The 245,350-nt window shown below is 40.2% G+C and overlaps 1 protein-coding gene across 1 annotated transcript; it reads left to right on the forward strand.

Annotated features, from left to right (window-relative positions):
• Positions 1-56,459: 56,459 nt before the first annotated feature.
• tenm4 (teneurin transmembrane protein 4) lies at positions 56,460-231,368 on the forward strand. The gene is given in 33 exon segments (XM_034207004.1): positions 56,460-56,932; positions 101,674-101,960; positions 103,000-103,272; positions 141,304-141,519; positions 149,615-149,858; positions 154,976-155,050; positions 155,263-155,361; positions 156,295-156,382; positions 156,384-156,531; positions 162,805-162,969; positions 164,865-165,079; positions 166,152-166,362; positions 170,515-170,616; positions 171,264-171,458; positions 172,808-173,008; positions 176,781-176,966; positions 181,283-181,429; positions 182,296-182,512; positions 186,634-186,753; positions 190,234-190,495; positions 191,913-192,180; positions 192,284-192,427; positions 195,354-195,603; positions 195,992-196,012; positions 199,905-200,137; positions 200,977-201,131; positions 208,095-208,972; positions 213,092-213,264; positions 216,282-216,517; positions 219,699-219,995; positions 221,596-223,210; positions 224,988-225,130; positions 228,468-231,368. Coding segments are annotated over 32 exon segments (8,559 nt in total). The 5' UTR covers positions 56,460-56,932; positions 101,674-101,737; the 3' UTR covers positions 229,227-231,368.
• The last annotated feature ends 13,982 nt before the right edge of the window (positions 231,369-245,350 follow it).

Consider the following 245,350-nt stretch of genomic DNA (forward strand, 5'->3'; position numbering starts at 1 on the left):
TAAAAAATTGGCTTAAAAGGTCTAAAGATTTATTAAAACGAAATAGCGATGAAAGAACTGCAGCCGATGGTGCTGCTGGCGACCCTGCACCTGCCGTTGCAGCAGCACGCCGAATGTCACAAGCTTGACCTCGGCAAACCCCGGGGCTGAGTTAGCGATGATCTTGGGGTTAATAAACCCAAGCAGGTGAAGCTGGATCGTTATCCAGGGAGATTGTTTTCAGGAAAGAAGCACACTTTTGCCGCTGCATGGTACACAACAGACCATGGCTTGAAGATTTGTTCAAAGTTTTAAACTCCGCACACTGAGCTCTGATCGGTCAGCAGGCGGTGCTTTCACTGAGTTGTTGATCTCTTTTCTATAGACGCCGGGGCGGGCAGCGTCAGGTAAAAAAAAGAGTTATTTAGCCTTCCCAAACCTGAGCCTCACGCGCCGCCTATGCAAGGCGGGCTAAACAATTCAACGTCTCCGTCTCTACTATTTCTCTCCGAGTGCAGCGATGAGGAAGCTGCCATCCGTAACCAGTGTACCTTGCTCGTGATTTACCAGTGTCTGTGCTGCCACGCACACAATGTTTCAAAGTGGTTGCTATGTTGCCCTTTATTTGTGTATGTATTTGCGATAGTGTGCGTCTTTATACGCAATGCCATTGGTCTTGCTGTTTGATATAGCCTATATTGTGCCGCAGGCCCGCAGCACGTGACGGTTTTGTGTGCCCTCCCATGAAAATCATATGCCCTCCCTTTAGATTTGTTCTGGCGCCGGGTCTGTTTAGACACTACAGAGTTTCCGAAGACACTACACTACCCAGAATCCCCAGCTATCGTTTGGGACTACAACATCCGCCTTGCTTTACAAACCCCGTGATTAGCCCTCAAGCTCTGTGATTGGATGTTGGAGTGGCAGTGCGACAAGGTTACGCCGAATGTCAAACAGCTCTTTGAAATGGAATGGAACCACGCCAGACTATCCAAAACTGGACTTGGACGGGTCCAGCCCAGCCCTCCCCCCCAGAATTACACATGCTGGCTATTGTGTGTTTCGCAATATGTTCTATGGCACGTCTCTACTGGGAATTGTAGTTTTATAAGACGTTTTCGTATTTCCCACAATTAGAAGTTGCCAGTATTAAACTGTATACATCCCTGGAGGTTTAGGGGATACGAAACACATTGGTGTTATCAAATGTAAAACATATAATTAATACATGGGTGAAAATTGCTTGTGCCCATAATGGGCAGCATTAATATACCCACATGACAGCTAAGGTCAGAAGAGCTTTATTTAACAGCTGGTCTTATGTCTGTGACCCCTCCTGTTGTTAATTGATAAGCCTGAAACATGCACTTGTCAAGGTTCAGATGCACATTTAGCAAATATGGCAGTAGCCATCGATCATCTTAAGATAAGATACTTTATTGATCCCAAGTTGGGAAATGTTTTTGTTACAGCAGCATGTACTACTTTGTTCTACTCCAATACAATTCAGAGGTCAACCTGGTATTTTTACTCTACTACATTTATTTTTGTTACTTTGCAGATTCTGATTAATGATGTGAAATATAAACAACCCTTAAATCAGACTTTCGTTACACCTGAGTAAAATTCAGCCTTATCAGTTTGTCTGTTTTGCACATCCACCTGTTAATATCTTTGGACGTCCTGCACTAAACTGTTTTATTGTAGAGATCACTACAGTATCTTCTTGATATTTTCAATTCTATATTTCTATCATTGACCCCTATTTTGTATGTAGGCTACTCTTAATATTTAAATGTTTTCATAAAAATTAAACTTATTCAACAACTAAATTCAATAACGTGCTTTAACCACTAGGAGGTACGGTTTAGACCAGTGGTCTAGTTAATAAAACAATAATAATAATACCAAACATAATATGACTATTCACTTTATTGTGAAATTAAAACAGAACGGTAAAGGAAAATACAGTTTCAGTCTCTCAATGTGAAGCTTATGCATTGTACCATAAACTTTTATAGACCTGTAACAGTCAACTGCATGAGGAGTTGGAAAGGTAGTTCAGAAAATCTGTAATATCTTTAAAAACTAAAAAAAAATCCCTTTCTATCAGCTGTGCACCGTTATGGTGTAAATACAGACTATCTACTTATTGGATCAAATATAAAAGTCAGCCGAATTAGTGTTGATACTGCAAGGAGACGTATTGTGTGAAAAGAAATGGAAGATGTTGTTTAATTGTTGATATTTTATGGTTCACGTCACGTATTCAGTTTTGGCGGCATCTCTTCCAGTTTGTCAAAAGGTCTTCTGATCAGGGCTCTATAAATACATATCTACGGCAGATATGTAATATTTAATGCAGCCGAACCGTGTATTACAATGCCGTTATGTGATGACTTTCAAAGAGAAAAGCAAGAACACTCGGAATAAAGTATTATTATTATTTTTTTAAATGTTTTCCGATTTCATATCACATAAACACCATATCCCGACGTGCATTGCAGCCTATCAAAACCTCTGAAAAAAGAAATGTGTCTCTCAGAATCGAAAGAGAAAACCCTATGGGAAAAACACAAAAGCATTGTACACAATTTAAACCAATTAATGTCGTATAATTAACTAGGATAAACTGATGTTTTTTAGTGGATGAGTACTGCAGATATCACTGTTAAATCATTTGATCATTGGTTTTATTATGAAAACGTCGAGACCGGAAATACTGTTTTCAACCCGTAACTTTACATGGACGCTTGCCTCATATACACGTTCTCCTGACGAAACCTCAAATCATCTTCGTAATATCTATCAAACTATAGATCCTACATAACGACTGGACGTGGATTCTAAGAGTACAATATATACTTCTCGCTAGAAATCTAATCATAAAGCGTTTTAATGGCCAAACTATCCTACAATTTAGGATTTTACAGAGAGGGTTATTTGTGAATAAACGACCATCTGTAACGTTTGCATTCAACGGGAGCACTAGAGGCCGACAACTTTAAAACGTAATTATAGGTCGTATTAAGCGCTTGAACAAACGACATATTTGGTCGTAATAAGGGCTTAAACAATCGACCCATTTGGTCGTATGAGTTGGAGGACTTGTTGAGTGTTTTCACCAGTTTCAACCAGCAAACACAATAAATCATTTTTACTTTGTGGTTATCATATGTTGTGGTTATTTGCATAAAAAACTAAGACCACCATGTGAAAATGGCAAATTTGACAGTGCAAGTAAATAATGTTAAAAAAAATACATTTTGAGGAGCTTCTTAAATGCATTTTTAATAATTTATATTCCTTTTACATATCAACTAAAGATCTAACTGTACGCATTGTTGTTATAATGTTGTCACAGTTCAACTTCTATAATTATAGGAATTATCACATAGTGGTTAGCTTCCTTCCTCTCTCAGACTACACTTGGGTATTATTAGCAGAGTGTCATGGCAAAGTGTTGTGTGCACAATCTGTCATCTTTCACATCCTCTGCTACCCTGTGGGACTCCAGTCCTCCTCCACAATGCCACTTTGCAGCCCCAAGAAATGTGTCCATGCTTTCCAAAGCTCATAATTTATTTCATGTGTCACTATACAGTATACCTTACTACAATTACTACATATTGCCCACAGTTGCAGTCATTGTGCTTGTCATGGTGCCTGAATGCACATTGTGATTGAATGTTGAATGTATACTGTAATTGTGAAATTTACCTCACTAGCATATCCGAGAGGCCTTTCAGTCTTGGACGTATTCAATAGTTAAAAGCAGTTTTTAGTTTCTATGCTAATGGCAGTGATACACATTTTAAACATGAACTGCTTTCATTTAAAAAAGTGTCTGAATGTAATACAACTCCACTTTGGCTAGTTTGCTTTACTCGGTTTACTAATGTTTTTTTATACTCCAGTCCAAAATAATATTTAATCATTTGTTAGAAATGACAGAATGCAGTTTTAAATTCTACAGTATATGACTAACACTCTTACATTAATGTTAACTGTTAAAAGTTTTGAAACACTTTCAAGTCTATGACAATCACAAATTGGAGTAATTACTCTGCCAACATTAAAATATATCACTTTTTTTGTCTCCGTTTCAGGTTCACATGGTTACTCTCTCCTGGCACCTGCATGGATAACCTTTGAAGTTGGCAGCTCATGAATAAATATTAGTTCAATTTCCCAGTTCAGTGAACATTTTAAGGAACTTTTAGGTTATGAAGTCATTGATGAACTAGATTGTCCAACTGGGAAGTCATTATTCCATAATTGCAAGTATGAATATATCTGTATTGGTGCTTGGGAATATTCCAAATCCAGGTACTGTTCAGACCTCAGGTACATTCTTATATATTTTTGGAAACAAATCCGTTTGTAGTGTTGGAACCTTGAATGTCCTTCAACTTGCTGGATCCTTTGCTGCTGATTGTCTAGTGGGAAGGCTGACTGATGGGAAGAGTACATTGATGAGTTTGGCCTCTTTAACTGTAACGGGTCAGGATAAGCCTCCATGTAACATTTGTACCAACAAGGTCATAGCCACAAGTATAGAGGGGACCATCCTCCCCATCCATCATATATACACAGTGCTGCTGAACCATTTCCAGCCAGGCTGTCACACCTGCTCCTTACATCTGTTTCAAGGGGGCGCAGCAGGAAGAGAATAAACAGGACGATCTTACTCATGTCTTCCTCAAAAGTGTACATTTTTTATCTTATCACATTATTTTTTATCATCAGCCTACTTCTACTTTTTTTTATTGGGAATTATACTTCAAGGATAAATGAAATGATTCTGCATCGAACTCAACTATTACACTAAGTCCAATAACTAAATCAGATTAAAGTATTGAATAATCTGTATTAGTAGAAAGTTAGATCCCACTCTTCTTGCAGGTTTCCAGTCAAGACGATGAAACCACATTTCTAAGTTGAAGTGACATTTAATATTTTAATCTGAATTGATCAGTGGCAATATTATAGGAAGGGTTGAATATCATTGACATTGCAAAAACATTGCAAACACGTTTGATACCAGCAGCAACGGGTTCCAGAGCAGCAAGTTCATGTTTGGTTGCTCATCATCCCTCTAGTGTACTAGTAATTAAATAGTACATTAATTAGTGTACTTATTCAGCTGTAACATTTAAAAAAAATAAAAATGAACTGTTAAACATCACAGAAGAAAGGCAAATAAATTACTTGCACGCAAGATAAAGGCTCAGAAAGAGACAAGAGAAAAAAAGAATACGGCAAAATCCAAATGGTTCAGAATCAAATGTTTTAAACTGAATTGAATCGTAAAGAAAAACGGCAAAAATGAACCTAAAGATTGCTCAAGGAGGAAATTATATTATAAGTGATTGTAGTGTGTGTGAATATGGTGAGCAAAATTAAACATACCAGCATAGATGTTTGTTTTTTTTCTTGGTGAAAACAATGCAGTTTACCCAGCTGGGCCCAGGAAAGTTCAGATACACATCAACTGAATTCCTCTTCTTCATATGGATTTGTGTTTGGATAACAAACAACGGCAAACTCTCCTGTGATATTTAATCCTACCCATGACATTATTGGCTATGATCACAGAGGAGTTTTGCTAACTTGTAAACCAGTGAAATAGGATATTTGGCCTGTGGCAGATTCCAATTCCTGTAACGTTAGACAAGGAAGATGGATTTGTCTGCACGCTTTACTGTAATTGGCATTCCCGCTGTAAACACTAGTCGAAAAGGTTTATTAAAACAAGTAATATCTCTTTTCCTAATTCCCATAAAACGTTAACGTTGTCCTTTGTTTGGTCAGACGACAGACAGACCGGTTTACTTGAAGGACTTGTTGGTATCTAGGTCTTCGAAGTTAAAATGACATTTCAATGATGCTCAAATAAACAAAAGGAAATTATTTAGAGGTTAAATAAACAGCTTGAATCATGCCACGTGTGAACACAGCAAGTGAGAGAACTAATATTTAGTATTTCATCTGAGGTAAATGTCAGGCAGTCTGGTCCATCTTCTGTTATACAGTACATCTGTATTTGAATGTGCCAACAGTAACAAATCCTTTTGAACAGACCTGCACCAGTTATACCAAAACGTTGATATCAGTATTCTGTGAAATAATATACCTCACATGATTTTGTGTTATTGGGAATGTTCATGGAAGTAATTACATGGGTAATCGTCACTCACAGGCAGACCATAGGCAGAGACATGAAAACAATTCCTTTGGTTTTGTGCTACACTCTGCCTGGTAAAACCCTCTGGTAGGTCATATGAATGGACAGCTTATAGCCATATACACAGTTGCAGAGTAATTCATCTTGAAGTTATCAGCGATCTCGGATAGATGTTAAAAGGAATATGAGAATCTATGAATAAACATTTCCAGACCGGCTTATTGGCTGGGATGGATTAACAGTTCAAAACAATATTCCCTGTTTATGAAAGAAAGGACATTGTTACATGGCTAATATAATACAAGTTGTGGCTACGTATAATGACTGAGAATAAACATGCTGCAGTGGCTGTTTTTCATGTAAAGCTACACAAAATAACCAGTCAGCTACAATAAAGACTGCAATTGTTTGTATTCTGCAGCACTGGGTGTGCAGCATCCCAATACTAGAGCACAGCCGAAAACCACATTTCTATGGGGGCACGTCCATGACACTTATGTTGACAATATCGAATGCAGGATTGTAGCTTCAGAAGGCCTTGTCATATCAAGGGTAAACACTGTATTTTCTCTTTCAATAATTCATGAGGCAAACTGTAAACACATTGCTCAGGGCAAAGTGGTGATGCATGTTTAAATTCCCACATGAAGTATATTTTTTTTACTTTGCATTGTACATAGAGGACAGTAGTTATACACATACCACTTCAATCTCATTAGTATGCATAGAAAGTGACAGGTCACACCTCTCCCTACTTATTAAGCCCCGCCCACTTCCGGCTAAGCCCCGCCCACTTCCGGCTAAACCCCACCCACTTATACCGGAAGTCCCGCCCCTCCATAAGCCCCGCCCCTTCCGCCGGAAGTCCCGCCCCCACTTCCGGTTTTCAAAATAAAATTTAAAAATATTTTAGAAATGATAAAAATAAAAATGCTGCCCCTACCGGTCACCCCCACTTCCGGTTTTTCAAAATAAAATTAAAAAATATTTTAAAAATGGCAGTATTGACTGCAACTTACAAATACTTGCAAATAACATGAAATATACAACCATATATTTTAAAAGTAATGTCTCAGCTCTAAAGAGCAAGGTCCCGCCACCTAACCACGTCCTGTGCCCCTGTATACAGCAGTATTGACTGTAACTTACAAATACTTGCAAATAACAAGAAATATACAACCATATATTTGTAAAAGTACTGTCAATCTCACTAACTCTCTCTCTCTCGCTCTCTGCTATTCTCTGCCGTGAAAAGTTTGGTGAACAGTCAAGACAGGTGTGGGGACCATAAAACCCCCAGACATCCTCTGCGGGACAAATGGTGGGGCGATGGGGAGGGGGGGCACACACACACACACACACACACACACACACACCCCACCACTCACCCCTCATCCGTTAGGGTTAGATAAATAAGAGCCATTCGTCTTTCTCACTCTTCAATATTTTCTCAAGTCGAGAGAAATGGCCAAGAGACGTCTTGATATGGGTGTAATCTGCGAGACACCGCCACCTAGTCACTTCCTGTGCGCCTGTATACAGCAGTATTGACTGCAACTTACAAATACTTGCAAATAACATGAAATATACAACCATATATTTTAAAAGTATTGTCTCAGCTCTAAAGAGCAAGGTCCCGCCACCTAACCACTTCCTGTGCCCCTGTATACAGCAGTATTGACTGTAACTTACAAATACTTGCAAATAACAAGGAGAAAATAAAATGCTGCCCCTACGGTTTTACAAAATAATAATTTTATAATGAATCACATATGCATAGGATCAATGTCCCTGCCACCTAGTCACTTCCTGTGCGCCTGTATACAGCAGTATTGACTGCAACTTACAAATACTTGCAAATAACATGAAATATACAACCATATATTTTAAAAGTAATGTCTCAGCTCTAAAGAGCAAGGTCCCGCCACCTAACCACTTCCTGTGCCCCTGTATACCGCAGTATTGACTGTAACTTACAAATACTTGCAAATAACAAGAAATATACAACCATATTTTTTAAAAGTACTGTCAATCTCACTAACTCTCTCTCTCTGCTATTCTCTGCCGTGAAAAGTTTGGTGAAACAGTCTGAAGACAAGCTAGGACACGTCATAAACCCCCCGACATCCTCTGCAGGCAAATGGTAGGGCGATGGGGAGGGGGGAACACACACACACACACACACACACACACACACACACACACACACACACACACACACATTTAAATTCAGAGGATGAAAAAGCAGAAAACATAACTTGTTTTGTAAAACGGTCAGCACGTCAGTTTCAAGAAAGACGTTTGCATACATAAAAAAGTGTATCTTACAGTTCCTTTTGTGAGAGAATTACACACAAATCTGCAGAGTGTCACTAAAAAGTTGTAACACAGGGACTGACATTCTGTATGGGGTTTCACACGGACACAAAGTCTACTTCATTATCTACTTTGTCAGCTTTTATACACAAAAGTGTATCTTTCAGTAACTTTCTCAGAGAATTTAAGCATAAATCTGTCAAAGATTCTTAACGAAATCTACTTCATTATCTACTTTTCAGCTTTTATACACAAAAGTGTATCCTTCAGTAACTTTCTCAGAGAATTTAAGCACGTCAGTTTCAAGAAAGACGACAATAATTAGTAGTTAGACATTTTGGAGAAATGTTCTCTGTCGTTCTTAATGCAAAAACAAATCATCTCTACTCCCTTTGGGTGAAGTCCAGGAATGTTCTCGGGGGGGGGGGGGGGGGGGAGTGGACACTTGCTGTTACATGGCATAAAGCTTCTGCAGTGTGCCAATAAATGTATAGTTTCCCTAAAGCTCCATACATTTACACATATTGACTAATGACTCAGCACATGAGGGGTAAATACAAAACAAATCTAAATATCACCAATTATTCCAGAATGTGACTAGAATAGAGTCTAGAGAATGGACCCAGGCTTTGTCTTCAGCCATCAACTAAATAGGGGCGTGCTTTTTTTTTTGAATCACCAGTATGTTACTCACCATTGAAGACAGTGTTGAGGGGGCAAGCAAAGTGTACTCAGCGGCAGATTGCATGGAAGCAGAAAGGCCTGGCTCAGACACCATGTCTCCAAAGGTTGACGGGGAACTTCCAACCAGTTCCATCACCTGTTTAGCTTGAGGGAATTTAAACACCATTAAAAATATGGATTACAGAAAAACAATATATGTAGTAAATCGGGTAATCATTAATAAGGGGAAAATGTGCAAGTCTAACCTGAGTCTGGCATGAGCACTTGATCAATAAGGTGGATGACAATGTCCTTCTTGAGCACCATCTTGATGCCATTGACTGTTAAACTCTCGCCATCACAGCCTTGAAATCAAAGTAACGCGTCTAAAAACATATATTTTAGAAAAGTAATGTTAGTCATGTCAAGTTATCAAGACTGCTGTGTTTCATCGAAACAGTGTACAGAGCAGAAAGGGGAACATTTGTCGCCACATTAACATACCGACTCCTCTATCAGTTTTTGCATACATAAAAAGTGTATCTTACAGTTCCTTTTGTGAGAGAATTACACACAAATCTGCAGAGTGTCACTAAAAAGTTTTACACAGGGACTGACATTCTGTATGAGGGTTTCACACCTGAGCTGCTGGGGGGGAGGGCGTTGAAAAGGGGGTGAGTATGTTTGGCTCTCTGGTGTGTTAAGAGGCACAGTCTTAAAGAAAAATCTGGTCAGAAAAAGTACTTAACTTTCTACCAGTTGTAAATTGTCTTACATATAAAAAAAGTAAGAGACTCACTGTTTCCTTTGTGAGAGAATTACACATAAATCTGCAGAGTGTCTGTAAAAAGTCTCAAAATCACAAACTGCAGACGCCTCAAGGAGAGACTTGAAAAGATCCAGGCCGAGTGGGGGGAGAAGAAGAAGACTAATAACCAGCAGTTGACTGAAGCCAGGGACTTTTTTCTTTAAAGTAAAATAAAAATGGGAAACTACTATGCAAAACGCTCTGTATATATTGATCAGAATGTAGTCAATACCCTTTTAATAAGTGTGGTGATGAGGACGATTGAAAACAGAATGAGTAGTGACCCCTGTGTAAACAGAATGGCTGAAGTTTGTAAACTAGAAGACATTTTGGCTATCGTGCGTTCTGGCAGTACTATCCCCGGTCATTGGGAAACGATTGTAAACGAAACATTTAAAGTGGTCCTGGAATCTTCATTTTCCGAAACATTCTGTAACATTATCTCAGAAATGAAACAAACATCAAAAGTGTATCATGTGCTCTCAGTGTATGCTCTGTTTGTAGATGTAATGCATCTATGTGCAGAAAGCAGCATACACATGAATATTCTGACTGAAGTGAAAAAACTCCATCACGATATCTCCAGTCATATGGGGAACTCTAAGCTGGAGACGGTCCTGCGGATGTTGCAATCAGTATAACTATTTGATTTTTGGGTGTGAAAAATAAAAAAGTGTTTTTACATTTAAAAACTGTTGTCTTCATTATAGCAAGGGGGGAGCGTGTCTCATACATGTGTATTACAGTCCTTCTTTTTGTGTTTTTCAGTGTTTTTCTGTGTGTCTGTACACACAAAGCACAAATCATTTCAAACAAACCCTGAATCAAATTTAGAGAGGACCATTAAGAGTCAGATTCTTAATGAAATCTACGGACACAAAGTACTTCATTATCTACTTTTCAGCTTTTATACACAAAAGTGTATCTTTCAGTATATTTTTGAGAGAATTTAAGCATAAATCTGCCAAATGTTTCAAAAACAGCCTTGTTTCACTGAAATAGCCTCAAAATCACAAACTGCCATTAAGAGTCAGATGCTTTTACGGAATCTAATAAAACAGAGTATTTTCTACAGATGACTCCTCCCACTCAACGCAATAAGTACCATCCCATTCAGCAAATCATATAAAACTAAGGACCCCCACTAAGACGACCGTTGAAAGTAGCCATGAATCTGAGAAAAACCAAGTCTGATATAGCCTCCCCTTATTATCACCAGGATAACGGATATGGGCTTAATGACTGGATGTTACAAAGTAGGGGAGAGGATGTTCCCGAAGAAGAGCCCTCCTCTATATCATATCCATGTAAGGTCTTTAGGACAAAAGAGGACCACGATAACATGACATATGAAGAATATCTTTCTTTAAAAGAGGGTATTATAGATAACCTTGATAGAAACAGTATATCTCATACCACTCGCCAAGATCGCAAACGACAATTAGCAGAAAAGAAAAGAAAAAGTAAAGAAAAACGAAGAAAAATGAAAAGGAGAAGAAAAATTAAAAGCAAACGCAGAATGCGAATGAAAAGAAAAGGACGGAAAACCAAAAAGACAAAACGAAGGAAGGTGAAAAGAAAAAGGAACAAAGTGAAGAAATGTAATGGTGTTGTTGAGTCATTACCGGATCATAATAATCTTATAGATCATCTACCGCTAACCGACTGCTGCGAATGTGTTGAACAAATACCAAAAGCAATGGCAGAGCTTTGCTTCAATATAATGAGAGAAAAAGCACGATACTGTGGAATTGCCCAAATTGGTGACAGTGCCAGAACATGCATTAAAAGAATGTTGGAGGATTTCTATTCTAGTATCGGTTGTCATTACATCGAGGGATATGCCAAAACGTGTGACGACATAGACAAAGCTTTTGAAGACAATTATATGGTACCTGTCCTTACAGCTAAACAAATCCTACGCCAGGTATTCAACAGACCACAAGAAGTACAAGAAGCTCCAGAAAGGATTACATTCAGAGCTAATAACGGTGAAACCGAAGAAGAAGCAAAGCAGATTATAATCGTTGCGGGTGAAAGGATAGAGAATTTGCATGTGATGTTAATGCATTTATCTGATATAAAAAATGCATTTGTTTACTTCCAAGAGACCCCTAAACATCTACTTGGGCAATGTGAATTGAACGATAAACCGATCACTGTCAATGAAACGCGGAGAGAAGCAGCAGTGCAAATCGTTAAGTCTATTACCTTGTATGCACTACGGCATTAACTTGGTCAAATGTAATGTGTTTTTATGAAAGTGTGTTGAATGTTGTGTTTTCAATTAAACAACCATTACAAAATGAAAATGTGTTTTATTTTTTTGCTCTCATATATAGTAATAGTATTGTAAACGAAACATTTATAATAAATCTTCGACAGGCTGCCACACAGCCTGCAGTCCGTCACCCCGACCCTCAGTATGTGCACTAAAGAATGGGCAAAGATTACGGCTTTTTTCGGTTTTCTAACCACCATTAGGCGTCTAAAAAAGAGTTGGTTTTACTGAGGCACCATTTTTTGCACGTAATGGATGTCCTGTGGTGCTGGTCAGTCAGAGTTGAATAGGCCTGCGTCAGGGGTTCACACCAAAAGCCATAAAGGAGTCTTTTGTCATTGATGAGCGAGGTCATCTCTCTCCTCCACTGGCCAATAAACTTTCACATTCTCCACTTTTTTATGATTTTGTTTAGCTCACGGACCCCAAACAAAAGTGAAAAGAATTGAATTAATCACAGGGAAATGAATAAAGGATTAATTTGCATTGATTTTTGCTCCACCACAAATGGAGTCATTTTCTTGACCATAAGGACCTGAGATGTGCACCAACCTGGTGACCAAATACAAGAAGCATCTGACCTATGTGCTGTCCAACAAGGGTTTCTCCACCAAGTACTAAGACATGTTTTGCAAGGGGATCAAATACTTATTTCCTCCACTATATTTGACTCTTCACTTGCTGTAACAAATATGCATTTCCTCTCTGTGGGACGAATAAGGGTATTCTGATAATTCCTCATACATACTCCTTTAAACCATTTTTTAAAAGTTAAGACATTCAATGGTAACCTTGTTAACAGAAGTGGCAATAACAGAGTGATATTGACTTTTAGTGATTTATTTATTATGCACTTTTTCCTGCAGGTGTGGCTTGAGCCTCATCTCGCATAGCATTTTGGGCAGATGGATTTAGAGGCATTCAGGTTGTCCATCATCTCCAATGCCCTGACGCTCCGTGGCAGGGGGAGACGTGATGGCAGCTTATAGCAGCACTGGTTGATTATACTGTTGGACAACATATACACAAGTTTCAATTCAACATACCAAGTTGTATTGACATACTGTATGCACAACAGCGTTGTTTAGGCAATGAAAATCCTAGCCCTAAACCTGGGTCCTAAGCTTCTCCAATAATGCAACATACAATATACTCAAGACATAAAAAGATAAGTGAAAACACTTCACAGAGCTCAGGAGTTTTACAGCCTTATTGCCTGTGCATCCTTCGTGCACTCAGTTTGCCCCGGGGCAAACGAGAGGGTTGCTGAAGCCCAACCCTGCCTTTATACCTAAGGTGGTTGAATCATGTACCCCAATTGACATTGTGGCATTTCCTCCGCCGCTGTGTTCCTCTGAGGAACAGCGGCCTAATTTGCTGTGTCCAGTTTGTGCTTTACGCATCTATATGGACAGGTCAAAAGAGTTTCGTTGTAATCACACGTTGGACAAATTATCAGCTGCCATGGCTGGATTGTCCATGAATGCACAGCAGCCTCAACCTATAGGTGAAGCCTGCAGCAAGGATGATAGAAAACCCACAGGAGTCACTCTGTCCATGCTTCCTGGGGCATCTGATGCCCATGTAATGCAGGAGAAAATAAAACAGGACAAGGATTTGTCTGATAAGTTTGTTGAGTAAGTGTTTCATTAATCCCCCTCTGTGCCAATTATAGATTAGGTTTTCTAAAACTCAAGAAATGTAATCGAAATGTTTGGTTTTAGAGCAGAGCGGCCTATTGAACAAGAAGAGCCTGAGCTCAGCAGGAGAGGAAAGACTGTGAGCAAGAGGGTGGTGAAGGCTAGTAAGCCAAAGCCCAGACGAGGTGCAGTGTTGGTGTCCAGGTATGTTCTATGACAGCAACACTTTATTAATGATGTCTTTATTGAGTGCAGCTTAAGTTTATCGCACAGGCAATAAGGCTGTAAAACTCCTGAGCTCTGTGAAGTGTTTTCACTTATCTTTTTATGTCTTGAGTATATTGTATGTTGCATTATTGGAGAAGCTTAGGACCCAGGTTTAGGGCTAGGATTTTCATTGCCTAAACAACGCTGTTGTGCATACAGTATGTCAATACAACTTGGTATGTTGAATTGAAACTTGTGTATATGTTGTCCAACAGTATAATCAACCAGTGCTGCTATAAGCTGCCATCACGTCTCCCCCTGCCACGGAGCGTCAGGGCATTGGAGATGATGGACAACCTGAATGCCTCTAAATCCATCTGCCCAAAATGCTATGCGAGATGAGGCTCAAGCCACACCTGCAGGAAAAAAGTGCATAATAAATAAATCACTAAAAGTCAATATCACTCTGTTATTGCCACTTCTGTTAACAAGGTTACCATTGAATGTCTTAACTTTTAAAAAATGGTTTAAAGGAGTATGTATGAGGAATTATCAGAATACCCTTATTCGTCCCACAGAGAGGAAATGCATATTTGTTACAGCAAGTGAAGAGTCAAATATAGTGGAGGAAATAAGTATTTGATCCCCTTGCAAAACATGTCTTAGTACTTGGTGGAGAAACCCTTGTTGGACAGCACATAGGTCAGATGCTTCTTGTATTTGGTCACCAGGTTGGTGCACATCTCAGGTCCTTATGGTCAAGAAAATGACTCCATTTGTGGTGGAGCAAAAATCAATGCAAATTAATCCTTTATTCATTTCCCTGTGATTAATTCAATTCTTTGCACTTTTGTTTGGGGTCCGTGAGCTAAACAAAATCATAAAAAAGTGGAGAATGTGAAAGTTTATTGGCCAGTGGAGGAGAGAGATGACCTCGCTCATCAATGACAAAAGACTCCTTTATGGCTTTTGGTGTGAACCCCTGACGCAGGCCTATTCAACTCTGACTGACCAGCACCACAGGACATCCATTACGTGCAAAAAATGGTGCCTCAGTAAAACCAACTCTTTTTTAGACGCCTAATGGTGGTTAGAAAACCGAAAAAAGCCGTAATCTTTGCCCATTCTTTAGTGCACATACTGAGGGTCGGGGTGACGGACTGCAGGCTGTGTGGCAGCCTGTCGAAGATTTATTATAAATGTTTCGTTTACAATACTATTACTATATATGAGAGCAAAAAAATAAAACACATTTTCATTTTGTAATGGTTGTTTAATTGAAAACACAACATTCAACACACTTTCATAAAAACACATTACATTTGACCAAGTTAATGCCGTAGTGCATACAAGGTAATAGACTTAACGATTTGCACTGCTGCTTCTCTCCGCGTTTCATTGACAGTGATCGGTTTATCGTTCAATTCACATTGCCCAAGTAGATGTTTAGGGGTCTCTTGGAAGTAAACAAATGCATTTTTTATATCAGATAAATGCATTAACATCACATGCAAATTCTCTATCCTTTCACCCGCAACGATTATAATCTGCTTTGCTTCTTCTTCGGTTTCACCGTTATTAGCTCTGAATGTAATCCTTTCTGGAGCTTCTTGTGCTTCTTGTGGTCTGTTGAATACCTGGCGTAGGATTTGTTTAGCTGTAAGGACAGGTACCATATAATTGTCTTCAAAAGCTTTGTCTATGTCGTCACACGTTTTGGCATATCCCTCGATGTAATGACAACCGATACTAGAATAGAAATCCTCCAACATTCTTTTAATGCATGTTCTGGCACTGTCACCAATTTGGGCAATTCCACAGTATCGTGCTTTTTCTCTCATTATATTGAAGCAAAGCTCTGCCATTGCTTTTGGTATTTGTTCAACACATTCGCAGCAGTCGGTTAGCGGTAGATGATCTATAAGATTATTATGATCCGGTAATGACTCAACACCACCATTACATTTCTTCACTTTGTTCCTTTTTCTTTTCACCTTCCTTCGTTTTGTCTTTTTGGTTTTCCGTCCTTTTCTTTTCATTCGCATTCTGCGTTTGCTTTTAATTTTTCTTCTCCTTTTCATTTTTCTTCGTTTTTCTTTACTTTTTCTTTTCTTTTCTGCTAATTGTCGTTTGCGATCTTGGCGAGTGGTATGAGATATACTGTTTCTATCAAGGTTATCTATAATACCCTCTTTTAAAGAAAGATATTCTTCATATGTCATGTTATCGTGGTCCTCTTTTGTCCTAAAGACCTTACATGGATATGATATAGAGGAGGGCTCTTCTTCGGGAACATCCTCTCCCCTACTTTGTAACATCCAGTCATTAAGCCCATATCCGTTATCCTGGTGATAATAAGGGGAGGCTATATCAGACTTGGTTTTTCTCAGATTCATGGCTACTTTCAACGGTCGTCTTAGTGGGGGGTCCTTAGTTTTATATGATTTGCTGAATGGGATGGTACTTATTGCGTTGAGTGGGAGGAGTCATCTGTAGAAAATACTCTGTTTTATTAGATTCCGTAAAAGCATCTGACTCTTAATGGCAGTTTGTGATTTTGAGGCTATTTCAGTGAAACAAGGCTGTTTTTGAAACATTTGGCAGATTTATGCTTAAATTCTCTCAAAAATATACTGAAAGATACACTTTTGTGTATAAAAGCTGAAAAGTAGATAATGAAGTACTTTGTGTCCGTAGATTTCATTAAGAATCTGACTCTTAATGGTCCTCTCTAAATTTGATTCAGGGTTTGTTTGAAATGATTTGTGCTTTGTGTGTACAGACACACAGAAAAACACTGAAAAACACAAAAAGAAGGACTGTAATACACATGTATGAGACACGCTCCCCCCTTGCTATAATGAAGACAACAGTTTTTAAATGTAAAAACACTTTTTTATTTTTCACACCCAAAAATCAAATAGTTATACTGATTGCAACATCCGCAGGACCGTCTCCAGCTTAGAATTCCCCATATGACTGGAGATATCGTGATGGAGTTTTTTCACTTCAGTCAGAATATTCATGTGTATGCTGCTTTCTGCACATAGATGCATTACATCTACAAACAGAGCATACACTGAGAGCACATGATACACTTTTGATGTTTGTTTCATTTCTGAGATAATGTTACAGAATGTTTCGGAAAATGAAGATTCCAGGACCACTTTAAATGTTTCGTTTACAATCGTTTCCCAATGACCGGGGATAGTACTGCCAGAACGCACGATAGCCAAAATGTCTTCTAGTTTACAAACTTCAGCCATTCTGTTTACACAGGGGTCACTACTCATTCTGTTTTCAATCGTCCTCATCACCACACTTATTAAAAGGGTATTGACTACATTCTGATCAATATATACAGAGCGTTTTGCATAGTAGTTTCCCATTTTTATTTTACTTTAAAGAAAAAAGTCCCTGGCTTCAGTCAACTGCTGGTTATTAGTCTTCTTCTTCTCCCCCCACTCGGCCTGGATCTTTTCAAGTCTCTCCTTGAGGCGTCTGCAGTTTGTGATTTTGAGACTTTTTACAGACACTCTGCAGATTTATGTGTAATTCTCTCACAAAGGAAACAGTGAGTCTCTTACTTTTTTTATATGTAAGACAATTTACAACTGGTAGAAAGTTAAGTACTTTTTCTGACCAGATTTTTCTTTAAGACTGTGCCTCTTAACACACCAGAGAGCCAAACATACTCACCCCCTTTTCAACGCCCTCCCCCCCAGCAGCTCAGGTGTGAAACCCTCATACAGAATGTCAGTCCCTGTGTAAAACTTTTTAGTGACACTCTGCAGATTTGTGTGTAATTCTCTCACAAAAGGAACTGTAAGATACACTTTTTATGTATGCAAAAACTGATAGAGGAGTCGGTATGTTAATGTGGCGACAAATGTTCCCCTTTCTGCTCTGTACACTGTTTCGATGAAACACAGCAGTCTTGATAACTTGACATGACTAACATTACTTTTCTAAAATATATGTTTTTAGACGCGTTACTTTGATTTCAAGGCTGTGATGGCGAGAGTTTAACAGTCAATGGCATCAAGATGGTGCTCAAGAAGGACATTGTCATCCACCTTATTGATCAAGTGCTCATGCCAGACTCAGGTTAGACTTGCACATTTTCCCCTTATTAATGATTACCCGATTTACTACATATATTGTTTTTCTGTAATCCATATTTTTAATGGTGTTTAAATTCCCTCAAGCTAAACAGGTGATGGAACTGGTTGGAAGTTCCCCGTCAACCTTTGGAGACATGGTGTCTGAGCCAGGCCTTTCTGCTTCCATGCAATCTGCCGCTGAGTACACTTTGCTTGCCCCCTCAACACTGTCTTCAATGGTGAGTAACATACTGGTGATTCAAAAAAAAAAGCACGCCCCTATTTAGTTGATGGCTGAAGACAAAGCCTGGGTCCATTCTCTAGACTCTATTCTAGTCACATTCTGGAATAATTGGTGATATTTAGATTTGTTTTGTATTTACCCCTCATGTGCTGAGTCATTAGTCAATATGTGTAAATGTATGGAGCTTTAGGGAAACTATACATTTATTGGCACACTGCAGAAGCTTTATGCCATGTAACAGCAAGTGTCCACTCCCCCCCCCCCCCCGAGAACATTCCTGGACTTCACCCAAAGGGAGTAGAGATGATTTGTTTTTGCATTAAGAACGACAGAGAACATTTCTCCAAAATGTCTAACTACTAATTATTGTCGTCTTTCTTGAAACTGACGTGCTTAAATTCTCTGAGAAAGTTACTGAAGGATACACTTTTGTGTATAAAAGCTGAAAAGTAGATAATGAAGTAGATTTCGTTAAGAATCTTTGACAGATTTATGCTTAAATTCTCTGAGAAAGTTACTGAAAGATACACTTTTGTGTATAAAAGCTGACAAAGTAGATAATGAAGTAGACTTTGTGTCCGTGTGAAACCCCATACAGAATGTCAGTCCCTGTGTTACAACTTTTTAGTGACACTCTGCAGATTTGTGTGTAATTCTCTCACAAAAGGACCTGTAAGATACACTTTTTTATGTATGCAAACGTCTTTCTTGAAACTGACGTGCTGACCGTTTTACAAAACAAGTTATGTTTTCTGCTTTTTCATCCTCTGAATTTAAATGTGTGTGTGTGTGTGTGTGTGTGTGTGTGTGTGTGTGTGTGTGTGTGTTCCCCCCTCCCCATCGCCCTACCATTTGCCTGCAGAGGATGTCGGGGGGGTTTTATGACGTGTCCTAGCTTGTCTTCAGACTGTTTCACCAAACTTTTCACGGCAGAGAATAGCAGAGAGAGAGAGTTAGTGAGATTGACAGTACTTTTAAAAAATATGGTTGTATATTTCTTGTTATTTGCAAGTATTTGTAAGTTACAGTCAATACTGCGGTATACAGGGGCACAGGAAGTGGTTAGGTGGCGGGACCTTGCTCTTTAGAGCTGAGACATTACTTTTAAAATATATGGTTGTATATTTCATGTTATTTGCAAGTATTTGTAAGTTGCAGTCAATACTGCTGTATACAGGCGCACAGGAAGTGACTAGGTGGCAGGGACATTGATCCTATGCATATGTGATTCATTATAAAATTATTATTTTGTAAAACCGTAGGGGCAGCATTTTATTTTCTCCTTGTTATTTGCAAGTATTTGTAAGTTACAGTCAATACTGCTGTATACAGGGGCACAGGAAGTGGTTAGGTGGCGGGACCTTGCTCTTTAGAGCTGAGACAATACTTTTAAAATATATGGTTGTATATTTCATGTTATTTGCAAGTATTTGTAAGTTGCAGTCAATACTGCTGTATACAGGCGCACAGGAAGTGACTAGGTGGCGGTGTCTCGCAGATTACACCCATATCAAGACGTCTCTTGGCCATTTCTCTCGACTTGAGAAAATATTGAAGAGTGAGAAAGACGAATGGCTCTTATTTATCTAACCCTAACGGATGAGGGGTGAGTGGTGGGGTGTGTGTGTGTGTGTGTGTGTGTGTGTGTGTGTGCCCCCCCTCCCCATCGCCCCACCATTTGTCCCGCAGAGGATGTCTGGGGGTTTTATGGTCCCCACACCTGTCTTGACTGTTCACCAAACTTTTCACGGCAGAGAATAGCAGAGAGCGAGAGAGAGAGAGTTAGTGAGATTGACAGTACTTTTACAAATATATGGTTGTATATTTCTTGTTATTTGCAAGTATTTGTAAGTTACAGTCAATACTGCTGTATACAGGGGCACAGGACGTGGTTAGGTGGCGGGACCTTGCTCTTTAGAGCTGAGACATTACTTTTAAAATATATGGTTGTATATTTCATGTTATTTGCAAGTATTTGTAAGTTGCAGTCAATACTGCCATTTTTAAAATATTTTTTAATTTTATTTTGAAAAACCGGAAGTGGGGGTGACCGGTAGGGGCAGCATTTTTATTTTTATCATTTCTAAAATATTTTTAAATTTTATTTTGAAAACCGGAAGTGGGGGCGGGACTTCCGGCGGAAGGGGCGGGGCTTATGGAGGGGCGGGACTTCCGGTATAAGTGGGTGGGGTTTAGCCGGAAGTGGGCGGGGCTTAGCCGGAAGTGGGCGGGGCTTAATAAGTAGGGAGAGGTGTGACCTGTCACTTTCTATGCATACTAATGAGATTGAAGTGGTATGTGTATAACTACTGAGGACAGAGCCCGACTAGCTAATACAAGTTTTTGTATTACTAGGGAGATGGAATATTTATTGACCCATCTGTAAATCCAATTGTCTTTGAGGTGCAATGAAGTCGCAGATATATTGTTTTGCATCTCGAGTCCCTGTCTGACCGTGCGTAAACAGTGGAACTGCTGCAAAATTAAATGCCTTGCCAGCCAAGACCAATTGGGTCTGTTCTCATTTTGCTAAAAGAAGCGGCTCATAATAAGATAAGATACCTCAGCGTTGGAAGACATCTTGAGTTTCATTTTTATTTATCAATCATGCATGAGGCCGCAGAGATAAGACCAAGGTCAGTAAGGCTCCCTGGCAGAGGGACTCCCATTAATACTGCTGCGCCGCTCTGTCTTTCACACTGAGTGGCTGCACAGTGTGAGGAGGAGACCGTCTACAGAGTAACCATGCCATTTCATTAGTGCAGCCGCATCCATTAATATTATGTAACAATTGTAATGTTTCAAAGAACATTTCGTAGTAGATACATGTCAATTTTAATGATTTAACCAACAGAAATGTGTACAAAACAAAGAGAGAAAAAAAAATATTGTAGATTGCTTGTTTAAACAAAGCCTCTTCCTACTCGTATGTGGTTACCAGTGTAATGAAGGCTTCTTTGAAAGCATAGCTTTCACTGGGAGAAGTTGATCTACAGCAAAGCTACAGGGAGAAATCTATTTAGGTTAACTTAAGCTTCTTACCAGTAGTTCAAATAAAAAATACACTAAATTGAGTTTTATTTAAAACAAAATTGTTTACAGGTCATACAAGCCACACAAATGTAATAACCCCCTAAAATATTTTAGTCTTTTTAAAAATCATAATTATGTCAACAAAACAAACGGAACAAGGACAGCTTATTGGCCAGGTTCCTGTACAGAATGGGGGACAGTTGGCCTGGCCCACATCTTGACAGGTTTTAACCTTCTGTGGCAGGACGATCCCCACTGCATGTGCCTGTTCCAACAGACGGTATTCTGTGCATACATTTAAGAAATGCAATTACTTGCAGATATATGTATCTCAGGAGAGTGGCAGCAAAGATACACATGTAATACAAACTATGATTTTAAGTTAAGCGTCAACACAATGTAAAATATGCCTTATGCCCAGACACTAAATAACTGACTTTTCATGCAACACAAGGTATGCTGAAGGCAAACATGTCTGAATTAGAATGGAGTAGGACAGTCTGGACTTCATTGTATATTGAGCATATATGGCATTCATTTAATTAATTTGTTTATCTAGTGGTTTTGAGCATAGAGCACATTTCAAGAAACGGTTCTTTAAATGACTGTAAAACATTTATGTTGAGGTTTTCTACTGCCCCGAGAGTCTCCCTCAATGACAGCAGCTCCATCTGACTGAATGAACTTTCATACGTGAAGGCCCTCAATTGGGTAAACTCTTCTGTTTCCTGAAGTCCCTAAGTTTTAAGCTTCCATTTATCTCGTAGCCTCTAACGCTGTCAATATCTCCCTAATTCCTCTCCTCCTTCTCATTTTTCTCCATCTCTGTCTTTCTCCACTCTTCTACCTTTATCTCTTGTATAGGATTTGGAAATCACAGATTTTTCTACAAAGAAGAAAAGACAGTGCTGGGGACTCTCCTTCTGCTGTGGAAATACAAATACTCCTTAACTTAGACTTTTGTTTCACATATGAATACATCTATAGATGGGTCCGAGCCTGAGAAAAATCTTACCCAGTATTCAGTAGTTACACCTCAGCAAAATGACCCTCAGATACACATAATTATTCGCACATAATTAAATTATGCTAATGCTTCTGTTGTGCTGTAGAAATAAAGACAGCAGAATGAGCAGGAAGAAAGGATGGAGCATAATACAGAGAGGGGAAGGTGGACACAAACACAATTTATAACGTAGCTTTACTGAAGTAGAAATACAGATTTGACACACCTGAACCTGTAAACACCATCTTTGTGTTTATTCTTAACTGTTTCACTTTACTTTACAAATCGTTCTTATCCTCAAAAATGTTGATAGACTTCCCTCACAACCATATTTGATCTTATTTTGACATTCATTTATAATTGATGTCTCTTATGCTCCCGGCCCTCAAACACACTGTTTAAATATCCTTAAACATGGGAGGAGATCATCTAGACCAGGGGTTGGCGACCAGGGGTTGGCGACCAGGGGTTGGCAACCCGCGGCCCACGGGCCGCATGCGGCCCTTTAAGCCCTCTGCTCTGGCTCCCTTGAGCTTTGACAAAAATAAGAAGGAAATGAAATAAAAGTATTTGTAGGACTATTTATATTTTGTTGCATGGTTGAAAATGTTTCGTATCTTGTATTTTGAGGTGATACTGTGACACATAAATAAAAAACAAAACGGTTTTAATTAGGTCAACTAAAATATGCGTCACATCCTGCTACGGTCCAGCGCGAGCGCCTTTTCTTGGAGGCAAATAACCTGACCCCCGGCTCGATGAGCGAACTATGGATACATCAAAGAAAAGTACCGGAGGAACACAGGATTTAATTCTGTGTGGACAGAGTTATCTGCTTTCACAGCAAACGATGCTGGTTTACCGGTATGTCTGATATGTAGAGAGAAGTTGTCAACGGTGGTGCAGCCTTTACGTATCGAGGAACAACACGGGAGAGGAAGACAGCTGACGATCTTCAGTCATAATTCAATGGGGTATGTAATTTATTTCAGAAAACACTTTTTGTTATATTCCATGGAATGCTCTTAACGTCCCGATAGCAATGGATATATTAAATGCTTTGACAATAAATACATACAAAAAGTAATCTCTGGAACCCGTAGCACTGTAAAAAGCACGACCAATCATCTGAGCCGGCCCGGATAAAATAACTGATGGCCTACCTGCCTGTCTCTGTGCACAAACTTATCTCGTGCCCTCATTGGTCATGTGCGCGTTCGTGTGTGTTGGAGGAGGGGCTGTGTAAGGAAGTGGCAGATTTTTTCAAATTCTAGCGCACTCGAGCTGGTTTCTCCATTCTTACCTACCCTACCTTTAACTCTTTTTAGGGTGCAGCTATATTTTTTTATTTATTTCAAAGTGGGCCCATTTCAATAATATTTGTTTTCCTTCAAATGTGCAGAGGACTCCCCAAGTGCTGTGTTTAATTTATTTTAAAGTAGGCCTGTGTATTATTTTTAATTCTCCTTATAAGAGTTCTTTGTTTCTTATTAGAGGTTAACAGTTTTATATCATGTAATAAATAACCTAATAAATGCAAAAAAACTGTAGTTTTTGTCTGATATAACAATAAAAAACTATGAAATATGTTTTGCGGCTCCAGACAAAAAAATGTTTTGGAAAAAGGAGCAAAATGACTCTTTTGGTCAAAAAGGTTGCAGACCCCTGATCTAGACAAAGGTTGGAAAATCCATTTTCTGTCCCATAATTAGATTTTGCCACTGCTCTCATACATTTAATCTCTCCTTCTTTGCTCTGTGCATGTCTGTTTGGTCAGTTTAATAAACACTGGACTCTCCCTGACCTACAAGAACACGGAGCCCTGGAAATATTCCCAATGATCTATTATTCATAACAAATAATTAAAAACTAGGGTTCTCTTTTTCACATTTAATTTCCCTTTTAACTCTGGAGAGCTCTGTAATGCACTTACCAAGAAGAGCACTTCATTTCATGATTTTCACAAGTTCATAGTTCATAGAGTACATACTGTAGTGTTTTGTGATTTCCGTTGATCCGAGGAGCGTTAAAAGGTTTGTAGCACTTGCTGTGAACATCTCGATGAAGATGAACTCGATGTGCGAGTAATCTTCTGAATCAGGGGACTCAGTGGCAGTTTTCATTTGGTCTCCCTCTGGCCCATCACTCTGCTTTCAGTGTCCATTTTCCAGCTGGCTAATGTAGTCATTCAATTTGTGTAAGCAGAAATAGTCCTCTCACAACTGCTCAGATTGGAGAGCTTGCTGTATTTTAAGGAATACAGTAAGTGGATGACAAAGAATAAGGCAAAAGGACAATTGTGCATGATGCTGCACCAGGAACAAATTGGGTTCATACAGTAGGCAAGTTACTATAGCCCTTAATGTCATTTGGAGACTTATAATTAATGCTTAGTCTCTACAAATTAAGCACATTTTTATATCTTATGCATAAACCTTAAAATGTCATCATATTCGGTTAAATTCTTTCTTTGCTTTTATCAAACCTCAAACATTTTGACATCCCAGTGTAATTCTCATTTCAATTTTGGAATATATTGGTTGCTGATGTGATGCATTTCCGATGGACAGCATATTCTAATACTTAAGAACATAGACAATATTAAAATGCCCTTCTCAGTAAAGATCATGCACTGATTAAGGCCTGACATTTTTAATTAAATGTTGAGTTTGCGCTTACTCTTCCCAGTTTCTATCACAACATTAAAGTAACATACACCTTGAAAATAAAATACCTCGGACACACCGCTCTGCTTTGTGACAGCTGCTTGCTTTTGTTGTCTTGAATAGACATCGGGATGAATAAAGATCAGGGTAGTTTGCATGAAATGTGATAGCATCCAGAGCTGAAAAGAAAACCGAAACAGCGCCACCCCCAAAGCTCCAACAACAGCTGAGATAATTTATTACTAAAGAAACTGCCTAACTGCCAAAGCAGATTTTTATACATTTCCACTTTAGGTTATATTGTGTGTTTTCTTTAAATATCTTACATAAAAAAATATATAATACATAGCAGAGACTTTCTTTGTGGATATTTTCCCTGTAGTCTAAGATTATTTGTGTTCCTCTGAGTTACATTTAAACCATCTTAAATCAGAGGATTTATTGTTCCAGCTGTTGGGAAATGGCAGGTTGGGACTGCCTGACTCCACTGCAATGTTTTCTCAGCTGCTCTCTCGGCATTACACACACCTCCCCAGGCAGTGGACAAGAAGCAGGACCTACCCCCCTCTGTCAAGACGAGCCCCCGGCTTCCACCCGCGGGAACCCCTTGGATCACGGAGGCTTATTAAACTGGTTTAAAGGATGTTGTATTTTCTGCCTAGTCTAAAATAGTTCCCAACTCTCCCTGTGAGTGCAGTAACCTCACAACTGGCAGAGTCACCCTCCTCGTGAGAGATTGACCTTATAATGCCTTTTTTTTTTCACCTCTTCTTCCTTTTTTTGTTTAGGGGAGAAATGTATTTGTTTCACACAGGGATTTTCCTTAGAGCTTGTGTATTGGATATAGTTGTGTTGTGCTCCATTTTTGGCCTCTAAGCTGTTAAGATAGTGGTATTACCTTGTTATCAATAGCAGTGCCCCGCATGCGTTCTTATTCTCGTAGTGCCAGCGTTAAACTGTCATTAGCTGTTCAGAGGAAACACTGTTATAGGAAATATCCTCCAAGAGTATCTTTAGTTTTGCAGTCATTTAGTGACAGTCACAATTATTTACTTGAGACATCACCTTAAAAAAAAACGGTAAAAAGCTCCTATCATCTGAAGACTATTTCAGCAATCTAATTGCTTACAGCTTTCACACATTTCTGAAAGTAATATTTGTATCTCCGGAAAAGTAATTTACACCTTTAAGAAATACATGACATTCTTTCCAAATGGTTCTCTAATGCTTACATCAATATCACAGAGCATTTATGTTTGAAAACAATTTCCTGGAGACCAATGAAGGCTGTTGACAAAAAGACACCTTGGGAACGGCTGTGATCACTCCACTACTCCCAGATAGACTCTGTTTGTGAGAGGATGCCATAACCATCCACAACCTTACAGACTGCTGTCAGAGGAGAATGTAGTAGTGTTTAACATATTCACACATTGAATATGAAACGAGATTCTACACAGTCTTTGAAAAAACACGTAAACACAGAGTATGCATTGATAGTGTTTTTGCACACAATATACATGTTTTAGGGACTTGCCATTACACATGACACAACATCAGGGTGGTATAGACCCACAATGCTCAGCTTGGTAATATATCACTGAAATAAACAAAAAAAGATCCCCAAGCTACAAAAATACCTGAATATCTTCTTAGTGCTGACTGTTCAGAGGTCAACAGCAATATGCAATTATAGTTTCACAAACTTACCGATAGACTACTACTAGTTTGCACCCTCAGGCATCATCTTGCAAGAATACACAATAAGAACTGTAACATAATATCTGTTGCTATGAGGTTTCTTTGGCATCATTGTTTAAGTAAAAGTCAGTGCAGTGTTAGTGTAATGAAGCAGACATAAATATACGATACAAAGCATACATTATGTTAATGTTTGTGATTGCTCTTTAGGGGAGCCGGAATATGCCATGCAAAAATAAATGAAAGATACATGAGTAATGATTATGCTCACACAGCAGGAGCTCCCACTTTTAATGCCAAGCAAGATATGTGATACTCCAACCACATAATATTTTCAGTGTCAAAGTACAATATTTTCTTTTGTTTAAACACTGGTTTACGTGCTCTTTCTTACTGCTACTGTAATGAAACAAAAGACAATCCGGTGGATTCACCAGCAATATGACCCTACCCCAAAACATTCATACCTGCAGTCTCAATCGCTACCTGTAACAAGGTAGATTAAATGCTGAATCTGACCAACTTCACAGAGAAAATAAAAAGCATCTGCCTGAAGTCATACACTCACTTGAACAAGATCGATTGCTTTGCTGACTTTACAGCATTACCCTTGTCACTCCACTTTCTCTATAATACTTTAATAGCAGCCTTTTCCATAGACTGAAGCCAGCCTCATCTGGAACTATAAGATCAATTCAGACATCAATGTATGAACATACCAGGCATTATAAAATACAACAAATACCCTATGTAATAAAAATGGATATTCGCCTACAGGAATGAACCTGTTTTCAGTTAAATCATAAGGTTATTTGTAGATTACTGCATTTAATACATTACATTTATGTTTTTAAACGTTTATTTTACAGCAAAGTTAAGTTCCTAGATCCCCATCATTATTAGCAATCTATCATAATGAGAGTAGAGGTCAAAGACATTATCTTTTTATTATAGCAAGAAAGGTGGAGAGTAGAATGTAATTTGAGCACAGTTCATAGAGCAGCCGAAGCTATAATTCAGTACTCAGTTTATTACTACGGGCCGGGGGTCACAGGACCATGCTTCTGGCAACACTGATCATTGTTATTTTTTCACCCCAGAGTCACAAAAAAAAGAAGTAACTATTGGGAGGCACTTCATTATGATTTTATTTGTCCTTTGCATGAGTGTCTATGGTCCACAGTCCAGACTGCTAACAAAAGCTAATCAGTTGTTTTCCTTTGTGATCCCTGTGGCTTTGGAAGATAACTCAATGGGAAAATTAAGGTCTGAAAGTACACAGAAAAATAGCAAATTTTGTAACCACTTTGATTCAGAATTTGTAATTCAAGTCTATTATTTTCATTCTTATAATCAGGGCTGCACATAACTGGTGCGCAGGTGCCAAAAAAAGAGCACCGGGTCATTTGAAAAAAGGCGCATTTGCGTACCAACATTGAGAGAGAGAGAGAGAAGAGAGAGAAGAGGAGAGAAAAGAGAGAAGAGAGAAGAGAGGAGAGAGAGAAAGATATTTGCGAGTTTCATATGAACTCAGGGCCGGCCCGTAGCTATGGCGTTATAGGGCCCTTCTCACTTCTCTTATTTTTCATTTCCTCGCTCCTCGGTCTCTGTCTCACCGGAAGTTGATTTGTAGCGCCATCTTGAGTAGCGTCCCAGTGGCCTTATTTTTGCCGGAGGATCGAGGAGCGAGGAGCGAGGAGCGATAATGGAGGAGCTATAATCGAGGTACCACCAGACCATCCTTCGATGAAATCCTCAGACACTCGTCCCGCCCCCTTACTGTGTATCGCTCACTGATTGGACGATGCAGTGCATGCACTGATCTGATGCTTCTTGACATGAGAGCAGTTTCCCAGCAGAGTGAAGAAAATACATGAACCTCACGGGAGTCACTCCTCAGTTTATACCGTGTTTTGTTTCAATTCATGTTTCATTTAGTTACAAATATGTGATATATCTGAACAACAAAGTGGTCAAAAATCATTTTATTCATTTTTTGGAAACATTTTCATGATCGCTTTTTTCGTTTTACATTTTCATTTATTGTCATTTCCATTCAGTCAGTCATTAAGTGCTATTTAAAATGTTAATTTGCTACATATCCAAACAAACAAAGTGTGCAATCCAATGAATGTTAATCTAACTGGGTTTTGATAGATAACATATCTCTTTTTCTTCTCTCAATTATTTTATTTCTATTGTGCACTCTATTCAATATTAATCCAACTAATGTTCGTTTATACATTTTAAGAATGGCGTTTATCTTTTTTGAGAATGAGTTCTTATTTTATTTTTATTTATTTGGGTCTACAACAGATGATAACAAATGTTTGTGTCAGTAAATGTGTACTAACAGAGGCGGGAGTGTGTGTGGAAATAACGGGGACAGAGCTGCTGTCAGACGATCAGCTGTGCAGCGTCATCACAAACGGACGTCGCTTCACGTGAGGCTTCGGAGGAAAGGACATCCCATTGCTCTTAAAACTAATTTCCCTGCTTCTCGTGGTTTCCTTGCGTCCCTCCATGCTTCCCTGGTGGGAGGGACTAGTCGCAGGGAATCGACGCAAGTGAGGGACTCAAGGATTCCATTTAACCGAAGTGAGAAGTAGTTCGATGTTCGCCTAGGCCGGCAGTGCTTCTCAAAGTGTGGTCCGCGGACCACTGGTGGTCCGTGAGCGCCCCCTAGTGGTCCGTGCGTATATTGGTAAAATTTCACATTTGAAATACATTTATTTATTTAAGTTTTCCGCACTCTCGCGGGAATATCTCCGCAATGGAGCGAGCTTAAGTTTAACTTTCGATTGCATGATATAGCCCAGATAAACACCTTCATCACACATGTGGCTACTTGTTTGTACCATTTTCAGGCGATTTGTAAAAAACGATGTGTTTTTAGATATTTGTGGAGTTAGGTGGTCCGCGAGTGTCTTTTTATTGGTTAAGTGGTCCTTGGTATGAAAAAGTTTGAGAAACACTGGCTAGGGCGCCAGATCTGGGGAGGCGCTGCGCTGGCAGCTCTGGGAGGGAAAAAAACATTTTTGACCATTGGGGCTCATCCTAATTTTCGGCCTTGATGTAACACTATTCATAATTAAGTAAATGTAACACCCTTTTCACCCCGGTTACACGTTTCATTTGCCCTGTACGATGGGCGCTGTAAGTGATGAAAATGGGGGATGTTGGCTTATCTGGCACCCGCAGCTCACAGCCAAAGTGCGAGTGAGCGAAGGAGAGAGAGGGAGGGTGCACCGGTACTGGCGCTGTTGTTATTATAATCTGGTGCTAGCTGCTCTAACGGATATAAGAAGAAGATGTTTCTACAATGATGTGGAGGGAGAGTCCTCTCCAGTCAGACTGAGTGGCTGATAACTACAGCTCAGTGAGGTAAAGGACTCTGAGTGTTTAGATAGTTCACTTTAGTCTAAGTTATCTCAGTGGGTCTCAAACGTTTTGATCACAATTTATGTAAACACATTTACAAGGCACTCCTTTATAATTATTGGGATAAACAGGTTTGAAATCATTCCAATGTATACTATAGGACAGTAAACCAAAAATATCCTTTAAAACTGGAAAGATAAAAAAAAATGCATAAATAAATAAATGTTAAGGTAAAATAAGATATGAACAACAAAAATAAAATAAGTTACATTAATTTGTTATTTGTTATTTGTTAATTTGTTATTTGTTATTGTTATAGGTTATTGGTTATGTTCACATACTTATTTGATTACATCCACTTGTCTAAGATGACAACAGAGACTTTCGACCCAAAACCAGCTGTTGACTTGTGGATGCAAGCAGCTAATCGCAGACTCAACCAGAGAGAAAGAAGTAGGCCTACATCATCAGCTACCATGTCTGACAGAGAGGAAGACAGTGAGGAGGGTAGTGATGACAGCTTGTAGGATTACTGGTCGTGCTAATGTTGTCTTGTGTTCACCTCTGCATGTGTGTTCTGTGTTCACCTCTGCATTTGTGTTCAGCACGTGTGTCTTGCAAATAAAGTCAAGACCCCCTCAAAAGTTACGGTTTATTTCATTTTAAGGATGAGCACCAAGCAACATCTCCAGGTGCTCCTTTGAGAACCAGGGCAAAAAAAGTGATGTGCACCCCTGCTTATAATGCTATTGTATTCAACTCTGTTCTTGTAGTTGCACCAATGTTATTTAAAGAAAATTGTATGTTGTGCATAATTTCAACCCATCTCACAAAAAAACGTGTAATAGCTACGTTGGTCCACAACTTGGGATGTAGTATTTCTACAAAAACGCCTCTGAAATTGTAAGATCCCTACGTTTTTTTTCACCATTAATTTCCAATGGCTGGCGTCTATGTCAGGTGATCTTCAAATTTCTCCCTGCAGAAAAAAAACCATGGCCGACATTCGTTTTATTCTCGGTGGAAAATGCCTATTTTAAAGTTAGTTTGGCCATTAAAATGCGTTTTGATGTCATTTGATGCGAGAAATATGAGTTGTTATTTCAGATTATGTGTGCAGTGGATGTACATGATCTTTAGTTTGCTAGTTATTACGAAGATTACTTCAGGAAATTGTGTCCATTCAACGTTTTCATTGTTTCCAAGGTGGTTGCTAGGGACGCTGCTATCGATATTATTTCTGTTGTGTAACTGTTTAATGGTGTTATCTTTATTGCTACCCCCTTCCCCGTCAATTTATAGTGTTGGTCCACAGCGCAAACGTATTAGTTAAAGCCCCTGTTACACTGTCCCGAAATTGACACCCGATGGACACACAAATATGGAATTGTGAATTTCGCACGAAGATGGCCCCGAACCACACACGAAGGCAACATTTACATTACATTTAAGACATACAACTGCAATGAAAGTACCAAAAACAATTATGTTACAGTACTATGATACTGTACTGATATCTTCAGACTTTGTTCTTTACTTTATCCGTCTTTATATGTAGAAAATATTACGTTTTCTCCGTAATGTTGTTTCCATAGCAACAACAACTTCCTGTCAACTCTCTTTCAAAATAATATATTATATCCTTTTTAGTTTCACAGAATACAAATTGGGTTATTTACATAATATGGTTACATAATTTTGTTGTGCAATAAAACAACCCGATGGACACACGATAAAGGAAATGTTCAAATTCAGCTGTGATCGTAACAACATCGGGCCATTCGTGAGGGCATCTTAAGCCATCGTATGACCGCCGGTGGAGTTTCTCAGGCTCCGGCAGCAACTTCGTGAGCGGTGGCAAAATCTTTGGCATGGCAAAAAATTGCCGAAGGACCTTGCGAAGGTTCATTTTCGTGTTGAATTCGTGTGTCAATTTTGCCCTTCGTAAGGCCATCGTGAGGGCATCTTGTTATCATCGGTGCCATCGGGCATTCGCCCCGATCAGAGTGAGGGTGAATGCACCGATGATAACACGAAGATGACACGATTTGACAAGATGCCCTCACGAGTGCCTTACGAAGTTACCGCTCACGAAGTTGCTGCCGGAGCCTGAGAAACTCCACCGGCGGTCATACGATGGCTTAGATGCCCTCACGAATGGCCCGATGTTGCTACGATCACAGCCGAATTTGAACATTTCCTTTATCGTGTGTCCATCGGGTGTCAATTTCGGGACAGTGTGACAGGGGCTTTAACAAAATCTGCATCTAAAATTGTGGCATAGATACGTTATTTTCCCCTGTGCAATTCTCCAACCCAGTCTCACATCTCACATCATCGTCATAAACAAATACCGGAAACAGACCGACATTTAAAAAAAAAAAAAAAAAATAGTTTATTCCGAGTGTGCTTGCTTTTCTCTTTGAAAGTCATCACATAACGGCATTGTAATACACGGTTCGGCTGCATTACATATCTGCCGTAGTTCTCTATTTATAGAGCCCTGATGAGAAGACTTCTAGACAAACATGAGGAACTGCCGCCAAAACTATAGGTTACTTACGTAACCCCAGTTCTCAGAGTAACATGAAGTGAGATGTCTCACTATGGGATGCGCCTCAACGCGTATGCAAACAGAAGCATCAATCTCATTACGCCAATCCTGATTGGCTGGTGATCTTGACGTCTACGTCAGGGAATCCACCCACCCTTTAAGTAGCTTGCGCTACGTCGCAGCGTCATTCAAAATAAGCACCTCTTCTCGCTTCGCCTTCGCAAGAAAGGCCGTCTGGTGAGACATCTCACTTCATGTTACTCTGAGAACTGGGGTTACGTAAGTAACCTATAGTTTTCATTCATAACACTCCGTTCGATGTCTCACTATGGGATATTGAAACTCCCATATTGCTAGACATGCTTATCTCGAAAATCACCAAAACAACCAAAACTTAACAGGTAGAACCCTGTCTCAACACGGGGCCCAGCACTGCGCGGGCCACACTTGGAGCAGAGACATCTAGCCTGTAAAAGCGGACAAAAGTGAGCGGTGAGGACCAGCTCGCTGCTGCACAAATGTCTTGGATGGAAACACCCTTGAACAAAGCCCAGGATGTAGCCAGTCCACGAGTAGAATGAGCACGCAGGCCCGTTGGTGCCTGCAAACCCTGACTCGTATAAGCCAGAGCAATCGCTTCCACAATCCAGTGGGAGAGCCGTTGCCTGGTAACGGGCTTGCCCTTATGAGGGTTAGCCCAGAATACAAAGAGTTGGTCATTGCATCGAAACTCTTTTGACCTGTCCATATAGGTGCGTAAAGCACGGACTGGGCACAGCAAATTCGGCCGCTGTTCCTCAGAGGAACACAGTGGCGGAGCAAATGCCTCAATGTTAATGGGGGTACATGAGCCAACCACCTTAGGTGCAAAGGCAGGGTTGGGCTTCAGCAACACTCTCGTTTGCCCCGGGGCAAACTGAGTGCATGAAGGATGTACAGAGAGCGCATGAATATCACTGACTCGCTTGGCAGATGCCAGAGCCAGTAACAACACTGTCTTCAGTGACAGATGTTTCATGTCAGCTTCTTCCAGGGGTTCAAATGGAGGGCTAGTGAGCCCATCTAAAACCACTGCTAAGTCCCATAAGGGCACCAGTGACCTGGAAACAGGGAGGAGCCTGCGAGCCCCTTTCATAAAACGGCAGACCAAGGGATGTTGGCCGTGGAGGACCGTGGAGGACCCATCAGTGTATCCTCGGTTATAGCTCCTCCAGAGAGCCTCTTCGACGCTCGATCCTCGGTCCTCGAAGTGCATTTAGAGAAATGAGATGTCCTTCAACATGGCGTGCTGAAATTCATTTCCGGGTCACTACCGGAGGACCGAGGAGTCGAGGAGGGGGATTTGATGAAATGAGAAAGGGCCTATGTGTGGGAAACCCAATCATATACACAACTACGGTATAGTTATGCATTGAATGAAAAACTTGGGTCGCAGGTTCCTCAACAGTGCATTACAAGACATCTATCAATATGTGTGTATAACTCCAGCAATGTTAACTATGTTGAAGCACTTATTTTAACTGATATTATACATATGTATTATACTCTTATAAGAAGTATGTAGATAGTATAAGAAATGTGCAGAATATGACAGTTTAATGGTGGAGGTACACACATATTGATAGATGTCTTGTAATGCACTGTTGAGGAACCTGCGACCCAAGTTTTTCATCTCAGACCTTGTCAGGTATTGAACAATCAATACATAAAGAACACAGAATTATTAAATATAAAACACAGAATTTGTGTGATTATACTAAATGATTTACAAATAAACACCACTGCATATGTACAACTGTTACACATGCTGATGTAACGCAAATGTTTCCAACTTGGGATCAATAAAGTATATCTTATCTTAAGATTCTTAAGATGATCGATGGCTACTGCCATATTTGCACAATTTGCCTCTGAACCTTGACAAGTGCATGTTTCAGGCTTATCAATGAATAACAGGAGGGGTCACAGCAGGCCCGGTTCCAGAACAAAATGACTAAGGGTGCAACTGAGATTAGAGAGGGTGCAGTGCTATTTTTATAAGTGGGGAGTGGACCTAACACCCTCTAGGGCAGGGGAGATTCCCAGTCGATCGCGAGATGTGTCTAAAAATAGAACAACAATATTCAGTTTTATCGTTAATGTCCTATAACATAATCTTCCTGTGCCAGAATAATGCACTTGACGTATCAAAGCTTTGTGATTGGCCGGCGTGAGCCCATGTTTCGGGGCGTGGCTTGTGTATGGAGCTAATTTCCTGCCATAACTCCACAAACAAACTAAACAGGTTTTACAAATGCCTCATGATTCACTAACAAACACAATCTGGTTTGCAAATACAAAACACCATCTACAAACTAATGCATTTAGTTTTGCAAAGAAAAAACGTATCTATCAAACAAACACATAACATTTTTCTAATAAATCATGCTTCAGAGACAAATTCAGCCTAGGTTTTACAAGTACACAACTTTTTTTTACAACTACAACACTTTTTTTTACAAGTACAAAACTTTTGTTTACAACTACAAAACGTTTTCTTCTCACGGCGGAATATTACTGCCAAAAGTCACGTGACTTTTGGCAGTAATATTCCGCCGTGGCTGGCACATGCTCCACAGCAGCAGGGGGCGCTACTGAGTCCATTGGGGAAGGCGGGAGCCTCCCGCCGGGAGGTTGAGCAGAGCATGGAACAGCCCTTGCCAGCCTGATGACAGCGGTGTTTCTAGCGATCCAGCGATCTGGGTCAATGTTTGAACAAGGTGAATTTAGCTATCACAACGAAAACAGCCAAGACACATATTGAGCCCAGAAAATGAATGTTATTAAGGCTGTACATATAATAAGCCTTTGTCTAAAATGGACAACATTGTAACTAAGGAGATTTAAACCACACAGCGATTCTGTACCATACGTTCTGAATAAAACTGATACTGTTGGACTCGGTACTAGTTTACTGCTACCAGAAATAAAAGGAAGTACTTTACTGTGTACTTGGTGAGTAATCCTCTGTCAGAGTCCCCTCCGTAGGCTATAATGCATGTTTTCTGCTATCTTTGATGAATGATAAAAAGACAATTTTTTGCGAAGACCCTCATTTTTTTTTTTCTGCAGGGAGAAATTTGAAGATCACGTGACATAGACGCCAGCCATTGGAAATTAATGGTGAAAAAAAACGTAGGGATCTTACAATTTCAGAGGCGTTTTTGTAGAAATACTACGTCCCAAGTTGTGGACCAATGTAGTTATTACACGTTTTTTCGTGAGACTGGGTTGATCATTTTCAAACAAAGCAATTAAAGCTATTTTAGCCATTTATAGGATTGGTAGTAATAGTTGAAGTGTTAGCAATAGTATGAGTAAACAAATATATAAATGTTTTTTATTCTTCTTTTAGACAATGCTATAAGCAACACTAATATTACTTTAGCAATATCGTAAGCATTAGTTCAGTCAGACAACTCACTTGTTCTTAATATGTTTATTATAGCAGCATATAGTTTGAGTTTGGCGTCTAGGCTCGGGCCTCATCACTCCACAGATTTACAAAGAACATGAGTGATGATTAGATAACTATCCCCCGAGCCTACAGGTGGAAGCTGGGGTGGAGCTGGGGTGGTGGTGGGTCAGGCAAGCAGCAGCAACATGAACGCAGCAATAGCAAGTGAACGCAGCAGTGGCAGCAGCAGCATAGCGAGGCAGAGGCAGGAAGACCTGGCAGCTTAAATAGAGCGACATGTTTAGGAGAATGTGTTTGGTTGGTTGTAAGAGGGACAAGGTGCGTCACGTGTTAATGCATCATTGGTGCTCGAGTTGACTGCCTGAACTCTCGCAGGCTTCGCCCCATTAGTGACGAACAGTCAGGGCAATAATCATACTAACATAATAATCCTCGTAAATAGTACACCTTTTTACAGGGTCAGAGTGAAACCCAGTTCAGCAAAATGTTATGGAGTTATTAACATTCTTAGCATGACTTATTTGGTAGAAAAACACATTATTACTGTCTGTTAGAATGAAGGACATTTGTATAACTCTCCTGAAATCCTCTATAGTTTAGAAACAACACATTCCTTACGCCTCCCAAGACATTTCTATCGGGAACAATCAAGGTCTCACGTTAAGATGAATGCTGTGTTACTTTTAAAAAAGTACCCTGCACTTTTAACATACGTTGATCATGCTGCGTTACCAGCAGTGGCGACCCCTTGCGTGATTGATCAGATGTGTGGTTTCAGTGCGGGGACAGCCTCAACAAGGTGGTGTGTACTGTGTGTCATGTAAGCTTCCAGCCATTATCTCCCTGCCAGTTCAGAGGACCTCGCTGTAACCCAAGCAGCTCTTTTGACCCCAGGCTCTCGGCTTGCCATTGCCCAGCTCCCACTTGGAAATTAGTCACTGTCTGACAGGTGGGGATGGATGCTTGTGATCCTGGCCAGATTCATACGCTTTTTCACCCCCATCTATCATCACCCACGGCTCCTTTTGTCTCAAACTCCCTCCTTCACCATTTCATTTCATACAGTAAGCACACTTCTGGTATGTGTGGGGGGATAGATTTTTGTGCATAAAACTGTGATTGCGAGTGGGTGTAAAATGAAAGTGCAATGCGAGTATTTTGCTTTAATTAATTGGATGTGTTTTTAAGTAGCTTAAATGGATCTGTCATTTTCTGGCACTCTGCACAGTGTTCAGGGTGCATTTTCTCTCCCACCTATAGCAATATTGCTCTTTTGAGACTTGCAGCGTGTGGGCTGCTTTTAAAGAATTGAGTGTTTCACACCCTCTGAAAGGACTTTTTTGTAATACATTTGTGTCAAGTAATAATGCGTAATAATAATACTAAAAATAATATATAACAAAATATAACAGAGGTGTATTTAACGAATCCATTAGTTTTAGATATTTCAGTTGGATTATGTTCTTAAGTTTGCTAAACTGAAAAATAACATTAAAGTGGTTTTCTATATATCATCTACTAAATACAAAAAATGTGTTATTGGCTCGGTACTTCACAGATAATGGCAGCAAAGAAGCACTAACATCATTCCAACAAAGAAGCAACAATCCCCTAAACATTTTTTGCAGGTCACCCTTGAAAAAGAGATCTTTTGATCTCAAGGGGCTTTCACCTGGTTAAATAAAGGCTACAAACAAACAAACATCATTAACATCCACACCATCATCCATATCATGAATATTTCCTTTTTTGTTTAGTTTTTTGAAATAATGTCTTAATAAACTCTTTCTCTCAATCCTTAGGCGAACGCTGTCAAACGTGTGGAGGCACATGCGTTGGTTTGGGCATGGTGATGGAGCCCTCTTCCATTGGAACACAGTTGGTAAGTGTTTGATTCTCCAAAGGTTCATTTCAGAGGGTGTACAGTATCACTTTAAGGCATACATTTAACAAACCTAAGGAAGTCATGTATTGGGATATGATTGCAAAAGCTCAGTTTGAATTAGCTTAAATGCTAATGGGGTGTGGCACCATTAAACAGAGAGCAGAGTGCTTCCTTTCTCTGAAGGGCATATAGAAAAAGCTTTTTTTGTTTAATTTGCTTGCAGGAAAATTAATCAAAATAATGCTTTGTTGCACAAAGAAAATTACTGGAGCTAGATAGGCAGATACGGAGGACCCTAACCCTTTGACTTGAAGAGGCTACAGATAAACCTGCCTCCTCTCCCTCGCTTGTGGTTCTTGGTTTCCTGCATATTCGATTAATATTAACTTGATCAAAAGATAGTGGCTGGCCTCGGAGTAAACTAATATGCTCATTAGCATTGACGAGGGTGCCTGGGAGCAATTCATGTGCATTAATGAAGTAAAGAACTGAGCCAAACAATCGTACCCAGCTGGCTTTGGGATGCAAAGCTCCCTAATGACCTGAGGATCTGAACTTGGGCTCAATTCAATAGGCCGTTGTCAAATGGCTTTGTTCAACAGCTATGTACTGTTATCATGTATAGCTTATGGTGATTTGGTGAATCCTGTGATTAATGTTCAACCGCCCCAAGTCGGATTTATTTTTGAATGCAAACAAATGAAAATAGAACAGCCTCCCTTAACTAAATGTTGTTCCACTTGCTACGCAAGAAAACACTGAAGGAACAGACAAAAAACAATTTTCCCTGCATATTTAGATAGCTAACCCCCGGGATGTGTTTAATTTCCATGGATGAATTGCCCCTCACATTTTCCCTTCCTAAAACTAACTCACTGAAGCAAATTAGTTTTCATGGGGACAAGGGGTCATTTCATTACATTTCCTATCAACACCATGGATATTCTGTGCTTTATATTCTGCAGTCAAGATTATTTAAATTGATTGATCACTGACATTTTGCAGTTGTTGCATGGGATGCAAATTTTAACTGAGGTGATGGCAAAGGGCATTATTTCCAAAGTGTTCACACATGCTGGGGTGCAGAATACGGGTCTAGGCGGCCATAACTTGCCACATGACAATTTGAAAGATGACATTTTATCAAGGCCATCTTCAGTTGAGAGTATGGGTGAGTGCATATAGCGTTCAGGTCAATTGTCCCCCGTTTCCATATGTGCTGCAAGGTGTCTGGACTGCCATACAAATTGCACTCTCCCTCTCTTTTCACCCCTCCATTTCCTGTATCCCTCTGTCTTTCTGCGGCCAGCTCTCTCATGCTCACAAACACTGTAGGCTGTACAGAGATAGACACATATTTAAAAAAAGGAAAATTACAGGTAGGAAGTCATATGCAGAAATCAACAAGGCAAAGGTATAAAGCTGACAAAACACCCTTGTGCATATCATTTAAATAAACAAATCTCCCCTATTAAAAAAAGCCTAATTTGTGCTAAAGTGCTATCTTCTCCTTAAAAAAAAAAATGTTTTATGTTATCTAAAAAGCAATCATAAATAATGCTTAAGACCTGCCTGTGAAGTGGTGATAAAACATGATGGGTGCATACAAAAATGAATACACATTATGACCAACAATTCACAAAGCTCTGCATGCTTCCACAAGCTATACTAACACCCTGTGGGGCCTTGTTACTCAGTAGCTACACCTAAGTGCAAGCAGCAAGTAACCTAATTTGGCAGAAACACAGTTCACCAAATTAGATGCCTTTCCTTACTTTTTTAACCAATGTTGTGTATACCAATAAATTGTATTTGTTTCCGAGCTCAAAGAAAGGGAAGTATAATCACATGATGGATTTTGGTTCCACCTGGCTGACCTTTGGCAGAGGTTATCAGGCATTTGCAAAAGGTGGTGTTGGTCCAAATTGAAATGAGGGAGCAGAGTGGAGCATCCCCAAGCATCATGACCTTTGCTAGCCACTCCATCAGCTGCTCGTCACCGTAGACTCATTTATCAGGCTCGGCGCTCTCTGAGGAAACTCACAGGTGCTGCTCTGGAAGGGATCCCATGACATGTCGGGTCATCTCACACGATCTTTACTGGAGTCAATAAGCTAGTGGGCGGAAACACAGTCTTCACTGGTAAATAATGAAAGGGATAAAGCACTTCTGCATCTGTGCTAATTTGGTGCAAAACCCATATATCCGCAGATGCTGTTCTTTGAGGGTAAAAATGGTTATTTCTGCCAATCTTTGACTAGTTGTCAAAACACGGACATCTTAATTGTACAAGGATTTGAACATGATGCAAACATTTTTTAAATCTTAGAGTGAAACCTGACAGTATTTATTAGGACATTTTTTCACAGCAACCCTTGCTTTGAGAGTCAACTGTTAAAGATAAAACAAAAACATTAAAAAGCATTTGTGGTAACTGCAGGCTATAGTGAAATGCATATAATCATTGATACAAATTATTTCCATGTAACAAAAATGACATATCTAAAACCTGTCTGCTGACTAAGCATTTTATTTGTTCCACTGAATTGTATTACAGAACTGTATTATGCTGGGTTGTAATAGTGAGAATAGCTGAGCAATGGATATCTGTGCATGCTCCATAATACAGATCACGTACTATATGCTGGAATAAGCTTCTGCATGGAAAGTCCTTACCCTGGATAATTAAAGGTTAAACTATAGTATTCATGAATATCTCTGTCGATGACTTATTGACTGCTTTCCTTGAGTTACAAATGAAATGTTTACAGGAAGGCAGAAAAGTATTCAGAGCTACTGACCAGTGTTGCAATACACAAAACGCGTACCCTTGACTAAATATATAATAGCTGGTGGTTCAAAAGTATTATTAGTAAAGATTTGATACATGCATAAAAGTCCCTTTTTCTTCTTCTTCAATTTGTCTAACTAAGGCATCATTAGCATTAGAACCCTTACATCATCTTCATATGTCAAACTGCTTGTTAGGATCAGACAATTTCACTCTGAAATCAACAAGAACTCCATTATGGGTATTTTAAAGCTGTAATTTGAGTAATTACTGACAGGAATGATAATTGGCAGTGATCCCAGACAGTTCAAAAGTATCAAGACATTAAGAATGAGATGGCTGCTATTCAGGTTAAGAAAATATTATTTAAATCTATTTATATCTGCTGGTGGCAGTATTATACATGCACCTTAGGCTTAAGTCTTAGGTTGGCTTGGTTATTAAGGGATTCACCGTCAAACAATTTGGGAGACACTACGTCTTTAGTGCTACAGAGTCTTAAAGCACCCAGATATTGTTCTAAACTGTATTAAAGTAAACAGGTATTATCTTGAACTGTATTGAAGTGAACATGTATTATTTGGGACTGTTTAAAGTAATCTTATATATCTAAACCTTCTTACTTACACTCCATGACCCAGAGACCCTGACACACACACATACACCTCCTGTCTCCATGCAGCACACACACATAAACTCCTTAACCCAGATATCAGCATGCACACACACACACATAGACTTTCCCTCACTAACACACAGACACACATGTTCTTTTTTCAAGGTTCTTTCTGGGAATAATCCCAAGCACCAATATATCTGTGTACAATGTTTGATTGTTTTAAAAGAATAGTTTGTGTGAAACCTTCCCTGGGAAATTAAAGGTGTTGGGTCCGGTGGAAGATAAGAAGTGGATCAAAATATATCCATATATACTGTTGTGTAGTCATGCAAAATGCCCCCTGTTTCTGACTGGCTGGTCCCGATATCTGTATCGCACAGCAGTAGAGCGGGGAGCCCGGAGTGTTCTGTTTCAGGGCACTCTGTATTTCGTATTGTGTTTTTTACTGTATTAAAATCAGATTAGTGTTATAACTTTTATGCCGGTGTTTTGAACTCCTTTTATTAAATCTGACCAGGCTCATCTAAAGGACGGCGCGGAGCAGAGGTAGGCTAAAAGCCACCACTATTGTGTTTGCTCCTACAGTCTCCTAGTAGAACCATTTATAAAATAGCCCAATTACCCCAATGAATGCTGACAATGAGCGCATGGGGGCAAGCTCAATTCCCCTTCCTCATACTGCCTAATGCTCATACTGTGATATCAATATTGATGGAAAAATCTGGGCCACTGCTAAATTAATTACCCAAAATATGGAAAAGCTATCTCATTAAAATGTGGCAAGGACAATAGACATCTCTTGGTTTCAGGGTATCCTCAAAGGCACTATGTTAAAATTACATTGGTCGGACTGAATCAGTTTCTACTCCTAAAGAGATTAATCAGAAGTGCTTATGCTTCCTGCAACATACCTGCACTTAAAAGGGCTGCCATGGAAAATGTATGACAAAAGCATATTTGAAGTAAGTTTCTCATGTATTTAAACAGTCTAATAATTCTTGTCATCACCACAAAATACCCAGTTTGCTATTGGACTGGCTTAAGCTACCAAACTCAGGTGATTATCAGGGGTTATTTTCTTGGGGGTTGTAAAACTTGATGTGCATAGTTGATGCTGCAATATTTAAGCTGGGTGTTTAAGCTGCTTTAAGCAAAAAAATAAATGTAAACATATCTTTGTTTTCTCAGCCCAATCCACAAAATACTATAGGATTGTGTGAAGCTAAGCATCCCATCTCTGAGTCAGATCTGAGCAGATGTGGAGTGGGCGCCTAAATGAAGGATTGCCAGCAGGATTTGACTAAAGGAAGTGAAATTAAATCAGAATATATCTTTTAATAACAAAACTGCCTAATAATGAAAGATGATGAGCAAGTGATTGCCTCACCCAGAGAAAGCTGGGATCACTAATGTGAGATGGTGTGACTTTATTGTCCTTTAGTGCAAATCGGCTGATTTTGTGGGTTTTGACGTAAGGTGAGGTACCTTGTGCGGTAAATACATGGTTATTGAAATAATGTATTTTAGAGTTTAATGAAAAAGAGACGGTCATTAAATTCAGATGAAAGTCCTTAGAGGACCTCAGTTACATTTGAAACGTATTGCTACAAGATTTTATACTAGCACCTTAACTTCAAGTCTGATGACCACCAACTGGAGTTTGCAATTTGTTACTCTAGAGCAGGGGTCCCCAAACTTTTTCCTGTGAGGGCCACATAACTTTTCCCTTCCCTGATGGGGGCCGGGGTCAGTATGTAACAGAAAAAGTGTGACGATCGCAGGGGTGCCTAAACGTAAACATTTATTGTTTTCTAGAAAGCCACACATAACCAAATATTAGTAACCCTTTCCGGGATCTTCACAGAAAAAAAAGTCAGAAAATATATAATAACACTATTAATGAAATAAATAACACTATTTATGAAATAAATAATAACCAAATAACCCTCTCTGGGATCTTCACAGAAAAAGTCAGGAAATAAATAACACTTTTCAGGTGTTTCATGTGTGAAAAGGTTTGCTCGCAGATATACGTGCTGCCAAAAAGTGTAAACATCTTCATTGCGTGTTTTTTTATGTTAGGGTACGTGTCGTTTGGGAGGGCGGCATAGAAATCAATGAGACTGTTGGGCTTGAATGCGTCTTTCAGAACATCACAGTTCTGTAACTCGGCCAACTCAAACTGATAAGAAGGCTGGGCTTCATCGATGTCGGCAAGAAAGGGGTTCTGGAAAAGACGGATTTATTTTGAATTAACATGTAGTATCCGGAATCGCACACCGAACTCCGCCTTCAGCATTTCCAGTGCTTTCACACACTTTTCAGCTGGGAACGGGACCGCTGGGTTCTCTGCAGAGAGGTTTTGGGTAGCAGGGAGATGGATGAAGTTGTGCTTTTTCACTTGTTCCAAAAGCAGCGCAAGTTTCACCTCAAATGCTTTTATGTGAGAATACATGTTGCAAATGAGTTTCCCCTGGCCTTGTAGCTGCAAGTTAAGGCTGTTCAGCATTTCTGTCACGTCTGTTAAAAATGCGAGGTGCCATTTCCATTCTGGGTCGATCAGCTCTGGGACAGTTTTGTCTTTTGAATGAAGAAATACGTTAATTTCGGGTAGCAGCTCGTAAAAACGCCTCAAAACTCTGCCCCGGCTCAACCATCGGACCTCTGTGTAGTATAGCACATCGCCGTGCGCAGACTCCAGTTCAGACAGGAATTGTTGGAACTGTCTGTGTTTAAGTCCCTTTGCTCTGATGAAGTGTATGCATGACACCACAACCTTCATGACAGAATCCCACTTCAACACTTTGCAGCACAGTGCTTGCTGGTGAATTAGGCAGTGGACTTGTAGCGGGGCGGTGAGACCCCGTTCTTCCATCTCCCGGTTCATGCGTCATATTAGACCCGAGACGCGCCCACCATACTAGGAGGCCCCGTCAGTCGTGATGCTGGCAAGCTTTGACCATTCTAGGTCCAACTCTTCCATGGTTTGGCATACTTTGCCGAAAATATCCTCCCCCGTTGTAGTCCCTTTGAGACTTTGGAGGGCTGCCAGCTCCTCGCACATCTCAAAGTTTGCGCTAACTCCACGAATAAAAATGAGCAGCTGCGCTGTGTCTTGCACGTCCGTGCTCTCATCCAGTGCTAATGAAAAAAAGTCAAATTCTTTCGTCTTCTGCTGCAGCTGGGCATATACATTACCCCCGATTTCTTCAATGCATCTGGTGATTGTACTCGCCGACAGACTCACGGTATTAAAGACATATTTCTTCTCGGGACACACCTCTTCCGCGACAGCATTCAAACATTTCTTGACAAACTCTCCATTAGTGAAAGGTTTACCGCTGCTTGCTATCAGTTGAGCAACCCGAAAGCTGGCCCGAACGGATGACTGGTTCAGCTGAGCTTGGCATACAAATGTATTCTGCTGATCTAACAGTCCACTTTTTAGCTTTGAGAGTTTGTCTGCTCGCATTTGGCCTTGCAAGTTATCATACTTGTCTTTGTGACGGGATTCATAGTGTCGGCGCAGATTGTATTCTTTGAATACCGCCACCGCCTCTTGACAGATGAGACAAACAGCCTTTTCTTTGCATTGAACAAAAAAAATAATCGTTTGACCACTGCAGGTTAAATACCCTGCATTCTGAATCAATATTTCTCTTACCTAACCTTTTCGCCATTATTCCGTTCTATTTGACAGGGGCTAGTCTAGGATTCGCGTGGCCGGACTGAAAAACAAATCATAATGCGTCTCTGGTATTGTTCAGGGGGCCGGGCCAAATGTGGAGGCGGGCCGTGTCCGGCCCGCGGGCCTTAGTTTGGGGACCACTGCTCTAGAGACTAAAGTCTAGATAATGGTCAAAGGTGGATGAATTGCTGTTGTGTATATGTTACTTAAATGTAAAGAGACTTTAAAAAGGAAGATAGTGATTCAACAATGAATACTGAGTACTGACTAGCATTGCATAGGTATTTTAAGTGAGATTGATAATTTATTTGACATGGATAGTTTTTGATAAATCTATGATATAGCCTATAGTCCAAGATGAAATATGTCACAACATAAACAATATAACATTCAACATCATTAGAATCAAATGTAGTGCAAGTCATGTCCCTATTGCACAGACTTTCTTCAGTACTGTATTCTTTAGAATATCTGTCCTTATAAAACATACTGTGTCCACGGACAGAGGCATCGCAAGCCATATGTCAGGCTGTGACTCAAATCAACCCCTGTAAAACTAATGATGGGCTGTTTGTGACAAGCATAAAGACTCTGTTACATACCACACTCATTGAAAAGCAAGCGACTCAGCTCTCCTGTATGCCAGTCATAACCCAGCCTTTTTGTGAAGGACTGTGCAGTGGATGAGGTCAGACCACAGACATTGCTCGTTGCCTGATAATAGCTGATAGCTTTGAGTGGTCTTCAGAGTGGGATCCAAGCAAAAAAATCCTGATTACATTCATATTCACATCATACACCATGAACTCATGAAGGGCTTTTTCTCTACCTCTGAATGAGGCAGCACTCTGCTTGGAGATCTTCTGGTTTAATTGTCTTGATCAATTGCAGATGACTCAACAAGGATATAGTCTTTTTTTCTACAGTAGAAGGGAATTGGATAAGAACCAAATAAAGTATTGTTGCACTTCTTAATGATGACGTATGTAAAGTGATGATCAGTAACTTACTCATTACTCATTTATTACACATGCTGAGTTGAATACTCAATTCTGATTGGACAATTTGGACATTCAGTCTGCTCTTTTTCGATAGCAGACCGCTTATAGGGATAGCAGACCGTTGCTAAGGGCTCTCTGATCACAGAACTGATGTCCAGTCCCTAAAACACGCTAAGTAATACGGTTACTTTAAAAACAGCTGTGATGAAATAAAAATATTGGGTTGCAGTGCTTCACGGCAACAGAAAAACACCCTGTACTACTTTTAAAATAATATTTGTTGTATTTGTGAAGGGATTCAGATTTAATAATGCACACTCAAATCAACAAATAATGTATCGTGTCTTGTAACAGGTTGATCCCTTGGTAAAGTGTTCAAGCTCTCCAGCAGTAAAGTACAAACAAAAGTAATCTTCTCCTTTACCAGCTGCAACATTAAAGTGATTATAAGTCCATAGCCTTCTCCTTTCTATATATGGCATTCAAAGCATTAGTATAGAAGAAAAACTTATTTTCTATGTGAAGGTGACCTGAGCAGATAATAAAGTCACACTCACTCACTGTGTGTTGTTGTAATTGGAGCTTCTCTGTGCTTGTTTTGTTAGCCGAGTTGGTAGCCTCGTTGTGGAGAGTTTAAATCAACACTCTGCAATGCAGTCATACTAACGGTTACCATTGACAATGCCGTTGTCGGGGAAACACATCAACCAATCCCCGGTTCCCCCTCTTAGCACTGTTAGCTCTGTTAGCTGCTAGCTGCTGGCTCAGGCGTCGCTAGATATGTGTGGAATCAATCATAGGAATAACTATAAGTAAACATAACTATTTCCACCTCAGCGTATTTATGAGTGTCAAATCCTGTATATGTGTGTGCGTAACTTATTGCAAAATAAGCCACTTTACTATTCATCTCATATGTAATTCAATTCAATTCAAGTTTATTTATATAGCCCAAAATCACAAATCATATTTGTCTCAGAGGGCTTCACAAATCAACAAACACAATTGGCAATGTAAAACAATGTAAAAACAACAAACTTATCTTACAAGATCAATGTGAAAATACCAATTTAAAAAGGAACATTACATAACACAATGACACAAATACAGTTAGAGTACAATAATTACAATTCCATAAAACGAAGGGTCCATGAGGATGTATAAAAGGGGGTTTAAAACCAGTCTTAACTGTACGCTGTACTAAAGAGGAAAGTCTTTAACCTACTCTTAAATGTGTGGACACTGTCTGCCTCCCTAATCGTCACTGGAAGTTGATTCCAGAGGAACGGGGCTTGGTAGCCGAAAGCTCTAGCACCTGGGGCCTCATTTATAACGTCGTGCGTAGGATTCACGTGGGAAGGTTGCTTACGTAGTAGAAATCCAAAAAATAGGTACATACATTTTCCGACATTTTCCGATTCACCAAACATTGCGTACCGGCGAGGAAAGTGCGTACAGCACTTCCTACGCCGGTTTCCCTTTATAAATCACAATCGACTCGAAATGCGGTGCAGCTTTTGCGGGCTTCACGTAACGCCCATATTTGCCTATAAATAGTCAAAGAAACGCCCATTCATTCATTCATTCTGACTGACTTTATGAAGAAGATTGCAGGAAATGACGACAGAACAGCTAAAAAAGACATCTCACACCGTGTCAGATTTTAGTTATTTTGGGGAGGTCGAGATAAATCATATTGTTTGGTGGATGCCGTTTGAACCAGAGGAGGTCGGATCGTCACCAAAATAAATAAATAAGTGGTCCGAAAAAGGTTCATGACAAAAAAAATACACATAGCCTTCCTCAGGCAGTGTGTTTGTACCGGGACAGGAGACACCCCCTTGATGAGAAACTGTAAGAAATGATCGGGGAATCCCTCCGGAGTGGAGTCATGACGACTGGATCTGAATTATGTTTTCGTAGCCTATTTGGTGGTTTGTGTCCCAGCTGTCGATCAGCTGTGCGCAGCATCTCCACTGCAGCAACTCTATATCCACCAGTTAAAGGAAATACAACTAATGTGTTGTGTTATATTAGCTGTACAATTTACCACATATGGTGTTCTTAGTTTCCATACCTCCTGTGTTTTATGAGCGACTTATCAAGTCTTAGCAAACGGCATAAAACATGATTAAACATGGTAGTATATAAAACCATGCTCGTAAAACCTATAGAAATGCAAAACCGCATCATTTATGAGAAAACATTTCATAACATTAACACAACATATTCGAGGTGGTTTTAAATAACATATCCGTATTTATTTATTTATCCAAGTTATGTTTTTGTGTGCACTGAGGAGTCTCAAACGCGTTTGTTTAATCATTTTAAGATTGGCTTTAATCAATGTTTGAAAATGAATTCTTCATATGATAAATGAGAGGTAACTTTTCTTTTTTTTTCTTTTAATGTTTATTTTATTAGCTTTTCTTTTTAATGACTGATTTTAAATGCCATTTTCTTAATCTCTTTCATTTTTTGTAAAGCACTTTGAATTGCCTTGTGTTGAAAAGTGCTATATAAATAAACTTGCCTTGCCTTGCCTTGCCTTGCCTTGCCTTGCCTTATGGTATTATTTCCACATATTTCTCTCCATTCTTCCTTCTGCCAACGCGGTGTCGCAGTTTCTCGTCTCTCCCGTTTTTGTGCTTAGTGCGTACGCATGGGTTAGAGTTTGCGTGGAGGACCGCACGTTTTCCCGTCAAGTTAGTATTTTATAAATCGCAAACATTGCGTAGAAACTGGCGTACGCCATTTTTTGAGCGTATATCCCTTTATAAATGAGGCCCCTGATCTTTTTTTGTGGACTCTGGGAACCACCAACAGACATGCACTCTGGGATCTTAATGCCCTAGAGGGGCAATAGGAGATTAAAAGATCCTGTAGGATGGTCCCTGACCATTGGGTGCTTTGTATGTGAGTAAAAGTATTTTAAAATCAATCCTGGACTTAACTGGTAGCCAGTGCAATGCTGCTAAAACAGGAGTGATGTGGTCCATCTTCTTTGTTCCTGTTAAAACCTGTGCTGCAGCATTTTGTATTAATTGAATGGTCTTTAATGATGAGTTTGGACAGCCTGATAAAAGGGAATTGCAATAATCCAGCCTAGAGGTGATAAAAGCATGGATTAGTGTTTCTGCATTGTTGTGATTTAGGATGTGCCTGATCTTTGCAATATTCCGTAGATGGAAGTAGGCAGTTCTTCAAATTTGCTTTATATGGGATTTAAAAGACAAATCCTCGTCAAAGATTTTTTACAGTGGTGCAGGAGGTCAAGGTAATACCATCCGAAGAAATTATGTTGTTGGACAGTTTGTTCCGAAGGTAATGGGGGCCAAGTATAATGACTTCAGTTTTGTCAGAGTTTAATAATAGAAAGTTGCTGGTCATCCATGTCTTTATGTCTGTGAGGCATTCTTGCAGTTTAACTAATGGAAATTGTTCATCTGGTTTAATTGATAGATACAATTGTGTATCATCTGCATAACAATGAACATTTATGGAGTTATTCCTTATGATATTGCCCAATGGTAGCATATATATGATGAACAGGATGGGTCCAAGTACAGACCATTGCGGTACTCCATGACTGACTGTAGTTTGTAATGAGGATTCATCGTTGACAGATACAAACTGAGATCGTTTTGATAGACATGACCTGAACCAGCTTAGTGCAGTTCCCCTTATACCTATCAAAAGCTTTAATCTTTGGAGTAGTATGTTATGGTCAATAGTGTCAAAGGCAGCACTCAGATCTAACAGAACCAGGATAGAGGCAAGTCCATTATCAGATGCACAAAGCAGGTCATTTGTGACTTTAACCAGTGCTGTCTCTGTGCTATGATGTTTTCTAAAACCTGACTGGAATTTCTCAAATAAACAATTTGTATTACAAAATGCACACTATTGTGAGGCCACTACTTTCTCAAGGATTTTTGAGGGGAAGGGCATGTTTGATATTGGCCTGTAGTTGGCCATAACCTCAGGATCAAGCTTTGTTTTTTTAATAATAGGTTTAATTACAGCTACTTATGTAATGACATGCTATGGGTATTTTCTGCTTAGGACGACATGTTAATACACAACCCAGTAACACAGCATTTCGTGTTATAGTCACAACATTTAATCTATTGATTTGTGTTCACCAACACGATTTCCCCCTTTTTTTTCGTGTCACACAGAACTATTTTAAAAGCAATGTATTTCTATTGGTAGTATTTTTTTCTTGCCTGCACCACGTCTTTTTGTCCGGTCGGGTCTTGGAAGACCGGAAGCTGTGTGGTTCATAAAAACATTTTCTTACTCAATATCAAGCCACGATTATTGTTTTTATTTTAAATCGTATAATGTCGGACTTTTTTTGCCGTCCGTGAGGAAAAAAAATGAGGCTCAGAGCCTCGGAATACTGAAATATGTATTTTTTTAAATCTAATTTGTTATTCTTTTCTAAATAACACACTGTTATTTACTCAACAATAACACACAATTATCTTTGTTTATATTTATTTGTTTAATTCTATAATATCGGGCTTTTTTGCCGTCCGTCAGGAACTGAATTTCAAAATAAAGTCACCGGAAACAGACGTAGGCGATACACACCCACTGAACTGATTACCCAAGATCCTCAACTATGGTTGAAGCTCGGTGATTGGATGTTTTAGCCGCAATGCACGTTGGGATATGGTGTTAATGCGATATGAAATAACTAACAGAATTGCGTTGCCAGGCAACAGCTTGGTGTGAAAACAGTATTTCCGGTCTCGAAGTTTGCATAGTAATCTGCAGTACTCATCAACTAAAAACATCAATTTATCCTTGTTAATTACACAACATTGATTGGTTTAAATTGTGAACAATGCTTTTGTGTTTTCCCCCTTCGATTCGGAGAAACAAATAGTTTTTTGGGAGTTTAGGATGGCGGAAGACACTACACTACCCATAATCCTCAGCTATCGTTTGGGACTACAGTCCCTTTGCTTGGCAAACCCTGTGATCAATCTTCAAGCTCTGTGATTGGATGTTGGAGTGGCAGTGTGCCTACACGTTCAACTTACTATAGATACCCTATTGGAGAACAGAGATTTGCTGTCACTGTTTTGCCTTTCTGTATAATCATATATTTTGTCTGTTTATTTGTTTCAAACATGCTTTTTTCATCATGTATTTGTATATTTGTGGGGTGTAGGACAGGTACAGTGAAATAGTTCATCCATGATGTGCGCATGTTCATAATTGTCATGCGACGCACTATAGGTGTTGCATTTTAATAAAGAAACCAAAACAATCTGCCTGTCCACTGTACATTGGCTTGTGAATAAAATAGGACAATGACACTTTAGATGGGTGATCCAGAAGAACAAATTGCCTAGCATTACTCTTTCATTAAATGTATTTTAACAATGCAATACTTAATTATTTGACTAAACCTAGCTTTACCGTATGATATAATAGGCTACATTATTACACTTTTAAAACAAATATTACCAAGACCAAAACATGCATGTGGACATTTAATATGAAGTAATTTACACTATAGGAAGTCGACCCATGTAACATGGTTCAACCACATACTTTGATTTCCAACAAGTCTTTTTTCTTTTTCTTGTTTTTCACTCTTTTCAAAGTCTTATTTTCTTACCTTACACATACGAGCATTAAGACCACAAGTTTCTCTTGAAGAAAAGAATGGTCTGATTACAAATTATTGCTTTCTTGTCCCTGTTGGCATGTCTCTCAGACTTTCTCACAACCATTTCAAATAATCGTCATCAGGGCCGTTTCTAGCTTTTTGGGGGCGCTATGCAAGATGCTGTTTGGGGGCCCTAGTTTTTACAGTTTTTTTTAACTACAATGGGTGGATTCCGAAGCCTTTTTTTTTACAAGAAATTGGACCTCAGCAGGGAGCTAAATGTGCCTTCAATCTCAACAATCCTTTTAATCTTTCATCAATCATGTGGAAGCAGCTCCGAGCCCTGATCCTATTACGGTTCGAGGGGAATAGCTTGAACTGACAAGCCGAAGAACTGTAGGGAAAGTTTGCCATGCAAGAAACTTGTAATGGAAGCTGGAGAAGGCTTGGCAATTTGATGAGAAAAATCCTCTTACTGGTATGCTAATATAGAAAGAAAACAAACAAGCAGTTGGAATTCAAATGTATATTTCAGTTGCTGTCAACACAATGATCTTGAGAGAATAGAAAAACAAAACAGAGATGGGTTCTTAAAACGGTTTTCTTGAGCGGCACTGCAATTGGCCATCACCAAGGCGGTAGATCTAAATGAAATGTAAGCCCTAAACAAGGGCTGAATTTACAAAGTCTGCTCAGGCCAAATGGCTCTTAAGTGGCCAATTTAAGAATAGGGCTAAAGAATAATGGGCAGTTTATCATAGCTGAGAGTTTCTCTAATAGTAGTCTACCAAACCTTTTAAGTCCAAATGCTCTCCCACATTAAGACTAATGAGCTGGAAAGGTGATTTAGAGTAAACCAGGGTGTTATAAATAAGATGCTGAACTGCAATGAATGATACATCACTTACTTGTTGCCTCAGGTAGTATTCACCTTACGCTTCGCCGGCTCTAGCAAACTTCCGCATTGCCGAATTATGCGTTGGTACTTCCGGTCACAGAGTAATTGTTAACAATTTGTATAGCATCGCCAAGCCATCTTCATCAACATTTACTTTCCAAATAAACAGTTTTTAAGATTTTGAATAAACTGTTATTAAGTTGTAAGCGACAGCTACCTAGATAGCTAACATTTGCTAGGTAGCTTGTTGGATGGATGGTTATGGTAAGCTAGCTAACTAGGCAAATAGATAGCGAACACCAGCTAGCTCCATAGATTTTGGGCTTTTGTCATAAGTCATCTTGCCATTCACTCAAAGAGGATGGTTGTGGTACTGTAAAACCATCTGATCACCACAGTGTAGTTGTACATTAACCTTAAATAAAGTTCTTTTTTTATAATGCTGCTAATGCTGAACTGGAAAAACAAAGACATATGAGTTTGAAGTTGGTAAATGGTGAGGCTACATAAGGATAATAGCAGAATGTAATTGATTGTTGTTGACATTGCTAAATGCCATAACATTTCACAAGTATAATTATTATTATTCATAGATCCTAGGTGGTCACACACAGAGGATTGTTCTTCTCCTTTCATCTAACGTTTTGTTTTCACTCAGTCTTAAAGGAACTGTTTTTTGTTTTTATCAAAAACTAAATATAAAAAATAAAAATAAAAATCTGAACGATTTTGGTTTCAAAGCTAAAAGCTTAACATTGTTGAGGGCTGCCTGCTTTTTGTATTTATATCAATTCTTCCTAATATAATACTTATTACATGGAACGTCTTTAAAATTAGATTTTCTGTGCAGTAGTATGCCTCCTTTTCATTTCAGTGTCATCATAACTTGTGCTCTTATTTTCTTTTCATACAACCATTAAGGTCAGTTCTGCTCAAACTGACATATTGTGGCAGTTGTTAACCGTATACTGTTATTTGCATTCTTGCTCACAGACAGAAAATCAACCTCCACTGTTTTGACACTGATGCACTGAATCTGACTCACCATAGAGGTGCTGTCATTTATGAATCATAGATGTTTATTCTTGGCTGGATGGAAATATTTAAGAACTTTTCAGTCATCTGTTAGCTATGTTATTTACATGTATATATATAAATATAAATAAGTTCTGCTGTAGTAGATACGATTCTAAATATTCCCATGCTTTACAAACATCAAAATATAGTAGAGTGAAAAGAAAAAAGAAGACAGGGAGTTGGGGTATAGCATAGCCAAGCATTCCCTAATTAAGAGTTTTATGGGGCATATAATTTGAGTCCCAGCACTAAGCCTTGATTCAAAAGCAAACAAATTTCCTTCTCTGACTATTGCCAGAACACAGTGCTGCAGACTGACATTTCACCAGCTCATAGCCACTATTAGTAAGTTTATTCCAAACAGATTGAAATCTTCAATATGCTATTTATAAACAACTTTGTGATTGATAGGTAGCCTTAGTTTATCATTTATATTAACACATCAACTCAAATTATACAGAATGGTTTGAATATCATTGATTTGATAAGTCCACTATCTTATATGGACCTTCAGTAAGAGTTTAAATATGTTTGTTCATGATGGCTCCGTCCATATATAATGTACAGCAGGTTGTTATTATGACAGTGATTATGAAAGCAGACAACCATGCAAAATCAGATTACACAGTGGTCGTTTTCCTGAACAGGTACTGTATCTCCATCTGGAGTTTTGATGAGAACATCTGTACAGCTCTGTACACAGAGATATGACTACATTTGTACATGCAAAGCTCCGTGTTTTGTCTTTTGGATCAATTTGAAACTTATTTCAGAGAGCTCTGATTCCATATCCCTAGTATGTAACACATATTTTAGTCATCTTAGTCGTTCTACCGCCTCTGTTTTTTTAACGTCTGTTTGTACTGTAGTTCTGCCAGCCAGCAGGGCATCTTCAGGTCTAGGTTTAGGACTTAAAATAGACAGAACAGTATATTTTGTCGCCATAACTACTGAAATATTGAAACTAATGGAGATACAGACTTAATTCAAGAGCCTAAGGGGATAGTTGAGGAATGAATCAAAAATTAAGTGACAGGAGTAATGTTGAGTGTTGGCAGAGGTCGGTACTCTCCAAGTGCTGCTAGTTTCTGCTGTTGAAAGAACAAACTTCTTAGATGCAGTATTGCCAATGTTTTAACTGTTATCGCTGTACATTTTAAAGGATTGATTTATTTTTTATAAATATTCTATTTTTGTGCTTTTTCTTATTACTCTTTGCTCCTGCAGCAGCCTGGTTCCACCATATAGAGCATTCATTTTGCATTTTGATTTACTTAAAAACCTTAACTGTTTTTTTTGGCCATCTGAGGCAGCGAGAACAATCAGTTAACACAGCTTTGTAATATCATCACCTTTTAAGTTAATATGGCAAAACAATCAGTTAACAGTTGCTTATTTAATTATCTAGCAAGAACAAGCATCCTTATCAATCATTTGGAGTCATGTGTGGGGCACATTGATGTCCAATATTTGATCCCTTTTAGCTCTTTTTTTGGGTCTCTGTCAAATGCTGATCTTCCAAACATAACCTGCATCAATTTATTTTTTGCACATTTGGCCACATGAAAAGTTGTAAACTCTGAATAAAAGCCACTTGCAAGCGTGAGCCTGAATGCAGCTTCTCAAACTGCAACTGGGCCCCTTCCTCATGTTGCCTGGGTCAACGGCAAATCTCACATTCCAACAAAGACACGACCACAATACCAGACCAGTCTTCAGTTTTACATTTGAAAGCATATTTAACTTTTCACTAGTCCATTCACAGCCTGTGAGCGTTAAGACTCTGAGTCTGGCCAAGATTAGCTTTTGGTAGACAATGCAGTGAATTAAAGGCCACACATAGCCCCTCTCTTGTTCTCTGGGTGACCAAACACACTTCCAAGGCCAGGATCTCTTGACCAGTCTTTATAACCCTCAAGAAGAAACTAGGAATTGGAGATAAGTATATGGCAAGGGATTTAGTATAGACTTGGCCAGACAAAAGTGTTGTCAGATGGAACAAGACAGATGGTTTTTTCCTTGATAACCTAACAAACTCTAGTGTCAGATGTTACTGCAGAGGTTACGGAAAACCCTTTGGCATATTGTCAAATGCTAAACTGTTTAGTTGTATACTTGCACATTTTAATTTTCTTTTCAGTCAACTAAAACAACAGAAAGTATATTCAATCTTAAGGCTAAAACCTATTCTTGTAGAATATTTGACTAAAAAAGTTACAGATGAGTAGAAAATTGCTTAAACATCACAGTTAAAATCAGGCAGATGTGGCTGTGTCTATACATGTTTGTTTATATAATTAATAAACAAGTTGTACACTTGAAGCAAATAACAAATACGTCTCTTACATTTAAATATGAATGCACTTTGAGATTCTAAAAAATATTCTTGTCAGAATGTAAGTAATTCCTTTAGTTTTATTTGATAAATGTAGCTATAATACAGTTGTTTTGACCTAGCCATCCACACATTGACTTTGTTTGACACGGTTTCTTTAAATCATGAATTGAAATTTTTTAATTTCTTTTTTTATTATGATTTTGAAACCTATTTGTTTCAGATGATAAAAAAAAAGGAGAGGAAAAACCGAAACGGTCAGATATCTGAAGAGACTATGGCTCAGTACCGAAGGGGGCGACCACGCACAGTCGCACACTCATCGCTTCTCTGAACTCGTAATTGTAAATCGTGAGGGACCACGGCGCCTGTCATTCCCCAGCACAGCGGCTGGCGAGTCACCTTATCTCCCACTGTGTGTCCGGAGACTATTTCACATATTTCTCCCGAAGGATTTTCACGCCGTTCAATTAGGTGTGCGTGCTAATGGGCATCTTGGACGGCTTCCTCCCTCACCCATGTGTGGTTCTCTGAGAGCGCTGTGAGCAGCAGCAGCACCTTGGAACAGCAGAAGGAGGAGGAGGAGGATTTTTCCTCTGCCGTATCGTGTCGTGCACAGTGGAAATACACTCGCCTGCTCCGGGTACTTTCAAAACGAAAGGGAGGAAAGAAGACCGAGAAGGAGACGAAGTAGAAGCATAAGGGCTTTTTGGGGGCACCTCAGAGTATATTTGTGAATTGTCAACGGGACCGGCCTGCTACATTGGATGCGTCTTCAGCATGGTAAGGCTCATTTTATTGTGATTTTTGTCAGTGTTGCAGAAAAAAACCAGCTGCACACACACATCATGCAGTAGCGGAGCGCATACGGGGAACTGATGTAGGAAGCCGCGGTCAGTTTACTACGTTTGTTTTTTTTAAATTTTGCACCGTTTTTTGAAGCTGTCTTTTATTTTACAAAACTGCCCATTTACCCGCATGTTATAGCTCGGACAGTGAGAGATTAACGGGGCTTCGTGAACGGCGCAGCCCCGTAGGCTACCTGCTCGGCGGTTTTATAGCAGCCTAAAGGGTTTCGTAGACCGCCTTAACATGATCGAACTGTGTGATGTGAGGTAAGTTGCCTTTCAAAGCAGGCTGAGGAATAGGCACGGCTGCAGCGCGTCCTAAATGATGTGAGAGGGGTAGCCTACATAACGGATGAGGACGGGTAAGGACTTGCTTTCTGAATTTAGAGGTGGGTTAAAGTGCCCTGCTGTATGAAGATTGAATATGTGCACAACCCTTATCTTCTATAACTGTGTCCGAATAGACTGAGTTACATTACTGTAAACACGTTTGTTTGTATTCAAAGGCGTAGAAAGGAAATGTAAATATGTTATGGTTGAAATTGGGATTGTAGCCCCCCTCCCTTTTTTTAAAAACAGGTGAGAACATATTTAACTTCAAAGTGGCATCGATGTAGAAGCCTAGTGTGTAGCAGAACTAGCCCAGTGGATTGTGTGTGTGTGTGTGTGTGTGTGTGTGTGTGTGTGTGTGTGTGTGTGTGTGTGTGTGTGTGTGTGTGTGTGTGTGTGTGTGTGTGTGTGTGCTGTTTTAAATGCAGAAATGCTTTGTAAGGCTTAGGAAAACTGCATAGCTGATAGTTTTGCTACAGCATAATACAATTCACGAACAGGTCCAATAAGTACTGTGGTTTTAACAACATCCAAACAAATAATAAATCACAAACTAACTATAGTCTCATATTAAAGTCATAAAATAAACATGTAGATCAACCATAATTAGATTTGCCTATTTTTTATGATTTTGTCCTGTTAAATTAATGAGGCATAGCCTTAAAAACGGCATGATCTCATGGGGTCACAATCAAACCGATTAGGTTAAGAGGAATACATAATGAAACCTCCCTATTTGAATGTTTTGCAGTTCACAAACATTTCAGACTGAAGGAGTAAAAGCATGAGTAGGACCCCTGGGAGTCATTGTTGGGGCCCTATACACAGCTTAGACCAGCTCCGCAATCTGATTGGAAGAGTTGTAGGACTGACACACACACCTCTGAGTGTAGTGATGGGGAAAAACTCGTACTTATAGATTTTGTTCTTACGCTACTTTACAATTTATTCATAGATAATTTCTCCTGTAATAAACCAAAGCATGCTTAAGAGTTGTGTAAAATGTTAAACGAAAGTGAACTCCTTAAAAATAATATTTGTATACCTTTGTGCCCAAACAATAATATCTATTATTTGGCAACACTGGGATCCAAATGAATACTTTTGTGACTTGATTTAAATTGAAAAAGTAATTTTTTGTCTGTATTCCAAATGTTCTCAAGGCATGCTGCAGACTTCAGAACCATTAGAAAAACATCTCTCTGTGTGGGAGCTTATGGCAAATAACAAAGCTTACAAGTGCCGTCATTGGGCATAGCAGGTTGCGTGACCTCATATATTAGAGGTTAAATCCAAGGGAATCCTGAGGCCCTCCATCCTGCATGGCAAGTGTTTGGGAGAGTCATCAAATGAAAAGTCTGAAGTTTTAAGGTCCCGCCGAGGTTAACCTTTGTAGAACAAGGCTGCATTCTCCCTGTTGTCTTTGTCGTGCTGATGAGCTCTGAGAAGCAGCCTCAGCACTAGTTCTCTGCATGAGAAGGGGGGGAAATAACCCTGCCTTTGTGATCACAAATGAAAAATCTGTTGCTTGTCTTTTTCCCTTTGTGTTTCATTTTGAACTCAACGCACAGCTATTCTCTAAAGGACAGATTGCTGTAAGAAGGAAGATGACATATAAGTTGCAGTTGGACCTTGTTATATTCCATAAACGATTGTTGTGTTTGAACTAACGTTGGCAGCATACGGGGCAGAACAACGACTAAGAGGCTACAATGAAGTGTCCCTCTGGAGTTTTCTAGGGGGATATTGTGTGTTTCAAGTAATAATTGTTGAGAGAACTGTACCGTCATCTAGGGAGGGAATGGCTGCTTTTGAGTGAAATGGGTACTTTAAATGCTTTAGTCTCAATGATATTGTTTGGTTCAGCATGACAAAATTAAGGCAATATAAATAAGATCATGTTAATGGGAAATAAAATATAATAAGCAAAGCAGCATTGGTTTGCTTTAAAGCATTTGGCTTGCATTAAAGCTTATCATTAATTGAATCTCTTTGCCTTTAAAGTTAACCTACCATATCTGATTTTCACATGGAAATTGTACATCTTTTCTCCTGTTCCTCTGCCAATGTAGCACCATCGAGTGCAACACAAGGAGTGGTGCCTTTTTAGCCTGGAGCATTATGTTTAGTTAAAGCCGCAGTCTGTCATCTTGTGATTTATCACATATAGAACTAATGGGTACATGTCACAATTACACCACTTTACTGGACATGAAAGCTGGGCACTGCCCCCCCCCCCCCCCATCTCTCACACACACTACCACACACAACCCCATTATACAAATGTTGCCAGCACAGCTCCAGAATCTGTTCGATATGTTGAGGACACCGCAGAAATCAAAAGCATGTGGTGTTTCCAAGTGACCAACTGATTGTTGTGGGCAATTTATTTTGTGGGTAGCCTAGATACATCTTTATAAAGAAACCTCTGATTGTAAAACTGAAATCTTTTTATGCTGCATCTTTATGAAGATACATCTAGTTTCACTCATTGTTGAATTGACCTTGGTATTAAAATACAATTTAATTGTTGTGTTTTGTGTGCTGGAACTCTTCTCAAGTAATTCCTTGTCAGATGTTGAATCAAATGTTTTAAAGTGACAGACAAAAGCTGAGTAGTTTTTAATTAACTTAAGAGATAATTGTTTTGCATATCAGCCCTATATTACATTTTACCTTGGCGTTGTTAGCCAAACAAAATAATAAACCTATAAAATAGGTTAATATATACCTAAACAAACCCATTACATTTTTTACGATTTTGATGACAGTTAAGCCCTCTTTATAACTGCTCGATTAAATGTTGTAAAGATTTGTCTTCCCAGTGTCTGTAATCCTGGAGAATTGCAGTGTTCGCTTTTTTCCCCTCTAAAACTATCATATCCATTTTTCAAAGAACTGCAATCTTACACCTGTTTGGTGCTCTGAAAGTCAGAATCACTCAAACAAAGTACTTGAGCAGTGAGGTTGGGGTTGAAATTATGCACTTGAGCCCCCATACACAGTGTAGTATTTCTCTTCCCTGGCACACACTAACAGACTTCCCTTTGTGTCCAACAGTTCGTAGTATGCCTGTAGCAATTTTTAAGATGACTCTTGTTGGTGTAGGCGCTAATGACAATCTGCAGGTGTGGTATTCGTTATCCATACATGGGCTTCTTTGTTTATTCTCGTCTGCGCAATGCTGCCACAGTAGAGCATTATCCTGTTCATGTATTTTTTATTAAAATCTGCCAGATTATTTTAGAATATTTCTTAGAGCAGATACATCTTCCTCCGTAGACTGGGGGATAGCGAAGACAACTTTCGACTTTTTTTCATCAGTCGCTAGATCTGTTTTTTATTTTGTCTGAGGTACAAAAAGGTATTTTCTTCTCCAAAACCTTGATTTAGTTTGTGAAGGACAGAAGAAAAAAGAACATAAAACAGAGGTTGTTAAAGAAATACAGCTTCTATTGGTAGCAGCTGTCGATCTCTTGCCACTGGCTACTTGTAACCTGTTTTTGTAGCTAACGCATAAAGATCACCAAGTCATGATACAACACTTACTCTGGGAATGCTCAGAATTATGCGAATGTAATAATAATAATGTCTGAAGGGCATTTCCCTCAGTTATTTGAAATCTTAGACAAACAAGACCATAGAATATTTGTTTTATTCAACGGGTAAACACCAGATAAAAGACAGGGAGCGGGGAAATACTGTACATGGTCCTGAATTCCAGATGCGAGGGGTTACAGAGACAGTTGTGAAACTGAAAATGTAACTTTGTTTAAATAAGCTGTACACACACTTAAGGTTAGCTTACCCAAGAATTAAATGACAGGGCCTTCTCCAGTCTTTACAAAATGTTTAGTTTTTTAAAACAAGTACTGTACAACAGGGCTGCAAAAGTACAAACAAAGTACATTGCTTCGTGTGCAGCATGTATTACCCCAGGTCTTATATTCCTATGAGTTGTTTTTGAATCTTTTTCATACATCACAGGATGTTTGGAGGTAAAAAGCTTAACGATGCCTTCACACTGACAGTATCTTGTAACCACTTTTAAATATGGTTTTGGACCAGTAATGGGATGGGCAGCCTCTTCGGAGGGTCGTTATTCCTGATGGTTGCTTTGCACGTTTCCTAACTGCCAAATATCATGAGGCTATTTTACGAGACCATGTGCACTAAGTGCCGACACTCTCCTTTCAGTATATCCCCATATTTTCAGAAGTTCACATGCACTACAGAGACATAAATCAAACTTTGATGAGGTTAGCTCAAACATAAAAGCAGTAGTACGACTGATGAAACATTTTTGGAATTTGTCAGATTATTGATCAAATATACAAGTAAAATGGTTGACAAATGTGAAACTAACATGGAGACCTGTGGGGGCCAGTTAACAGAACAATTCCACAAAACTAAATGTCACGGTAAGCATTATTACATAATTTGCTCTAATAGTCCCTATTTGGGATTGCTGGCCTTGTAAACTTTTATGTTTGATTGCCCATCATGCACTAAAAAGCTCTCCACTGATGGAGAGAAATGGAGGCTGACCATTTCAAACTGCAACCAACTCCTGCTCACAGACTGACTCTGGCCAACTGTCGGGTCAATGTGCTTTACACCACTAGAGTTAAATGCACTGCAGCAAATTGCCCCACTCGGCTTGCTGTGTACATGCTGTGGCCTGCCGCAGCTATGGACAGCAGATAGAGAAGCTAGTAATTTGATGACTGAACTTAAACTCATGTTCAACTTGAAAAAAGTGACAGGAATAATAAGATGTCCTTACACTTCTTGAATGTCACATTAAGAGGTCGATTTAGCTGGCAGTCATCATGTTCCTTGCAGCTATCAGACTAACAAAGTGGCATCTTATATTTTCTGCATCTTCAAATCCTCCCATCAGAACAGCTTCCCTTGTGGCATTTCATCATGACCTGGATAATCTTATGCAAGATAGTGAAACGGCAGTTAATTTGCAGGTAATTGAACCCTAGTGATTTACAGTGGGAAAGCAGCATATACAGTAAGGTTGCAGTACGCATGGCTGTGTAATGTTTTGAATAATAATATTGTATGGCACTATCAAGCTTTCCTTTTTTACAATGAATGTACCACAATGCCAGCTTACCTGTTTTCAAAAACAATAAATGTGATTTTAGGGGATGTATATCTACTGATCTTCTACTCCTACTTAGTTGTGAATGCAGCATTTCTCCCTATCACAGCAGTGATTGGGGCAGGGTTTAATAAACAGCCATGATGTCACTGTTTTCCGCAGTATCGTGCAGCCTGGCAGCTCATCATTTAAAAAGGGGTTTGATCTGTTGCTTTTCTAAATAAAAGAGTAAACACAAAAACAATGTAGTTGTTGCAATACTTATTTGAACTGTAGCTTTTTGCCCTAGTATAGGGCTGTCTTTAGTTAACACAAGAAACTCATGATCGTTTTGATAACCATCACATTACGCATCTTGGTTTATTTTAATGTTTTTTGATATGCTGTACATTGACTGCCCTTATTTCATCTGGAGGTCATTGAATGGGACTGTAACAGTGGTTACAATAGGTGGACAAACAACATGCCGTTTTCATTAGGGCTGCACGATTTTGGGAAAAAATCTAATTGCGATTTTTCTGACAAATATTGCGATTGCGATTCGAATTGCGATATTTATTTGTAAGCGACCCAATGAAGTTTATTGTAAAATGCGGCCATAACTCCGGCTAGGAAGGTCGTATCAACGTACTCCCGTCTCTAGCAGCCCGAGCTACGAGTGAAAGAACTAAACTTACATGACACTTCCATTGGGTTGCTTTAAAGTCAAGCTTCAGTTTAAGATTCACCCTGTAATAGATGTAAAACATGTGATGGAGCATCACTAACCTGACTCAGATGGTTTGTTTCACCAAACCATCTAGGAAAGCTCCATTGGAAGCCATTTGGAAAGGGCAGGCACTTTCAAAAGCACTTGGCAGGTGATTGGATCAATCTGTCTATCACCTTCTATCATGGGCCACTTCTGATTGATTAACAATGGCTGGTACATGTGGAGCACAGCACTTCTGATTGGTGTGGTTGACTGACATACAAGAAGAAAGAAAAAAAAAATTGTAAAACAAAAAAAAAAATTGTAAAAGAAAGTAAAAAAAGATCTCAGGCTTTGCGATTTGATAATCGCATCATTACAAATCGCGATTTCGATTTAAAATCGATTAATCGTTCAGCCCTAGTTTTCATACTCTAAATACACATGAGATAATGACACCATAGTTTTGTATATGATATGACAATAAACCTTTGAATAGTGAATCTTGAATTACAGACCATGGATGTTTTTGGTTCAAGCGTTTTAAGGTAGGCATGATTCATTTGTTGCTGTGTTGTACATTTTAGGCATTAGTCGCGAAGGCCAGCTAAAATGTTACTCTTCGGTATTACAGACCATTTGTAAGGTTTAACTTCACAGTGCTGGATTTCTTGTAAGATGTCATGCTAATTTGTTTCTGTGAGTGTAAGCTGTAATTGCTATGACAGAGGCTCTTTAGAGGATAACTAATAAGGCTACATTAAAGAGAAGGTGCATGATATTTAGAGGCTCATCCTACTCCTCTCTGATTAAGCCCCCTCTTAAAACATTAAAATGTTCAGATCAGAGTGATATTTTTGATAAGGTTGGCATCTTTCAGCATCTGCCTTGTCTTGGTGGAGTTATACACTTCTTAAACTGTATTGCCAGGCAGTAAGGGCAGTAACACTATTTAACCGGATATCCTATATGCTGTTAGCTATAATTAAAGAGATAATTTTTTGGGAGGTTAATTTATATTTTCTCCATTTTTCTCCAGATGGACAATTACAGAACTATATTTGTTCACGTGTTAAATGGATATTCAGCTTGGAGATATATTTATTGTTATAGTGGATCTCTAAAAAATAAATAAATCAGCTACTCTTAAAAGCAAGGAAATACACTGCCTGCTGCTACTAGGGCCTTTAGACAATTAAGGAATTGAAGTAAGAATGGCGTCTACATGTTTATAAATTCAGTTAGAGATTAAAATACTACAAATCTCATCAAATGTTCTTTTAAAGCCTGAACGGATAATAGGTATAATTCTCATGCTGCAGTTAGCATGACACCTTACGATGATATAGTCTGCCTTTAGCCATAAGGATGGCTGGTAATGTTTATTGAACAAATAAATGAAATAACTTTGCCGTCTCTATCCTTTTTTTCCTAATCCTAGCAATCAGATAACGTCCGAGGAAGGAAACCATCTCCCTTTGATTATGTCCATGTGCATGTCACTTTACATCAAGGGTCAGCTGTACACGTGTTTATGTTTGACAAGAGACAAATGACATGAGAGGATTCTTCTGTACTCTCAAGGTACTAGGCAAAATGTTAGACTGAAAACTGGCTCAAACTGGCTGGCTGTGTCTGAGACATGAGAGTGCTGCTAACACGGCCTCTTTTTTCATCGGTCCGTACACCATGTTGACATCCATGACATGCTGTCATGATTGGCCTCGTTTTTATATTCCGTAACAAGAATTTGTTAACCCCAGCTCTTTAAAAATTGACTTCAGCCTCACCAATTGAGCAGGTTATTGAATCAAAAGGGAATAAAAGCCTTTTCTTTGTCTTTGTGTAAAACTGTTACAGTTTTTTAAACCTGCTGCACACCTGCAAAGTGAGGATTTCAGGGGTAGGGGAGTGCTGAAAAGGAGTTGTCAATATATTTTGCAAGTGTAAAGGCAGCAAAGTGGATTGATAGCTCTCAAGGGGCCTGGCCTTAAGCTGTTATTCTATAAATATTAATAAAGCCCACTAGCCTGCCTGGAAGGAAGCTATCAGTTTGCTCATGTCACAGACTGGGTTTCAATGTGACACGTTGTGAAAAGAGTGATGGGATGACAAAGGGGTGAGAAGATGACATTTAGAGACAGGCCTCATTTTTCAAATAGGAAATGACATCACTAAAAACGGAAGCTGAGTCTCCTGACCTCTTGCTTATAAAATGTTGACCCAGCAAACAATACCTCTGTCGGGTTTTACACTCTCAATATGTCGTTTATATTTTTTGGTCTACCCCATAACACAATACTTCCATAAAAAGTATTGGAAGAAGTTGCCAAAACATTGATTGATGCATTAGGAGACAGCTGTAAAGACATGTCAGAGCTGGTTATTTTTGAGTGAATGTTTTGAGCAACCAGACACTTTCCTGTAGTCCTCGCAGCAGGATCGGCAATATTTAGATTTCATTTTCAAAAGTACAGTATTAACCAACTATTCTTAGTTTATGCTTTTATTTCAGTCATGTTTTAGTAACCTCATGTCTGACCTATTTAGAAGAAAAAAAACATCTGCAATCTGGGCATTGTTGCTTTTACTCTGCTTGCAATCAGAGTACTTGAATCTCTCACTGGCCTGTTTATTCAGGATGCAGTAGCTGGAAGACTAATGAAAGCAACAATGTAGACCAACATAGAAAGTTTTGGCTGCTGCAGCTGACAGTGCTCTGCCACATGCACTGTGTTGCATTCAGAGACTGAGCAGCAACACAGTGTTTTTGCATACTAACAGGTGTTGAGCATTTCCTTTGTTTGTATTTCTTCCATAATCTACAGTACATGCAGGTATTGTTTCTATGTGACAGTTGAGAACAACCCATTTAAAACAATCAATGAAAGCTACTGTATATTGATAATAATTGTAATGAAATTAGTTTATATTTATATAACTGTCATAATGTGTTTTGTAAGTCTGCTTGGGCTCCAGTTAGACCCTCATGCTGGCATTACATCCAGCCTGTTAGTGGGCTTAACACATTGGAGCCAGATTCAGAGACACAGTTAGCCAAGAATAGAAAAAAGGGCAGAAACTAGGAAACCATTGCACAGTGTCTTATAGGTGGGAAATACAACTTTTGGGACCTGAAGTATATGTGTTGTTCCACATTACACACTTTGTCAAGCTTCTACTGCAGGTCATCTCTGTTTGCTGTCCATTTTGATTGTTTTAAACACATTTTGTACATACCTTTACCAAATCAGGAAGCCCTGTTAGTTATAAGTAATTAGAAGAAGTAGTCTGCCAGAAAGATTCTGGTTTGGTAGCAATGTCCCTAAATTGTGTGGCAAGATACTTTAAGTGTCATATAATACATTATTAAATTCATTAATTGAATAAGTATTCAAATAGTTGTTTTATCAACAAAACAAAGTCAACATAAATGATGTTCTAAAGTGTAGGTACAATTGTGTAAACAATCTGTGGGATTAAGCTTTATAGAAATATTAAGTGTGCTTTGTTTATATTACTGTGTACAGTATGTCAACAGTAACACTGCCATTGGCTTTGTTTCTAGGATTTACATCATATGATCACCTAAATGCAATATAATTCTTCCTAAAACAAACTTCTCAAATAGTAACATGCTACATCTACAATGATATTTTTTTTGTTTGACTCTTTACTGTTTTTCTGTACTGGTCCATGCTTAATTCATGTCATACCAGTAGTGCAGCTTTGCAGTATATCTTTTTGTCCTGCTCAAAGATGCCAGGTTTCTTCCCCTCCCAATCTTTGACAAATCCAAATGCACAACTTTACTGGTGTGTAGTCAAAATCAAGGCTGAGTGTAAATATGTCTGTGGCCTGCGCAAGTGTAGTAGGAAGTAAGGAAATGGGCACAGACACCCCACTTTAAATCCATGGCCCGATTTGATGATGCGTCTGGGGGGTCCCATCACAATATTTTCTCTAGTCTATACCTCTGAAATATATTTCACATTCTCATCACATATTCATAGCACAGGACCAAATGAAAGTCAGTAAGGGCCTATAACAGCCTGGTAAATTATTCCCACAGTGTTACCACTATAAATTCACATGCGTACATTATTTAGTCTCTTATCTAAAGATTAAACAGTTGCATTCACATACATGGCTTCGGTATGGCAACCATTATGCTAAAGTCTTGCTCTCCCTGCTTATGGGATCTGAAGCATTTGTATTTAATGGCATTTCACACCAGTGAGGAGATCATTCCTGTGTGGTAAGGTGTACAATTGAGCAGCTTTAATGTTAAGCAGTGTACTTGAGATTCAAGATGAGTGTTAATTAGTTGACAAAAATCTTTCTGGTACTTTTTTAAAATTATACCTCAGGTCTGTTATCAGATTTCTTCAGTTCAAAGAGAACAGATAGGAACACAGGAAAAAGTTAACACATAGGGGTCAACCGATAATCGGCTTGCCCGATTATCGGGGCCGATATACCGCATTTGACCGAAGTGGAAGTGATTGCTCTGGTTTATACGAGTCAGGGTTTGCAGGTACCAACGGGCCTGCATGCTCATTCTACTCGTGGACTGGCTACATCCTGGGCTTTGTTGAAGGGTGTTTCCATCCAAGACATTTGTGCAGCAGCGACCTGGTCCTCGCCGCTCACTTTTGTCCGCTTTTACAGGCTAGATGTCTCTGCTCCAAGTGTGGCCCGCGCAGTGCTGGGCCCCGTGTTGAGACAGGGTTCTACCTGTTAAGTTCTGGTTGTTTTTGGTGATTTTCGAGATAAGCATGTCTAGCAATACGGGAGTTTCAATATCCCATAGTGAGACATTGAACAGAGTGTTATGAATGAGAACTATAGGTTACTTACGTAACCCCAGTTCTCAGAGTAACATGAAGTGAGATGTCTCACCAGACGGCCCTTCTTGCTAAGGCGAAGCGAGAAGAGGTGCTTATTTTGAATGACACTGCGTCGTAGCGCAAGCTACTTAAAGGGTGGGTGGATTCCCTGACGCTGACGTCAAGATCACCAGCCAATCAGGATTGGCGTAATGAGATTGATGCTTCTGTTTGCATACGCGTTGAGGCACATGCAAACTTCGTGCAGTCACCACTCTGTGTACATGAGCAATGTCCCGCCCTCAGCGCTATCTGATAGGCTATTACTGAAGATTTTCCGGGCGGGAGCCAGCCAGAGAGGCGGGACCTTCTCAGATTACAGGCAGGTGCGAAAGAACGCAGACACAGACTGAAGCAAGCAGCAGCGCTGAGCGGCAGAGCCATACATGTGTTAAACCGAAGTTCAATAAACATCCCTATCCCCTATGCTGAAGTTGCAAAAACACCACGATCTTATGATCCAATTCTATCAGTTTCCCAGTTACACAGGGACGCGGGAAGTCAGTCAGAGTTGGGGGGTGCGTGCAGCGTCTCGCAGCGGAGTAACTGTGGTGCGGAGGGGGGGGGGGGGGGGGGGGGGTTGGGTGGTTGGGGGGGGGGAGGGGCTGCGAGTGGAGCCTCGCAGTTTTTCAGGTTGATATGTGAAGCTCATTAGCTAGCCAACATGTATCTAGCAAATGTTTAGCAAAATATTAGAAGTGAGGCTACTAGACTAACGTTAGGTCTACTGTAATAGCCTCACTTTTTTATAGTTTGCAAAACATTAGCTAGCACTAGTGTTTTGCAGTTGCTAGCAGCTTATATTGGGATTTTATGCTAGATAGACAGATCTAATAAATTAAGCATTATTGTTAGTTTAGCATGTCAGCCTGCAGCCCCACTTCTTGTCTCTCTCTAACTCATTGCAGATGGCTGCACTAAAGAAAAGGGCACAGAGAGGAAACCAGTTGAAAGATGTTTACAAGTTAATTAAACATAATATATGCTTAAATGCATTTCAAAGAAGTTGTGTTGAGTTGTGTTGGAGTTTGTGTTATTCTACATTTTGACACCAAGATTTTCTGATTTTACTGCAAATGTATATCGGTTCCGAATATCGGTTATCGGTCTCCTTGATTACTAATAATCGATATTGGGATCGGCCTTGAAAAAGCCATATCGGTCGATCCCTATATGGCCATGCACCTGTTTTTATTAATATAACAATTGCAACAACATTCATTCTTGACACAGTTCTCCCTTAATTTAACTCCACTTATGTTCAGAAATCAATTTGCTAATGTTACGTAGAATGTGTGTGTGTATGGTATGAGTCATCTCTGAAATAAGTCGATTTTCATGAAGGCATCCACTGTCAAAATTGTGAAAGATACTGTAGTACAATTCATATAAGCGACCATCAACGTAGCCCCTTAAGTGGTATGCTTACATTTGATCGGACCAACTTTTGTGGATGATTTAAAGAAAAAATACCCTAGTAAATCATGACAGCTCAATACACAGCAGTTCCTGAGCTATAGATATATATGAATTGACAAGTTGTCTAGGCAACCAATCCCAAATGTGCTTCACCATAGAACAGTACGTACAGTACCTATCAGATATAAATAGAAGGTTGAAAAAAATTAACTAACCTTTCTAACGGTTAACTAAGCCAGCCCTGGATTTTATATTGAAAAGAAAACATTGTGTGTACATTATAGCAATATAATTTGTTCCATGCTAAGATATATTCTATGTTCTGAATGAGTCAAGAAGGAGATATTTTCACAGTAATATAAGAGGTTGTGCCTTGCAAAATACCAAAAATAATGATTGGGTTGGACAAACTGTAGCAAAGCACCCAATAAAGGATTATATGCCCACATTAAGTCCATTTTCTAGTGGACCCTCTAATGGCAGTTATTTATCAGGCTGTGCTCTTCTACTGTGTCAGGTAATGAGCAACTGTGATCACGATGCATACACAGCACCCCAATTGTTTCCCCAATAAAGGCAGCAGACTGCTTACTTTGGCAATATGATGAAGATTAGGTTCAAACTACCATAAGTATTCTATTTCTTCCTCTAACCGCGGCAGTTGTAGCTGTATTGTTTCTTTCACTCCTCCCCACAGTTTATATATTTATCCATCAACAAAAAAAGATCCCTAGGGAAGATTTTGTGAGAAAGCCAATCAACTATTGTTTTTAATCAGGAAGCTGGGGTGCTTTGGTGTTAGCCAACGCATACTTGAAAATGGCATGCAGAAGCCTGGTTGAAAGCATTTTATCATTTTAGATAACGGCATAGTAAAGCAACTGGAGTGCAAAAAGCACTTTCTCAGATTGTAAGTATTGCAGGGAAGGTGATTGGCAGGTCACAGAAACAATACAACTTTAAAAAGTGCTCTACACAGAAGGGCTAAAGATATAACTGCAAATCCAGCTACCCAACATTTATCCAGTAGTAGGATTATTTTTTAAGCAAACTTGCATTTTATATGTTTTTGAGACCATATTTAACAAAAGCAGTGTGCACTCCAGAAGATTGAATAAGCAGAGTATACCTGACAGATCCAAATACCATCAGTATGTGGTCCCAACAAAGAAGCAGCAGCACTTCTTCACCATTGTGTGCATATATAATAAGTATTTTAGTCCCCATGCTATACAGGCCTTGAACACAGAATGACTGCAGCAAGGAAACTAGGGCTGCTCCAAATTAATCGACTTAACGTTAGACGGCGAAAAATCTTTGTCGACTCATTTTTCCATAGTCTGGTAGTTGAAGAAAACAAATCTGTGTGCTGCGTGTGCTATAACACATCAGCTGAAAAACCCCTCACACTCATTCAGAGCTGTGCCTGCTCATTAAATTATATCGGGCAGCGAATCAAAAGTGAGAGACCTTTCTGAGCGTGTATAGGACGAGCCCTACAAGGTGACATGCAAACTTCGCAGGCAAAAAGTCACCTCCATATCCACGCCATCAGAGCGCAGCTTTCCGAATGCCGACATTATCTGGCAGCAGCCTAGTCTTGTATCAACATAAACCTACACTATATAATAATATAATACATTCAAGCTTGGCGTAATGTGCTGAGGTATTTTTGCCGACCCGCATATTTGTCAGTGTTTCTGACAAATGTTAAATCAGCCAATTTGCACTTTTGTATATAGTATTCTTAAAATACACCATTAAAACATACAACATTATATGTTATGTATTTTTTCCTTTGAAAGCTATAGGTGCGCTCCAGTAAGGGGGCTTTCATTTTTAAACCTTGACATTTGCAGTAAACTTCATATTAGTACAAACTGTAAGAGGTGAATCAGAAAATAGAGATGCTCATATCTGTAAGATCAGAGTAAGAACTCGAATTGTAGGAGTAGAAAAAGTTCAAAAGAACAACGACTCCCACGTTTAATTTGAGCAAAAATATAACAACCAAAATACATTTGTCCACACATGTTACATATCGACATGATGTGCCAATCTCCATGACGTCCACAGAGTTTAGGTGATGGCAGGAAACCATCATGGCTCTCCTCCAAAGCAGTGCGGTAGTGTCCTGCGTCAGCATGGTCACCCCCAGCTGCGAGGATGAGGAAGGTAAATAGAAGTTAGTGTGAGACTTAAGTGTGCGTTATCACACCATTGGAATAACACCATTACAGTTGCATATCATTCGCCAGCCACTTTTCTTCTTAAGCTGCCAAGTTCGGATGTGGGTTGTAGTATGTTAGTATTAAGAGTGAGCAAAAGCGGCTGACAATAGCAGAGCCTACCAAAATTGCTCAGCATTAAGTGACCCAGACACAATTTAGTCATTTAAAAACCAAATATATCTCTTGTACTGTATTAGTATACAAAATAAAAATAATACCCATGTCTATCCTGTTCTATTGAAATAGCAGTTACATTATTTTATTTTTTAAATACATCCAGCTACCATGTTTCGACATCACAGGGCTTTTGTGTGTGTGTAGGCCTTTGTGTGTGTTTGTGCAACTGAGTACAAATAAGTGATGAAAACAGAGAGCGAGAGAAAGGGCAGTTTATAAACTGTTTGTGTCTAATTTGTACCTCAGCGTCTTGACGAAGACATGACAGAGCTGGAGCAAGAGGCAATTCAAACAGGCCTGAGGGTCTTTACCAGTACTTTCTTATTTGGTGAAATGGAATGAAAACAATGTTACTGACACTCAGTCTTCCCTCTAGTTTTTTTCAGAGACTGCATTTTAATGGCTTGGTTTAAGAAAGTTGGCATATTATTTACTTCAATTTGAGCTCTTCAAGAACAGGCATTTCTTTTGGCAGTGAAAAATACACAACAACCTATAATGTAGGTATATGTTAGGTTAAACCTTTTATACATTGCATTTTTCACACAGTTCTCCAGGGAGTTGAATGCTTAAGTACAAAATACAATACTTTTCACATATTTTGAATAAGGGGAACTTTCACAATCCCAATAATCCTTGCACTATTATCGAGGATTTGCTGCATGCTCTGACCAAGGCCTGTGCAATACAGCATCTCATTGCATTATAATGCCATGGCACAGCTGGATGTGTTTAAAGATAGAACAGTCCAACCTTGATTTCAACCCTTGATTGTTAGGGCTTCTCTTTTCATTGTACGTGTATAATGACAATAACGTTTTATATTCTATTCTGGTTTTCTAGTAAATGCTCTTTAAATATGAAGATAATTCGTCTTAAAGTTATTGTTAATAATGTCCAGAGAATGGAGGAACTGCTTCCTGATTTAGCAGCATATTGTTGTAAGATGTTAAAGAGTGTTTAAACATTGTTTTACTGATGGAAGAATTTAGGATAAGTGGACATAAGCTCCTGATTATATTGCATCTAATCTAACATCATTTATTTTTAGTGACAGTTTTAAATATATAAAATAAAATACATATGCATGGGAGTGTTTTGAATTATTTGATTAATTGAATGACCTTTGGTTAGAAAACACTAATAAGCTGAGCATTGCTGCTGAAAGAAGTTACTGAGCCTGGAAACCATGTGATGGTCCTCTGCATAGGTGTGTGACCTTTTACACAATGATGCAATGTAGTCTTGGATCAGAGAACATATTCTTGATTTCACAGCAAGCTTGCATTTTCAGATATCTCACATGCACGTTCAAGTATTTTTCTGCAGTTTGATATGTAGTACATGTGCACTGTTGAATAAATACGCATTAACTGTGTAGATCCACTGCCCAATGCACTTTAAACACACTAACTCTCCCATGTGCCTTTAGAGATGTTTCCAGTCCGAAGCAGCGTGTAAAGCTACACAAAGGATTTTCTTTTATCTTAAACGGACGTGCAACCTTTCAACCTAAATCATAAAGTTGCACAGCAGAATCGATGTCCCCACAATCCCCTCTGACTCTGGTTAAAAGAGATGGCTTACCAGGAGGCCGGTAAACACAAGTGAGCTGTATGCAGTTTATTGATGTCTCTTTATGGATATGCACGTACATCTCGCTCCCTTTGGTCCTTCCAATCTACAATATCATTCAGCAGGGATGCAATCGTATCCGATACTTCAGTACCAAGTCAGGAACACAATTCTTAAAGGTGACAGTACACGTTTCTTCTACAGCTAACAGGTGATGTTATCGAAGGTTCCATTGACTCCCATTATGATGTGTTCAAACAAATAACTAGGTTTGGGCAAAGATGACTTATAAGGTTATCACAATGTGTTCCAACGTTATCTTGTTAAATTAGATTTTTGGCTAAAATCTTGAATAAATACAGTTGTTAGAAGGATTGAAGCACGATAAAGTATATATTAGAATAATGAAAAACAAAAATCGGTAATAAAGAATTATATGCTAAAGAATATTGGATTTATTGTCTTGCCTTTTTTTTACCATGGTAATCAAATGGGGTATCAAGAATTGAGGGAATTTAACTGGTATTGGTTTTATGTTTTCACTGCTAATGCCAGTTATCCTCAATGCTCTAGAATACTTTATGATAAAGACTCTTAATCTCAGTTTACTCCCATTTTGCACCATTCTATATTGAGTCTATTGTGAAATAGATTTGGCTGCCACTGGTTGAGGGCTTATTCATCAGAACAACAGGCTTCAGAGGCCATCTGCTCCCAAAGAGTTGAATAGAAGCTCATTTGAGAATGCCACATTGCAGGTCGATTAGCTAGTAGTCTATGCTGCTCTCTTGTTTTGGATCACCCTGAGGTTAAAAGTAAAACAAACCGTTTCCTCAATGTGTACCTTAATTTCGGATTAACAAGAAAAATAGCTGTTTTAATCAGGAGGAGAAGAGCTCTGACACGTCTCTCCCTCTTGCCCACTGTGCCACCCACACACTGCTTCATTTCTCTACTGCTGAGCTTTCCATTGTTCAATGCAGTATTTAATAAAATGAACAACTTGGAAAGGTTACTTGCTTTTTGGACTAATTTTAAAACATGGATTTTTTGTAATTATTTTCTGACTTATTTATTTGTCTCTGTTTGTATTGTTGCTCTGATTAGCAAAGATGGACGGTATTACAACTGGGCATGTAGCAGGACAATTTGCTATCCTCGCAAAAAAAGTACTGAATAGTGATGGTAATCAATAGTGATGGCTCTGATATATGCAAATGATTATCAAGGCAAAAGGTGTCGCAGTAATCATTTTGTGGTGACATGTCACATGTGTAATGAATTATTCCGTTATTTTGGCACCTGTCAGTGCATTTTTTCACTTTTAATCTAAAACAGGTGTTCCTTATCAAATGTTTATATAGGTCAACAAATAATGCATTTACAGCATCACTCCACATCCTAGTGTTTTTGAAATATCTTACTATGACCTGATTCTGGAAAAGTTAGACTTTTTTCTCAAACAGGGTTTGAATGTTAATATAGTGAGATATTGTATTTTAAAATATAAGTTTACTTTGAATCTATTTATTATTAGTTGAGGGTTTGGTTTTTATCATTCTTTTCCATCTTTTTTTCTTTCAATAACCTAAGGTCTGTGTATTCCAAAAGACTTGCAAATATGGCATAGGTCCAGAAACAATAAAGACCAGATGGTGCTAAGACATGTAGCCTACATGTCTAATAAAGGCATGCTGTTCAGGACACTATATAAGTACCATGCTTATGATTGTGGTGCTAAAACTCATTAACAAGTGCAAAGTGAAAAGAGTGTGAGAAAGGAGAAGGTATGAAAAGCCTCAGGCTACAGCCACACGTGGACGATAACGGTCATATCTGCTACAGTTCTCTATCAGATAGACGGTTCGGCCACACAAGGCCGACATGGAAACGAAGAAAACGATAACGATGACGGGTCCCAAGATCTGTGGATGAAATGCTCTGGGGGGCCAAACGGCTCTGTGATTACGCCCTATAACGATCATTTCCTGCTAACGATGACGCAATAGCCCCAGTGTTTCGAGCCACGTCCTGGTATCTCGCAGGACAGCGCACCCAGCAGGAGCTTCCAGCTAGATTTGATCGATATGGACATAAACGCGAGTGAAGTCTAATCGGACACGAGAGGAGACACGCAGCTCTGCATGATAACCTGCAGCTCCGCCCGCTGTGATGGAGCGATGAGCGGAACAAAACACACACTTTTTAAGTTAGATCATCACCCTTAGCTATTTTAATTACCTCTCAAACTACCTAAACTAGTTATAAATATGTTTATTTTTACTGTCGGGTCACTCGTTACTGGATCAGCCAGCTGATAAATAAATAGCTGCATTTATTATTTATTTATGTACATATTCCCTATCATGTCTATTTTAAGTCCCATTTATTGTTTTTATTGTTTTTATAGTGTCTTGTTGTTTTTATATTGTCTTGTTGTTTTTATATTGTCTTGTTGTTGCGTGTTGGCACCTTGAGTTTATTGTAATTTCGTTGTACCTGTACAATGACAAAATTAAAGATCTATCTATCTATGAGACCACGGATACTGACGGGCTGTCAGGAGAGGGGGAGGAAAAGAGAGGCTCCGTCCTCTGTGTATTATTTCTTATATTATTATATAGAGTCGTTATTCATTTGTTATAAAGCTCATTAAAAAACAAAGAAGACCTTTGACCGGCACTTTTCTAATTTTCTCCTGAAGATTTAAACTTTAACGGACATGTTAACCAGCGAAACCCCACCTCTGCTGCTAAATCCAGCGAGACCGAGAAGTCTTCTTCGCTGCTTTTAGTGTATTTTGTGGCAGAAGTACAGCGCCACTTACAGGCCCGGTATGTACTACAGCGTTTCCAGCAGTTCGAGCTGTCTCGTGTGGACGGACACGTTTCTTGTGCCTATTGCGTGTGGACAGAATACTTTTTTGATAACGATTTCGGTGCGTTTCCGTTATCGTCCTTGTGTGGCTGCAGCCTCAGATAACACAGGGTAAAGGTTCTGTGTAGACTTGTACGACTCAAATACATTAGTTACCTGTATTTCCTCTCAAAGCTCTCAATATTCCAGAGCTCTGTATGTGCCTGATTTATAATTTTCTTTTTTTGTGTGCCTCAACACAAACAGAAACACTAGAGGAGCTTATGTGATTTAGATCATGACTGGAAAGGCTGCTGTTGTGCTGAGGTAGAAGAATATCAGTGTAAAGGAAACTGCTGTGCTATAGTACACCACTTGACCTATAGCAGGGATTATTTATTGCTGTCAGATGAAAAGCTCATAACTCCTGTTTTTATTTATTTGTTAACGTCAGTTCAAGGACTCTATGTTTCTCTTTGTGTTGAGTACAATCTATGTCTATGAAAGTTTTTTATAACTATCATTAATCCCAAAAACAAAGTGCGTGGAAAAAACATTTAGATTTGCTCTGAATATATATATATATATATATATTTTTTTTAATGTTAACATATAAGTCCCCAAAGCTGGGTTTGTGCAATCCATCCATCATTTACCTGTAACCGCTGATCCTCCTTAGAGGGTCGTGGGGTCTTGGAGCCGATCCCAGCTGACTTTGGGTGAGAGGCAGGGCAGGGTACACCCTGAACAGCTAGTCAATCACACGCCTGACACATAGAGACTGACAACCACTCGCCCTAACATTCACACCTACCAGCAATTTAGAGCTGCCGGTTTACCTAACCTGCATGTCTTTGGAATGTGGCAGGAAGCAGGAAGACTCTGACAGGGGAAGAGCATGTGTGTGGGCCTTGCTACAGAGAGTATGGTCTAATCGGTGTTTTGGTTAACTATCTCAATCATGTGAACTAATATATTCATATTTGTAAGATATCTTAAGGCACGGACACACCAGGCCGATTATCGGCGTCGGTTGGCGTCAGGCCGACGATGAGCGTCGACACGCCCTACTCAGATTGGTGTGTCCCGCACCGTCGGGTCTTTTCAGCCGTGCCGACGCCTTTTCGGCCGAAAACCGAATCGGCGCGCAGTCAGCCAAAGGCAGTCGGCAAAATAAATCACTCTGATTGGCTGTTCAGCTAGTGAATCAGTGCATGAGAAGCTAAACGGAAGTGAGGGACCCAAATAAACTATTAAGAATGCAAATCTGAGATTGTATTTAACTCCAGCTCTCGACACAGGTTCGGGAAAGCCCCATGAGCTTCTCGTTGTAGAGTGAAAATGGAACGCTATTTGTTGTTTGTTTATATCACGCGGTCTGTTCTTCTTCTCTCGGTTATCACGCAGTCTGTTTTGCCTCTTTTGAATGATGAATACACACTACCGCTGCCTGCTGGTAAGGAGAGTTATTGCCACTCACGTATGCGCAGTTCGTACGTGCTTCTTGGCCGTCAGCTAAAGTCTTTGCGGTGTGTTCCAGTTCGACACATGGCCAAAACGCAGAGACACGAGGCGACGCAACAGTTGGGGTCCGTCTGTGTCAGTTCATTGTTGTCAGATTGGTGTGTCCGGGCCTTTAGAGCACACTAAGCCTATTTGGAGTTCACCAACCAGCACAAAAAGAAGCATGATGTTAAACGGTGCAGAATACACTACAGCAAAGGAAACAGAAGAAATTAAAGAAAACCTTATTAAAAAGGAAACAAAATAACAAAAATGAGCAAGTGAAGTGTTAGATAGTGATCTGGCCTGTTTCTGCCAACATCACGTCTGGTCTGCTGAGGATCTGTTCTCATGGGAACTGCTCGTAAAATAAGTAGTTTTAATAAGCAAGACCCTATATAATCTGCTGCTTCAAATCAAGTCCATTATTCCACAGAGGTTGCTCAACTACAACATGTTGGCTATACATTATATATAGAAAAATATAAGTCTGTACTTGCTAGAATAGGCTTGATATAAATACAATAAACGTGTTGTTTAAATATGTGTGGGGTTGCAGAACCACACAGCAAACACATGTATTGTTTATATAGTATACTCTAAAATGAGAGGAATACATTATTATTTAGATTTCCCTCAAAATGTGATTCTGATACTTATCGCGCCTTCGCCTATCACACTTTTTTACATGATAATTATTTACCAATGCTGCACTTGCAAGTATTAATCCTGTTTCTTTCGTTTTTGTTGTTTTAAGTTTTTGTTGGCTTACTTTCCTTGAATACATGCATGAATGATGATCTGATCGATTCAAGTTCATCTCATAATTTTGGACATTGGATAAGGACAGATGAATCTGGATTCATAAAATCCTGATTGGAATACATACTTATTTTGTGTGTCGAAGGAAAAAGAGCAAATTAACGTTCAAAATAAGATTGTTGACATTATTTCACTTGATTACGGTGGCAGAGAGGGAGTCAAATTATTGGTAAATGTTTCCTGTTGGTCACCATCATCTAGCAAAGGTTAAACTCTGCTGTCTCATTAAAAATATGAATAAAGTTCAAAAGCCACTTTATATATAAATATCCAGCCTTTGCATATGATCATGCTCTTTATGATCATTGTTGTAGTGGAAACTTCTGTGTAGCAATGCTGTGGGAGTCACCGACTCAGGAAGGAGACACGGTAGGAGCAGTAGCTTTGATTTCAAACACTGATGGTTTATTTGGAGTTACGGTAGGAGGATTCACATCACAAGTCCACAAGCCAGAGGTTCTGACTTCACGGTAGAGTTGCCACGTCAATTCTGGCGAGCCTCTCTCGTTGCTAGCCCATTTAACTGGTTCCACAGAGAGTCATCAACATGTTTTGATAAGATAGCTTTAGATAGTTTGGGCACACTAAGTTACCAGCTTCCGCCACTTATGGCCTTGGATATGTCATGCCCTGGAGTCCTCAGACAACAGAGAAGGAAGTGTCCCAGTGTACCCACAATACAGACCATCTGTGACCCAGTATTGACCGGTCAGAGAATGGGAACAATAACATTATTGGCTGAAGCAGCCTGTGTCCTTAAAGGAGGTAAACAGACGTCAAGGTTTGTCCTGTATGTCACATCTTGGCGTCTATGATAATTATTTCCCTAACAGTCCACTCTTTTAAAAAAAATCATTTATGATAACTTAAAAACATTAGTCTAATAATCATTTGGTCAATAATTAACTCAATAGGCGTCTCCAGATTCGAGTGTGGTCTCACCTTACATTAATTACATCACAAAGTAGAATAAGATTGAAACATTCAATCACAATGATTGATACAGCCAATCATAATAGGAAAAATCATCTCTCATCAGTGGTTTGATCATCTTTTGTCAAAAGCATAATAATGAACACACATAAAACACAGGTGTACAATGGCTAAATATTTGTTTTAAACTAATATCTTTTATCATTTACCATTAGTTAATTTCATTCATCAAACTATAAAATCAAACCCAGCTTGCCGCTTTAAAGATTTACTTCAAGGCAATCACTAGTCAAAAGCATTTTAAAACTCAGGATCGTAAGAGATCCAGCTAAAAATTAACAGTTAGAGTATAGAATTCACACTGGTGATTTGATCAATCTGTAATCTGCAAAAGTGCAGTGTCCTCAATTGTAGGATTACTTTTACGTTTACTTAAATACGCTTTAGTCAAGAGTAAGGCACTTAGTGAAATCAATACATTCATTTTAGTCAAGTACATTGTTCAAAATCTGAAAAGGAAAAGTTAGGCAAATATTCAAAGACTTTTGTAAAAACCTGGAAAGGAAGGATTAAACATTCTTAAAACTTGAATTATTACATTTGTAAATGCTACCACTGATCTGTACCAAATTAAGTCTATCAATTATTCCTATTAGCCATACTTACCTGAGCATCTACTTATGGTACTTGGAAAGGATTCTTCTGTGTTTATCTAATGTTGAATATAGAATATCAATTTCTTTAAATTATACTTCTCTAATTTGAGGATCAAATATGCTACATAATTGTTATATGAAATATTATAAATATTTGTTTTGGGCCAAAACTGAAATTAATCCAGTACTTGAAACATCATTGTAGGTATTTCCGTGCATGGATAATACATTAAAGAGTAGTGTTGTTAAGCCTGATTGCTGGACGATTAAGGATATTAACATTATCTGTGATAATAGTAGAAATATCTTATTATTCAATCTGAAAATATGAATTAATTAATTTTGTTTAGTGCGAAAGTGTCATCTGATCCGGCAAAAATATATTAATCACCACTATTCAACACATGTCTGGTCATTGTAAATATAAAGACAGTCATTAATTGTACATCTGTAAACATCCAAGATATAAAATCAATTCAAAGTTCATCTTTGTACGAGAGCTGGAAAAACGTGTCCTTCAGTCTTTCTGACTCGTTCTCCTCCTCTCTTTATGACAAAGAGTGTCTGGTGTGTAAAGGCATCCTGATACTGTAGATTAGCACTGAGGTGCTGATTGGCTCAAACTCTTCTTCATCAGAGCGCCATATTTAAACCCCCCAATTGCTCTGCTTTTGTGTGGCTCATTAGTGAGCACTGTAGTTGATCCCCCCAGTGAAACGGAGGCTCATCCGCCTGCATTCCTTCTGCTATCTGCTTGAGAGCAGTGCCAGACAAAACTGCGTATTCCAAGTGGCGCATCCAGGTCTCCCCCCGTGATGGGAGAGGTTAGGAAGACATCTGCTCCTCCAAGAAACAAGGAACCTTGTATGAAGCCTCTGAAGTCCTCGCTCATCCCGCAGGGTTGTCTGCCTGAGCCCACCGAGCAGAATGGTGAAGAAGCATCCCATCACCTCAGAGAGTTGAAGATTAGAATCCTCTCATCTCGAACGACCTCGTGCCTCCTTTCCCGTGGCTGGGGGTGCCCTCTGCAGCCGGAGAGTGTGACCCTCTCTCTCTGACCCTTGGCCTTCAGAGCTGTCCTAGTTATTGGGTTAACACTTGATAGGGATGTTTTCCTGAGTGCAGACAACTCAAAGTAATGGATTAGCACATTATCATTTAATTACAAAAATAGGATAGGCCCCTCAGAATTATTTGGGAGCCTTCCTGACACATGCACATGCATAAATGTAAGGTTTGTGTTAGTCATTTAACATGCAAGAATCATAAACTCATCAGTCCAAAGTAGAGAAATGTTATTGTAATTTAAAGGTGAGCTAGTCCCTGTGGATATCACCCCTTCTCAATGATTCTAAATGTTATATTAATTCACCATTTACCGTTTGATAAAAGATTAGTTTATCAGAAATATTTTCCTCTTCCATAAAACAGGTTTGAGAAATAAATGTTCCAATATAAAATCAATTACTCAATATAATTAACTCTTCCCTCCCCTTTCTTACATATGTCTCATATGAAATAATAACTTAGGAGTCTATTTAAGCATGGTGTAGTTTATAATCTATTAATCGAGAAGACTCAGTATCACCTGTGCGCAGCTAACAAAAAACAATTGTGAGAAACATATATTATGCAGTGAGAATGTTATGAGAACCAATCTGTTGTTTATACTAAACCCGAAGGAAGCTAAACTGGAACATTTTAAATAAATCAAAACACTTGTACATTAATTAAATACATTTGACATTTAGCTCGAGCTGGGTTCAATACTTTTCTTTATGGTATTTAAAATTGGGCTCGAGTAGAACCCCTGGATTTGGCTTGCAACTCAAAATGATACTGAGTCTCTGTAGGACTTGGGAGTGTTATGATTCAAAGTGTGGGCCTGTGAAAGAGAGGCCCTTGGAAAACAACATCTATTTTTTAACTGTAATTACTTATTTTAAAGAAATTGCAACATTATACTTTTAAAGAATTGCTCAATTAATTTAACATTTATTATGCGCACAATAAAAACTTCAACAAATATATTGATCCTGGCTTAACCAGCGACCTTTACTCTGTTGTTCATAAGCTCGGTTTCAGAAAACTTGTCAGTAGTTTAACAACTATTTTAATGTTAGTATTGTCTATGGAGACCAATTGGTTGATACTAGAAATAATTTGAAGCAGTTTAATAAAGAATGTTAAACTATTTTTAAAACTGTAATTGAACTTCAACTTATATTAATTCTCTGATTCCAGTGGCCAGTTGGAATAGACAATCAACACAGTTTCCATTTTGCAACAATAGCGCAAAAGTTTTCAACAACAATTAGTAGTCTGAGTCTAGTTCTGCTTATCTGCTTTGTTTCGGAATGTGTTCAATACATTACGTTTTTATTCATTATTACCATACAATATATAGATTTAAGAATAATTTAAACAAATACTACAACATTGACCTAAAAAAACAGATTTTGCAACTCTGATCTCCTCAGGCAGGTCTCTGAGGGTCTCGGGGCGCAGGACGGGGCATAGTGTTTATACAAGGTCACTAACATATCTTAACATACCAGCAATACCATTTAAGAATGGATTCTTAAAGCAATATAATCTTCTTTTCTTCCTACACCTAGCGCTCACCTTGAACAGTGGGCTTCTTGTTTCCATTTTCCCTGCACACTCAGATGCAGGACATAAAAACACTCTTTTGCTATTTATTTTCATTTTGCAGCACATTTATACGACCAGAATTTAGGTTTGCATCTTTATATTATTTATTTTTCTCAAGTCATTTACTTTTGGTGAGATAACTAAAGTTTAGTTCATTTTACCCTGTCTATGGACTGATTCATTATTAGTTGTTACAAAACATACACAAGACGGCGGAACAAACCAATATAGACCCCCCATACAAACAATCAGACAAACAAAACATGAACTCGTAATAAACACCAGCGCGACAGCAAAGCTCTTCAGCTCAATTTAGTCCGGATTTAAGAAAGATCTTAGAGGGGGTGGGGAATTATCTCCAGTGGGGCGTCTTCTCACGCCTCACCCTTGTATACAAGTGATTTATCGGTGCCTGAAAGCCGTCCAAGAGCGATAACTAGCTTATCCTCTTGTGACAACCACTAGGCTATTTGTTTCTAGTGGCGCTGTGCCCCCCCGATCGGAGCCCACAGACTTTTTCCCTGCCCTTTCTATCCAAACAACAGCTCAGTTGACTGTAGTCCGTACGACCAGCCTATATATACTTGCTATCGAGTTCACCTCAAGGTGAAACACAGCTTGCCTATGCTTGCTTGCCACTACACACCTCTGATCAATTAGCCTATAATTGTATGTATGCACCTCTGACCGCCACCTGCTCCTCAATGTCTAGGGAACTGTGGCGCATCTGGCGATGCACGCACCTCGTGCTGGCCCGTCTAACCATGAGAAAGCGGTCCTAAACAACGGGTGCTTTTAGACCGTCCCGTTGCAAGAGAGACGGCGGTGTTGTAAGTTAAAACCTATAGGCAATAAGCTGTGACTTTCTCCCTCTCAGCCTGCACTGCTCCAGCCCTACACACACGGGGAGGTTTTACACACACACACCCGCGGCTGCAGCTGGAGCCGTGTTTTTACAGAGAGGTGATAGCAGTAAATATCTCTGGCTGCTTATTTTCAACTGCTATGTTTGGCCGCTAAAATCCTCAGAATCCAGCGATTTGTCCAATACAAATCTTTTACATTGCTTTCAATTCACACAGAAGCTCCACTTCACTGATGCCTTTCTTTAAGGTAACTCTAAACATGAGCTGTGTATGCTTGTATGGCACTTCCGTCCCGAGCAGCACACACAGAGGAAATCAGCCAGGACTGAGTCCCCAGACACTGATTCCCTGGGTTTATTATCCCCAAATGTTCATTAACCAAAACGAAACACAGCTGCTCAGTTTCACAGGTAATTTTAGGATACCGTTAATCACAGATTCTGGTAAGGCAATGTCCAAATGTAGATTTGAAAATCACACTTACCAGAATCTGAAGATTTATTGGCATCCTGCCGACAACGCCAATTTGTAGAGGAAACTTCTGTGTAGCAGCAATGCAGTGGAGTCACCGACTCAGGAAGGAGACACGGTAGGAGCAGTAGCTTTGATGTCAAACACTGATGGTTTATTTGGAGTTACGGCCGGAGGATTCACATCACAAGTCCAAGAGCCAGAGGTTCTGACTTCACGGTAGAGTTGCCACGTCAATTCTCGCGAGCCTCTCTCGTTGCTAGCCCATTTAACTGGTTCCACAGAGAGTCATCAACATGTTTTGATAAGATAGCTTTAGATAGTTTGGGCACACTAAGTTACCAGCTTCCGCCACTTATGGCCTTGGATATGTCATGCCCTGGAGTCCTCAGACAACAGAGAAGGAAGTGTCCCAGTGTACCCACAATACAGACCATCTGTGACCCAGTATTGACCGGTCACAGAATGGGAACAATAACATTATTGGCTGAAGCAGCCTGTGTCCTTAAAGGAGTTAAACAGACGTCAAGGTTTGTCCTGTATGTCACATCTTGGCGTCTATGATAATTATTTCCCTAACAATTGTGATACTGATACATGTTCAATTTGGTTCTTAAACATTTAATTTATTATTCAGTAGGGTTGAAACATTTTGGCCTATTCGTATGCACAGCTTTTAAAGTTTATTCATAATTCATTTAGGCTACCAGGTAGAGTGCACTCAGTGTGCTTCAGCTGATATGTTCAGTCGAAAGCTAATGTTCAGTGTTCCCCCATCGACCACATCAATTGGTTGGATAGTAGGTACAATTTTAGTCAACCAAGATGTTCTTTGTTAGACTTCAACCTTTTATTCAGAGTTAATGCATTCATAAGATATATGTTTGGTAGGATTGTAGGCTTCTAGTTCTGTGCATATTGGCTCTAGACTAACCTCATTCAAATACATAATGTTGGTAAGCTAAGTTTGGCAAAAAGTATTTTTCACAGTACCTTTTTTATCCTTCTAGTTTTTAATAAATGAAGGTGGTGAAAGGACTAAGTTATGTACAACTGTACACGTGTCTTTAAAACCAAATAATGCAGTGTTTGTTTTGAAATATGATGTTGTATTTACTTATTCAGCCAAATGTATGACTCCATGGGGCTGAGGCCTATGTCTGCATGCTTTCATATTAAGGAAGGGTGAAAGGTTTACATTCTAAATGCAAATTAGATTGTAATTCTAAACGGTTGGCTTATTTTTGAGAAAACATCAGAGGTAGTAGAAAGGAAAAGCCTATACTTGGACAAGACCCAGAACTAATGTTACTGCAACAGTCAGCACTAGCCTTACCACTCAAATGTACTTTACACATCACTGAAAACACTGCATGAAAGGCATGGCTTTAAAGATGTTTTCAAAGATGCGCCATCGATCCGTGTGTTTCTTCTTAATTTTCCAATGAATTAGCAATGAAAGATATTGACTTGTTCCACATTTTAGAACATTTAAATAACAGAATGAGTGCATTTCAATCAGTTTAGCATCATAGTTGTACTATTACTTTTGTCGGTAACGGAGTAGTGTAACGCGCTACTTTTATAATTCAGTAATCACACTACACTTACTAACATTGCCCCGATACGCGTTACTTCGTTACTTACTAAAATCAGTCATAATCATCACACTGACAGACAAGAGGGGTTTCCGCTGCAGGTTTATATGTACGTAATCTGCGCGCGCGTCCACATCTCCACGTGCAGTGCTGCATAAACATGGCTGAGTCAGCGATAACTTTCGAGGGGTGGAGGTATGCCCATTATTTTGAGTTCGTCCGAAGAATAGACAGGAATGTGACGGTGAGGTGCAAACTGTGTCCAGGCCAGAAGCTGTTATTCACTGCTGTAAACACCACGTCAAACCTCAACACACACCTGCAAAGAACACATGCTAAGGTGAAGCTAATGCACACGCTATTTGTTGTTTGTTTATATCACGTAGTCTATTTTTCTTCTCTGTCTTCCGGTTGTTGCCTGTTTTGAATGACGAATACACACTACCGCCGCCTGCTGGTAAGGAGAGTTATTGCCACTCACGCATCGTACGCATCACGTTCGTACGTGCTCGGCTGAAGTCTTTGCGGTGTGTTCCAGTGCGACACATGGCAAGACGCAGGAGAACACGCCGATGCAACAGCGTGAGCAGAGATATACTGCGCAAAATACAGATAGCAGGAGACAGAGGACAGCCATGGTCAGATAGGAAAACATTGGAAACTGAACTAAAGAGAACATTTGAAACTTTACCAGTCTGCGTGATCTGCAGGGAGGGGCGGGCCGGCCCTGCGAGTAAAGTAACGAGTAAAGTAACAAATTACTTTATGTAAAGACTAACGAAGTAGTGTAATATATAACTTTTTTTAAAAGTAATATGTAATATGTAATATATAACACATTTTTAGTAACGACCCCATCTCTGAGCATGAGGCAGCGCAGGGAAGAAAGACGGGATTCTCTCCTGCTGTCAAGGAGAGGTGAAACTCCCTCCAATGAGGATATGAAGGAAACCCCTGCTTGTTTCCAAACTTGTTAAACACAGAGATGGTGTTAACATGCTTTGTTCCATCACTGTTGCACAACCCCCACCTCCACAGGCACACACACACACACACACACAACACACACACACACACACACACACACACACACACACACACACACACACACACACACACACACACACACACACACACACACACACACACACACACACACACACACACACACACACACACACACACACACACACACACACACACACACACACACCCCTCCTCCACTACCATATCCAAACACTCCCCCTTTAGAAGTTCAGTAAACCTGCAGAGTAACAGCAGAGGAAGCTTGGCCCTGATTTTCAGTGCATTGGAGGAGCCGGGGGGCCCAGGGGACACTCAGGTTACCAGCATCGAATCCTGCAGTATTAGCAGGGCACAGTGAAATAACAGCTTGCCATCTGGAACCTATGTTAAAGCTATCCGAGCCTCGCAGCGTTCAATCACACTGACCTCAATTAAGTGTTATTTGTTCAGTATTTTTATTCACCCCTTCCTTTGCCTCGAGATCTCTCTGTCTCTTGTCGAAATGTATGCTCTAACCCACTGTGTCAGATCCAGAGCGATGGCTAGATTGTTCTTCTTTTTTTTTTACCAGTTCCTCTGCTCCATATGAGACTCCCCATTAAACTTTAGCAAGTCCACCTCATGAGAGGTTTCGGGAGAGCACCTTTGAGTGCAAGGGAATAAAGGCTCGTCTTTGTGCTGGAGAGATGTTCTGTGGTATGCCGGGTTAAGAGTAGGTCGTTTTTTGTGAGGCTTCATGTTTATGACTCAATGGGGTCTTTTTTGACCCCACTTACATGGGACACAATGAGCACACGTGAGCACTGAGCAGGTCTTTCCTCTTTTGAACCTTGATGCTCATCACATTCTCCAGTTTAGAGAGACAATGCAACTTGTGAGCATGCCATTTATATTGAAAAGCAAATTAAAGGAAGAAAATGTCTTTTGAACCACTGGTAAAATAAAAAGGCAATGATGGAGTAGACTTTAATATTAAAGAGATCACTTTTCCTTTCCGTTATTGGCTTTTTGCGAAGCACTTGTATTCACATTTTCAAGACTTCAATTAAAAGTGATCAAATACGATTTTAAATCTCCATCAAAAATATATTAAAAAATGAACTTTTTAATAACTATCTTTTGAGAACCGTTCATGAATTGTATTTTATGGAAATATCATTCGCTGGATTTTATTGATTTTATTTTTTGGATTAATTTCTACTGCTCTGATATGAATTTAAAACGTTGCCCTGAGTACTCATGAATTGGTCTCAGTGGCTGCATTAGGCCTGTATTATTGCACTTTCTAATTTTAATGGCAGTTATTTCCCACTTAACTCCTCACAAATTGCGTGTGGTTGTGAGTGGCAGTCCTCTTTCAGCAATGGTTGGATTCCTAAAACGCGTGGCAGGTTTGAGATTTCTTCCTGTGGATGAATTTGAAATATTTTCAAATCGGGGTCTGATATTGTGATTTTTCTGCTTGTGGGGGTTTATTTAAAAATATATTTTAAAGGTGTGCAGCTCTGTTAGAAATGTGTTCATTGTTGCTTTTGTGATCAACCTTAGCTGACTATACGGTTTGATCTCTTCCATTCTGTGCATCAAGCAATTATGCATTATACATTTACATTTTTACATTGATTCAACCACCACTATTATGGCTAACTAATCATTCAGATTAATTTATGTTTTTTAGGCTTCAAAGATTTCATTGTGGTAGGGATAACTATTATTGTAGTGTTAGAAGTCTAAGGCCAAGAGAAAAATAAATGGAATAGACGGATCGTCCCCCATACCATTTTGTTAAAAAAAATTCGGAATCATTTTAACAGTGTCCGTCACTTGAGCCGCCGTCAAAGCATCTCAGCGTAGTCCAAGGAAATACGAGACTATAAGCCTCTCTCTTATCTGTATTTACCTTTTGTGATGAGTGAGCACTGGTCCAAATGTGCCTTGTGCTATTTGCCACGCTGTCAGCATGTCACCGTGCTGGTTGGGTGCCAGAGATGCCAAGGAGATACAGGCTGCACAACTGGCATTTTAAATCCTCTACTTAATATCCCCTGCTATCAGTGACGGGCATCAGCAGGAGAGTGTGCTTTTAATGGCCGTAGGGACACATCTTTGAGGAATTCCTAAACGGGTGGATTCTGCACATGCTGTGTCATTTCATAATACTTTCTGTTTGAAGCACAGGACAATGTTGTGAAAAAGAATCATTACATTAAATAAATATTAAAATATTAAGTTCCTCTTCTCAAAGTAGTCTGCATGAGATGAGCTACATCTTACAATAACTTCATATCAAAGAGAAGGGCACATTTCCTCTCAGCTTCCGTTGTGAGCATATACCAAATTCAGCCCTGAAAGCAGTTTACCCCTGTATCCATTTGGTTAATAGATCCATTAAGCAGCATGGCGTGAGTGGAGTGCGGCTGCTGTGTGGAGCGCAGGATGACGTGTTAATTCTGGTAATTTATTACCCTGGGTGTCGCTGGGCGAGGAGCTCCTGACAGATCCTGTCTCCCTGGGATTGTCCTCAGCCAGCCTTCTATGGGCATCGCCTGCTTAGCAGTGACTCCAGCATTCAGTGCTCACATCCGCTGATGCAAGTATGATGTAAAACCCTTAGTACAGGAAAACAACAGTGAGGATGTGCATGTGTGGCATTATATGAGAGTGGCAGTCTTTGAAGGTAGGCAGCTAAAAGCACACCTGTGGAGAGGGAGGTTGTAATCAAATATCCCTCCACCCACCCCGTCCAGTGTTATGGGCACTTGCTGGCTCTCATATGGTTTTTATTTATGGAAGTATCCTTTTCTGTCTAGGGCCGGGCCCTGATTAGATCATGGATGCTGATTGTGGCCTAGAGCTGTGGTGATCAATCCAAATTTACTTGGAGAATTACATTTATACAACAGAGGATGCAATGCCCTGCCCTGTTGGATGAAAGGGCATTTCCCTCTTATGAATCAACAATAAAGATGACAGGGTCAAAGCAATGACACGTATCTTTGATTTTGTGCCATGGTGTGTTTTCACAACACGTTACATGGAGCTTTCCTGGGGGAGTCAAAGCTGCATTAAAAACTGATAGTCGATAAGCCGAAAAAATAAATTGCACAGGCGTATTTCGTGCATAACCTCAGCACTGTCTCATGTTTAGCCATTGAGATCAGAGAGTGCAGACCTCTGGTGCCTTAGAGGCAGAGGGAAGGGATTGAGCAGGTCAACACAGCACTGCCAAGCTACCCGTCAGCCATTTCATGTCATAATCAGTTAGGGGGAAACCAGCAAACACCCACTCTTAGATCCTTGAAAAAAATCCTCTCAGGAATCTTTTCTGTACTGAAGCACTAAAAGGATGGCAACATTCATTTCAATCTTAATGTTTTACGAAGGGGCTTTTTATTTTTCTATAAATGTGATGCTGTAATGCTCAGCTCTAGAAAACAGGCTGTGTGTGTTTACAGCAGCCCACTGCAGCAGCCACGCCTTCTAGACAGAGCATCTTAACAGCCGGAGCTGCCATGCAGTGGATGATGAAGCTACAGAGTGATTAGCCCCACCCAGAGGCTGCTGAGATGGGAGATGTGGGAGGTGTGTGCTTGTCAAAGCGGGGCTTGCGGAGATGACTCCTTTAGGCACTTAGAATAAGATCATTACCATGCAGGAACCCTCCGTCTGGCTTTGCTGCATGTGCTGATTTGTAACTGTTGATATTGAAGAGCCACTGGTTTTATTGTCTCTAACAGCAGAGTTGTGCATCACATGGTTTTCATGTTCACATCCTCTAAGGTTATTTGATTCATTTGAAAAGCATAGCCGAGATCACTATTATTGCTGTTTTCTGGAAACGTAATTAGTCCAGTTCATGTGATTGATTGATGCTTATAGTTGAAACGAATACCGGTCTTTCCACTGTTCAATAGTTTTCTTTGATCAAGGGGAAAATAAACAAATCCACACATTGCTCAGCAGGTTTTAGTGTAATTGCAATAGTTACTACTTGATGTGAGGGTTGCCAAACAAGGATGTATAAGAGAAAGAAAGATACAAGGAAATGGCTAGTTTTATACTGAGTTAGGAACTCCTGCCCAAGGCGGTGGTGATTGAACATCGGAAGACCTCCCTGGGTCTGTGATGTTTTCATTGTACCGCCGTACTCTGCACCTACAGTATACAAGTTACGTATCATGCGGAAATCTCAGCACCCCCATTGTTAGTGAATTGTAATTGGTATCCGAGAAGTAGGACACTACTATCTTGCAGTCTTACAGTTTCCACTGCAGAAACACAGTGGCCAAGTATTGCCTTTGTCTTCATAACCTGGCACGCAGGGAAAGAAGCTGAGTGGGGGATTTCCATGGAGCAGCTTGGTGGTGGGATTCATGGAAGAACAGAGTGCTTTCTGTGATCTGATTACAAGTGAAAAACACTGAATAAAGCTGTGACTGCACTTACAAGGTTTTGACGAAACACTCATATCCAATATGTTGGGGGAATTGAAGGATGCATGGGAATGTATGTTGTACCTCATAAATTACAGACTTCATCTGTAGTCAGTTCTTGATTGCATATTAGGCAGGGAGGTGAAATCCAAACAGAAGTGGTCCCTTGAGACCCATGTAAAGCAAATGTTGATGCCGTGAGTTAACTGAGATCTGACTTGCCTTGGTTCAAACCCTTCCTGGATTAACTGTGTTTTTTTGTTATTTTTCTGTCTTTTATTATAGCTTGTAATAATGTGTTGAGGACAGGGATTAGCACCATCTGTGGTTTGGATTTATTTCTGTATTCCTTGGACAGATGAATGTTTACCACATATTTAATAAGTAAATACATTTATTTAAAAATAATGAGTTTTAGAGAATTTGTTCTCACTGTTGCATTATTTACAAAAGATGTATGTTTGCATCTATAACTGTGTGATAACATCAGTGACTCATTTTCTATTGGAGTTTCCTAGAAACTGCAGGCATTTCTTATGTCAATTTTAGAATTTGAATACAATGAAAATATCACGAGTCACCTGCTTTCATTTCTGTACCTTTATCACTCCTCAGAGTTGTTTTTAAATTACCAAGGCAGCCTTTTTTTAGGGTTGACTGGAAAACTAATAAAGTGCTGGGGGAGAAACAATAAACATTAGCTTTCCCCTCATTTTGCATCCTCCGTTAAGTGGCAACATCAATTGCATGGATACTTGAGGACAATACAAAACAGGTCCGCACAATACAACCAGTTATGTTATAATGAGACCAAGGCAAGGGCCATTTGTTAAGCCGCTGGTATATGAAGCACCAGAAAGGTGAAAGAGGTTTTTTAAGATGCTAAGACAAATGCAATCGGCAACATTACATTAAAATACAATGTGCATTATGAACCCGGGAAATACATTAATGGCCAACATAAGGCTTTGTTAGAGTTATCTGTGCAAAATATGAATTTTAACTTAAACCAGTAGCTACAATATTGGACAAGTATACACATTGTGTTTACAATAAGAGCAGTTATGGTTATTTGACCATTTGCTACAATTGAAAAGCTCTCGAAAATAAGTTCCTCAGTTGATCTAACATTCAACTGAAAAGTACTCAAGTTGTTCAGTGTTAACTAAAAGTCAAATGAAGGTAGCGCTCAGCTAAAGCACTCCAAAAACATGAATGAACTATTTGCTTGAATATTGTTAAGATGTCTAGGTCATTCATTCAAAAATAATGTTCCCTGCCACTGTACTAAAATAGTAAAGGACCACAAGTGTAGCTCTAGGAAATAAATAAAGAACATAAACAGTGAAAAGCAATATTTGTGCTGTCATGGCATTGGCTCTAAATAATGTTATTTTCAGGTTTTATCCTCACCAACCCACACTTAGAGGTTATGATATTATACCTAACTCTTTTGGTGAAAGGATATATAATTTTGTATTTGCAAAGATACTGAGATATGATTCTCTGTTATTTCTGCCTGCACCTTAAATACAGCGGTTGCAAATGGATGGTTGGACCTGTCCGTGTTACAGACCTTGCTGTCTGCACTTTCAGGGACGATACCTTGGTAGAGGGAAGTTCATGGAAAACTGTAGACACCAAGCTCTAGCAGGGGTTTTCAAAGTGTGGGAAGGTGAGCCTCCCCTCAGAGAACATAAGAACAGCCGCGCCCCCCCTCCCAAATTATTATTATTATTATTGTTGTTGTTGCTATAATGCAGGGGTATTATTATTCAGTGGAATGCCCTTACCTACTGGCCTAGTTAAATCTAAAAGTGGTTACTTTTTTTTGGCTGGGCAGTGTAGTTTTACACACCGTCTTATTTGACTTTCTCAGGACTTAAATTGTTTTTTGGGGGCAGACCCCCTCAAAGAAAAAAATGTATTTACACACGTAAGGTCATCATCTTACAGTTTTTCTCGATTGCTAACACACTAAAATTCTACATAAAGCACAATTATTTTAACTGACACTCAAAGAGCAAAACATCGGCTCAAATCTCCAAAACTCTAAACACGTTTTCAGCTTTTCACACCATTTGCAAATCAACATGGCACTTTGTGCAAACCTCTGCACACGTTTCTCCACGTAAGACAGGAATCTGACATAAAGTCACGTGTTAGTAGGTTTAAAACACTGATATTCAAAATGCCTCACACATGGACCAATGATCGAGAAAAACGTTCCACCTGACCAAACACCTGATAGCATAATTGTTGGCTCATCAATCAGGATGTTAGCACCATAAAAAGACCACAGGTGAGTACTTTCTTACAGCAACAATGGAAGCCAACATGGAAGCAAGAGCCAGAGGAAGAGGAAGAGCTGGGCTGAGAGTGAGAGGAGGAGGAAGAGGTGGGGTGAGAGTTAGAGGAGGAAGAATGAGAGGTAGAGGTAGAGCGGGAGGGAAAGGACGTGGACAAAGAAGAATACTCTCATGATATATCAGTGCTTATATCTATTGTGTGAAACGTATTTACTTCATTACTGTAATTGAATTGTTGGCATGTTGCATACTATAACTGTACAAAGATCCTGCACAATGTACTGTGGTAAACTCACTTTTATGCAATACACACACTGACAGTCCACTATATCTTTGCTGTTTATCTGAAGGACTGAGAAACAAAGAGGTGGAAGGCTAAGGATGTCCAATGAGGCAGGAAGCAGCAGTTACAAACTGGGTTTTGGAAAACAATGCCATCACACTTAGAGAGATCCGAAGCATAGTAACTATGTGCTGAGATGCATGTTGCACAGTGTTATCTTTGAATAAAATGTGATTTTTTTCAACAACTCATTTGTATTTCTTCATTTACTGTATTTCTGTAAACTCAAGCAATTCATAACAGATGAAAGTGCTTTAGATGATGCTCAGCAGTGTGTAGCTGGGTGGTCAAACAATCTAGTATTATGAATGAAGTGTGTTATATTTGGTGCTAAAGTTTGCATTAGGAAAGTGTTTATGTAGTTTTGAGGGCAGTTCTTCATTTAGCAGGAAAAATGAGGTGTTTTGCACTTTGGGTGTCTGGTTTTGTGAATTGTGTTTAGTGTTCTGAGAAACAGCAATTAAAAAAAAAATTGGCAATCGAGAAAAACTGTAACAGTTTGTTATGCTCATCGAGTCATCCGTGAGCAGAGCATCAAGTTGGCATGGCTATTACGATTACCATCTTGATCAGCAAAACACATCACAAACTTATTAAGATCTAAAGCTTTAGTGCGTTTTGATTCAATGCTGAGTGCAGCCAAACTTGACAGTCTCTTCTCATCATCATTGTAGACCGCAAATACCTCATTCCTTCCGTCTACTTGGGTCCGAATGCTTCTTGTTTTGCGCCGTCCCGTTGCACCAGGGCTGGGGGGAGGGGTTACAAGGCTCGCGTCTTGTGCTGCATTCACTTGCACTCGGACATTAGGGATTTTCTCTCATAAATGTCCGATGAGCAACAACTTTGATTTCAAAACAAACCTGCCAACTGGGGTGGCAAGGCTATTTTTAGGGTGGCAGGTAGATCTGCCCCTGCTTGACCGGTACTTGCTTTTGATCAAAGTCAATGCGGAAAACCCGCACTCACACAGGTAGGCGGAGGTGAAGGGAATGAGCACTTTTACAGCCTTTTTGGCAAGGTGGGGGAACTCGGTCTCCACAGACAGCCAAAAGTGTGCAAGTGACGTTTTCTGCCATTCGCTGTCTCCTCTCTCACTTTAGGTAACTTCACTAAAAATCAATCCATGTTGCCGCTCGCATTAAAGTTAGCTGAAGTTAACTGAAATTCTCGTTATTTTTTTCTCACGCTGCTCCACCCCTGAAGCGCCCCCGGGGGGGCGCGCCTAACCCCCTAACCTCCTAACCCCCTAATCGCACCAGGAGCGTCTGCGCCGCGCTGCGACCTCCTCCTGCGACCTCCTCCTGCGACCTCCTCCTGCGTCCTAACCCACCAGGCGCGTTTCAAAACGTTGCGGAAGCGGAGCGTCGTGTGTGCAGCCTCGCAGTTGTTGGATGAACATTCCACTTCCTGCCTGCGCCGCGTCAAAAATAGGATTCATCCTATATTTTAGAAATTCCTTGCGGCGAGGAGCTTCTGGGAGGCTTCGAGCCGCGGCGCAGCGCGGCGCAGCGTGTCTGGTGGAATAGCACCCATTGACTAGAGTGGCCGCGATTGCTAAAAACGCCGCAGCGCAACGCAGCGCAGACGCTCCTGGTGGGATTAGGGGGTAATCCCACCAGGAGCGTCTGCGCTGCGTTGCGCTGCGGCTGCGGCGTTTTTTAGCGATCGCGGCCACTCTAGTCAATGGGTGCTATTCCACCAGACACGCTGCGCCGCGGCTCGAAGCGTCCCAGAAGCTCCTCGCCGCAAGGAATTTCTAAAATATAGGATGAATCCTATTTTTTACGCGGCGCAGCGCGGCGCAGGCAGGAAGTGGAATGTTCATCCAACAACTGCGAGGCTGTACACACGACGCTCCGCTTCCGCAACGTTTTGAAACGCGCCTGGTGGGTTAGGACGCAGGAGGAGGACGCAGGAGGAGGTCGCAGCGCGGCGCAGCCGCAGCGCAGACGCTCCTGGTGCGATTAGGGGGTCAGACTTTAAAAATCGCTGCTCTATAGATTATTCAGATAAATGGGGACATTATACTCTGGAAAGATGTATCTTTTATTTATTTATTAAATGATTTAATTCTGTGAGCACTAGAACATATATTCCATCCACGTCCTCCATTGTATTAAGGGAAGTGAAATAATTTTTAAAGGCATGATATGTCTGAAAACCTGCCATATAAAACACTATTTACATACAGTGAGACAATGTTTTTTGTAATTCCAGTGAACCATTCCTCTGGGATCAGGAAAAGCATGTAACGTTTTGTTGTTGTTGTTGTTCAGAGCATCATTTATTTGCAGCAGTTCAGTCCTATGAAGCCTCCTCAGGCTACGGCTGCTAACCTAGACATTTGTAACAGCAGGTTTGGCAGTAGCAAGTTTACAGTAAGTTGATTATTGCTTAGCTTTTTTTAGGTTTAGTCGCCGCAGGCCCAACTATACATTAAGCTTGGGTCTCGTCTTTGTAGGATAATGAGCGTTAATAGTAGACTAATGAGAGACAGGTCAACGCTAGCATGACCCGTGTACTCAGCAGCCATGCTTGGGAACCAAGGCACTTAACTAGTAAAGAAGTGCTCTAAATCCTGCATCAACATTCATTTGTTGTCTCAGTTGTTCCTCAGGACTAGTGAAAATAATGAGACCAGATGACTTATTTCCATTTATCCTGTTTACGACATTTCTTCACATGGTAGCCTTCATCTCAACCTATTATGCGGTGTCAAGTCAGCAAAACACACACATTATGTCATTGTGGTTTAGCAGCAATAATGATAAGTGGACATTTCAGCCTGACATAGCACCGCTAACATTTTTGCTGTATTTGGCCAAGGTCAGGATAGCACATCAATGCGGAAAGTGAATAAATAGACTGCTTCTCACTGTTCTTTACGGGCCGTGTTTAAAGGCATTATTCCAGGGCCTGCTCCCTCTGTCAGGACTAAACCTTGAATCGCTCAGAGTGATTAGTAGCAGGGAGCGTGCTGCAGCAGCAGTCCCAGGCTACTTTTGTTTATGTTAAGGCTTTTACGCATTCTGTTTAACTCGCTGGCTGGGCTCGCTTTTGATCCCGGAAGGAGGCGGCAGCTGAGATCCCCCCCTTACCCAAACAATACTCCCCCCTCCTCTCCCCTGCATACATTAGTACTACAGAATTCAGATCTATTTGGCAAGCTGTTCAGTCCCCCCCCCACCCCCTCTACCCAAGTCCTTTTCCCTCGGTTGAAAACACACCTTTCTGTTGGCCGAGGACTCTTTTCTTTAGAGCCCAGGCATGTGAAAGATTTCTAGAAAGGAAGTAAGTGGTGCCTGTATGGAGCTCTCCTTGCTCTCAATGGACCCTGTAGACAATGTTCTTGATATTTGCCCAAACGTCCTCCTGATGCTGCTTTTGTGTGTGGATGTTTGTCTACTGAATTGCGAGCTAACTGTCATTAATCCTTTTACTACGTGACAAGGTTAGATAAAACAAAAAAAAGGAAATGTAGCAAACCAATCACACATTTCAAAATGTTTTTCATCTATTTACTTTTACATTTTTGCTACATTTTAAATTGGGATTGTGGTTGGATTTACTCAATCATTTTCCCATTTATATTTTTATTAACATTGATGCTAAATTACAATTGTAGGTATGTCTCATTAACTGAAAAGCTATAATCCTCCAAAATATATTCAGCTCATGCACTGTGTATCAGCAGTCGTTTGTCTAAAAATGTCATCACTAATCAGCCACACATTATGTCTCAATCTTAGTGATAGTAATTAGTAATAATACTAAGTAATTAAGTGATTTCACAGACAAGTAATCTGTAATCATTTTAGATTATACTCCAAGGGATTTGCCAGACATTGTGCACAAGTGTTACTTTTCTGTTCTCTGTGTTGCCCATGAATGTCAGTTGGCGTTTAGTCTTGGATTTTGCATGGGAAATCTGACATGTAAAGAGCAGCAAGCGGTTCATTATCATGGAAAGCAGGGCTGTGTGCAGATTGAAGGCCAGATTTATATGCAGCAGCACTGAATAGCGGTTCTCAGCACAGTGCTAATTGTTTGATGGATAGTACAGAGCCATTTGCATTTATATTGTACCCCGTACGCCTCCCACATATTTAGATCCCATTTTTAACCAACTCCTGACACTGGAGCAACGGTCACAACGATATGCCCAGCACAAACCTGAAAGACTGTTTAACAGAGGCCGCCGCCCTCACTGCGGGTGGGTTGTTTTATGGGTTGGTGAAGATACACAATTATCATTCTACCAACATTTGTATGGATTTAAAGGTGCATTATTTAGATATATTTGTTTCCAGGTAATTAAGAATCCAAAACTAATTCAACACAATCATAAAACACCCAGTTTTACACAGGGGTGTGTGTGGATAGACTTCATACTAACAGGTGCACTTCATTTCAAGCACATATAATATAACTGAATTGTCTTTCATCGCAATTGGAATATCTTTGTTTTGTTTAATGTCAGATAAAATAATTTCAAGATGAAACCTTGGCCTCTGGGAAGTCATAAAAAGCGTTAATAACTACCTTTTTTCTTGAGTTACCCTACTGATTGATAATTCAAATAAACCTTTGTTGCAGCTCTAAAAACTGTGCTTGTAAATGCTTTTAGTGTGTGTTTATGAGCCGCACCACTGTTAGACTGCTAAGATCTATAGTGAGTGAACAAAAGATAAAACATTTGCACCACATTGTCACAACAGTAAAAAACGATGCAAATAATAGCCCAAGTGTGTACAGTATGTGGATGAAGGCTGATGTTGTATATTCAACTACTGGCAGCATGTTTATGTTTTTCACTGCAGCAGCATAAGCTCCGCCTTCTGTCTGAGACTATTAAACTATTTTCAATCTATGATCATAGGCGGTAAAATCATGCACACAGCAGTTAACTGTCAGTAGCAGACACATGCCATGTTACTGATCATGCTGTCTGTAGCTATCTGACTATATGTGGTATACATTATGGTATTCTGTATGAACTGTACTGCACTCTCCTGTCATTGAAACTGACTGATCTGTGATGTCCTATTGAGAACATTGATCGGCTGACCATGTTTCTTTCTTTGTTGATGGATGCACCCTAAAGACAAAGATGGCGACTTCTATCATGGCCAACTTTTCTCATGTTATTCACACATTGACACTTAGACATTGTTGTCAGGTTGCATTTTTGTTGATGATGCTTTTCGTATTCATGAGGCTGCGGTCACTCCCTCCATATTTACATTTCAATACCCAACAAGGATCTTATGCAACGTGACTGTATCTGATGACACCAATTGACACTATTCATTATTCACTGCTCCCTGCATCACTTCCTTCCTCTGCAGAACCGCATCATGTTTTCTGCTTACAGCTGCTATACATTTGCTTTACAAGCGCGGACAAACCTGACTCTACCGTGGCCAATTGTAGACAATGCAGTTGAAAAATGTAGAGTGTGCACATGTTTTAGAGGGGAAAACAGTACATCCATCATTTATTTTGTCTATCCAGAAAGACCTCAATTGATTTTGGATCATTGTATAGATATGCAGTTGGCTTCCTTTTGGCACTCTGCAGCTCTACAAAAACGTTGTCTTTGAAATGAAAGCATGTGATGGTTATCTTAGTTTCAGAGATTTCAATCCATGACAGTCGTTTTTCACCGGTCTTTGTAAATAACTTTTTCCTCTGTGAATTTACCCTCATTAACCTTCCTCTTCCGTATGTAACGCTGCTTCTCTTAGTCCCTTGTGTCTCACTATGAGATAATAACACTTTAAAAATAGTCCTCTTATCATGTCTTACTGTTTAGACATCTTCTGTTTATTATCTTCTCGTGCCAGTATATCAAACTATTACAACGGTGGCATTTTCTCTTTGTTTGGCTCCTTCTCCCAGGATTTAGACCTTGACAGATGAACAAGTAAAACAGCTTTTCTCTCTGGCGCTGAAACACAATGATAATGCCAGATGTAGCCTATTTAAAAAAAGAACAACGCGGTTACATTTTACAGTATGCTTTGTGTGACAGCCTGACAGGTGCACTTAAGGTGGAAACGTTTTGAGGAACATTTGCATCCCACATCATCTGTCATTGGGTAAGGCCTGTTGTTATTTTCTTATTTGATAAAACTCCTCTGGGTTTCCCATGGCCTCAAAGGTACATCTCATTGCATACCAGCCGATTATTAATGAGGAGGAAGGGCTGTGCAAAGGAGTGAGATGGCCAAAGCCCTGAGCCTAGCGCTTTGGAAACAAAAACAATGCACTTTAAAGAACATTCTTGAAACTTTAGAAAGCTGCTTGTTCTACACACTCACATTTACATAGCAACAAGGATCTTGAGCAAAAAGGTAAAAATTAGCAACCCATACAAGCTGCATCTGAAATCTTGGGGGCAGCTGAAGTGCTCTTGCGGCTGCAGAGTGGAAGCACCCCCCCGCCCCCCCATGTGGTGAAGGCCCCAAGTCATTAATCACCAGGATCTTTTCAGCTGTCAATACAAACAAAAAGAAACCCCCAAACCCAACAATGGTGTCTTCATTGAGACGTTTTCTTTTAAAAGCAGGGGCAAATATAGTTCACTAGGGATTATTTGTTATTGTTCTGTCTGGCATACATCTCATACAGTATTCATAAAGAGCTTATATTGTGGAAAAATCCTTGTCTGAACAACATAGGCATACTGACAGTAACATCAGTAGTTCTCTTATCCACTGACTTATCCCATTTTGCTTATAGTGAAATACATTTTCAAGTATAGGAGCAAGTAATATGGAATCCTCCGGCATGAGCGATATGGTTCTCGGCTCACTATTGACGTTTCAATATGACATTGCATTAGGAAGAAGCAGGAACATGGATTATATTGCTATTTTTGGCACACTTATTCCATATGTTCTGCAATTGAGTTTCAAAATCAACAGGGACTAAGCTTTTAATCAAGTCTATATCCACATTGACATTTGCTAATCCAGTTCAATATCTTTTCACACATGTAGGAGTGAGACAAATACATTGTTGCGTTGTATTTCTGCTCTGGTACCCTTTCATCAGTTTTAACAGCTTTAAATAGATTAAGAGCAGTACGTTCGTGCATACATTTTACCTTGGGTTACATATGCCTAAATAGGTTATAAACTATATATATTCAAGCATAATTTTACTTCAATGTTTTGTCCTTCAAGGGAAGAAAATAAAGTATGAAAAATGAATGAATAAAATCTCTCCTCCCTCTATTGATCCTGTACTCGGTGTGCTATTTGACAGTTGTGGTTTTATGTTACAGATTTTAATCATCTCTGGCTCCGTCTAGTCCGAGATTTGTTTGGCCCCTCAGTTTGCAACTTGTGATTTGCAGCTTATAAACAACACAATTCATGGAAGGACACCTGCCAGTTTTTCAGATGCTGGAGGCCCGACGTTTCTATACAACACATAAAAGGGAATATTTGTAGGAGACTTGCACCGTAAACTTTATAGGTGCAAGATTTGTTGTGCTGTATTTTATTAAATCTAATCCTAGTGGTTCTCCGTGCTCCCCCTGTGTGTGCTGAGCCATGCATACATTGAGGTTGCAAATAAGCATTTGCATTTTATTCCACAGTTACACTTGTGCCTGTGGTCTGTGACTTCTACTTTTGTTTTAATACGTGATCTAGCATTATGCATATATAGGACCGTATTTGATATTAAAAATCAACACAGCTGTCAAGGATTTTTTATATATCAACTATCCTAATTCCCCTTTCTTTTTGCTTTTCCTCTACAGAATCACTCATACTAAACAGGCAGTCTAACCCCCATTTGATGTTGAAAATAGTGTGGAGGCAGCCATGGAAGTGAAGGAACGTAGACCCTACCGCTCGCTCACTGCCCGGCAGGACACAGAGCGCCGCTACACCAGCTCCTCTGCAGACAGCGAGGACGGAAAACCCAACCCCAAATCCTACAGCTCCAGCGAAACACTCAAGGCCTTCGACCATGACTCCAGGATGGCCTACGGGAGCCGTGTCAAGGAAATGGTTCATCACGAAGTGGACGAGTTCAGCCGGCAAGGTGGGTCTCAGCTGTGCCAATGTTATGAAATGCTTTAATGTCAATATAGGAGAATGTCATTTATATCAGTACACCTCATCCAGCAGTGCACAAAGACATAAAACGGGCCTTTTATTAGGTTATAGGCATGGTACTGCCTGGTCTCAATATATGCGTCATTGCTTTTTAATGAGGAGTCTCCCGGTAATTCACATTCAGTCGCTGTAGAGGCCACACCACATAGCTGGACTATTAACCGAGGTGGCCAGGAATTGAATTCACCATGCAAGTGTTAAAAACTGCATGGAAGACATGCAAACCTTAACCTGCTCCTACAGATGTATAATTGATCGTCAAAGTTCAAATCAGATGTGCTTGCACTCTCGAAGAAGCCTTGAATCGAACTGGAGCTCAAGTCTACATTTTATAACTAAATAAATGTGAGTATTTCCTGATAGACAGTTTCCTTAAAGTGGTGCACTGAAGGAAAGACAAAAAAATGCATTTTTCTTGTCTTGGATTTTATTTTCAGCAGTTACAGATCAAATCATCAAGGACTGCTTTGCAAGTCTCCTGACTTGCGTGGTAATCCTAATGACCTTAGTGGAAAACTCAGGAGAGGAAATGGAAGACAGATGTCTCAGTTTTCCAATACAAGATTTACATACATGAGAGATTGAAATTTGGTATTGGAACATTTTGTATTATGACAAAAGCCTAATGCAAAGCATCGACTGGATTTACTGAGCTCAAATGTTTAGGATATTGTAGAAACCAGACTCGTATCTTGCATCAGGACACTGACATGAACACATTTTACATTTGAGGTATGCTAATGATGCTGTATAGGTGCTTAACTGTAAATACTAAATGTACCTGCATCCTAATTTTCACGAGCATTGCTTGTGGAACCTTTGCCTTTTAATGATTACTGCACCTCTCAAGGGCAGGATATTGCTGTCATCTTTTTTTTCGGTAATGAATACAGTTCATTATGTTGAGTGATGCAGTTAGTAGCAGAATGAATTACCACTGCTTTGTGTTTATTGCTTTGCTGCAGGGGCAGACTTTTCCCTTCGGAACCTCGGCTTTGGAGAGGGCCTCCCGTCCCACGTAGCCACTTACAGGACTGACATGGGAATGCCGCACCGCGAGTACTCAGTCAGTGTGGGCTCAGACGCCGACACCGAGACGGACGGCATCATGTCGCCGGAGCACGCAGTCAGGCTATGGGGCCGCAGCACCACTAAGTCAGGCCGCAGCTCGTGCCTCTCCAGCAGGGCCAACTCTAATCTGACTCTCACTGACACTGAGCACGACAACACAGAAAACGGTAAGGCTCTTTTTTCTCATACTTTTTCTGCCAGTCCTTATCAGGCAAGCTCATTTTACTCTGTGTACTTTGCCATGTGGATTTGATTTTGATGTCTTAGTGGGATAAGGTTGTGAGTAGTACTTCATGCCATGTCTTTGAGAGAAAAAAAAGCTAGGCTGGTCTGGGTGGTACAGTCTAAATGATGATTTTGTTGGTTTGGATATTTTTTGTTTTTGACACTGCTCGACTAGATTATACAGCTTGAGTTGCATCTTTTCTTCCTTTGTTAATGTATTGGTGCGTTTTGACCCTCTGGAACAATTTCAGTCCCACCAAACTAAAGTTTTTAATTAAGCTTTTGTTTGTATTTTTAGAATTTGGCAAAAGACCAACATATTTAGGATTATTTTTATGGAAGAGAAAACAATTAACAGTGTTTCTGCACCGCCAGAAATGTTGAATAACTTTTCATCTGCCCTTCATCAATTCATTGTTTTCTTCTTTTGTGGCAGTGTGTGAATCACTGTATTATGTGTGGACTTAGATATGAAATGGTTTGGCAGGTTTCTTGGTGAAATCAGTGCCAAGACTTGGGAAGTCAAATGAATTATTCTGTGGCCTGGTGTTTCCCCCTGCGGCCGGATGAGCCTGTGTGTTTGCTCAGAAGGTCACTAGAGCTCAGGGAATATGTAGCTATGAAACACAGCAAGTGCCGAAATATGCCAGAAAATAACAGCAGTTCCTCTTTCAAATTGTAGATCACTGTGCTATAATGTCATGATATTGCATGAAATGCTCTTGGAAGCAGACATAGAATTCGGACACCCAGCTCAGTCGCAGAAGTGCTCACAGTATTTATTGGTAGCTCAGTAACAACTTATTAATTTCTTGGATATTGTATACACAGAACAAACATCCTTTGAATCCAGTTCTGTGTGGAGGCACTACCTTACCTCACACCCTTTTTGTGTCCATAATTCCATCTCATTGCTGCAAATACCTGCATTTTTGCCAAGATGGCTTCTTTTCCTGTATTTTGATCAGAAGGTGCTATGTGATGGAATTTGGTTCCTTTTTCACATGCAGAGTTTAACACAAAACTAAATCATTCATTTTAACTGGCAGATTTATGATACTGTTCCCAGGACACTTCACAGATAGAGGAACTCATCACGGGGCTAGCGGCCGGCAACATTCTAAATGCCCCTGCACAGCCTTGGCGAGAACCTTGTGAATAGTTTTGCATTTCAGAGTGTGTCACATTATGTATTAGCTCCTTATTATAACTGGCAGAAATTACTCTTGGAAGTGGAACCTATTTGCCCGAAATGACTCAGGGAGAGAACCTGGCCTCCCTCTGCTTGATCATATGAGATGCTAGAGGACTTAAAATGTGGCTGTACTGTACATAATTAACGAGAATCTCCTTGGATGGCTGTTTAGGGCTTGGTTCGCTGGAATGTATTCCACCCGTTGCTGCAGCATCATGCTTCATCTGCGAGACGCAATCGAGATTCTAAGTAGCTTTTTATTCAACTCACCCAAGCAGAAAGAGCACTTGTATTCAGCATTTAATTTAGTAATGCCTGATAACATACAATTTATATATGACAAGTTAATTAAAATCCATCAAGCAGGCCTTGCTGTGCTTGTGTGTGCTTTAATCTCTTTAAATCAACAAACCATTTACTCTGCTTTAATGTGTTCAAGCCGCCGGGCAGTTCTCCCCCTCTTCACATGTGACTTACTTGACCCTGGTTTTAATGCATGCAAATAAGCGATTGCGATTTCAGAAACATTTTCTTAAGCTCAAATGATTCTGAGGCAGGATGCTGATGACAAGGTATACTCAGATTCATTGCAGCTGTGATGTGATAATACAATTATGTATTTTGTGTTCAACCTACTTCATTAAGGGTAGTGACTGATCACTTACATTTTTTTTGTTTTGAGTTTTGTAATTACGCAATTATGTGCGGGGGATTGTTAATGCGTGTACATGTGTGTCATGTCAACATGGCTAATAGATTTGCAGGCTACGCGGATGTCCTGTCTATAAAGAAAAATACATTACAAAATCTATTAAAAATGCAAATAAATAAATAAAATAAATGTATTTGATAATAATAATAATAATAATAATAATAATAATAATTTGCATTTTATTAGTCCTGCTGGGGAAGATTGATTTTTACTCTGTTGGTCTTTTTCACAATTGTTACACACATACCTGAATAACATGCCTACAAAGCACCATGAGACATGCATTAATGTAGAGAGATGTCAGAGTGATGGTGCTGTATCACAGTGCCCAGAACAGTTAAGGTGGTTGCCTTGCTCAAGGGCACCTCGGCATCGCCAATAAAGTGGATTTGCACCTTCCCAGTCCCCGCCCTCTACCGACTGCATAGTGCCATATTTGAACCGGCTCCCCTCCAATTCTTAACCCCCCACAAGAGACTGATACCACCACTTGTGTATGGGCTGGTTAGCGTTTAAAGTGCATTCATGCAGTGTGTACAGGTATGCGTGTCTTCTAATCAGCATGCCTCTAGTCCCTGGGGAGCCCCTCCAGGACCTCTCCAGCAGCGATGACTGCTGAGTCACTGCACATCCTACTGAGGCTGAGCAGCCCAACACGCTGCGTTTGGGAGAAGACTGCTGCTCTCGGGTTTTACCCTTATACATCTTATCCAGATGTGTGCTCTAATCCCAACCTTCCCCCTCTGCCATGGATAGAAGATTACGTTTCTGTAACCATAAGAACGGACACAGCAGATAGCCAGGATAGCCTGCTGAGTGACTGTTGTTGTTCATGTGTTCCATAACCTGCGGAGAAAAATAATGTGTCACAGGTCTACACAGTTCCTGTTGATGGAAAAGTGATTGTGTGACTGACACGGCTATTTTTCTACAAACAAAAAGGTAATTTATGGTGGCCCTGAAGTGCAAGACACCACAGCATTTCAGAAAACACCACAGCATTTCAGAAAACACCACAGCATTTCAGAAAACGCCACAGCATTTCAGAAAACACCACAGCATTTCAGAAAACACCACAGCATTTCACAAAACGATGCAGCATTTCACAAAACGATGCAGCATTTCACAAAACACCACAGCATTTCAGAAAACACCACAGCATTTCACAAAACGATGCAGCATTTCACAAAACGATGCAGCATTTCACAAAACGCCACAGCATTTCACATTGGACGGAAAGGGTATTCCTTTAGGGAGAACACTTCTTGTTTATGATTGGACAGAGCCAGCCAGAGAAGCACTGCTGTAATTGGTTGTTTTAGCTGCCAGTCAAGAAATGACGCTTCGTGATCGGTCAGCACCCGACAGCAACATGTCTTAGGTTTTTTGGCATCGCTCTAATCGCTCGAGTTTCACCGTGGATGTCAGATGTGTTTACTCCTGTCATTCAAACAAGACGCGCTGGAGAGGGGGCGGGGCGTGTCTCAAAGTAAATCCTATCGGAATCGGATCGATCAGGCTAAAACTAACCTGTAGCTGCTCCGTCCACACTCACAACAGCGTCATACAGACATAAATAAAGCAGCGACTGTATTCACCATGACATAGACAGTCTGTGGTTTGTACATGTTTAACTTTTGTCCAGTTTCTGAACAGATATGAGGAGCTGTGAGCTCTGAGTGTGTGCCTACAGCTAACGGCTGATGTGTTGGGTTGGGACCATAGACTGTGGTTGGGACAAGTTGCTGTCGGGTGCTGACCAATCACGAAGTGTCAGTTCTTGACTGGCAGCAAAAACAACCAATCACAGCAGTGCTTCTCTGGCTGGCTCTGTCCAATCACAAACAAGAAGTGTTCTCCCTAAAGGAATACCCTCTCCGTCCAATGTGAAATGCTGTGGTGTTTATTCTGTGGTGTTTTCTGAAATGCTGTTGTGTCTTGCACTTCAGGGCCACCGTAGTAATTAGTTCCAGTGGGCGGTTAGTTGTGTACTGGTTTGGCTTTTCCTTTTCCTACATCCTCCTGGGATATCTGTTCTAAATTGATTAAGGATATATAACTTATGTTTCAACCGTTGATCTCTATCTAAAGTGTGATTCCTGCATTCTCATATTATTCAGAGCAAAGTAGTTTTATTTTAATAAGTCTTTTTAAGAATACATTTTCTTTATGCCAATGAAAATCACACAGTGCGGGACTGTGATATTTAGTTTATGGAGTTAATGCTCATTACTCAAACACTGGTAGCTGTTCTGTAGGCATTGCTTCAGGGCACAGCCTTTAGCAACTCCAGTGAAAGAATCTTGTTAAAATGTCCTTACACAACCTTTCAGGTGCAGTTTGATTATCTGCAGTACTCAGAACTGCTGGAGGATTCTTTTGAGATCTCCACCCACTTCAGAATTCATCAAATCGGCTTTTATTTTTGTATAACTACTTGGAATTTTATGAAACAGCCTTGACATTCTGGCTTTACTTTAACTACAGTACAACAAAATCATCACTTTGGTAGCGGTATTACCATCAGTATTACTACTACTATGACTGTTATTATTATTAGTAGAATTGACCTGCTTTTTAAAGTGCTTTTATGTGCTTTTCAAACAGAATATGAAATAAAAACAGCCAATATTGCAATTTAAGAAGTCCCGAAGTTACCTCTTCATCACATCTGAAGTGTATAATGGTACATAACAAGCATATTGGCAATGTTTGAGTGCTGGACACAGATCCAGCTGTTTAGTCCTATTCAGAAATGTTTTCTGAAATGTCTTGCTCCTGCACTTTGACTGAGCTGAAGAGTTGGTATTAAAGTGGGTTGGATGTAACAAACCTACAAATGAAAATGTCCTATTTCATTTTGAGAAGTGGACCAATTTGATATTTTAGTTTTTGTATTTTACCTTTATTTTACCAGGATAGGTCTCATTGAGATAAAAAAAATCACCTTTTCAATAGAGTCCTGGCCCAAGATAGGTAGCAGCACAGTTACAGACCATTTTAAAACACACTATCACAACACAATCATACAACCACATTTTATAATTTCTCCTAAACTGAAATAAGCAGTAGAAAACAAAGAAAACAAAAACTATGACAAATATAAAACATATGGTAGTTTTTTCTTTTTTATATTCACGCTGTCTGCTTGATGAGTAGTTTAGAATACTGTGTTAGAAAAGTGTTATCTCACTGAGCAAGTATGGGAACAACACACTTGTGAGGCTCCCTCCACTGACGATTTGAAGTAGCAAGCAAAATATCCTTGAAGATGAATGATGGTCGGGATTCTTAATTTAATTCTGTTATTTGTTCTACATGATTAAATACGAGTCATCAATCAGCATTTTTACCTTCAAAGCGCAATAGTTAATGTGCTGATGTGATCATGCTGTTAGCCGGGGTTGAAGCAATATGTATTGATGTTGAGCTGTCAGATGAAAAGTCAAATATTTTCATGTGGATTTACCATGCGCAGTCTATGTTCTGCATTTCCATACAGATCTGTTCGAAGCTGTCCAGATTACTTTTTGTTTTGCTCTTGATGCTTCTGATGAACCTTACATTTTCGTAATGAGATTTAAAGTGCCTTACTCAGGTTGTGGTATGTTAATGAAGCCAGTGTTATTTGCACATAATTACACAGATCCTAAATGTGCAATTATGAATAATAGCTATGAAGTAGTATTCTATGAAAAACAAATAAACTCCAATTTCTTTCTTCTAATCTTGGTCACAACCTATACTACTATTATGACTAGGGTTACAAATAAAAACAAATGTATTAGAATCATAGAAATTGCATTGCTTTTCATAACTGAGTTTAAAAACAGACTTCTAAACCAAAAACTCTCAAGGGAAATTCAAACCCCTCACTGACAATGATGTATTCCCTCGCTCGCAGCATCAGATACTTGTTGAAAGGTTAAACTCTGGGGAAACTTTGAACTGTGAGAGATTGAGGTTAAGAGCTCCAGGGCCGCACTTAGGTTCTGAATCTTTGAACATACCAAGACTGTCTTTGAGGGACAGGTGTTCCCCCGTACACGTCACACCTCCAAAAGACAGAGGGGCTTTGAAATCTCTTACACATTTGAACGTCATTCTTATTTGCCCCAGCCACATTTCTCCTGCATAGAAAGGCACCTACTACGAATGATGGTCCCGTTCAATTTCATTATTGGTCTTTTTGTTTTTGTGAAATTGACCCAGGCAAGGAAAACCCAGTGTGTGACTATAACATTAACGAACATTCCTCTGCACCTCCTCCTCTACAGTCCAGTAACAAATCAATGTTTTCTAGTTGGGAAGTGTTGGTCATTATTCACTCGACTACAGATGAGATACGACGGATGAATACAAATGTAAGAAATAGACCCTCTGGGTAATGGTTCTAGTAATATCTTATATTAAGAACATAACAAGTAGCATGCCCATTAATCTTGCACCTCATAGATTGTGCATCCTGAAATACCAATGCTGTTGGCCACATCCTCCTGAAGTGAATCAGCACATTTCTTTGATATACACTCCGGTTTTAAGATGTGTTTTTATCTTTGAACTGATTCCCCGGAGCTTTGCCCCCACGCTGGGAGCCTGTGGGGGGAAGTGGAATCAGACGTCCAATTAGACAAGAGGTTTCCTGTATTACAGGGCAGGATTCATTAGGGCATGTTTTACAGCAGTGTGGTAGGACCACAGAGATGGGGTTTCTTATCGTGACCTTGGAACCGAAGTGGCACATTTGCATGTTTTCGCTCACACACTCATGATATGGCACATCTGCAGATTAGGCAGGAAAAACAACGATCATATGTGAGAGCAAGCAATATTTTTAAAAGTTCATGATTGTTCTTCTCTTATGGTCATTAAAGCCTTTCTCTTTTCGGTCATTTTTGTTTTTATATAGACAAAGACATTTATTTGTCTTATTTATTATTATGAAAAAAAATACATTCAATATGAAACATGAAACCTAACTGCGCATTCCAACTTTGTGCAAAATGAAAATAAACAAATGAAACATTTAAAAAACATATTGGAAGTGCTGGCTTACCAGTCTATATAGATTGATTACTCTTGGCTGCCCTACAGGTTTTTAGTATGAATCACATTCTCTGCTTGTAATTCTCTGTATACAGAATATTCTGTAAGATCACTTATATATAATTTCAGTACTTACATTAAGATCAATCTGCTAGTCTATTCCTGTATGTGTTGCAGAAGGCAACATTGAAAATAAACAGATGGAAATTTGGGAATGTATGCACAATACTCTTTATACCTGTTTATTTGTAACAACTAATACAGTTTCCCGGTATCTGTAAAAAAGCTGTTAATAAATGATGTATTCTTTAACTATTTCCTCCCAAATTATAGGTTGAATTTTTAAATGCATTCTTTATTGTCACAGCGGATTTGTATTCATTTTACATTGCAACTTTTCATTTAAAATAACTAAGATCAAAGAGTATATCAGTAAGAGCTATTTATGCATACTGTACACTAATTCGCTCTCAACACATGTTTTTAATATTCATTTATACACTTGGATTTCTGTAGAGACAAATATAATCACTTTTGTAAAACACTGGTACTTTAATGCATCATTGCCTTTTGGCATCTTTGCTACTCTGAGACTGTGATCATTTTCTTCGGGGGGGAAAGTGTTTTCTGTAATATTGGTATCTGTAATTTCAGATGTCCACATTGAGCAGAACATGGAAGCTTGTTCCGAGTCATAGCAGCAGAATATCAGGCAAAATGATGCATCAAATAAATCACTAGTGGTTTCCCAGCTCACAGCCGCGCTCATTTCCACCCCCACTATTTCTTGTGAAGTTATTTATTTGTTTACTTTTTTGGCAGAGTCTCGGCTCAGATCATGGATTAGTGGAGATATTCTCTGGCTCATTTGCAGGCTAATTTGCTGGGTTTTAGAGGCCCTTGTGGACAGTTTTGGCCTGTTATCTGTGGAGTTGCATGCCCGCTCCCTGCCAGTTCCTCTGACAGTCTAAACCAACAGCACATCGGGGCCCATCTTACCACCAAGGCTCCGGGGCCTCAGTGCAGCTCAAAGCACGACATGGAGCAGGATGAGCCGTCCTCCATGGAGGATCATCCTAACCCAGTCTCACAACTTCTGTCCCAGCAAGGCTCATAAAGCATACAGCCAATTATCTATGTTTGTGTCATACTAATGTATGTTGAGAAAGTACATTCACTGCTTAGAGCAGGATACAAATAGCAAGGCATATGTTTCATATTCTGTATCTGTATCGAATCGATGCATATACTAAAGAGATCGCATATCAGCCAGATGCATTCTTCCCACATAAATACAGATTCTTAGTAAACAAGTATTTATTATTTACAACACTATAATACATATTTTTAACAACTCTAAAACACATTAACAAACACTTCCACTTGTACAGTATGAACAGTTGTGTAGTTAAGAGTACATTTCTACCTTTTTGAGGTACATTTTATTGTTGTATGTAGAAGTAAAATGTATTTGTATTGTTAATATCATTGTTGTCAGAATTATTATGTTATTATATTTATAATTATTCTAAGTAATGCACATAATACTTATAATTATGTATTTGTATCCCCTCATAACCCATTGCATGAGCACACATTACAAGACAAAATAGTATCATGTCTTATCACATCAAACTGATCATCTCTTACCATATTTCCTTTTTAAGCGTTTTGCAAACATTGTGTGTCATCGTCTTGCACTAAAACTCCAGATTGCTCAGAACAACCAGTTATCTCTGCTGAAAGCAATTAGCGTTTTTTATTAGGGCCATGGAAGCAGAGATCATAACAGTAGCTTTCCTACTGTGAGAGAGAAATAATTAAACTTCCATACTGAGATTCTCTCCTTACTAGTTATCCTCTGATAACTATACACCACTGATACCAATCCAGGTTCACGATTTATAGGCTTGCTAAATAAAATAAAAAGATTAGTTAGTTAACAGCTCTATAATGTAAATGCTTAAAGGGGACCTATCACGCAAAATGCACTCTTGTACGTATTTTATACATGAATATGTGTCCCCGGTGTGTCAGGGAACTCACCAAGTGTCAGAAAATACAACCCTCTCTCTTTTCCTCTATACCCAAATCTCTAAAAAAAGGGGCTGTAACGGATCTGATACAGACTGATCCAGATTTGAATTATTTTCTACGTCACAAAAGGGGTGCTCCGCTTAGTGGTCAATTCTCCACCTATCAGGGGAATGAGAGGTTGGGCCACGGCCGGCCATTGCCGCTCAAAAGCGCTGGAGACGCTGTAGTACATATGCCAGACCTGTAAGTGGCGCTGTAGTCTGCCACAAAAGTAGCGAAGAAGACTTCCCTTGCATGGTTGCCATGGTTGCCCTTCTGTTTATTCTCCGCTGAGGCTCTTTTTCTCCCTCCCCGAGGCAAGCGTTTGCGCCTCCTGCTTTAAAACACATGAATAATGACTATATAATCATATGTAAGGGATAATGTGCATCGACGCGTTTTATGCAATGTGCACATTATCCCGCTTATTACATGGCCACATTCTCAACAAGGTAACGACATGACTCCCAATATTAATTGAAATGCTTTTATGGATTTAGAAAATTATTTTATTGATTTAAAAATAGTTGTATTGATTTAAATTGACATGCATCCGCTAAGAAAAATTGTCCGTTGTTACTGTTTGAACTAACGTAGCAACGGCAGGAACTGCTTCGATAGTGTTTTTGAGGAGCTTTTTGATTACAGATTTGAAAACATCGTTGCTTGCTTTAAAAGTAGCACAATTCATGATGTCAGACCTTGGGAAGTATCTAGATATCCCTGCCCTAATGCCAAAGGAACTGCACACTGAATATGTGTCGCCGTTTGATGTCTATGTCTGGACCGCTGCGTAAAAAGGAGGGTTTCTGCCCCATTACTTCTCTTCTTACTTCTATAAGAATAAAACACGGAGGACGGAGATCTCTTTTTCTCCCCCTCTTCTGACAGCCCAGCAGCTGATCTCAAAGCACGCTCCCCTCTCCTGCAGGGGGGCGTGGTCAGCTGCAGCTCACAGAATCAGCCCCCTGCAAAACAGCGCTGGAAAGAGCAAATAGAGCGAAATGAGACATGGCTAAAATGCAGGATCTGTTTGGTATTTTGAAAAAAAAACTATATTTATATACTTTATATAGGTATGGCCCTACAATATATTGTTCAAATATAGCATGATATGTCCCCTTTAAACTCTATTTAGCAACGTCATCTTCCAAAATTATAATACTTACATAAATACATGTGAAAACATATTTGTAATCATTGTTGTACACATATTATCTTTGCATGTGCAGAATATTAAAATGCATTAAAGTAAAAAAAAATAAAACTACACACATAACGAGAACATCAAAGTGTGTGCATGAAAACACACAGATGACAGTTATCTATTTATTTACTTGAGAATAAGAACCTTAAAACACATACAATGAACAGAATAGTGTCTGTTTTATTTCTATACTAAATAATACATATTTTGCAACATAAGAATAGGGATGTATCACACTTCAGATTTCCACACACATTAAGATCCTGCAGTTCTTAAACCGTGTTGTGCTGGCCGGCTCAGATTCCCCCTGGATTTCTCATCTCCCTGTGAAACAGCTAGGCACGGTAATATTTCACAGAATGTGCATGTTGAATAAAATAGCTCGGGACATAAGCTTTAGATTTCTCCCCTTTTTTGCTTTCACCGGTTCCCCTAAAGTACTGCTGTCACACTGAAAACACAAGTCTTATCTCAGCTGTGAGAATTGCCAGAGCCTCTGCAGCGGGTCACACTCTGTGTCTTCAAACCTCCGTGCTGGCACTGAGTGAAAGACCACATTATGGGATAGAGACACTTTGAGGTATTCAAAACATTTAAACTGACTTATTACTAGCAGAGCACTTAAACTGGTGTACAATCAGTTGGATGTGTAACAGTTTAAGCTATTTTATTCAGTGCCAATTGTCCAGGAATTTTTTTTTTTCAAATCTCAAGGGAGACAACTTCATTCTGAAAATAGAAGATAAGGGAACTTCTGTCTGTCAGATAAACAGTTAAATAACATACATGCATTTGCTGTATTACTTAAAATAATATGAATATTGCTCTGAATACGCTTTACTGTGATGACCCTGGAAGTGAGGACATTTATTGACATCGTTTGAATTACATTTTTCAACAGCCTTACAATTGTTTGTTTTCAAGTCTGATCGATGACCCTGATGTCCCTGATTTCCCTAAAGTCTCCGGAGTAATTTTGGCTTTGCTGAAGTTTAAAAGTATTATCTCTGTATATTTCACCGAGCAAGAGGCTGCAGGTTAGCGTGCCACTAATTGGATCCTTGGCTTTTTCGATTTTGTCCGAGACTTGAATGTTGTGATTCTTTAATTATTGCCATTGTAATGGATCACATTGTCTTTTTGATGTCAATATTGCTGGAAAGAAAATAAAATAGTCTTATTTAGCTTAAGACTAATCCTGTAAAGATGTATTGACAACTTTTTGAAAACTTGAATTGTTGCAATTGCATAGATATACAAAGTGATTTAATTAAGGGCTGAAAAATGCTACTGGGCAAGGATTTATTCATTCATTTGTTGCGTCTCTATTTTACAGGGTGGTCCCATGAGAGATGTTGACTGTTGCGTGGGTGCCCTGTGTACACAGTACAATAAAGCAGAAGTCTTACATGCTGCATTTACGAGTGCAAACAAGACTAGCAAGACATATATTATATTAAATCATGAAAAGGCATAATTAAAATGTAATATGAAAAAGGATAAAAGTGGGATAAAAATGATTTATTCTGGCTTGCCCACACTGTGCACATCCAAGAGAATTGTAAAATAATATAGCATTTTTAATGACAGAAAAAAACAACTTTGATTAGTCTCTCTGATAGGCAGACTACAATCCTTTCTAGGCATTCAGGAAAAATGCTTTTAACAAATATGTATTTGTTTCTTTAAAAAGACAACATTGTGTATAATGGGTGACAATGCACACCACAGCTGGAGGGGGATGAACAAATAATTTAAAATGGATCAGGCTTCATACAGCTGCTAACAATCAATTCAAATTGATCGGCCTCAATTGTGATCCTGCAGATCAGCTCAGGACATCCCGAGCACAGCTTTTATTTAGAAAAAGATCCAAAATATGGAAACAAATTGGATGAATTTGATCGACTGAAGTCATACATATATCTGCAGAGGGATACATTGTTTACCAGGACTGTCCTATTTATTTTTTGAATACTGTTTATAAAATAGTGAATGAAGCATATTGTTGCTTGCGACTACTGTCACCATTAATACAATTGTTAAAGAATGAATGTCCAGGGTTCAGCAATACAAATATATTTCTTTTAATTGTGCTCTCTGATTTAGCCCTGGTCTCAGTTTGGATGTTCACGTTGCCTCCCAACTCCAGTTGCTATGACATCCACCCCAGGCAACTTGATTTCTATTTAACAACTCAATGGAAATCTAAAATTGAAATTGGCTCACCTCATTCTGACTAAATCTTCTACAATTACACTCCGGGAAAGGTATTTTCTGTCTTCATGTGATACTGTTTTACTATTATATTCCTGCCACTCCGACTGTGTTAAATGCTTATTTATTCAGCTAATATGTTTCAGAAAGGAGATTTTCAAATGTTAATACTAGGGCCGGGACTCGATTAAAAAAATTAATCTAATTAATTAGAGGCTTTGTAATTAATTAATCGAAATTAATCGCAATTTTAATCACATATAAATATTTGACCTGAGAACAGTGAGAAGCAATTTTTTTTCACATGGATTTTAGTATACCATTAGGCGCATTCACACCGCAGTACTTTCCCACAAAGGTTCATGAGAACTCTTTGAACCCGGGGGAGGATTAGGCAAATGAAGCCGCTGACGTCACTTCTTCTTCTTCTGCTGCTTTGGGTTTACTGGCAGGCCGCAAACCACTTCACGGCGTATACTGCCGCCCGAAGTCCCCGGCCGGAAGTCCCCGGCCGGAAGTCCCCGGAGTTGGGGACTGGCTTCAGTAGAAGCTGCTGGGAGTCCCAGCAGCTTCTACTGAAGCCTTCCGAGTAAATTGCCAGTACGCCGACACCTCCTCATCTCCACCGCTCCCATGTTTTATTTTGTGTTGCCATAAGTTAGTCTCTCTGCGTTTCTGCGCTGGGCTAATGCTAATGCTAATAATGCTAATTCGAGGATAATAAAATGGCGGCTTCACAAAACGTTTTGGGAGTTTTACGGGGCGTGGTTTGCAATCCGCCCAGCCAATCAGAAATATAGCTCTTTTCTCACAAGAGAGCCGTACGAAAGTCCCTGCTCTCTAGCAGCTCTCTGCTCTCTAGCAGGGACTTTCGTGGGGGTAAAAAGGTTCTCATGAACTAATTTTAGTTCCGGCTCTTTTTGGTGTGAACGCGATAAAAGAGGCTAACTTCCACGCTAGCTGCTATATGTTTTGCATTGAGGTGATACTTGAGGCTTGATGTGCTGCGGTGATATGCGAATTCCTTTTTGCATAATTTGTACACAACCGTGCTCTTATCGACGCTTCCATCCGTCCGTTTTTTAAAACAACATTTCCCACTGTTGTTCACTGTGGTTTGTTGTTGTCTGAAGTCATGAACGTTAGTTGGTGCTCCAGTATAATTGGTACGCCTGAAACTCATCCAGTGAGAAACGTTCCGCGGTGCAAAAATAAGTGCGATTAAAATGCGTTAATTTTTGTGTAATTAATTAATCTTAATTAACGCGTTAAAGTCCCGGCCCTAGTTAATACTAGATCAAGATCCATTCTGTTCTTAAACTACCTCTATAATAAACACAGTTAATTTGCGCTTTTGTAAACTCTCAGTGGCTTTAGTTGACCATGGTATAAATGATATAAACACTTAGAAAACACAATCCGCTTGATAGCATGTACAGTATTTTAGATAACCCTTTGACTGTCACACACTCAGTGAGAGCTGGGAGGCAAACACAAATCAATTCTTTAATATGGACAAACTGTCTGAAATGAAAAGACAGTGGGCTTTTATATAAGTTATCTGGAGAGCACGACGAGAAGAGGAAATGGTTTTAGGATAGAAGTATGCACCTTTAGCTTGAAAGTATGTATATTACTATGCAAATCTGCCTTAATACACAAATGTGGCAGCACAGAAGAAAGTTTGGAAAGTCTGAAGGATTGAACTTTTTTTAAGGTTGTGCTTAAACTCTTTATTGTCTCTTTATTGGATATGTTTCTGTTTCTTATGGGTATACTTTATAGTTTTATTAGGCCAGATCTAGAGTGCGCTGAGGAATGACAGGACGGGGATGGTGCCATCGTTGTTCAGCGAGGCCCCAGGCAAGCCACATGTAACCCTAATGAGTCGCTTACAATTTCAGGCTCCGCTTGCTCTCAAACACCAAAAGTAAACTTTTGTCTTTTCCCCCTCACTATTCGGGGACCTTAAGAGGATTGTGGGGTCATTATTTATTCATGCCATTGTGTTTATTCACCAGCCTCTGTGTGTAACGGGAGAGGGAATAGAGCAGCTAGCGCAGACGGAGTAAAGCTGATAATTATCCTCTATTAGCATTGTTTTTTCAGCCAAGCTTTAAGTCAGCTCAGTTGATGATCGAGCTATGATAGAGGTCCAGAAACAGATTACCATGTGCAAATCTTTGAAGTCTGGAATCCTCTGCAGAGGACTTGCCAGAGGGGTGTGGAGGAATTTATAAGCCTGGGCCTGTTTTTCTTGGCTGTTAGAGAAGATATGCTGTCACCATGTCAGTAACAAACACTCGTGTTGACCAGAAGATCCTTAAGAGCAGCTATCACATGCCTGCAGCATGTTGTTAACAGCTAGAGGTGAGGAGATTGGAACCTTTACATTTTTATCCCAGAACAAAGAAAGCCCCAGGGAGCCTGCATGGAGGGATTTAGCAATGTCAGGGCACATTGAGTCAAAAGACTAGTGACGTAGAAAGACATTTTAACTTGGAATTTAAACACTAAGGAGGATTGAAAATGGATGAATTGGTTATTAGTTCCAAAAGAACTGTTAGAAAACATTGTGTTCTCCCATTGAATTGGTCGTCCATGTGTATTTATTCTGGGTAATACTTAAACAGTTGCTGCTCGGGACTTTTCTTTGAAGGGTTAGTGCAGCAGTAGTACATTTCTCCTCCCACAGAAGAAAGTTGAGTTGATTTCCAGTCTGATTATGTCTTGTGTTTGTCACAAAGAAGTCGTAACGGATGGCGTGCTTCGGCGTGATTGCAGGGCACACTGTTTCTCCAACACACAGAAATAGAGTGGACTGGATGGATGAGAGTGGCATAAGCCAGGCCGGGCTGTGTGTGGAGGATGATCTGGGGAGTGGGCTTTCTCTCGTCTCAGCCACTCTTGCTGCATTTCATCTTCCTAGGTGATACTCTGCAAAGCCACCGGCATCAGTACTAGTGGTTGGATATTTTCCTCCTCCATGCTGAGGAGGAGTGTGGGTTAGATTGATCTATCTGTGGCTCATGGTCTGTGAGCATCAACAACGTTTATGGGAGTGGTGATAACTGCTCATTTGATATTAATAACTTATTTACAACTATTTCTAACATCCAAACGGATCTGCTGGCAAGGTTTTGCAAAGTCTGCATTAATGACCAATGATTTGTTTTGCCTGTTTTCTGAATGTATTCAAACCCTCCATTTGTAATTTGGCATTCAATATCTCTTAAAGAGCGTATGGAGTTGTAAGTAATGGATTTAGAGTGCTGATAAAAATGTTGTGCCTTCTGTGGTAATGCTTTTTTATCACACAAATATAATTTCCATTTCCTCAGTAATGGTCATGTCTATAAAAAAAACATTTATGGGTATTTACAATTTGTTTTCAACCTTATTATGCATTATGTTCACTCTCCGTTATTATAGTATTGATTCCTAGCAAGTAAACGGCACCGTCAGAGTATTTTTTATTATTTTTCCAATGTTGGTTCATAAAAGCTATTTTCCCACTTCCTCTGCAAATGTGTCTGTGTCCGTTTGCGTTGTTCTTGTTGTGTAGTTCAGCGTTGGGTGTTAGACTAGTATATAGTGTAGTGCCCTGCACAATTACAGTTTGCCTGAAAAACTAATAAAACTGCATCACCTGGGGACATCATGGTAATCTTACAGCAGACATGCTTTTAGCATAACCTTGGGTAGACGTGTAAAATCAACAAATACCTTGATTTTGCTTAATTCAAAAGTGAAAACCCAAACTCTGCAGATGACACATTATAATTACAATGCAGGGTATCTCTTGCATTTGCAGCGTTAGGCTTATGACTTTTTCAAAACTGTCCCTCTGAGCTTTGTCTCATTTGATTTATTTTATTGTGAGATGAGATCACCTATCAAGTGGTAATTTCATAAAAGGCTAGTTATGGCTTACAGCTGTGCAATAGAAAACAATTATGTCAATTTGGGAATCATAATGCAACAATGAAAATGAAGCAATCTTGTTTGTACTGCCTGGAGAGATCTGATATGTATAATTATTACCGGAACACATACACCTATAACTTGTGATGACAAAACATAGCAATCAATTAGAACATGACATTTATCTTATACATATCTGGCAATATAGTGACTTTAGATCATTTTACAGCATCATTTCCTTTTTGTTAAGCCTCATAATGATAACTTACAGTCTGATATGTAAATCCTTTTGAAGTCCTTTTCCTTTATTGATCATATGCCTTCAGGTCATATCTTACAAAGAGTGTGAAAAGTATGCTCTGAGCCAAATGTAAAGGCATTCAATTATATTTGTAATGGATAGTTGAACATGTTTTGTCTAACACTATGGAGACCTTCAGATTTATAGTCACTCAGTTTCTGTATAGTTGTTTTGGCAGAAGTGTTATTATATTTGTTTTTTTATCAAATGTTTTATATATTTCAAATTCCAGGCTCATAGTTCAAAACATCATGTACAAAATTGAGTGACTTAAACCAACCCAGTTGAGAGACGCTGTATTTATATTCTAATATAGTCCTATTGGCTGTCCTGTTGGGCTAGATAACCAGTACTATCTCAAAACTGAGGATTACAACTTCGAAAATGTTTCTTGAAATTTGTCTGAAACATTATTTAAAGATAAAAAACAGATGAGAACTGAGAAAATGAAAATACCTGAACATTCACGGTACTAAATGTACTACATGAATGACTGCCTTGCCCTCAATGGATATACTACATATCCTAATATCACATGTATTTCGCAACCTTGTCCATCCTGACCTAATATAAATGAGATTTTCAGATTTTAATATTGTTTTTTTAAGTATACTGTATATCATCATCAACAATTCCTAGCCATTTTGTTGGTCTGTAATACTATTCCCACATCTTTCATCATCTTACATTACAGGAATGTCACGAAAGGGCTTTTTTTCCTTCAGTCACAAAGACGTAGCATTTCTAAGGCTGTCAGTGACACAAAGGCAGGACTTACCCTGCCTTGCCAGAGACTTTGAAGTTCAATCCGAACCAAGAGCAGTGATATAGAAGGCAAGAGGGCACATTTAATCAGTCATGGCAGAGCTCAAATACCGCCAGCCAGTTAGGAAAAAAATCGAAAATAGCATCAAACCTCCTTTCATGGGTTTAGCAGCTCTAAAGCCTTTGTATCGCACAACATTTCTAGGACAACATGCTTCCCACTAGTGAACATTTGTGTTGGAAACTGTAAATACATGGCCTCCAGAACAGGACATCATTAGCAGGACAAAGTTGAAATGCTGAAAAGGGAATTGATGATGCTCAGGTAATTTAAAAGCTATTAGATATCCAATGAAGGTACCCTGTCAGCTAAAGTACCTTGTAGGCCCATATAACTCAATTAAATGGCCATTATTTGTATTAGGTTTGGCGTAATAGGCTTATTTAGAAAACCAAACTGTTTTCTTTTCCCCTTTTCAAAGGACATACAATACAACCTTAATGCTTGCTACAGTGTGAACTAGTTATTATGACTTAGTGTTCAAGTCTAAGCAACTTGAAAACTCATGGCCCATTTTCACTGAGAACTACTAAGTGCACTCTGCTCATGATTCATTATAATTGCTTTCCCGGTTTTACAGTTAATATTACATGTAGGATTCAAATGCGAAAAAATAAGTGACCAATTTAAACAGCACATGCACACAGAAAGTTGTGTGTCAGTACTAAAATGAGTCACTGGAGAAGGAACACGTACCTGCCTCCTCCAGACGTCTTTAAAGAGAGTTATTCAACTGAAAGAAGGCCTTCATACATGAAAGCTGTCGTTTCTGACAGATGCTGGTAAGAATCAGACATTAATCTTAAACCTGCCTACCTGACATCGCTCTCATTATCTCCTTTTTTAAATCTGTGCAATTAGATGTCTGCTGATTGGAGAACGTATAATGAAAGTGAAGCAAACTTAAAAGGCGTTGAGTAAGTCGAGTGAGGAACAAAGCCTCAAAGAAATACCGTCATGTTCAATGTGCCCACACCAAATTACAGCCCTTCATTTCTCTTTGACGTCCACATGCCAATACAATGATAACAGTTAGAAGAACAGGAATGCACAGCCAGGCCTTCGATGGCGGTGGGAACAGTCAGTACAAAAATCAACACAATCTAACAATCTGAAAATATAACAAAAGCTTTAAACATCCCATCTTGGAGTGAATTCCACTCCACCTACACTGTATAACACAACTGGTACCAGGAGCAAATTACGCAACATTTTACTGCTCTGCCAAACTGCCAACCTTTCACACACCCCTGTACGGATGCTACTACGCAGCTGTCAATGTAGTGTTACAGATTCTGTTGTTGTTTGCCCTGGTGTCATTGTGGAATATTTCGTTTTGAATGTAGCATTTGCATCTAATAATGATACTGGTATATCTTGAATGCGTAAGTCCTTTGCAGACTGCCGTGCGCTTTGATAAAATAAAGATTCAATGCAATCTGCATTTTAAAACAAGAGTAGCTGTTTGATGATGACACTCAGCCCCCCCTGAGACTCTGAGTCATTCCTCTGCGTCCTGTGTGCTTTCAGTTGACGGTATAGGACAGGCGCCGAAGATGTTTGTTTTTTTCTTCACCGCTCGTCTGCAAATAAAGTACATCTTTTATAGATGCTGCCTGCAGCTGTAGTCCTTAAGCAAACAGATAATTCCTGTTGTCACTGTGGAGTCGCACATCTGCTTCATCTGGCTCTCTGTTGTGGGTGTGCAGTGCATTTAAGAAGCTATGCGTGGACTTTATTTACAAGGTTGTGTTTTTGAAGAACTTTTCTCTCCTTGAGTATGTATATTGATTTGTATGTATAGCTTCGGAATTTAAAGCAATTGGATGCCAAATTAAAAAGATGAGCTATTAGATAGGCAAAGAGAGGGGACTCTCCAGATGAAAGATGTTGACTCTTCTTACTCAATTCTCTTTTCACTTGACTTCATCCTTTCTCCAAATGATATTCTCTATTTACCTCACTTAATTGACTCTCCCTATGCCTGACAACCATGCTCAAATAAAGGCATTATTTAAACATACATCTGTATATTGGTGCAGTGATGAAGACGGATTCTGCCTCTCATGCAGAAAACTGGATCACTGAGATTAGGTTTATAGTTCCGATGCGTGATCCTGCATTAACAGGCAATTCTACATTAATGATTTCAGTTAGTGTGGGCGTGTATATATTAAACAACTGCACTGATGTTCCCTCCTGCCTCCACTGTTAGTCAACAGATGGACACGAGCAGAAGCACACAGACATGCATACGCAGATTGATTACATTAACATAATATACAGCGGCTGTCAGACCTATTTTGGAGCACAAGGTGTATCAACAAATCCTTTTGAAGTTTCTAATTATTTATTGATTTTAGCACTGAAACAATTAGGTGCTAAATTGATTATTTGACTGACAGAAAATAAATAAAAACATATTTGAAGTTATAAAAGCTTTTTAAAATGGGAGGATTTGCCTTTCCCTGTCTTTCTATAATTGTAAATCAAATATTGTTGTGGTTTAGACTCTTAGTCTGACAGTCTAAGCCATTTGGACAAGTTGTCATTGCCAATATTCTTTATATTTATTAGTATAAATGATCCGGTAAATACAAGTTAAGCTATATTATTACTACTCAAGTGATACTGACACTGTAGATTAAAAAAATAGTTTGAAGACAGACTGTAGAAGCAAACTTAGATGAGAATGTGCCTTGACATGGTTTAAAGGCATACAATGTTTTATATGAATGCTTATCTTACCTCATAGTTTGCAAACATTCAATACTCTCTGACATGATGTTTTTCACTATGCAGCCTTTTCGCCCAGATACTGGGCGATATACTGAATCTTGTTGTTTTGGGAAGCTTCACTGATGCAGCTTCAAGCTACCTTGGGACATTTTAAATGTGTCAACCGGTATATCTTTATTTAATATGTTTCCTGTAAGCTACCTAGGGAGCTGTCAATGTAATATATGTATTTGTTTTGTAGAACCGTACGATATGCTTCAAATCAATAAACAGGACTGTTTCCTGGATATTTTATTTTTCCAGTATTTTTGCATGTGTGTAAACATTTCGGTCTGCTTATATTAGATACAAATTGAATTCACAGAAAATGTACTATATTGCTATTTGTTGCCACAATATATCATTTTGATAAAAAAATGATATTTCTGAAATCAAGTTTGTCATACTGCCCACCCACAGTTTAGGCCTACTACCTTAGTTGCTTTGCAGTCAGTGTCTAGCTAAAAGCTCAGGGTGGTCCCATAGCAGGAGACCCCACCCTGGATCTCACGCTGTATCTCTGCAACAGCCGCTGTCTGCCTGTCAAAATTCATGTCTCCTCAAAGTTTTTGAGTACAGCATAAAACACCTAGTAGCTTATTTATTGGAAGTTGTAGCGATGATAACAACAAATCTATTGATGCATAGCTGTCCGCCCACATGTTTCTGTTGCTCTTCTGCGCCTGTCTCTCACACGACTACCACACACTGTTATCGGTTCTCCCTTGAAAATAAATGTCACTCTTTGAACTAGGGTTTTGATGTAAGGTTTACATCTGGCACCTGAACCAATTTTGTTATGTTTTACAAAGTACAGCGTGGAAATGTTGAATGAATTTGGTTTATGATATCTGAATCCTTAGGAATTTAACTTAAATCACAGTTTATTACCAGGTAGGTTGACACGTACAAGGAATTTGATTTGGTGTTGTGGTGCATACATAAAAGTAAAACAAAAATGACTATTTTAAGAAAACTATAATAACATGACAAAATATAAAAAAATACAGTAAAAGATTGCAGTATTTACATTGAGATAGAATTGGAATAAAATATGTGCAGTAATGAAAAACAAGATATTGTGTACATTGTGTGCTTTAATGTAATGCATAGGGTCTATGATGTGGCTGAGGTACAGTGTCAGTGTCTCATTGGAACATCATGTATATTCCAACATGTTTTTGAGACATGCACTGTATTATTTGCTGTTATCCTAACATATCACAGGCACCAAGGTGTTTTATTGGGTCGCAGCTGAGTTAATTAAGACCTTTAATGCACTGGGTGGGGGGTCTGTGTTTGCAGTCAGGTCAAACCAGGCAGTGATTGGCACTGAGACTGTCAGGAACTTAAGCACTGGCGCATGATCCAGGGGCTCCTAAGTAAAGGTCCCCTTTTGCTGCTGTAAAGTAGTGAGTGAAGGCAAAGGCAATGAACTCTGGCAGCCCGAGAAAGTTCTCTGGCCGTGTCAGGCTGCGGCACCTCGTCTGTAGAAGCCCTGTCTGTGGCTGCAGGTGTTTTAGGCAGGGGCGTCGCCTGGACCTGGAAACATTCGGGGCTTAGCCCACAGTGGCGGCGCTACAGTCACATTTTCTACTGCAAGACTCCCCACACACACAATTGCACCATCTGGTGTCACAAACGTGTGCCTGCATTAGCTTTGTTACGGCAATGGATTGTGGGAGATTCTCAGAGCACGTGAGGATCTCTTGAGGGTAAGGTGCCTGTATTATCTCGGGGGACAAAATGTATGTTTTTATTTTATAAGGACAATAACGTACTGTTTTGTTTGTTTAGTTTAATGTTAATTGTTTAATGCTCACAGTCACAGCAACATGTTTTAGTGTGATTGGCTATTTGTTTTATATGATTTATCAACGTGATCATCAATAGCTAATCTGAGCACCAGAACCCAGCTCACGTGTCCTTTTATGCTGTCCATTGAAATGCAGGTATGCGAGTTTTGTACACCAGTTTATTTATGTTTAATGTTTCACATTGCTCCACATGATGCCTTGACTACAAAGTCATCCATGTTTCTACGCTTCTTCCTCTGCGTCAGTTTCGGGGATATCAAGATCATTGCACAGGTTCTTGGTCTTGTCATAGACCTCATGTGCTTTCTCGTTACTTTGGTAACTTTTCAGTGTGTTCTCAACTGCTGTTTTGTAATCTACTGCCTGCACCAAGTCAATAGTTTCTTTCTGCAGGTATTTGTGCAGGCCCTGAGTGGTTGAGAGCAGTGTCTGGAACATGACAGCATGTAGATGGTACTGAATTTTCAAAGCTTGCTTTCCAGTCCCTTTGCTAGAGGGGCTAAAGGCTCCCTAAAGTCTTGATCAAAGCAGGGAGGTTTTTTGACATGCCCAGCGAACAAGTTGTTTGTCCCCTACCTCTAGCTGTTTCTGAAATGTTTGCAATCTCTGATGGTGGACAAGAGATGTGGAGAAGAAAGAGTAGAGACACTCCAGGAGATCAATGCAGGTATGTGAGTTTTGTACACCAGTTTGTATAAGTTTAATGTTTCACATTGCTTGTGAAAAATATACTACCACTGATGTTTTGTTGTTGACTGGACACTTATTTTGTAAAAGAGATAGCATGAGAGGATCTCTTAAGCAATGCAGCTCACGTGTCCTTTTTATATGCTGTCCATTGAAATGCAGGAAAGTAATCACCAGCTCTGAGTGATTAAAAGCATCAATCTTGTGCACTTTGAGAGCAACATTAAGAGATATGGATACATCTCTCAACACCCATCAAAAATAAATCAAAGAATCAGAATCAGAAATGGGTTTATTATTTAAAAACACTTCATTTTCTAATTAAATCATAAACTATGTCAAATTATTAGAAGTTGTTAGTAATCAGATTAAACAGAAAAAAGGGATGGAAGGAGGAAATAATAATCCCTCATCACTTGCTGTTTGCGGTTGAAATGATCTCTTTTGCTGGCCAAACATGCTGGATGGAAAGCAGTGGTGTCTCACTTGCCTTGGCCCTGTATCTGCAGTCCCTAAATCAGTCATGTTACTCATTGACTCTTGTCTGTTCTGGTGTTCCTGCTCCTTGTTGTCTCCATTGTCGTTCTTGTCTGTTGTATCTCCTTCTTGTGTGTCCCTTTCTCCTGTTCTCCTTTCTTCATCCTCTACTCTGTTTGGCTCATCTGTGATGACTGTGTAGGTAAACACAAACAAGTATGTATCAGTTTCCAGCTCTGTCAAATAAATGAATTTCAAGATACACACATTTGTCTTCATTAAAATGAGTGTCACCACACTGTCACAAAATGTAATACTAACCAATTGAAAATAGTTAAAGGGGACCTATCATGCAAAATGCACCTTTGGACGTCTTTTATACATGAATATGTGTCCCCGGTGTTCCAGGGAACTCACCAAGTGTCAGAAAACACAACCCTCTCTATTTTCCTCCTTCGCCAAATCTCTAAAAAAGTGGGCTGAAACGGATCTGAAAAAAACGGATCCAGATTTCAACACTTTCCTACGTCACAAAGAGACGTGCTCCGCTTATTGGTCAACTCTCCACCTATCAGGGGAATGAGCCACGGCCACGTGCATTGCCGGGATCAATACCAACCATCCGGGAGCAGGCCAGTGAGGACACATCCAATTTTGAAGCTGTAAGTTTTTATTTAGCGGTGTTTTTCCTGATAAAGCTATCTCTAGCTTGTAGTATGTAGCATGTAGCATGTAGCTTTGCCGTATCAATGTCGCCTCAAACCCAAATAGTAATCGGTTAGGTGTTTATATGTTTTTGTAACATTTTATATTGTACGCTCCGCAGTCTTTGCTTTGTCTTTTATTTTAATTATCAGGCATTTGCTAACATGTTCAGACATACTGCCGTAATGGCGATCTGTGTGAAGGCTGTAAAGCCACGCCCTAGCCGATAACACAAGTATTTATTCTCCTATTTATTAGTATTTTGTATCCTCTAAAATCATATTGAGTAAGTTATAATAACAAACGTAATCTTCTGTAGGTAAGTGCCGTTTTTTGCAGCGTTATATGTAAAAGCTTTTGTGATTGTAGTCTGTAAGAACGATCAGATATCATTGACCTGTAAGCTAAGCTACGCTACGCTAATGAGACATGCCGTTTTTTGCAGCGTTATATGTAAAAGCTTTTGTGTGTTTACTTGTTTGCGCACATGAATATAAATGGGGGTGTGTGAGGATACAACACTGTGTGTATGTATGCGAGGGGGGACACACACCACGAGTAAAACGGAGCTAAAGCCCCGTTGGTCTGTTGTTGTTGACAAGGCCTTACCTAGCAACAGGCTAATTAGTGGCTAGCACTCATTACAGTCAGTCTACTGAGCTCAGCCCCTCTCCAACACATCATCTGTATTGAGTCAGAAACACAGCATGCACGTTACGGTTCAAAACTAACTCAGATTGGAAAAGGCTAAGCAAAGAGCTTTGCTAAATAGAGAGTTTTAAGCCCCATCTTTTGGGATTTCAGACTATATTTATCCAAATAGTATTTTCTCATCCTGAATACTAAATTGAGATGATTTTGTTCCAACTATGTTTTCTTCTTTACAGGCCAGCACCTCACATACTTACTAATTAGTGACAATTTGTACATCCTTTGCTATTATTTACATTTTTTTTTTCTCATGGCGGAAATGAAAGACTGTACCTGGCAGCCCTGCACTACAATGAAAACGCTGAGCGTGCACAAGCCACTACATCCCCTGGAAACCCTCTGTATAAACTGCAGTTCCCAAAGGCCAGGAAGGGAGAATGCAGAGCAAAACCAGTAAAGACTGACCCCACATTCCGTAAGTGTTTAAAATATTTATTATACAACTATTTACAAATATAAAATTAGAAAGAACTTTCAGTTTTTTACATGCATATACTAATCTAAACCACATTTTTTGTTGTGCTTTTTTTTAACATTGCACAGGCTACGTGGCCAACTTGATGGACCTCATCTTCGACCAAGTCTTTGTGGACCCTGCACCATTATGAGCGACCTGACAGGGACGAGGTCATCGCCGGGTATGCTACACGGTTCAATTTGGCTGCTGTCTGAACCCAACATCGACATTTTGCGGATCAGGAAACTCCTGCCTCCTTGAGGACAACGCAGACCGGAATCACCACTCTGATCCTGCGTCCAAGGAAGCCCCAGCACCAGCTCACAAAGCTTCTGTAGGCTAGATACCTGTGACGCCTGAAATCATTAAAAAAAATATTTAGTGTAATTTATACAAAATACAAGTACATTTCGTTTTTTTTTTATGGGTTCAAAGAACCGTTCATTTTGACAATAAAGTTCAGAGTTGATATAAAATGTGTCGTGATTATTCATGTTTGGATGGGTAAAGAATATTCTGATTTCAAAAGCATAAGGTTGTGTGTGGACTTTTTTTGTCGTACACATGGGTGTGTTATGCCATTGCTGTGTAATAATATATATATATATAATAGTACATGTACAATGAAAGATTGCATAAAGCCATATACACCAGTATTTATTTCCATGAACAATATTAGCATTCGTTTTACAATTTCAGTCAAAAGAAACAAACCACTCACTGCTCTATTTGCCTCAACTGTAGTCCACCATGTTCAGCTCTGTAAATATTCAATGCATTCTGCAGGGAGAACACATTCAGGCACACAGGCTCCAATCCAGGATGGTCCACCATACAGGTTATAGAGTCCTCAAGTTCCTGCATCCGTCTTGACACCTAGTGTGATAAAGATATATTGAATGACATGTTAAAAATGTATTCTCTAAACAGACAACTTAGTGAAGCTATCAAAAATGTTACCTGTGGTATCTCCATGCAGCACACATTCTCCGTTCAGAAGGCATCGTGCCGCAATTTGCACATGTACACCTGTAGAAAGAAGTCAATAACTGAGCTTTTAAAAACACATGAAACTACACACACTGCTGACAACTGAGGTGTTGTTGGAGTTATACTTTTTATCACCCTAAGTTATTGAACTTTCCAACGGTTGTTGCACGATGTTGGAAGAAAAGGGCTGTAAACTATTAATAAACGCAATGAGGCCATTGTATATATGCTGAAAATATGAATGTCTCCCTTTATAAATATATATATGTATCGCTGTTTTTGCGTTACAAGCTCTAAGTTATAAACTGTACACATAGCATTCTTGCTAATTAGCCAAAATATGAACGGAATAAGTAGCAAGCATCGTAACAGAGTAAAATAAATAGGAACAACAGCTTGTCAACTAACCATTCAGAAACGTCCTGCTGCAACCGAGATGTTTCCACCTCCACCAAAACCTCCGCTGCTTCAGGGTCAGTCTCTGGATCAAATTGATAATACGCTTGAACACATGCATTGCTCTGAGATGACATGTTTATTCCACACTCGTAATCACAGCAAGCATGTTAACGTGACTCTCACCGGCTCATGCCCCCCTCTTCTGCAGGGGGCGTGGTCAGCTGCTGCTCAGAATTTTCAAAGACAGGCTTGGAAAAGAGCAAAAATGAGCGAAACGAGGCATGGCTAAAAAATGATCTGTTTGGTATTTTGAAAAATAAAATGTATAAATATACCTTATATAGGTATGGTCATACACTATATCATTTAAATATAGCATGATAGGTCTCCTTTAAATTTACATCTCTTGTAGATATCACTGTTAGAGTAGTTATCTGCCAATAGGACATAATCATTCCTATACAAATGCAGTTTGAGTAATTCACTTAATATATTTACTTAAAACTTTAATATAGTCATTTTCACTTAATACTCTAATATAGTCATCTTTCTGCATTCAACACTAAGGAAAGCTGTACAATTTGACATGATGATGATGAGGAAAAAAGGCCTCCGACAATGCAGATCATTTGTTGATCATATCAATTTTAAGATGCGGGTCAAGGCTTAATATTTGGGAGCATAGTGTCCCTTGCTCCCTTTCAGGAGCCCCACTGGATTAGCTTTGATCTGAAATATTTGTATAAAAAGCTTGTTAGCTGGCTGTCCATCTCATAATGTTCACATAGAAACTAGCTGTCAATAGGAAATATAAATCAGAAGAATTATATTTTCATGCAAAATCTGTCACAAAAAGAGGTTGCACATTTAAATGCAGGTGTTGTTATGGCAACGTCAGTGGCCAGACAGCCACATTTACTGCTGCAAATACGTTCAAACATGCTGTCGACACGTAAAGCAGTGGCAACTATGCCACCATTTCAGCTGACTTTTTCTCAGAAATACTGTCACATAACATCCATATATATATTTCAGTGCTAGGTTGATGCTTAGCTAAGCTAACTATGAAACACTTTAACTGACAGGAATCAGGATCAACTGTGTACTACTGTAAGGTAGCTTCTAGCTTCATGTCGAACACAGACAGTAAGTCAACATTTCCCAGAGAGCTTTCTTTGAAATCACCAAGTAACGCTAAAAAACACAACATTTAGATTGTATGACAAAGTGTTTATTTAATATATCTGGCTAGCTATAGCTACTGGCTAACGGTTTAGCTTACCCGCGCGATTCAAAGTAACGTCAACGTAGCTATAATGTATGCTTTGCTTACATGTTCGCATAACTTGTAAGTTTACTGACAGGTACATACCTTGTTCACCTGGCTCAGGTGGTGGCTCTGGGGTTGTTGTGTGAGCCGCCACCTGAGAATTGCCGTCTTTTTTATTAAAGAAATGTCTAATCTTCAGAATCTCCGCGTCCGGGGCTGACAGTTTAAAGTTTAAACATTGTCACAGAGGAGAGGTACGTACCTGTCAGCCAATAAAACACGTTTATTTCCATGCAACTCTCTGATTGGTCTGGTGGCGTCGTCTTGTCTCTGTGTTGCATTCACTGAACATGGGAAATTACAATCCTGCCGTCCGTCCTATAGGTAAAGTAGGTTAATGTATTATATTATTGAGGGAGAATTTGTCCGGGGCTAAAGAAAAAGCCCCGGATGCCTACCCCAGGCGACGCCCCTGGTTTTAGGCATACCTTACAGTATTCATTTAACACAGCCAGACAGTAAAACCTCTGTGAGCAAGACTAATGGCTGCTGGGCATGAATACCTTGACCTCATTTAGGTTATGACATTGACCATTTTTAAATCTTCTCTTGTCTCATTGACAGAGATGGGGACTCGAGTTTGTGACTCGGACTAGAGTCGCACTTAATGCCCCGGCCACACGAGGACAAAAACGGCCGTTTGCGTTACTGTTTAGTGTCATATAGACCATTCGGCCACACGAGGACGACCGCATACGGCACTAAACGACTGAGGAAACGATAACGGATCCCAAGGTGGATAGAACGGCATACGCAACACTCTGGGGGGTCAAACAGCTCCGTGTGTGCGCCCTATACGATCATTTTCTGATAATGATTGCGCAATAGCCCCGCCTCTCCCCACCTCCGCGTACCCCGCGCCATTGCTGATGTGTTTCGCCACCAACAACAACAACAATGGCGGATCGCAGAGTTGCTATCGTGCTCCGGACGCTACTGACCATGCTACAGTTCTTTGTGCAACATCTACAGCAGACTTACACATCCGGGGGGGATCTTACTCGCTGCTTTTGTGGATATGTACTGCAGCTTCAGCGATCATTTTCTGATAATGATTGCGCAATAGCCCCGCCTCTCCCCACCTCTGCTGCTCACCCCCGCGTCAAAGTAAACTGCACACTGAATTCAGATTATTTATCTTTCTCTCGATATGGACATAAACGCGAGTGAAGTCTAATCTGACAGGACGGAGACACCTCTCAAACTACCTAAACTAGTTATAAATATGTTTATTTTTACTGTCGGCCGGGTCACTCATTACTGGATCAGCTGCTGCATGAAACAGACACTGACGCTGTCCAAAGAGAGGGTGGAAAAAGAGAGGCTCCGTGTATTTTTATTATTATATTATATAGAGTCATTATTCATTTGTTTTAAAGCTCAATAAATAACAAAGAAGACCTTTGACCGGCACTTTTATAATTTTGTCGGAAGATTTAAACTTTAATACACGTTGACTGGCGAAAAACTCTGCCCGGTTCCCTCGGCCCCCACCGCGGAGAATAAACAGAAGGGCAACCATGACAACCATGCTTCTTCGCTGCTTTTGTGGAGGAAGTTACAGCGCCACGTACAGGCTCATGCATATATACTGCAGCTTCTCCAGCGGTTGGAGCTAAACGGAGCGGTCTCGTGTGGGCAGACACTATCCGGATAACTATTGCGTGTGGAGTCTGTGGACGGAAGCTTGTTTGCGTTTGCGTTAATCCTATGCGTTTAGCCGTTTTCGTCATCGTGTGGCCGGGGTCTAAGTCGCACACACAGAGACTTCAGACTTGACTTGGACTCCTGCTCAAAAGACTTCGGACTCGACTTGGACTCGTGTTTTGGGACTCGTGAACAATCATTGTGTTTTCTATTTTTGGCGTATTAAAGGTGGGGTAGGTACATTTGAGAAACCGGCTCGAGATCGCTAGAATTTGAAAATACACAACCGGAGAGAATCTGCCACTTCCTCACAGAGCCCCCCCTCCAACACACACGAACATGACCAATGAGGGCACGAGATAAGTTTGTGCCCCGATGGAAGGCTGACAGGCAGGTAGGCCATCCAGTTATTTTAGCCGGGCCGGTGTTCCGGATTGACTGGTTCCCCGATCAACTGGTTGACAGATGTGGAGGCGTGGCCTCGACTGAAATACACATTTCGATCGCTTCTTCTGTCGTTTACATACATCTTTTGGTATATTTGGCTGGATAGAAACACTTTGATGTACATTCAGTTCCAGTGTGTGAGGTTGTGCTTACGATGGCAATATCCGAACGCGAACAGCGAGGACTACAAAAAGAAAAACGAGTTGATCGGGGATGTCTGTTCAAAACATTGCGAGCTCCAATAAATCATTTAAACCAGCTATTGTTGCCAGACTTATTTCTGAATATCGTTCTTAATGTGATACCAAGTCCATCTGATACCTGTGTACACCTTCAGACAGCCTCCAAGTGAAGCACATGTTCTTTACTCACAGTTTGAAAGCAGCGTGGAGAAGTCCTTCAGCTGTGTTAAACTGTGATCGCTCGAATAAATCCTTAAAACCAGCTATTGTTGCCCGATTTATCACTGAATATCGTTCCTAATGTGATACCAAGTCCATCTGAGACATGTGTACACCTTCAGACAGCCTCCCAGTGAAGCGTACGTTGTTTACTCATAGTTTGAAAGCAGCGTGGAGAAGTCTTCAGCTGTGTTAAACTGTTCCTCTCAGGTAAACTGTGATTTGCCCATGGGCAGGGGCGGATCTAGACAAATATTCATGGGGTGGCAAGAGGGTGGCAGGAGATTTTGAGGGGTGGCATCCCCTGACAGAAGTATATGCTGATTGAAATCGCAATCATATCAATCAATTAGGGGTGTAACGGTACACGTACCCGTACTGAAATTATCCGGTACGGGCCCTTCAGTTCGGTACACGTGTGTACCGAACGAATATAGCGTTAAACGTAAAAAATTGAGAACAACTTTCTGGAAGTAATCTCAGGTATATATCATAGAGCGACCAAGTCATTTAATTGGACGAGAGGCATACTATGAGAGCTGGTCACAGGGATGAGTTCAAATGTAGTCAGTAATTTGAGGAACTGTCGAAATGGCCAACGCAGATAAAGTTGAGCTGAAAATCCTCCAGCATCATTGAAGTCTCCGGTTTGGGAACATTTTGGTTTCGCAGTTACGTACAAGGATGACGGACAAAGACAGGTGGACCGAACCAAAGCTGTTTGTCGACATTGTTCAACTAACATTGGTTACGCGGCTGGCAATACATCACACTCATTTGAAAAGGCATCACCGAACGTGAATATCACCGGTACCAAAAGAAAAAAGACTGAAGTGCAAACCCAACTCCCACTGCATGTAAGCCTCCACCACTCGAGAACAAGTTCAGACCGAGCCAAAGCTATTACAAACGCCAAGTATCCTTATGTTGCCATGTTAGCAAAGCGCTACCTGGCTGTGTCTGCTACCTCTGTCCCTAGAGAGGGTGTTCTCCACAGCAGGAGACATTGTTAGTGCCAGCAGATCTGCCATTTCAGCAAGCAATGTGGACAAGTTCATCTTTCTTTAGAACAACATGAAAATACAATGAAAAGCAAGTCCTAATGTCAAGCCGGCTGCTTAGGTACTAGTACAGTTCAAATACAGATTATTTCAGTTCATCGAAATGCTGCACCTTAATGTTTATTTTACTATATTTTGTATTTATTTGAATACATTAGTCAGTTTAATAATAATAAAAACAAAATATTTAATGTTTTGTGATAATTTTTTCTGCTGTACCGAAAACGTACTGAACCGAACCGTGACCTAAAAACGAGGTACGTACCGAACCGAAATGTTTGTGAACCGTTACACCCCTACAATCAATGTTAACTTGGAAAGCCACAATATTAATATTTTAACTCAATCACATAGGTGATATTATTGTGGCACATCAGTAAAGCCTTACATATAAGGTGGCAGACGTAATTTAATGAATTTTAACTGAACAATAACTGAATGAGTTTGTCTCACTCTTAGACCAGCAGGGGAACCAAAACAGACTGCTGCAATAAGTACATTAATTAACTGTCTCATCGATGTTTGTCTGAATGAATATGATAATATTAACAATCATATTATTCCTATCAGCTGTCAATCACTGTTAATAAATAATAATAATAATAGGTTTAATTTGTTAGCGTTTTTACAGGTGCTCAAAGACGCTTTACAGATATAGTGAAGAACTGTTATGATTCACATATTCATTTATTATTGAATAAACTATATTTTTTGGAGGAGTTAATGATGAATGTTCATCAAGATGCTTGCTCACCCTCCTTCAAATTTGAAAAACAAGTAATTATATCATTATTGATATACAGTTACAACCTTGCCTTTACACCAGAAAGAACAAACATTAAAGAAGTGACTAACTGCATCAGTTAGGGTTAAAAAACATGTATTCAGCTAAAACATAAACATCGCTGCAGTTATTATCCAGTGGAAGGTCCTTACCTACTGGCCTAGTTAAACCAAAGTGGTTACTTTCTGTTGGCTGGGCAGTGTAGTTTTACACACCGTCTTATTTTACTTTCTCAGGACTTACAATTGTTTTTTGGGGGCAGACCCCCTCAAAGAAAAATATATATACACGCATACAAGGTCATCATCTTAACAGTTTGTTATTCTCATCGAGTCATCCGTGAGCAGAGCATCAAGTTGGCATATTACAGCTGAATGCGGCGATTACTATTTTGTTCAGCAAAACGCCTCACAAATTTATTAAGATCAACAGCTGTAGTGCGTTTTGATTCAATGCTGAGTACAGCCAAACTTGACATTCTCTTCTCTGTCATTGTAGACCGCAAATACCTCATTCCTTCAGTGCTTGGGTCCGAAAGGCTTCTCGTTTTGCGCCGTCCCGTTCAAATGAATTCGCCACCAATCATATTTCCACTCTCGCGCCAGGACCGGGGGAGGGGTTACATGACGTGGATCTTGTGCTGCATTCACTTGCACTCGGACATTAGAGACTTTCTCTCATAAATGTCCGATGAGCCACAACTTTTCTTTCAAAACAAAGATGCCAACTGGGGTGGCAGCTGGGGTGGCAAGGCTATTATTTAGGGTGGCAGTTGCCACCCCATGCCACCCCGGTAGATCCGCCCCTGCCCATGGGAAAATGGGATCCGCCCAGATTAAACTGTGTTACGACTTCTGTGGCTATCTACCAGCGATCATGTTTAATATGAAAGACACACACATACATCCCTTATAAAAACGGCATTCTGCAGCACTCATCCAGATAACATGTGACTGTTAACTCGTTTTGCAAAGATAGCAGCAGAAATGTCATTGCTGCATGTGCAGGGATATTAGACTTTAAAATGCTGATGGGTCATTAATGTTGGTCTCGGCAAACAATATTAGGAATCCTCTATTCAAACCACATAATATTCAGTGTCCATCGACATGAAAATAACAAAAAAGTTCAAGCTCGCAATGTTTTGAACAGACATCCCCGATCAACTCGTTTTTCTTTTTGTAGTCCTCGCTGTTCGCGTCCGGATATTGCCATCGTAACCACAACCTCACACACTGGAACTGAATGTACATCAAAGTGTTCCTATCCAGCCAAATATACCAAAAGATGTATGTAAACGACAGAAGAAGCGATCGAAATGTGTATTTCAGTCGAGGCCATGCCTCCACATCTGTCAACCAGTTGATCGGGGAACCAGTCAATCCGGAACACCGGCTATCGGGATGTTAAGAGCATTCCATGAAATATAACAAAAAGTGTATCTCGAGCCGGTTTCTCAAACTTACCTACCCCACCTTTAACATTAACATTAACATCATGGTAACACCATGGCGACCGGCGGCACACCTGCAGCTGTACCGCTTGTAATTAGGTTCAACTATAAAAACTTCGAACAAAACGCCGGCGGCACCAACAAAAGGAGCGCACACTGCAAAGTCTGCAATATTAAAATCAAGGATGCTGGTGCAACAACGTCAAATTTCATCAGGCACTTGAAAACTCACCCGGAGAGGTCAGTCACATTAACGCATATGGACGGTTAGCAAACATGTTTAGCTCAGCATCAGCTATGTAATTCTTTCACACACACATACGGGGTTTGGGCCGAGGGCGACACCGTACTTCCGGTATCAACCATTTCACGCAAGGTGCATACAGAATATCATAGTCGATTGCCTTAATCAATATAGTCAACTCTACAATACCACATATATGCATTGGCATGATAATATTATTGTGACAAGTGGGGTATTCACCTGGTGTTTCCAGAAGATAGACGTAGATGCAGCCAAAATCGACCGAAGGCCACTTTTGAGGGTCGTAATTCCATACATTGTACATCCAACAACCCACACAGCTCTAGTTTACGCTGGTAACGACCTAGAGCACACCCCTCAAGTCCAGAGATGTAATCCGAAGACATGCAGCGATTTCTTCGGTCGAAAAAAAACCTAGTGCGCTCTGCCTGGATACATAAACTAGCTGTTTATATTAGCATTCCCAGGATTTTTGCACCTCCAGAAAAATGGCGTCTTTATAAAAAAATATATGGCGCGCGTTGCATTGTGGGTAGCTGTGACGTCACTGTGTGTGAAAGAATGTTAACTTAGCTTGCTACTAGCTTTGTAACTGAATATTTGAAAAGATGAGTGAATGTTTGCTTGTCACACTTGTTTGCGTTGAGTGGCGTTGACATCCAACTCTTGACATGACATAAAAAAGGTCGGTAACGTTAATCATTACGTTCCGCTGCCACCATCTACTGGCTAACGTTAAACGTAGAACAATACATAGTTACATACATAAATACATCTGTCGGTTTATAGGCAGGTTACAGGTTTATTGTTGACCACGTAACGTTAATGTTACAGGTTTATCAGGTTACCATTACACTGGGTTTGAGTGAGAGGATAGAGGAATATGTTTATTTATAGTAGACTTAAAATATGTCATTAGAGACCCAGTGTAATTAAACAATACGGTTGCAGAGGTCACATTTAAAAAAAAGTTGTCCACTGGCCAAATGGCTAGCCTAGTGAATGTTGAAATGTTACCAGCCACTCAATAGATTGCCATTGTTATTTGTGGCTGGTGCGTGCAACATACAGTACCAGCCACTTGCATGATTTACCAGCATCTGGCTGGTAAATGGTGTTAATGGTAGATATCTCTTTTGGAACAGGTCATGTTTTAATATCACCAGTTCAGTATATTTCAGATAATATTGCAGCAATAGTTTTTTAGTTGCAAATGGCACAGAACAAATGTTTACTTTGAAGTACTTTTAACACAGTTTCCCTGCGGGGGATTAATAAAGTATTTGTGATACTGATTTCTGATTCTGAAGTGTTTTGCTTATAAGTTGTTTGCATTTAGCTAAAGTGTGATGTTTTTCCTCATATTGCATTGCAATAGCCTGTTTAAAGTGATCATATAACAAACAACTAATCAGTACTGATACTGTATGCTAATAGATATAGGAGTGATAATAATACAGTAAATGCTTTGAATGTCTTAGATATAGCTGTGCAGTATTCTTAACAGACTGGATAGCAGCAGACAATAGAAGGCTTATTACAACCAGAAGAGACATGAGACTTTTATTTTTTAGAGACTTGAGACTTGACTTGGACTCGTGACCAAATACTTGAGACTTGATCAATTCTCACCCCACAAAGACTTGAGACTTGACTTGGACTCGTGACCAAAGACTTGAGACTTGACTTGGACTTGCAAAAAAAGACTTGTGAACATCTCTGCTCATTGATGACATCTCTCTTTGCTGCTACATTCAGTCCAAGATGTGGTGCAGCTCATTTTTCATATCAATACAGTACATATTTCATTCATCATTTAAAATAGTTGTTATACTTGTTTTACCGCTAACCCTGTCGCTCTTACAATTTATATTCTTTAACCTGTTAAGCACTGAGCCTGTTTTTCAGGTCTCAGGTTTGAAAATGACATTTCCAGAACAAATGACCATAACTACATTTATAAAAGGGGACAATTAATAATCTTTTTTCTCAAAGTAATGATAAAACTGTGAGTTGAATGTAGAAGAGTCAGAATCAATATATATGTTTTTTATTTTAAAGAAATTGAACATAGTAAAAAACTGTAAATTATAGTGTCCGTCCAACAATTATTTTGTACGTATAGTGAAAACTACCCTTGGATGATGGTAAGGTAGACTAAAAGCTTTAGGAATCCAAAGTACAACATATAATAAGTACCCTGTATCAAGATTGATGCAAAACAAGTGACATTTAACCTTTTTTAGAGAGATTTAGAAAAATAAACTCCACCTCTGAGGTGATTTGGGTGGAAATGGCCGTTTTTACCATTTCTCTGGAACTCATTGGTCGATTTTGGTGATTGACATCTCTTTCTGACCGTTAGAGCCAATATAATCAAAGGGGAATTTCCACATACACACACACACCTTACCATTAAGAAATGAGAGCTATGCGCATGCAGTTTTGCATGAGACATCTGGAAACAAAAGCAGGTTGATTGCTTATGGATTATCAGAAATCATTTCAAAGGGACACATTGGATTAACCTATGGATTAACATGTGTTTATATTTGTACCATATACACCAAGGAAAATTCCTCGTATGTGTAAACTTACTTTAAACCAGTTTTTGATACGGATATCTGATTTTATCTTTCATCTGAACAACTCTGGTGTACTGGTTACTCTGTTCAGCAGAGTGTTGTTGTATGGAACACGCTAAATGTAGTTTCTTGGATCTATTAGAGGGATTATTGGAACGACTGTAATAATGCTCTTTTCAGCAGCTCTTCCTCTCCTGGTAGTACATTGCAAGCACAACAGTGTGAGGGTCATTAACCCCCAGCATGGCCACTGCACTTCTGCACCCATTACCTGCACCGGATTGGCAGAGAATTTAAGTGTGTGGTGCGTAATATATAGAAAGCACAAACGGTGACTCTCCGGGGCGGTGGGCAGTCTCTGCTAGTGTAGGGCTGTGCCTGATATGTTAATATTACTAATTGTTTCCTAATTAGATGCGAGTCAGTGAGTCGTATTTTAATACTCTTCAGGGATCATTACAGAGCGAGAGGAAATGTATCTCTACTGATGGATGGGGGTCCAGTCAGCAGGAATGTCGACACGGAGAACGACGGAGCGATGAGAAAATGGAGCGAGCCCCAAACCGATGGCTTTGTTCGCTGCAGTCATGTTACTTAAGTACTCAATTTTCGTCGTGGCGCAGAGCTGCATCAAAAGTTAATCACACATTAATAGGAGCTCTGTGGAGATTTAACATTCCATGACAGCATGGGGAATGGAGCCAATAAGCCCTGAAAGAAGAAATTGTATGATATTCATATGCAAGAATTAGGGTTGCATATTAAGGAGCTATAAATAATCACAATTGTAAAGTATTCAGATGCTGCTGTTAAGGTGAGCGGCCAGGCTGATCCTTTGCTATTTTAAATGACTGACAAGTAGCAGAGATGGACAGGGAAGAAATAGGAAGGATGATGCGGGTTGGATTCATTTCTTGGCTGGCAGGAGTTATATGTGTTTCCACAGGAGGAGGCATTATTACCCAACCCCCATGTGGGAACATATTTGTCATGTTCCTTCTGTGCGGTCCGCATTTCAATCTGCTTGTGTAATTGTTGTAGATTGTTGAAGGGCAGTTCTGTTAGATTGTGTGTTTTGTTAGGGGTACTTTGGTAAATGTTTCTGATTCAACAAGCTCCTAAACTGTTTCTACAAACTGTATGCGTACACAATAGCTGAAAAGCTCTGTTTATTTTCTTCTTCTTTTTTTAAAATTCAAGCATTTAACCTGGGATTGTTCTCCTTTTTTTTATTTAAAAAAACCCCAAAAGGTGTTTTGTTGTTTTGATTTCTCTAAACCAGTGCGTGGTGTTTTCCTTTTCTATTCTTTCTCGCAAAGTCATTTTAGTTGTTTGTATTGTTCTTCCCAGCTGGGGTGAGACAAAGGCAGATGTTTGTTTTTGAAGTGTCAGAGCTAAGTCTCTTATGTGATGTTGCCTGTGTTTGGGTGTGTTTCATTCCCCCCCCATGTGTTGTCTCTGTTTGTGGTCCACAGGTCCTCCGCTGCATTGTTCATCCGCCTCCTCCTCCCCTGTTGAGCAGCTCCCATACCCTCCCCCTTCCATTGCAGCCAATGAGAGCCAGAGAGGGTTGCTAGGTAACTGTGCGGCTCAGCCAGCCCAGGACTCTGACTCTGAGGATGAGTTTGGCCCCAATTCATTCTTAGTTAAAACTGGCTCAGGGAACCTGTATGCTCCTGCAACTGCTGATGGTGAGTTGCTTTTCAAACTACTGTTGCTTTCTGGAGGTTAGCCTTCCCCTGCTCCCGGACATGTTGTGTTGTAAGTCATGCAGATGGCTATGGGCAAAATATGTCCCATTTTTTTCTTTCTTTTTCTGAGAAACATGAGAGAGAGTTGAAACTTTTGAGTCGATATGTAGCCTCAGGAAATGCACAGAACTCTCTGAAGCGAGGTCTTCAAAGTTCAGAGTCTAGCTCAAAGAGATGGACGATTTGGGTTCAGTAGGAGATATTTGTCACTGATATTTCTCTGCAGTTTCAAAGTGTGCTGGTGGGAGTAACCATCTATCATCCCTCTATAGAATTTTCAGAAGCAACAGCCTACGTGCATCCTCCGCACCTCAGATAGGAAGTTAGCAAGAAAGAAACACTTTATACCAGGTGCAAGCCCCTGCTTTATTAACATATATCACAAGTATATATCACACATATTAAAAATAAAAAACATTCTGTCATTTTTATGTTGTCATTTAACAATGTTCTCCTGAGATTCATTAGTTTTGAAATGACGTGGTTTCTCATTAATTAATGTCAGCTTCTTATTGCTTTCTATAACAATCAGTGTTTCCTGCTGTAGAACACACACTCATTCAGACTGACGCTCACACTGCAAACATGCTGTCGACAGTTGAGAAAAAACCCACTAAGTTAGCAGTTAAAGTATGCTCTTTATCAGATAACATACTTGTACATTTATTTATTGTGAAGATTTTATTTTGAATGTAACTATCGCCACTCGTTTGGTTGCTCTATGGGTAAATGTGTGTTTGTTGCTGTCTAACCTGTTGCTATATATTCATAAACATCCTGTGGTATCATCACTGGCTTTGAAGACCTTTAAGCACACTTACATACTTTGTTTATAACACCACAAACACTCACTGCATGGCGCATGCAAAGTTCATGGGCATAAAACATTTCAAGTGTTTTTCCTCAAGGTAACCTTAGGAAACTATTATGGTCACATGTTCACACTCGGATGTGTTGCAGGTTATATATTCCTGTTTATGATCCATCTACATGAAAATACCAAATGTTGTCATTCAAACTCAGCAATTTATGCCACATATTTCCCATAAGTCATCAATTTGCATGCTGAATAGGGTATTTCTTGATATTTGTATGCTAAAGCCTTTCAACTACAGAAGCTACTTGCTTCTCCCAACGGCACAGCCAACAAAAAACAAAATAAAATAGTCTAAATAATTGATCAAGCTTCAAAGTTAACTACCCAAAGGGTTGAATTACATCAAACTGTGCTGTGCTGTGCTGTGCTGCCTGTTCACAAAACCTGGAAAATTAGTTATTAATCCCGTCGCAAATCCCCCCCTAATTCCACAGGAGCAACACACCGGGCACCAGCAGAGACATGACTGTGCTTACGGGGACATGAGTGGAGGGAATGGCCTTTACCACAGCCGATTTGTCTCACAACAATGACACTGATTTGCATAGGTTAGCCTCAGGCGGTCAGAAAGCAGTAGGAGAGGACTCTGCAGTAGTTTTTACCTTAGTCATGCACAGGCTTTAAGATTCCTTTATAGTATAGCATGTTTCTGCTAGTGGGTGCAACGTCTTTACATCTCTTGTAAACTGCACAGACCTTTCACCATGTTGTAGTTGTGTCTAAAATAATAGACACAACTACTAAAATAAGTAGTTGATTGTGCAAAATACATTTTAAGTTGAGGTTCCTGCATTCTTCATCATGTAATTAAAGAGCACATCTGACAGTAAGGAGCCAATTACTATCAGAAAGAGGACATAAGACCCTCAACTGTTTGTTCACTTAAACCACCTAATGAGCCATGTAAGCTTGCTCTTTGCCTTCTTGCACATTTTCCACATCACATCCAAATACTTTATAAGCTTGCAGATTTTGTTTATTGAAATCTGCTTATTTTGCGTTTTTGCTTAAAATGTATTTTACTCTTCCACTCCAGTGAGCAACACAATGTGCTCCAATTTGCTGTTCTTTGAAACTCCAGCTCAAACTTAATGGAAAAGTGACTAATGCAGTTAATTCCTTAAAAAAATACTTGTTGCATGGTTAATCCTGATTTATATTATATATTGTCTTGTATTTTTTTAGTATTTGTTCTTTTTTTTTCAAAGGAAAGAGTGATTAACAATGGCTCTAAATATTTCCAGCCCCACTGCTTTTGAGGCAAATAATAATATAAAACCTAATTCCTCAACTCAGGCTGGTTTCATCATTTCAGGAAATGGTACTCGTGTTAAAAGTGTAGTGAGACTGTTCCCTTCAGCCGCATGAACCTCAATTTCTCAAGGTGACAACATTAGAGTGAGCCAGGTAGGTTGTCTTGTACATTTGGAATAAAGAACACATTTCCTGAGTTGTCTCATCACATTTCTAGAAAAGGAATTCAAATGTTTCCTTTTTTATTTAGAGGTTGGAATTGAAAGAGGTAATGTTGCCAAATGCAGTCTTATCTGGAATGAAGTATGCAGCTCAGGTTTTCTGTGAGAATTACATGAGCCAAAAAAGGAAATTTAAAAGCCATCATTGTAGAAAAAAGAAGAGTGGAGTATCATATCAGATCTCTTTGACATACAGGTCAGTTATTGAAGAAATATTGAAATTCACAGTTGACACGGTGCAGGACAAATTGACTTTTTTACCGCCGGTAAACAACCATGTATGCTTAAAATAATTGGCTAACAGTGGATGTGTTGCACTGGAAAACAGGTGGCTTTCTATCACTTCAGATTGCATTTGCTCAAGGTCATATCCGAGCCCACGTACAAGACTTGAAATGTTATGCTGGATTTTGGAAGTGAATGTTCTCAGCACAATATCGTTATTCACATTTAATAGCCTCCAAGGCTGAAGCATTTTATTTCTATTTTTTCGGATCCTGTTTTCATTTGGACGGACACTGAGCCAGAGTTCCTGTAAGGCTGACGAAGCTGCTCGCTGAAGCCTGCAGTCCTTTTGTGTTGCATGTGTTTCTCCGTGGCCCTGGGCTTTCTCTGAGGGGCATGGTCCTGGGGAGACTGCCAGTGGGAGCCCGCTGCCATGCTGAGACGCAAGATCTGAGACCCTGCAACCTCCCGGTATTAGCATTTCTTAATGCAAAACAGCATGGGGTCGGCCAGTGTTGGCTTTCAGTGCGGCCGGAGTCCCTGGTGAAAGGGCCCGCACACCACCACCTCACAGCTGACCAAGCAGGAATGCTAGGAGCCTCGGGGACTTGGTTGTGTGTGAATTTAAATAAGTCTTCATTTGAACTGCTTAATCATCCCCCCGTGTCTGCAAGGATGGGCGAAACGTGGTTAAAAGAGGTCACTCCACAAAGTAATTCATCCACCACTAGACACCATGTGGAATGAACTATTGGCGGCTGAATAATAATTGAATGATTAGCACATGGCTTGCCCCTGTTTTTTTTTCTCTGAATAGTTGGTGTTTGGGTTGACATGTCAGAAAGGATCGGTTCCTCTTGATTCTGATGTCGAGTTATCAATGAACTGGAGCCAACAGACAATTTGTCCAGATCCATTCCACTTGCTGTTCGTCAGTGCACAGAGACCATGGATAATGCATTTTGCATACCTACATATCTTCTTTTCATTGACATAAATTGAGATGCATTACTTTCATTCCTTGATAATTGCAGACCATCTGTGCCCTCTAACAAAATCTTCAACCGCTTGATGGATATGCAGCGGAGTGACACACAGAGCAGAGCATACATAACCACTTGTCTTGTTCTTGCTAAGACAGCTCAAAGAATGACAGAAAATCCATTTGATCTCAGAAAGGGAGAGAGGAGCCAGGACTAGTCCTAATGGATGAGGTTCCAATCATTGGTAAACCCCAGATGTCTTTTTGAAATTGTTTTTTATAAAAAGAACACTTTCATTCTGCCATTTTATATTTGTATGTTTGAATTTAGTTTTGCAATACCATTTGTCTTAACATATGCATTAGATATCTCGTATAAAAGTAGTTTTGTCTAGTTTCAGACTGTACCTCATTTGGTGTCCTCAGTGAAGGCTGGTGACAGGATGTTATTTGCAACAGCAGGTTTTTCTTCTTCTCTTAATGCAGGGGAGCTTATATTGTGATTCCAGAGGTCTTTTCCCCTTATTACCATGAGAGCCAGTCAGGAGATGAGCGTACTGCTCGCCATGTGTTGTTTGTGATACCTGTTACCTCTCAAATGAGTCCAGGAAAGACAGCTAGTATTCCCGCATGGCTCTTCCCTTCAGACCTTCTCTAATGGTGCAGCAGGTCCGGCAGAGAGAACCAGCTTCAGGGAGCTGAGAGAGAGTGAGGCTTCACTGCCTTCATGACAAATTCTATTCGTTTTTTTTATAGACAAATGCTACTCAACTGGAAATGTTGCTCCTATGATTAGCCATAGGGGATGTGGCAGTAAGCAAGATTTAATGATTTATCTGGGCAGGGATAGCTTTTGATTAATTCTGTATCGAATGGTTCACACCTCAGTGCTTTGACCGGGTGTCCGCAGCATGTCATATAACTTTATTTCATCAGGTGTGACCATCGGTGCTGTGGATTTAATCCACTGTCCTTGTACAGAAATAGACCTTTTCCCTTGACACCTCTCAGTGGAAAATTCTGTCTGAATCCAGTGTTATCAAATGGCGCAAAGATGATGTCAGTGAAATGTTATTCACATGTAGATACCAATGAATGATGCTGCTCTTTTAGATATTGGCATCTTCAATGATCTCTTTTCTTGGTTTTGTTGATTTCATCAGCTTTCATTACAAGTCTCTGAGAATCCACGCTGCAATTTGCATATCATTAATAAATGTAATAATCACTCAACTGTATAGGGAGCACGCAGGTAGCACATCTACCACAGCTGTAGAATCCTCTAAAGTTGTTATTTTAATAATATAATATATTTTTCAATGTTTATTCTTAAATACCCACTATCATGACATTCATCTGCTAGATATTTTACATTGAGTAATTCATCATGAGGTAATAGTGAGCACACTCAGTATTTATTTCCATGCAAATTTGATAACAAATTCTTCTTTAAATCTCAGATTTAAAAGATTTAAAATTGAAATGTATTTTAGACTTTATTTTATAGTGCAGATATTGTATACCTCCCAAGTTGGTCAGTTGTCTCCCCACAATTATACATCTTAAAATAATTCAGACACATGTTATCTCGCATGTGTCTGAATTATGGGTTGAGGTCCCAGCTAATGAAGTGGATTTGCTTTCATTACCTAAAGTCTAGAATGGCGTCAGGAGGCTTTAACCAGCGCTTACATCTGTTAGGAAGAAAAATGAAAACCCACAGTCCCAGACTGAATGGATATCTTGTGGCTTCAGTTCTGAATGCCATCTGAAATGTTAGCCATTGTAAGAAAGTCCTCCTTCTCTGTCTCTCTGATAACAAATGAATCTCCTTTTCGTTGTGCAAAGCCGGTCAATAGAAAGCCATTTATTTTTTCTGTCCTTTTGATAGTAGTGAGTAATTGTTGCTGAATCACCACATCTGCGGGGGTCGTCTTGCTTCTCGTCTTTCTGTTTATCTCCACAAGAATAACAGTGACTACTTACCTGCCTGTTGAAGGGTCATTGGTTGGGCAAGGGGAAAACATGCCTGCAGTCAGGTAGTTAATTTAAATCATGATGCATTGCTTGTCTAGTTCTGTACAACATGTTCTACAATGCATTGAAATGCCAAGACTTGTATGCAAATAGGCGAGTTTACAATAGTAACACTTTTGTGTAGACTTTATAGTATTTGGAGGGAACTAGATATACAGACTTCTCTTAAATGCTTTATAATAGTTAATGGGGAAAGTATTACGTAACAATGTATCTCTTTCTCTGTTCCAAATAATAAAATAGCTCTAGTTTAGTAAATATTTCAGCAGATGATAGAAATAAAACTTTACTTGATCCTTAATCCGCTTTGAAACCTGAAATGGATTAGATTGTAAATTAATATTTGGGAACATTTTGTTACAACTGAGCAAACCTGTATTGCACTTATATGTTAAAATAACAACAGAGGAGTCTAAAATATGAATTTCCATACATTTGCAAGTAAAATATCTTGCTTTTTTTATCCAGTTTAATTTAAAATGAATTAATACTAATTATTTTATTATTGCTCAAATTACATTGTTATATCTGACTATTGAACACATTGTCTAGACCTGCTCAAATCACCAAACATTAGACAATAGAATAGTTAATTAACAGTATATTAAGAACCCACATACACTTGCAGTAAATAGTACTTTATTTTTGTGATCTATTTTGAGGTCTTAGCTTAGCCTTAAAATACATATTGCAAATGTTCACTCGGTACCGCACTTTTGCTTGATCCTCATGGGAAGTAAAGTATTTGTTTACCGAGCAGTAAATGCATTCCAGAGCAGCAAAGCATTTGTCCTCGTGATATATTTCTCTGCAAACGTCTGTGCTGTCCCTGTATCGAATTAGCATAACCTTATTAATGGCTTTAGGGATCAGCTACATTACTGCGCAGGAGGGAGGTCATCAACAACTGTGTGGATCCACCTCATACCAGTCTATTGTTCATCAGGACTGTGGAGCGCCTCTCTCTCGGCGGCTCGGCTAATTACGAGGGCACCATTGTGCAAAAGTGCGCACAGTATGGAGCCATCCATCAGCGCGGCAGATTCATGATGTCACACTCAGTTTCTGTCAGGTTCCTCCTATAGAACAAGTTTATGGCAACGAGGCAGAGTTAAAGTAGGTTGTGAAGGTGAAGACTTTTTTGTGAAGGGCTAATGAAACAAAATATAAATAAAACTGTGCTAAAACACTACAAGGTGTGGAACCGGCAGACTTCCTGTGAAGCACATGCCTTCAAGGCAGATATGTTAGCATATGCTAGACACTTAAATGCAACACGATACAGTACATTTGTGTCTTGTTCTTGCCCGCCGAGCCATTCGTTAGCACATTACCTGAGAACACAATAGGCTCTCTTTCCATGTTCCTAAAATGCCTCTAGCACTAAGGCTTAATGCTACTTTGTTCTCAGCAGAGACAGTTTTGTACCTCAACAGTTTGTTCATCCATCTATCTTGAGTGACACATTGCTGATAAAGCAGCCTCATGTTCCGACCCCTAGAAAATCTGATGTGACACAAAGCTTTTTCTCAGTATTGCTTTAATAAAGGATCTGATTAAACACAATAAGCCATCGGTGTGTCTCTATTCCACTCTCTCTGCTGTAAATTGGCAATTTAGTGTTGTGGATATCTGTGAAATAAAGGAGGCTTTCTGCCTTAGAAAAGCCACTCTTTCACTCTGTGTATAGCCGGCAGTTCATTGATTGATGAATGGCTTAACAGATGTGGAAATACATGGATACACAAGGACATTGGTCTTCTATCTTGTTGACAGAGTAGTGCATTCAGGACCACTGGGTACAATCTGTACTACTGTATAGTCTCTATTTCTAATATTTTCAAATTCCCATAATTTGTTTATTTTGAGCTGCTAAAAGCTCTGCTACCAAAATCATTGACCTGCATCTAATAATGGCAACCTTTTTATAAAACAAGTAATGATGTTACTGTGTGTTTATTTAAAGAAGACTAGTCCTGTCTCAAACACCCTTCCTCTGATAAATAACTGTTTGTCAGTTTTAACAATTGGCCAGCTTGTGTGTTTACACAGGAGCCGCTGTCTGGTCAGAACAAACTATCACAGGTCTCTGTGGGATCAAGAAAGCACTCTCTGATAGAGACCAGTTGGATTAAATAATGAACAGAAGACAGACTTTTTTTAAGGGTGGTTCACGTAAGGGTGCTGCAGCTCATCATTGAAATAAATCTTAAGGTGTTAATGTATCTTCGGGTGAAACTAGCTCATCATTCATCAGTCATAACGTAGCAGCTTAGGTAGTTAAAATAACTCCATGAGGCTCTTCTTACTCTGCTAGCACACTCACTCACACACTTTCAAAATAGAATGCATCCTCAGTGGATCTGCAGTAGTTTTGAAGCTCTGTATTTTTCTTATTCTCTAAAGTGTTCTCTTCTTTTCTTTCTTTTTTGCCTCCAGACGGAGCCTTTCAAAACCATTCCCGGCTGCGGACGCCCCCTCTCCCGCTCTCTCACTCCCACTCACCCAATCATCAGCACCATGCGGCCTCCATTAACTCCTTGAACAGGGGCAACTACACACCGCGGAGTAACCCAAGTCCCGCTCCGACAGACAGCTCTGCCCCTCCTGAGGGTCCGGCCAGTGGGCAAGACTGCACACAGGACAACTGGCTACTCAACAGCAACATCCCCTTGGAAACCAGGTACTGTGCAACCCGTCTCCCTGACGATTTATAGAGATGTTGGTGAGAATGAGCTGGTGCTATTGCATTGAACCCAGGTTTTCATGTTGTCCTGCTCCGTATTAAATTACCACACTGCTATCGAGAAGAAAAGCAATATTATGTAACATAACCTGCTGGGGGCAAAGGCTTACATTTGTGATGAACATGATTTTGTGGCAGACAAGAGAAAAGTGCTGCTTTTGGGTCTGCGTCCTATGTTGGAAGCTATTGAGTTTAAACAGCAGAGTCATTAAGAACTTGAAAATGAAACAATTCTGACAAAAATGACATTCAGGCTCCTGTGATCAGGCTTCATAGTCCTCCACTTCAGCCCCAAGATTTATTTATTTCATATTAATCAGTACTTAGTTCTCTAGCACAATTCGCGATAGGAGGCCCTTGTGTGAAGTAGATATGTCAAGTGTTATTGTAACAAAGGGAATATCTGTTGGTATTTCTTTGGTTGGTCTTATTGCAAGTCGGTAGGAAATCAAGGAAACGAGGCTTGTTATTCATACCCTCACAATTACCATATTACACGGCTTACAGTTGAAATACAAAACTGTACTTCTCTGTGTGATCAGGTTGCCTGCTGAGGAAATCAAAAAACGTACTAAACTAAAATGGAGTCTGTGTGTCCTTGTTCTTCTAGACACACTTTATTTCAATCCATTTCACAATTGGTATGTGTGCTGCTGAGGACCCAAGGACGTGCGGTGTTGTGTGAGAGCTCTCGAGATCTATGGGACATATTTGTTAGTAGTGGACCCCTAATAACAGTTTGTTATACTACCAAACGGCATGCTGTGCTCAGCTCCCCGTTGCCACATAAAGAAACAGAAGACAGTGAGACCAAACATCTACGAGACACATTCATAAGTAAGTTTCACAGCAACCGTTAATTTGTTTGACTTAACAATTTGCGGACATATTGCTTAGGAATTGCAGCGTAGATGGCTAAGTTGTTTGGATGGTTCTCGAGACAGCTTCATGAGGAACATTTGAATAAAAAGCCATTGTGTAGCCGTGATTTCAAGAAGATTATTATAGATTCCTTTATTTAAAACTCTTCAATTAGATGTTTTCATTATCAGGACCTTTTGAAAGAATCCAGGGCGAAAAACTTGGACCTCGCTGTTTCATAGTATAGGATATATAGTAAACACCATGCCATGAATGAAACTGTTGTTGACAGGAGAATAGCTAACAGCTAATTTGGCATTGCGAAACACCAGCCATGAATTGAATTACTGTCTCTTCCTTCAGTTTTTGTGAGACGGTTCAGTCAACAGGAAAATGAGCATCAATTTTAGCCGGTAGAAGGACAGTTAGTAGTATAATGAATGATTACATGGCATCCAGCTCCAATGTTAATTCTGCACAGGTATTCCCTGTGGAGGGGAAGACAGATGGTAAGGCGAGTGAATGTACAACAGGCAAGAATGCTGCTTGAACCAGATTCAAAGTCTTTATGACGTATAGTCTTGAAAAATGGGCGACTACTAAAATTCCAATAACTCAATTGAAACACACATATTACGCCTCACCTTTGCTTTGGTAATAGTGTTACAATGACCCTCATTGTCACTTTTGTGAATTTAATTTTGTTAATTTAAATGGCCCTGATAAATTCTGCACCGCCACTGGAGAGATGCCAGCAGCTGGATGGCCAACCCAGTCTCATGGCATTTCGTGTTCACCAACACGATTTGTAATCTATTGATTCGTGTTCACCAACATGATTTTCCCCTTTTTTTCGTGTTGCACAGCACGATTTTAAAAGCAATGTATTTCTACTGGTAATGACGCTCATGGAAGCACGGCATTCGTTTGTGTCGGCTGCCCTTAAAGGCAATGTGAGCGTCCATTCTCATTGGATAACGGAGAATTGTACACCCGGAAGTAAGTATTCCCCTTACTGTCGATTGATTTTACAGTGATATCTGCACTACTCGTCGACTAAAAAACACCAGATTATCCTTGTTAATTACACAACATTGATTGGTTTAAATTGTGTGCAATGCTTTTGTATTTTTCCCCTTCGATTCGGAGAAACAAATATTTTTTCGGAGTAAAGGATGGCAGAAGACACTACACTACCCAGAATCCCCAGCTATCGTTTGGACTACACCATGTGCTCTGCTTGACAAACCCGGTGATAGTCCTCAAGCTCTGTGATTGGAGAGTGTGCTCCGAGGGTTGCTGAGCCTCAAACAGCACTTGAAATGGGATGGAACCACGCAGACTGTGCAAAACTGGATTTGAACGGGTCCACCGCGTCCCCCCCTCCCCCACCCCGTCCCCAGAACTACACATGCTGGCTATTCTGTTTCGCAACATGTTCTCTATCTATGGCACGTCTCTACTGGGAGTTGTAGTTTTAAAAGACGTTTTCGTATTTCCCATAATAAGAAGTTGCCAGTATTAAACTGTGTACATCCCTGGAAGTTTAGGGGATAGGAAACACTCACATTTAAAACATATAATTAATAAATGGGTGAAAATTGCTTGTGCCCAGCATTAATATATATACACACATGCCAGCTAAGGTCAGAAGAGCTTTATTTAACAGCTGGTCTTATGTTTGTGACCCCTGTTGTTAATTGATAACATGACATTACATTACATTCATTGATAAGCCTGAAACATGCACTTGTCAAGGTTCAGAGACACATTTTGAAAATATGGCAGTATAGCCATCGATCAGCTTAAGATAAGATATACTTTATTGATCCCAAGTTGGAACATTTGCGTTACATCAGCATGTGTAACAGTTGTAAATATGCAGTGGTGTTTATTTGTAAATCATTTAGTATAATCACACAAATTCTGTGTTTTATATTTAACAATTCTGTGTTCTTTATTTATTGATTGTTCAATACCTGACAAGGCCGGAGATGAAATATCTACATACATATTATAAGAGTATAATACATTATGTATAATATCAGTTAATATAAGTGCTTCAACATAGTTAACATAGCTGGAGGTACGCACAAATATTGATAGATGTCTTGTAATGCACTATTGAGGAACCTGCGACCCAAGTTTTTCATTCAATGCATAACTACACCATAGTTGTGTAGGCCTATATGATATGTCAATAAACCTTAGAAATCTTGAAAGGGATGTGCAAAATAGTCATTATATACAGTCTTTAATTAACTATTAGTAGAGAATAACGAGTAATGAATATACTTTATAGGGATCCTATTAATATCTAATAATAAAAATAATGAAATTCAATAACATGCTTTAACCACTAGGTGTCCCTTTATATCAGCTGTGCACATTTATGGTGTAAATACAGCCTATCTACCAATTGGATCAAATATAAAAGTCAGCCGAATTAGTGTTGATACTGCAAGGAGACGTATTGTGTGAAAAGAAATGTAAGATGTTGTTTAATGGCTGATATATTTATGATCCACGTCACGTTTTCAGTGCCTCATGTTTGTCTAGAAGTCTTCTCATCAGGGCTCTATAAATACAGAACTACGGCAGATATGTAATATTTAATGCAGCCGAACCGTGTATTACAATGCCGTTATGTGATGATTTTCAAAGAGAAAAGCAAGCACACTCGGAATAAAGTATTATTTTTTAAAAATGTTTTCGGTCTGTTTCCGGTATTTGTTAATGACGATGTGCTGTGAGATGTGAGACTGGAATTGCACAGGGGAAAATAACGTAGGCTATCTTTAGATGCAGATTTTGTTAAACTAATATGTTTGCGCTGTGGACCAACACTATACATTGACGGGGAAGGGGGTAGCAATAAAGATAACAGCATTAAACAGTTACACAACATAACAGAAATAATATCGATAGCAGCGTCCCTAGCAACCACCTTGGTAACAATGAAAACGTTCTATGGACGCAATTTCCTGAAGTAATCTTCGTAATACCTAGCAAACTAAAGATCATGTACATCCACTGCACACATAATCTGAAATAACAACTCATATTTCTCGCATCAAATGACATCAAAACGCATTTAATGGCCAAACTAACTTTAAAATAGGCATTTTCCACCGAGAATAAAACGAAGTTCGGCCATGTTTTTTTTTTCTGCAGGGAGAAATTTGAAGATCACGTGACGTCAAACAGAGCACATGGTGTAGTCCAAACGATAGCTGGGGATTCTGGGTAGTGTAGTGTCTTCTGCCATCCTTTACTCCGAAAAAACATTTGTTTCTCCGAATCGAAGGGGAAAAATACAAAAGTATTGCACACAATTTAAACCAATCAATGTTGTGTAATTAACAAGGATAATCTGCTGTTTTTTAGTCGATGAGTAGTGCAGATATCACTGTAAAATCAATCGACAGTAAGGGGAATACTTACTTCCGGGTGTACAATTCTCCGTTATCCAATGAGAATGGACGCTCACATTGCCTTTAAGGGCAGCCGACACAAACGAATGCCGTGCTTCCATGAGCGTCATTACCAGTAGAAATACATTGCTTTTAAAATCGTGCTGTGCAACACGAAAAAAAGGGGAAAATCGTGTTGGTGAACACGAATCAATAGATTAAAAATCGTGTTGGTGAACACGAAATGCCATGAGACTGGGTTGGGATGGCACCATCCAGCCTCACCATTTCCTTTAGAATTTCTGCCAAGCATCTCTTTCTCTCTTCATTAAAAGTTGCATTCTTCCGCATAACACTAGCTTAAGAGACCATGAACAAACTGACCTCTTAGGGGCAGTGCTCAAAAACAAGGCTTTTCTCTTGTATCACAGAACGTGTTCAGCCTGCCCATTGCATTTGGTCAGTTCATTTCTCCATTGCAGTGCTGCAGTATTTCCTTATGGAACAGAGCTCTCATCGGGGGGAGTGCATTATGGGAGAAATGAGACTTGCGTCTCTAGAAACTTTGCAATGAACTGAAAATGCTTGTTTTTTTTTTAGTGCTGCAACCTTTAAATAGATCTCAAAAAACTGTATTTAATGAAACTATCCAGTGTAAGAACTTCAGTGACAAGCTTATTTGTAATAAGAAAAAGTGTTTTGTTTGAGAAACAGTGTTAGAAACCTTAAGGTTCTCATTTGTAAGTGATGTATTGTTTTCTTCCAATCACAACCTTAAAGGAGCCAGAATACTCTAATGTTTATTAGAGAAGAGCAAGCCGCTTGCAGAGAAGGGCAGGGCTCGTACAAAACAAGGTAACGAGGGGAACAAGAGAGCTAGATGTTATTCGTCTCACACTGTAGTAGAAGTAGTTCCATAAGGGCCTTGGTTTATTTTCCCCACACTGTCCGTCCTGATCTCCATTTGTTTTTGATGTTGCTTGGTGATCACATTCTGTATTGGCATTTCTGTGTTTTGCACGCACATCTCACATTAGCTTCATATCCATCTTTTCACCTGTATGTAGAAACATAGCAAAGCAGACATTCCTAGAGACTTTACAGGACAACCTCATTGAGATGGACATTCTGGCATCAGCACGCCGCGATGCCTCGTACAACGACGGGTATGTTGCATGTTTGCTATCTGGCTCACACTACTGTCACAATCTGCTTTGCCATGAGCACAATAGTGATGCCTGCACTATTTTTCCATCGACCATCCTCTATTTAAAATGCTGTCAATCATCTGTGTATGTCCCCTGCAGTGCTAGAATTGCTGCTGTATGTGTCCCCTACCTGTTTGATACAACTAACAATCTGCATTTAGTCACATTGTTGGGTTGTATTACTTTGATTAATGTTAAGCATGGCCGCTTTATGAAACACAGCTGCCCATGTATTCTCCTATTGAGAATAGGATCTGGCTGAGTTTTGTCCTGATATTCATAAACAAAATATGGTCCCAGTGACTTTCCACATCACACATTGTAATGTGACATTTAATCACATTCATGTCGCTGTCGCTCAGGAGCTTCTTGTAAACTAGTCGGTAAAACAGCCTTGACGACAGTGCCTCAGCCACTGACTCTGTGATGGGCCGATCATACGGCTTTTGGATATGCAGCTACACATGTTTTCTGAGATAGCCAGCCATGCTCTTCAAGGGCGAATAAATCTGCTCCACTCCATGCTGCAACCTTACATACGGTATCTCTCATGTGGACAGCCCTGACACATAGTTATTGGGAATTACTCTTCACCATGCTGGCATGAATACGTAAACAAGAGCCAGCTGCGGTCACTAGTCCTGTAAATTAGATTTAATATTGATTCACAGTTTCGACTGAGCAAAAGCCAGTGTGCTTTAGCATTCCCACTAATCTGACAGAAGCGTGACTATGGTAACGGTATTAAAGGTGCTTGGAAACAGAGATACTTACCAGTAGAAGGGACTGAACTTGGATACACAGTAACCCACAGTAATATGACGATAGAGATCCTTGAGACATTTGCATTTTCTGTTCAGACTAACAGAAAAAATATGTTTTTTTCCCCAGGCACTTCCTGTTCAAACCAGGTGGAACATCACCAATGTATTGCACAACATCACCAGGATACCCTTTGACCTCCAGCACGGTGTACTCGCCCCCCCCCTCGGCCCCTGCCTCGGAACACCTTCTCTCGACCTGCCTTCAGCCTGAAGAAGTCATATAAGCACTGCAACTGGAAATGTGCTGCTCTCAGTGCCATCCTCATCTCAGTAACACTGCTCCTCCTGTTGGCCTACTTCATTGGTGAGTCACCTCTGATGCTCCTCCACACGGCGGTGAGCACCTCCACCTACACCCCCGGCCCCACCCCTTACTTAACTGCAGACACAGTATGAGTCCATGCCCATTGTGCTCCCTCTATCATCCGTTTTAATAGCGTATAATCCGCACTCTGCGGCTCATTTGAGCGTAGTTATAAAGCGACTCATATATCGACTCCTCGCCCACAGACCACGTCCAAAATAACATTATCATTCATAGATTGGGTTGACTGAATCTGCAGAGATGGGGAAGACAGTTTATTGCTCTTGTGAATAGGTCAGATAGGAAATGAATTAAAAAGACATCAGCCATCACACAAGAGAGGATTTTCACATTTAGATTATTCATTTTATTTGGTGTAATATTTCCTGAACAGCATACCCAGGTCCCAGCTGGGCGAGGACTATGAGCTGTGATATCTGAGTTAAGCTATTCAATCAGTGCTGCTCTTTTTGCCTGCCTAAGTGAATGATATTCATATTTGATGATATCTGGTCTCTTGCTCGTCCGTGTGATCTATATACAAGACTGTTTACACTGAATTTCACTTGTAAACGGTCAGAAGAAGCCGTTATAAGGACACAAAATAAAAAATAGAAACTAGAAACGGATGTTCCTGCAAGTGGATTCTGAGAGTAATTGCTGTGATGTTTTTTTTTGTTTTACTGTATTTCTTGGAGATCACGTATTAAGCTGTGTTCTTATTGGATTTCATTTAAATGTTCTTTCTGGTAGCTTTACACGTCCTGGCTATTACAACTAATGACTGCTACACTAATCCGAGCATGCTGTTGCTCTTTCAGTACAAAGGTTGAATCACTATTAGTAAATTGGTCAGTAAAAACATAACAAAACACACATTTGTTTGTTACATGAATGACATTTTTAAAAAAGGATACAAGAAAGTTTATCATTCATTTATGGCAACCAACAATAACAGCAGCATCTGCAGTAACAGTGCAGTCAGGTAAAAAAGGGGATGGGAAACAGTGAGGATTGTGGGTAAGTCAACGGTCAAGTAAATATCAAAAGGTGTAGGGTTGTTTGCATTCAGGATAAATAGAAACAGGCTTAGGGGTAAGGGTGGGGTTAAATAAGTCAACCTAATTGGGGCTATGAAGGATTGGGACGAGGATATGAGGAGCAAGACCAGAGTAGGAAGGAGGAATATTTTTAAAGGAATGAGTGACAGGGTTCAAGACAAAGGGTTCCTGTAGTGCGGGGAACAGAGAGCAGACAAGTTAAGATTCTGTAAAGTCAAACAGGGATGTTCAAGGTCTGGATTGAAATATTGTTGGACATCTTTGTCATTTTGATTGGCAGAAGTCCCATAGATTTGGTAGTCGACATGACAAGCTAGCCTCACCTTTTTTACGTGAATACAGCCTGATTTGTGGGAGTTGATTCCCTCACTGCTTTTTAATATATTTTTCCAATATGATATTCATTACATCTGATTGGCTGTTTTACATATAAATGGTTACAGTGAAGGATGGTAAGAATATTGTAGTTCATATGAATAAAGTCGGTGAAAGAATATCCATATCCTTCAGCATGGTCCTCATCAGTGAGATAAATGAATTCTTCATTGAAGACATTTGTTATAGATTTGCATTTTGCCGTAACAATCAAGAAAGCAATCGGTTCTGCTTCTCCTTGAGGCCAAACGAACTCAAATCTGATTATTCATTTTTTGTCACCAGAGCCATTTAAATTGTTTAATTTGAAATTCAGAAGAGTGCTGGATTAAAAAGAATCAGCTGGTTTCTGCTCATGATGATTATCTCCACATCGAGCAATTTGAGGGTAGGAGTGAGAAAGTTCTATTTTGGCCTGTTTAGGGAATCAGCTGTGTGGTTTAGCTGCAGAAGCACAGATACAGTCGTGTCTACAGCAGTTTACTGCTTTGACTTGGCCTAAAGCCAGAAAGCCCCATCAACCTGATAGTCTTTAATCAGGCTGTGTAATTATACCCTGCAAAACTCTGTCCATATCCCGATGCCCCACAAGTAAACATGTTGGAGACCAAGCCTCACCCTAAGATCGGAATTTCCAATCAAGAACGAGGTCCATATTTAATTAAAGGCTGATGAGAAAATACATTTAATTTCAAGTGCAATTAATTATTGAGGCCTGTAATTGGGAACTCTGGGTGGGATGTCTAATGAACCCAGTTAAACATCATGACAGATGTTTTGACATGAAGCGTGGTTTTATTTGTCAGAACTTTTAAAAATGGCAAATTTTGATATTAAAAAAAGGTCAAAGTTTTAAGATGCCACTACTTTCTCTGTGGTCGCTCGCTCATTAGCACATTGTTATATATTCCTCATTTTAAGGTCATCGGTATCCTCCTGTGTTCACTTCTTTCCACCATGGGTATGAAGCCAAGGACAAAGAGGTTGGGCCTTAGAAAAGATTTAACTGCATTATAATCCAACCCCAAAAGATCTTCTCTGAAACACAGGTTTATTTAGTTGATCTGTCTTTAAGTACCTCAGGATAATACTGCGTTGTTTGATTGAGGCTTTGTACTACACCTATGTGATATTTGCAGTTTATAGATTTGTCAACACTTGTGTTACTCTGAATGTGGAAAATTGCTCAGTTGGCTTAAGGAAATAAACACAGACATTTCATATAAATGTTAAATCAATCATAAATATCACCTAAATGCAAAGCTCATTAATGCAATGATTTACGTTAATGGCCAAGAAAAACGCTTATTGAAAACACTTTTTATTTATTTCAATTCTGCAATACTTACTATTTATTGGAAATACTGCAATCTCATTTCATGATTTAATAAGAGTAATATTTCTGCAGGCTAATGTGAGATCAAATGTTTTCCCACTAATGTGCCAACAGAACTTCATTATATCTGTCACCAGCACATAGACAGAGAGTTGTTAGACTTTGCACCACATATTAATTATGTATAATGATGACAGGTATGGTGATATGGTTCAAACACAAGAGGACTTTATTTGTATTTATTTTGTTAACATACTTACATATTACTTCCTTTTTTTTTCTAAATCAGCCTTTTTTCAATACGGGATAGCAGATGGTGATATACTGAAATCAGCTACTGTAAAGCATTTACTAAACAGCATAAACTCTAGTCAATTATGCTAAAAGTGTTATGTTTAAAGCCAGAAACTGTTTAATTTACAATTCTACAACTATTTACATGGAAATATATAATTTCTTCCGTTTGATTCTTTGCTGAAACTCTCAGTTGGTATCCAAGTCAGTCTCTACTATATTTACATTGTATTTATTCAGTGCATTATTGTAATAATGTGACGCTTGAAAGACGGTTAGCTGTAAAAGCTATTTACCACAACAATGTAACTGTATATTTGCATTGTGTGCAAATGTAATCAGTGAGGATGAGCGGTGATTCACGCCTGAGACTGTGAAAGTAAGAGAGCTGTAAATATAGTTGGGTGACAAATGAGCAACCGATGGCCATGTGTAACACCTTTTTTGAAGAAATTAATTGACCATATGGTTAAAAGATTTTTAAATCCAAGGTGTGTTGGAGACTTTATCTTTGCTGGCTCAAACCTAGAGATAGCTTGGCTTTTTTTAGATGCAGAAAGTATTTGATGATTTTGACGAGTAAGATGAGAAAAAACGAGTCTTCTCATCATAGCTTCCCTTGAATTGTGCACTAGTTGGAAAGTGCTCATCAGATCAAAAGATAGAAGCACAGGAAAGCTGGCAGATGACCCACAGCAATAAGTGCTGACTGCCTCAGCCTGGCTGCAAAGTCTTCTACTACAGTAGTGCTGTTCCCTAATTGGCACATGGCGTGACCTAACTTCCTGCCAAGAGATAAGCGAAAGGAGGGCACAAAACGTGCTCAGGACAAAATGGGCGATGCTACGAAGTGCAGTATTCTTGACAGGTCAGTGGCATCGCTGGAAGACAGACACAGCTTGTCTCTGCCGGTGGCCATCTCATTAGAAGTGCCTTGTTATTCCACAACCTGTCTTCATTTCGCAGCCAATTGCGGCAATTTCCGAAGTGTCATTCCATGATGTTTGCAAAGTTAGAAAAGCAAGCAAAACAAAATCAGGGGGCTCCTCACTGGCTCGTGTCCAATACTCTGCATATCACAGATACCAAGAAGGCGTTGAAGTAAATCTCTGGATTTAGAAAGGGAGGGGGAGGCCTCTTCAACCATTTTCCATTAGAGGCCTCAGGGATGGGTGGGATGAAGAATGGGGCTCACAAAGACGTGATTACTAGGACACTTGGAATGACACCGTGCTTGGTGACTTTGCGTTAGTTCTGCCAGCAACATGCACTGACTCTTTTTCCATTTCGCCAGCCGATGTAGAGCTACAAATCAAAAGGAATGTCTTTCTGGAGCTTACAAAATGACAAACATAGCCATCTGTCTCTTCACTGGTTGTCCTCTACTGACACAGTCATTTCCACAGCCACCAGACAGAACAGATGCTGGTATTGCTGTTGAACTTTCATCATCTCAGGGACTGTTTGCGTTGGGTTTAACCTGATAAATACACTGTTTCTAGTGTTCTTCTTTCACAAACTATCTATTTCACTAAATATGCGGTACTTTGACTATGTTGACTATAACGTTTTGTGGACAATGATCTTAATGTTAGGCCATTAAACGTATATAGATCCTAATGGAGGAACCAGGCAGGATGGTTCTCTAATGCATCTACGTTTGATGCCGTTTCCTCTGGAAAGGATCCAATGTATTCCGTTCATCAGACACTATACCTTGGTTTAATATTCAACTTGTCACGTTCATGTGGGAATTTCTGTCAATTTAAAGTTAATAGCTGAGTCTGGGCAAGTAAACCTCCTCTTATTCTTAGGGGATCACTTTGATTTAGAAGTGGGGAGATATAATATGGTATATTGCGTAATGAAGCGATATACGGTCAGTATGGTATATGACTATTAATAAAGCCTGTTTTAGACTAATGAAGACACAGTAGTGTTGAAACATTGCACTATTAAAAGGATGCAAATCAATCAGTGTGTCCCAGTCCTTTCTCTCATCTGAAGTTTGCTGACCTTGCTCTGAGAAGCACCTGATTCTGCTGCACACTACTGAAAGATTAACAAAGAACACTTTTTTGTCATTTTCAAGTGTTTTTGTGAAAAAGTTGCAGTTTGGTGCGACATATTTTGGTTATAAAACTAATAATAACAGCATCATAATAAAAGATGACAGTTAAAGCGTTGATTTTCCCAGCCAAGATTTTAAAGAAATACAAATCTTGTGGGATGGTAAACAAGACCACATTCTGTTCATTTAACTTTTGTTTTGTATATGATCAATTGCACAATGGACATAAATGAATCAAATAGTAAAAACGACTTTTGCTTTTCATGCAAAGAACTGATAATAATGGAAAAGTCATACTCGGTGTTCTCCGAACAGTCCCCGACTGCTTATTGGTGACATAATATAGATTAAGCGCCCTATAAAAGGAGAAAAAAACATATTGAGAGGACTGGAGAGGTCTTATTCTCAGTTTCGGATTACGACTGGCAGATCATTTCACTCTTTATAATTGGATTGCGTGGTTATTTACTTGAGGAGCTTAAAAGAACCAACAAACCAATAAAATAGCTATATTGAGTCTCCGGGCTCTTTCTGCTGACTGATGACTTCCAAGGTGGCTTTTGCTTTGCTAAGTTTGTCTTGTCCATTTTCTTATTGGTGATCTGTCATGGTCAGCCCCTCCTCCTCTGTCCTGCACTCTGCTGCCATTGTTCCAGAGGACATTTATTTAGTCGACCTTGTAAAATATCACTACGCTCCCTCCACTATGTTCACATTGAAACACCCTCGTGTCTCCGTGCTGATGTTTTTTTTTCTTTTGTCCCCTAGTTTTGCAAGGGAATGGAAAGGTAATGGGGTTGAGAAATGACAGGGCACTGGGGATGGTCCATGTCGATGTTGGTGTGGGGAGACAGATGTTGTCCCATGAGGTCAGGGGACCATTCATCTCCTGATCGCAGTGCTCAGCACTTTTAAACAAAATGCCATTAACCATTAAACCACGTATTGTTCTTTGTTCTTTGGAATTTACTTCCTGTGCCTCTATCCCAGCTGTCACCTTTGGATAAGAACCTTTCCCCTTTAAAAATAATTGTTTAGTTAGTTTAATTTAGAGAACATCACTTTTTGAATTGAATGCATCTGAAGTCACTTTTATATAAATCCATTCTGAGCTTGTCTTCTGTTGAATATTTCAGCCATGCACCTTTTTGGATTAAACTGGCACCTGCAGCCCATGCAGAGACAGATGTACCAGCTGTCAGAGGACAATACAAGTGGCCTACCTTTACCCACGGACCTGAGCTTGCCCCCCCTAGGCAACACAGGATTGGGATTACCTGATCGCAGAGGAAAAGATGAGAGTAAGTGCTTTTTTTTTATATAGACAATGTCCTATTTTAAATGCATTATATTCTTTTGCAATGTATGCTTACGTAACCCAAACTAAATAGTGATGTGATGTTTTTGGGGATGATTTTGTATGAATCTCAATTTGTTGGGGTATTCTGCACCAAATCGGAAAATAAACTGCATTGCGCAAGGACGCAAAAAAAACGTTTTTCAAATCTTAAAGTTTACAGATGACATTTTGGAGCTCAAGCAAGTTTATTATTGTGTCATCCAGTTTCACATTGTGTTCACTCGTCTCCATGGTATGCAAAGAGATCTGCATTGTAATCCTATGAAAGTTGTTGTAAGTGGGAAAGTGTTATTTGTTCCTGGAGGGAGAAAATGGGGCAGCTTAAGGGACTGAGTATCCAGGGGCTAGAGGAGGATTAGCCACTCTGTCCTCCTCAGAACGGATGTGATCCTTTCATCTCCTAGTCCGGGCTGCCTTTCCTGGCAGCCAAAGAAAGCATGCGCTCACCCCTCGGTACCAAGTGCTCAACTCCAGGAAACTTTGCTCTGTTCCATTCTCCAACAAATGGGCCCAGATTTAGCCATGCGATTTGTCGCTGGCAGATGACAATAGGTAGAAGATGGGGTCATTACCATATAGATGGATCCAGGGGTTGTCTTTTTCATTTACCAGACAGCAGAAAGTGTGTTTAGCTAACAACAAGCGTGACTACAGCTGAGCTGAGAGCCTGCGTGGCAGCTGTTGCTGATCAATCAATAGCCATAGTTTACTAAATAAGTCTTATTCTGCACTGCTGTCACCAGAAACACTGATGAGCTATCTCATGTTTTATCAAAGGGATGCAGAAGTGTACTCTGTTAACGTTCAGTCAAGTTTCTGTCTTTCTATGAGATGGCTTTCCTTCAACACATTAAGCTTGCAGAACAACAACCATTTATTTAACCACGAGGCCCATTATCACTGTTCTCGGCTTATGATTTATTTAAACAGCCTGATGAGTATGCCATTACTGTGTGGCATAAATTCAAACACAGCCCAACATGTGGAAAATGAGTCTGTGTCGTCGCATTATGTAAAGCCCAGATCCTCAGACGGGGAGCGTGCCATGTTTACTCTGATAAAAACCGTTGCCATTGATGGACTTTTGAGAACACCGCCATCTGCCGTGCCACGTGTAACCTCAGTCCTGGGGGCAGTTTGTATGGACGTCTGCTTTAATAAACATCGGTGCGGAAATAGCTCATCTACATGGGCAAGCAGATGTTTCCATTTCCACAGAGTCCAATGTAAGGTGTATTATAGAGCATATGGACACGTTTTGGCAGTGAATGTGCTATTACCTGAGCTGGGACTATCATAAGAGATCCCTAATTACATTTCTCACTTTACCAGTTTAAATTCACATGGAGAGGTATTTAATCACAGCGTTTAAGCTGTTGCCATTTGCTCTATTTCTATCACTATTTATCACTCCATATGTTCACCATTAACGACTTTGATGAACTTTATTTATGATTAATGATTGATTTACTCAAATGCACCAGGTATGAAAGATTCCGGAGTATTACATTATTTTATTTTGAACCCAATGGTTGTGTTTGGCATGTCAGAAGAGTTGACAACACCTGAGCATATAACTCGAATTGTTTTTGAGCACCAGACTGATGTTCAATATTCTTCGTTACTCCCCCGCACTGCAATCGGCACCAGAATTGCTGCCAATCGTCAGAGGGGTCATTCATAATGTTTTTGTTCTTCTTCTAACTGTCAGGGATGTGATTGAATATCTGTGATATGGTCAGACTATCATGCTTCAGCAGACTGACTCCCTCTGCCCTCCACATCCTGGATTAATGGTGTGATCTCTTTGACCGATTTGCTTTGTGTGCATTGCAGGCAAATTGGACAGCTTGTTCCCTGATGACAGCTATATAGATATGGGGGAGATTGACGTTGGGCGCAAGGTCGTGCAGCAGATTCCTCCTGGTATCTTCTGGAGGGCCCAGGTCTTCATTGATCATCCCATGTACCTGAAGTTTAATGTGTCCCTGAGCAAAGATGCCTTAGTGGGAGTCTACGGGAGAAGAGGCCTACCTCCATCACACACACAGGTGGGAGATATTTGAAAGTCACTGACATAGATTAATGTGTTACTAGTCTTTTCTGTTTTTAAATCTAAATGTTTTCAGGGTTTAAGTTGTCTTGCCACTTAGGAATCTGTATTTTGTTGGTGAAAAACTATAGTAAATTGTAAATGAGTGTGTTAAATAATTTACAATCAATGTCTTCTAAGTATAGGGATTTAGCTCCTTTTTCCATTCTTGCCCTGCCACCGAATATAAATTGGGATATTATTTGAAAAAATATATCCAACCATATAGGAGTGTTTCATGAATACCAACCAATTCATAAATCTCTCTATTATATTACGATTGACTTGCATAAGGGATTTATGGCACATTTATTTTCAGGTTCAAATATCACCAATGAATCACACCACGACGCAGGGCTCAGCAGGGGCCAAGAAAGGCAGCTTTTTCTCTACACTAATTGTCCATCTATGTGCAGCACAGTCAGATATATAATGTTATTAATCACAACTGACTGTTGCTTCACAGAGTTTAGATTCCTGCTCTAAATGCAACTGTAGTTCAACAATTTGTTCATGCCCGGATTCTTCTTTGCATTAATGTCCAATGCAATGTATATTTCAGTCAGAAGATCATGCTGTCTCTTCTCTCTACTTTGACTTTGAAGAAAATATTCTGTGCTGTGTCAGATTGCACGTAGAGTAGCAGCTGAGTAAAAACTGTCTTCCTTATGGAGATGAAAATAATATTCCGGGTCATTGGTATGCATCGAGTCACTACTGATGAGAAGCAAATGGTTGCAGATGTTATTTAGTAAACTTACATTTCCCCCCATGTCTTCCCTCTTTTCACTTTAATACTTTCAAACAAGGATTTCATATAAGATGTGTGGAGTAAGACATTATCTCAGCCCATCCAGCCGCCATGTGCCAAGACTAACTCAAGCTCTCCTCGAATGATGAGTTATTCATGCAGACCAAATGATGCTTTGCTTTAAAGAGGGCTGAAAGCACTCAAGTCTCATGTGTCACTCTAATGGCGTGTCTGCGGTCCGTCCATCAGTCTTTCTCACTTTCTGTGTGTCTGTCCGCAGTTTGACTTTGTGGAGCTTCTGGATGGGCGGCGGCTCCTGGCCCAGGACGTCCGAGGTCTGGAGGGTCCCGTGGTTATGCAGAGAAGCCTGGCCCCCATCACCACACACGACACAGGCTTTATTCAGTACATGGACTCGGGCATCTGGCACCTCGCCATCTACAACGACGGAAAAGACACGGAAACTGTCTCCTACCTCACCACCGCCATAGGTGAGCGCCCCGGGCATGACCTGCTGTAGAAACCTGTAATAGCAATTCACATAATCCCTATAATACCAACCAGCAGCACTCTACCAAAAAACTTGGGGCGTAAGTCAGAGACAATTTTTGGCAGATTTCAGTAACCAAGGAAAGTGCGGGTTAATCAAGGTGAAGTTTGAGTATGACAAAAATCAGGACATCAGTGCTATCCTGCCATGCCCCTGAGTGGGGCATTGAGAGATCATAATATCCTCATTAGCCTGAGTGTCTTCCGCAGAATCAGGGGTCCAGCTTCTGGGAACCATTTGCATACAATTCAAAGTATGATTGTACCCTCCTGCTAGTGCCATTTTTTGATCACGATTTGCTCCAATTTCCATCTACTTTCCATATATCAAAGTAGCAAAGATATTTCCCCTCCTCTGAATAAGTGTGTGTGGCACGCGGCTGTGTTCACACATACGTCCTTCTATGAGGAGGTGATTTTCGTTTTGTACGCTCCTCTTTGTTCCCCCTAAAGTGCCTTTGATTGGCACTGCTGTATCAGGCAAGGTGTGAGAGGGCCCGAGGTGTCGACTTTCACAGGGATGGCAGCTGGGAGCTGTTCTCACATGCTCTTTAATTAAAAGCTCCTGGGCCAGAGTCCATCTGTGACGAGGGGCTGTGCCAGGCAGCAGATCGATGAGGAGCTGTCCTCAACACCAATGTAACACCAAGTGGAGACAGGCAAGAGATGCCCCCCCGCCTAGCTGTGCAAACAACAGCTGTAATTCAATACTTAATAGATGGTATGACACAGAGAGGGGAGTCAGGGCAGCATGTTTAGTTTTGCTTATTTCTTCTCGACTGGGTGTGCATGAGGGCCTCCTGCGGTTCATATTTGAGAAAACACAACTAAATCAGGTATTGTGGGAAACACATGGGAACGGGGCGGGGATGGGGTGTGGCAGAGTTAGTCAGCGCTATGTTCTGCCTCTGTTCATTTGTATCATCTGAGCTGATCTGCCCACAGGAGCTCAGAGGGAGGCAGAGGGGCCCTTTCTAAAATGGGTCACCGGTTAAGTGCCCTTCAGCAGAAATTGAATCTCACCAACTGCCTGAATTGTATTGAGCCATGGAGGGATAGAGTTGACCTTCAGACAGAACAGCCCAGCCATATAAATATATGTGAACAATAACTAGAACAGGCGCTCTGAGAGACAATGCGGCATTGTTTATAAGACACTAACAGTACAATTATTTTAGTGCTTCTGACAGTGTTGGAAGGAAAATATGTCTCATTTTACTGTCAGCGAGGCCCGTTGTGCTCTTCGCATTCATTAAATAAAAGGTTTGCTTGTAGCAAATAACCATGCTATAATACATCTGGGGGGGATGGAGCGTCCCTGTGTTTAATGCTCCTCCTCATTACTTGGCGGTGGCTCCATGGCAATGTGAAATGTGTCCCCCTGAATGTTTTGTATCACAGCCCTCTGGAGCATGAAGCCATGTGTCCCTTGCTGCCTGGTGCCAGACATGTTTCAACCCAGATATGGCTTCCTTTACAGGCCAAGCAAGCAAAGGGAATCAAAAAGCCAGCGCCAACGTCTTATTCTATATCCTGTCTCACTATATAGCCCAGGCTCTCTCTGTACACAACCACCCATCATTCCAAGGGGCTGAGCATCCTCTCAGAGTATGGCAAGGCGCTGATTAAACCTGCTGCCTGCTGCACGCTTCTCCGTCCTCACCCGCCGGAGAGACTCGCACAATAGTTAGCTCCCCTGATGTGAAAGGGTAATGAATTTCAATGAAGCTCTGCTTGAATCCATGATTTATGCGTTGGCCTATGTCGAGTATGTGGCTAAGAGATATTCATGGCCTTCCCTTCCTGCTCTCAGAGGAAACACGCCCAATAGACATGGGAACTGCGCAATCTACCAAACTGCGTCAGCGAGGGAACACGGCAGTTCACTATAACTCAATTAAATACATTCGATTTGACGGTTTGTTGATCACTAAAAGAAATACCTGTGATGGATAAAGATAAGATAACCTATAATTAGAGACACATTCATGAATGCCTGCCCCCTTAATATGTCAGTAGATTGCAGATTAAGTTTGATCTTTCACTTCACTGACTTGGTTTAGTGAACAGTAAATTACAACCCTGCTTAGTTTTACTGTCCTTTTATACGTGAGCTGTAAAATTAAAAGCAAGAATCTCTCCTGAATAATTCTACTTCTGGGAGGCATTTTAATGGCCACACATACTGCTGGTTTTACCAGCTTTGAGCACGAATAACCAGGAGTCTTACTGTAGGTAGATATTCTTGTTGGAATCCATCTAAAACCCACCAAAATGGGGATTTTCCTCCACCACCCTGGAGGAAAGTCTCCCCAGCATCCCCTCACTAACCCAACATGGCAAAGTCTGCAGCACAGAAAGCATCAGCAGCATTTCTCTGCTCACTATCTCTCTACCACTTTTTGCCTTATTTTCTTCTCTGCCTCCATCTCTTTCTCTCTTTGTCTCTTCTCTCTGTCTTGCGTTGCATCCTCAGTGATGATTGACTCTCCAGAGTAAAGCGAAGCTGAATCCATGGCTCACATTTCTAGCCCTTTGTGGAGCACAAGAGAGTCTTTGTTCAGTAAGTTTAGCCTCAGAGCCCCGGCTGCCTGAAGGCAATGGACAAGATTGAATATTCTTCAGCACCATTGCAGGCCTAATTTAGTGAGCATCGTGTTTCAGAGCTCTGCTGCAGAGCGCCTCAGTGGTCACTCTCATTTATAATAAAAGCCAGAACATGGTAGTAGAAATAATTATTTTGCAGATCTATTTGATTTAGTTAGAAGGATCAATAAAGAAAATAATGTGTTGTGCTGATTGTTGGCATCTCACAGAACTGCAGAAGAAAGAAAGATAATAATATGCCACATAATCAATGTGAGGCTGTACATACATCAATACATGAACACCATGAGGCTAAATGGAGTAAAACTGCGCTTTCAAAGGAATTGGCTTATCTTTATATGCAAAATATACTTATATACAAAATATATTTATAAAAGGGGGAGATATATATGCAATTAGTACATGATATTCTTGAAATGTCAGAGATACAAATGTTTTAAAGTTGAGTTTACTGTATATGAATGTACACATTACAGTCACATTAAGATTTAAATAGTTCTAGCAATTCTTCATCATGTCTACATCACGGGCATCTTGTACCTACAATTTTATTTGAAAGTTATATTTGTTTTGGTCTAATGGTTGCAATTGTCTCCCAAGCTTCTATTCATAAGGACATGTCAAAAGATAGCACTTTTATTTGTTGTATAGTGGCTGTTCTGTGATCATGGTGAGGTGTGCAGAGTCTGCTTTTTGGATCAGAGGGAATGACTGAGAGTCTGTGATCAAACCCCACATCATTTGATTTGAGCCCAACTACATTTAGATGAGATGCCAAAATTCCTTTTCAACAACCCAGTGTTATTTTCCATTGTTATATTTATTTATTTATTTTTGAAAACAGAACTGGTTGCCAGATTTGTTTTAAAAGCCCAATTGATGAAAAACAACTGTTGTCAATGACCCACAAAAGGGCAACAATTCAACACTGTAAATCACTATTATTAAGACCACAAAACAGAAAAGGTAGATAAAAAAGAAGTGTGATGAATAGACAAAACAGGAGCACAAAGCAGTCTCCCTGTCTACTCTGTTACTGCCAATACCTAGAGCAGGCTAACCACAGTAGGTGGGAGTAGTGGGAAAAGGCAGTTTTCAGTGCTGCTGATGCTTCCAATCGCCTGGTTGCAGTGTGCCATAAAAGCATCAAATTGGGTTTGTCAAATGATGCATGCCACTTATCACATGCAGTGAGTTCTGCGATTCTGAGAATGAATTTCCTTTGTGACTTTTTAGTAGAAGCCCTGATGATCAGAAGTTGTTTACTCTTTTAGTTTCTCCCACCAATTGAGAGGGGGGACGGGGGGGGACATTAGTAACACTCCAAAATGTTTTTTGCACTTAAATAGAAATGTTTACAGGACCAGGGCCTGTGCTTATCACTGTCATTAGCAAAGGGATAATCATCAGCCCAAAGAAAATGAGTGGGAGGAAAATTGTTTTTCAAAGCACATTACTCAGAAAGGCTCCTGATTGCTCTCTTGCAGAGTCTATTGATGACTGTCCCAGTAACTGCTTTGGGAACGGGGACTGTGTGGCTGGAACATGCCACTGCTTTTTAGGATTCAAAGGACCGGACTGTGGGCGAGGTGAGTCCATTTTCATAATGTCTTTATCGATTCATGTCAGTCATACATTTGTTTTATTGGATATCGACCAAATGATGTTCACCAGGACCAGAACAAAGCAATTTTAATAACTTTGTATTATATTTCTCAAATTAGGTTAAGCAGTACTACTTCAGATGATTCATGTCAACCTCTCCTAATGAACTATTGCTTAAAATATATCTTGAAAAGTATATAGAGAAGTGAGATTTAAATTACAGAGGCTAAGCTCCTAGGCTGCATTTTTTCTCACCAAATCACAAAAAACGACTTTAGGAAATGTGTTTAAATGCTAGTAATTTCCGTGGACATATTTGAACACATACTGCCATCTGTTATCCATCTGCACAGCATGTTACACTTTTTATTCAGTTCTTTTTTTTATTTGTATTCTCAACCGCCATTGTGCAGATATCTGTTGGTTGGTTTTGTGAGAGTCACATCTGCACTGGATGACAAAGTGCAGTAATGTGTGCTGCAAATTGTACCCTCCCTAGAAAGGAAACCTTTTACCATTTAGCTCAGAAGCTCATTGTCAGACGGAGACTTTCGCACACACTCACTATTCTTTGAAGCTATGGTTGAAGGGGTCCATTCAAATGGATGTATGCTGTCTGCTCTTTTCAAAGCTGCCTGTCCAGTGCTGTGCAGTGGGAATGGTCAATACCTTAAAGGTCGCTGCATGTGTCACAGCGGCTGGAAGGGCTCCGAGTGTGACGTTCCCACCAACCAGTGCATTGACATCACATGCAGCAGCCATGGGACGTGCATCGTGGGAACCTGTATCTGCAACCCGGGCTACAAGGGTGAAAACTGTGAAGAAGGTGATTGTTTTGATAAGTCATGGTAATGTATCCTACACGTATAAAGTCCTACACATAACGGCTGTTGTTACTGCCATCTTAACTCGTCAGTGCTTGACATTTTAATAAAATACTCATAATAGGAACGGCTATTAAGTCGGTATGGCTTATTTAACTGTCTTTCCTGTAGTAAAGACGGGTCATTCTTTATGAAGATCGTTATAGCTATAACACTTCACAATATGGTGACTTCTCCTGTATAAATCATGGATATAAGGCATTAGGTTAATCGGAACGGCCCATTTATTGCCTGAAATTCACACGCAAAGTCTGATGTTAATCCATTGGGAAACTCCGCATTCATGATGCTGGATACAGCTTGACCAGATAACATTGAAGGAGCCATTGTGTTTGCCAGCTCTTGAAGGCTCTCAATTCAAGATGAAAAATGGACCCTGTGAGTTTGATAAATGAGGGTTTGTGACATCCATAGGCGCCCATTCTATTTTGGGTGGAGCCATAAGGAGTGGAGGGGGAATGTGAACGAGGACCCTTTAACATTTTTACCTTTCTTCCGTGCGACCTTCAGCCACAATGATTAATTGCCAGGAGCGACTCTCTTGTCAGTTAGCCTATGATCTTTGTGCCTTGTGCCCAAACCATCTGCTTAGAGGCAACAGATCCTGTTTGTCTTCCTATGACGGCCTTTACACCCATTTATGTCATGGTAAAGGGGAACTGCCATGGCGCGGCCTGCTGCTCTCCGTGGCTAGACATTGCTCCTGCTCGGGGCCCATTGGCCATCTGTGTGTACCATGCTTGCTAGAAAGAATGTCATTATTTTAACTACTTGCTCCCACAACTCTTGTGCCTTACAAAGTAAGCGCTCATTTAGCAAGATGTCAAGGGAAGACATGCCATAGAACCAGGTATTAATTAGATATTTGCATACTAATTAAACTCCACCAAAAAGCAGAAGAGAGACAGTGTTCTTCAGATAGTCTGTAAACTAGAGTGCAGTTGCCCAAGGCTTTCCCTAAGTTACCCTTTTTTTTTCCAGCATTAAGGCACCCTCCCTCTTTTGAAGCGATTTTCAATATGAGTTGATGGAGCTGTGCCAGCAGGAGCGTTGGCAGTACCTGTTGTTTGATACCATAAGCCCTCGTGCCATTAAATTAGTTTGACTGTAAATCTTGTCTCCAGTTTAAAGAAAGTAGGCCTCCTTGTGTCATTCTCTGTGTGCAGCTGAGCTATGGCCCACTGCACTTGTCATTCGGCTCAGCCTCAAACAGAGACGCCAGGTTGCCTCTGAAAGAGGGAAACAGCAGGTGACTGGTGTGTCTGACACTGTCTCTTTGGAACCCTTTTAGTGGACTGCATGGATCCAACATGCTCAGGCCGAGGGGTATGTGTCCAGGGAGAATGCCACTGCTTTGTGGGCTGGGGCGGGCCAGGCTGTGAGAGCCCCCGGGCCTCCTGCATGGACCAGTGCTCCGGACACGGGGCGTTCCTGGCAGACACCGGAACCTGCAGCTGTGATCCCAACTGGACGGGCCACGACTGCTCTACAGGTGAGTGCTTCCCTCTGGTCAGAGCAAACATGGGCAGGATTCCCCTTCACAGATCAGGGCTGATTTAGCTGTGATTACCAAATATAAAAAACAATGTATTCAGAGAAAATAGGGCATTCTCCTAATTAAATTAGCTTTTTAATAAACTTAATAATAAATCATTCAGCAGGTTATTAAAGATGGATTGTCATTTTACCAGTTTAAGATTAGGCTCTTAGATTCAATTAAATAAAAACCCCAGTCATAGCTTTATTTTGAGTAATACACTTCTAAAATTGTGTTATCTCTTAGACTTATCCTCAACAACTGTCAAATACTCCCCAAATCAGTAAATATTTGTCAGTATCACTTAACTCTGATGGCTTGCAAGTTTAATTGAATACCTCACAACTGACAAACTGCGACAACATGTAATAACATCTCGGTCAGTTTATCTCTGATAAAATCCTGGTTTATTTGTCGGAATGTTTCTTCCCTGCTTGATTCAATATAATAGATAATTGCTAGGCTCCTCTAAGAAGTAAACAATTGTGACTATGTTCAAATACAAATTGCTCACATACAAAAGCGTCAATTATTCACATCAGTGATTATTTAGAAGCCCACATCGAGCAATCGCACTCTAATAGATGTTGCTGTAAATAAATTTCTTCACGAATGGTTTTATTCTCATGCTCCATGTGGTGAGCCAGAGAAAAGAGGGAAACGCTCAGCAGGGATATTGTCAGAGGCATGATCTAATGCAAGTTAATGCTCTTTCTTGAGTTCTGGCTTTCTTTGCGTTGGCACAAGGCTTACAGCTGATGGTAGCTCTTTCTGCTCCAGAGGATTGTTCCCATTGTGTTCATTTTGTCGATGGGGAATTTTCTCTCTTGGTAGTCAAGAATAGGCTGAGCAGAAGATACACTTTCACCGCTAGAATATACCTTCTTTAGGCTCTGAGGATAAAAAAAAGTCCCGTACAAAGTTGTTCAGCTCAGATAGCCATCTGTCTGCTCACATTTATCAGGGAAGTATTTTACTACAAAACCACAGTGCACTCTGTAGCATATTGTTAAAGAGCTGTCAAGTATAGGTATCTAACATTACTTACTCTGTGTTGGCAGATTTAAAACTTCCATATATTTCATTTAAGTGTAGCCAACCCCAGAACTGTATATACGCTTACCAGGCAATATATCAATAGTGATTTTGTAGTAGGGGACTACACATTGTCTTACATTTTGGATATCGTAATACCGCACAGTGTCTTTTCCTGGTTTTTAAGGCAGACTTTTTATAATAAACGTTTAACTTGTTTAAAGTTTCAGACATTATAACCACATTACAGCTGATTATTTAAAAAGTTATTTATGTAAATGTGTCGTGAAATCCCTGATAGTCAACCCTAAAATATCCTTCATCCCTTCATATCAGTGTATTTCATCAGAAATGTCATGATATTTGATTATATCACCCAGCACTATTACCTACACATATGAATGAGAGCATATTCTCATGTTGGTTATTCCCTGGCAGAATAAAGCTGTAGCTCAGTTTGAACAGGCCTCTGATGTGGTGATAATCAGTACATCAGCTCTGATTTAGTAGAAACTGATACAGTTGCTGCATTCAGCTGCTTTCCTTTGGACAACATCATTTGTATTCTCATCAAATATTTCTGAAATGAGTCCAGCAGTCACTTGGATCCAGGAATCCTCTCATATTCCAAGCAGACACAATGACCTATTAGGTAATCCCCGGGATTTTGAGGGAAATGGGCAGTTAGTCTGAGTTTGCCTCGCAGAGAAAGAGCTCTGTAAATGATGATGAGTTGGCTCCTTATCCTCCTTTATCCCGTTCATTGTACAGCTTTCTGTACTCTAATACTACACTAAGCCTGGTTGTGGGGTAGTACAGTTAGCAGCCTGTAACCTTGCTGTCTGGGGGGTGAACAGAAAGATGGCAAGCTTTCAATATATCTTTCAAGATTCTTTAACCCCCCCCTCCCCGTATAGTTTTAGGGCACAAACTCATTTTCTCATGTGGCTGTGGAACTGTGAAACCTGTGTGTGCACAGTTGGTAGTAATGCGATTACAAACCATAAAACAATGCCCGAGGTTTATGTCCTTTAATATGTGTGTTTTCTTATGCCATTCTCCCACCCAGAGGAAAGTTTGTTTACACGGCCCTTTAGTGCAAATGGTAACAGCCATCATGGGGATGGGGGTATTTCTCACTGCGGACTCCTCTGGCCACGGATAATGAGGGTTTGCCTTCGGGCTGTAATTGCATATTTTTCACGTTAAAGGTTTCTCCTTTGTTCTGAGTGAGCAGTTGTCTCGCATTCAGTTTGAGTCTATTTTCTCTTACCAGTACAGTATGTATGCTAGAAATTCCGAGACAGGACCTAGCAGTGTCAGATTTAGCATTTTGTTTTTTCAACTTAATGAGATCACTCAAAAGGTTCATTGTATTCATTAGCACCTCCTATTTAGCTGTGTTAATATTGTCTTTAGAGGATAACTCATAGTGGCATAGTTCAACAATAAATAATTACAAGAAATCGACTGATGAGAGGAATCCTGATAACCTGTGTTTGCATATGTAAGGTTTTTTGTTTGTGTGTGTTTAAGCATTCATAAGGGGCACTGATTGAAACACTGCTAAAATAGTGAACCTCTAAATCAAACGTCAGATGTAACATTAGTAACATTAGTTTAACAAAGTGCTGAGCTCTAATTAGCATTAGATTTTTTTTTTAAACGCTCTTTCAAAAACACTAAAATTAGATCGGTAGCAGTGATAAAATACCCGCTGTATATGCAGTAATTGACTTATTGAAAGATTTTACCTTCAGTTTTGTCCCCTGTGGTCATATTTAAATGGCTTGGCTAATACGTCATGGATACAGGGCTATTGTTCCTCCTGCTAAGCCCCCCTTTTTTACATAATTGTTAATTAAGAGGTTAACATTTCAATGGGATTCATAATAAATATGTCATTGTTTAATTTCTTTAAGCTTTCGTCATGTCATACTCTCTTTCGAGTCCATGAGACGGGGGGTAATGTCCCAGTCTGTATCGCAGCCTGTCAGGGAGGTCTTTCAGCTGCCACACAAAAGCGCCGGCCAGGCTTTAATGTGCTTTCTCTGCCTCTCAGTTTTTCTCTATTCCATGAATGTAATTTTTCCTCTGGTACACAGCTCTTAGGTAGAATAAAAACAGCATATTTTCATCCGAGGCCTTTAATCATGCCTTGAATAACTCTGTAGAGCTTGATTTCCTGCCTGTATCCCATATACATTTAACAAAGCAATGGACACAGCACGTACAACAAAGAAATTATATTTCGTTTTATAGTTTCATCAAAATGCTGGTGCTGATTTTTCAATTGTATTGAAAAAGAAGTTCCAGCTGTGTATTTTTTCCTATTTCCCCCTTGTGTGCCAGAAAGAGGTGAATTTACTAAAAGGAAACAAGGCAAGGAGAAGAATAAGTCTGCTAAGGTCACCACAATCCATGTCTTCTCTTTATAATGGACTTATTAGATTTGTATTGTCAAACAGGATTGCCCCTTATGAGGTGCAGGAATTTCTTTTCAGCTGCCATCAGACAAGGTAGTGGAGCGTGGCCGCCTTGCCTTGACAATAACTCTTGGATTTGTCTTTTCTTCACCCTTGCTGCTTCGTCTTCCCTTTACATCCCACTTCCACCCCCCCCCCCTTCCTTCCTTCTGTCTGTCTTCCCCCACTCTCTTTTTTGTCTTTTTCTGTGTCCCTGTCTCCCACAGAGATTTGTGCAGCGGACTGTGGTGGTCATGGCATTTGTGTGTCGGGCACCTGTCGCTGTGACGACGGCTGGATGGGCACCGGGTGTGACCAGAGGGCGTGTCACCCTCGCTGCAACGAACATGGCACTTGCAGGGACGGCAAATGTGAATGCAGTCCGGGATGGAACGGAGAGCACTGCACTATTGGTAGGATGGGAAGAGGTTTTGGTTTGGGTGGTGGACATTGTGTGTTTGGAGGGCCAACAAAGGCGTAGGCAGTCTGTCTGTGTGTGTATGAAGCGCTGGATGTGAGGGGAATGGGTCCAGTTTGAGAAGAGAGGGAAAAGCATGCTTAATTGAATTTGTGCAACTCAGTAAAGCATGAACAGGTTTACTCAAGGATCTGAGGCTTGCCTTCATGCATTTTAATGTGGGAATGTGCTAAGGTGTCCTTTTATTTTACTCATCCTTTTCCTCATCTCTCTCTTTTCTCCCTTTTCATTTGCTATTTATGTGGGTCATCATCACTTTTAGCGCTTTGTTTATCATGCTATCAATTGTTCTTCTGTAAACGCTTGCAGGAGTTAAGTTTAAAAGACCTTGACAGAATGTCAAGAGTTTCTTACTAACCGTGGCGTATTTAAACCTAAATCTGTTTGTCTGTTTGTGACCTCTCTCTACTGTTCATAACTCACTGACCAAGGAAGGATTCTTGAGTTCTGAAGTTTGACATTATTATTGATGAAGTGTAACTTGAGCTCATTAATAGGAGTGTCTGAGCTTCATAGCATTTGATGCCAGGACTGTCAAACCTCCTCTTAACATAAGAGGAGACATCAGGAGGACATGCTATATGATGCCTGCTTTGCAAGATTGCAACTCTACCATTATTCCCCGTATTTCATCAATTCCCTTCTCTTCTATCTGTTGTTCTTTACTTTGTTCTACTGCTATACAAAATATGTGGCAATCATGTAACATGTGATGCATTCATCTAAGTGGAACTACCCAGCCACTACTTTATTGACACTTGCCACCTAAAGTTATAGCTTACTCATTGTTATTCTATGATAAAACACTCGAGCATTAAATAAAAACGATGGCCCTTCTTCCCCTCTGCCACAGCATTTCAATGAGCAGAAATGTACAACTCCCACGCATATAAGTCACTATGGAGATGGGACAATCTGAAAATGCTAGTCTTATAGATGAAAACTTTATCCCATATTCAAATAGATAAAGATAATTTACCCTCACAGAATTCTCATGCAGATCTCGGGCAAAGCTGCTTGAGTACAGAGCCTTGACTCAGTCTTGTGAATGTTTCATATGCCGGCCTTACATTATTGATGGGCCTTTTATAAGTGCCATATTGAGATCCCCACTCTCTCGACAAGAATATTCCTCAGTGTCATCCATTAAGAAGCCAAAGATCTCAATTTAAATCAATTGTCATTATCGAGAGCTCTGTGTTGGCCCCCAGCCCCGAGCTGTGGAGCAGCCGAAGCCTCTGGTGACCTCATTGCCCGTAGAGGTGTTTCAAGATTAAAAGAGCTTTTTGTTGAACATCCTGACCCCCTGTACGATATTGCTAGAGAGATTTAAGGGCGGTAATATGTGCATCAATCACGTTGCTTTTGAAATACTCCCATAAAATATGCCGACGATCCTGGCAGTTGATAAATGTGGACAGATTAAAATGTTCTGTCTGAACATAATACTTTGTTACCCTCTCACACTTTCTATATGTCTTTCTCTTTCTCAGTGTTCCACCATCCCCCCCCCCCCCCCCCTTCGTTTTTCTCCCATCTCATCCCTCTCCCTCTGTGTTGGATCGTATTTGTTTGTGCTTGTAATGCATGACTTTGCTTCATGGCTGCACCTTTTTTGTTGTTGTTGTATTTCCCTTTTGTAATGTAAACTAACACCGTGCCCTGCTGTCTTGTCATGGAAGTGGCACTGTTCAAACCTCCCTTATATGTCCTGTCTTTTATCTCCCAAGCTCACTATCTGGATAAGGTAGTGAAAGGTATGGCATTCCTCCTTCCTTCTATTTTTGCCCTCCTTCCATTGTAACTCCAGCCAGCATTAACAAATCATGCACACACACCATGCTCTTCCCCTACATTGACATATGCAAACACTATGCACCTCTTCTCGCCTCAAACAGCTCATTTGAAAGATCCCCACCTCCCATCAACTTTGTTTTGCCATATTGTCACACAGTAATCTCCACTTAGCACTTTCGCACCTGGTGAGTCAAGTAGTGCACCTCTCTATACGTGTTGAATATTTGGTCTGTGTGCGGCCTTGCTTTCTCAATAGGGGGGTGTTGGGAGAGGGGGTTTCATAACCTGCGCTATGCATTATGGATGAGTCTGCAGCTGTGAGCAGGGCCTGATAGGTGCTGAGGCCGCATCCTCTCTAATTAAGAGAGTTCATGGTCTGGTTGGTGCAGGGCAAGCAGGGGGTGGAGACTCTGCAGCAACCCTGCCTTTCTGCCTTCAGCACCCTCCCTCACTCTCACTGTGTCCTTGGTAATGGACCACCTGGCAACGGAGCGTCTGCCAGAGGAGTCCTTGGAACACTTGCAGCCTCATGTTTGGAGCTGTTGCAGGGGCTCAGCAGGGGCTCCTCTCTGAAAAGGCCTGCCAATTAAGTTGAACCCCTGCCAACAGAGAGCAGATCTTTATTTATCCTTGTAATAAAAATGATGAGCTTACTAATCATCCGTCTCCACTGGTCTAACCAGAGTTCCTTTGTCCATGTCCTCCATAAAAGGAAGGCTAATGTCCAAAACGTGTCCAGGAGGCAGGACACTTTCTAATGGTATTAGCATTCAACTGTGAGCCCCTTTCCTCGGGGAGACAGCGAAAACCAAAATGAAATATAATTATTTATTTTTCGTACAATTTTTTAAATAGCCTAGAATTGATCCACATTATTCAATAGTACAGCAGACTCTCATACAATCCCATGCTATGCGTCATACACATTAATAAAATGAAACGATTGAGTTTGCACAATTGCCATCTGCCATTTGTTCATTCTTGGACAAGGACCATCATGGCTAAAAGCTTTACTCTCTATTATTTAGCTCAAGTAAAATATGATGAAGTGGCTTTTCCATATTAGAAAAACAGGATAAGTTTGGGGATATTTGGCAATATTTTGTCAAAGTTGTTCCAACATATACAAATGTAGTTCTGATTCATCTTTTTAAAACCCCCATTTTTTATTCATAAATGTGCATGTATTTTGACTCATGCCATTATACTGTGCTTCAGCTGTATTGCGACAACCAAAATGCGACTTCAGCTAACCATGTGATCTACAACGCCAATCTATTCTTAGCACTTCTTCTACCTTTTAGCTTACTTAATACTTAAATACACACATCTGTTTCATTCCCGTCACTCTTTCTCTCTTGATCTGATGGTTCTCACTTTTACACATGTCCCATTCACCGCTCCCTTCCTCTTCCCGCTCTCTCATTCTCACACTCCTGTTCTCCCTGTGTGATGTAAGAGCTTTGAAACAGCCGCCCCAGTCTCTTTAGTTGATCAAATGGGTCAGCTTAGCATTCTCTCTATCAAGGCACAACTACGCAAACGGTGACAGTCGTGCGTTTGATATCTTGAGATGTTACCCTCTGCCTCTGCTTCAGCGAGGGGATACGAATAACAAGGCAGCCGATAAATGCCAAACAGCCCTAGCAAAATGGGGCAGATAATCCTCTGTTCTAGGCCCTTGTGAAGACCGGAGAGAACCAGAGAGATGTTTCACCTGTCGGTCTGCTACAGCCCGCTTTTAACTCCCCTGGGGTCACATGCCCGGGTACACAGCCCAACGCACTCACCTGCATAATAGTATTGTCCTCCTACTGTTTTATTTTCTACTTCCCTTAATGACAGGACACGCACTCCCCCTGAAGGGATAATGTTATTGATTACCAAAAAGATCCTGGAGACAACTTGGTAAAAAAAAATAGAGCAAATAATGACACGGAGCTTTATTCAATGCTGTTTGTTACACCCCATTCGTCTTTTGCAGACAACTTTAACAGTAACGCTTTAATCATAATGGCGGTCACATTTGAAAATCACATATAAACAGTTCTTATTATGTGCAGGAATGCCAGTATGTGCTCTCATTATCCAGATGTAGTAGCAAAGATACAGGAGGCCAATCTACTGTAGTAATGAGTGAATATTGATTTAGAAAGATCCCTCTTTATCTGATTGTACTGCACAGCGATATTAGAAGCTTCACAAAAGGTGTATTCAATTAATCAACTTCAGCCGAGAGTCATTATAGCCACCCTCGCCCATTTAAAATCCTCACATCATTTGAGTCTGTTGCTGTCAGAGAAACAGAAGCCACAATCAAGCCCACATTGTAGTCATTGTGTTATGGTTGGTGCGTGTTTACAAACACTATACCGTATTTATCTGTTACCCACTAAGCCTGCTTTAATAAGTATTCTGTGCTGACGTCTGTCTTTGTCCTTTTTTGCTTCACAGAGGGCTGCCCTGGTTTGTGCAATGGAAATGGTAGGTGCACTCTGGGTAACAATGGCTGGTTCTGTGTGTGCCAGCTGGGCTGGAGGGGCAATGGCTGTGACACCTCAATGGAAACTGCCTGCAGTGATGTCAAGGACAACGATGGAGGTAAAATCACAAACAACACACACAGTAATGCCTTCTTACACTGGCCAATAATCAACAGGGACTCTTTACTGGACATGATTTGACTAAATAATACACTTTTTGTGCTTGAGAATATACTGTCCCTGCTTTATGCTTTCCAGGCTCAGTTGTACAATTATGCAGGGGTGGTGAGGATGAGGAATGGACAACAGGTTTTTATTAAAAAGCAGAGTAGTAGCCTGCAGCCCTGAGCAGGCGCTGGCCCCAGGAGGAAGTCTCTGCTCTGCCCTCTAACTCGCCCCGAGCAGAGCCAGGCACACACACAAAGCCAGCCGGGGGGTTGCACCTCTCTGGGGGCCAAGTGGAAGACATGTCTTCCTTTCTTCCAGACCTCATTTTTGGGCTTGAGCTATGTGCTAGCATCCCTTATTCATGGAGAGACTGTGTGTGTGTCCCCCCCCCCCATCCCTGTGCAGGAACTACAAGCCCTTCACTGGCAAACAAGGGGTGCTGCCGGGGAGTTGACTGACTCCTGACAGCAGGGTTTATTTGTATCACCCATCTGGCCAGATAGGTCCCTGAAAGCAAAGGGTAGCAAGTCCAATGACCCACTTTAGCAAAGTAAAGTGCATTGCACAGCAGCTCTTTCTGTCTCTTGTAATTTCATCTAAATTAAAGACAGAGAACCTCAAGCAGTTCGAGAGGTGTTCAAGTATTCTCCAGGATGAGATGTTCATAATATGGCTTTACTCCTGTAATAAAAGAGCAGTCACAATGAATAATACCCCAGTGGCTCAAACATATACGCTTAGGTTATTTTTGCCAGGTGTGTGTCCAGGCTGTTGTATAATTACAGAGTGTGTGTGGGACTTGTTTGACCTTGTCAGATGGCCTAGTGGACTGCATGGATCCAGACTGCTGTCTGCAGGCAACCTGTCACACCACCTCTCTGTGCGTTGGCTCGCCGGACCCCCTGGACATCATCCAGGAGACACAGATGTCCTCTACACAGAGCAACCTGCAGACTTTCTACGACCGGGTGCACTTCCTGGTGGGCAGAGACAGCACCCACATCATCCCTGGTGCCAACCCCTTCGACGGCAAGTGAGTGACTCGTGCTTTTCTCTCCCCAGACACCACGCAGTGCTACATCCTGTAGGACAAATCTGTTTTCTCCTGTCATGTGTCAGTTTGAAAATGAATTCAGCTTCTCGGAGTGCTCGACTTTGATTCTATACACTCATTTCAATTAGATTAAACAGTGATTCCGTCTGAAATTGTATTATGGCTAACATTTGTTTTAAGCAATGACATTTCAGCTGCAAGCAAATATCAATCAGTGGCTTTTATTATTTATGTAGGCCAGTGCAATTAAGATGCTAAGGTTATCTCACAGCAAATGGCAGAAAACGTAAGAAAAACCCCAAACTAATATGTCTGCGATATTGGCAGTTGAGGCTGAAATAGGCAGTGACTGTTGGTGTGAATGGGTAGTAGGATGATGGACAGATGATGATAGACAAACATAGAATATGGCAAAAGGCAGATAGCATTCCTTTCCTTGAAAGGCATCTCATATTCATGTATTGTGATTACTTTTAGTGTAATCCATCTGAGGCCCACTCCCAGAGGCAGAGCCCACGGCACCCCAGCCATGGAATCTGAGGCGCTTTCATATCAGGCAGGATGGCTGTCAGGGTCCCATAAGACTCCCCTGCCTCTTTTTCCTTTGTCTCCTTCTCTTTTCATCTTTAATCGCTTGTGATTCTGTGTCACCTTATTTGCATTCCACTTGCTTATGGATCTCTCTCATCTCGGCTTATTATACTCCTGTGAAACAAACAGACAACAGTCAGAACAAAAATAAATTGAGAACATTTTTTGAGAACATTTCACATTTTGTCTCTGGTAGAAAATGTGTCAAATGTCAAAAACAGTGGACATATCAAACAAATTCACCAGCATAGAGATGGTACTTTAAGTGTTTTTTATTATGTTTTTCAAATTGATGGCACAGGGTTATTGTTGCAGACATTCCTATTTTTAGTCCAGCAGAGCTGTTGCTTTGTTGTTGAAGGGAAAATAGATTTGCAATGATCTTTTTGCAAGATCATTTCCATTAGTAGATTTAGCTAAACAGCATATCTTTGTATTGGATGCTTTTTCAAATGTGTGGATAAATGTTTGCTACCCCAATGGTGCCCATCTTACCTCTCTGTTTGCAGTAAAACATGTTTTTATCTCTGAAATTACATATTCAGCATGTGGTACCTTCATTTCTTAGTCATCAGACTGAAATCACCCAGTTCGCAGTGAGATAAAAAAAATGGATTACTTCAACTGTCATCAATTCTGCCTGATCCTGAACTATTTGCCGTCGTGTCAGCCCATACTTGAGAAAAAGCACTTGTAACACACTTTGTGACATTTTGCCTCATTGACATTTTTCTGGCTCTCGAGAACCACTCAACATTTTGCAGTTCTTCACTGGACAGAGGACGAGGCGCAGAGGGTTGAGTAATACTCCCGTCGCTCTCACAAGAAGATGCAGCCATAAATAAGTAAAGTCAAGAATCCAGAGATGAGCTGCAAGATTGGAGGCCTCAGCTCACCTAAAAATATCAGTCATAATCTATTATTCATGCTGGGTATTCATTCCCCACCCACTGACAGATATGTGCGATTATGACAGGGTGCTCTAGGCTTCCAATGAGCCTTACAGGCACGCTTTCAGCATCTTCCTGATATGCCTGCCCTGGTCACCTGATCATCTTTTTATTGATCCATTAACCACTTCCTCATGCTAGTAGACATGTTGGAGTGCTATTTCTGATGTTTCCCACCACAAAAAGCTGCAAAGGTGCCACTGAATAAAGCATCTGCCTCTGCATAAAACGTCTCGACTCTCCACCATGACACATAATACAAGAGACTGCCGAGGCCCAGCAGCGGATGCTGGCTTGAATAGTAAACAGGGACTTGTCTATGGAACAATTTGGCCTAAGATTTATAGCTGGCTTTTAACAGCATGCAGAGCTGTTCGCTTCATTTACAGGCTTGCTCTTTTATTGTTATTTTATTTAGAAGTCTTTTATTAGCATTAGTCCATTAGTTTCAGAAAACGTGTTTGTTTACTTCTCGGTGTTTGCTAGGCCTTTCAGCAGCGTTACAATTTGGAGAGTTAAAAATTGACGATGACGTCTCCTAATTCGACCTTACTCCTCGGTGTGCTTGGTAACATACAAGGCGGGGAAAGAGTGTTGCGGTAACATTTGCATAAGGGTTTACCCTACAATCAGGTAATTTGCGTAGATAATTATGTTTTTATTTGCTGGGATGGTATTCATCATTTAAAGTTATCTCTACTTAGGCCTGGCATGCATTTTTTATTCTGTCTGAAAGCCTACTGAGCAGCATAGCTCTTTAATAACTACACGCTAATGTAAACTGCTGTATGTCTTTGAAGCTTATTTGTGAAATGATCTTCGTACCAAAGGTTGTTCAATTTCATAAAAAATCATTTATTTTCGTTTTTGCTTATTGTGAAATTGATTGAGTCAGTTCGGAACAGCTTGTTCGAATGATGCAAATTAATCATGTCAAAAGTATGTGAAGCGATAAGGGGTATCAGCTTCATGCATTAACATAACTTACATGACATCAATGATAAAATCCGAGGACTTGGCTAGAATAAGACTTGTTATCCATAATACTCCTTCTTTAAAAAACATAAACTAGAGATGATTTCCAGCTGAGTTAATTTTCCACAGCTTGTCCTCACTTTGCCCTCTGCGGATGATGTATGATAGACTGGAGGTTGGAGATACTGTGAAGTCCCTTTTGACTTTGTGAATGCTCTCGGACTAGTGAAATCTCATACGGAGGGGAAGTTTCTGCAGCGAGCGCTTCACGCTTCCTTTGCTGCTCTTTCTCTCTGTTCTATTTGATGTCAATATTGAAATCATTTGTCTTGACAGCGAGGAATCATCTCCCCATGTGGTTCACAGAAGCAGGAAGGAGATAGTTCCACTTACCCAGCTCCATCTGAAGAAAATGTGGATGATTGCCTCTTCAAACAAGACTCTAAAATAAACTGTCGGCATGAATGATTAATCTCAGACAGCAAGGCCAGTGCTGGGTTAACTCTAGTAGTAGTTTTTTTTTTCTTAAGGTATTTTTGGGCCAGCGGGTGTTTATTGGAGATCTTAAGAGTCCTTCTACAGCGGGCGTTTATTGGAGATTTTAAAAGAGTTCTTCTACAGCGGGCGTTTATTGGAGATCTTAAGAGTTGAAAGGGGGAGACAGAGTAGAGGACTTTTAGTAAGAGATTCAAACCGGCGTACTGTGCAACTCTAGTAGTAATTCTAAGGAAATGCATCCTGAAAGATCTTTGGGTGTGATTCCAAAGATTTAGAGCAGTATCTCCTTGCTTGTTTACAGTGCAGTGGTGGACATCCAAGGTCTTCTGAAGGGGATCTGGCCTAATTAACATAAAAGTGGGTTTCTGGGGACCATGATAGTGTGGGGTGAATGATCTTGCCTCTGGTAAGGACATGTTGAGGGCAGCTACTAACACGCTAGTGTTAATTGTTTCCAGTACGTGGCAGTGTTTAAGACCCAAATGTATTAAAAATAGCCATGGTCTAATGACAAAGTGGCAGTAAGGCATTTGTTAGGGGACTGATTTTTTGCAAACGACTACAGAAACGGTTGCTGACCATGAGTCGGGCCTTTGCTAATGACATGGGCAGAATTCGACAAGGGGGGCGTGACACAGCAAGGTCTCCACTCATCAGTTCAGTAAGATTAGGAGGTGAACTTGGAAGACTTCCCACTATTGATTGGTGGGGACTGATGATCAGATGTAATTTATGCAGCTAGAGACCTGGTGTCAGTCTGGAAATATGTCAAGGTCTTGATAACCAGCCAAGCAAGTCCTATTATTTCCCTCTCCTGCCTTCTGTAATGGAAAAGATAAATGCTCTTTTTTTAATTAGTGAAAAAGCAAAGGAAAGCCTACTTATCTCATTATCCTTTTATTCTGGATATAAAAACCCTTGGAGACTTCCTAGGAGGTGTAAGTGTGGTCTGTTTCTGTTATGACTGTTTGCTTTCTTGTATACAGTATTTACTTTAGATAACATCCATCCATATATTTTCGTTTTTTCTTTACTTTTCTGTAAATATATAACCATTATAACTGTGTTGCTCTTTCTCCCATGCAGCCATGCTTGTGTCATTCGTGGACAAGTGGTGACCTCAGACGGAACACCGCTGGTTGGTGTCAACATCAGTTTCATCAACAACCCGTCCTATGGATACACAATCAGTAGACAGGATGGAAGGTAAGAGCCCTCTTCCTTATACTCACACACAGACACACACACACCAAAACAATGGATGGTATGCAACTATGCATTGCCTAAAGATGATGATATTTATATTATTGTCATATATACTGTTGTTTGACTGTGCTGAGTTCTAATTATGGGAGGGAAAAACACAGTTGCCACAGCAAACTGTACCGCCATTGATCTGCTTTGTGCTTTCATTTGGTCTAATTTTGGAGTTCTCGGCTCAATTCCCAGAGAAATCAAACAAAGCCCGTCTGGTCCACTCATAAGTTATGCTTCAGTAGCAGCAGGGAGGGAAAAGAATAAAATATGCCAATTCAAATTAGCTCAGTGGGCCTATATAGTGCCGATGGACATTATTTATTTGACAATTGAAGCTTTAGAGAATTAAGTGAGATATTAAGGTTCAAGCCACAGACCTGCAATGAATTTGCCTTGCATCTTCTTTGTGTAGCTTAATAATATATTGTTGCTATAGATGGTATGGTGGAAAATGAATCCTAACCTTATTAAATTGTGTGGTAGTTTTAAATCTATGTAAATTAAACAAACAAATGCATGTTCACCAACATTTCCACTATTCTCGTTGTACGATTCCACATATATGTTCTGTAAGAAATAGGAAACCTTGTATCTAAACTCAGTGCAGTACCACCAAAAACCCTCGAGTGAAAGTTGAAATATTCGAATGAAAGAAGTGAAGAAAAGTCTGAGTTCCCTGGCTTTCTTTGAGCCATTCTTTGCCAGCTGCTTTGGCACCAGTAGAGTTTCTCAGAAAAAATCCAAACAAAAACCACAGACTGGTTTAGATGCGCTTCTTGGAGTGAAAAAGAGAACATTGGGTAACATTGTCTCCATGAATTTTTTTCTTTTTCTGAATAATGTTTTTGGATCACATTGCGCACAGTCACAACCTCAAATCCCTCTCTATCTGTTGTAGCAATGTTATAAGTCCTAGTGGCACACCCTGCCCCCCCATCACAGCGGAGCATGTCTTGGTGTTTGCTCTCCAAGCCCCACTTCCTCCCGACACTTTTATCAGTCACTGACACTCTAAAGGCCCACATCTTTGCCGCCTGTTTGATTTGAATCATTCTTGCCTCCCCTCATTTCATTCCATCTTCTTGTCAGTCTCCTTTTTTTTTACAAAAGTCTTTCATCTACACACCTTACTCACTTATTTAATCTGCTCTCCATCCCTTCACGCTATCCTTCCTCCAATCTTCCACTGCCCTTGAGCCTTTCTTTCTGGGCAATACTCTTTTACTTTTCCCTACAGTATATGTTCCTTGAACCCTAGGTCTCATGTCCTTTCCACTGCACTGCCTTCGCTTCATCTCTATCCTTTCCCCCTTTATGCGTATCCCGTTTTTCTTATGCCTCACTCCTTTTCTACCCTTTGCAAAAGCTCTATACTGTTGTTCTCCCTTCCAGCATATGTGCAAACACTACTCCATCTCCAAGGTTTGCCTGTAAACATGCCCCGTCTCCTGCAACTCCCCTCCAATCACTGTAAACCGGCTCAGTGCAGCGTGAAATCAGAAATGCACCTGTTCAGCCACTTAGAAATGGGAAAGCTGTCTCAACTCATTTTTATGATGTGTTCTTTATTGTCCAAGGGCTTAGCTTTTAAATTACATTTTCCACTGTCTTGAAAAGTTTCTGGCCTAAACAAGAGGTTGAGCATCGTTTCTTTACAGCTGCATAGCCATTTTCTGACTGGCCGATCATTGAGAAACATGCGTTGCCTTTTAAGCTATTCTCTAATAATGACAAGAATGCTGACGTGGATTCCAGCTTATTAAATGATTATGTGCTTGGAAGAACCTCTATAAGAGACATGATATAAATGGGAAAATCAGTATACACTTGGCCCCTTGGCAGTTTGTAAAAAAAAATCCCAAAAAGGGTGCTGTGATGTCCACATCTCACATGTACTTATAATATCCTATCCTTTTTATGTGTTTTGTCCTTACGTTTTTTATGTATACAATGGGCACCCTTGACAAAAGGGATGCTTATGTTTTATATTAGTTTATAAGTGCACACGAATATTGTATTTGAGGCTACACTAGAGCTTAATACTGTCTTTATTCACTTTTATTAAATGTATGTGTCCTTGGTTCACGTTAACATCAAGTAGATCGTGTCCATCCCAGTATAATTGTACACTGGCTGAGAAATGATCAGCTGTAATTTGTATAAGCCGCGCCAAATTCATTGGCAGGGTTAACTCCTTGAGCCTGATGCATTCCCTGAGGGCACAAGTGAGCAAGGCTGTTGTAGGTAGCTTTATACGTTTTGTCACATGGCTTAAGGCTGTTGTCATGATTGATAACAGCCAGTGAATCCCTGCATCGATTGGCCACGATGCCCATGGCTATCTGTACAGAAGTGTTATGAGCGTGCGTAGCCTTAGCCTGCCAGGTGTCATGCAGACTAACCGGCTGCAGGTGTACGGCTCCTGACGGATCATGGTTACACAAGCGAATGACTGTCACAACCCCTATCCTGTCTGCGCCACCCCGCTAGTGGACAACCTCACACCCAGACAAGGGCAAAACAAAAATAGCCAATCAGATGTTTAGCCTTAACGCAGGTTAGACTTGGAAGCTTATTTAAAATAATTAAAAATGTGGTTATTTTCCCTGTCATTTGGTAAAAATACTTCCTGTGTGCGATGCAGCCCTGTCCCAGGGGCCTGTAGGTGACCAGGTGCTAATTGGCTCTTAGAAATAAGTGACAAGAAGTGCAGAAACTGGGCACAGGTGCAGGCATGCTGTTATAGCCAGGCAGCAGTTACAGATGATGAAATGGCCAGAGCAGGCTGTTTCCTGAGACTCTCTCAAGTCAGACCAGAGGCAGAGGCCCTTAAATTCAACAGTGGAGGGGATTGCATTGCAGGGCTTTTAGACTGATGTTAGAGTGGACAGCCTTCATCTATGGGATCGATAGAGAAGTGGCGGCTGCCTCCCTCCTGCAGCACAAATCTCTTTCTCTCACATATATAAGTGTGAGCACAGGCGCAGTGCATTACACACAGATGGGGGTGAAACAGCCATGTCTGGATTTATAGCAGACATCTACTATTTTCCATTCAGCAAAGAAAATTTACAGATTATGAGATGTATTAAGTAATGCAGGTCTAACATTGTGATTAATCCCATTGTATTTTTAGCCATTGTCTGCCTAAAAGATGTTATATACTGGAATACAAATCCTTTCAAAGCATTAATTTTAATAAAACATGGAATGTATTAAGGTTTGATCTGTTATAACTACCGTTAATTAGAAAACAGTCATTATATTCACAGTAAATTGTTGCATGGCTTAATCCTCAACACACAGCAGATTACACGCATTGCTAATGGGAATTGTCACTGTATTTATTAGAAATATATATAATCCATCTTCTCTGTATGCGAGTCAACATTTATCCTCTCTGACACTGTGTGCACATCTGTGTTCCAGTTTTGACTTGGTGACCAATGGGGGCATAGCCATAGCCCTGCACTTTGAGCGCTCTCCATTCATCACCCAGGAGCACACTCTCTGGTTGCCATGGGGACGCTTCTTTGTCATGGATACCATTGTCATGCGGCATGAGGAAAATGATATCCCTAGCTGTGACCTGAGCAGCTTCACCAGGCCGAGCCCCGTGGTTTCCCCGGCGCCGCTCACCGCGTTCGCCGGCTCCTGCACCGAGAGGCGGACCGTCGTACCCGAAATCCAGGTAACTGCCCCCCCCCACACCACACGCCCCCCCCCCCCTCTTCACTGCCCTGCAGGATGTGATCTACATGGGTCTGTCCTCCAAATGATTCATGACACACATCTGGGGGAGCCCCCTGAAGACTGTTCATCAAGTACAAGTGTAATAGTAACTGTGGCTCATGGCAGTGCTGTGATTTTACCTCTCCGCTGTAATTGGTCTGCGGAACTTGGGCAATTTACAATGTGCATTGTACTGTCTCAGTGCGGAGTGATGATGATTACCTGACTCACAGAAAACAGCCTGGACATTTTTAATTTCTCCTGGGTTGTAATCTACTAGACTAGGCATACAAGTACCAGTGTAAATGATTTGCTTTTGTCTTTTTTAACTTTATATATTTTTATATTTGTCTATGTGTTGAGCCTCTGTGTGCAGGTGAAAGTGTGGCTACTGTATCTCTAGCAGGCATCTCTGTGCCCTTCTAATTACTTTGTCTCCAACTTTGTTTCATATGATTTATGGCATATCAGTGAATTTACTATGCAGTCCTGTCTATTTATGGAAGCCCTGTATTTGCTATCCCAAGAGCTGTAGGAACATCATAAAGGAGCATCACCCAATTCAAGCCTGTCCTTATGAAAGGGAATTCTAATTAATTAACCAGGCATGGCCACACTCTGTGAACATTTAAAAAGAAACATGTCATAAGTGACGTGTCCTCTGACCGATTGATAAATTAGCTATTTAAATGTTTACTTTACATTTTATTCTGAGGAGACGAACAGAGGTCACTAAATCAAAGCAGTGTTGTTCAATCAAACCCTTGCTGTCGACTCTTGATCCTAAATATGAGCAATGTACAACAGCTGCTGACCTACTGTTGTATCATCAGGAGGTTGTAGGTCTTACATTAGGACAACTCCCAAGGCCACAACGTATCTCCCAGTCTAACTGTATTACTCTATATATAATCGGACTGCACAAGCTCCGGGCCCAAGGGCATCTTGTAATGCCATTGTCATATGGATTGCAGGGAAGACTGTTGTCCTAATGAAGGGCTTACTATTAATAATTCAATAATGAAATACTCACTGGAGTACATAATGAAGAAATCCTTCAATGGATTCCTTGTAATGCATGAAAATAATTGTCCTCTAATTGACGCTTTTATCTTCCCACGGAGCCATATATTTGGTGGGAGGCAATGAAAAATATGTGAAAAAAGGTTGTAGTGGCCACTGACCAAAGGATAGACAAATTGATCATCTGCGTGGAAAAAAAGGACACACAAAGGCCTGTTATTAATCCTGACACACCAACACTGAAGAAAATAGATTTCTAAGCTCTTTAGGATATACAATTCCTTTCAGCTGGCTTAAGGATTTATGTTTTCATTCCGTCACTTATAAGCTTTGTTTTTTTGTTTCATCCATAGTCTCTGCAGGAGGAAGTCCCCATACCAGGGACGGATATTCATCTTGGGTATTTAAGCAGCCGGACTCCAGGTTACAAGTCAATACTGAGAGTGACCCTCAGCCACACCTCAATCCCTTTCAACTTGATGAAGGTTCATCTTATGGTGGCTGTGGAAGGCAGGCTCTTCAGAAAGTGGTTTCCTGCAGCTCCAAACCTCTTGTATTACTTTGTTTGGGACAAGGCTGATGTCTACAGCCAGAAGGTCTATGGCCTGTCTGAAGCTTTTGGTAAGGCTTCAAGTGTATATTACATGGAATTAATGTATATTTATTTTTATCCAGAACATTTGTGGTTTACTAATGCTAATGTTATCCTTGCTTCTTTCTCTAGTATCTGTGGGATTTGAGTATGAGTCATGTCCAGACCTTATTCTCTGGGAGAAGAGGACTGCTGTTCTTCAGGGCTACGAAACCATTGCCTCCAAACTGGGCGGATGGACTATTGACAAGCACCACGCTTTAAATATCCAGAGTGGTGAGTCAACTACTTTTTTTTTTTTTTCAATTCTATTCACAACCACTCATTCATTAAAACTGTAGAAAATAATATATTTTTGTACACATTATTTATTAAAACTGTTCAATTTTAGAATCAGAGTAAGGAAAATACATGTGTGTATCAGGAATGTGTCTCACTCCTACTGTACATTAATACAAGTACACATTTCTAATACATAATTACATTTTATTTGTTTTATTAAAATGTCATTTAACTAACAGGGATTCTTTTAGTTGTATGCAGTGGTGAAAAGTAACAAATTATATGTATTCAACTGTACTTTTATAAGATGTTGAAGTGCTTGTACTTTTCTTGAGTATTTCTATTTAAAGTAACTTTAGAGTTTTACTCCACTTTATTTAAAAGGCAAATAATGTAATTTTACTCCACTGCATGTTTAATCATCCCTGATTAAATCCTGTATTATTTAATAACTTTAAGTGACTTTTCAGATTAAGATGTTGTGAAAAATTAAACTACTTTAAGGTATATGAAAGTAAAACATTACATTACAAACAGTTCTTGAAATCCTTCATTTGTGTATCAAAACTTTGTTTGTCGACAACAGTGAAATGCTACTTGATGCAACAATAATAATAACAATCCAATAATGTAATACATATGGTAATATATCACATAATGAATGTTTCTGCAGAATTAGTACTTGTAGGACTTTAACTTGTAATGAAGCATTGTGACATTACTGTATTGCTACTTTTACTTAAGTAAAGGATCTGAGTATTTCTATCACCTTTGATCATAATCCAGTCATTTCATATATATGATTCTGAAATGGGCCTTTAGGCATAACAACTACTTTTAGTTGCATTTGTCAGTATAATTTGATGCTGATACTTTTGTACTTTTACTTAAGTAAGATTTTGAATGCAATACTTTTACTTCTAATAAAGAAATGTAGTTGTGCTACTTTAACTTTAATAAGAAGTCTGAGTACTTCTTCCACCACTGCTCTTCTGGAATTAAATGTTCTTATGACTCAATCATACTATGTCATTTGTTAAGATGGAACATTGTTGTTTGCCGCTCCCTATTGTATTTTACACACATCATTCTGCATGTACCCAAGACAGCAGATAAGTACCACCTTGTCCGCTCAGTGCCTAAGACGGTGCTTTTAGTGTAACATTGAATTGTTCTCCCTGTCTGTTGCCTTTTTGAGGCTTTTCCAATTCAGCAGTGTCATATCGCATCAGATAGATCTGACTTTTTTATTACAGCTGTCCACTTTTAGGCGAGCAGGGTCAATTTTGTTATTGCCATCAAATTACTCCGGAAAGGCAGGAGTGTGAATGAAGAGAGAACAAAGTTAGGGGCTAGCTGTCAGTAGCTAGGCTTCACAGTCTGTTTGTGTCTGCAAGGGCTCATCAGAGGAGATGAAGCATACTTATAAGAAAAGTGCCCAGGAAGGTTGCACTTGGATCTGTCACACTGAACCTGCTGACTCTGGATGTGCTGTCTGGGTGAGGCAGAGAGCTGCTACTTGCCCCCTCACCACCTGTACTGCCAGTTCTTCCACCCGACTCCCCCGTTTTGGCACCTCCATGTCTTGTTCATGCCCAGCATTTTTAGAATCATCCCTAATTAAATTGCTGTCAGTCTGCTACTCCTAGCAGCAGCAGCCCCTAAGATTAAATCAAGTCCCAGGAAGGAGATGCTTGGCTGAGCTTTTCTAATAGACCAAATGTTGTGCTGCTCAACGAACTCAGGTCACCATCAGAAGCATAAAACCAACACAGACATGCAGATGCTGAATTTCAAATATGATTACATTGATTGGACAGCGGGAACATCTTTACATTAATATATTTGAACATTTTCCAAGAGTAGATTGGCAAAACTAATGGAAACATAGTGTGTATGTGTGTGTGGGTACATGCCTAAAGGATTGCATATGAACTGAACTGGTACGGCTCCATTTATATTCATGTGGAGTTAGAAAGGGAGGCACAATGCCATTTTAATCGGGGCAAGTCAATTTTTTCGTTATTGTGACTGGGTGGTAATTTTCTAGCTCGAAGGTATTCCTCTTTTGCCAAAGGGCTTTTTGGTACCCATTTGGCGTGAAATTGTATTTCCACCCGTTAAAACAGACGATAGAGTAGACTTAGTGCAAACACTGGCACACAGATTCATTTGAATGGCTCCAGTTGTGGCGGAGTTGCACTCACAGACCTCAAAATGTTCATCATCTGTACTTTTTAAACTGAAATAAACAATCTTTGGTCACCAGGAGAAAATGACAAGCAGCATAATAGCATTACATTGTTTTATTTCAGCAAAACTCCAAACAGTATTGTATAATTTGTATGATCCAAACTTATATTGTGCGAACATAATTATGTAGGAACTTTTAGCTTATACAATAAAGTGTATTTTCTTAACAATTTAGGATTGTATACATGCACGTAGACTAACCTAACCTAGCTAATTCGGAGCAACCTTTATGATCACTGTAGTAAAATGACAGTCAACAGTTGCTAAAGGTACCATATTTCATTTTGTTTATTACTGTCTGTGTGACTATACTTTTGTATAGTTTGGTGAATTACACATGGACAGGATTAAATCCCCCTTGAAACAATCTCATATAAAAGGTGCTGCATCATTAAGCCTCTTGAATAATTGTTTTGCTTGGAGGGAACTAACCTGAATGCCTTACATGGCGTATTTAGAAACACTGCTACATGACAAAGAATATAAAAAACTTGATTTAACTGTCAAATGTTCAAGCCCCCCTCTGGTTACATAAATTGCAATACCTGTAACTTCTGTCACATCTGTTTTCAATTATCCACAAGTCAGCACTTGCATTTATGCCTCAAATAGGCTCGACCAAAACAGATTGCCGGTTTAACGTTTTTCTTTCCTGTGCCCTCATCAGGTATTCTTCACATGGGCAATGGGGAGAACGTGTTCATCTCCCAGCAGCCCCCTGTGATCGGCAGTGTGATGGGGAACGGGCGCAGGCGCAGCATCTCCTGCCCCAGCTGTAATGGCCTCGCTGACGGAAACAAGCTGCTGGCTCCTGTGGCTCTGGCCTGTGGCTCGGATGGAAGTCTGTATGTGGGCGACTTCAACTATGTGAGGAGGATTTTCAACACGGGGAATGTCACCAGCGTCCTGGAGCTCAGGTAATGGAGGAGTAGCCTGCTAACATTCACTGAGGACCATGAGCTCAGATGGGCTTGCAAACAGGTCATAAAGCACAGAGGCTGATAGAGATAGACAGAAAAGCCCTAAAGGCCCAGGATTGATGGTCCTGCCTGTCTCCTCCACCTGTATTAGCTGGAGGAGTTGGCCCTTATAGGGATGAGGACGATGTAATGGGTTCCTAACAGAGCAGGACAAAGATACATGTGTTTTTAAATGTCAGCAAAGAAGGTTTGACTTATAGATACAGAATATGATGTGTTGTTATGATTCTCTTATAATTAATTCTGTCCAGATTTTCTATCTCTTCACTAACAACTAACATTTTCTTTCCTTTCTCTCTCAATTTCTGCTGCTCTTGGCAAACAGAAATAAAGACTTCAGGCATAGGTAAGCCTCAGTATTTGCTTAAATGAATATAGAAAAGGGTACAGTCCACATATTTGATGTCGAAGTGCCCTTTCAAACCAATTTTAGACACACACTTTTGAGCAGCGAGAATATCATATCGTAAAATACTGACTGGCATACTGCATCATTTTCATTTCCATAGAGCTTGGATTTAGTAGTGTATTATTGTTTTTTGAGCTTGCTTTATCTCTAGATTCAGTGCCTTGTTCACTAGAGTGTTTTTGCATCTGTAAGTGTGAATTTAAAGAGCAAATGCAATGGATTGGTCGCTCAGTAGAGGCACTTTCCCTTAGGATTAAAAACAACATTAATAATAATAATAATGCATTTTATTTATGGGCGCCTTTCAAAGCTCTCAAGGACACCTTACAGAGCATAATTAAAAACAAGCAACAGCAAACAGTAATTCAAGACTTCAAAAACAAAGACTTAAAAACAACAATCAGTTTAGAAGAATTAAGATATTGAATACGTTAGTTTAAAACGTTTTTTTTTAATGATGTCAAAAAAACATTGACATCATTATGTTTACAGGTATTCTTTTTGAGGGATTTTTTTAATTATGGCACAAAATGCAACCCTATAGAGCCTCTGAGAAAAAGAAAATGTGCTCACGAGTTAGTTTCTCGTGTGCACCAGTAACTTTTGCGTGAAAGTTATTGCAAGAAACCCAGCCATTATAAAACACATCGGTCTTTGTTTTTCTTGTCAGAGAGGTTTTAAAGTATTGTACAGCCATTTAGAGACAGTGCTTTATGGTGTTGGTTTATACTTAAAAGCAAATGTTGCCCCGATAATTTAATTGCACTGCATACGACAGGTAAACAAGAATACAGGTTTAAATCAACACCTTTCTGACATTTAAATAGAAAGCCTAAAAAAATGATGTCAGATGAAAATAATAAAATGGTAACTCGGTGTAGATGTTCTCATTGGCGTAAGATATAAAGATACAACCTCATTTTCTTTAGCAGGTGGTCGTTTGATACCATGCATGACTTCAGCTGAGGAACATTGCAGTCACACTGAGGATGAAAAGCCAAGTGATGCTGGTCACTAACCTCTATTTTCAAAGGACCACAAAAGAAAACCCTCTATCGCTTTTTACGCAATATCTTAATCTTGTATTTCTGCAGAACAAAATTATTTGTGTGTTCAATAACTAAAGAAACATCCTCATAGCAAACGCAAAGAACCTCTAATGCTCTGTCCCTTCGCTCGCAATACCCAAATACATTTGCATAATCAAAAGATAAATGCATGTAGGAACACACAGCATGTGTCTGTATGAAACGGGTGGCTGCCTGCTGTTCATGTGTGAGCTAGCAATAGGATGGTGAGGTGGGTGATCTCACTGCAATGTTCATTGACCCCCTACTAAGGATGTCCCCATCCACTCCAACCATGCTCCCCCCGTTGCCACGCCAGCATGCAGCAAAATCCAATTATCTTCTACAAACTAGATGTTGTCAGTGAATATAGATGGAGTATATGGCCGTAGCTCAAGGTCAGGGAATAACGCCTCATAGTTTCAAACACTATGGGGGACAAACACGGTTCTACATGCGACTGGAAGCTGATAAGCTATCAGCTGATTGCACATGGCAGATAGAATGCAAAGTAGTATCCAGTTATTGAGGCTTGCTACTGAGCCACTCTGTGACAGCAGTGGTTTCTCTCAGACATTCAGCTGTACCTGGAATGTACTGTAGGCCATCATATCAGTCAGCTGGGTCAGTGGGCTGTTTGTGACATGTGTGCCTGAGGTGTGATGCAGTGCCCTGTCATCACTGATTCATTGAAGGTCAATTGTCATTTAAAATTATGTATCAGAGTTGACAATTCCACAGACCCACTAGTCTTTCTTCTTGTTGTATTATAAAAAACATAAGCTTTGGCACTGTCGTGCAGAACATAAGCCCTAAAGAACCCTCAAGGTTATAGCTGAAATTCTATCTTAATCCACTTTGAATGACACCCTGCTGACAGGTTTCTCTGTAATGCTCATCAGGTCTGGCAGAGCTGAGCTCTAGCCTGCCCTGATGACTCTGGTCATCTTTAAGGTGGTGCTAAACACTACACTGCTTAGCAACAAAAGGGAGAAGCTGAAAATATTTGTTCAGGTGGAACCAGCAAATGGTTGCAACGTTTTTTCACGGATAATTTCTAAATTATTTAATAATTTATTATATTAATATGATGTCATATAGGGGACAATGTAGATAACACAAAAAATAAATGGGGGCAAAGGGGGAACATACATCCAACATTTGATCTTTCTTTTTCGAAGTTAACAAATTGCTTCACTTTGCAAAGTTGATCAAGCCCATCACACCACAGATGCATAGTGTTAACAGGGAATGCCACACAGATGCTAATTACAATATGTTGATTCCGGGCTAAAATCCAGCTATTTCATTATGGCTCAACCGGATTACAAGGTATCATTTGGTTAGTAAATCCAACCTTGCAAAGTCAAGCATGTGGTGGACAAGAGCATTTTCTCCCGAAATTATGACTTCAAAATATCATAGATTATGTAATTTGTTTTTACAGTCAGAGTTATTTATTGGAATATAACCTGCCTCCCCTAATTTTGTATTTATTTCTTTTAACCCACAATGGCCCTTGTAGATCTTTGTAGATTTGCCAAATTGTTGATAATACAATTCTGACGTTCAGTTACTCAACTAAAGGCCCGCTGTGTTTCATGTCTGGAAGAACATGTGTCCAAGTACAATGTGTTCTATGTACTGTAGTAATGGGCGCACTGAAAAATGTCAAATCTGTCAGTCATATCAGGTGGATATAAAATAAGATTTGACCTGTCTAGATTCAATAGCATCCAGCAGTGTATGGTACCAGTGGGCTTAGAAGTGTTACTTACAATCTGTCATGGATTGATTTTTCAGCAGGAGATAATGTTTTTTATTCTATTCAGTTAAGATGTTTTTGTGAAAAAATAGTCCTCTGTGTCACTTCATTTATACAACTATGGATTTTTCTTCAGTCATCTTTGTTTGCTGTGTATTCTGACAGGAGATTGCTAATAGATTGTGTGCATCACCACCACAGCAGGATTGGTTATATTTGTCTCTATGTCTGACAGGTTGGGCAACCTCCTGTGGATATGAGGGATTACTTTGCTGACTTAGTTGGAAGTTTAAAAGTATATTATTTCCTACACTAGAATATCTACCTCATGGATGCATGGTGTGTTTGGAATGATGCTTCAGTTTTGGATTTGTTTCTGTAGAGAAAGTCCCATAGGAGACAGAAAATATACTTGTCTGTGCTCCTTCTAGCAATAACTAGGCAACTGCTACAGTATAAGACAGATCTATCACAATGATTCTTTTGGTCAGGGATGGGGGAGTAATTAAGATCTCTGTAAAGAATCCAATGTTCCCCAATGACGTAGTCCCAATAGACCCTCGTTTGTCTTTGTCTTCCTTACTCTTTATAACCCCCAGCATTGCTATTGTTCCAGTCATTTGAAAGAAACTACACATATGTTTGTGTCTACGTATACAATATTTTCACATATGTCTTCTGTGTATAAATCTATAAGCTACAGGAGTTTTCACCCTCTTTTGACAACAAGGATTTCTAACAAAGCTGACTGTATTGTACATGAGGTCTAAGCTCCACCATTATGTCATGTTTAATCTCATTATCTTTTGCCATGTTTAATCTCATTCTATTTTTTCCCATGTCCGTGGTTTAAACTGTAATTGTGCCCAATTTACTCTCTTAATGGCTTTTGAATCCATTTTAATTGTATTAAACAATGTTTCTTATTGAAAGCACTGCAGCCCATCCAGCTTTATTGACTTCCATTGGCTTGGTCCTCTCTCCTCCCTCCTCTCAGCAACAGCCCTGCTCACAAGTACTACCTGGCAACAAGTCCAGTGAACGGCGCTGTGTACCTGTCGGACACCAGCAGCAGGAAGGTGTTCAAGGTGAAGTCCCTGAATGTTGTGAAAGATGTGGCAAAGAACCTGGAGCTGGTGGCAGGCACAGGTGACCAGTGTCTCCCGTATGATGACACTCGCTGCGGGGATGGAGGAAAAGCTGCTGAGGCCACTCTCACCAACCCCAGAGGTATTGTTTTCGTTGTCATTATAATCAATGTAGAGTGACATCCCAAGTCAGTTGGTGGTCTTGCTTCCTTTTTTAATTAGACTAGATTGCTGGATAATTAAAGACAGTATTCCCAAAGGCTAAATCAATACACTTCAGGATTCATGCAGTAAACAATCATACCTCCATCACTTAATGCTGGACACATGGACCTAACTAGCTTCGGTTATTTTTAAAACAGAACATATATTTTTGATGGCATGCTTTCCCGTTTCCTGGGGTCTTCTTTGTCTTGGTGCTTCCATATTTGGATGATGCATTAGTCACCAGATCACATGCTTACTTATTGTCCTCCATGGGGATGACATTGTGATTCATATGTACTGAAATAACACTCAAGTCCCTCTGAAATGTGCATCACATATAGTCCGTTGTACAAATAGAAAATGTTGCCGTGACTACTCTAGACTAGATGTTTCATAGCTACTTGAATATAGTGTGACACACCCTGAAGTAATACAAAAATACAGAGATTTACATGTAGTTCTTTCAGCTCCATTGTTGTTTTGGGCTGAGGGAACATGAGATAAAGGGACTGTATTGATGAAATTGTAGGTTTAATTGAATCAATAAAAACAGTACTCTTCATATACTTCATGTCTATTGTTCTCTAATATTGATTAAAAAAAATCAATCTTCGCATTAGCTTTCATTGCAGTGATTATTCTTTAATTTGTATTGCAGTGAATAGCACTTACTTGTCATTTAGTGGTTCTCTGTCCTCACTTTAAGTCTCAGATAAACAAAACAACTGATGAATATTTTCCTCTTCTGTCCTTTGGGGGGCTTTTTATCTGCAGGCATTACTGTGGATAAGTACGGTGTTATCTTCTTTGTGGATGGGACCATGATTCGCAGGATTGATCAGAATGGTATCATCTCTACTGTTCTGGGCTTCAATGACCTGACCTCTGCCCGACCTCTCAGCTGCGATGCTGTGATGGACATCTCTCAGGTACGACCTCTCTGACCTGGCCAGCAGAATGTGTTTTCTCCTGTCTCTCAACATACTCCCATCTCCTTGAATAACCCCGGTCAGGCGGCCGACATCCCTATATGGGCTTAGTTCCGATTCCCATTTGTTTATCGTCTGCATGAGGCCAGCTTTTCAAATACTCAGGACTTAAACAATATACTGAGTTAGGCAGTTAGAGCCTGCGGGCATCTAGCATTTTGTTTGGATTCCACTGCCAGTAATAGTTGGGCTCAGATTTGTAATACTCTGCAAGAGGAGGTTTGTTAGCAAGACGGTTTAAAACATAAAAACCCAATGTGACAACAGAAGATGTAAATACACAAAAAATACAATAAACTGTGTCATTTATAAGGAATGTATTGTATATTTGAAATACATGTGTTTATTGCACATCTTATCTTAACAGGATTCAGCTATTTTTTGCAAAACTGATCATTCACGTGAGTAGGGTCAGACCAAGGATTGTATGGATTTGCTCAAATCAATGCTACAAAAAATTATGAATTTAGGGATGCAACCCCAAACACAGCTGTGCCATCCTGGTATATGACAAACATTTTTAATATATATAAAATATAATTACAAGCAAATACACGTTCTTGATACACACAGAAGCTGGAATAAACATAGCACTGGCATATAGAGCCATGCTGAAATCAGAGGTGGCACTGTAGTCCCGGAGCTCACATGTACGTGTCAAGTGGCCACACAGCACCAAATGCAAAGGGCCGTTGACCTATAGCTGTAGGGGGATGATGAGGGTGACCTGTGACCTGTAACCTCAGTGGCTCTAGATTCACCCACACATGTTCACTGATGCACACATATGTAGCAGACTGCTACCTCAGACAGAGCACATTCCCCAGGCAAGGACACTGCTCCGAGGTCACATCGCTCTCTAGCTCAGTGACTTGCTTTGGAGGTGAAGATACTTTGCATACCCCAGCAGCCTTTGCATGGCTGTTTTTCCTGAAACATTTGTTTTCAATGCAAGTACATACAGTAGGAGTTGTTTGGATATACCTATGGGCTCAGAACAGTCTCATAATACACACATGCACACAGAAGGATTCAAACTTGTATTTCTGGATCCACACTTGTGTTTTTCAATGCACACACAAATGTGTTCCGTTTCATATACATGTAAATAAAATCAAAATACAGAAAAAGGTTTGACATATGTATTTTTGATCCTCACATATTTGTTTTCCGTTTAAACCCTCTGAACCTGCAAACACAAACAGCTTTCTGTGCACGGATCGCTGTGCATTCGTGTGTGGGTTTTTTGAGACTCCCCTGACGGTGAGCCGATTCGTAGTTGTAATTTTTTCTATCTATATCCAATCAGATGTCTCCTCCATTCTAAGCCAATCACATGAGCGCGCCCCCACGAGGGTATCATTTCTTGCGTTCATGACGTAGCGCTTCATGTACGCATTTTGCGCTGTCCGGTCAGCTCGCTAAACAGAGGGCGGAGCATCAGGTGATCATGCAGAGCTGCGTGTCTCCGTCAGACTCAGCAGCTGATCTGATCTCTCTCTCGCGTCCGGTTATACTTTACTCGCGTTTGTTACCTTTTTACTAACGGTATCTCGGCACCGAAACCGTAGTTTCGGTTACACACCGGTGGTTTCTGACTTGGCTCGTTGTCAGCCGGTAACCAGCTGCCCAGACATTTCGAGGGGAAAAGGGATGCAAACGGGGCGTTCGGGTGCAGTGGGAAGAACCTCCGTTTATTCACGTTCTTCAGACTAATCAGTTACATTGACAATGTATTGCATAGGCATACATACAGACTAGTTACTTTTCCCGTTCTGACCACTTTCTCTATACTTTCGTCTCTCTCTTCATAACTTCGCCTTGGCCATCACATTTTACACACACACACTCCAAAAACCCACAACCCCTTGCGGCTGCTACTCTTAAAGTGACAGGCCAAGCCTATAACACGTTTATGTCCATATCGATCAGATCCAGCTCTCCTGATCGGCCTTTATAGAGAGGACCGATCAAACTATTAAGAGTGAATATCGGCCGATAATGACCGGCGGGGCTCCACCCGTTGACAGTTCACTGTCTAGCACTGGCTTCGTAGTGCACTGATCGATTAGGCTAAGCTAACCTGTAGCTGCTCCCTCCACACTCACAACAACTTCATACAGACATAAATAAAGCAGCTGTATTCGCCATACAGGAAACACACATTTAAAACGGTTTTGCCTGCCGTTTTTGTGTACACACACAAGCATTCATCAATGGTTCGGGAAGTGGCGTTGTACCTTAATAATATACAAGCTTGTATTTGCGTGCATTTCCTGTTCAGAAAGTGGCGCTGTACTGAGAGTGGAGGTGTCCTGAGATTAGCGCCTGCAGGCAGGCTCCATGGACCTGTCAGCTCCGGACAGCGCAAAATGCGTACATGAAGCGCTACGTCATGAACGCAATAAATCTACCCTCGTGTGGGCGCGCTCATGTGATTGGCTTAGAATTGAGGAGACATCTGATTGGCTATAGATAGAAAAAATTACAAGTACGAATCGGCTGACCGTCAGGGGAGTCTCAAAAAACCCACACACGAATGCACAGCGATCCGTGCACAGAAAGCTGTTTGTGTTTGCAGGTTCAGAGGGTTTAAACAGAAAACAAATATGTGAGGATCAAAAATACATATGTAAAACTTTTTTCTGTATTTGGATTGTATTTACATGTATATGAAACGGAACACATTTGTGTGTGCATTGAAAAACACAAGTGTGGATCTGGAAATACAAGTGTGAATCCTTCTGTGTGCATGTGTGTATTATGAGACTGTTCTGAGCCCATATATACCTGCCATACTGTAGTAGTCATTTATAATTTATAAAAAAAAAACTCCATACTTGTTTTAGATGTACTCCCATAAGATGAGCATTCCTGGGCCTTAATGGTCAAATGTGATTTACAATCCACTAGTTTGTTTCAGCCCCATGGTGTTTGTTATTGAGTAAGACTAGCAAACAGGTCCTAGGGGGCTTCAGATGTCAGTGCAGAGAAGCTTTCTGTGTGTCTGTGAAATGATGTATTCAGGAGAGGGAGCAAAGCCTCCAGCTGCCCATTTCCAGTCCCGGGGGGAACCACCCCTCCTCCTGACCTGTGCTTGCTGCTCCCTTACCCCCCTGCGCACAGGCAAACACAAGCGCCTATAGATGCTCACCATCCAGCAGCCAGGACACAAGCAGACTGACTGCAGCTGTACAACGATGACAAATCGCACCAGCACTGCCAGAGACACTCAGACAGTAAAAAGCATCCATTAAAGATTCATCCAGGGCACGTAGCTTCCTACTTCAAACACTCCCCAATCCCTCACTTAGGACCAGAGTTTCTCTGGAGAAAGCTCATGGCAGTGGTCATTACTTCTGTACCTCACCTGTTCCAGGCATGAAATAATGTCACAATTCCTGTTCTCCTCTGATGAGGTTGTTGTTATCTTGCAGTGCCATCTGTGCAGATAGCGTACTGTAGAAGTCCTTTCTTATTCAATGTGCACCTCTGTAATCTTGCTTTATTTGAACTTTGTATTATCATGAAAGGGCACAAGTGTGTGCAAATCCTGGCAACAATATTTTTCCCTAGCCTGAGTTCAAAATGTTGCCATGCAACAAAGACAAAAATAATAAGGTTTTTTCTGAGCTTACTGTGTGCACACTCCCTACAATATGTGCCATGTTCAGCTTTGTATTATCATGCAATAGGACAAGAGTTTGACCTATTTCGACAATCTCTTAATTTGTTTATACCAAAGTCTTTGCCCTAGCAGTTTTTAAAACGAGTCTGCTCCATTGTATGTTTCTCTTGTAAATCGTCCTTGCATTTCCCCGCTGAATTCAAACTTAAACAGAGGGAAACCATGTATTGAAACAAGATCACTTTAAAATATTTCAAGTGTATTAGCAGCTTCAGAGGGCTTCATCAAGCCTCTGACTGTGATAAATCTGATTTGTACAGCATTTTAGTGGATAGTAGTATTTTAAAGTGTCAACAATATAATAATCAGACCCTGCAATAGAATAATAATAATAATATTCAAGTTTCACTTTAGTTTTTCAAGTAACTCAACTCTAACTCACTAACTCACTCACTCAGCATCATCAAGGTTATCTTTTAGGAATATGAGCATGTCCACATTTCCAGGTAGAAGCTGGGATGTTTGGGCGTTTACAATATCCCCTGCTGTTGAAAAAACTCTCTTGCTTGGTACTGATGTTGCTGGGACAGAGAGATATGCTTTGGCCATGGGTGACAGCAGTGGGTAAAACTGTGCATTGTCTCTCCACCACTTCAAAAACAATACAGTTTTTGCCAAGAAGGTGAGGCTTATTGACAGGGCGAGATATAAATATACTGTTGGTACTTGTCAATGTCTCTAGGTATGTACATGTAGCCCTGTAAATACGATGTCCTTTTGTGTTATCTGTTGTTTTATGTTCATGTTGTAACCTACTTGCTGCCATGTTGTACAGGTCTCCCTTGAAAAAGAGATTGATGATCTCAATGGGACCATCTGGTTGAATAAAGGTTTAAAAAAAAAAAAATTATTTAAAAAGAAATCGCGGTATATTTTGTCAGTCTCATGACGGTATTGAGACATTTATTTACCGCGATATTCGATATATCGTTACATCCCTAGCAAATAGTGAAGAGACTGCTAATGGAAAAGGACACTATGGTGCTACACTGCTCCTAGTACTAGACTCCTGGTACTAGGATGGGTTAAATGCAGAGAACAAATGTCACTGTGTGCTGTGTGCTCTGCATGTGTGACCATTAAAGAGGGTTCCATTCCTCCAATTCTATCTATCTATCTAATACATGTTCAAATACATTTAAAAATAACTGTTGTGTCGGTGCAAATCCATGACGTGCTTCCTTGGCTAATAAGCACATTTTGTGTTTTTTTGCTGGAGGCTGCTGTGTCAGACAGGCATTACGGACAGCTGCCCCACTGTATAACGGGGAGGGTATGATCGGGTTACAGCATATGGGACAGCAGCTCGGGAAATATCCCCTCATCAGTCAGAGTGGCGTGAAAACCTCCTTACAGGCAGCTCCTCCGAGCCACTCCACACTCTGGCTCATGAAATATTTAACCACCAGTGTTGACAAGGAATAGGTTTTAAGGAATTTAAAGTCTCCCCTTCATTTCCCAAGTAAATGCATTTTCTGCTCACTGAAAGATGACATGTATCCACTGCCTGTCCCCTGTTTGTTGTACTGTATGTGGCCCAAGATATGTCCCGTTATATAAACCTCATCAGTTGTGTTGGGGGGGGGGGAGGATGAGAGGTTTATGGGATTCGGGATTTTTTATTGAAAGTGGTCAACTACTATGCTGGTCAAGAGTGTCAGGGATTCAAACACATGACCAATGCCAGGAGTTAAATGATCACCTTCAGAGAAACATTTGTCATATTCAGATGAAATATTTAGGGATATGTGCCCGAAACAGATAAATAAAAGACAATATATGACATGAAAGCTTTTGGCGTTTAGCAACCTGCTGTTCTGTGCTTTACTGAATTTAATATTTCGAATTGTATGACCCCTGTGTTTCGTGCCATGTAATGCAGAGTAGCATGTCAAAATAAGTTAAATGTAATGAGTCAGTCTTGACTGTTTTCTCAAATTATTCAATGAAAACATTTTTTTCTCAAGGCCTTGTAATCCTCAAGCTCTTGAATTTGCAAGTAAGAAACCTTCCTTTTTATTTAAAGGCTTTTGGTGAATTTATTGTTTAGTTTTTTTTTTACTATTACTTTATTTTCCAAGAAGTACAGCCTAATCAAATACATAACAAAGCTTAATAAAAAAGAGAAAGAAAGAAAGAATGTATTATTTAACCACAGTAGGTAGATACCATCTCTATTGTCCTCACAGATGAACTCAGCATGTTGCATTTGTCTATTTCTTTAAGATAAGATGGTACTTTATTGATCCCAATTTGGGAAATTGTTTAAAGACTACTACTCATACAACTTTTGTTTATTTTAAGAGTATAATATGATCCTCAAAGTACACATGACCTGATGCTCAGGAGATTTCCCAGTTCCCTGTAGTTGCATTTCCAGGTCATTATGACAAATTAGCTAACCACAGTACATTCATTCACCTTCACATCACCCACTTCTATTACAAAGTATCCAAAACAATGCTAAGGCCGCTCTTTTTTAATGGCTTGCCAAATCTGAACCTGCCTTTGTTTGTGCCTCAAGGCTTCTATTGAAATATGGCACTTCATATTCTGTTCCCAAGGGGTCCCCTGCGATCATAAGAGAGAGGGAGGCCGGTAAATTGGATGAATCCAATCATTTCAATTTGTTAAAAGCCTGATAGATTGTTAGCATAACAATAGGTCATCATTTAAGAGGCCAAAGGCAGGATGTACTTTCATTTGGTAAGTGTGCTTTCTTTTTAAGGACTCATGCTATCTCTTGTCATCACAAAATGAATAACCCAGAGCAAAGGAAAAATAGTGACAGGGTGGGTGGAGGTAAAAGATACAGTCCTGTGTGTACAGAGTTCTCACCATCAGTTACGGTGTGATTTCTTTAGGTTAATCTGATGTTTTGATAGATCTCTTCCTGTGATGCGCTCCCTCAGCACCACTGCTATCATCTTTGATCTTAAAAATTATGTTTTGTGCTCCCCTTTTAGCAGTACCGCAGCCGCTGTTTTCCTCCTTATCAGATAATAAATAGTTTCAAATAATGTTTTTGCTTCCAGCGTAAGCTTTGAGATAGCCCACCTTTTCCACAGCAGCCTATCTTTTTTGTAAGCACTTTTCAATGATTGTTCCCTCAAGGGACTGTTATGTCTGATAAAATGAAAACTGTGGATCAATAAGAGTATGGTCTGTTTTTCTTACCTAAAGCTGATTTTCTTGTTGTGTTTTCTTGCTCTTAGGTGCGTCTTGAGTGGCCCACAGACCTGGCAGTGAGTCCCATGGACAACTCCCTGTTCGTCCTGGACAACAATGTAGTACTCCAGATCTCAGAAAACCATCAAGTCCGTATTGTTGCAGGCCGGCCCATGCACTGCCAAGTGCCTGGTATTGACCATTTCCTCCTGAGCAAAGTGGCCATACATGCCACCCTGGAGTCTGCCAATGCCCTAGCAGTGTCCCACACTGGTGTTTTGTACATCGCTGAGTCAGATGAAAAGAAAATAAACAGAGTACGACAAGTGTCCACCAATGGAGAGATCTCTCTGGTTGCAGGGGCACCGAGTGGCTGTGACTGCAAGAATGATGCCAACTGTGACTGTTACTTTGGTGACGAAGGCTATGCCAAGGATGCTAAGCTGAATGCACCGTCGTCTCTCGCGGTGTGTCCGGATGGAGAGCTATACATTGCAGATCTGGGTAACATCCGTATCCGCTTTGTGCGCAAAAACAAGCCCTATCTGAATCCCCTCAGCATGTATGAAGTGTCCTCTCCCATTCACGATGAACTCTATCTGTTCGACTCCAACGGCAGCCACATTTTCACTCAAAGTCTGACAACAGGAGACCACCTCTACAATCTGACCTACACAGGCGCAGGAGATCTGAGTAGCATTACTGACAAGAATAAAAACATAGTGAACATTCGGCGAGACACGACGGGCATGCCTCTGTGGCTGATGGCCCCCGATGGACAGACATTCTGGTTCACCATTGGCACAAACAATGCCCTTAAATCAGTGGCTGCACAGGGTCAAGAGCTGGCTGTGATGACCTACCACGGAAGCTCAGGACTCCTTGCAACTAAGACGAATGAAAATGGATGGACAACTTTCTTTGAGTAAGTAATATTAAGAAACATTGTAAAACACTGTAATAATCTTTTGAAAGTCTGGTTGCCAGTTGAGCTGATTATAGATTCACCCCACAGAGCAACTTAATAGATCTGTTCAATTCAATATAGAGTTGGAATATCTGAACAGAAATCTGTCTCTATATGTATGGTAGGTTTGAGTGTATATTTAGAGTTGAAGTGCTTTTTGACATCTGAGTTTGGTGTTTGGGCACATGATCTACCTTCTTATGTCTATTTCACTTACAATACAAGGCATGTGGAAATATGGGTATAATCCTATTTGCTGTTATCATACCAAATAGGATTACTGGATGATGTGTTACTCATCTGCACCCAAGCTTGCAGTGACCGACTGCAGACCATTGCTTGTTTGGAGTTGTTAGGCACTGGAACAACATATATCTGCTGGAAGGCACATTTACCCGTAGGATTGTGACAAGGCCCGTCAATATAAGCATAATATAATTGCCAGAGGTAGTAATTGATTGAGGCGCACCACTTATTGTGAGAGAACAACCGAAGACATAGGATTTCATGTTCTTGTGGTTTCTATGGAGCAATCTGTCCCTTAGCTTAATATACTGTACCCAGGGATACTGTGCTAACTGGATGTCATTCCAAAAAGTGTGATTAAGCTGGTCAGACATCTGTTACACCTCGCTTGAGGAATATAACACTCTGACACATAATCAAACGCTCTGTTTAATCTGAGCAGACATTTATCACCTGTTTGATTTGGTCGTCCCCGGAGACGGTTGCATAGGCATTTCTCAGAGTACAGGGAATTGCCTACGGCTTCGACAAACCAAGTGGGTGGTTGGTATTCTGAATTATTTCTCTTTGACTTCCTGTGAAATGTCTGATGTTAGTATCAGGGTTAAGAATAGACTCAAAGTCAAGTTGCCTTATTTAGAGAAAAGACAAACATATTTTATTTATGATTTATTTCGTTTTTTACGACACAAAATGAACAAATAGATGGGACAAAATAACAAACATAAAACACACTGCCAGCTGATAGATAATCAGCATGTAAATCCCTAGGATGAATTAAATATACACAAAGATTAAAGGTCGGTAAAAAGAGTCTAGAGCCACAACCTAGGGAGGTCAAGTAAAGCACAAAATCTAGGAAACTGGAATCCAGGCTGTTCAAAGCACAATGCAAGACTGTTGTGCAGTACAGTACAAATAATACTGTCCCATACTCTTATCTTCCAAGATGTCCAGCCTTCAAAAGCTTTTTTTAAAGATGAAATACAAATTATGGGCGTTCAGGATTTCCTAAATGTCTCACCAACCTTACCTATACCTAAGGACCAAAACTATTTCAGCATTTGCAAGCTGTTTGAATTGTATTTAGTAACATCAAAGAGCTTTAAGAAATAGGGATAATGTGCATACATATCATTCTAAAACGGTACTATCATCAAGATCTGTAATGAAAGAACTAAAGTATGTATTTTAAATATTGTAAATATGAAACACTGCATGGTATTTTCGCCGGTAGTAAATGCAATGTATTGCTAGAGGCTTGTTTCCTCCATTTACTGCTAAATTATTGTACCAACAACAGACGCACATGACGGCATTACAACCTACGCTATCTCAAAAACATACATATTTTATTTAGAAATATCTAACGTTAAAATAAAGAAAAGGAATTATTCCTGTTTCTCTCTTTCAAATGAAACAATGACATCATGTTACCTATGAGCATCACCCATGTTTAAATTAAACCCAATAAAGAGTGTTTGTTTTTCTTCAATAATAAGCATTGAAGGTCACTCCATACCTGAGGGGATAAACCTTACTTTGCCATCGTCTGAATGAGCATTCATCTCTGCTCAGCGAAGTGCACTGCTAAACATTTTTACCAATATTAATGAATATGTACTTACGTCCTGCAGCCTATACGGTAAATCAATTATGCTGAATGCAGAGACTAAACACAAAGGGACTGTCTTGTGTCTTGTGAACAAAAGACCGCTGCTATAATGTCTTTCTGCTGTAACCCTTGGCAACCTCATTTTCTCTGTTGCTTTCTAATGTTTTTGTTGTATGATAAGTGCTCATGCTTGAGGCATGCCGTAAATCTAGTAAATCATGCAGCATTCTGAAGGATGCCTAATTATTCTCTTGGCCCTCTAATTAACAGGCCAGTAATGCATCTAGTCACTGGGTCCAAGCAAATGTTCTTGGCTTGATTATACATCATTTATAGCAGCTAAATCATGTAAAACAAGTTGTTTTGAATCAATCACAAGGCTGTTGCCCTTATTTCATATGTACAGTCATTAGCCACATGTGTTTTGAAATTCTCACGCAGCAAGAGGAAGAATTCAGCGTTAGACTGAAGCTAGGTTTGCCAGAGGCGACGCTGATATGAAGAGTCCGGGCTATTGTTGGGCCCCAGCGTGAAAGGTCATAGAGCTAGCATGTGACACAGAGGTGATGCAATCTGAATGGACTTGTGGCCATCCAGTTGGAAAGCAGTCCTCTCCTTCTGATGAGCAGCCTGCCCCTGCATGCCCCTCTTGTCCAGAGAAAGCAAGCTAATAGGCAGCTGAGTTGAAGCAGGCCAGAGCCATTAGAGCTCAGCGGTGATGCCAGAGGAATTGCTCTAGCTCTAGGGCCTAATTGAGACGGAGAGAGTTTGGGTCAGTGATCAAACTGGGGACGGCAGCGTCGCTCTGGAATGATATTTCTGTCTTGTGGACTCTGTCTTTTGTCCAGAGGTTAAGGAAAACAAGAGCGCACTCTTTGTCCAATGAAGTGAACAGTTAAAATGGTCCAGCACAGATAATGTGCAACTTCTGTGAGATGAACACAGGGAGAATATCTTGCTTGATAAAATATAAGCAGTATCAGAAGAAATCAAACACTTAAGATATGAATTACTCTGCTATTTAGTATTTCCTAAAGTGGTAAGACTTTGGGTTGTAATGCATCTATGAGTCCCGGTCCCTAGTGCAGTTGAGATCAGTTAACATTTATCTCTAGGAGATGATTCCTCTCCCACTCTTCCTTTCCATATTGGATATTTGAGATGGCAGCGCTGAGGAAATATCCGTAAACCAGCACCCGCCGTCTAATTTATTAGAGGCTTTATTATGGCAGGCAGCAACATTGAAGAGGGCTTTCCAATCTGTATTCAGTGCGCAGATAAAAAGTCTTCATTTTAAGTAATGTACCGTTCACTCACACCTATTCTGGAACACTGGCAATCTGAAAGATTTCAAATTGTTCTATGCTGATGTGCTCTCTGAGCGAAATGAAACAATCTGGCCACTCATGTTCCTGTATGTGATGAACTGACTGATTTGTAGGCAGGGGAGATGCTGCATCTCTTGGAGGAGTCTCACCTCACTGCTCCTATTTCATAGACTGTATAATGAGATTAGGGTGATATCCCTAATCTTTTAAACTAATAAACACAATTCCGAATGTGAAAAGGTGTGTGCTTTCTCATCTTGGCCATGACAGTTTTTCCTTGTCAAAAGTTCAGAGTTTTTTTTTTTTTAAATGTGCTTCCAGCCTTTGAAAGTTATTTACAAACTGAGAAGCATTTGTATTGATGGCACATTCCCATCCTCATGCAAAAGCTAAAAAGGTTGTTTCGCTTGTTGGTGCACCTACTTTTTATTCATGACACGCTAACTGCTGTGGACTTTGCTCACATTTTAGAAGTTGTGTTGGTTGTGCTTCAGTGATTAAAGCTGATGGTTCTGAGTTGTATTACCTCAGACTGCCACCATTGAAGATTTGACTGCAGTGTTTACTGCCTGTGTTGACACATTTCTACAATGTGTGACACCAAGAGGAAAATATTGGACACCCATTTCCTACTTGTAATTACCACTGAGACAGTATATCCTTGAAAGCAACTCAACATTAGTCACATTTATGTTGCTGCATGCATGTATGCTTACCCTACCTGCAGCTGATTGCTTCCTTATGATTTAAAAGATCTCAACAAGGCTCAGAAAATGTCTCATGACAGCCCTGTTTATGATTCTGCTGCAGTGACTGTTTATACACAGTCACAAACAACATGTGACTCCCTTTGCCTTCTCTGGCTCACATTAATGTGTTTCTTTGTAGGTATGACATTTACGGGCGTCTGACTAATGTCACTTACCCCACGGGCCGAGTGAGCAGCTACCGCACAGACTCCGACAGCTCCGTCCGCATCCAGACAGAGGGCTCCAACAAAGAAGATATCACCATCACCACCAACCTGTCAGCCTCAGGCACCTTCTACACACTCATGCAGGGTAAGTGTATTTTACTGTAGTTCACAAATGGAACCGGTAACTTAAAGGTATTTTGTGTCAAACAAAGTGCCAAAACCACATTTTCAGTCAGATACCTCTCTATAAAGTTATTATTCATTCATTGGTAAGATATATCAACTATTCTTGACTCAGAAGGTGTGTCGGTCCAACAAAAAACTGTCCCTGTGCTATCTTAAATAACCACAACATCATGTGTCGACTCTAGGGTTGCCCACTAAAAGTGAACTGAACCTTAGCCGGCTAAAAAAGTCTTAGTCAACCAATTTTTCATTAGTTTCAGAAAACAACTTTTTTGTATGTTGTCGTCAGCCGGAAAACACCTCACACTTTATTGGGGAGCTGCGCCTGGTACATGTGTCGGGCAGAAATCCAAAGTGTGGGATCATTCAGAGTGTGTAAAGGACAACCATGAGAAGGTGAAAGGAAAACTGTGCAAGCAAAAATGTGTCTTCCACATCTCAGCCGGCTTAATTGACACGGAGCTCACCTGACAACAAATTTCAAGTAAATGGGATTGAAGGAAAAAGCAGCAGTGAGTGACAGTGAGTCAGCCCTAGCCTAATATCATTATATTTAGATAGATAATATAGAATAATTCTGACCTCAGAAAACATTTATTTAAAGTTTCGAATTCATGATCAGGGCATAATGCACGTATATATTTTTTACCAAGATGTTACTCATACTAATTTTCTCAACCTTGAAACCAAAACCAGTAAAGCCAATACAATGATTAACATTATTTATCATTATTACAAGTAGTAATTGTCGACTACTGGTTTACTAAAAATATATTTGGTCAAAGGCAACCCTGAAGGCAAGATTACATTTATTTTATCTATTATAGTGCAACTCTCATTTAATCAAATGGAAACACACTATATATTGACTTTCTGTCATGACACACATTTCATAAGGCACAATGCTGGGGGCCCATACAAAATGCTCCAGGTTGAGTAAGAGAGAAGCAGGCAGAGGGTGGACTAACGGTGTGTTTTAGTTCACCTGATTTGTCTTACACATTTATAGATTCCGATATCATGTTATGTACCCGTTGATAGCTTTGAACTTTTCTACCTTCATTCCTCAAAGTACTGCGCCACCTACACCTTTTCCCCCTCTAACATTTGATTCAACATTTAAAAGTGTGCTCCACTCACTGACTCACTGCAATACTGAAACAGGAGATGACAATCTCTGGTTTCTCACCGTTGCTCAATGGAGTGGTCACCTCCGCGTTGTGACCTTGTCCTAGACATCTGCTGGTGAGAGGAGTGGCGCCAGGAACTCTGCTGTTAATTAATTCACTATTGTCTGCTTTGTAAGCCCTGCAACTGGGTGATCACATAACACATGAATGCACCGCCTTCATGATTCCTTTATGCTCATCTGGTTGTTTTTGTCCTTTTCTTTGTGCGCTTCAACACACCTCATGGTTGTTAATCACATTGTCATTATATGTATCTGATTACTGAAATATTCGAAGAAGTTATAGTGTAATTGTCTTTAAAAAGGACCTTTTATGAGCTAATTATAACTAACTGTTGCTTTATTAGTTAATTGTATTAGCAAATAGGCTCATTGTGATCTTACACTTCAGCATCCTTATTGATAACTGAAAATGTTGAGCCCTAGCATCAGGTGTAGTGCTGCATTATTAGTTTGGTTTAAAGCAATCCAAAGCCCCTTTAGTGTCAGCGTAAAGGTAAATCCCTCCCATTCCGAACTGTTTGCATGCATTCCTGTAAACTGTCCAATTCAGCAGTATTTCCAGCTTCATCTGGTCTTAGTGGCCCCCTTTTGGTAGGGTCGGCCCCAGAGACTGCTGGTCAACCCCTGAAGTGTCTGTATGATTTAGCGAGGTAAGAGCCAGTGCAAGGTCAGCCCTGCCTCCTCTGCCCATTTCTCTTGCCTCAGCAGCACAACACATCCTGTGGCTCCCTGTAAAATAAATACCAAACTCTAATCTTCTCACTGGCTGTTTATTATATTGTTTGCTGTACAAAATCAAGACATTTTAACCTGACATGTCACCATGCAAAAATTAAAGTGTGTGTGCTTATTTCTGTTAAATGAAGTCAACTAATTAATGTAGTGTTTGACAAGCCATTATTTTTCCACAGTTTTTTATGAGAATAATATTCATCCCGGTCGCTGTCAGTCGACTAACAGGAGGCTAGAAGGAGTCAATCTCTTGTGAATGTACATGAGATGCTCAGTGAAAACATTAGTCACTGGTCTGGAGCTGCAACACAGGCTATTGTCACCTAGGGGACAGTAACAGACAGGCTCAGATGTATCCCGTGTGTGTGTGTGTGTGTGTGTGTGTGTGTGTGTGTGTGTGTGTGTGTGTGGTGTGTGTGTGTGGGTGTGTGTGTGTGTGTGTGTGTGTGTGTGTGTGTGTGTGTGTGTGTGTGTGTGTGTGTGTGTGTGTGTGTGTGTGTGTGTGTGTGTGTGTGTGTGTGTGTGTGTGTGTGTGTGTGTGTGTGTGGGTGTGTGTGCGTGCGTGCGTGCGTGCGTGCGTGCGTGCGTGCGTGCGTGCGTGCGTGCGTGCGTGCGTGCGTGCGTGCGTGCGTGCGTGCGTGCGTGCGTGCGTGCGTGCGTGCGTGCGTGTGTGTGTGTGTGTGTGTGGGTGTGTGTGTTCACCCTCCTTTCTCTGTGTGGCCACAGGCAAGCCAGCAGCTTTGATAGTTTTCATTCCCCCATATCCTCGAGGCTGCTGCAACAGCTGTAAAACTTTACTTTACTGGCGCTGTGAAACCTCTCACTATTGATCTTTGTTGTCACAGACCTAAGATTATCGCAGTGGTTCAGTTGAATACTGCTGCTAAAGGCTTTCTTTTTGCTGAGCAGCGTTTTTAGGTCATTATGTTTGTGTCTCGCTGAGATGAATATTAGATTTAGTCCTCTAACATCAGCTTCAAGAAGCACTGATTGTTTTTTTTTGTTGTTTTTTTTCTAATCCTAATCGTTTCCACCTATCTCTACATCCTCAGATCAAGTCCGGAACAGCTATTACATTGGTCTGGATGGCTCGCTGCGGCTGGTGTTGGCCAATGGTATGGAGGTGTCGCTGCACACAGAGCCCCACTCGCTGTCCGGCACCGTCAATCCAACAGTGAGCAAGAGGAACGTAACACTGGCCCTCGACAATGGCCTCAACCTGGTGGAGTGGAGGCAGAGGAAGGAGCAGGCTCGTGGCCAGGTCACTGTGTATGGCCGCAGATTAAGGGTAAGCTTGCCGCCTTGCAAGGAGTGACTCATGCTCACACACACACAAAAAAAAAACACAATGTGATAAGGATGGCTGGCTGCGAGGAGGAATTCTATCTCGCTCAAAATGGCCTTGGATTTCACCCTCTTCCTTCACATGTCTCCACATACTGTGAAATGTAGCCCTGACTGAAAACCCTCTGCATTACTCAGTGTGAGTCGTAGGTGTATGCTAACGAATAGCAGCCATGTTCACTGGAACACAGTTTGAAGGCTAGGTTCAGACGAACATTAGCACTGTGTCAAAAAGCCTAGAGGCCAGACCTGGGTCCTGTTGATAAAAATAAATGACCTGGCTCAACCTTTGCTAGAATGAAATCTGAGCTAACTTTGCAGAGCTGAAACACTCCCTCACATAATATCAACAAGTATTTTTTTCATGAAGAATTCTACATCCAAGAATAAATCATAAAGCATCTAGAATGACCCACTAGACATTAGTAGGAACACAGAGCACCTCGAACAAAATGTACCCTCATTTATTGGCTTTTTCTCAGATTCGTACAACAAATAAAATAAACATTGCTTAAGTTGTCTTTTCACATTCTCTGTAAGGCGACACAGCTAATGAGGGGGGGTGCCACTTTGTCTGTCGTTGGCTGTTCATTTAATGGCCCACCGTCCCTTTGGAAGTGAAAGCTTCTAATGTATGTTACAGACAATGGCCCCAGGGGTGAGATAGGAAATGGGAGCAGCCTAATGGCAAGAACAGAGGGGGTGAACAGAGCTGGAATCATTGAGCGACCTTGAGTGGCATGTCAAGTGATATTACGTGGGTGGCTGGATGAGTGTGTGGCATTGTGTCGGGGATGGGGGGGGCACAGAGATGTATGAGAAAAGAAACACGAGAGGCAGTGTGACTTCACAGATCTTTGTTGTGCTAGGAATAAGAGAAGATGACAGAGAAAAAGCCAAAGTGTTTGGGTTGTGGCTTTTCTTTTTCTTCCTGTGTGTCTCAGACTGTATTTGTTTCACTGTGGAACTACAAGCCTTTGTTGCATTGTGCTTCTCATGTCTTAAGGCTAAATGGGTCATTGATGCTGATCAGCCCCTCCCAGCCACCGTCATGATTTATGTTTGCCGAAACACTGCAGACCTTTCACTCTCCAAAGAAACAAACCCTGCTCTCAAACTGAGTACCTTGTAAATGTACAGCAATGAGAGCACCCTTGTGGCTACAACTCTGCCATAGGAAGCATCTTCAACTCCTTTAATGTTGATTTCATAAGAGAATCAAAGCTGAAATCTCTGTATTAGCATTTTGGAGTTTGTTCAAAAGAGATACCAGATGGAAATAAATAAAAATACCAAAATGTGTTGTCTTTGATTGCAGTTTGAGAATAAACATTCTATTGAGGAAGAGAGAGTACATTTTGAATTAAACATATGAACTAATGAAAGGTATTTTTACTTGTGAAACAACAGATAGATTTTTGTAATTTGACACAAAAGTCATTGATATTGATTGAGGGATCAGATGTTGCCGCAGTGTTTCATGTTAAAAACAGCTTGAAATTGAACGTTGTCGGTCTAATGTACTGATATAGTTTATCTTCTGTTTCTACACAACAACTTACTTTGAGAATACCCTTTAAGAGGCAATGTCCAATTTAAAATAATTCCTCTTGAGTGAGTTTCCCTTCTCATGGGATCTTGGGATCTCGGCTCTACGAGTTTTTTACACCCTGTTGTTGAGTCTTCGGTGAAACAAATCCTGGCACGAAGAACTTGATCTCTTCTTATACCTTATATCTTGTTGGCAATCCAAATAAAATTGTGTTGGAAATAATTCAGGCCTCTGCTACCTATGAAGTGGTCTGAAACACGTCTACCAATGCGAGAGCAGGAGGGGTCTCAGTCTTTGATATCAAGTCACTTATCTTTAACAATCTTGGCGGTTTAAATCTAAATGCTGTCCAAATGTCATTTTTGCCAGTGTGGCGTCTGGTATGCACATGTTATAACAGTAAGAGTAGATAAGAACATAACAAATGTGTTCCCCAGCCCCCCTATTCTCAAATTACCACTGCTTTTAGTGTAAAGTAATCCTCTCAAAAAGGGATCAGTGACATTAATTGCCTATGGTGTAATCATCCCTTCACAGATGAGAGGCCTTAGCATGTTTTTCTTTGTAAGATAAAAAAGCAAGCCCCCTGCGACCGGCTCTGTTGGACATTTGCCAGAAGCAGTTTTCTTTGCCAAGCGTTTTACCAAGCCAAACTGTAAGACATCTAAAGAGAAACTATTTACAGTGAGATAAAGATGTAATAAATTGAGGGCCAGTTTTATTTAATACCAAAGATCCATGTCCATATTTTCCTAAATCTTCCAGATGTTTTTTAAAGCAGTGGTTTGTGTGGGCATGTATTCTGACCTGCATCTAAGGCCCTTTTCTCCTGATGATTTGATTCCTTTCTCCTCTGTAGCTTCTGCTCACAGAGGTTGCTGACTTAGAAGTGTATTGGTCGGGCTGTTTGGGGATCTTTTTGGCTGCAGCACAGGAGCTGACTGGCAGCGAGTTCATCTCTGTTGACCTGGACATAGTTTTAAGGCTTAACTCTTCCGAGCAGTGTCTTTCTGCTCTGATCACAGTGAAGCCAAGAGTCACTGTCTTCCTCACACATTCAAAAGAAGAAACAATGTTCTGAGTCACACAGGAGAATAATTGATTTTTGTCTCCTCTTTTCCAATTTACGGAAATGGCTAAATAAAATGAGTCATCTGCGCCTGGTAATTATTTTCAGTAAGCACTGGAAATGAATTCAATGATCAATGTGGCCCTAATGTTTCTTGCATGAATAGGCATACTCCCACTTAGACTCTACAGAATGTTTTGCACAAACAAAGAAATATGGTAATTCTTATAATTTCATCACTTCAATGGCTCCTGCAGTCCTGAGATACAGCTCCTCCATTGTAATTAAAAGCTGTGAAAAGAAGAATATAAAATAATTACATTGTGATTATAGCTTTCCTCTAAAGGTTTCACCTCAGAAGAGCAGTGCAACAATTCCTATCAATCATTTCAACTCATCATTTCATCATTTCAACATTTCAACTTCCAAACATGTGTATTCCCACCTGATTGAGCTGCTGTGGTCAAATGTACTGTTTCTAACTTCCTGCTTTCTTTCCTATAGGTTCATAACAGGAACCTACTTTCATTGGACTTCGATCGAATCACCAGGACCGAAAAGGTTTACGATGACCACAGAAAGTTTACATTACGGATCCATTACGACCAGGCTGGCCGGCCCACTCTCTGGGCGCCAAGCAGTCGTCTGAATGGAGTCAATGTGACCTATTCACCTGGAGGGCATGTGGCAGGTATCCAAAGAGGAACCATGTCTGTACGCATGGAGTATGACCAGAATGGAAGAATCACCTCCCAGATATTCGCTGATGGAAAATCATGGACTTACACTTACCTTGAGAAGGTGTGTTTTCTTAGTGCTGCAGTAATGATTAAATGGTTTGGAGATACAAATGTAATATAAAACAGTTGGAACATGTCATACAGATAAATTCTGTAGGTGTGTTTGTGTAAGAACTTCGACGGTGGATTTTCAACAGGAGTTAAAAGTGCACTTCTAAAACTCCAGCAGTGTTTGTGCAGCATTATCAGACTCCAGCGCAGTTATCAGCAAAAATGTAATTAAAACTGCTGAACCACAGATGTTGTACTTTGTTACCACAGTCTGACAGCAGAGTTCAACCTGAAATAGCTCTGATGAGAAGAACACAGTAAAATGTCACTTTCTTCTAACTTCTTCTAATTGAAGGAAAGATTGTTGATGAGAAGGTGAAGAGATGCTGCACTGCACCTTAGACGTAACGTGGAAATGGAAGCCAATCACCTTGTTAATAGTTTCAGCAACCTCTAAGTGCTGAGATACTCCCAGCTTGTTGTGACAGCTTTAGAACTGATTCAAAGATATTATTTATTGGTCCAAGATAGGTGCTAATGGATTTTGCCGGAGCAGCTTGTTCATCTCTTAAAGCTGGGGAAGGCAGTTTATTTTTGGCAATGGGCAAAATTCCACAATAACCTTTTAGCATTGTATATTTCGAGTGTTACTACAGGGTAGGCACTTGCTGTAGAGGCGAAGAAAAATAAATGAAAATACAGCCTTTATCCTGCAGCTCAGCCCTCTTTGTCCTAAGGCTATAAACCATTGGGCCTGTAAAACCCTTAGAAATGACATGCTGTGATTCAACATTAGCAAAGCATTCATGAGATCAAGAAAATGGTGGTGGGAGTGGTAAAGCTTTGGCTACAGTTAGCATAATGCTTAAGCTAGCACTTACAACACTCTGAAACACTTTAGTTATAATATTAAATTGTTGGTCTAATTGCATTGCATTGTAGGACAGTTTTTACCAAGGCTGAAATGGCAATGTTTCCTGCAAGATATTCCACATTGAATCAGGCTTTCCCCATAGGAACACTCTCTTTCTGAAATGTCCTTTGGCATGATTGGTCTCTCCCGTCATGGCTAGATTTTCTGAAGCCCGTAAACAGAGACAAGAGGAGGTGCAGGAGTCTAGTCTTCTCTCCGACCACTTGAATCAGAGAATGCTGAAAGGTTATTATGGAACTTTTGCCCCATGATGCCAGAAATAAACTGCCTACCCCAGCTTTAAGAAGGATTCTTAATGTCAGAGGGATAAAAAAAACAACTCCACATTCAAGATGGGAATTAGATTCAGTCTCAACCCGAGTTGCATGCATAATATGGAATTGCTTTTGAAATTGTTCTTGTACCTTTGTGGCATACCAGCCCACTTTCTTGTATTCCCAACTTACATTTAGTGACATGTAGTATGTAGGTAATGTTAGGAATAGATTCAAATTAACATTTTTGTATTATAATGTATTTATACTATTCCCAAATATTTGTGTAATTGGAATAAGTGGAGCTCATATCCTGTTTGAATTTAATTTAGAAAAATGTAAATATACAAAATATTATGAATCTTTTACTGAATTTCAATTCCACCAATAATGCTCTGACTGTTTCCTCCTCTCTTCTATAGTCCATGGTACTGCTGCTCTACAGCCAGAGGCAGTATATCTTTGAATTTGACAAGAACGACAGACTATTCTCTGTGACCATGCCCAACGTGGCACGGCAGACCCTAGAGACCTCCCGCTCCATTGGCTACTACAGAAACACCTACCGGCCCCCTGAAGGTAACGCTTCAGTGCTCCAGGACTACAGCGAGGAGGGCCAGTTGCTGCAGACCACCTACCTGGGCACAGGCCGCAGGGTCATCTACAAATACGGCAAGCTTTCCAAGCTACTCGAGATCCTCTATGACACCACGCGCATCGGTTTCTCCTACGACGAGGTGGCCGGCATGCTGAAGACGGTCAACCTGCAGAGTGAGGGCTTCACCTGCACCATCCGCTACCGGCAGATAGGCCCACTGATAGACAGACAGATTTTCAGATTCAGTGAAGAGGGCATGGTCAATGCCAGGTTTGACTATGTCTACGACAACAGTTTCCGCGTCACTAGCATGCAGGCTGTCATTAATGAAACACCACTGCCAATCGACCTGTATCGCTATGACGATGTGTCCGGCAAAACAGAACAGTTCGGCAAATTTGGAGTTATCTATTATGACATCAATCAAATTATCACCACAGCAGTGATGACTCACACTAAACACTTTGATGCCTATGGCCGAGTGAAGGAGGTCCAGTATGAGATATTTCGCTCCCTCATGTACTGGATGATGGTGCAGTACGACAACATGGGTAGAGTGGTTGCCAAGGAGCTAAAGGTCGGGCCTTACGCCAACACCACACGTTACACATACGAGTATGATGCCGACGGTCAGCTCCAGGTGGTCTCCATCAACGACAAGCCTCTGTGGCGGTACAGCTATGACTTGAACGGCAACTTACACCTCCTCAGCCCCGGAAACAGCGCGCGGCTCACGCCCCTACGTTATGATATCAGAGACCGCATCACTCGCTTGGGAGATTTCCAGTACAGAATGGATGAGGACGGTTTCCTCAAGCAAAGAGGGAACGACTACTTTGAGTACAACTCAGTGGGCCTGCTGGTTAAGGTGTACAACAAAGTGGCCGGTTGGAACATCAAATACCGTTACGATGGCCTGGGCAGGAGGGTGTCCAGCAGAAGCAGCACGGGCCACCACCTGCAGTTCTTCTATGCTGACCTATCCAGCCCCACCAGGGTCACCCATATGTACAATCACTCCAGCTCGGAGATCACGTCACTCTACTACGACTTGCAGGGACACTTGTTTGCCATGGAGCTAAGCAGCGGGGATGAGTTCTATGTAGCTTGTGATAACATAGGCACACCTCTGGCTGTGTTCAGTGGCTCAGGCCTCATGATCAAACAAATCCTCCACACAGCGTTTGGAGAGGTTTACCTCGACACCAACCACAGCTTCCAGCTCATTATCGGCTACCAAGGAGGCCTGTACGAGCCGCTGAGCAGACTGGTCCACATGGGCACACGGGACTACGATGTCCTCGCCGGCCGCTGGACAACACCTAACCATAACATCTGGAAACGGCTCAACAGCAACCACATTGTGCCGTTCAACTTGTACATGTTCAAGAACAACAATCCTCTCAGCAACAATAAGGCCATAAAGTGCTACATGACCGGTGAGTTCAGTTAACACATATATGTTTATAGACTTGTGAAAATGCTCATAACCCTGATTTGTAGAGGTTGGTAAACAATGATACATTTGTTACAAAGTCTTAAATCCATATAAAATGCCCTACCCTGCAACATAGCAAGATGAAAACTGTCAATTTTTCAAGCCTAAAGGCATTTTCTATTTTTTACCAAAAAGCAAGAATGTAATGTAAAAAACATGTATATTAATTATTTACAGAAACGTTGTGTAATTAGCAAGTAACAGGTGTTAAGTGAGTCCTACTAGAGCAATCAGGGCTTCAGCCAGATTTCATTCACAAATGCGAGATTAAATCCTCATGTTCGTTCTGCATTATATTTAGTCAATATGCGTATGTTGACTATCAAAAAATGTATTTTTATTTTTATTTTCCTACAGATGATACAGAAAGGAAAAATAGTCACTACTTCTACTTCTTTCTGCTGAACAAAGCCATTTAGCCGCCTGCCAAACAGAAAGGCGTTCAGCCTCACAATCCACCATTAGGGGCTGACTGGCATTTGAATGTTAAGCAGACTGTTAGATATACTTTAGTGGGTCTGCCTCAATTGTGATTGATGGTGCTGACATTTCCATTCCTTTCATTAAATTATCAGGGTCCTTTCATTGTCCTCAAACAAATTCTTATTTAAAAAAGCTTTATCAGGTGCAACAATGTGGCAGTGCCAATCTGTGACAAACATGCCCCCCAAGTGTCACAGCAATGATTCTGCTGTCCATAACAAACACATCGAAAGGGCTGGGAAACAAATGGCTCAGATTGAACAGGTTTCCCTTCCAGTCATATCTGCAGCCTTCTCTGTAATTTTTCAGAATTAATGACGACTTGGGATTCCAGCAGCACCTATGACCACGGCGCTGGTGGCTTCTATTAGACGAAGCACATTATGATGATTACACGGATTTGAATCCCAGACACGTCACTTTCCTCAGCATCTCATTAGGGAAAAAATGATCGCTGAAGAAGCCGCTGAGTCTTCAAAATATCTAGTGTGCTAAGTCTAAGGCTGCCTTGGAGATGACATGAAATTCAAGTATATAATGATCAGCATAGCAGACACTCTCAGATGTCTCTTGGCTTTTTGTGGGCCCCAGCTGTGTGTCATTAGTGCAGCACCTGCAGGAGTGGACATGAATCACTGCCACCATTCTCAAGTGTTTATTATCACTTGTCCACTTTCACAAACAAATCAAGCGCTCAGGCCGAAGGACGAGTATTTCAAGGAGACAGCCACTTGACCGCAGAATGCCAACTGTTAATAATGAATCAATCAATTCCTAGTTTATTTATGGTTTCTCTAGAGCCAGAGTTATTGTGCCTAGTGAGATGCGGTATATGTAAATCATTGATATAAAATTCACTTCTTCATGTCTTTTATACATAAGTATGTATGTCCTCTGTGTAAAGAGATTCTGAAAGTTTCAGGAAAAAAGACCCCTCTCTTTTTGTCTTGATCTCGTTTACATCTCCTCCTAGAGCACCATTGTGTTATTTGTAACCAAATATCTCAGAGGGGCGTGGGGAGTGGCGCCTTATTTTCATCTAAAGTAAAAGACAGAGAATCAGCACTTTTGAAACAGGGCTGAAACAGAGGGGTTTATGGGATGCTGCAATGATCTGTTTGGTATTTGGAGCCAAACACTTCAGAGACATGTTTTGTATAAAACTGAGAACTATAATATATTGATGAAAAAGAGTATACTAGTGGACCTTTAATGTTTTGATCTATCCTCTGCAGATGTGAACAGCTGGTTGGTGACCTTCGGCTTCCAATTGTACAACGTCATCCCCGGCTATCGCAAACCGAACACAGAGGCCATGGAGCCGTCCTACGAGTTAGTGCGCACCCAGATCAAGACACAGGAGTGGGATAGCAGTAAGGTAAAGCTGTCACCTATCCCACCTCTCACCCTTACCACACATCACCCTCTCCTCACTCTGCTTTCCAACATCATTAGCAGGAAGACATGCTCTGTGTAGCCACACTCCCAGAGGAGCTGCCAGCCATCAGGCCCCGAACACAGCCCAGTGAGCCGGGCCCCTGCCCCCAGTCCTCATCTCGGGGAATGGGGTCAGGCTCAACAGCTCTTGTAATTGTCCTGCCATTAGGGAAATTCACTCTCCATTCCCTCCACCACTGCCCATTGATTTCATCTCAGCCTTACACCGTTAGCCAAGGTCTGAGAGTAGTAGACATGCTCTGATTCGCGCGTTTATCAGCCCCTTTTAAGTTGCCGCCAACTCACCTGAATTATTGAACAGGCCACTGTTGTCCTGGGTTTGGTTACAGTGAATGCCACCCATCAGGAGGCCAGATTCATGTTGAGTAACACTCTGGCTGCGGCCCTAACATAGTGGGTATTTGTTATAAAACATTTGTTAGCCTAAAAGCTACTGGTTCAACCAACCATAATAAGCAGGCACCCCAACCAGGCATGATAAACAGATGAATCAGTAATGTGTGACTGTGTTGATAAAGTATCCACTGCTGGACTGGCATTTAAAATAAGAATTAAAAACACAGACAAGTAAATGGTTCAAAGTTTAAATCCTCAACTATTTCATGTGACATTACTGTTGGTACATTTGGTTTACCTTTTTTTATATATATATATATATATATATATTTGTGTGTGTTGAGCCTAAACTCTACTGAGTATATCTGAGCTGGGATACTAGTCTACAAATTAGTTGCAAAAGAATATGCAATTTAATCCACAGACACCCTAGCTGTTCCAATTTAAAATATCTGAGATATGATGGAATAGTGTTTCGTATAAAAATAATTAAATGAAACACTTGCAATTCTAAATATGTAAGTATTCACCTCAGACCTCACACATGAATTCAACATTTTTAAATGCCAAGAAACCATTTATCAACAGGCACTTTAAGCCTTTTTTTCACAATGATCTAATAGATTTTAATTGCTAACGAAGTCATGATGGTTCAGATTGAGCCTTTTGAGTAAAAGTCATTAACCATACTTTCAGAGAAGGCAACAGATTGCTTCCATTTTTACCATGAGTTTCTTGGAAGCACTCTTTATAACTAATAAATTAAGTGAATCTTGTGTTTTACTCTCAGTGACTCAAACTGAAGTCCATTTGACACATAATACCATTAGGCTAATTATTCATCTACAACCCAGCTAAGTATATAATTACCCATGACATAACAAAAATCACGTAACTGAGGCTTATAACACCCTATATCTGCAGGTTTACCTCGTGTTTGTGGGAATATATACCCTGGAGTATATACTGTAAATGATATGTAAGGAAAGATCGAGATAATTCCTCTCTACCATGTGTATGAGCTGAGGCATGATATTCTTATCTAGAATTCCTGCTTGGAAAATGGTGATCTGAGCCTTTAAATGCCACGTTGATCCTCACCACAGATGGGTAGACCAGCCTAATTAAATGAAGGGTTCTTTGAAGCATGAATATAACTTTAAAACTACACATGGTACATCCTGTACACTTGGCATTTCATTTTACACCGAAGCTTGCCTGCCTTCCTCTATCTCTTTTCATTTAAGCCCCTATTTCGCCATGCTGCTGAATCCGTGCACAGATTGAAAAATGCCGTGAGGGGCCAAACAGATGAGGTTTCTTGCCCCACCAGGCTTGATCTCTCATTTTGGGCTGTGCTGGAGGCTGATTGCACCCGACACTACATGAATGATGCCTCTCACTGTGAGTCCCATGAGGGTGTTTCAGTAAAGTGGAGGACATTGCCCCCTTCCCCCCGCCACATGGCCCCTGGGACGGCTGACCGGGTCACACTGTTGGCACGGTAAACAAACATGGAGTGGCATGGTGTGATGTGTCCCCCCAGGCCATCTCTCCCGAGGGGCCCCTCTGCACAGCTGCACCACCCCCTCAGATTGTCCCTCTTCATGTAGGATCTGATGCAGTGTCACGTCAAAGAGCGGGGCACATATGCAGGTCAGTCAATGCCCCTCGCTCGCCCGCCCCACCCACTCCCCAGCCTGTAGTCGCCCTCTAACGCAGAGACATAATTAGAATCTGGCAGCAGGACCTTGGATGTGACTGGTCTCACAGATTCTTCTCTTCAGGGTACGCAAGAAGGAACAGAGTTTGAGAGCCTTTTCATTGCTGCTAAGATGCGTTCAGGCGACTGTCTCGCTGTGCGTTGGCCGGCGTCCATTTCACATCACTTCCCTCGTTTCAATGTCTCTTTTCCTTCCCTGGGAGCTTTCTCTTGTCAAATAGTACAAGGACAAAGTATTAATTTTGGCTCAAGAGAATGCGGTATCTATACAAAGTGTTGATTCCCTAAAGGAAAGATAAAAATAAATATACATATACACACTAGTTAGCAACCGATTTCTGCTTCATATTTGGCACAGCATGGCTGTCACAACGCAGCTATTTCACCCTTTTTGAAAATATCATGCCTGTCACAAACGATCAGAAAGATTTGCACTCGCTAACAAACACCTCTGCCCCTACCTTGACTGTGTTGGCTATATTCACAGCGTTACAGCAGCAGGGATTTGTTTGGTGTTGATAATATATGTGTAGCACTGGCATCATTATTTAAAAACATCATGTCTTTAAGATGTTTAATCAAATGAGAATGTGGGATCAGTGTGATGTATTCTATCTATACAACCTGTGAGCCCTTATTTTTACACCCTTCAATTTATTGTTAACAAATGTGTTTTTTTCTATTTCTAGACCAGAGCGAAATACTTTAATTAAAGAATGTTTGATAAAACGTTCTTAAACTAGTTCTTAATGCAATCTGCTTCTAACCTTTGATGCTTACTTGTTTATTCTTGTGATTTACAGTTTGTTAGACATGGATCACTTTTATTTGTTCATTTCCATCACATTAATACACGTAAATATTACAAAAGGTGTCAAATCAACTTCACTTAGTCATATCTGTTAGAAAAAATGGTTTATAGTCATAGCTTTGGAAAATGTAATGTTTGAGGTGTTAATGAAGCAAAATAGATCTATCTTTTGAAAAACAGAGTGACAGTGCCAGTTATTCCCATCTCAAATCCCTCACCCTTGAATAAAGGTTACAATGTGTGATATCAAATATCTAGAAGAACGTCTCCTACAAGCAATTGTATGATATTGTGCAAATCCTTGTCTTGCTTAGCAGACAAAGCATTTCACTGTGTATGTAGATGCTGCGGGCCTGCGTGACTAACCGCGTTCTCTTTGTTTTGCAGTCTTTGCTGGGTGTTCAGTGTGAAGTTCAGAGGCAGCTGAAGGCCTTTGTGAAGCTAGAGCGTTTTGGTCAGATCTACAGAGCCAAAAGTGCCGGATGTCCTCAGACGGAGGACAAGAAGATCTTTGCCTCTGGTGGCTCCATCTTCGGAAAGGGGGTGAAATTCGCTATCCGAGACGGTCGCATCAGCACAGATATCGTCAGTTTAGCCAATGAGGACGGGCGGCGCATGGCAGCAGTGCTGAACAACGCCTTCTACCTGGAAGAGCTCCACTTCACTATCGCCGGGATGGACACGCACTACTTCATCAAACTGGGCTCGGTGGAGGGAGACCTGTCGCTCATCGGCATGACGGTGGGCCGGCGCACGCTGGAGACTGGCGTCAACGTGACCGTGTCTCAGGTCAACACTGTTCTGAACGGCAGGACTAGGCGCATCACGGACATCCAGCTGCAGTACGGCGCTCTGTGTTTGAACACGCGTTACGGCAGCAGCGTGGACGAGGAGAAAGCTCGCGTGCTGGAGCTGGCCCGGCAGAGGTCCGTGGCCCAGGCGTGGGCCCGGGAGCGCCAGAGACTGAGGGACGGAGAGGAGGGGTCCCGCACCTGGACCGAGGGAGAGAAGCAGCAGCTCCTGGGCTCGGGCAAGGCGCAGGGCTACGACGGATACTACGTGGTGTCAGTGGACCAGTACCCCGAGCTGGCAGACAGTGTCAACAACATTCATTTCATGAGACAGAGCGAAATGGGCCGAAGGTGACATGAAAACGAGGCTCCAGAGTCACAGTCTCAGATGTAGGACATGGGACTTCTTGCCAAAGACAGTTGTGTACATGACCACCAGTTTGTTTTTCTCCTTTGACTGTGCTCAACTTGGTTTTTAATATACTATAAAAAGAGAAAAAAAAGGAAAAAAACATGGTTGCAATCAGTTGCACTGTATTAATAGAAGAGTGCCCTTCTCCTTTTGAAGATACTTTAACAGTCTTTGCCCTCCAAGTGCGGCTGCTAGAGGATGAACATTTGCGATGTCTGTGACTTATTTTTGTGACTCCATTTCCTCGTCCCTGTTGGTGATTCTGTTCAAAGAAACCCGAGAGGAGTATTGGTAATGCATTATGTTCACCGGCTAACTCTGCAGCCAGACTTGCAGATTGTTATTCACAAGCTTGCTCCATTCTGCCTCAGCCAAGGAGATTCCTTCTCTTTTAATCACTTATTTTTTATACTTGAAACCCCTCATAGCCCCAGTCACCCATAAATAATGAGAGAGATTTCTGTTGGCGGTAGAGCCCTTCATCAAAACCCCAGCTGAACTTGTCAAAGCACCTTCATTTGTGTGATGCCTCGTACTTTTTCAGAGGACGATTGATACTCATCTGAAGCTCCCTGACTGTGCATGACCATGCCTTCTTTATGAACTACAAAACAAGCTAAACTGCTTAATCAAGCTTCAATTTTATAGTAAGGCCAACACAGGGGTACAAGGTCACTCTTTCATTTCTGTGTATTTTATTTTTTTAAGTGGAATTTTTTCGTCATTGGAAAAAAAAGGAAAACATTGAATAAATTATTCTCTGCTCCCTTTTATTTGACTGTGGTCAAACTCGATTATGGAAAAATAGCTAAGAGCCATCCCTGTAAGAAGCTACTGTGGAATTAATGTCTGTGTTAAACAACAAAAGGTATTTTACAGGAATGGGTTTGAATTACATTTTTGTTTTGTTTTATAAATAGCTATATGAATTAACAGTATAACAAATGTGAATTTAAAAATAATGTGAACTATTGTCCCTTTTATTGTTAATTGTTGTACTTGAACAATACTTAAGGGTGTTTCAACACAATAAACTATGGAAGGTGGTTTAGTTTAATCAACTACTGTCTGTTTCATGAAACCGACTACATTTGACTGATCTTCATTTGCATTTGAAAGGCAGTGTTTGTTTATGAATGAGCTTAAGTCAGTATTCCTCAACACAAAGTCGAATCATGTAAAGCTTGGGATGAGAATATTTAAAAAAATAAAGACTACCCATTGTCATCAGTGATACGTACCACGTTAACATACTAGCTGCTGAGAGAGAGAGGCTTCACATTGTGCTGTTGGTGAGATGAAAGAAACAAACTGCCTTTGCCCGAAGGGCTGCCCGCAGGTCAGCATCCAGAGTGCTTTCATTCTCCGGAATAAGACTCCACTTGGTCCCCTGGCTGCGTTAGACCTGCAGGTGTACTAGTGCCCGTTTACAGACTAAAGGTCGTCCATACACGCCAACCTTGGAAATAACCCACATGGACACATTCTAGCTCCCATTTGTCCGTGTCCTCCTCAGTGGAAACCGCAAAGGACAATTCTGCTCATTCGGAAAATGTCATTACTCAAGAGGAATCAAGACTATTTTGGAAATTGTGACATTGATTTTACATCTGTTACTTTTTGAACTATGCCAATCCACTACACACTATGATTCTCTTATCATTTTCCAACAGAATATTTGTGTGTGTAGGGGACGGGGTGGTGGGAGCATGATTGAGCGTCTCAGTCTGTAAACAAAGTACACCGTTATTATTTGTTCTGCTGCTAGTTGATTCAGTGACGTTTTGTTTCCAAAAAAATATGTATGTTCAACATTATATGAATGAGGGATATTTGCATTGTGGAATATTGCACTGAGAACTGTCGCGTCATAAGACTGTATCTTTTTCTAAAGTTTTGGACTCATTTTGAGTTTTAGTTTGTTCTCAACACTGTGTTTTTAGCGCTTCTCTTTGATCATGTAAATACGAAGACATCCAAGTAAGCTGTAAATAAAATGCAAATGTAGATACCTCTTAGAGCTACATCAGTGACCCTGTGTAGTCTTAAGGTAGAAAAAAAATAAAGGGAATATTTTGTGTTTAATTTTGGTGTTTTGTATGCTGTATATTCTACATACTACAGAAACATATATTTTCAAAGCTTTATCTCAAACTAAGACGCAGAGAAATATCTGAGGGATTATCCTACTGTCACTTGATTACCACAGTTAATGTTAACTGGATAGCCGCGGACCCTCATAAAGTCCCAAAGACATTGAATTTAAAGATGAATTCATAAATATGGCTTTAGTTGGTATAAAAGAAACCTATAATGCTGTATCTTTCCTGTAGTGTGTTATATAGGTTATTGTACATGTAAATGGTCGGCAAAGGCTAAAATCCCAAAGTCCCCCCCCCTCCGAAACGCCTCCATTGGAATTATTTGTTTAGTTCTGTAACATAATGACATCACTATGTAATAATCATGCTTCTATTGGCTAGCGCTCCAACACATTGTACATGAGGCTATGGGGCGGGACATCTTTAAGCAGTTGACCAATCACTACAGGGCTGCCTAGCTAACCAATCAGAGCAGACTGAGCTCTAGTTTCAGACTGAGGGTGTTTCTCAATCTCGAGTAAAGCTGCTCCAGAGCCACTATTTCAAGCATACTACGTCATCGAGTGCCGCCGAAGTACTGTTCCAATGTCCAGCATACTTGGAATTCTACCGAGCCCGGCGTACTTCGTTTGGAGAAATGTCAAGGCTGCACATGTGTAGACTCCGCGGTCTTAAAATCCCCACAATGCTTTGCGCACGGACCAATTTCCCCAAATCTGTGGCGGAAAATGTAAGGTGGGGCTTCTCATATGAAGCACACTTGCTCGCCTGTTCCATTCTTCGTTTTCCGAGGCTAGGAAGTATTCTTGCCTCGCTTCTGAAGCAAGTGACTCGGAAGACATGTGCTACCAAGCAAGCGTACTCGACATTGAGAAACACCCAGAGGGTGAAAAGCGGCGCTGCAGTATGAGAAAAGAGCTTTTTGAACATTAAAGCATGTAAACATGTCACAGTAGAGGCACTAAATATGAACCTGAAAATGAGCATAGGGCCACTTTTACTCTTTTTAAAGTCCTAAAAATGCTAAAACCGAGAAAGTGTGGTTTTATGAATCGTTTTTATCTGAAAATTCCAAATATAAATCCCCCAAAACATTTATGAAATGCACACAGTTAAGGATTTTGATTCTAACAACAATAAACATTCTGGTAATGGCCCTATCCCTAACTAATACAAGCATGCTTTAAATCAATGTTGCCTTTTGGCAATAAATACGTCCTAAAAGGAACCCTGGTTAATATACTACACAGTTAAGAAATTCCAGACACGCTTTAATGTTCATCTGCACCTCAAGTTTATTACACATTAATTCTCATCCTAACACATTTCATAAAAATTAAATGAGGCTAATTTAATGCAATATGATAATGCAGTATTGCACCATGTGCCATTATTAAGTTAAGCATGCACTAGCACCTGTTAAACTCAAATATATTAGATCCTCACATGACGTGAACATGTGGCTAGATCACCACTACATGAAATACAGACTTAATAAAAACATCTTTAGAGTAAATGCATTTGCCTCGAGGGATGCTTTTGCCTGTTAATTAACCTGTCAATGTCTGGGTCCAATTCTTTGATGTTACAAAAGCCACCAGGAGACGGTGTGTTTTTGAACTTGATAACTTTGTAGAAACAATCGGAGCTCAGGGACTAATCCTGTTAGCAGGCGGGGAGTTGGCTGCCAGTATGTGGTGCAGCAAGGGATCCTGGGATATTTACACTCGCTGCATGCAGTGCTGAGCTCCGTGCCCAGAAGAAAACATGAGGTTTTTTACCCAACCAGACAGTACTCTCATTTGTTCTTCTCCACTTCGCATTAACATAATGCCGCTGATCTCTGTGCTGATCTCTCATGCATCATAGGAACTATCAGACTCTAATATTTGCTTTAGCTAATTTAACTACACAGGTTATTTTGTAAAGTACATTTCAAATAGGTGGCTCATCTCTTTCTTGATAGCCTGAGCCTGGAGCCCTTACACGACTCCTGTAAAGAGGATGAACAGGGGACAGAAAGTCTGAGCAGAATGAATTCCACTGCAGAGGCAACATGTCCTTTAGCCTGGAGGACTGAAGTCTTCTGATAGGGTCTTAATAACAGTAAATTAAAGTTGCCAAAAATAGGACATTTGTTCTATGTAACTTAATAAGGTCTAATTAAGTTCAGCATTTGGTATGACTTAATTTATTTTGGAAATGATGGACCATCGACAGCCTTTCACATAGCTCACTAAGCCACATGTTTTACACACACTAATTAGTTTAGTGCAAATAACATGTTGTTTATGGATAAATAAAAGATATCATTCTGCAGAAACTGTTATGTTTTGCTTGAGAACAGAGTGTTCTGTGATGCTGATACTTTGCACATACAGCGGCAGCGTGCTCTGTCAGTGAGTGGATGAACGGAGGGTGAGGGGAAGTGTATGTGCCAGAGAGTAGAGGAAGTAATGGCTGATTCACTCGTATTGATCTTTATACATACAGCTTTTGATGTACCGCCTTATTAAAACCTCGTAAATGTACTGTTTTGTTATATGTGTCTGCGGGGTAGTGAGAATTATTTTGAATTTCTCTTTCAGTGAATAAAAGCATCACATCAGTATGGCTACAAATAACACCTTTTCTTTAATCCTAATGTAATTCCTATTACCGGTACACACAAAACAGACAAGTGAATAAAAGATGTTCATATCATAAGACAGAATCATGTTTTTATGTAACAGTCAGTTGCATGCAGCCAAACTTTGAATTTGATCTCATATTCACTTAACACCACAGCTACATTCAAATTTGACTAACCAGTTCCAGATATTCATGAGAGACGACCCTAGTTTTAGCATCAGGAGAAACTTTTCTCTGAGATTCATGCATGAACTATTTCCCACGACCTGCCGACGAGTCTGATACGAAGAGATACCTTCCTATTGCCTTCACACTCCATCTGTTTCCCCTTACTGATCATTTAAACTCTCTTAGTGTTTGATAAACACTGAAAAAGGTATTTGCTGTTCAAATCAGCAAAAGGTAGATTTCTCCTGAGGCCCAGCCATCCATTCCCTCAATGAATGATGTACATATCGTCTGTAAATAACCTCTCAAATAAAACACCTGTTGCTTCTCGTTTTTTGTCAAACTTTGTCAAAATGTACAGTCATTACATGTCTGTGAGTTGCATTTATTTCAGAGCAATTGAGCGAAGATGTTGGTAAAAAGCAAACCCCTTTCCCCACTATTACAATTCTCAGCATCACAGGCTGGCTAAACGTGTTCCTGTTTTCGCAACAGATATAACTGGTTGGTGTGATGGTCCACAGCTATAGTCTGATAACACCATATGCCTGGATGGAGAGGACAGCCTCAGATTCTGTCTTTAATCATTCAGCTCCACATTCCCCTCGCAACCAGTTATGCAAATGGTGGACCAATCATAAAAGCTAATGGGGCAGGGAATGGTAAACCAACTGGCCATAGAAAGAGAGGTGAGGCTGAATTTCTCCTCAAGGTTCAGGTCTCATTTGGATGCCCACTGTGATGACAAAACACAGCAGCAACACAAGCACTAGGAAAAGTGCAAGCCTCGGAAATGAAACTGAGGTGATGGTTTCCCAAAGTGTCATATTTCTACAGTTCATTCAAAGGCCAGCGGTGCCTCTCATACGACTGACCTGCGCAGGGAAAATGGAAAATGTGCAGTACCAGCACCTTAAGCAGTACAATGCTGCATGCCTGTAATGTGAGAGGCATTATTCTCCAAAAATGGGACTTAAGAGCCCAATGACAGAGCCTGCACTCCCCCATTTTGGAGCAACATAACCTGACAGTGGTGACCTCTGTTCTAGCAGGAGAGTGGCTCATTACATGGCTTTCAGTGTTTTTGTGTCATTTTCACTGAGATAGACATCGCTATAGTCTATAATCTGTAAAGTCACATCAAAGCCCCAACATCCAGGGCCGTCCCTCCCTACAGGCCGTTCATGCAGACTGCGTGGGGCCTCACCTTACGGAGGGCGCCTCACCTTACGGAGGGGGCCTCAACTGAGGCTCCACTAGCTCGCTCGCGAAACAGAGGGCCTCATCATATAACTTTGCGTGGGGCCTCATGTTGGCCAACATCACAGTCTGTAGTTTCTTTCGGGAAGTTATTCACTGTAATCGCCAGAGGATCACACATTTTAGTGTTGTACCTCTTTTGCGAATGCATTACAAAAATACACATTGTGACAAAAGTAATTTGCATATTTTGAAAAACCTTTTTTACACTCCTGTTTTGAGATTGAAATGAATGCAGCATGTTTTCTCCTCAGCTGCCTCACCTTTACCTGAGAAGCTTGTCAATTATCTTTCTGTTCTCACTCTGATCACAATGGATTATGTTGGAATTGACGCTGTAAGAAATGTATCTGTCAACACAAGGTGACATTATTTTCTGCTTTCTCAAAATACATACTGTGTGTGTATGTGTGTGTGTGTGTGTGTGGTTGGTGTGGGGCGGACTCCAGCGGGGTCATCTTGATGGACTCACTGGAGGCGGGGGCCGCAGCTGCAGCTGCCGGCTCCGTCACATTTTCCCTGACAGGTGTGAACAAAGGACCCCGAGAAATGTCACTGCGGCGTTATTCACCGCTTGCATTCTGGAATAAAACTGCCTTCACACATTATGCAAATCATATTGACAGCATATCTAATGCTTTTATTAGGCTAATTATGCCTAAGGTCAAAACTTTCCATAGTCAAATATCAGTACCCACACAAACCAAGTGTCTGGAAATGTTAACAAATGCTTAATATCTTAGGACAGCTTAACATGTAGCACTTTATGTCCATGAAAAAATAGGTGTTATTGATTTCTGCCCATAACGTGAGCACCAGTCAGGGGCCGTTCTCAATGTTTAGCACGACAGCAGTGATGAATAGCAAATCTATGGAAAGATGTGTCTTTTAATTTTTTTTCCATCAAATTTAGGAGACAAACTTGATGATTGAACACATCTCTCCATCATGTGAGAGTGTGATGAAAGAGAGAAGACGTTGATCACAGACAGGGTTTGTCCTCAGTCGAGATTTGCTGTTGTCCAAGTTCAAACAAGGCATGTATATTTAATAGGCTTGAGATGCTGCAAAGTAGTCTATTTAACAGCAGGCCGTATACAAAATATATAAAGCAGAATAAAAGGTTGTGTATTCTTTAAAGTAGTCAGCTTTGTTCAGGTCAAAAGGTTACAGTTCTGTAAGGATGTCAAACCCCTCTAGTCAGCTTTGTATAAATTACTGAAGCTATTTTGTTTCTGAGAATGAACCTCCTATGAACTGAGGTGATTTAAAAGGGATATATTTTGCACATTCTAATGTCTGTTCTTGTGTTTTTAGTCTAAAAAGCCCTGTGTTAGCGGCTTCTCTTTAAGCCCTCTGGTGTACTTTTTATGGTGGAGATTCGGAGATAGGGTGTGAATTATTCTATGGGCCTGCATATGCCATAGGAGAGGGAGACAAATATAAATAGCTTGTCGGATCCTGTACTTTCTTACAGCCCACAACAAATCTGACTGGATTGTATTAATTTACAGCACAAGCTCTGAATGTGAGTTTTTGTCTCATATTTGTCTTTAAAAGGATTTTAAAATGGGTCACAAACCTTTCATGGAGAAATAATTGAGTCAGTTTGTGCAAGCTTGTTTCAACTGCAAAGAGTTAATAAAGAACAGTAAGGGAAGTGCAGGACTTCATAAATGTAATACGTTACCTTTCATAATGTGGAAAATGTTATAATTTATGATGCGTGGCAATATGGTGAAGCATATATTGCCCCCCCCCCTTCTGGAGTGGGGCAAAAATCCCCTAAGTGCTCATTGCCACAGGCATATTCTTATAGCCTTTGGCACTATAACTAAAAACATATATATTCGTGTTGGCAGTGACTTCTCTAATGCAACTCCATTGCCAACCCGCCTGCACCTTCTGTAAACTTTATCGCAAAAACATGTTGAAATAAAGTTAAATTCTAAACATTTAATTTTTCAAATGTACTTTCTAAGGAACTTCTGAGTTTTCGATGGTCAACAATAGGTACATCTGAGAGGTAGTGATTAGATAAACACTGTGTGATTGATATTGCGTTTAGACAATAGAATGTGCTTCAGTCTGAACGAAGCCTTTCCACAGGGCTTCAGAAATATAGCAGAGAGTTTGTTTCCTTTGTCCTCGTAGAATCCTGCAGCTGTGTGTGTTTTCAGTCTGACATACAAAGCCTGAAGACGGCCTGACAGAATTATTTTGGTTACAGAACCTCTGTGCCCATTATGAATACTATTATCAGCCTTGGGAAATGTATTTCCACGTTGTGCATCTGGATCAGGACACGGATGGCCTCTCATTTCATTTACCCATACAAATAAGCCTGCCAATCCAAATGCTTTTAACTTGTGGAGATTTCTTTTTTTTTTGCATATTTCCAAGAAAGATTTGTCTTCTTTCATATTTTCTCCAACCAAAAAAACTGATATAATTGCCCCCCCCAGACACCGACTGACACACACCACCACACCGCTGGCAAAGCATGAAAACACAATGACTATTGCTGTCAGGGCAAAACATATTTAACCTCAGGTTTTCATAGTCACTTCCTATTTAAAAGTTCCTTTTGGAAGAGCTTGAATGCTGCAGTTGTTTGGCATACTGAATCTCATTTGGATTTAACACAGGAAGACAAAGACAGACACAAACAAATCCCCTTTTATTGGATGACTCACATTCCTATGATCCCTCCTGGCTTAAGTGGAGTTTTATACACTGTTGTTCTACATGTACAATCCATTGTTTATTGGCAAGAAACGTCAGACCAATACACGTGCATGCAGTGGAGCAGAATACAAATGATAATTCTAATGCACACTAGCTTTCACTGCGGCGTTGATTTGGCTACCGCACTTGCAAAATGAAGTCACTTCAATACAATGCCGCTGATTGTTGGCAGCGGTTAAACAATGGAAAAGAAAAGTAATAGCTCTCAGCTTTGATAAGTGACGTCCCAGTGCAGCAAATGCAGCTTATATTGGGGATGGGGGATGCTGTACAAAATAATTAAATCTGCATAAAACTTTCAAGAGCAGCAGCCGGTTCAGATTTTATTTTTTTAACTCAGCTTGAATGATAAACATTAATGACCTGACGGGAACAATAGGAAATATTTTGTGAAATAAAGAAATAGATAAATAACAGTTGACATTTTAAATATATAATTTTCTCTCAGAAGAGTTTGATCAGAAAACAGAGCTCGTTGAACACTAGCTTTTTTCATCATGACATTATGTTTCAGGAGTAGCGCAGCTATACTGCCTGCCAACTCCCAGCTAACACTGCATGTTTTGTTTTATCAAATAAAACAAAAGATGATATTTCAGACTCTGTGGCTGTACCACAAAGGTGCTTAGATGGGAATTGACTGCATGAAATAAATCCGATGCAGCTGGAGGGACAGGGTTATGCTGTAACAATGGAAATCGTTTTTTAAATAATTTTGTTTTAAAAAAATATATGTGTGATATTTTGTCATTATGTTCACACAATTTGCAGTTCTCAGCTTTAGACGTTTAAATACGGCTCCTTAGTTTTGAGGGATAGTGCAGGCCGGTCCTAATTGTTCTATAATTAACACAACAGCATATGGGCAGAGGCCTTTGTTTTCATAAATACACTGAAACATTAAAAACACTTTGGTTGAGTACCCATATCTTCAGTTTGATGCAGTAAGCGAGTGCCCGCATGGACACCTAAGACATCCCCATTCATTGTTTGGCTAATTAGAGGGTAGTTGATGTGTCCGAATACACTAAAGTAATTAGTTATAGATTTATGGTTGGAGGTCTGCTGAGACAACACTCACATCTAATGAAAGGGATTATTGTCTTTATAAGGAAGGGGAGACTGCTTTTCAATTAGATTTAATGAAATATCTTCAGAGTGGGACAGCAGAAGGACACATACAAATGTGATTCAGTACAAGCAGAATTGTTAGAACATGACATTATTTTTCAAACTGCCCTTGACAAAGACACTGCCCCAGGTGTATCCCACCAGTAACTTCTGCTCTTTTGTGATTACACATACATGTCTCAGAAATTCTTGTCTACAGAGAAGTGCATGTCAAACTGGATCTCCTGAAGTTTCCCAATTTAAATAACACTGTGTGTCAAGGCCAATGTGTTCTTTTTGTTCCACTGCAATAGTGTTTTGTCATCGGGGATGTAACTAGTTATCATTCACTTATCATCAGAGCGTTCCTGCTTAAACAGGGGAGGTAAATGAGATAAATCAGCAGGGGAAGGACACAGTAATGATAGGGTTGTAGGAATGCTCCAACGCAAATAGAAAATAGCAGCTCTCACTGCTAATTTGTAATTTGGCGGTAAGTAAATTGTTGATAATTCTAATGGCATTCTTGAAATAGGACAGGCTGTTAATTCAATGAAACATACTCAATAGAAAGCAGAATTATTTAGTCAGTTACTAAAAAGCAGGTTATTTTTGATTATTCAGCACAAAAAGAGTTATAGCAGTATTAGCACATTCAGAGAGACATACAGAGACATTCAAGAAAGACTGATGGGTGTGATACACGTAACCTTACTGGCAGAGGTAAAAACGATATATGTGGTTCAGATAAGGTGCACTTCACAGCAGTTTCATCAATGTAAGGCAGTTAAAAATGTCCTGAAAGAATTGTAAAATCTTCAAGCGGAGCGACAGATCATGAAAATCCCATGGCAGGCATTTCCCCTCGCCAGGCCTCTGGAAATATATGAGATAAGGACATTTTAATGAGAACAATATTATGAGCTGAATGTTTTCAAACTAATCTCAGTGGTATTCCAGACCCAGACCGGCAAAGCACGATGTAGAGAAAAATACAATTTCAAAGTCTTTCAGGTGTTTTTTGAACAGGTCATTTCTAGGGATTTCATGTTTAATATTGACAACAACAAGTAAGCAACAGATGTTGATTGTAAACGTGTATTCTACATGTACGCCTTTCAAGGAAAGAAAATAAATTGCATTTTTATATGGGTGACCGAGATATAACTATAATTCTTGCATAATAATAAAGAGTTTAGGATAATTTGTGCAAATTATTTTGTAAATTAGGATATGAAAGCTTAATCATTAGTGGACATTACATTAAAGAACCAGAGGAAATAAAGCCCACACTGTAACCTTAGTAACCTAAAGACGTCAGTGACAAGTGAAGCTGCTGCAAAGGACAAAGTGAAGACTAGGATTCATTTTTTCATTTGACTGTGGCCTGTGTGTGTGCAGGGGAAAATTAAACTGTGTTATGAGGTACAATGGTTTGATATCACTGTGTTTCATCATCTATTCTTAGCCAACTCAGGAGAGTGTTGTCTTTGACTACATCCAGTGGAAGAAAGGAAAGGGTTCAGGTGCCAAACTGTTGTGACCTGTTTAAGGTTGAAGCTGTGGTATTATATATAGTTGCTCTGAATAGTATGACTCTATCTCCTCAGCACATGAAGGGAGATCCTTTCTGTGTGAAATTGAAGCATGACAAAATACCCCAAATCTGTCACTGTGTTTTGATTGACTCTGAAATTGTGAACGGTATTTCATCAGTGCCCTGTTTTTGATGGAAGCTTAAATAATTCAGGCTAACTAACAGATATCAGGTTAAACTAAAACTACATGTTGTCCTTAGTTAGCAGTTTAAGGACTGATTTGTAAAAGGTGTATTAAGTAACATGAAACCCTTATTTGGAAATAACAGCATTCATTAAATGGACTGAATCAACATGTTTCCTCATTTAAAATATTACAATTATTTTACTGATAAAGTGAGTAATTTGAACCAGTTTCATCCCATCATATTGTCAGAACTTTTTTAAACAGTATTGTTAAGATTGTCTTCAAGCCGTCTTTAGGTAATACCAACAATGTATTAAAGTAAAAGGAATCTTTTGTGCTCTGTCTGCTTTCAGATTTCAACAGTTCCTTGTCAAATGGCTGTATCTCAGAATTGTTTTTAAAATTGCTTGTGTAATCAATGCGAGAAAAAACCTGGGCTGGATCCCTCTTGCCCTTAAAACGATTGATCATGATTATTCTTTAATATCAACATTTCTAGAAAAAAAATAGTGTCCAAGAGATTTCTCTCTGCAATGAATAACAAACACATTTGTTCTGTATCTCAGCACTGCCATCCTCAAGGTTACCAACAACAATGTAATGGCTGTTGATGATGGCACGTGCTCAGTCCTTGTACACCTGGACCTTAGCGTAGCATTTCGTGCAATCGATCACAGCATCCTGTTAGACTGACTGAGGCCCTGGCTGGGGATATCTGGAACAGCCTCACAATGGGTTTCACCTTCCTGTCGAATAGGATGTTCTAGCTGTGTTAACATAGCCTTCTATTCATACAAAGTAAGGCAAGACAAGGCAAGTTTATTTATATAGCACTTTTCAACACAAGGCAATTCAAAGTGCTTTACAAAAAATGAAAGACATTAAGAAAAAGGCATTTAAAATCAGTCATTAAAAAGAAAAGCTAATAAAAGAAACATTAAAAGAAAAACTACATGGATAAAAGTTTCAGTGCAGTCTAAGATATGAATAGTTCAATTAAAAGCAGCGACAAAAAGAAAAGTCTTCAGCCTGGATTTAAAAGTAGTCAGAGTTGCAGCGGACCTGCAGGTTTCTGGGAGTTTGTTCCAGATATTTGGAGCATAATAACTGAACGCTGCTTCTCCATGTTTAGTTCTGACTCTGGGGACAGAAAGCTGACCAGTCCCTGAAGACCTGAGAGATCTGGATGGTTCATAATTAGTAGTAAGACAGACTATGATAAATCAGCTTTCTGAACATATTCAACCATACCAAAATGCACTGCAACTCTTCAGACTGTCCAATGATGAACTTCAAGGCAGACAGTTTTAATAATTTACTGTAGAATAAAATAATTACGAATGATGGTGAGTGCGGTTAAGGTACAGTTAAGAGGAAAAACACTGGAGCTCACATCTAAAATGCACTGTAGAAAAACCAATGAACAGTCTGCTGGTAATGGTATTCTTAATTTAGTAGGCAGTATACAGGACATACAGACTGAGTATGTATTGTGCAATTTCAAACACGCCCTCTGTGTCTCTTCATTTACTTTCTGTTAAATATGGTGTGCCTCAGGGATCGGCTTTGGGACCATGTTTATTTCTTCCATACAAGCTTCCTTTGGGGAACATTAATCATCGTTTTATAGACTCCAGACTGTACAGAGTTGAGCGGCTTGGCTTTTAATCAAAGAACCTGCTTTATCCAAAAAATCTAAACACATAATTTCTCTTTTAGCTTCTGTACATTGGCTCCCAGTATGTGCAGAATAGATTTTCAGATTGTACCGATTACCTTTAAGGCTCTTTATGCCCTCTCTCCCTGATGTGTATCTGACCTATCAGTACTTTAAGACTTCAATATCCTGAGCAGAGGTCTTTTGTCTGTTCCAGAGGCTGAATACTAAACAAGAGCATTTGCTGTCAGAGCCCCAAGACTCTGGAGATCAGGTTGACTGGGACAGTGATCACTTTTTATTTTCTTCTCAAAACGGGCTATTCTCAGAGCTCCTTTGCTTATTGTGACGAAGGTAACTTCGTCACTGTGAACTGGCGGCTTCGGGCCTGGTAACTCAGCACTTTAGTGAACAGTTTTGCACTTTATTAGCGTGATTGCACAGTACCGTTTGGCATGGCATATTTGCACATTTTATATAATGTATACTAATTATTGAGATAGTATTTATTAAAGGATTAAACCGTATTAATTGAAATGTCGTCTGGCAGGTGCTGGTCGGGTCCTCGGCTCCGCCTGACAAGATAGGGGAGTTAGCGAGAGCTCCGAAAGTGCTTATGCTGGTGTAGAATGACAGCGGTTAAGAATAATCCAGGTGCAAATAATATGTGGGGGGTGTAGACATCATAGCGTTAAGTGGCATTAATTGTACAAGTGCTGACTGCGTTTAGTTGGGTTTGTATGTGTGTACTTCTGTTCAGTTATATGTTTCTGTTTGAAAAGTGTTTCCCCTCCCGTTATGTCTGTTGCTGGATTGTGTGCACCTGGTGCCCTGTGTTGTCTCCTCCCCCCTCACCTGTGTCTCGTTGCTGATTAGTGTGTGTGGGTATTTAGGCTCTGTTTCCCTGGCTGTTAGGGGCAGGGAGTGTGTGAGATCCTGGTGGCTGCAGGCTGGGCTCACGTGAACAGCAGCAGCAGCAGCAGGATTGAGGCTGTGTGTAATGTGTTCATGTTTTAATAAATGCCCACACCGGGTTGTATTTTTGGACGTTCTGCCTCTGCCTCCTTGCTTGGTCGGGCCGCTCAATTGTCAGCTTCACACTTATATATATATTTTTTAACTGTTATTATTTCCTTAATTAAACAATATTCCCCAATTCTTACCTTTTATTCACTATGTTGATATGAGATACTCGGTTGTTTTTTTGGCCGTTTTCTTTTAAACCTGATAATTGATTTACGACTTGTTTGTTTTATTGTGCCGCCTTTGTGAAGCACTTTTTGGAATGTGACTTATGCTCCATAGTAACTTGTCAACCTAATTTTCGAACAAGCATTTGTCATTTTTTTGCAATTTTCCAATCAGAGTGTGAAAAACAAATATATATTTTTGAGTGCCCTGCAAATTAATCTTTACACATAATGGTTCCAACCAATGACCACTTTCATTATTGATTTATCTGACAATTAGTGTTACAATCAATACAGTTAGCCACTTAAATTACATTAAATAGTGAACATTTTCAGGAGATCAATGTGAAATTCACTTTTTTATTTTTATTTTGACTAACAATCCAAAAATAAAAACATATATACAATGTAAAACATATTTACCTGTACTGGTTGAACATCATGGTCATTTCCAAACAGTAAAAGTCTTGAGCACTGTTAATGGATATTTTCTCTAGACTATTGAAGCTGGTCCATTAGATATCAACCCACACAAACACAAGACTCTGATATTAACTGCAGCGGCCCAAATCTCTTTCAGTAAGGGTTGTTAGTTCCTTTTGATTTGTTTTTGGCCGCCTGTCACCCAAACCCATTCCCTGAAATCACATCACTATAATGGTCTAATCAGCGCTTAACGAGCCATGTAACATAAAATCAATGCACCTTTTCTTTCGAGAATGCAGAATATTTGGAGGCGCTGATGAAGGAGTGTGGAAGGTGCAGGAGATGCTGTCGATACGGTGCTGTCGTGGGTGGACCGGGGGGGCTTGCTGAGAGCAGAGGATGCACTTGCCCTTTAAGTTCAGTGATCCTCCTGAGATCCAAGCTTTTACAGCTAAATCCTTTGTTTTGCTGACTAATCGGGTATTGATTTTAACAAGTTGTTAGGCCCAAATAAGGTTGTCAGGACACTGCCAAACATCTATTCTACCTGTAGAGGCTCCAAGAACAGAGAGCTATATCTCCCATTGCAAGTACCATTTGACTTCTCTTCTTGGTTGTTATCGGAGAATGTTATCAGGATGACACTTCGTTATTTTAGACGTTTTACAGATTTGTATTCAGACATACTGTTTGTTGCATGTGGTTCCTGGGAGTTTGTCTGTGGATATGTTAACACGTGCAATATGCAATCAAGCATCACTCCCACATGCAGGATGTAACTGAATGTATCAAGCCTTAAAAAAAGGGAAACATGCAAATCAGGTTATAGGTAAACCCTATGGAGATCTCAACCTTGCTGCTCCTGTTGATGTGTAGGAAACAGTTCCTAGATGCTACCTGAATTTACTGCTGCACTGGACTACCTGCTGCCAATGAAATCGAGCAGGTCCTTTGCATTATTCTTGATCGAACTGCAGAGAGAACATAACAAAGCCAGCTTGTTTCCATTTAAGTAGACCTTGGAGCTGCAAATGAATAATATATTGGAAG

This window comes from Gymnodraco acuticeps, unplaced genomic scaffold, assembly GCF_902827175.1.
Source record: "Gymnodraco acuticeps unplaced genomic scaffold, fGymAcu1.1, whole genome shotgun sequence".
In the NCBI taxonomy this organism is placed as follows: domain Eukaryota; kingdom Metazoa; phylum Chordata; class Actinopteri; order Perciformes; family Bathydraconidae; genus Gymnodraco; species Gymnodraco acuticeps.